Below are 274,775 nucleotides of genomic sequence, written 5' to 3' on the forward strand. Positions count from 1 at the left end.
ATTTTTCGTTGCTTAGTGACCTGAATTTCAATGGATCGCCATGCTTAAATTATCCTTACTTCTAGCTTATTTCGACGATGATCGATTCTTTTTTTCTCTCCGAAGTTCATGAATTTCATTTGCAAATGCAATTCCAAACAAACTCACCTGTACTTTGTTTGGAGCCCCATATCGAAATACCGAAACAATGCGAAGAGCCCATTCCAAAAAAAACCATCGGACGCAATTCGAAACGGCTCATTCGGCGCACTCACTCGACGTCATTCTCCGTCCTTGCGTCAGTGCCTCGAAGAGGGAGGGAGAGAGAGAGAAAGGCTGGCCCTCTTATAAATCAAAGCCAGTTTAGCTTTTAATAATTTGCGCGGCGCTGGCGCACGCCAGTAATTTACGCCCCAAGTTTGCTCCGCGCGCTCCTCGTGCCAATTGGAGAGTCCGCGTAAGAGAGGCCGAGCCACGCGGGACAATTAGTTTTCGTTACCCAATTCCGTTTGAAGACGACGACGTACCGTGCCTCTGACGTGCGTAATGACCTCTTGAGATTGCACTTTCTTGCTCGTTCTTTCACGAGCGTGGTCGGTGAATTCCAATTTTTCCAGTCGAAAACCATTGAAAAATTAATTTATTTGTTATTGTTTTTCTTATACAATTTTTTGCACGTTAACTGTTATCAAAGCAACTTTCATTTGTTTCTTATATAATGCATTTACTAACGTCTCATTGAAGTCGCATCAGTCATTAAACAAAACGAAAAGTATGCGCACTCTTAGTCTAGTACTTGAAGCAGCATCAGAATCCAATAACTACTGAACATTTACACGAAGCGAACGAGAGGTTTGCGTCGAGTGGCGGTCCAATCCAAAGGGCAACAGTCTCATTTAAATACGCTCGTACGCAAAAATTACTTACGAGTCCTCGTTATATACGCTCGTCAATTACATACCCCTTCTCTCTCTCTCTCTCTCTCTCTCTCTCTGCTCAATACGAAAGATAAAGAGGAAAAATTGTATATATCTATGTCTCGATGAAGGAGTGATAATTAAAATAAAATACGCACGGGGGATGAGTCTCCCAGGGAAATTGAAGGGAAGAAAACGAAAGAGGAAAAATACAAAGCCGAACGTAGAGAGGAGGGACGTGGGTTGGGAGAAAGCGAGGAGACTCGCGATTAATGAGCGGTGTTTGTTGTTAATTGCTGCCGCCATTAGGTTGCCATCTTTCTCCCTATCTCTTCCTCTCATTCATTTTATCTTACTACGAGAGAGCGCAATGCTCTCGTCCGCTGTCTCTCTCTCTTTCTCTTTATATATATATATTTTTTACGAGAATTTTTTCTGAGTTTATTTTTCTTACTTTTTTGTGCCTTGCTAGTGCGCTAAAAATGGCAGTTAATGCAGATTTATCAAAAATAAAACAAAGGTGTATTATCATTGTTAAGTAGAATAAGATATTTTGTTTCACTTTTGTGTGTTTTAAAAAGAGAAAGGCAGTGATATATCACTACTCTATCTCGGTATTACAAGAAAAAACATTGTTCTTATTCTTTCCACTTATGTCTTTGCAACCTATACCATAGGCGTCATATAAAAAATCCTAGGTCACCATGAAGAGTACGAGTATAGCTCGCGGTGCAAAGGCGTAGATATGCCTCGATAAATTTGTCCTCGTTTCCGCAAGATTGACGCACTTTTGAACGCGCTTGCGTGAAATAGGTGCCTGCCTCCTTTTTACCCCGAGCTACCAGGCGCATGTTAATGATCGCGCCTTTATCTTTTCCACCTCATTTGCGTAACCCTCCGTTTCTTTTTTTTCTTGCGCAAGCGTATGCAATTTATCTTTTGCGTTTTGCGGCTGTCGGAGTCTCTTTTAAGCGAGAGTTAGAGGGTGGCTCGTTTTACCGGGAGATAGCTTTTCTTTTCGAGCTTCACAAATGTGGAAAAGAAGGCGATGAGAGGCTAGAGTTAAATAAGTTTTACTGCGATTCGCGAGATTACGCTAGGAAGTTAAAAACCGCGAAATATATGTGTATAGTTGATTTTCATATTTTGGAATAAAAATTTGTATGCATGAAGAATCGTATTTATCTTCAATTTTTGCGCCTTTGCTTTAAAATATATTTTTCTATGAAGTCTAATCGATTAAGCAAAACTCTCCACAATTCTTTACGTATAATTGAAAAAAAAAACAGCTTTAACAATTGATTTGGCACATCCGCTGCGCAGAAACATGAGAGTCGTTGTCGCAATTATGATCTTCCGTTCGAGCGTATATGTATGATAAAATTGGACAACGGTCGCATTTCTTTCATTCAAATTTCGCTGCGGTGCAACTTGTGTAACTGCGACAAGACATGCAAGCCTGTAGATGAAGAGTTTTCGTCACGCACACGCGACTGAAGGATGCTGCGGAAGGCAATTCCTTTTTTACTTCGTATTTTCGTTTTTTTTTAATTTCACGCCTATTTTCTGTACACGTCGTCGACATTATTTTTCTGAACGGTTTTACATCATACAAGTATTGTCGATTGCTTCAATTTTTTATCTAAAAATGTTGTTGATTGCACGAAAATTCTTATAAAATTTATTTTTGAAAATAAAAAGACAATAGAAAATTCATGAAATTGGAAAATACAAGTATTTATTATTCTTATCTAAATTATATCTATGTTTGCATTAAAAATAAAATTTCATAAGAAGCTGTTTTAGTTTATTATTTATTACGTACTACGTGTATAATCGCTTTCTTATTGATTTGAGAAACCAATAGTTTTTGGCTTTTGAATGATGTTTCGTGTATTCTTTAATTGAAATTTGAGTTGTACCCAATAATTCAGGCAAGTAAAAAAGTTTCTACATCTTCAATTTCTCAAGTGATTTCATAATGATAGCATATTAGATGTTAGTAGAATGTTACATGAAAATAACGGAATCTCCGAGGAAGTATCTGTAATCTACTTTAACATTCTCTTCAGAATTTGCAATCAGTAATAAACAAAATTATTGTTTTTAATTATTCAACGAATACCAATCTTTTCTCTTCATAACTGGGTATACTTTTGGCGCTCGAAATCCATTGAACTCATTTGCCAGACACGTTCCGTAGGAACCGACGTTATACCAAGCTAACCAGTCTCCTATGTAATATTCTGATAAAAGCTCTTCTTTCAATAAACAATCGTAGGAGTCACAAGTAGGACCCCATACTGTAGACGGATACTTTTCCTTGTCTACGCGTGTCTGTAACATTTTCAGTCCTTAGACACAATGAAAAGTTTTGTGATAAAAATTGGCAGTGCATAGATGTTCTTATTTCTATACCTACAGCGTTCACAGTTACTGGATGTCTTGCACGGATGTCTAACAATTCTTCGATAAACGACCCATACACGCCGTCACTTACATAGTACATAAAAGTCTTTTTTCCCTCTCGTATCACAGTTTTTTTGCCAAGAACACACGCAGCTGCGGTGACTGCTGATGTGACGTAATATCTTCCAGGTTCAGCGATGATTTTTATTGAAAAATCGATGTCGTCTAGCGCAGCATTTATCGGTTCTGCAAACTTTTTCATCATTATATTTTTCATTATATTCGATACCTTATGATTGTTCTGTAGTTTCAATACATACTCGTATGCACTTAATATCGAAGCATTTTTTTCACATTACCTCACCGAGGTCGCAGTCACGTTCTCCAGGGAAACCGCCGCCAATATCGATTATATTCACGTGATCGCAACCAAAAGATCTTGCAATATGGATTAGTTTGTTGCATATATATATTCCTCTGCAAATTGCGGCGACTTCTCCACATGGACTACCAGTGTGGAAACAGAAACCATTTAATTCCAAGTCTAATTCGATCGTCAATTTTATCAAGTTGACTGCTTCGTCTTCGGGATCACAGCCAAATTTTTTGCCTAAAACTGCGTCGGTCACTTTGGCATCACATCGAATTCGTATCAGAATTCTGAAACATTCTCGACGTTCATTGTTATACCCATTGTTTAGTTGGAAAATAAATACTATTAATTATAAGTTGCCCGATAGTTATATCATTATCTACTAAAAAATGCAACTCATCTATGAATATATATTCAGCTATCTTATCAGGTCGCAATACGAATTATCATAAACGATTTTCTCACTTTATCTGATCATACATCGGTAAAAATATTTTCGTATCACATTGTGTATTTTCTGATATAATTATCTCTGGTTTAGTTCGTGCATAAAAAGGAAGTGATTAATTATCCGACTGAAAAATATATGGAAAAATTTGTTATCAAACCTTGCAGCGAATATACTCAGCTTACTTCGCTTCTGGATATATTTCTTTGATTTTCTTTAATTCATCTTCGTGATCAACGGTCATCAGCATGACGCCAACTTTTTTTGCGTATTCTATGTGAGACTTGAACTTTATAGGATTAGCAAAAATTATTCTTTCGCTTGGTACTCCAAGACTGGTCGCTTGAATAATTTCTTCCTAGAATGTTTTACAGGTTTTTTCAATTATGATTTCGTAATAAAATATTACGACTATTTATTTAAATTAACCTTTGATGCACAGTCAAAGTGTCCACCGATTGAAGCTAAAAGTTTGATGACAGTCGGATTAGGATTAGACTTTATTGCTGAAAATTGTAAAAATGATCTGTTTAGATAATGTTCAACGTCAGCAATTAGAAACATCTATAATTATTGAATGTAGTTATTATACCGAAATAAGGAACGACTCGAGGCATTTTTCGAATCCAAACTCGGTGTTTTTCTAATACATCTCCTAAATTTAATATATGCAGTGGATCCTCGCCTCCTCTCTCGTCTATTATATTCCTCAACATTTCCAAGTCTGATAAGTCATCTTCGCACAACTTAACTTCTTTGAAACTTCTATTCATGATTAAAGTCACTTTAATACTATCAGCGTGAATCGTGTACTCTGAATATTTTTACTGACTCATTCCAAAATACTAATGCGATGTAGCTGTGGTTTCAAAGTGTATTCTTGAATTAACCTTAATGTTTATAGTTTTCAACTGAAATACCCTTTCTCTTTCTCGCCATACTGTGATAAAGTCGGGAATAATAGAATCTGTATGCGATGATTAAAAGATATGATAAGATAAGCAAATTAGTGCATGTAAATAGAGACGGCCATTCAACGATAGATGCAAGTACCGTGGAAAATCAACGGTATGCGCGCAGACACAATGATTAACACTAATATCTACTTCAAAGATAATAGTGTAATGTTGCTTATGCATTTTTCACATACACAGCTACATTTTTACAAGTTCTTAATTTTTATATTTCTTCGGGAAACCGCAACCTATACTTCTTCGCGCGGGTTTTTTTCAACTTTTTTGAATGCTATGTTTAACAGTTACGCTAAAATGTTTTTATTTTGTGATATTATCAAGGTAACAAATTAAATGAAACAAATTTTTACCTGTTATAAGATTTAGATACGAGGATAGGTCAATAAGTCCTTAGAAAAAGATAGCATATTTTTTTAGGTAGATTTGTTTTTATTTTTTAAGATAATCTCCTTTCAGCTCGATACACTTTTTCAGACATCATTTGAATGTTTCTAAGCCATCAGAAAAATATTATTTTAGGAGTTCCTCAAAATAGCTATTTGTTTGTGTCATAATCTCCTTATTCGACTTGAATCGCTGCCCGGGAAGCCACTTTTTTATGTTTTGAAATAAAGAAAGGTTACTAGGGGGCCAGCTTTGGTGAATACAAGGATGGTCCACTAATTCGAACTTCAATTTCTGAATTTTGGCCATTGAAACTATGCAAGTGCACAATCGTGAATTATTTCGATGAAATTTTTTTTCTTGTTCCAATAAGGACGATTTCCCTTTATTTTCTCATTTAACCGGTTTAATAGCAACGCATAATACTCTCCGGTGATTGTTAGTTTTTTTTCTAAATATTCAATGAAGATAATTCATTGAATATCCATGTCCCGTTTACAGATATGAATCGTCGCAGAAAGTCGTCTGGATGATGGTAGATACACGTCAAGTGGGCCTTGGCGGCGACTACGAGTACATGACTGCGTTTATTCTTCACTGCGAGCAAACATGGCACCCATCGTGACGACATTTTTTTCACGTTCAATTTATCATACAAAATCAGAATGAGATTACCTTTTCATATCCCCGTTATTTCAACTATTTCACGCAATTTCATTTTCCGATCACTCAACACCATGTCGTGGATTTTGTCGATCATTTGGGAAATACTTATTTCTAAAGGATGTTCTGAACGATGTTTTTTTTATTTTTATTTATTTAATTATATAGTAATATTTTTTGAAGGGAAAAAATAACAAAACAAAATTTCGTCACCCGCCCAACTAGAAATGAAAAAAAGAAGCGTTCTCGCGTAGCTCTCGTTTCTATCAATCAATCGCAACAGCCACTGTGAAAAAAAGGAGCGACGATTAAAAGCGGCACCCCGCGTGCGGGGTAACATTGTAATTTCAGATAAGCTTCATCCCAGGAGAGTATACATTGTGACGCAGCGACGACGAGGACGACGGTGTTTCACATCCTCCCCCCACTCTTTTTCGTCGAACAGTGGCGATATGTGTACCCTGTACGCGAGGGGTGTTTAATTAATTGTTTTGGCCGTGCAATCATCGACAATGAGACTTTGCGGTGTACAGGATCGTTTACGAAATTTGTTTATATGAAAAGAACAGTCGCGGTATGATTTGTAAGACGAAGATTCGACATCGTTTTTCAAGAAAGTTTTCAGTAAAACAAAAAGTGGGTTATTCTTAAAAAGCTTAAAAACTAGAACTCCTTGGAAGTAAGACAGACGTTTAGCGACTCGACGAAAAAGCTACGTTAAAGCGAAAATCTCAGCACTAAGCACTAAAGCAGTCAAAAGCAAAATGCGAGTGCATCTCATTACGCGATCCATCGGCTTTGCGAGGTGGCATCGCATCTGCTTTGTGCGTGCACACTTACGTGGGTCGCGCAAATGAGTCGTCTCGCAGTGCTCAATTTACCGCTCGCAGAAAAAAAAAAAAAAAAAAAAAAAAAAAAAAAAACGCGAATGAAAATATACAGAGCGACGACAACTTTAAGATGTGCTGCTTGTCATTAGACTCTTCGCTCGCTACGTACGATGTCTTTTGAAACGTTCGGACGTGTTTTTCCATTTCTGCGAGAGCAAAGCGTTTTTCTTGTCTAACTCCGAGAAATCTCGTTAACGACATCAGTGGTGACGTTTATCGTAATTAAGCTGCGAAAATTTACTTAAACATAAACCTGCCTCTCGAGGCCGTTTGGCAATTTTCAAATAGCCAGACATTCAATTGTCGCACATTCGACCTATATATGCAAATTGAATAAAGACACAGTACAGTATTCACGCCCCTTGATCGATCCTTCAAAATCACGCTGTCCCCTCTCTCATGGCGCGATTGTCTGCACACTTCCCGTGTCACGCCATAGCCTGTGAACATCCCAATGAAAAAGAAAACGAGATCAAATTCGCCGCTCCCGTGAGAGTTTCGCGCACGCGACCTCGAACCATTAATGGGATTCTTAATTAATCTTTGCATTTCCATTTAGGATTAAAGCTTGTATTGGTTATCTCTACGCCAGACGTTCATATGGCCGCGCGTACCATGATTCAATCTGTATGTTATGGGCTTCCTTGTCACCAATTTCACTTTTTTTTTATCTAGTAGGCTTTGCACCAGAAAAGAAGATTATTTTTTTCTCTTTCGACTCGATGATTGGATTTTATAATTTTTACTTTTGGTTCATAATAATAATATAAAAATCAGTAAAAGGTAAAAAATAAAAATGTTTTTTATCTCTTACCTTTTACTTATTTTCGTTCTACCATTAGAATCTTTTTATAATAATATAAAAATTACTACTTATATTCGTAACGTCAACACCAATAGCCGAACGCATTGAGGCAACGTGAAATAATTGCAGCACAATTCACGAGCTTGTATAGAAAAAGTATACGCGTGTACATTATAACGTTGGTTCATCCGATGGAAGCACGGCGAAGGCACGCGAATGTTGTTTTGCAGCCAAAAATCAACGGCGAGCAGCACCTTCGTGCTTGTGTCCATGCTGCAGACATATTCTTGGAAAGAAATTTGCGGTTATTTCTGCATCTTTTACCTCGAGGTGTCGTTGCTGCATATTGTTTCTTTTTCTTCGTCTTTTTCGAGATTTGACACCTCGGTAATTTGTGAATCTTAGAAGAAGTTTTGCCAGACGTAGTTAATGGCTGCTGCGAAGTTTTCTTTTCGACATTCGTGATTTGTTATTTTAAGGCAGTTATGTTTTAATTATGACAAAAGTAAATATCAGCTTGGTGTTTCGCAAAACTTGAAGTTTTTCTTTCACAAAGCACATGATTATTTGAGAAAATGATAAAAACAATAAAAATTTGTTATTTATAAATTTTCGATAATCTTGGCTGTTAAGTTGAGAAATATTTATTCGAAAATTCAATAAAAATTTGTGAAATAACCACTAAAAAACAAAAAACAAATATCAATCACTCTAATTATAGGAAAAGCCTCTTGAAATTCGCGCAATAAGGTAGCACGTCAGTCACCACAAATCATCCCCATATAGTCTAAAGGCAGTAGCACGTTTGTAACTCCTTAGTGACAACCACAGAGACTGTTGCAAAGAGAGTGAGACTACAAATCCCTATATATATACATAGAAGGGGCTTGTTGGAACGACCCTTCGCCGCAAATTAAAAGATCCCTTATAGGTCGTCGTCGTCCACTCCTCCTACGCCACGTGCGTTCACGACCTTATGCCCTGCGCAATGTTTTGATGCTCGCGGGCACGTGTAAGTGGATTTGCGGCGTAAAGCTTCGAGGGAACTTACTGTACGGGTACGCACTCCTATTTGAGATCTCGATTTAAATTGGGCGTTTATGTACGGACTGGTAAACTCGATTCTCATACGATAACTGTCGAGCCTCCATCGTCGTGTTCGTATTTTCGTTCGCTCAACGAACCGTTGATTAACGTTTGCGTTTTGCAGCGAAACGAAAATGGATTGTCAGCCGAGGATGAGGGAGCGGGAGTACGAAAATGTCACTTGTGCGGTATTTACGCTCGCACCGGTATCCCTAAAATTAAAACTCGTCGACGCCCCTGCGACAAGCAATATTGCAAATCAGAAGTGAAGTTGCCACACACTGCTATTACAAAAGCTCGGAAGATTTTTTTTAGATTTAGATGTAGAATTAGAATTTCCAAATTCCAAATAGAACTAGGCTTAGATTTAGAATTTCCAAATGCAGGGGTAAGCGTGGTACTGCGAGCGACGGAAATCCCAAATAACGTGACGAATGACCACAGTGTAGGATCCAACGCTTGAAGTTTACGAGTGAAATAATGAAATCTCGAGGGTTTAGTGCATAGCCTAGCCCCAATCGAGTATATAGCAGCAAGCAACCCCTCGCACGGTTAAAGGAGACTAAGAATTTCAATCTGCGGTCACGAGAAGAGGGAGAGAACCAGTCGCTTTGCTGGGCTGATTTCTCGAGAGCTAAAAAATGGATCGTCAAGCTTGCGCGCAGGAGAGAGAAGGGCTTTTTTTGCTCCTCCCGCAAATTGTTTTTTTCCGTCGTCTACGGACCTTTTTTTTGACTTCCTTATTGGAATGTCGGAGGAACCGATGGAATGCAATTGTGGTCGAAGGATTAATCTTACTGTGGTGGAGCATCGCGATTTATATATTTTGATGCGTTGATATTCATGGAAAAGGAAATCAATTTATATTGTTACAGACAAAAGTGCTTTTGTAAATACTCGGGAGCAAATTTGTTCCATTAAAAGATTGAGAAAAAAAGAAAGCGAAACTTGAAGATTGTCACAGTTGCCGAGACTTGACTCCTCTCTCTCTCTCTCTCTCTCTCTCTCTCTCTCTCTCTCTCTCTCTCTCTCTCTCTCTCTCTCTCTCTCTCTCTCTCTCTCTCTCTCTCTCTCTCTCTCTCTCTCTCTCTCTCTCTCTCTCTCGCTCTTTGTCTGCTGGTCTGCCACGTTGATGCAGCACTCAGCTTGTTTAATTGGCTCGCTTTCCATTAACTCGGGATTACTTTTGAAATCTCGTCGTCTGCAAATCATTTTATGTCGGCACGAAGTGCTTTTGCTTCGAACTTACTGTGCAACAAACAGATAGAAAGATCTTTTGCCTTCTTGCGCAAATGAAAGGATTCGCAACAACGCCAGCAAGACACTGTTGGAAAAGCCAAGACTTCCCTTGGAACAGAACGAAAAAATTAGCTCTTTCAATCTGGAATTTGTTGACATCAGTCTCATTCACTGTGAAAAATATATTTACCTTTTTTCATGCGATGCCATGAAATTTAAAAGCGGCACGCGCATCAGACAGTCTCAGAAGAAAGAAAAATAAAACTTTGAAGCAGCCGCCCTGAAAAAAAATGAAATATACATTTCGTCCGTCCAAAAAGACAAATAGAAATTCACCTACCAAATAGCTATTTGAAATAGCCAAGGCGCATTAGAACTATAATTTGGCTGCGAGGCGCATAGATCCGGTGATAATGGAAGGGTGTGCGGTTTTTCTCTTAGCCCAATCCTTTTTTAAAACTTGCACATGCTGCAAACTTCCTTTCGTGTGAAAGAAACATATACACGTATTTATTTATTTGTATTATTATTATTTTTTTCAGCATTGTGAGCAGCACGCGACCATCGGCATATTATTGTTTGGTGCGCACGTGTCTATGCGCGACGCAGTCACGCGAGGAGCAGTGGTCCCGCTGACAATTTTTTTCGGCGCTTATCTGAATTGCTCGCTCGCTTATGTATATATTATATATTAGTTTGCCTGCCAGCTAGAGGTGTTTATGCGCCAAAGTGCATGCCATGATTCTTTTTTCTTTCCTGCGCCCCCGAGGTGTGCATGATTTCTGTGTGTGCGTTTCTTTTTTTGGCCTTTGACATGCACGAAACTCCACGAAATAGGTGTGATTTTTTTCGAGTGGAAGAATTATTATTTTGATGTTTATACGGTTAGGCTTTTTGAAATTTGCATGTAGTGTATGGTTTGTAGAATATTATTATAATGTTTTTCAAGGTTCAAGTGAATATCATTCACTAAAGAGCTCTAACTTTTAGTATTTTCCTTGCTGTAAAGAAAAATTTTATGCGAGTACAGTGAAAATAGTTTTTTATAAGCAATAACTAGTACAACGTCTTTGATAAGCTTTTAATTCTCCAATATAAATTTAATGATCTTTATAATTGTCTTAGGATTCGGGTGAAATGAAGGAAAGCAGCCATTTTCACGAAGCATCTTCTCAGTAAACGTGGAAAGTTGGAACTTTCAGAAGCTTTCGCAAGAGACGCTTAATCTACTTTAATTAATGAGTTTATCAGGTAAGGCTGCATTGACCCTTTCTTCTTTTTTTTCTTCTTTTTTCTTCTTTGTTTTCTTCGAGGAACGAACGAAACTTGAAGAGCGAAGAAGGAGAATTAATTTAATGAAATAGGCAAGGGAGTAATTTAGCTAATGAATTGGAGTATTTATGCGGATGGAATATCGAGCAGCTCATCGAATTATGATTGGACGATAAAAACTTGCGAAGTTGGAGGAATAGTAAAGAGGTCAGCTGTGCACTCGACTTCAAAGCACAAAAAAGTGGGGATTTTATTGTTCAAACTTTAAAAAACTCGAAGATTTTATCGACAATTACCTAGCAAAATGTAAAAGGATCTAAAATGGAATTTTACATTCCCCAAATATGTTGCATTGTGCTTTTGTAAGCCTTTTCCTTAATGTTATCTACCAAAGGCGGAAGAAAACGGCGTACACGACGAAAATTAACTTCCATCAAGTGCAAAGGAGAAAAACACTATGAAAAAATTAAAAGAAAGATGCTGTCCCAAGGTAAGGAAAAAAGAAAAAAGAACACAGAGAGAAAGAGAGAGAGAGAGAGGGGCAGCAAGAAGTTCAAGCAAAGAGGCAGGCGAGCTCTTTTCCCTCGTCACTCAGCAGCAGCCGCCATTTTAATTTTCAGCCTAGTACGAGCGCGCGAAACTTTCTAATTACGAACTTTTCTGATTAATCACAGTAATTAATTAGTAGCCCTCCTTCCTTCTTCCCCTCGGGGCAAAGCGTTGGCTCCCTTTTGCCTTCAGGCCCCACCCACTTGCGCTAGTTTGTTATGCGCCGCCACCGACTAGGTACTTTACTTCAGCTCTCTCTTTTGCCTTAGCCGCATGCTTGTTTTACATTTATTAATATCTTAAATTTTCTTTTTTCAGTCGTTTGCCGCCGCCGCGGCTTGACAAGTTAATAGCCGCGCCGCCGCTCTTCCCGATGCCAAGCTAATAACTTTGCGGACGAGGTGTTTCGTCGAGGGAGGTAAATAATTGTCTTTACGGAGGCTGGATAGATTTTTCGTTTAATGTCATTTTCAGAACAAAAAAAGTGAAATGTAGGACACTTTTTTTCCGAGAGACAAGCTTAAATGAACATTGCTTCACTAGGGGCAGCAAAAAATCATAATTTCAAAGCGAGCGAGAAGTAGCAATCAAATTGAAAGGTCAGATACCGTAAGTAAGGATTTTCTCTCGCTCTCTCGTTTGACTCGATCACGTCTCATCTGAAGCAGGATTGCAATTTTTCTCAGCGATGTAATGAGGCGCCTTAATTGGCTTGCGAGTATTTTCGCACCTTCACACCAAGCAGCTATATGTGCGTGTGCGTTCGCCAGGTAGCCGATGACTAGGCAGCTATCACATTCGCCGTATATACATGTTTTTTTCTTTTATTTATTTTATACTTTGTTAAAGAATGAAACGAGTTTATCAAGCTTTCAAAAGCCAACAAATCGAAGAAGAAAAGGATTTCAACTATGCGCAAAAATTTTTCCTAATTCACTAATCCTTTGGTTATTTTTTTTAGATTCTTTTGAGACGTATGCATGTACGCATATACTGGAGCTACCATAAATTCGTGAATTATCAACACCACATTAATACGTTCATCGAAAAAATACACGCCCGATCAAATATTCTTATCAATCCGAGATATAAATAATTAAAACAATCAGCTTAGGTAGATAATGACGTTTTTATTGTAACTGTAAATGTAACGTCAAATAATTTTTTAATAATTCAATAAATTCTATTCTTCTTATAACAAGATATACCTTTGGCGCTTTGAATATAGAACTCATTTGCCAGATACTTCTGTACGAATCGACATCATACCAAGCAAATTAATCTCCTTTATGATATTCTGAAAGAAACTCATCTTTAAACATACAGCTATTCATGTTCAGTGTAGGTCTCCTCGCTGTATTTGTATTATTTATCTGTAGAAGAACTCATTTGTATTCCAATCGTACATTAAAAAATCTCATATGATTTGGAATTTTCAAGGGGTTTTTATCTAGTCTGTTCCAAGTAGTTTGAACATGAAACTTAGAACCCAAGAACTATTTCATAAAATTTAAAGCATAATTATAATAATTATTGTTTATATTATTCATTTTATTTTATAAGTTTGTAAAGAATAAAATAATAAGCCTATTAGCATCATTTTCTGTTTTCTTCATCTGTGATCCGTTGAACCATACGTATACGATGACCCCTGCTTTTGTTAAAGATGAATGTCAAACGAAGACATTTGCATCCATCTAAAAGTTAATATTATCAATCTTTGGAGAGATTTAAAAGTATTATGTGATTTTTTTTTCGTTTCTTCAAAAGTATGTATGTAACGGTTATAAAATGATTTCGAAGCTTGTACAAAAGTGTTGCACTGCATGTGAGATTTTACCAATTAGGTATAATGACTGGGTAAGATAAACTGACGACTGTAATAATGTTTCCGTTGCTCGTTATTGTGTTTTCTTTTTCGCGCAAGCCTTACGGCACTGGAAATTTTAGGAGTCAAGCTGAAATAAACATCGTATCTTTTGGACGGCAAAGCACGAAGATCATAGTGAAAGCTCACATGAAATTTCCAATCGAATATTCAAAAATCAGAAGTAATAATTTCTTAAAATCATAAAAACACGTATAATTAGCAGCATTAAAATACCACGACGATATTTCATCGAATGAGACGTCGGAGGGTTCTAATAATAATAAGAGAGAGAGAGAGAGAGAGAGAGAGAGAGAGAGAGAGAGAGAGAGAGAGAGAGAAGCATTCACCGCATTTCGATCGTGCCGACCAACAGTCTAGAAGTACGGGCTCTCCCAGGATCGACCCGACAGAAAACGCTCTAGTCATCGCCGTTGAACCCGTTCTCTTATAACTTGGAGAGCGAGCGAGTCACCTGTCGGGGAAATATAAGAAATGCCCCCCCGCGATGCGCGATCGACTATACCCACGTATCTGCTCGCCGATCGATCTCCGCAACGCGCCGCCAATACATTAGAAAGTTTAGAGCCAGATGATTCCGTTGCCAGTGTATAATGGTGCTTTTCAATTTTTATCCTTTTCCAGTTGCACGGAGCGTTACTGTCGATGTGAACGTCGAAAAACTTGCTCAAACCATGAGGGTTATTAAACTCGTGAGTTATAGCGCATTTATTACACGGATCTTCAGCAAATTTATGACATCTACTTTGCCGAATAAATATGAAGTTCGTTTCTCGACATGGAAAAAAGAAATCCCAAATCGGAGAAGCAGTAGATAAAGTTTAAACTCAGCAGGACGCGCGCGAAACACATATTTTTGCGTGCATATTTTCAGCGACACAAGTCCTAATTCGAATGAAGCACAGTCTGCATTTGGCCGAGAAGTTTAAGAGACCCCCAAGAACGGAGGTCCGATTGATGGCCGCATCAGTAATGCTCCTCTCGACCTCGATCTACGTTTATTCCATTAGAGTACGAAGGCACGCGCGCGCGCGCGCGCGAGAAGCGCCAAGTTCAATTAAAAAATCGTTCGGCGCGATAAGAAGCAACAGGACTGAATTTCGTGCATCGCAGCGGACTCGTTCGTTCGGGCGCGCAGCAAGTCATCGTGTAATGACGCCCGCAACGTGCCGCTGTCAGAGCACCGACACCTCGCAAGCGGCTATCTTTCATCGAACCGCTCGCTGCCTCTCACTCCCTCGATTTTTCTTTTTTTTCTTCTCTCTCTCTCTCTCTCTCTCTCTCTCTCTCTCTCTCTCTCTCTCTCTTTTTTTTCGGGCGCGGGGAGAAGCTGTTTCTCACACTGACTGGCACCGCGAAATTCTTCTTTGGTACTGCGTTTTCTGGCTATTCGATTTTGTTATGATGTATGTTCATTATTTATTTGTCCGTGTAAAGCGGAGATGTCGCATATTTTCAGAGTACGTATAAATGATAAGTGAATTATTCCTCATTGAAATTTCAATGCGCAATCATATGATCATTATACCTTTACGAAGCTATTATCGCCTGTTTAAGCTGTGTGACTATACAACAATAATAGCAAAAGGAAAGCCTCTTAACAAACAATATGAAATGGACAGTCATAATCGTCAGAAATATTTTGGATGTCACTCGGTACGGCGCGAAGAGGAGAAAGCCGAGATCGATCAAAGAGATGTTAGAGATTCGTGCAGACGATAACTTTATTAAAGATTGCGAAAGACACTTTGGCGGCGGCGTCCGCCTTTTTCTGAGAGACTGACGTGTAGCTTATCGCATTTGCGAGCGTGCGCGCGCTGCCGTTCCTGTACCTCATTCATTGTATTTAGAATGATCAAGGGACAGACCAACGGAGGAGGAATTAGCAGAATTGTGTTATTGACCAATCGTGTACGAACAAAGCGTCTATGTAACCATTAAATTTATTTATTGTTTGACGAAAACATTACTCTGATTGTTTTACACAAGTGGTGGCTTCCAAAACAATATCTTCCATTATATCTTTAACAGCGGATTCTTCTTGATCGCTGCAATCAATAGCAGCTGATGGTTCACCGGCTTCTTCCACGCATTTTTCAATTTTTTGACGGTACGGATCTTTTAATGCTTTCAGTCGGCTAAGCCCCGTAAGAATACAAAACGATTTCGAATTTTTCACCGTATCTCCAACTGCTTTTACCTGAATTCAATATTACATTTTACCGTGGAAAATTATTTTCTATGGCAAACATTTGTTTTGCAAAATATTTGATTGACTTTATAAGTTTTATCAAATTAATATGTACTATTAAAAAATCAAGCCATTACGAGGAAATACACAATCTTTAGAGGTATAACGTGATTTTGAGAAATTCATTATCGCTAAACTTACCATTAGTTTATAACGATTTTCATTTTGATCTGATTCATGATTTATAATGCGCTCTTCCACAAAGCTTTGGCTCCAATCTGCCAAAGTACTCTATAATTATTACGAGCTAATTAATTGCTGATGAAAGTTCGGTATATTTTTACAAAGTCAGAAAACTCAACTCACGTGGGTATAGAATATGATTAGAATGAAAAGGAAAGCTTTAATCATTATTGCGTTTGTAATGTAGTTCATTGCACGTCGAAAGTTGCGAGAATACTGCCGACACTGCGATTGATCCAATTGCATGTAACGAGAAAATCGCTCGCTTAAAACTACTGCACGCATGGTCATCGCTCTATATATTATGGCTTGGGCACTTTCCGCGAAGCCGCTGCATGCAACGAGAGAATGCAAGCATTATTGTAAGTTATTCAGTGTAGCAGAATATTATATTGTAAGTATATTGCTAACGGAATAGGTACACGATTCTTCACAATTATCTTTAAAGTTTTAATAGTTTACAATGCAATGCAATCGTTTTTTCGTTTTTCACAATCAAGTTAGTCGGAAATTTTTCCGTTTCTTCAATCTTTCATGTGGCAGCTGAAACATCAATTTCAGCTCTCTATGTTACGTAATAGATAATCTTACTTTCTTGTTGACCGCGATATTTATCATCCAAAGGCATTACGTAACACGGTATTTCCTATACCCCTTCCCAGCTTCATATTTAAAATTTATGCTGCGGTTTTATCAATATATTGATAAAACTACAGTAATACATAACTCCATTGTAATAAAATCAGTAGCAATATTTCTTTTTGCCATGATGTATACCAAATTATCCATCAATGAAACGTAATATCAAATGATTCAATGAATCTTTAGACTGAACCGTTCAATTTCACTATTAATGCATTCTATAGTTTCTTCAGCAATATTTTCAACGTGTTTAGCTACGAGGAATTGTTGATTATTAGTTCAACTGTTGACAAAAACTCGGTCAGAAGTAGAAATTACACAATACTCAATTTTTATAAGATAAGCATCCATGATTTTCTCAAGTTGATGAGAAATTTCAGTAAATTATTTATGATATGACAAAATAAATCGCAATTCACACATAACTTACGTAAACGAGGAAGCTCAGACGAAACAAAAAATTAGAATTTTTCATTGTGCCGCGATGGGGAATTCACGGTGACTGGTAAAAGACTGCGATAGCACTGCTCAAGACGATTGGATAACTGTCTAATTTATTCTATTTATCAGATCTACGGATTAACGTAAAAGGATACCAGATAAACAAAACTTCAATATTAATAAGAGCAAAATCTGGAAAAGATTTGTGATAATGAAATGTTCCATAATTAATTAGACAATTTTCACTTTATTATACGTGACTCTTATTTTCTAATTGATTATCCCGTTATTTCCTTTTTGATAATCGTATAATTTTTTTTAATTCGAATTATATATTCAGAAACTTTCTACTTCCCCCATTACATACGAGTACATTAGAATTGATGTTAATATTCCACATACCTTATATATTTATCACTTGAAACAGAGATCAAAAGATACAGCAATTACAGTACTGATAAGTAAAGCCACATTATTAACTTGTGAGGAAAGCGATAAAAATATCTTCTTGAATATTTAAAAATAGTCTACTGAATAAAACGTTTAATAGATTTTTTATAAATTTATAATTTCACGTAATAAATAACTGTTTTATCAAGTCGAATTTAAATCTTTTCACAATCCATCTTATTTACCACAATTGTCAAAATCAAATTAAATAGGATATGATTTTCTGTTATAATTTTTATAAACTATACTTTTCTTTATTTGTAATAAGTTATTCGAAATTAAAATTTTGTTGTTAATAAAAATAAAATCATAATAGTTAATTAATAATACATCTATCACAATAAAAGAAGAAATAATATTAATAGATTAATTAAAATTCAATTAGATTTAATGGTGTACTTAATTATATCACGATAATTGTTACTCTGAAAATGTAATCCATAAAAAACAAAGAAAAAAAGAAGTAAAGCAAAACGTAACAGATTATAAGCATTAGCATAAGATGAATATTTTACAATTTATGACATTCTTTCAATTTTGAAAATAATCAATTTATATTTCGAAGATAAACTATCAACAGACATTATGCAGACTAAAGATGTCATACTATATATTGATAAAGAAGGAATATGACCGATGCGAAAACAGCCCGACACATATAACATTTTATTACAAAAAATGATCACATCTCACGTATGCCTAATTGTACTTCTCGAAAATATAATTATTTGTTATTGTACCATTATATTTCTCATAAAAAATAAAAAATATCGTTATCGATACTTCACCTCCTATTTATTCACATAAAAGACATAATTAAGCAAAAATAAATTCACAGAAAAATTGTACCTTCTGTAGTCTAAATTGTACCATCAGTACAATTCTATAAATTTGTTTCTAAAAGAAATAATAGGACAATTACAAATTACCACTAATTGTTACAACTTACAAGGATGTCATCCGGAAATGCACTTTGCGCAGGTGTAGAGCTTTGTAATTGTCCTATTATTTCTTTTAGAATCAAATTTATAGAATTGTACTGATGGTACAATTTAAACTATAGAAGGTACAATTTTTCTGTGTATTTATTTTTGCTTAATTATGTCTTTTATGTGAATAAATAGGAGGTGAATTATCGATAACGATATTTTTTATTTTTTATGAGAAATATAATGGTACAATAACAAATAATTATATTTTCGAGAAGTACAATTAGGCATACGTGAGATGTGATCATTTTTTGTAATAAAATGTTATTTGTGTCGGGCTGTTTTCGCATCGGTAGGAATATGAAATGTTTTAATGTTTTTATACATTTATCTATACGTTGTTTCTTCAGTAATATTTTTACCTTTTCGACTCGCAATATATTGCTCACGAATGCAACGCTCCCTGGCGCCATGTGGGGTAACATCACTGTGTCTATGCAGTTATGAATTTTTGTACGATAAACATTCATGACATTTTTGACTTGATTGTTTTGCCTGATGTTACATTCTACGCCAATGTTCTGCCATTTTTCCAATTTCCAAATCATAATTAGATTATTAATTTAAGAAGATTGTGGGGTTTTATAAGAGTGAGCAATATTTTACAATCGTGGATAATAATTGATGAATATCTTTCTATGTCTTATATTTTACTCTTAATAATTAATTAAAATTTAATTATCTGCAAAAAATATTTTTCGCCGGCTATGTCATCTTCTACTTTAGAAATATACTGGTCTACCATGTAATCTTTCCAGTCGGCGAAAACCCTCTAAATTAATGAGCATATCAATTTATAATTAAGCTTTCAAACTGACAAAAAAAGTCTATGACTTAAATGGAATCGGTTATAATATCATTCTTAATAAAATTAGATAATTACGTATGCGAACAATATTGAGGATGCAACAAAAATGTAGAATTTCATAGTGCTCTAATTAAAGATCCACATTCAATAGTTAAAGAATCTGAGAACTAACAAATCTAACGTTTTAACTGATTATTAAAAACTAAGGTCAAAGGATATTAAAATCCTGTGGTGATAAGAAAAAATACGTTGTTAGCAATCGCGAAAAGTGAAAAAAACTGTTGATAATGATAAATAAAGGTAAATAAATGCATGATTTTTTAGATTTTTAATACTGTTTCAAACAATTACTTTCTTAACAAATGTCAATTTATTTACCAATTAAACAAATTGACATTTTAATTCATTAATAACAAATTTAGAATACTTTACTAGTAGTTGATTTTTTTATTTTGAAATGAATCGGTAATTACATATGTTTATTTTATTTAAACTTTTTCCATTAGTGGAAAGTTAATCATAAAATATTTTAAGAACTGGTGTTGCCAAATGAAGGCTGTACTTAATGCAATAAGATTAAAGTTTTTTTAGCACGGTATAAAGCAGTTTTGGACCTAAAAAGAAGCTGTCATTTTGCTTAAAACTCGTCCGTTGCAGCGAGATCTTCCACCGCGCGGTCATTAAAATCGCAGAGGCGGCTCGATAATATCCGAGATTCCAGTGGAAAAAAAGACGCGCGCGAGACTAAGAAATATAAAAAGCCAAGCTGCGGAGTTTGCAACTTTAACATTTCGCCCCCTTGAGACAAAAGTAATTTGTGCAAATCGCTCGGTCGCTCGCGCGCGAGTCAGAGTGCGAGAAATCGTTTGGCAGAAAAGGAGAGCGAAGCACGCGATGGAACTCTTTGTTTTAATCTGCCGTTTTTGCGTCTGTTACTCGTCTTGCTCGTAATTACACGTGTCGGACGCTCAATCATATTATTAAAGTTCAAACATTCCGATTTGCAGGTAATTTTTAATGGCACACGCGTGCTTGTAGCTTTTCGGGCATTTCAAGGCAGGTATCCAGCTCTCGTTGTCCAATTTTGACATTTTCGAGTCGAGTCCCCCGGGGTTCCCCGGGGTTCCCCGGGGTTCCCCGGGGTTCCCCGGGGTTCGCTCATCGAAATAGTGGACGGGTTACTAATTTACGAGTGCATTCCCGGCGCAGCGCCGCATTCAGAAGCTGCGTGGCTTGCGCGTCTCGCTATCAAACCGAGCATTGTTAATGGCGTATCGAGGCATTGACGGATGAACCAAGGCGCCGTCATCCGATCGCTTCTGCCATGGCGATCTCTAAGTTCTCGGAAACGCTCGGCTCATCTTCCACGCAGGTATAATCTAAGCAAATTTTTTCCTTTGCGCGTGCACTACTCGCGGTTGTGATACGCGATACGCGATACACGCGTGTTGCCATTTTTTTCGAATTTCATATGACAATTGAATTTCTTTAGAATTACACGCGTTGTAAAAAAGGAAATAATCATCGTGCGATAAATAATTGAATGACTGATTTCTGCACTCTGTTACATTGTCTCGTGGAGGCGCTATTGATAGCTAGAAACAATAACATTCCATCAGAAAATTCTCAATTTTCCACTCGATTGATAAAGCGTATGCAAGTCAATAAATAATAAAGTCAATAGTCGTAATTCTGAGAGCGGGAGGACGAAATTTGGCGTAGCCAAAAAACGAAACGGCGCCGATATTTTATTTGGTCGAAATTCCTCGAAGGCGCGTGCATGGGTAGTTGCAGCAGCTACCTGTTTTCTGCGCGCGCGCGCGACTTTCCCGCTTCGGGGTACATTATTAATTGGGCCTGCTTCTGCGCGGTTATATCGAGGAGTGTGCAGTTTTATGGGACCAGCTCGTTTCGTTTTCTGCCTTGTTTCTTCCATCGCTTCCGACTCCTTTCTTTTTCTTTTACGGCTTGACTGCGGAATGCACGACGCCAAAGGTGAGCAGATCGGCATATTTGGAAGTGTTTTAGTGCTTCGGCCAAATGGCCAAATGGTATGCAAATATACAGTTTGAAGAGGTGACGTGGTGCCAGTGTCCACATTGGTTTCGTCCAGATGCAACGTTCAACGTGTGTTTGTTTATAATACACGCATTTGGCACTAGGTGACAGTTATTTCGAACTGTCCTGCGCATGAATTTATTACAAGGCGATGTTAAACGAGGAATGTGCTCCGGAGAGATCCGATATATTTTGAAGCACCCCATCGGTCGTTCTATTTTCATGAAGAAACACGGTTAAAATGTGATATAAGCACGACGTATAAAAGAAAAGCTCTAGAAGCATTCGCAAGATCGGCGGCTAATCGACCGAGCGCGGGCGCACGCGTAGGCGCTGGATTAATCATCGGCAGCAATATAAAATGGAGAATTCCGCGCGCGTATCCCATTACAGCTCCGATTTGTCTTGATTCATTTCCCGCAACCGGGCCAACGAAAGTTAACGAACGCAGCGATCGATAAACAAGCGGCGAGCTCTCGCGCCAAGATTCTTCGCCGGAAAAACAAAATGAAGACTCGCGGCGCACAGCTACTAAATCAAAGCTCGACGATCCATTCATCGTGCGTATATGCACATTTCCCAGCAGAGAGCCCGGGCTTTCCCGCTAATTTATGCCTCCGGCGCTCGCCGGCAGAGCCTCGGGAGCTCGACCAACAATTAGTTATTTACGGCCTAGCCGTGCGCCGCCTCCTAGGCCTCCGAGATTGCCGCGGCATACGCGCGCGCGGATGCTTACCTGCGTCGCGGTCCTCCGTTTAGTTCGACTGCGTTCGCGCGTCAGCCAGCGGCCGCGCGCGTGCCCTTTGGGAGTCTACTACATAGAGGCCGAGCGAGCTCCGATCGGGCATTGTCGCCTAGCAACGTCCCCGGCGAACGTCCACCGGCGAACGTCCACCGGCACGTCTCGAGAGCAAGCGAACCCTGGCGCCGCTTTTATTCATTCCCGCGTTAATTATTCCAGCGAGATGATGGCCGCTCGAGATCTGTACGCGGGAAACTCGTTCGCGCGAACACCCACCCACGCGCCGAGCAGCGTCAGAATCTTAATGTTGCCACGGGAAACTCAGGATTTCGTTCTACGATGACTCAACTGCAATTTCACTTGCTTAACATTCTAATCGTTATCTCAAAATTGGATATCTCGTAGTTTTTTTGGGGGGATTGCCATACCAAGTAGATTAATGGGAATTCATCTTCGGCCTCCCTCGGCTGTCAAAAGATGGACTTCGGATTGTGTTTTCATCGGACGTCACTTACAAAACAAAATCTCCGGTAAAGTCCCACAAAAATCAGTGAGAGATGGTATTATTCTGGCATCATATTATTCCGGGGAAATGGACATTTCCCGTATAAGTGCTCTTACCAACTGAAAACTAATGACTCTCTGCATCGAACAAATACTAAGAGTCGAACGAACCGTGAATAAATCAAATCCACGATCTCGAAGATTCTCGCACGGTAGCTCTTTTTCCAACAGCGACAAAAAAACACCTCGAATCTTCCTGTGAAAATTGATAGGTTCCGCGGAAATGAACAAAGTTAACAGCGTGTTTATCCGTATGAGGGGGGTCATTTAAATTATTATCGTTCACTCGCCGGAGGTCGCGACTGGCGCGTCGCAGTGAATTACTACTATATAGGCGACGGACACCAAACGAGCATTGATTTATATACGGCTGGCGCGCGAGAAATTTGATTTATTCTTAGAGTTCTGCGGTGTAAAAAAATCCACGTTTATATCGAAAAACCCGTTTTGCTCGGTTGGCTTCCGTATATACACGAAGTTTGGCTGATTTACGTGGTTTCAAGGATCATAGTTGCGACATACACAGGCAGTTGTCGACCTTGTTTAAATTGTCGGGCCTTGATGACGCGGTATGTTTGAGGACTTTATAGGACAATTTCGTTATCGAATGTCTCGCGTATTTATTGAAGTATTTCTCGGAGTATTACTCATCGGATGCAATCTGCCAAGATTTTATGCTCTGTAATGCAAGAAAGCGCGAGATGATGCAGTAATTGCCATACTGGAATAAAATAATTCGTCGACTCGCCCGAGACGAGATCTCGAAGGCCTTGGTTTATGACCGGCGTGCGCGAGTCGAGTGTCGAAACGTGCCGTTTCAATGAAATTGTTGAAAAATATGCGAGCGAAATTTCCGGCGACACGAAGCTATACGCGCGTGTCCAAATAGTTACTCGTCTAGAAAGCCTTCGTCGGAGTGGTCGAGCGTATACGTAGGGCACGCAAAGACATTGCATTGGCCGTCTTCAAGGTTAACATCTAAATTTCCTGGCGCTGGCCTCCCAGGAGCAAAACAATGCTACCTCGTTGGTAAAGAGGCAGGGCGCGCCTGAAAAATCGGTTCGGCAGCAATAGCAAGGTGTCTCTCTCACTCTCGGCGCGGCTCTCACATTACGCGAGAAAGTCGCGCATTAATAACACTGGTAGCCGGTCATATGTTAAACGTCCGCCCCGCGGCGCGGCCGCCCGCGAATCGCGCGATTATCGCTGAAATACACCGGCCCCGAGCGTTCGTTATCTCAGACACTCCGGGAGTGAGGGAGAGAGAAAGATGAGTAATCGACCGCTGCATTCCTACGGCCCATTCAACACGCGAATAGTCTGCTACTGCATGACTTTGGGGTGGCTGTATTCAAGTCTTCTTCGTTGTATTTCTTCTTTTTTTCATAGGCGCTTTATTGAGTGCTGGATTTTTCATCTTTCGCATACTTTGACAGCGGCTTTTTCCTTGTGCTGACGATGGACATTCGTTTTTTTTCTTTTTTTCTTAACGCTTTGCGCTAAATATCAGAGTTTTGCCAAATATTCCGTAGCTCAAGTAACTGCGCGAATTACCGATGATTTTGAAAGTGATCGGAAAATTATGAGAACTCAATGCTGTCACGAGGATGGAATTTGAAGACTGCCGTAAGATGGCGGCAGCCCATGCTCATTAATGAAATCGAATTTCAATAAACGCAGTTTACTTTGAGCTTACATCCAGATATCCCTTGAGTGTAATTAATTTTCTACATAGATCGCGACACAGCAACAAACACCATTCGGTAGCGAATCGCCGAAGTGTTACCTTTCGTCAGACGTTAAATTCGCACTCTTTATTTGCAACCAAGTGCCAACTTGAATTATTACGTAACGCTACTTCATCAGCAGCGCCTCCAGCAAAGTTATGTTGCATATACCGTCGGAGACGCAACATCTTCATTCCATTACTAAAAAAGCATCACACTTCATATACATATCGGTACGTATGGACTATAAATCCAAAAAGAAGGAGAGTAAGAGAGAGAGAGAGAGACAGAGAGATCGGCTGCACGCGATCCTCTGGCGCGCTTTTGCAAATATAAGGTGTCCCGCGGGGACTATCTCTTGCCTTCGCCGAGAGAACGGTAGCCGCTATAACTACGCGCGCGCGCTCGCTTCGTAATGAGAGATCGCGTCTGGATATGCCTTGCGAGATATTAATTGCGCGCAGCCGCACTATAGGGAGGATATATACGCCAGCGGAACGTGTGCCTGCGTGCTTGTACTGTCATTTCGAGTCTGCTGAATTTTCGTGCATTATTTTTTTCTTTTCCGATCTTGTGCTTTTCATCGATAGTTCATTGATAATTTTATTCATGGGGATAGAATCTACTCGCCTACGTTGATGTTTATAACTGGCATTGATAGTCTTGTTTAAGCAAATATTTGTCGTTGATGAAACCGCGTTATCATCCGATTGTCGTGTTAACGTAAAATGTACCTTTTTGAGTAATGTTACTTCATCACGCGAAAGGTAAGGTATACTGACTTCGGGATGACCGTTCATCGACGTCACTTAAGCTTACACCAAAGGCCAATTCGGCCGACAAGGTCGATTTTAAAAACCGTGTGTCGAGTATTGTTTTGAGGAGAGTCAAATAAAAACTAGACACTGGAAACCGTCCAGCATAGAAATTTATGGCAAAACTAATTAACTAGCGGTTATTTAAGACTGCGTACATTATTAACCGTGAAAATTGAACGACTCCAAGGACCGGCATTCAAAAATCAACCTTCAAGCATCGTTCCCGGCTATCGAATTGCTACCAATAATTCTAACACTTAATTTACTCTATTACACGCATTCACCAGCGTACGCACACCTCTTGCTCTGTTTCTCTTGCAAGCGCAGCCTCCGCGAAAATAAATCAGGGTTGTTTGCGCGCGAGCGCACGCGAGAGAGAGAGAGAGGGACGCCCCGCAGCGCGCGGAAAAAGATGGAGCGTTGGACAGACAGCCGAGCGAGCTACCCGGCTTACCCTCGATCTCGCCTCTGCGATAACGAAATACCCAACGATGAAGAGGAGCAGGAGGATAGGTATAACGGAAAGGTTATTTCTTTGGTATTTTTTTTTTTTTTTTTTTTTTTTTTTTTTCTTTTGAGAGCGAGGGCTGCGATAGCTTGCGTGTGGCGTGTGAGAAAATGTTATTGAGTATTAGAGGTATTTTGACAAATTTGTGGATGGAACTTTGAAACATAGCACTTCCTGCAGTCGAAGTTGCTGAAATCTTATTTATTTTGGTTTGACAATAAGGTCGTATCACAAATGAATATTTACACTACAAAAGAGAGGTTCACAAGTAGCATTGTTAATGAATATACGATTAACTGTATTGGTAATATTGCAATCCATCTACGACGTAGATTAAGCGTGGTAAAAGCAAAATAAAATGACAGCAACTATGAATTTTGTGGTCACAACTGCCTCGCAAAGCATTGGTCGGCTCTTCGTGGCGAAAGAAATCCATATTCGAATCGGAACCAGTCGCAAATTAAACTCGATTCTATTATTTCCAACTTTCGTTCCGCAATAGGCTCGCGGAACAAATATCCGAGAGTCGATTTCGATTCGAAAACTCGCTTCATATTTCATAAAGGTGGTCCATGGCGTATGCACCGATACAGCAGAAAGGAGGCAAAAGGCAGCTGATATGCGAATAGGGATATACAATCACTTCGAAGAATTCGCAAAGCTCGCGCCTGCGCGAGATTGATTTCGCATACGAAATACGGAAGGCTCCGAGGCGAAATCGAGACATGCTGCGAGAAACGCGAGACGGAATATCAAACATAATGGCTCGTGTAATTTTGCAGAACTACCTTGGCGCATATGTGTGTACTACCTGCTCTACCTCTGCGTATACGTACTCTGATTAATTCGTCTTACGAGCTTCGCAGCAGCTGTATCGTTGCGTAATTTGAGGCTTCTACTGGCTTCCTAGAATTGATTTTTCAGATTTTCAGCGATATACATCAAGTTGTAGATTTTCATTCGTTCGCTCTCCAACTTTCATTTATCGTTATTGTTGTTTCACGCGTTTATTCGCGTCATAATTACAGTACAAAATATGCTTAGTTAAAATTTTTATTTAACCACAGAATTCTCGAAGAAAATATCATTCAGTGGACTATATAGCAACGCCGAGACAATGAAAATAAATCAATTGACTATGCCGTCCATTAATGCGCCTATTAATGACGGATTCTAACGAGCGAAAAAGCTACGTAGACGTAAGTATAGTTGCGTCTTGCGCGCAGAGGCGTGGCGCTACGCGGCTTGTGTCCACCAATTACTGACTTTCTCTTTTCAGCCTTTAAAACGGACAAATTGAGAGAAACTTGGGGACTTTTCCTTCTCTGTGCCGTGCGCCCGCTGCGTTATTATTTTTTCCCCTTCGATCCTCTTTACCGCAGCCACGTTTCGAGTATCTTGTCTCTCCGACGACGACAAGCCACTTTGAAGATACCATCTATCTCTCGAAACAAATTGCGAGCGCACTGCACGCAACCTTTACGCGGGCTACACTTGACGGAAGCATCTCTTTTCGTGGGATGGATCGTGTGGACGGTCGAGAGGCTGATTAGAAAGCGTTCAAAAGTACAGTATATCAGTCGTTATTATTGGAAGATCCTCGGCCTCTTAGCGTTCATTCGTTCATGGTGATCACGTTGGAAACTTGGTATAATTGATAGAAGAACCTGGCCGGCTCGGAAGTCTGCGTAGGCAGCCCGAATATTCCGTCACAAAACAGCAGAAGGTTAATTTGGAATTATATTGGAGGTGGAACCAAAGAACCAAGTCGATTAATCTAACGAAAGCGTAGCGCAATTGTCGAGTCGCAATGCCAAATAAAAAAAAAAAAAAAAAATGAGCACGCAAAGCATTGAAATTTCAAGAAAAAAGGAAATAAAATGTCCGGGCAAGAGAAAGGAAGGTACCGGAGCAAAAGATAAATAAAGAAGAGCGCGGAGCTTGACGGTGCAGAAAAGGAAAAACCACCCGGGAGAGTCCGATCCGGCTTACGCTAACACCTGGCCAGTCCGCAATTTTATCATCCCGCGCTGCGCCAGTAGCAGCAGCCGCGGGGGGTTGAGTGCGGGATTCCAATCTTCTTTTTCCACTCTCTCTCTTTCTCTCTCACTCGCGACGTTACCGCGGAGCGAGCAAGAGAGACTCAATCTGTGTCTCATCGTGGATTATCGGGATTTCGGCCGAGTGACTCGGACGGACGATGAGATCGGTTCGACGGCGAGAAGGGTTTCCGTTTCGTTCGTTCTTTCCTTTTTTCGCGAGAGAGAAAGAGAGACATGGGTTTTGTTGGCTATAATACGATTCTTTTTCCAGTTGAAAATGCGGGTATGCGTCACATTTTTATTTTTCATTGTAGCTAGAAAATGTACAAGCTTTAATAACGACAGTGAAACAAAAATAGAATAAAAAAAGTACGTACACGGAGAGAAACGAGGCAGCGGCGATTGTCAGATGTCTGTGACAAACCACACGTAGCCACATGCAATTTGAAATCAAATTAAGCCGACACAAGCGGAACAATGAAAGAGAAGAGAGAGGCTCGGTCGTGCTTAGAAAATAGTGAAACGCACGCGACCTCGTGCCTCCGCTGAGAGATTATCCTCGCGCGCACGTAAGACGCTGCTGCTCGAAGATTAGATTAAAATGCAAAGTGCGCGTGTCCGGCGCAGACGCGCGTTGAAAGAGCGAGAGAGAGAGACCGTGTCGGGCGCACGCCCCTCGCACGCGACAACTGTCGAACGTTCTTCCGCTGCTGCGATCACGCGCTAGAGGCTTATGTCGCTGCTGCGTGACGATCGGATTTCAATCGCGAGGACGCTGCACTTTTCTTATTTTTTTTCTTATTCAATCGTGTTTCAACTTTGCCTCGGTCGAACCGCAGACCGAGACGCGAATAATTTACCCCTGCTATAATTTACAATACGCAGTGAAATAAGCGCAACGACATAGCTTCCAGCGGAAAGAAAGTTTGCGGCCAAGCATAATTTTCTTATTCAATTACGCGCTCTGTTTTCAGCGCCCAAAGTCCCCGCTGCAGTTGGTTTCGATGTCTGCTGCTGGGCAAAAGCCCCCCAATTGAGGTAAGCCGCGACACGCGCGTGCGTGTGCGCCCGCGGAATCCGCGCCACCCTCGGCTACAAAAGACATCGCAGCCCGTAGGCAACATCAAAGAATTTCTAGGTCATCGCTTGATTGTGGCGCGGCACCCGGCTAAATACAGACGCGCCAGAGCGGCCGCGCGAAGCCACTTTTCGACAAATTGGACTTGTCATTCCACCTCCTTATTTCTATCGTTCTTTTTCTTCTGGCCACGTGATTAGCTGACCAGGCTATTATCGATTCGATCAGCAGGTGGAAAAGTTAGCGCCGAACAAGATATATTTATCTTGCGAAGCGCTGCTCCAACAACGATAACATGCTAATATTGTAAAGAGCAAATCAACATTGAGGAGGAAAAGACAACAAGAGGACAGAAATAATCCACAAAATAATTGGAGTAAGAAGCTTGCGGCTTCTTTAACATCAAAGAGGCTTCGGCTGCTACTACCGTGCGTAAGCTCTTTTTAACATCGACTTCGTACGTAAGCTCATAAGTCGGAAAGCTAGATGAAATCGAACTTGGGAAATATAAAAAAAGATGCATTCCCCGTCATCTGTTCGTTAATTAAACGAACCTTCTTTCAGTTTCTTAATTATGCTGTACTTTATTCATTTTCTTCAATTGAAAAATCTCACTGGCACCTCTTTCGTACGAAAATTACTATCACAGTAGGAGTAAAATCAAACTATCAGCTTGGAATCCTCGTGATAGTTCAATGGCAACAAAGTCGTCAAGCAGAACTGCAACGCGAACGAAGTAAATTAAAGGAAGGTTCAGCTTCCTGCGAAAAAAAGCTCACAGCGGATGAAAGGAGCCAACCCGTATCCTGCACACATGTCTGGCAGAAAAAGTAGAAGGGGATGGTTGGTGAGGGTGATTAGATGGTATGGGATTGAGAGAGAGAGAGAGAGAGAGAGAGAGAGAGAGAACGTAAAAAATGCAATCGGCTCTTACGGTAATGAAAACCGGCCGGCAATTCTCTCTTCTCTTTCTCTCTTCGTGTGTTTGCGAGCTCTCGAGATCCTACTGCGACATCTGTTGAGTGTACACGAGCTCTTCTGTAGTGCCCCTCCTTTTCTGTCGTTTATATTGCGGGGGACGAATGGGTGGTGCAACGAATCGTTGTAAGTACTCTACTTTTTTCTTTTTTTATTCTTTTTTTTTCTTTTTTTTAATGATAATTTCCAGGGTTATTATGTACTATATGGTAATGAAGTGTGGATATTCATATATTTGGTGCACGTGATTGTGTATATTTTTTTCTTGTTCTCTAGCTGATGCTAATTGATCCGAGATAATGTATGCCACTCTCGTTAATTGAGAAATTCTTTTCGAATCAGTGGTTGTCGACCAACACTTACGTTATGGAAACCACGAAATGCCAGAAACAGAACGAGCGACAATGAATGCACGAGCCCGCGCGCGTAAATTAATTGAACGTAGTAATCGAAAGAACGAAAAAGCTAAAGTAGCGAAGGAAAAAAAAGAAGGTCGCGCATCAAATCAGATAAAACGGGCCCTCGCGCGAAAGTCGGTGGCGACCCCTGCGCGCGTCTCGGTCAATTTGTATATGCGCGCGGCCGCGCGAGACAGAGAAAAAGCTCGGCCTTGAAAATTAGATTGAGTCGACACGCGAACACCGGTGGAATGTTATTCCCGATAGCGATCTCCTGCTCTTCTGCCGCCTGAGCTGCGTCTCTTTCCTTTTCTCTTTTGGGTCGTGATTCGCTTGATTTATGACGCTTTTTATGCGGGGTGGCCAAAATAATTCACCCTAATGCCTACGCTAACTGCCTCTGTAAGTCGCTACACTTTTCTTCTTCCTCTCTTTGTGCCTCCTTTTAGGATCGAGTCTCTCTCTCTCTCTCTCTCTCTCTCTCTCTCTCTTTCTCTCTTTCTCTCTTTCTCCTTTTTTCGTGCGATCTGCCTTGATTTAAGGTAACTTTGATGCGGTTATTACGGCTAATGGTCTGTTGATTATTTCCCTGCTTTTTCTTTATACGAAAAATGTACTTTGTCAATAGAAATGTTTTTTTCATGAGTCATAAAAACATTATTAATTATATTTCAATTTAATTTTGAATTAATAGTGGTCAATAAGTATTATGACCGACGCTGCCAACAGGGGAACGACTATAATGTAAAACAATGCTTAGTTCGCTTTGATTGTTCCATTAGAACAATCGTTGCACATAAATGGCTAGCGCTTACCTCGCATACCTTACCATCGAAAATTGCATTTAAAAAAGAAAAAGGAAAAAATTTAGATTAATTGCCAGACAACATTCATGATAGAAAATATCGGCAAAGAAATAAAACCATATGCATGCATCGCCCGCTGGCTGTTATATTCCCTCTCTCAGTTTTGCAGTTCCTATAATTGCAAAGGCGCGGACGATAATTCGGCGTGTGCGCAGGGCTGATTGACTGTCCGCTGCGCTCACTTTTTTTCCAGTCCGTCCGTCTGATTATCATCAATATTAATGATATAGAACTTTACGTCTACATACGCGATGCGAAATGGCTCTGCAGCGAGTCGACGTTAATTACGGGAGAGCGTGTGATCAATACGCAGTCGCGTGAAAAATACAGAAATTAGCCGATATGTTCTCCTTTTTCAGGCAGAATTGCATTATACAATTAGGCAAATTGCGCTGGCGATTGTGGTCTCTATATAGATGATTTATCGATTTGTGCAGTGCGTGTATTAATTTATCCGCGCGAGCGAGATGCACGATTGGTTTGTCGATATATACAAAGACGTGTAATGAGAGTTTCATGATGATTATCTGATATCTCATTCCGATGCTCGCATTGTTAATCAATTCGAAAGTGCGCAACTTATCAATTTGAATTTTAATTAACTGACTGTTGCTGCTGCTGTCGGATTTACGATACCCGATATCATCTATACTTGCACGATCACGAAAAAATAATGAAAATTTCATTACATCGTTTCATAAACAATCATGGGATATTCATTTGTCGCCAAAGCACATCATTTACGAAATTATAGATGCCATTCGTTAAGCCGAATCAAACAAAATATAATTTCAGGCGCAGAGTCGTAGAAGTTTAGCGACGACGTCAGCAATTATTTCTCACTCCCGCGGTGTAAACAAGAGTGAGCGAGAGAGGCTGCCTAAGCGCAAAAAAAAAAGAAAAAAGAAAAAGAAAAAGAAAAAGAAAATAACGACACAGAAAAAGAAAGGGGTGATAAAAACTCTTCGCTCGGCGTACGTTTATCTCGCTCGTCCTCATTAAAAGCCTTCCTGCACAGTGGTGCCACCCACGGCTTTTTCCTCTCTTGCAGGGGCGGAGTTGTCGCGTCGTTCGCGCGCGCTTTGCCACGCTCTATTAATTAAAAGATGGAGAGTCGCGCTTTGCTCGAAAAAGGAAGGCTGCGGTCAACTGCACTCTCCCTATTGCTTGCAAGAGGTTCATCGGGGAAAAACCGAGAAGTTTGGTGGGAAAAGATGGTTGAAATGAACTAATTTCAGCTTGCGAGATATTTGCAAATGCGGGAAGCGAACGACAAAATCGTCTTATTGTTGTGGTAGTCGTGAAAACAGCTTGCCCAACTAAATCGATTTCATTCTGCTCAACTGCAAATCTAATATTTAGCGATTCGCTATTGTGGAAACTGCATTTTTAACGAAGTCACTCGTGCCAACTAGTGTTATTCAGAAATAAAAAGCAGGCTGATTTTCCAACTGTACAAGTCAATTTTATTTCGAAGGAAACGAAATCTAACGGCACTTTCTTGAATTGATGGGAGCTCAGAAGTAATTATTTTTGTCGCAGTAGTGTAGATTAATTTCGGTCAGGCATCGACAACGCACTCGTAGCAAACGAAAACCATATGTGACTCTTTTTTTACAAAATAATTTCATCTGAAGTACCCTCTCTCGATAATCCACGCCGTGAAAGCTTAACCTAGCATAAGCGCGTCTCAGTTCTCCCACAGTACACCGCGCGTCTCTCTTTTTTCATTCAGCTTAACCTCTCGTGAAAAAAAGAAGAGAAGAGATAGAGGCTTGCAGGGCTGTCATGCTTGGCGAGACGGTGGAGGTTAGGTTCCGGCGCGCGCGCAAGCGACTCGCTAAAAGAGGGAGGGCTAAAACAAAAGCGCCGGGTTGGTCGATAGTCCGCGGCCGCCAATCAAGCCGAGCCCCTCTCTCGCCGACAAGCGCGCTTTTGCTCTTCCTCCTTCCGAGCTTGCGGCGAGCTTTCGCTTGCTGCATCTTTCTCGATCTCTGCGTAATTTGCTTGCTTTCGGATGCGCTTCGTGGCAGAGTGTAGCCTTATTTTTCTAAAATATACGCGTGTCGTTAGCTCTTTCGATTTCCAATAAACCACCGACACGGAAGAAATAAAACATATAATCGCGGTGTCGTCGATGAGTAAGCAGCATATAACTCGTAATAGAAAAGAAAACGACGACGAACAAAACTTGCCTTCATTCTTGTACACAACTTCAGGCGACAACTCACCCTCCATCAGTCTGCCGATAGTATAGGCAGAGGATTCCTGCTGACGCGCAGCTTGTCGTCTCCACCGTGACGCTCGACGCGCCGTCCACCCATTCATACATACACACACACGCGCACACACATCGCGCACGCGGAGAGCAAAACTGCCCTCTGTCGTCGCCGTGCCGAGGGGGCAAAAATGGAGTCTGCTCCAATCCCCCCCCCCCCACAACCCCTTTCCTTTTCCGCGATTACTCGTCTTTTTATTATTTTTTCGCTGTTCTCCGCGTGTTTTTGCTTGCTACGTCAGCACTTGCACGTCGATCTCGAATATACCTCGGATTTGAAATTGGACTGACTTGCACGCGAAGCTTGTAGCGATTGAATTTGCCAATTGATCGTCATCGACGTGAACCGCTCGACACCACAAAATACGATTGGAAATCCATCAAAACTTAGTTTAACCTTCAAAATACGGTCGGCAGTCGTGGTGAAAAAATCTATTCCGAACGTCCGAGCGAGAGCCCGTAGAGATATCTTGACTTTAATTAGTGGCAGCTGGCCTTTTGCGTATACGGCAGATGTATCGAATTTGCGCACTCTCTTGTCTTAAACCGTTTCTAATTAGAGGGAGCAAGAGTGAACAAGTTTGTTAATTATGTGGCAAGTAAGAGGGTCCCACTCTCACTCTGGCACTTTGTCAGCTCGCGCGAGTACTAATCCAACGACATTTTAATGACGAACGCGTCGTCGTCGTCACATCAAAGTTCTAACTTCGGGTTTACTTGCCGAGAGAGTTACTGATTTTTGCCTAACAGGTATTTGTTTGCTTTTGTTCAATTGATTTGGCTCGCAGCTTTGAATTTGCTTGAATTTGGGAGGTATGGCTTTCGATCGGATGATTTGGTATTTCTTGTATTCTTAAAAAAATCATTGGTGGATCTCATTGGTGAATAAATGAAGAAACCATTGACTTATGATGATTAATTACAGCTTTTATTTATAATAATAATTCATTGTTGTATTTACATTAAAAAGATGCGTTTAAAGTGCTAATAAAGTTGTTATCTTTTAACGATGCTTATTCAACACTTACATTATTATACACCCTTAGAGTAAGTAACTACATACAAACTTATTAAAACGAGCTTAATTGTATTGTTGTCGAATTCTTTATTTCTTTTTTCACTTTATAAGTGGTTCTTGGCTGGCCCACGGGCGACGAAGTCCATCTCTTTTATCTTGCCGTAGTCTGGCTCTGTAACAGAAAGCAGAGCGTCTCTTAAAATTTCATCTCACGCCGAAGAATTAGCGTCTTAATTAATTTGAGTGCTTAAAAAAAAAGACAATCGTTGCGACAGGAGACAATGAGCGAAAACTGTCTTTGAATGTGTCGCACGTCGAGAGCGACACTCGCATTGTGCCGTTCCAACACAAAGGGAAACGGGCTTTCGATTAGTTCATTTACCGCCTCTCTACGCGTATCGATAAGTAAAAATACACGCGAAAATAAAATTCCTCAAGGAGCGGGGGGGGGGGGCGTTCATTGCTTATTCGGGCGCGTTAGCGTGTATACTTCATTCCAAACAATCGAACTCTCTAGGGCTGCCGTGTTGTGCTTGTCAACCCTCGTTTATATACTAATTCCGTCGTACACTGATTATCAAGTCCGCCATTGATTTTGCTGCTGACGTCTCGCGAGATTTCTCCTTTTAAAGAAATGACGCACATTCGAACGCCTTGTTACAATCGACAACAGCAAGAGCGTAAGGGGATTCCTAATTTGCTCAGTGGGTAATTATACGAGGAGCGTTTTTGTACTCGCGGTTAATACGTCTGTGTCTGTTGTCGCGAATTCATATACGTATATTAGTTATTTTCACGACTTTATCTCTCGCCACCAGGGCGATAATATTCTTTCAATATTCTTTTCTTTTTTTCCTATTAAAACGAACTCTATTCTTTCTTTAGCTTCGATAGAAAAAAGAACAAATTGAACTGACCGCCAGTGGAAACTCAATCCTTCATTGCAATGTTTCAAATGCAGAGGGCAGGCAAATATCTATGTAAGGGGTCTATATAAGCTCGTCCAATTGAAAATCCGGGACACAAATGAATTTTTATTAGCATTGGCGAGTAAGAGAGAGAGAGATAGAGAGAGAGAGAGAGAGAGAGAGAGAGAGAGAGAGAGAGAGAGAACGATCGGTCGCTCGCACAATGGGGAGACTTCGGCTCCAGGAGTCCGCCTCGGTAATTATTTTTGCGCCACCGCGAACAGGAGAGAGAGAGGTTCTGGTTGTGACAGCTTGAGCTTGGAGACACGAACTGCGTGAGCGTTAAGCTCGATTCGGCTCGCGTTTTATCGGTTCTTTTCTTTTTCTTCTTTCTTTGAACAATGACAAGCATTACGTAAACATACCGGAGCATGTTTTATTTCAATTGCAATGTGTTTGGAAAATGTGCATTGTAGATTCGAATCTAGCGAAATTTTAATAGTCTTGCAAACAATGAGGTTAGGTATCGACATCGCGTCTTTTAGAGATAATCAGTAATGATGATTCACGAGAAAAATTATTCTAGTCCGTATAAATTAAGAAAAAAAAATAAGATCTCTCGTTTTAAATTACGTGTGCTAATTGACCTATAAGGATGAAAAAAATAACGAATTTGCTAAGGTAAAATAGAACGAATGGCAGATCGCACGGGCGACGTTCCAAGGGCTTGAGCAAGCAAACAATCAGTCGCGGCGATCGCGTTACTCGAGACTGCCAATTTCCGCTAATACACGTCCATTATCTGCTCGCTTCGATTTCGCACAGCGAGCACGACGATGGTAAAAAGCACGAGATTCTCGAGAGAGAGCGTAAGAGTGGGCGGAGGGTTGTCGAGTGAGACTCCGCTAGTGGTGTACAGACTGTACTACGCTTCACCCTCTTTCGGTGAGACAAAGATGTCGTGTCATCGGCAGTCTACCCGAGTGTGCACCACTGCAAAACTGACAACTCGCTCTTCACTGCGTCCGACCACGGTTTTCAGGTTTTCTGCAGGTGTTTCTTTATCATTTTTATCAGATTGCGTAGGATTCTATGATTGGACGATTATTTCCTTTATTCTTTGCGTTGATTATTACAATTGAGGGAACTCTTGGATTTTTAGAAAATTGCAAATGATACTAATTTTGTCGTGGTATTTTTTTACGTCCGTTTCTATGAAATAAATATATTCTATATTCTATATTCCATGAAATAAAAGACACCCGAGCAACCACGCACTTTGAAAAATAACGCGTAATGTTAATTTGTTCGGTGACAACTAGATGATGAATTTGATCGATTACTGTAGAATAACCTTCATGGCACATAAATAAATGTTGCTTTTCAAATAATATTCCCGATTTTACCTATGACTTACCGTAAGCAACAAAATACTTTACGTGATAAAATAAGCGGCTCCGACGCTGGAAAATCAATAAAAAAATACCAGTACAATTAGTCTTTTATTTTGCATATTTTGTGTTAATAAAGATAATACATTTTGTGGACTTGAAAGAACTCATTGGTTTTCAAATCTTTTAAACAATCAACCGAACCGGTAAAATAAAATTTTCAACGAAACTCGGCAACATTTTATTACGTACTCATAAAAAAATCTTAATACATAACGCGCTATCAATTGAAATAATTAATGATTTAACTCAAAAACCCGCCTAAATTGAGTAATTCATCAAATTCCGAAATCTCGACCGTGATGATTCAACTCAACATACATACCGAAAAATCTTACAAAGGAGTTATTCACGCTAAAGCAGATCTCTACAGGCTAAACAAGCAAATCAACCTGGCAATAATTCAAAATCTTTTTTCTCAGCCGGGACTCCAATTAATACGTCTGCGAGCCCACGTATTAGTAACTGTCGCAGGATAGAGTAATTTTGAGCGGTCCGCCTCATTAGCCCAAAGCCAGGCTTTCGTCACACACGTACGCGATGAGTCGAGGATTCCTTGAATCGCCAATCATCTCGAGCACGACGTATCATTTTCACGTTTGGATTTTTACGGGATTGCTCGGTAAAGTTTGCCCTCTGTATTAAGCTAAAGTCGTATGTCTTTATTCGGGAGACTCTGTGACAACGTGACAAATTGCCGATTTTTAAACATTGGAATTTCTTATATGCAATTTTTTGGACTACAAGGATGAAACTGTCGAGTAATTTAATGTAATTTTCGACGAGTATGGCCTGATTTATCTGCGATTGCCACCTCATAGTAATTGATTTCGAAGAAACCTTTGATTCTTTAAGAGATCCAGTTATGTTCTACGATTATTTCGCACCTCTCCCGAACAATATTTTTTACGATAGACATCTTCACTCCTTCGAGGAATTTGTCGCGCAATTTAACGTTTTCTTGGAATTTCTCTTTTTTAGTCTCTTGCTAGTTTGTTACATCTCATTCAATTTTGCCGCAGAAGCCGAGATTCAAACTCACGCACGATGATTGAGCAATATACGCAATGGACAAGGTCTATAGTTTCTTGATCTAAGTAAATTACCTGGAAAGTTTATAGCTATGGACCTTGGACTTTCCAACTGTTATTTTTTTATGGATTTTCCAACGTCGGCGCCGCTTATTTTATCACGCAAAGTATTTTGTTACTTACGGTAAGTCATAGGTAAAATCGGGATTATTAGAAAAGAAACATTTTTTTAAACATTGACAGGAGTTACCTGCACACAATGACATAGCTTTCAAGAGATTTTCGAAGCCAGACGCTCGAGATGAATAAAGACAAAAACTACTTGGCATGCATTTTATCAGCGAAAACTTTTCTCGCAAATACATGACAAGGGCAATATACACGTACACATTTTCCCGACATTTTCTCGTTCCCCATCGAAGACACTCGAAAGCCGATCGAAAAAATCTCAAGCCGGCGACTTCCATCTTCTTCTCTCTGTCTCGGGGTTGCGCGAGCGAGCGAGCGGGCGAATCCACGACTCAAGAGAGAGGAGAAGCGAAAGGGCTTGGGAAGCGCCGAGTCACGACGTGTAACGAGCTTCGCCTTGCTTTTCAAGCCGAAGGGAGAGAGTAAGAGAGACAGAGAGTTTATAGATTGATACGCGGTCCCTCCGTCGCGAGGGATTATTAAAAAGAGAGAGAGAGAGAGAGAGAGAGAGAGAGAGAGAGCTTGAGAGGATTTTTCGGCGCAGGATTGAGGAAGCGCTCAACGTCAAATTGTTGGAAAATTACCAAGTTTTATCATGGAGAAATTGATATGGTAGATGGATATTGTAGCAGTGATGGAAAGCTCATTGGGAAAGAAAATTTAAGATTTCTTCTTTATTAGAAAGACTTTTGGCTACGGCTATTGATTAAATTCATGTGATAATTATGTCGATGAAAGGTATTTTTTGCGTATGAATTGCAGTATGAAAAATTGAAGTTGATTCTGTAAACAGTCACGATGAATCTTGAGAAAATCATCCATCCGATACGATAATTTCACAAGAAAATGATAAATTTGTTTTGTACGTGATAAAAATGATATCGCACATATGATCGACAAACACGATCCAACCGCATAAGAAAGTCTAAAAATAAAGCCTCGTAGCTCGTTAACCGTTTAATCAAGTCTATCCAAACAGGCTTTTGCTCCACGCATCTCCTCTCGCTGAAACAAAAACGAAAAATCCAGGCGAACAAAGAGTCGCTTTTTCACTTTTTTGTCTCTCCCTTCTGTTCTGTTGCGAGCTCGTAAACTCACGCGCATCTAATTAGCCGAAACGAGCCATTAGCGCGAGTAATACACGCTCAGCTCGTCATCGTTTGACGAGTTAATCTACGTTCGCGCGCCGCGCGAGAAAAAAGAGACGCCGTCGTGTTTTTCGTGAATCAGCGATATTTTGCACGTGAGGGGATGCAAGAAGGAAAGCTCGATGACGCTATAACACTCAGAAGGATCTTCACACCTGACCAAGCCTCATAGATTTTCCCAGGCGTAGCTCTACTTCAATCTCCCTTGTTTCCCGTGTATAACCAGGCATAATCAATTTTATTTTTTTTATCTCTTTCGACTTCCTTTTTCGAGATTTTTTACAGATACGGTAAAAGGTTATTCAGTATTTGTAAATTGTTATGATGTGCAGCAATCAAGTTTGTGCTGTAAATACGGACATTCAATAAAGGATAATACTCTGTTTTAAATTATTACATTGAGATAATATAGGAGTCATGAGATATAGAGTAATTTTGTTTGTTTGCTACCTTCTGACTGAAACTCGCCATCTGGCATCCCAAACTTCAAATGGAAAGTATTCGCGTATATCGTTTCCGTTTCCAAAATGCATAACACATTGACTCAGTCACTCGAATCTTACGTCGATCGAATGAACGAGATAGGATACAACAAATTCAATTGCGTATCACGCGCGGATAACAATGATTAAATTTTATAATACGCCGTTATGTTATGTTATTTAAGGGTATATATAATCGTGATACGCAAATGCCTATGGAAGTTTTATCATACTATTATAAAATCCATTGACGCACGCACAAAAATGTCTGCGCAATGATATAAGCTAAAAAGTGCGAAGAAAAGAAACCGGCTTGTGCGTAGCTGCTTTTGGTATTTCGTGATCACATAACCGCCGACGTATCCACGTAATCGATCGCTAAAAAAGAAAGTATATGTACGCGCAATACTTTAAACATGTTTCGGCGCGGGAAGAAGAAAAAAAGAAAAAGAAAAAGAAAAGGAAAAAGAAAAAGATACGAGGGTAGAGGCCGCAATCGTGCCGGCGATTTCATAGCTGTCGCGAGCTCGACGGATATTCCGTTTCAAGGTTGTGTGAGCCGCCAACAACAATCGATCCTCAAAGATGACCGCGCGCATTCCATTGCACATGAGAGTGAGAGAGCGAGAGAGAAAGATTTTCGAAGATATATGTTTTGAGGCTTGGAAGTGTGAAGTATATGTGTGTCATTAAATCGGTGTAATGTTGACGAGGTATTATTCATTAACATTGTATCGGAAGGGAGGCAAAAAGAAAATTACTTGGATATCGTTGAACGACAAAAATTCCGTTGGGAAATACATATTTTTTTAAACATTGCTGAAATACTCAATTTGGTTCGCTTTGACGGTCGCAGTTTTGATGCACATTTTTATTTATTTTTTTTTCGCGCCACTACTCCTCCGCTCTAACTAGGACCTCTTTGATCAAGGCAGCGCGTCTAATTCACAAGGCGAGTCAATTAAGGCCGTGCTTACTTTGTCCTCTCGTGCTTTTTCTCTTTCTATGCTAAAAAAGAACTAAGCGAAATTAGTAAATTGGTATTTTTCGTTCTTAGCCGAAACTAAAAACAAAAAATCACATATTCAATTTTTTTTCGGCGACTGACTAAACCGAGCTTTTACTACTAAACTGCAATTCAATGAATTCTCGGTTTGAACGGTGCTCTAGCGCACGTATTTTTCCCCAACTACTTTCAATGAGATTTTCTTCTTTTTGAACTAGCTAATCGTCATTTGCAAAACAAAATAGACGAAACGCAAAACTCCACTTGAAGTTTATCTTTGGGGCACGCACTCATCTAATCTAAAATCACGATCATCCGACAAAAATCTCAATAAACCGGCGCATGACTCCACAAACTCGACTGAAAAAAGGAGAGAATTTGCAGCGTACGCGCCTGTATACAGGATGGAAAACGACAACGAGATAGCGTATCTCGTGTGCCCACAGAGTTGGTTCGAACCGTGACGAATGCAACGTGGACGAAAACTAGGGCAAAACATTCGATCGCAACTCCAACTCCTCCTCTTTCTCCTCCTCTTTTGCGATTTGATCCGCGCTGATCTTTTCGCGCCTCGTCGACACGATTAAAGTCGTGCGCAAAAAGAGGAGCCGAGAAATCCCACATTTTCCATGAAGAGAGGAAGTGTCGTGCTTGTTAGGTGACAGCCATGTTATAGACGACATTGTCGTGCCCTTCTTGAGAGGTTAAAAAATTGTCGGTAAGTTTTATCGGAGCAACAATTTTTGCTGCGGGCAGAACACGAGCGACAAGCAATTCGGCTCGGAATTTCGTGTCTTTCGAGAATGGAAGAAATCGAGGATGAAAGGCGAGTTAATTATAAAATAAGATCACGTCAGAGAAGAATGCTCACCGTACAACGTGAATCGTTGAAGGAGCAAGGACCGACGTCATCGTAGTAGTTCGGACTGCTCGTCGTAGATTGCGCTCACGTTGGCCAGGACTCTTGTACGCGTACGTTGCTCGTCGAATTCCAGTCCCTGAAAACAAACGAACAAAAAAAGCCATTAAACATAACGACCGAATTTCTACCCTCATTGTTATTGAAATTCAAACATCGAAAGCAATTCATTGAGCACGTCCGATATAACGGTAATTTGCAAACTAACTAAATTGGAATATCCAAGCACGAACGTTAATAAATCTACGCATTTTTTTTTCTATACATAATCACGTCGACAACTCGTCTCCTGTTATTAATGGCACATGATTAATAACGACGTCGTCGAGTATATGAGTCACCTGAAGCAAATTCTTCCACGGTCAATTAATCTGCGCGCAAATTCTTATGCTTGTCGCAAGAGAAAATTTCTTTTATAAGCCAATGTAAACGTTGTAGGGAGGCCGAACAAGCATCTATTCCTTTGGCAGACAAAACGATGACGATTTGATTTTTCGATTCGGCCAATCGAATTCGTCGGGATTTCGTCGCTCGCGAGTTGTCGTCTTTTAAGTGAACTGTCAACGCATTGCCAAGGTAACAGTGAGATGATTTATCCCACTTATGACCCTGTAATGATTAATTTACATATTTGATGATCCTGAAAACGATATACAAATCTCACAAAAAAGTCCAACTTGCTACCATCAAATGACCTTCATTATCGTCGCGTACTAGACGAATTCCATCTCGAAATATCATGAAAAAGCGCGTGATGTATGCGACTGCACGCCGATATTAAGATACGTGGCGATGCATTATAGAGACATCAGAGAGAGAGAGAGAGAGAGAGAGAGAGAGAGAGAGAGAGAGAGAGAGAGAAGATCCGGTGTATAGCCACGACCTCACGCGCGCGAGCTGTGCAGAGGTCCATCCTTCTTCTGCCTTTCTTTAGAACGGAAGAATGCGGAGGTGGTTTTGAGATGCGTGACGTGTGCTCGCCCGTAAGAGCGGGTGATTGATTTTCATGCGCGCGCGCCGCGGTCTTTTGATGATTGTGTTTTGTCTGGCGTTTAGCGAGAAAGAGAGAGAGAGAGAGAGAGAGAGAGAGAGAGATTGTTAAGCAGGGTACAGATTTTTATAATTGATGGTTATTCGTATCGGCTTTTTTTTGTTTTTAATCAGAACATTTCGAATCTTTTTATACTTGCAGCGGTAGATGGAGCTGCGAGGTTTTTTGTCTATGCGTAAAAATATTGAGTGGTAATATTACAACAGCTTGAGAGCAATTTGAAAATGTGGTGATTTTGTAAAACAATCGAAGCGACAGTTCAGAATATTCGCTTTTCTTGTAAATGTTGTAAAGCAATAAATATTCAACAACCCAACAATCGCACTCCCGAATAACGAAGCAACAAATTGTCGGATAAATCTCCATAGCATCATTATCGAAGGGAAGAGAAGACAGAGAGTAAGTCGTTAATAAAGCCACGTCTTTGAGAACTGGAAAGCTTCTCCTAGGCTCGCGACGCGCGTAAAGGCGATAAGCCGCGTCGTCGTCACGCAGATGGGCTTCGCAGCTGTGTGCGTGTGTGCGTATGTGTGTTCGTCGTGTCGCACAGCCGGTACGCATAAAATTAACCCGTGGATTACGGCTCTGCTCGCGCAATTACTGCCACGCTTCCGCTACTGGCGCTGAGTATTACGACGTCATCGCAGACGTATATGCAGTACGACCCTTTGAATTATTATCTTCGCTTTAACAATTTTTCTTTAGCGATTCTTTGCAGACTTTGGCCAAAGTATGTGTGAACATAATCTAGCGCGTGGTGTGTGCCAATTACAAAATCATGATAACAGTAACGAATCGAAGCGCTGTAAAAGAGAAAAAAAATAGCAGCGAAAGAAAAGAAAGAAGAGTAGAGCACAAAGAGTGGAGAGAGAGAGAGAGGGAGAGAGGGCGACGTTATTACACGGTTCATTAGGAAAGCTCGCCCGAGGCAAAAGCCGGATATGCGCTTTTCAATCTCTCTCCCTCGTTTTTCCTCTCGCTCTCCTCCTCCTCCTCTCTCTTAATTATTTCGCAGCTTCGCGGACGGCGACCGGGAAGTAATTTATTTATGAAAATGCGCGTCTTTATTTTTATTTTCTCGCCTCTAATCTCGTGCGCCAGCCAAACTATCTCTCATAGGAGGTGGAGGAAGAAGTGAGGAGGCGAGGCTGATTCTCTCTTCTCCCTCCCTTTCTGCCAGCCGACGACCATCCTACCGACCAACCGGAGAACAGCTCGGCTAACTTTCTCGTGATACGTGGTATATACACCGACGAGGACTCCTCTGCGAGCGTTGTATATATATATATATATATATATATATATATATATATATATATATATGCCTTACGAGGATTTTGCTCAATTCTTTCTTCGTTTTCCTTATCTTACGGGCTCTGCTGCGTTTGCGAGTAAGTAGTTTTTTACTCGTTTGTCTCTGTCGAGTGAATTTAATATTGGAATTATGATGTTTTTTCTCGATTAAACGATTTTAACATCGCTTATGCTTTTCAAATAGTTCTGACGAAACCCGAATGTTACATCAACCAAGTTACGCAGAGATGAGATCTTCGCTTTTTTTTTCCTCGACAGTTATAGCGAAAAAAGACTCGTACTGGATTATGCCAATCTGCATGAGAATGGCTTCATTGAGTTGGTCCGCGCACAACACCTATACATCGAACAATTGAAAAAAATTCCGAGCTAACATTGACAATAATTATTCTAAAAAAAACAACAGAAAATTGTAGCCTAATGAGACGAATCTCCTTGAACGTTGGAAAAACGTGCGCCGAAACAGGAGCAAATGAGCGAAATCCGGTTTTCGCTAATTAGCGAAAGACGCGTCGCCAGACAGAGTATACGCACACAGACACACATACATCGCTAGATAGTCTCGTTTCTCGCGTCTTCTTGTCGGGTTAGGCGGGTCTCTGTCTCTCTCCCTCTCTCTCTCTCTCTCTCTCTCTCTCTCTCTCTCTCTCTCTCGCTCGGAGAACTGCCAAGAGTAGTAGAATGGATTTCTAATTTGCCTCCGTTCAGGCGGCTTTTGTGATTTTAATGCCTCGCGCTCTACTCGGCGTGTGACGCAACGTGTTTTTGTGAATCCTATTAGCCACTTCGAAACGGTTTTTCCTATGTCGCTTTGCACTAGGTCAATGTACCTCATATATTTCAGTACTCTTTTTAATTACGATGATTATGTAATTTGTTAGAATGTTTCAGTAAATTGACAATTCCAAACTTGGCAATTGTACGCGCAGTGAATAACAATATCGCCAAATGAATTTTAGTTTGGAATCTGATTTCAACGATAAAGCAAACGCGTCATCTATTAACTCAACTTATACGCAGTTTTAAAAAACAGCGGAAAAGTATGTACTAATACAATGACGCGAAAAAGAGACAGAGAGATAAAAAACAAGCTAGAAAACCGGAATAAAATGCTCTCACCGCAATATCTGCACGAGCAAACCAAGATCCAGCGAATAAAAAAGCACTCGAGCGTCATAAAGCATAAAAGCAAAAAAAAAGCTCATGCCAAAAGAGCAGAAAAATAAGCCACGAGTTATTAGGTAGGAAAAAGGAGAGAGCCAAAGATCTCTCTTCGATGCGCAGGGTTCTAACTAAAAATTACGAGAGAGAGAGAGAGAGGAAGTCGGTAGAGCGCGTAACGCGCGGGGTCACGACAGTTTTTATGGATTCCGGTCCGCCGGAACTTCCGGCGGACGATCTCCCTCTCTCTCTCTCTCTCTCTCACTCTCTCTCTCTCTCTCTCTCTCACGCGCGCGCGCGTACTCTTTCGCAAACAGAGCATTGCGCCTCTGCTGAAATATTGTGTGGCTAAAGTACGAAAAAAATATCGCTGATGCTTCAGTTTTACTTCAACTGTTTTTTATATCTTTTTGATTTTCTGCGTTTTATTTTCAATGGATATTTTAGCAATGTTTTGGCTTCTAATATCAGTTCGTTTGTAATGAAGTTGTATGTTCCTGTGAGATATCGTAGCGCAGTAACTTATGGTGGTGATAGATTAATTCTGGTAGTTTTGGAAAAAGATCAAATTATTCGAAAGTTAATCAGAGAACTGAATGAATCCAATAAAATTATCGATAAATTATTTATCCGGTGTGATGATAATTTTAATAATTATTGAGAATGATTATTACAATCAAGTATTGAGATACAATTCAATAATTACCATTGATTTTTTCTTGTATGTATAGAATAAACTCACGTCGCTCCACCTATGATTGCCGGAAGCTCGAAGTTACAACGATCTATATATTCATTTCATCTTACCAAAAGAACTAATCAATTTTTCATTTAGTTCTCCAGTTGATATTTTGTTCTTTATTATATCGCAATATAAAAATCCTCTTGAACTAGCAACTACATAAACGTAGAAAAGCATGATGTTTTCCGCAAGAACTTCGATTTTTTACGACTATATATGCGACGATAGAGAGAGAGAGAGTTCTAGTCGTGCAATAAAACACATACACACATCACAGACGTGTATGTATATATAGATATATACAGGGGAGGGAACGACCGCACCCATAGCGGCTGCATCAACAGCAGTAGCAGCGGACAGATGGACTTCCGCTTCCTGCGGCCGCGATTTGTCCAGCGCGCGCCATTGCCTCACTCACTGCCCTGCACTGTCGCCTTTTCCGTAAGTGCTCAGCTCTCTCTCTCTCTCTCTCTCTCTCTCTCTCTCTCTCTCTCTCTCTCTCTCTCTCTCTCTCTCTTTCTCTTTCACACACACACTGCTCCTAATATTTATACATATTGCGAAGCTGTATGAGTTTGTTGGTATTACCTGGACGAATTCGCACGGAAGCAGATTGAAGAAATAATTTTGAGCTTTAGTGTCGCAAGAGGAAAGGGCGACCACCATACCTTGATTCTCGCTCAAGTTCCGAACAGCACTTTGAAATTACTATTTTTCGTACTATATTTCAGGTTTTCGGTGAAGAGGTCGCTTCGACGAGCGCGAAAACTTTTGCCGATGCAATAAAATAGAAATTAACCGTTAATCAGCCTCAAATTTCCATTTTCATTTTTTTTTTTCTAAGCGTGTGCAATCCGCTGCACGGTGTACACTGTATACGCAACGACCAATAAATCAGCAAAGTACGCAGCGCGAGTCTGCCGTCATTCCGCAACGCGCAAAGCCCAGCCAGGCGTGGCCATCGTGATGCGGTGGAGGTACAACATCGCTGCATCTACACGCAGTCGAGGTGTGATTTCCGCCGCATCCACGGCGCGCGCACGTATATGTAGCTCGCTTTCATAAAACCGAAAGAGAGAGAGAGAGAGAGAGAGAGAGAGAGAGAGAGAGAGAGAGAGCGCATCGGGTCCTCTAATTTTGCAAATGGCGAGTGAGAGAATCAGAGAGAAAGAGAGAGAGCGAGAGGAAGCTGAACACAATGCTTGCAGTACACGCGCGCGTCTAGTTTACTTTGGAGAAAGTTTTTTAGTTAGTCTAATTTTTGTAAGCACACCGTGCTTTCACGCAATTGTACCGTGGGAACGCGGTCTATGTATTTTCTTTTTTTTTAATTTAGAACGGTTTGTTTATTTAACGACGAGAGTCCGAAAGAAACTATCTGTAAACTGCGAAATTGCAATAAAAAGAGAAGATTAAACTACGACCAGTAGCAGCCGTAGGATTCTATCAACGCTTTGAGTACAGTACACATACAATGTCCCTCAAGACTCGTGTTCCAGGCAGCTTCTCTCTCGTTCTCTCTAATAGACTGGTCGATTCGCCAGCAATTAAAGCGAAGTGGCCGAAGCAAACATCGATCGAAACTCCTTCCAGCCCCCCCCCCCCCCCCCCCACAGCAACAGAACTAGACGCACTAGCAGCACCGAACGTCTCTTTCAAATATTTGGCTACTCTCATGCAAGCAAGCGACGTACAAGTTTCTTTGTTCCGTGACGCAAACTATGTGTAAATTTAATCTTCGAAGGACTTCCATCCCTACGTGTATGGATCGATACAAATTTCACGAGTCCTCAAAAATGTTTGCGCGAACGCACGGATTACGATTTTTTGCCTTGCGTGATGCTGGCAAATGTGTTTGTTGTCATTGACAAGAAAAATGTTTATTGGCTAATTTTTGTTGTTACTGAGATGCCAAAGGAAGAGATTCACGTCTATCTATGTCTATCTACACGTGCAAATTCACCTTTCGCAGAATTCATAAAAAATCAGAAGAACTATTACAAAAAAGTGTTATCGATTTTATTCGATATATACGATTATTACGTATTATAAAAGCTTTACGATTTTACGTAACATTATTTTTTTCAAGAAGCACAACTGAAGCAGCTGCTGTTCTACAGCTTACGTAAAACGTATTCGAGCTCATTTATTTCGAAGACTATTATAATTAAGTGTGCTACATCGAAGGTAATGCTCCCATCACTAAAAGCATGCGTTTACACGCACTCGAGGCAAAATAAAAGCTCGTCTCAACAGCAAACATCCTTTCACATTCAGAACTGAACGCGCGTAAAAAGTCTTCATCATTAAAGTTAACCGAAAGAGCCCAAAGATTATCTAATCCATGTAAAACACGAACATTTGTCAGTGCTACCACGCAGAATGTACGCAAACATTCGTAACGCGATGGCAAAGGGTATAGCTGTAAATTGTGAGATTCGCGCAGGCGCAAGGAATCCACTGACTCGCCGTTGTCGAACCTCCATCGGTGACATCTTCATCGCGAGTCGGTGAGAAAGGCAGATCGCTATAACCTTTGTCAATAAGGATCAGCGAGATACTTATCTTGCCAAGACCGTTTTTTTTTCTTCATGACAAAGAGAGAGAAAGGTGTTGCGGTCGGAGTGCGATATTTTTGCGGGATAACGGTGCGCTGTCAATTAGAAAATTGAATGCAAAAAAGTTTGTATATCAATGCTCAATTTCTTTGGTGACGGTTTGATAAAACGCTACATTTATATTTTTCAGACGACTGATAGACAATCGCAAAACTTACGACGGACAATTCACGTGTGTCCTCGTCAAGCCAAATCTATTATAAATGTTAAAAATCAAGGAACGAAAGATTTTTTTGACAGACTTATCAACGGAAAACTCTCCTATCGTCACACTTTGCGAGGTACCTGCATCTGCAGGTGAGAAAAACAAGTGCGCGCGCGATGCTGTTTGCTCAACAGCTTAGAGCGAATTAACGTCAACGCGGCTTCGATTGAAGTTCTCGCGCGCACTCGTATACGCACATGTGGCTTCTTTTGCAGCGTTCGGAAAATAATTTTTATGAAATTTCAAGATGCGCTTTCGTACGTGCGATCGTCACAAATTAGTTCAAGAGAGAGAGAGTGAGATGATACATGACAGCCGAAAAAAGCTGCATGCCGTAGTGAGAAAAGAAGAGAGAGAGAGTAAGATCATTAAGCAGTGACACGGGATATCAGCTGGGCGTCACTTTGGAAAAATGAAACCTCATCGATATGAGAGGCACGAAAGAATCTTCCACGCTAATGGTCCCACTTAACATCTCAAGCATCTCAAGAGAGGGAGAGAGAGAGAGAGAGAGAGAGAGAGCAGCGTTCGCTCGCTCAGAGAGTTAATAATCGGCAATATTTATCCCGCGTTGGTCACGGCCGACGAGGCAGACTGATGAGGCCGTGCCGGCATGCCGCGTCTTGAGGGAGAGCGAGACAAGAAGGTGTTATAAAAATGTGTGAAGGTGCAGCGAACTGCTGGAATGGAGTCATTGCTCGTGATAGATGGCTTAAGTGCTGGCTGTGGGCTTGAGAGATTCGACGATGCAACTACAAGCTGCTTCTTTTTCTTCGTTGTTGTTTGCAGCATTACTGTCATTTCGTTTTTTTCTTTTAGAAATACATTTCGATCGAATTACTAACTTCAGCGTTATGATAGCTGCTGTACTTTAATATCCCACAACTGTTGATTGTCTTTTGCAATTTTAACATGCGATAAAATGCCAAAAGAACTGAACAATTTTCATGATTACCGTGAAATATAGCGCAGAAAGTAAAGCGTCAAAATGTGAATTAGCAAGCTGAAATTGTTGAACGAGCTGTGTGTATATATACATAGAGGCAAGGGCTGAAGGCATAAATGAGACGAGAGAGAGAGAGAGAGAGAAGGACGAAAAGAGAAATGTTAAAGAGGCAATAAAGGAAGCGGCATTATGCCGGAGATTGATGCCGTGCGTGCAGTGTCACGGTCAAGCTTTTCGTCGATTCGTCGGCGGCTTGGGAGGTCATTTTTCAACGATTCACGCACACGTGCTACTCTCGGAAATTGGGTTTTTGATTATATGCAATAAGAAGTTAATATTGCTGTATCAGGATTAAAGGTGTGAATTTAGGGTAGCATTAAGATTCTCTTTTGTGATTTGAATATATTTTCTTCAATTTACGAGGCTTCATTTAAAAGTAAGATTTCGCATAATAATATCGCTGATAAAATAATTGAATATCAAAAATTGAGAAATTGTAAATCTGCTATTTAACTTTGTTGTGGCATCATTGAAATGTTAGCTGTTGCGAAGATTGGATATAAAAATAACTTATTAAACTGAAACTTATTAAGTACTTTACATCTATCAATACAAATAAGTATAATAATTTGTAGGCTAAACTGTAAATGACTTCCACATTCTCTCAATGGCCTAACCTTAAAATACGATAAAGTAATCTTAATGCACTTCAATTGCATTTATTTATTGGACATATAAATTAATTGAATATATCTTTATTGTAATGGTTAGCTTCGGATAAATATGATCAATATTGAGAAGAATGGTAAATTGATATTTTATATGAAATTCTGCGAATTTATTTCGGTGCAGTCGGCACCGCTAATTTATTTCAAATAAATTTTGAAATTTAATTTATAAATGTAAACAAACCCTCGAAATGGTTTCAGATGAAAATGAAAAAAACAGTTAAATTAAAATAATATATTTGTTGATATGGAGAAATCCTATGGAAAGCTTGATACCATGAACCAATACGTTAAAAAAGAAACAAAATTAAATTGTTAGGCGCAGCTGATGGTTCTATCCTATCCTTATCCTTGCCTTATATTTATTTTTATTTTTTATTTTTATACTTTTTACATATTTTATTCCTATCTAATCTTTAAAAAAAGATGAGTCGCTGACATCCAGCGTTGTGATTTGTTGATGCAAAAATAGAACGCGAAATTTTGAAATTTCCTATACTTTGAAATATTATTATTATTATATATCAAAGAGTGTAAGATTTCTATTTTAGCGATAAATTCAATTTATGAATAATTAATATGGATAATAAACTGCAAGAATGGAAATACATTAGTAAAGTAAAATGGTTTAAGAACATAATACGTTATGTTTTGAAATTATTTTTACAAATTGTTAATTTTATAACCATCTCCGATACTACAATCAATATCGTTGTGTTAAAATTTGGTAGAAAGAAAAAGAGAATGAAAAAAAATAAAATTGAGACTACATATTTATCTTTTGTATATTTAAAATTAAAATGTATGCGAACAAAGGAAATTAATTATCAAAATATTAAACCCGTTAAATTAGAAGAATATTCACGGGTGTTTTCATAGTGGCAGCAAAAAGTACACGATGTTAAATGTATTACTCATACTAATATAAGATTGGAGCCATAATCACTACTATTGAATATGTAAGTTTAGTGTTGTATAATAGTATAATAGCATTATTGATCTTAGGTCGAATTAATCTTTTGAATAATTTTTCCGATATATCTTGAAATGAGTAAAAGTTCATCGATTTTTGAGAAAAAATGGGTGCATGTTCTATTTTTATTCATCAATAAATATTGACGTATGTAGTTATGTTAAACAGCATGACTTATTCGTGTCCATTGAAATCTTGAAGTTAACATGTAAAAGGTTCAAATAATGTAATAAAAAATAGTAAAACATTAAAAAAAAAAAGCGCACGAAGCGCGCTAAATAATAATAATAATAAAAAATAAAAAAGAGAATCTAACAGAGTGAAGCCAGTTTATTCATGATTTGATTGGCTGAAAGAGAGTCACGTGATTAGCTGTTATGTGACAGCATGTATATGTTGTATACACTCGTAAAAAATTACTGCAGATTTTCGCAGATTAAATGTTCGAAAAGTGTATCAGTATAATTTGCATGAATTTAATAGAAATGATCGATTTGTTGTAGATCGGTGCATGTGATAGGTCTTAGTTTAACGACTTCAAAGTAAATTGTTTAAAAATTTATTTATTTGAACTAGAAATGCTGCTCGTTCAAGAATTGGCAACAAACTGCCTTTCGACAACGTAATAGTCTTTCGATGAATTTCCTTTATTTCTGAAAAAGTGTGAAAAAACTTGAAAACAAGTGTCAACTAGCAATGCATTTGATGGCTTCGATAGAAAAAATGCAGGCTTGGTTTAACGTTTCGGAAAGCCATAAAATGTCATGCGTTGAATATGATCGCAACTCCAAGCGATAATAGAGAAAAAATCAAGATTTTGAGCTGACAATAAAATTTGAGAAACTGCATGAATGCAATTTGTGAATTGTTGGTTACTCGTTGAAACTTGTTATATTTATATTTTTAAATGAGAAATCAATGAATAATGTGAACACGCATACGACGGCGTTCATAGTGTTTAAGTATGGGTATACAATAAACTTATACATGAATTGGTCTAAGAAGAATAAAATAAAATATAGTATTTTTCGGACGTGTCCGTTCGATTACACTTGATAGATGGTATCGTACTTGGTTTTAAGGCTGTTTGTGTGGGCTGGACAGAAGGCTTGAAGCAACGCATGACACGGTTGGCTGATTTCGTAATGAAACAGACGGTATGTAAAGCTATCGTTAGAAGTTTCAATTGACTATTGCATAGGATTTTTCTTTTGAAAATTAGAAGTTTAATCATCATACTTATACTTGCTTAATAAAATGACTTCGTTTTAACTAATAGCGTTTAAACTTAAGAGCGCAGTAACAATCAGTCCAAATGGGGCTTTCTACGTTGGTCCGGCGATCAGTCAATTTGGAATTGCAGTACGCCAGGCTCAAATGCAATTGAAACTTAGCGTTGATCGAACCAACGACGAAAGCTAGGCGCAAAAGTGCTACTATCTACAAGAATCTACTGGTATTTCGAAAATAGCTCAGATTACCAATGCTGCTCTTAGTTGTATTTATGGTTCTGGATGAATTAACTGGCACTGTTCATAGTATATTCTATTCTTCCATTAGAATGATTAAAATTTCAACTAGTGTCGATACATAATATTTTCATCTGCAACAGCTGTAGTTTTTCGAATAAATGACATATCTATTAACTATATGTGGCCAAGTAACATATAGTTGTCGCAAGCTCGAGACACGCGGTGTCGTCGCCGCAAAAGAGACTTAATGTCCCCATTTGTCGGGTGTAGCCTTCTCCTCCACATCCCCGGAGGCGATTCATCTCACACTACCCTTTTGTGTCACTCGGCCCAACTAAAATTACCTGCTAGGAAGGACGTGATCTTAATTCACCCTCGGCTCACTGGCGCGGATCCGTCCTCGTAAGGATTTCAATTGCCGAATGCTTAGCGTGACCATTAAATTCGTGATATGCGATTTTTGCCAGTGGCAATTCATCTTGCAAGCAAGAGTTATTATAATAGATGGCATTCGATTGCCTTTTATAAACGATTCTAGCGACAATGTAGATTTTTTCAGCTGTGAAAATGGTAGTTTTCGTTTCATGCGGCAGCTCGTGACTGCTCGTTTCTTCGAACTTTGTTATTTTGAAAATTTCCACAAGCTAGACGTAAATCCGAAACACTTGAAGAACAGCTTGCCACGCGATCATTTCTCACTTGATAAGCGCTTCTCAAACACTGTGTTTGTTATTTCAACGCGCGTAACAAATCTCTTTCGAGAGCGACCGAGAAAATATCAGAGCCGCCAAGCGATTTCATATCGAAGCGGGTTTTCCATGTTCGTTATGACTCAAGCTGCTAAAGAAGAACGGAAACAAACGATGAAAATAACAGTAAAGCGAAAAAAAAGAAAAAAGGTCTGCACTTGTCACGCAATAGAAGCGGTGAATTTTCATAGCGAATCACCGTTGTTGCGGCCGTGGGGGCCAGTCGATCGCCTATCGTGGAGAGAGTTTCCGGCCGGAAAAGGGAGTCGCGGCTCTCTTTTACGGGAGGCGGGGGGCGTGGGTGGGTGGGTGGGGTGGGGGGGGGGGGGGGGGGGGGTTGCTCCGCGATCTATCACTCGCTCCTTCGAAGAACGCGCCTCCAATTTATTTTCGGCGGACCTGCCTACTGCAGTTCCACGATAAGGGAGGCAAATTCGCAGGAACGCAAACGGATGTCGCTTCGATTACTCAAAAGTTGATTATCCCCTGTGCCAGGACGCGTGCTAATTTGCAATGGCAAAACACGCGCGCGACTCTCCTTGGACATAATAATATCGCAGAGGAATTCTTTTCGTTTTTTTCTGCGTCGAGCGCATTGTGGGGGACAACCCGTAGCGAGAACGGCTTGTTAAAGGCATATCTGCATAAGAAGAAGAAGAAGCCGGTAGAAGCCGTCACATTACGCTTGGGAATTTATGCGCGATGTCTTGCGTGGCGTTTCTCTCTCTCTCTCTCTCTCTCTCTCTCTCTCTCTCTCTCTCTCTCTCTCTCTCTTTCTCTGATGAACGACCGAGGAGAGCAAAAAAAATGAAACATCCCACGAAAATTTTCCCGCGAGCGCGCGACGAAAATGTGCGCGAGCGCGTAATTGAAAGGTAATTTATTAACGGCGGAGGGAAGGAGGAGATTTATTACTTTTGTGCGTTCTTCTGAAGAGGAAAACAAAATAATATACACACGCAGATTTACGCTTGTTAAAATCGTAAATCGATTATATTTATATACGTGGTCGTCAGAAGTCAATGCGCATTAATTTGTTGTTTAGGTAATGACTAAAGCTCCAACAAGGAATATTGAAGTACAGAAGCTTGGAAAATTAGTATAATTACAACGTTGGCGTGATGAAAAATTTCAATGAGCTGAGTTTTATATTAATGAAAGTTACGTGAAATTGTATGTCATGAGTGTACGATGAAATTTATGTTTTCTCGAAGTCATTACAGTATGAAATTACATTGGCACGAGGATTAATTAATTGCTTTGCTGATTCGTTCCAAAACTGTAAAACAATGTAATAACTTTCTGTCGAAAAATTGCACTGGACGAAGGGCAACCTGATCAGACGTCTAATCAAGATTCATTAAGATCGTCAAAACTGAAAGTCCTAGTAATTAATTTAAACGTATATATAAAGCCGTAAAGCTTCATCAATCTCTCGGTACAGAATAATTTTCCCATCGCCTAGCCCCTTCTTCTTCGAAAGTTTAATTACTCGCGGAGGCGCGAATCACATTATTTCCTATAGCGAGAGCGGGAGAGAAAAAGGTGGTCGAGCGAGAGTAAGAAGAAAAAAAAATGACAAAATTTTAACGCCTCGCGCGCGCGAGCGAGCCACGCAAGAAGCCATTTCGCGCTGGCGCAAAGGTGATAAACACGCCAAGTTACGATTTCTCGGCAGTCAGCATCGCTGCCAACGACGACACGCGCGTGCATGCGCAAGTTAAAGTTTGATGTGTAAAGTGTGCATACAGCCCCACCTTGCGTACACGTATGCATAAATTTATTATTTTTCAAAATGCAATTCTACTTGGCTGTAGCGTGCGACTATTTTCCTTCTTCTCTTTCTTTTTTTTCGTTGACATTTTTTTATCTACTTGGATCACAAAGACATACGAATAGTATTATCGAAATTGTACGATGTTAATCAACGCACTTTTCTAGCCAGAAAGTAGTGTGCGCGAAATTGCATCGCACTGCGTTGTGCTTTATAATTTCTGTCACACTAAAATTACACGGGTACTTTCTTATCGTCAAAAACATTGTTTATATTTGATAACCAATTATTTAGAACCTTTTGCATTTTCTCATGCCGATTGCTGTAATTTATTTTATTGAAAACTTCATTGCTCAATTTTGAAGGAAATTCCATGTACGTTTCTTACTTCTACTGTTTATTTCGATGTTCACATACATTTTTTCATCATTACTACAAACTGCGATAATACATGGCCACGAACGGCCTGAATTTTACATTGCAACAATAGTAATATTACTATCAACAAAAAGCAATTCAACGCTTATAATAGTGTTATAAAATATCCGATGGCATAAAAAAGTGATAAAGTTGCATGAACCAAAAATTATGAAATAACGATAAGAATTAAAGTGAATCCTCGAAGAACACAGATGTATCTATAGATAAGAGCAAAATGACTTTATGTGTTGCTTTTCTGAATCATGAATCAGCTGCTCATAATACGTTTTTTCTTCAATTCAAGTGTAGCAGCATTTACTTAATTGTAATTCAAACATTATGTTAAATAATGATTTGAGCAATTAAATAGGTACAGAAAATTCGACTACTATACTGCATACGTGTAAATTTATAATATCGTGAACAACTACATTCGAATGTATACATAAGTCACTGTTTCATTGAATGATGAAATTGTTATTTCGGTTCTACATAGTTCATAATACAACTCAATGCGGTTTTCGTAATCGAAAGTACTTTGCTTGAAGTTGAAACATACTCATTTTTCCAACAGGCCCAAACATCATTATCTGATACGTCCCGCGAACAATACCGCAAAACTGAAGAAAAAGAAGTCATGGCAAGTTTGAAAGAAGACTCAGCATTGTCTGTGCAATAACCGGCATAAATGCTATTGTAACTATTTGATTCTGCTTTCTGGAATATAATAAATTTATGGCGATGAAAATCATAACCAACTGATGTTTAGTGAAATTCGTTAATAAACGTATAAAACTTTTTGAACAAATAATAAAAATTTTTACCTCCAATGCTTGCTTTGATTGTTTAATTAAATTATTCATATCTTGGATGAAATCATCTATGAAGTCTGCATGGACATACTAGCAAAAAACAATCCGATAATATTTTTATAAGATCAAAGATATTATTCAATTTTTATTCATTAGACTGTCTTATGAAAAGGAGTATCAGAGATTTCACTTACAGTTGTTGCAATGAGTATCGTGATAATAACGTAACTTTTCATGTTTTAGCGGATGATCTAATTGCTTTAATCGGTCACAATCAAACACTGCCGAGACAGGATATGTCGCTGTTTATAAACGTTCGAAAATTTCTGATAAGATAATATATTCCACATTTGCTTGTATTAAAGTTAACGAATACCGACGATAATAGATAAGATTACCTGATAAGTTCTGTATAATACGTGAGACAAAAAAGAAATAGGTTTTGATAATTTACAATTATATCGTGGTTTCGTCTTATATAAATTTATAACACTGAAGGCTGACTAATATCTTAGAATAGAATAAAGTAATTTTGACGTTAATTAAGTAAAAACGATGATAGACTTTTTTTTTTGACATAAAATATTTCAAACAAAATTTTCGCCTGCAACTGTGTAGAGCTTGAAAAAATGTACTAAAAATTATTTAAGCTACATGATGTTAGTCGATAATATGTAAATGAAGTCAGTGATAACTGTAATAATCCAAAAGTGATTTCTATCTTATTTATTTAACTAGCGTTGTTTAGCGCACTTCGCGTATTTTTTAATAAATTTTCATGCATATCAAGTTTTTTCATATTTACTGCATACTCGCACGGGAAAATTAATACAAAACGTTTAAGTACATCGATTAATTACGGTTTCATTAATAATTCATGAACAAAAATTGTTTCAGAATTCAGCATCAGAAAAAGGAAATGACTCTAGTTACGTGTCAAGTGCGAACAGTAACATGGATACTTTAATGCCTCGGTATGTTGTATCGTTGAAACAATGCGCAAACAACGCTAACGATGAAAATGTTGCCGATTTATGTTACCAATCAAAGTGGCTTAAATAAACATTAAAATTTGAAGATGATGATCATATCAGATGGTATTGTTGAAAATGTTGATAAAGCGAGTGATGTTTCAACAGAATGTAACTTATGCGTTAGAAATGGAAAAAGCATATATCGACGATTAAAAAGTGTAGAGGTGAATGGTAATGGTAAAATGATAAATTTGAGCACAATATGCAAATATCTAACTGAACACTTGAACGAAAACAAACGTGATGCAGATATAAATGTCCATACTGGCAATTGACCAATCAAATGATCGTCGTCTATTTATTGGTCTTTTTTGCAATTCCGCTTCTCCGCTACCCGAGCCTCGCACTATTATTATAATCGCGGCGACCGCCTGACAAAGGAAGAGCAAAAACTCGTGTTAAAACAGATGTACAATCGAGACAGCAAACATATGTCAACATCGTCGCTTTTTTTTTCGTCGAAGACTCTCTTGCGCGGATTCGCGAACAATGATCGAAGAGGCGCGGGTATGAGGAAATCGATGCATCCACAAAAGATTGCCGATAGCTTCCCGGTAGACACTCGCGCGCGGCTTATCGAGAAAAAGCCGGCGAGCAGCGTGCATTATGTTCGGCATTCCGCTGTCGTGTGCATCTCGATCTCTCTCGTTACCTTGTTCTTGCCCTTCCCAGAAGCTTTCGTTTCGCGCAGAGTCCGCGACTTTTGCATTATGCGCCTTTTTTATTCTCGCGGGCAAAGTATTTATATTGTGGCGTGCGTTGCGATATCGATGTCGTCGAAATGCCTTTCTTTCTCAATCAAACGGCAGTCGCACGACATCTTTCGTAGTGTCGCATTTTGCGCGCTTTCTTCTCCAGCGATTGAGTTTACGAACGCCTTGCTGGCGGACTTTTGCGGAACGCTGCGAGTGATCTTACCATGCAAATCCGACTCGGCCGTTCCAAAGTTTTTTACTTTTTCCATCTTGGACGCGAATCGTCAAACGCGGCTCGGGTTCGAGCATTCCCCTCCAAGTTCATCGCGGTGTCACGTATAAATACACGCTAATGAAGCTTTGCGCTTTGCATTCTGAAAAATCGCGACGAAAATTGCCCTGCGCACGCAAAATGGGAAACGAGTCGAGTGCGCGCCACACGAGCGGCGCAACTTGGTGGTGTGCTTCGTTTGCTGCTTACTAAACACGAAAAGTGTGTATGTCACGCTGTGTGTATGCCGCTTACAATCGCGAACTTGTTCGCGCAACACTCGATGCTCTTGATCGTGTACCGCTTTGACGGAGGATTAAGGATTTGCCTCGTCGCCTTTCCCGCCGGACGAGCGCGTCGTCAATTTGACTTTCCTCGCGATAGCTTTGGCAGTGCGACGAAGAGCACCGGCATCGCAGAAAAAATAGCGGGACACGCCGAGGCGCGAGGTCGCCGCTGCACGGCGTGCAATATAATACGTTGCGCGCAAGTTCAGTAGCTCGCTTTGCACCGGTTATCTGTCTGCGCGTAGTCGGAGCGAGTTTATGTTTGTTCCAAGCGCGATATCACCTCGGCTGGAGAGTTTCGCGCTTCGATATTGTGTCCATGTTTCGCTATTTATCTTTCGACGAAATTTTCGTGCACCCTCGCTGTCGCGCGCGAGGGTCAGGGCTGCGAGTCGTCGGTTCGTATATCTACCGCGGCGCGGTATCGCTGTGAATTTGCTTTGTTTCAATGCGGCATTTTTCAATATAGCCTGCTTCGTGCCGCCTTGTATTTTCATTTGGCAGCCAATACTTTTGCCGAGTGCGAGCAAATGTCACTTGCAACGCGAAAAACATAAATAGTCGGCCAATGATTCTCCGATAATACAAACTCAAACGAAAGATCTCACTCGCGGCAGCAGGCTTACGATCGTCTGTTTTGACTTTTATCTCGTCGAAATCGTGCTATGGGCTTGGCTAGTGCGCCCCGCCCAATCGCCGCTCATCCCGTCAGATTGACTTCTCGCTCGAAGAGAGAAAGCAGAGCTCTCGAGGGCATTTTCGGAAAGCCGCAACGGCGCACGAGGATGAAGATGCACCTGTGCACCGTCGAAGGGCGCAGATCGTGTTGGTAGATAAATTTCTTCCGGCATTATTGAATTTTCCGTGGCTCGATGCTGTTCTCACGACGAACCGGGTAGCCGCTCCTGGGCAAACACGGAGTCGCAGGTTCGAGGAAACGTTGAGATGAATGTGCTCTTGTCGCGGTCGTGAAGGAGATGTGTATCGAAGGGCCGCGCGGCGACTCGGGATAATTGATTCGCAGAAGTGGACGTGCGCGCGTTCTGCCAAATCATTTCGGTGTACGGGAAAGGCATTCCAAGGATCGATTCGATCAAAGTCCGCAAAGCCAAAAACTCAGCCGGGATCCCGAGTCTGCGCTCGAAAGAGACTTTCGCGCGCGAGAGCGCGATCTCGCGAAAGTCCTAAATCAGGCTGGCGCCGTTACCTTGTACGTCTGTCACTGACCAATTTTCGCGCGCGCATGCGGGCCAATTAGTTGTCGGCTAGCTCGTTGGGGGGTAGATGTTGTACCTGTCGCGATCGCACCGGGGTATCCTCAAGCCGCGGCGCGACACTTTTACGGCAAGCTGACGCCTTCGTCCTCCGGCGCCTTATACCTGCGGCTGCCAGACTTTCGGCAAAAGTTTCAGGCCGAAGCTTTGCACACGCGATATCGCGATTGATGCTGATCTCGACTTTACAGAACCTGCTCGTTTTGCGATGCGATATTCGCGACTCCGGACTTCATAAATTATGAGAAAAAGGAGATCCGTGTTGATCTTGGAATGAAACGGGCGTGTCGCGCTTTTCGAACTGGAACTTAATATCGAGTCATTTTCAAAACCGCTTCGTGATATATTCCTCTCCAGTGTTAAATGATTTTTTTGAAAAATAACAAACATTTTCCGAAAAAGAGGAGAAGACGAAGTTAACGGGAAACCGTCAGTCACGGTTGATTTTCAATTTTCCGCGTAGCAGGTACTCGAATCAGCGGAAGTGGCCGAAGGTAGGTGAAGGCCGTTTTAGCAAACTATTTGTTAAAACGAGAAAAACAATGTTTTTTCCCCTCCTTCGCATTCTTGTCAAAAAGAAAAATAACGGCAAGTTCATCGATATAAAATTACGCACCCGCGAGAGATATAGAACACGGTGGTCACTCGAAAAGTAAGACTGGAGAAGCATGCAGGAACGACAGCTTCGTCGATAATTTTTCTTTATCTCGCCGGTGTATCAAGCAGAGAGCAGCCAGGGGAGGCACACTTTAATTCCTCTGACAGACGTTATAAGACGGCGAGCCGCGCGCGCGCGCATTCTCTCTCTCTCTCTCTCTCTCTCGCTCTCCACTCATTCTTCTCCGTCTCTCGATCTCGACAGACAGAGTGGCTCCACGAGTCAAAGATCAAGAGACTCGCCAGAGTAAAATAATGAGAGAGGGAGAGAAGATAGTAGGAGACCCAGACATACTGGCGTTAGTTTCTTTTTTATAGAAGCTTTCCTTTTTACGTAAAGTTAGCTTGACGCTGAATTATCTATATTTTGCTTTTCTCGGTCTTTTTTTTTCAATGACTACATACTTTCAACCACAAATTGCCAAGTTGCCTTTGACAAATAATGTTCTCTTTCAACTACTTGAAAATCCATCTCACATAGAGCGCGAATAAGATTTGCCTCCCAATTCTCACCTTAAAAAAAAAAAAAAAATAAACGAAGGCATCGCAGAACTACGCGAGTTCTCTCAAGCGTGCATCAGAGTGAGTAGGAGGAAAAGTATAGAGGTATATAGGCCCCCCGGAGAGTTGGAGCGGCAAAACGCGGGCCAACTTCAAAGCTAAATACTAGGGACTTCATCATCGATATACAGCTGGTGTCCGAACAACGCCGACAGATTAGATGCAGCTTCCTTTCCCTCCCTCAATTATTTTTTTTCTCTCTTCGAGGCATGACATGTTGCATGCACATCTTATGCCATGCTTATCTTACTCTTGCCGCGGCTTGAATTAATATGAAGCTTTTTTGTTTTGATTATTTTCTAGTGCGGAAGATGTCGAACAGTATTTCTGGTAATTAATTCGGAAATTTTCGTTGACGGTGGGATACGATAGAGGCCGACGACGATTGTCCTCGAATATGCAACAGCCAATTATGACGAAAGCACTCATCGAAAAATAAGTCTGACAGAGATGACTATAGCGCACTTTGAATTTCAAGGCGGCAATTTGAGCGTCGATATCTTGCAACCGAGGCCAGTTAGTCGCGCAGGACCACAAAACTGTTTGTTTCTGCTTCACCAACAAGAATTACGAGGCAGGCGTCGGCGCCAAGAATCCGTCAGCGAGCTTTAAAAAGTGACACGAGTGACATATCCTTTCGGCGGCGCTGCGCTGCGAATGTGCTTACGAAAGATGCTGTTTTTTTGCAACATAATCGATGCGTAAGCGGATTTTGGGGTGACGGCTTTTTGGTGAAAACCCGCGAAACGACTTGTTGGATTTCGGAGCGGGGACGGCAAAGCTATGTGCTAATTGGCCACCGATCTATATCCGACAAAACCTTAGAGAGAGGATTTGGCTCGCAAGAGCTTTACTTACTCGTAGTTAGCAGGTATTAGGCAAGATAAACCGATTGGGGCATGGCTACCGAACGGTCTGTGGACCATTCCCAATTTTTGGCTGGAGCTTTCTAAACTAGTTTTAAGCGATTATGGGTATTGAACGTTTTGGGATTCCGCACTGGCTGATTAGATCGCGATTTCTTTGGCGTGTTTTCCTTTTTTATGGAGTTTCAGTTTGGGACAAATCTGTTAGAGAAAATCGAAATTGTTGAATACTATTATTATTTCTTACAAATGAATATTCGTTTGAAACGCTTAACAGCGGTGAACATTCAAACGTTCCACCACTTGCAGACTAATCCACCAAGAGATCGCGTCTACCATCGAAACTTCACCCAACTTGGTACATCACATAACACTTGACTACAACGAATCACGTCGAACTTCGTAGTTTCCTGGCAGACGTGAGCCAGACATGCGCAGGTATGTCGGCATGGGCGTAAAACAAGGGTTGAGACTTTGTGCCAACAAATTGTTCTTGGCGCTCTCTGTGTCTAATCGGTTTAACAGTCACTGGTAGACCTTACTCTGGCACAACGGGTGGTTACAACAACCTTGGACATCATCGTAGGAGGACGCCGACGTCGCCTCTTTGACACCTGGGCTTTAGCTATGACTGCGGGTAGACGCCGAAGGACAAGGCGCTTTCCACTTTTCACCACCGAGACATACGGATTTAATGAGATCGCTGTCTCGTAGAGTAAGCGCGTGAAATAATATTTATTTTTTTACTTGCGGGAGCTACTGGGTATATATAAAGATTATTCGCTTTTAGGTAGCGACACTTTTTGCTTGTTAGTTTTCAAGATGAAAAATTTCTCTGGGAAGGTGAAAATATATCACGTAATAAGAACGGCAGAAAAATTATATTGGAAACTTAATAGAGTTTGAAGATTTAATAGTCATTTATTAATAAATTAGCAAATTATATGTAAAAAATACTTTTTTCAATGACAGTATACAGAACAAAACTGATTATTCATATGAAACTAAGAAAAACACACCATTTTTTCAAAATAATTTACATTGCATTTACCAGGCATAAAAGTTTTTCAAACTTCCACACCCCCAAACAAAAACCTTACTTTACTATTTTTCACTTGGAAGGAAAAAGAAAAAATCTTCGGGCGAAGACAAGAAAAAAAATAACTACGAGGCAAGTGGAGAAGAGAAGAGAGAGAGCCGAGTGTTGCGCGCGCGCTGTCTACTCGAGGTGGCAGCAGCATTGAAATATCAGCAGTAGCAGAGGCCTCTGGAGAGCCCTAGTCTGCTGCTGAGTCGTGCTGAATATTGGCCCGGCTCTTTTCTTTTTAGCGCTCGCTTGCTTCGCGCAAAAATGCCCACATATGTAAAATACCTCAAGGGGCTCGCGAGTCTGCATTCCTTTCGCAAACGACAACGACGACAACGATCGAAACGGTTAATTTCAACCTTCTGCTTTGATTTTTATGTCGCGCGTTTGCGAACTTTACTGCGCGTAAATTCACGTAACGAGGCGTTTCTTTTAATTTCGACCGCTCGCTCATAAGCTTCATCTTCTTTTTTTTCGGCAGTTTACGACTTGTGCGTAACTCCGATTTTAACTGGTTGTTGCATTAAGTTTCGATAATTACGCAGCCATAATTGAGGAAAAGATTGATGTACGCGACATTGTATATATAAACACATTTATTTTAATTACATTTTAAATTGACGTAAAACAATCTATAAAAGTCTTTCATTTTCTAAGAGTGAATGGCGCCGGAAACGTCAAAGCCGCTTGCGATCACCACGTGTACAGCCGATTTTTCACTCCGCAGCGATGATTATGATGATCGAGTGGTAAAGCGTATTATAACGTAGCGTGCGATTTCATAAAATATCTTCGCACTTTCGTCACTCAACAATAGATCTGCTCTCGCTTGCCAGCTTTTCCACCGAGATCCAACTGCCGAGATCATTAGCCACTAGCTCCTCTTCATAGAATATAAAAGCATACGTGACTAGTTTTTTCTTTCTTTCTATTTTTTAGAATAAAATTTTACACCAAGAATCAAAAAGTCTGAGGTTTTAGAACACCCCCCCTCCCCTAAACCCCAGAAGAAATTCAAATGCTCTTCCACCATTCTCAAGTGGAAGCGTTTGAGGAAAGTTTTAGGATCGCGCAATTCCCTCTCTCAACCGCGAAAACTTGGCTGTGAAGTTCAATCGTCTGAACTTGAGGAGCATCGAGAGCGGCTTACACTTATAATTTTTCTGCAGTAGGAGATTCGACGTTTGAGGAAAGTGAAAGAAATAGTGCTTTGATAAAAGTTTCCTCGTGGCATAAATGCGTGAAAGTGCAATATTTTTGTAAACATTTTTTGTTTCAGATCATCACTTGTCAGATAAGTTGCGATAAGCATATTTTGAAGGATCTCAGACAGACATATCCGCTAATTCAAAATCTATATGTAATAGGGCGTGAATTATTTTTGAAAGGCACTCACTTTATTTTTGGATATCCCAACGACAACCCCACTTTGCGCCATCTATTATTTCCAAATTACGAATATTAACCGTTGAATATACTCTCGGGTGGGCCGAAAAAATTTGCGCTTTGCCGTCAGGCCTTCATTAGCAGTTTCCGAGTTCGTTCCCGCGTGAGAAACGAAAATATTACTCACGGAAATATAATCTCCAATGCTTACCCTCCTCTCTTTCTGTTAACCTTGTTTATCGCCATTTTTAGGGAATTGGCCTCGTTTTTGAAATAATTAACGAGGTAGCTGCCATAAACATTCCAACATTAATTCATGTAATCGTTAAGATACAGCAGTACAAGAGCGCTCTCGTACAACGCCAAATAAGCGCAAAGAAAAATAAACAGCACGCAGTGCATATTTACAAAATTGATAAATTGCCACTTCCTGGTAACATTGCGTTTCGGCGCGTCCCGCGCGTAATTTCCTGCTGGAGGAGCTTGGGAGGAGAGACGAGAGAGATAGAGAGAAACGTATGGAGCGTGAGTATAAGTAGCGAGGAGGGTGAGCGGAAGGCCGGCAATCGGAAATTGGCCCGATGACATTGATTAAAGTCGATTTAAGTAAGCTTGCGCGAGGCGTACGCGCACGCATTTAATTATTAATCGTTGTCGCTAGCTTCGCGTAGGATGCGCTCAATTGACGACTTTTCGCCGGTGCAACCGGGAGCCTTTGCAGCCGCTTCCTCGAAAGCCGCGACTTCTTTTAGTACAGTGCCGCTCCGACAGCGTCGGCGAGAGCTACGACTTTTCCGGTCGAGATTTTCTCTTTCGGCGCGACCAGACTGGACAGGTCGTACGTATACCTGCGCCTCCTTCGCGCGAAATTCAGGGGGAGATCGGTCGTATACCTGGGCCGTGCGAGAAGCGGAAGGTGCGAATCGGCTCGTTTGTCCAATGACGCGGCCACTTTGCGAGTGCCGCCGCCGCTGATGCTTCGGGCCCTTTTAACGAGCAGAGCGCCGTTTGAACTGTTCCGAATGTGCGTTTCGCTCTAATGATCCGAGATAGGCGAGAAACTAAAGCACTTCATTCCACGGACCGAAGGTGAGAGGAAAGTATGAAGAAGGTTGTTTGCGTGTGTTGAAAGGTGGGTTGCGCAAGGCGCGAGATTGAAAATTAATCTTTACGAAAGATTTATTTGGCTACTCGGCCGAGAGTAGCTGAATATTTTCATAAATTACTGCATTACTAAAACTTAGTACTTCCCTGTTATTTCACGGCTTACAACTGAATCCCGAACAGTCCGCAATAGAATCAAAGGTATATCCACCTTTGCGACCGAAAATTCGTGGCATATCAAGCTAGCCTTAGGTATAGACTGAGTGGCAGTCTCAAGCAGGGTAAGTAGTGTACCAATCAAGAGAGAGAGAGAGAGAGAAAGCGAGTGAAAAAGGCATTCGCCAGGCGAGCTTTAATTAAGAGCTCAAGTACCTACCTTTTCGCGCGCTCGGACGAATCAGAGGACGGAGAATTTGAAGAGTGGATAAAGTAGGTGAAGTTTTGCGTTTACCTTCATTGGAACGACAGTCGTTTCTTTGATCGAGCTAAGCCACTCGAAAATATATGTACGCGCCGAACGTGTTTGATAAAATATTTACCGAGCCGTTTAGTCTCGCGCGTGCGCATCTGATCTCTGTCAACTTTTTTTTTTGCGCGCTGCCAACTCCCCCTTACCTTTGCTCTTCTCTTTTTCTTTCAGTTCCCCAGTGGTTACACGCTGTTTACCCTCGGCTCCGTACGTTGGTTGGGTGCCCCCCCCCCCCCCCACCCCTCCCTCTGCACCGTATATACACTCCCACTGCGCGCATATGTGATTGCTTCGGTGGGGCATGGCTCGCCTGCTCTGATTTTTCAGTTCAGTCTCTAACGTTTGACGATTCAATTTTAATGAGGCCGTTATTGCGCATTAACTCGCTCTTCTGGGCAATCGACCGATCGTCGACGCGGATCCCGTCCGCCTCCACCACGTTTGTGAACTAAGTCACTGTGACTCACGGACACATCTCGGCAAGCGTAACCAGCATCAACCCACACGCGCATTACATGCGCACGCCCCTTCCTGACATTAACATTCGTGTCCTCGAGGTACACGCTAATTCGAAAAATCAATTGGCCCGTCGATTAAACCATTAATCTTGCGAGCTCGGCCGCTTGTTATTCATGAGCTAATTATTCATCGCGTCGCGGGGATTATGCGCGAAGAAAAATTTTTTCGCGAGGCATTAAACCTTTTTATGATTCAATTACTACGCGAGCGATCGAGAGGGTTTCGCTTCCTCGTGTATTCATTATGTGTACGTGCGTCGCATTGCTTCTCGCGCGTGTGATTTATGTGGCAAGATATTACAGATTCCAGATTAGAATAATTATTCATGTGCGAGATGATTGAAATTTAATTTGTAATTTATGTCTGTGGGAAATGCGTTCGTGGGTTTGAAGCTTGGCTGTTCACTTGTTAGTTTTTTTTCTTTCTTTCTTTTTGTATGCGTGTGAGCGCGAAGAAAATACCTGTCGAAAATCAAACCACACGAGTGTCAACCTGCCGGAAAAACAGATTTTCCAACACGTATGTACACTCGAGGAAAAGAAACTTTATGGAGCTAAGGCCAGCGAGTAATGAGCCGGATCTAATATCGGCCTGCATAACCGCCACGCGCGCTCTCTCTCTCTCTCTCTCTCTCTCTCTCTCTGTCGCCCCATTGCAAAGGTGCACGCAGCTGGATAGCCCCTCTCGTTTCTTTTTTTTTGCACAGCTGCTCCGAAGGGTGCAGCCAGCCAACAACCCCCGTCGTCAAAGAGGGCTCTGCGCGGATTTTCTCGCGGAGACAGAGAGAGAGAGAGAGAGAGAGAGAGAGAGAGAGAGAGAGAGAGAGAGAGACACGCACACACACACACACTGCTGTGTCTTTCTCGGTGTTCGAACGATGAATTTTAACGAGTTGCGTAGGATAATTTAGCGTCGATATTCGATTGAGATTTCAAGTGTGTGCATACTTGTAAGTTATTCTAATTGCAAGTATGAAGAGAGAGAATCGATAACAGTTATTCCTTTCATGTCATCGTGCGTATGACTGACGCTTTTCTTCATCGATTTACTCGTCAATCATAATAGAAAGCGTCATTATCTTATCGGAACTGACTTGTATCTAACTTTTTTTTCGTATTTTATTAACGAAGAAAGATAAAATGAGAATACTTGTAGGGTCGATCTTGAAAATTATAACGAATGAGATTTATTTGTTCCCCACATACTTGACTTGAAAACCGTACATGAGAGATTAAAAAAACAACAATAGAGAAGCTAGAAACGATATAGGGTGAGAATAAAAAAAAAGAAAAAAGAAGCAGGGATGTCGTAGAAATTGGTGCGAATCGCAATGTCCGTGAAGCCTTAATCCTTTCTCAATTGTCCGTGCGTTTTCGTCATGCTGTTCAGGCGCAAAACGAAAATACATAGGGTAAGAGAAAGAAAGACTGAATCAAAAGCTCGTTTCACCTTTTTTCACCGATTCTAGCTGTATCATTGCTACTATTGTCCATTTCCGTAAAGAGGGGACCTATTTCAAATGCACGCGGAGCTTTCGGCATGCCTGGCGCCGCAAAGTTTTACCTGTTTCTTGACAGCCTTTGAGAAGGTTGCGTTGTGTTTTGATGCCTTCTGGTACGTCACACGGGAATCTAATCAAGGGAAAGTCTTAGGCAATTTCTGTCATCGATAATTTCCAAAATAAAAATAATGCGTATTTTTTTTACAGAGATGCTGACCATTGTCGCAAACCATAAATATAAAAGACAGCGAAATAATTTAGTTCGAGCGAACCCTTACTCACAAGCCAATACTAATAAATAGGATTCAACGTCGCGTTGTCAAAGCCTTCGCTAGACGAAAAAAAGAAGGGACGCGCTATATAATCCTAGCAAAAATTGAGTATAACATTAATTACCTGGCAACCCCACGCGCGCGCATTTCTCTTCCTTCGTTTTTTGTTGAAACGCGTGAAATCGAAATGATTTTTTTTAATTAAAAAAGAACGTGCCGGGACACGAACGCACGCATAAATCGTGTGGCACGAGCGAGGGAATGCAAGCTCTTCTCGGAACGATAAAGCCTAATTTATGCAAATCCACGAGAGAGAGAGAGAGAGAGAGAGAGAGAGAGAGAGCAAGAGAGGCGGTCTTTAAAAACTGGAAACGCAGAAAGAGTGAGAGTCGCGCGCTTCGAAGAATCTGTCGTCCAAGAGAGAAACGGATGATGTGTGTTTGTGCGAGTGTGCCGTTTCGATTTTTCGCGAAAGGTTTTTTCCAAATGTGTACGTGTGTTTTTTTTTCGAGGAAATCGTACGCTTTTATTCTTGTTTATTTAAAGGATCGTGAGGCGTTATTTTACCGGGCTGGTTGTATGTTGTGAGATTATACAATAAATTGAATGGCTCAATTGGCCGAGTATCGAGCAAGACTTTCGTTTTGTAGACTTGCTAATTTAGGCCAGCAATGGTGATTCAAAATTGGATAAAAATTAATTTGATCTCCGAAAAATATTACAAAAATATTTCCAGCAAAATGAATTTTCTCCGAGACTCGTTCGAGCAAGTTTTGACAGAATCAGCCTTCTTACTATTATATTTGAACAGTCCCCTATAAACGACCGACAACTAAAAAAAGAAGCACGTACATACATTGACAAATTCGCATGCCATCAGTTACAAAAATGAACCTTTAAGCGTCGCCCAAAACAACCATTACTCCAGATGTCCGAAAAGATGCAGAATGCCCCCAAGTAAAAAATCAGGTCCTCGTGTAGCGCGCGCGTTTTATTATTCTTTTTTTCTTTTTTTTGTCTCGCATAGGTGCGCGTGAGCGCAACAAGTCGTCGAAAATAATTCGCTTAATTTTCCGCTCGACTTGGCAGCAGCGAGCAAGCAGGAATCATAGGAAATTCTTTTAAGGGCGACAATGAGCAAAAATTGATGTCGGGGACAGGTCTGACGAGGAACAATCTAAGACAAATTTGAGAGGGTCCTGTGCTCGCGCGCTAACGCAGGGGGCATGAAGGACTGTCAGTCATTCGGTCCGGGATGTTACTGCCCCCGGGCGCTGGCTCGCTACGCCTTTTCTTTATTTTAGTTTTTTTTTTTTCGGGGCGTGCATGCGTAGCTTTCTTCCTTTCGACGTGTCCCCTCTACTCTTTTGTGTGCACGCGCGCACTCGTGTTTTTAATCTTGTTACGACGAGGCGCTTGGAGCGAGCGCTAGAGCTTACGTCTCTGTTGGGCGATTTTTGCGGGATGATGCGTGCGCCACGCTAATACCAGGACGACGTGCTTGCATCAAATGCATCATGGAGCGCTCGCGCATGTTTCTTCCTTTTTTTCGCCTCTCTCGTTTAATCCGTTACGCATACACTCATTTCTTATGCAGTTACATTTCTGCATATTTCTTAGGTCTTTTGTTTGGCTTTGTTCATCGCTTAGTTTCAACTTCGATTACCGATTGAGAAACTTGATTCTAAAAAAATTATCCATGAGAAATGGAAAAGCGGGGCTCTGCTGGATTTCATCGAGGTCTGAAGCCTTCACGAATTTATAGATGAATTTTCTCAATCGCTGCATTTTTTCTTAACTTTTTAGCGCATATTATCTTCACTTCAAACAACATCTCTCTCTTCTTTTCTGCTTCGCTTCATATTCGCTTTCTCTCGGTTCGCGTAGTTTCTCCCCATCAACGAGTCTCTCGGAGGGTTATTTATTTGACCGTTCAACGGCTTCGCGACGGCTTTACACGCGCGGGGGTCTTTTTCTATCTTTCCACAGCGTTGTTGGTGGCTCTATTGTACGTTTGAGGGTAAAAAACGCGCGCGGAGGAAAAATCGAAATCGCGAGAGATCAATTAAAATCTCGTAACAGAGTTTCACGGTAAAAGGGAAAAGGGCGACGGTCATTACGTCGTAAAACAAGAAAAGGGTTGCTAGGAAAAAAAAGGGGAGCATATACGCGTGGACTCGTTATTTATCGCACGAGATTGACTTTTCTTGGAATTCTTGACCGAAAGCCGCCAACGGCTTGTACCACTACGAAATTGTTTCCCGATTTTATGTCGTTTTTTTCCTCTTCTTCGCTTTGGTATTTTGGGGAATTGTGACGTGGAAATGGGATTTTTTACATGCTTCTATGGGAATTCACGAGTGAGATTCTTTTGGGGGAGGGCGAAGCCTCGACATTTACGTTCCGATTGAAATAGTTTCATTTTTATTGCCATTGTTATTTCGGTCTCCAAGGTTTACGTGCGATGAAAAAAGTTTTTTTTTGGATGTGAAACTGCACGAAAAGTAATCATAGAGCTGAAATATTTTATTGGTGTACATGATTTGGAAAAAAAGATTTCTCGTACTGTAAATTTATGCGCGAAAAATGTTATGCTAGTTAAAATCCTTTTCAAACAAATTTATTTTAAATGAAATAGTTGAAATTGATATCGAGCAAAATGTTCCCTATCCTTGCCAAGCTCACATTGTTTTTGAATTAAAAAAGATTCGAGTGAAGGTCACAACAATGAAGTTTGTTATGTTGTAACGCTACATACTTTATTTCCCGATAACAGCAATTTATTCTTATCGTTATTGTGATTGTTAATTGAGGAAACTACGTTGATGTGGAACGCTGTAGAAAATGACAAATATTTATTGAAAGGAATCCAGATAAATTGTACGCAATCTGTTCTTCTGAAATGAAAACTCTGGCAATAAGAAACGGAGTTGTAGACAGAGCAGCAGCACAGTCTCCCTAACGCAGCGAGGAAACAATCGGGTGCGAAATCACCGTGGACGATTAATTGCCGTTTAGTAAGAGAACGCGAGAGAGGAGGGGAAGGAAAATTATGTAGCATGGACGCGCCGCTCGTCGCGCAACGACTTCCTTCCTCTCTGGGCCGAGCCATGCGTGAGTAACTCACTCAAGTAACTCAATGAATTTTCCGGACGACTTCGAACGCCGGGCGAAGGCCCGATGAAGGGGAAACGTACTGATAGAGGGCAGGCGAGAGGGCGGAGATACACTGTACACGCGAACGCCTGTAATCGCTTCCAAAATCGCTTTGCCAACGACGACGACGACGACGACGACGACGACGACAAGGCACTTTATTAGCCCCTCGGCAACTTTGGCATCTATTTATTCTTTTCAATGGCGGTCATTAGACTTCCATTGCTCCGAGTGACCGAAGTTGAGAACGAAGACTCGATGGTGATAAGATTTTTCCAGATTTTTAAATTTCTCTCGCCAATTCTCCAGACTCAATTTGTACTATGAAAAATAAAATTGAACCGATTAACCACATTTCATCGTGCCAGCCCCTCAGAATTTTCCCTTAAACCCCCATTACCATTATAATCATCATTGTCGTCGTCGTCGTCAACATAATCGTCGGCATCGTCTGATGTGATGCTAGAAGACCAGGTCACGTCGACGCGCATTAGCGCGGGGGTGCGTATGCGACCCGCGAGCCTCTCAGTGCCAGCTTGTCGGCGCGTACGACTTTTCTCGGCGGCGCTTGTCTCCGATTTCTGAACGCTTTACTGGGCCTAATCCTACTTCAAAACAGAAAAGCCGAAGGTGCGCATCTGCATATGAAAAACGCGGAAAAACGAACCGCTTCCGATGGTTTTTGTGCGAGTGTAAATGGCCGTGGTAAGAGCCATGGCGGAAGGTCTTGTGTCTATTGAGCGATTTCAGCCAAGATTTCTTAACGCGTTGTCAAGAGGGAAAAAATCCATTAAAGTTGAAGCGTAGGAGAAGTGATTTTAGAATTTCAGAGAAAATCATTTCAACGTAATGACAAAAAGTACAAGATATTATTGACAAGCTCATCAGATGTCGTAATACTTGGACGCAGATATTGAAAATGAGAATGACGATGTCGGTAATGCAAGTGCGCACGCAATCACGTCGAGCGAGTGAATTAAGGAAACGGAAGTAAATCGCGTTTCCTGCGTGGCCGTCAGGTGATGACAAACGAGCGACGTCATCGCTCGCGTCGGGCGACATCTGATAACTGTAATCGTGTCGTAGTAATACACTGTCAGCGAATCATTCATCTCCCTCTCTCTCTCTCTCTTTCTCGCTCACTCGCTGATTTCCTCAAAGGAAAGCACACACGCAATCTGATTTCTCATTTGTGGCTTACGCTCGATTGAAGGAGAAAAAATTATCTCGACGTAGCTAATAGGCCCTAGAGAGTTTGGGGGGGGGGGGGGGCTTTGATGATGTGTGACGACGTTTGGGGAGTCAAGAACTTCTAGAAGTGGGTGCTGATATAATTAATTATGAGGCTGAGATAACTGCGACTGATTTTTATGTAACTTTTGTTATATGATTGCTAATTTTTTAGCGTTTCGGATTCCATTGGTCTCTGTATTAACTTAGTTCAATTAGTTGCGAGAATTTATCTGGAAAATTCGTAACGATAATGCATATGAACGGATATAATTAACGAAAGTATGATTGTTTTATAAGCTTAACTGAAAATCTATTTATATCTGAATAGATAGCATCAGTGGAATTTGAAATTTTAAGCCAATAAAGCGAAAGCTCCGCATATAAAATAAAAGTGCAGTAAAAACCGCAGAGGATCGAGTTATTTCTTAGATGAAAAAGTAATCCAACGAAACAGTTGAAAGCGTGCGTGATAAATTGTCGCGTAGGAAAATTGTCACGCACAGTTTCAATATAAAATATTCATCGGCATCGCCAAAATATATTTGATTTATGTCGCAATAGCAGCAGCAGCAGTAACAGCGTACTTGGCGTCATTAACAAAACATATCGCACGTATCAAAAGCTTTATACCAAAGCCCAGTCTCTCTCCCCACTATGTTAACGAACGAGAGAGCGAGTCTCGCACACAAGAAATTAAAGCAACAATTCGCGCTCGCGCGTACGCTCAATAAAGAGGCACTCTTGGACGAGTAAGGAAAAAAAGCGAGGTGGGAGGAGAGCGAGAGAGGCATACGAATCTCGACGGCGCGTTCGTGCGTTAGGAGAAGGGGTTATAAAACCGCGAGACCAGAAACAGAGAAGGAGTGCCGTATAGTAGCGCTGCTGTAGGTGGCGGCGATAAATTACCCGCTGCGCGTAAAACCGGAGTGAGAGAGAGAGAGAGAGAGAGAGAGAGAGAGAGAGAGAGAGAGAGAGAGAGAGAGAAGAGGAAGGAGGCTAAATGAGAGGAAAAACGTGCGAGAGAAGCGAAAGAGAGGAGAAGGGGCGACGTATACGAAGCCAGTGCGGCGCGAGAAGAAAATGGCGAGACGGAGTTATTCTACTGTGCCGCAGCGGTTTTATCGTGTCTGTGGGTGTGTGTGTGGCTTTGACAATTTATACTTTGCAATCTATTTGACAACTATGCCGCTTTTTTAACCATTTTGAACCAGTTGACAAAGCTTCAGCTGCTGTCAAAAACTGCGCATTCCCAAATGTTACATTTATCCACCAACGGAAAAAAAATCCGTTCACGCTACAACAACAAAAAAGTATTCGCTCAGTGTGTATACTCACATTTGTCTTGTGCGTACGTGTGTGTATACATCTGTAACAATGTGGGAGAGTGCGCGAACGACAAAACCTACCCTCAAGCTCGCACTCTCAGCGGCGACGCGACGACCCTCCAAATGACAATGCGACATTTTTTATTATTAAAGTCAAGTGCAGAGAACTCGCACGAGAATCAGGTGTCTCTCTCTCTTGTCTTTTCTTCTTGGCGCTAGTCTGTTTTTGCTTGCCGATGTGTGTCACAAACACAGTCACCGAAGCTTGCGTGAATTAATTTAAAAATTTTCAAGTCGAGAGCGCTTACTTTTATTTTATTTTTATAAACTTTTGTTCCGAACCACGAGTAAATAAGTAAATTGCAACGAAGTTTGAATAAACTTTTATTGAAGTACTTTTTCATAAGTACGTATTTAGAAGTGAATAGACCGCTCCAGCAAACATATAGGACACTACTGCAAACAGGCATTTTTTTTAATGAAGTCGCTCGCACAAACTCAACTCGTCTATTTATATTAAAACGGGAAGTTGCAATTGAAAAAGATCTTACACAAAGTTATTATTCACTTCAAAGTTAAACTTGTACATACAAAATGCAACAAAAACTAATTTAGAAAAAAAAGCTTCAAAGGGAAACAAACGTCAAAGCTATATGCAGTGCATAACGAACTAACGAGAGGAACCTGTTAAACTAATGAACTCTCGGTGCAATGTAAAAATTTGTTTCCCCTCATTTTTTTCGCTCGCTCGCCCAACGTACGTACATATAGTGCGCGCGCTTCGTCGCCTCGCGTCCTTGGTCGAGTTTCCTCCGCCGCGTCGCGCAGTACGAGGTCAGGAATGCCAGGGTCTCTTAATTAACGTCAAGTTCTCGTATGCTCTACCTCAATATTTTTCTGCCTTCTTCGCAAAAAATAAAAAAAAAACAATCTTTTCGAAAACTTACCATGATCGTATGGATTCCGAATAGCAGCTCGTTTCTGGATTTAGCATTTTTCTTTCCGCTTCCGCCCTGCAACACACGACAATTCTCTCGTTATTATCAACTCAAAGTCTATTTACTAAATTGTATTAGAAAATGTCGACGATATAATAAGATGGTAAAATATTAACTCCGAAAACAAAGCTTTAGGCTATCAAACGTAGTCATCGTATTAACGAGAGAGAGAGAGAGAGAGAGAGAGAGAATCGGCGCGCTTGTAATGACAGGCGGCACTCGACATGTCACATGTACATCAAACTCTCCCCACTCGATCAATTTATCAGCCTTTTCGTGCGGCATGCGCGCGCCACTTTGAATTATCTATGGTCTTTTTTCGTCGCTCGTGATTTTCGAGCTTTTCATTGTTGAGTTTTATTGGATCGCATTTTCATGCGTGAGCGATGCGATTCGTTGGACGCAGTCGTGGGTTATTTTAATTTAATTACTTGATGGATCATTGACGAGGTTATTTCTTTTTCCGAAACCTTGAAAACCATGCACAATCTCGTCAATCATAATCAAAACAAACATCAAAGTTAGCACAGAAGCGCGCAATCAAATAACGGCCAATCTTTTCAGTCAAAAAAAATAAATAAAACCCTTAACCCTTTCAGATCAGTTTCAATAAGATAACGAACTCGAAAAAAAAATCCGTGCTAAAAAACGACTAAGAGAGAGAGAAAGAGTAGGCGACGCGTAAAGATGTGACCTCGATACGATCGTATACAGTAAAGCGTAACGGACGTCTTTGCGTGTTACGCGCGCCGTGAGAAAACCCCCGCGGAACGGGACATAGGTATATGTATATACATACGGGTGACACAAAAGGCTCATGTGCAAGCAAGCAGGCAGGCGAGGGCGTATGTAGACGCACGGATATGATCAGGTGCGCGGCGCGATCTATGGACGTGGGTGAATCTCATTAGCGTACCTGGTTTATCTAGACTGTGAGAAAGGGAATTAGCTTTGATTTTTTTGTCAAGGGGAGTGTGGGCTATGATTTTGTTTATCGTTGAAATGATTGAATAACGCGTACTTGCAATTTTATTGCGGATTAATTTTCATTCCAACGTACGATAATTCATAAATTGCTTATTGATCTTATTGCCGTGTGGTACAGCAAAACTTTGTTCCAACGGGAAAGTAAATTAGTCAGTTTTTATTATGGCATTTTTACACTGAATTCAATTCACACAGACACGGGAACACTCGCGGCAGATTGGAACTTGATGCTCTATTTACTCATAGAAATCTGATAAGTCAATTTTACAGTTAGCCAGCGTATTTTTGTTTGTTTATACGCATGTACGTTTTTTGCGTTGCGATAGTGACTTTCAGTTTGCAGACAGCTTTTGTGTGGCTCTCAGATTTCCGACAGTCATCGAGCGTTTCTTTTCAATCAGTAAGCTTCGCTCGAGGAAAATTAATTCATATACGCGGACTCGCAATCTAATCGTTGCGATCGCGAGGGAAACGCGGCGAGCCGCCAAAAGTAACGACAACAATGCGCATAAACAGTAAAAGCGGCCTCTCGCCCGCATTGCCACACGACGATAAATCAACGCAACGTACCCACACGCCACACGCGCACGGAGACTTTTTCACATCGCGGATGGTTCTCGGAAATTTCAGCACAAAAGACGGTGAGCGAGTCTCTCGAAAAAGTCACCCCCCGCACCGGGGGAGAGAGGGCGCATTCCCACACAGGGGCGCACGCATGAATGCCTAAATGCCGCGCGCTGTCTCTCGCTACGGACACTGATTTTTCGAACGCCCCCTCTCTTTCCCACATGCGATTTTTCTCTCTGTGTATCTCTTACCTGTGGGAAGACCGTTTGCTTTTAGGGAAATTAATTGTATACTTTCGCTACACGAGGGTGCAATGCCAGTGTCAAGGTGATTTGTGGTTTCGCGTGATGGTCAAGGTTATGACACTTTCGTGGTTGCTTTGAGGTTTTGCCAATTTCATTTTGTCCGTGAATATCGACCGGTCAAGCGCAGATCTCGTATATTTCCAACTCAGCGATTAAACAGATACGTATAAAGAGCATTTCGTACTTTTTGCTTTGATGTTTCTACAAATTTTCGTTACACCTATAGGAAAGCTATAAACTTACGGAGAATCATGTTTAACGACAGATGGACAAGTTTATTTGTCATAGTAGAAAAACAGTTTTTAATTAAGAAAACAGTTGTTAATTGTCCATTTGTTACCCTCGTATATACATCAAATGGCATTACTGTACATATTACATACAGTAAATAAAACCAAATATATTATATATGTAATATCAATACCACAAAACTTAATAGAAATAAAAACTTTAATGTTAATCTATAATAATGCCCATTTCAAAGCGTACCTACTTATGGCAGTAATGTAATATGATAATATCCAAAAAATACAAAATAAACTTATCAAAATTTTGCTCAATAAATCTAACAATATTTTACTTCGTTTTTCTTTCAAAAATACTTTTCGTTGAAATTAGTTAAGAAGAATTTTAGCACTCAATTGCTCAATGGAACATCATTTAATTTTTTTGCTTGAAAACCATTTAACTGTATAAATTTGACGCGAAGAATCAAAAATCTCATTCGTAATTTCCAATGTTTTTACGTTAATGAAGAATTGATTTTGCCGTTTGGCACACGACTTCACAATTTGATGTATTCTGCACCAAGAAAGTTGTAACACGACAGTAAATTTATATTGGAAAATATCACCACAGTCATGAACCTCTGCAATAAAAGATAGATGCGTCGCCGTGGCCATTTTTGTTTTCCACATTTCGCAAATCATCGAACCCATCGAAATCCGATGAGTGAAGCAGGACGCAAAGCGGTGGCACATTTGTCGCGCGTGCCAGAGCTAAAACGGAACTACGCGTCGACAGATCGATCCGCGCCGTAAATCAGCATTCGATACGTTATCGCGCTCACCTGCGCGGAATCATCCCCATAGGCGAGCTTCATTTCCGCCTGCGCTCTGTCGATGACTAATCGTTCACCCGCTATATCTCGATTATATGCGATGGAAGAAGTATAATATGCATGAAAATTATGGTGATGAGGTTGATTCTTCTTTGTTGTTTGCTGATTTATCGGTTTGACTTTCTGATAAGTGATGATAATTTTCCGGACTGTTGGTTGACTGAACGACTCAGGAAACGGATAGATTTTTATTATTATAAAATAAAATATATGAAATATATAAAATTATCCCCTTTCGGGAGGATCTAGAGATATGTCGCTCAATTAATATCGTTAAAGATTTTGTCTTTAGGAATTTCGACTTTTAAAAGTATGTGCTCTGAAAAGGCTTATTTTGCAGGGAAATCTTTTGTCCACCATTTGTTAACTTCAAAGAAAAATACACTTTACGCAAAACAGCGCTCAAAAATTTGTTGACCCTGCGTTTCTCACATTCTCTTACGTAGGTGATAATATACATCTTTGCATTCACTTTGCGGAGATTTTTACTTCTACATTTTACAATGTGTGTAACGTTGTGAGAATTCCCTTACCAAAATAAATTTTACATAACTCGTCCTTTCGATGCTTATCTTTATGATGTGGAAATTATTGGTCATGACAATTTTTATTGTAGGGCGAAAGATGGAGTGATATCTGTATAATATTAAATAGCTATTTTGTTATTATGAAAACGCTGCTACAATGATCGATATATTATGCATTCAAGTAAAAATTCGTGATAATTATTTGTTAATAATTATTTGATGACTACTTTCTTTAATATTAAAACAATTTCTGAACAAATTTTAAACCAATTGAATCTAGGGCAATTTATTTGTTTTCCTACAGATAACTCGACCATATACAATTTTATCCATTATCAAAGATTATAACTTGAAACATTCATTCAACAACATCACCACTTTGATTTTACCCCTAGAAAACAGCATACAAGCGAGAAAAAGGTACATATAAGTAATGATCGAAGCATGCAAGTTGCTTTTTCATTTGCCGCGGGTAGACTCGCGCAAGCGCGTAAACTCGCGACCATTTGTCAGGATGACAGGGCAATCTCACACCCCCGTCGTTGGTCCGACGGGGGCCACGTGGAAAAACCTCAAAGAGTATATATACGAGTTCACCTTTCGATATCCTACGCGATCGATCATCGAAAGCTCGAGGTGTATCAGGTGCTGCTGCTTTCTTGCTTCTGCTTTTCGATTTGTGGCTGAAATGGGGGGCATTGATGGAGTTTGTTTTGAGGCAGACTCGAGGCAAACTACAGTTACTTTCAATTTTCACAGATTCGCATCGATCTTCTTGGCTGACAACTAGTTGCCTTAATACACGTTAAGTATAGTCGGCAATACAATACAATACAATACAATACGACTTTCGATCTTTCCCAATCCGCGAGAATGTAAAAAAAATGACAAAAAACGCACCTCCGCGAAAAGTATCTGCAGCATATGGACAATGGAGTCAACACGCCCACTTTGATAGTTCGTCACCTGTATAGAGTAGCAAAGTACAGGGGGAAAATAAAACAATCAATGTATTCTGAGAGATACTAAGGTAATGCCTGGGGTGTTTCTTTGGAAATTCCTCGTAGCACCTCGCGTCGTATGTAAACACACGACACTCGCGTAATTTTCCGCAGCAAAAGCGGCGAAGCTTGAGCGGCAGCGGCGACAACGCCCATACACATGTGCACGCGTAACGTCTGTGCGAGGTAATTACTGTATTTAGAGGAGAGAAGAGAGACGGGGACAGAGAAGAGGAACCGAGTTCCCATAACCTCGCGCGCGCTACAAGAGAGACTTTGACACCGAACGCGAGCCAATTCTAAATTATACGACTCGTGTCATACGTGCAATGCAATACGAGGTCTTTGGCGAAACTTGTCGCGTAATTCTGTTTTCAGAGCATTTTAAGAATTTTTTTTTCCACTTGCACTGCCTCAAAAGATGCATACGTAGGTTTTAATAAGTAGCTCGTTTTAGTATTATGTAATGACTGAGCGCATTCGTCGTGCACTACTATATCTTCGCACAATGAACATTAATTAATAATTAAAGACGGCAATTAGCCCTACCTAAAGGCTTCCTATTAATTCTATTCGTAACAACCTTTACCGTGGGCCACAACATTCCGAGTATAAATCCCGCGCAAGCTTTCATTCATACATGGCGCAGACAATTCACGAGGGTGGGAGTAAGTCAAGCAGCAAAACTTTTGGTAGCAGGTGTTTGCTGCTGCTACTGACGTTTCCTATATATATAATTTTTTTTGTTTTTGCGTGTAATTAGGGTTCACCTGCGGTAAAGTGCTGAGATTCCCATGGATGGTTATTTTTTTCTCACGCGGGTTCATTTTTAATGATATTCCAAGTGTGCACACTGCCAAATCGCGATGGATTGTTTTGGTGAAGTTGGATGTGATTTACCGCGACTGATTGAGCACCGTGATTAAAAAGACCGATTTATTATCCACGGACGAAAATTTCATTCTAGTTGTCATAGCTTGGTGGTCCTGCGTGTATAATCTTAGAGCGTCATGGAATGGCTGTTTTAGATATTGTTTCGACTTTTCCAATAAAAAACTAAGAATACTCAAAAACTATTAAATGAAATCGAACGTCGACTTTGAGCGTTCTGAAAACTTTACAATCAAATGCCAGTTATGATTTCGGAAATTGTATTTGAGTGTGTATTGCGAATGATACCGATCATCTAATGGATAAATAAAACTTATTGATAATGATTTCAACTGAAAAAGCCTATTTATTATAATAAAAGCTAAATTGCAAAATTAAATATGTAATGCCTCCAAGGGTGTTGAAATAAAATGATACGAAAAAATGAAGTTAATAACATGAAATTAACAAAACTAATGAACCTTAGAAAATAGTACAGCGTAATAATTTAATCGCAGCTAGCATTCGACAGCAAAGCCAAACAGGGCACTCCAAAAAAGAGCATATGCAATCTCGGCACAAGAGGTCAAACTCTCGCGCGGGCGCGGGAATCGCGAGCGTGTGCGCGGGAGCCTCATCAGCGGACTTGCCGCAACTCTATAAACTCCGCACCCTTCCGCTTCCTGTCAGTTCCGGTAGGCTTGGCTTGGACGCCTGTCTCTTTTTCCGGTCTCAGGTGGGATACACGCTCAGCCGAGCGGCATGATGCCAAATGCCTGGGGACCCCCCGCTGATTTTATCATACTACGCCGCTTCTTTTTTTAGTTTTCACGTGCGTCCAACCATACCATGCGACTTGGGAAAGTGGGAAAATTCGTGTGCGGGGAGAATTTTGTTTTCGAGGGGGATAAGTGTATGGGAGCGCGGAGGTTTGCTAGGCGAGATCGAACCCTTTCGATCAGACTTTTTCTACTTATCAATCATCTCATTTTTGAAAGCGCTGCAAAATTATTGTGGGAAATTTGAATTTCGCTTCTTCAAGATCAAAGTCATAAATAATATAGTCTGAGAATGACATTGTCGCGCCAAGTTCTCAACACGTAGTAATCGTAACAATGCGACCCCGTATCGCAAAAAGCAACCCTCAACTAGGAGCAAGCCGCTTTTGCAATTATAAAACCAAAAAACTTGGCAACCCATCGAGGAATAAAAAATTTTATTTTATAATAGCACTTCATGGGTGCACCGTACCTGGAATCCGGTTTGCCGCTTCCGGGCTCTCTCTCTCTCTCTCTCTCTCTACCTCTCTCTCTCCGCGTCGTTCCAGATCTACCTCATAGATAAAAGCGCGAATCTCGCTTTCACCACGCAAAAAAGCTCACGCGAATATAAATGTGTAATCTCGACCGTCCGATCTTTCAGCTGCTAATTTTTGTCAACCACGATGAGGAGGCTGCTTAACTATGCATAGGATTTATACGTGTTATTGATCTGTATGCTCGATAGTTAAACGGTTACGCGAGCCGTGACACATCAGAGTTCTCTTTTTTTTAGGATAGGTGCAGCAGTTCAACGACGGAAACGGATGTGGAAGTGGAAATTGAGGCGACGCATGGTATGTAGCGGTGATTTCCGTGGAAGGTTGTTAAATCAATCGCGAGGGCTTGACCGCGTGCGATCGATCATGATTTGTTACTTAACGACGTTTTCTCTCGTTTTTTTTCACTTATTTATTTATTATTTTTATAGTCATCTAAATATTTTGATGTTTTCTATTCTGGAGAATGATCCGGTTTTGGGATGTATTTCCTGAGCAAACAGTGGATTTACTTTGCCGCGTGTCATAGGGGTACACTTATGTGACGGTGTTGTGTAACGAATTGATAATTTGATGCTTAAATGTGTACGCAAACATATTGAATATAATTTTATTTTATTTTTTTCGCCCACGCGCTTCTTTCGTATAATTTACAGACAGTTGATCACAATTTTAAATAGACATGATCACTTAACTCCTCGTATTCGAAAACACGATCTTTAACCGGTAATAATTTAATACATCCTTGATCATCAAGAAAAAAACAATTTGACCAAAAAATTTCCGATTGGATTAGCTCATCGCTGTTTCATCCCCGCGATAAACATCATACCTCCATAATATCTGTCTGCCCGACGAAGCGATGCTAATCGTTCAAAGGGTTGAAAATCGAAAAACCCACCCACGCATGAAAAACCGTGGCGATTAACTCTCTGCGATCGTATCTCCCGATATACATCCAATTGGAAATCTCACTCTCTCTCTCTCTCTCTTTCACTGGTGTATGCGTCATATGTATGTATATATATTCATACGACGATTCTCTCTCTCTTTTGTCGTCTCCTGTGCCTTCCTTCTTCGTCGTTTCTTTTTTCATCCGTCCATTCTTGCTTCGTCTTTTTGTGGCGCGCGTGAGCGAGCGAAAGGTGTTTTGTGTGTATCCGGTTTTCGAGTCTGAGTTAATTGAAAGTTTGTTTTGCTGACTTATCGTCCGATGACCCGTGCGTACGCATTATTGCAATGCTTCGTTTTCTTGAGTCCTGGGATTCATACAGAGATGTTGATTATATTATTTGAGTTGATGAGCTTACAATGAAAACGAAATATTTCAATGGATGTAATACGGTACTTTTAGGTCCACTCCGCAATGTAAAAACAACGTGCTCTACGAATAGTCTGGTTATTTTGCAATAATTCAGGAAACTCGCTGTGAAAATCTACGGTTAACTGGAGCGATTGAGTTTGAAGAAGAAATTCTTATCGCAGACTACGGAGCTCAATACAAAAAAGAAAAAACTAAGATACATAATGAGATTCCAAGTAGCACTCTCGATGGCAATAAAAATTGGCCAGCCAGCAGCAGCTAGTCGCCGTGGTTATGCCGAACAGCGCATAAAGCGCGCGATCTCTCTCCCTCCCTTCTCGCACGCATAGATCCATCTCTCTCGGTTTTCCTCGGCCGTCAGCGTACAAATCACGCGCATGCCATGGGGAAGGTTGCCGGGGCGACAGCAGCAGCAGCCGGATGCTGCGCGCCATGCGAATATATACGCCACACCTGGCCGAATCGAGAGAGCTGTGCAGCTGCGCCCTATCCGCGCGAGACCTGAAAGAAGGGGACCCAAACTCTGTTCGGAGCGGAACTAGACGACCGGAGAGAGGGAGAAAATGTGAACACGTGGCTGCTATGTGTGTGTGAGAGAGAGAGAGAGAGAGAGAGAGAGAGAGAGACACGTTTATGGCCATACGCCGAGGTGATTTTGGATTATACTTAAGTGATTTTTTTTCGAGACGCGCATATGGAGAGAGAGAGAGAGAGATGAGTTTTATCGTTTGTTTAGCACGGAAATTGTATGTATGCGTGCTGGTGTTGCGACATGGAAGTTATTTTTCGAGGCTGTGAAATTATCCTGATTTTCGTAAAAAAAAGTACCAATTCATAATGCCCAATGACAAAGATTAACGAACCGAGCGTTGCAAGTGAGCGACCTATGCCGTTTCCACGCTGACGCGTCAACGACTTGAACGAGCGTACACGTGGCATCGTCTCATGCTCAGCGCGCGACCCACACGCGCGTACATTAATTCAATATTTTAGATTATCATAAATTTGGCCTGCTACTAACTAATTTCGCGTGCATAATGTAATCGATCGTACATAATTAGCTTTAATGATCTACATCCTCAAGGCCAACAGCAGGATCTCTCTCTCTCTCTCTCTCGCTCTTGGTTGTGCGCGTAGTGTAGGGGATTCTCTTTGTCTGACGCGTTGATTTGAGAGAGGGGGACGGACGAAAATCGTTGCTGGCGCGTGCGCCGAGACTCTCGAGTGGGTGCCTGTGCGGTAACGCGTGGGCATCGGAATTTCGGGGCAACGCGCGACGCTGCTCTCCTCTATTTGACGATAAAACGCAATCGTTCGCTTGCCCTACGAACCTTTCGACGGTTATTACGATAGCGAGCATCGGAATTGCAGCTCTGCGTACAGTAATGCGCGCCACAGAAGTGACTGACCTGCAATTCAATCATCGCACACGTCAGCTTCGACCCGATACGCGTTCGATCAATGTACATATCCGCAACCACTCAAACTTGCCCGAAAATACACCTCTCGCCAGGCCCTCGGTATAAAAGCATTACTCGCCTGACACGCCGCTCAAGTACCGACGCATTATAAACAAATTAGAGGATCGTCAATCACGTACAATGTCGCGCGCGACGCCGACCGCCGGCCCATTGTCACGTGTAAGAGGGCAAAGGGGAGTAGTAATATCTTACCCCTCGAGACAGAAAAGTTCTCTTGCATTTTGGCCAAGCACAAAGGATTACCTCAAAAAAGAAGAGAGAGAGAGAGAGAGAGAGAGAGAGAGAGAGAGAGAGAGAGAGAGGACGCGTCGATTATATGTGAAGACTCTCTCTTCGTGTCATCGCCCATTTGAATGGGATATATCACCTGTTTCGCGTTGTTATTGTTATACTAACTGCGTTTTTTCTCCTCCTTCTTCGGGAGGCTTTCATCTGGGATTATGTGGGATGTTTTAAGGGTGAACAAAAGGAAGATCTGTGATTTCGATTATGTTACGCCCGATAGTTTAAGAATTGGCGTGTGCGTGTGTTTTTTCTCCTTTTTTTGTTAATGTTGTGACAGAAAGGTGCTGTCGATGAGTTTTTCTCCCTAGAATGATTTATCGGAAGTCGCACTGCAGTTACTGCCGTTCGTCAGACATTAATTGACGCGAATTAATATCAGCCGAAGATAATTATATCGCCGCATTAATCCTTATTTATAAACAGGTATAATAGTGCAAGCCAATAATAGTAAAAAATATTACCAAAAAAATAACAAGCAAACATAAAGAAAGGCAAGCTAATGACTAAAATCCATCTTTTAAATAACGTTCTTACGACCATAAACGAAAATAAGGCGGTAATCCGCCATAGAGAAACGCGAATTGTCCGCGTCCATAAAATTCAGCATCGAATGTCCCTCGACGCGAGATTTTTCGAATAAAAACTGCTTCATTCGGCGAACGATGCAAGGGAAAAGAAACGAAAGGAATAGTAAGAGAACGTCGTTTTCACGCCCGCGAAAGAGAGAAGGAATTGTAACTAATTTCGCCGATAAATATTCATGCGAGAAGGCGTACGCGACTAATCGCCGAGTGAAAAATGCTGGTACATTGGTTTTTTTTCTTCTTTTTGCATTGTCGCGCATGCATTCACGTATGAAAAATCAATTAGCGCCGTACGTTGTGGCTTTCCTTATATACCTGCCTCATTATTTATGCGACCGGTGCATTATTGATAAATGTTAAGAGGGCTACTAAGATTTTCTCTTTATTTTTTATTTATTTATTTTTTCACTCCCCAAGCAATGGAATTATTTATAGATCGAGTAATGGTATCATATTTTACGTAAAGTTACTGAATTTTGGAAACCGATTAAGCGATCACTTATAATTCTTTGGTTTTTCAGTTACGGGGAAAAAATTGAATTAATAAGCAGAGTAAGCAGGCCCCGAAGGGCATTTACTAAAATCAGCTGTTTATCGTCTGACAGTGGCATCGGCACACAACTCAAATAACTTTATAACTGAGCGGAGTCATGCAAAAAATGCACGCCCGGCGCGCGTATATATGTTTCATATAACGAGAGGGAAGCTCTCGAAAAATAAGAAAGCGAAAAACGCGCGACGAGGCGCAATTATCATTATTATATGAGTCGCGTGTGTAAAGATATAGCGCATAGGCGAAGCACAAGTTGCAGCAGCAGTCCTAGTAAATTATCATAAATTAGTAATATTTTCGTGCGCGAGGCCTCCGAAATTCCATCGCGAGAGATCGCGTGCAACAGAAAAGAGGCCTTGCTCGTTTCTTTTTTTTTTTCGGCGGAAGGCTCCTCATCTTCTTCTCTCCGTAGGATATAGATTTTTATTGCTTCTGGTATACATAGGTGAGGAGCTTGAGATTTATAGACTACCGGCTGGATCGACGGAATTCCATAATTCGGCGCCTCTGATCTGTCAAGATGATTTTTCAAGAACGATGTCCGCGCCGCGCGAATAGCTGCTGCTCATGGTCAATTTGAGGCATACCCCATCTCGCGCGCTAATTTGATTTTTCGAGGAAGGAGAAGCTAAAAGGAAACGTAGGTGAAACTGAGCTTCTACTAGCGCTAATCTCCTTGTAATTTTCTGCCAGATACAAAGGACATCTAATGTTTTAATGGACCTTAGAGTTGTATTTTTAGCGTTCTTATTGTTTTTTAATTAGATTAAGATACTTGTTGAAACGTAGAGGAAGCTTACCAAAGTTTCTCCAGCAAATCGAGAAAAATAAGTGATAAACCAGTCTAATTATGTTAATTGGTGTGAGAATTGTTACACCTCTTTTCGAAATGCTTTAACACAACAGTGGCACGGCGTTCAAAGACAATATTGACATCTTCATTTTTTTTCTGTTACCTCTTGACATTCTCAATTTTCGGGAAAGAGAGAGAAAATGAGAGAGATGAAATCACCTTTCTAAAAAAACATTGCGAGGTCCAATATTTTTCCTCCGCTGGGATTCTGACATTCCCACGAGGCCAGCGGTGTGTGCGGGTTTCATTATCGCACCAGCTATCATTCCTACATTTGAAGTTAAGTTCCAAACAGCCGTCAAGCGAAAATTGTATCCACGCGGGAGAAGTCTGTTGGGTAGTCTCGGGACAATCTTCGCCGGGACAGGTCCAAAAACGATACTAGTCCGATATCACCGCTGTCGGTTCAGTTATAATCTCAGAAGCCTATTTAATGTGGTCATTGAGGTGAGCCACGTGTCCTCTTTTATTTTCTACTTCACTCCCGGGAAGCGCCTTGAAATTATTATTTTTCCTTCGTTCTTCGCTGGGTTTAATCCTTAGCGGAGCGCCTATGGCGTTAAAGCTATTAGCTGAGCAAACGATTCGCTCAAGGTATACCACACACTACTCTTTTTCCGGTGCGTGTCTTAACATTCTTCGGAATTTTTGAGATGGGTTTATTTATTGTTTTTCAGGGTGTAGATTCCGAGAGGGATTTTTGGTTGTTAGGGATGTAACGCGAATTCTGACACCTATCTCACATTCTTTTTCAAGCGGACGCGCGAAACACAGTATTTGCTTTAGCATCTTCTCAAAAAATGAATCAACATTTAATCGTTATTTGTGAACATTTTGTTGGGTGTGATTACTTTTGATCGTATATATAAATCATAATAATCGAACGATAAAAACAAGTAAAGATTCACACGCTCAAATAACATTAACCGTAGAAACCAAGAAAAGGAATAGTGCACTCAATTTATCAAAATAAAAAGAATGAATGAAAGAATCCGTATCACGAATAAAGGGAGAAAAAGAGTACAAGCTGCTATATTTGTTCAAGCCAAGAAAGAACGATTAGTTGGATCGACAAATAGCTGGAAAAATGGGAATGCAAGGCAAGTGAAACAGAAAGAAACAAAGAAGTAGAGGCTATATAAAAAAAAGGGCTACCGAAAAATCTCAGGCAGGTAGGTATACGCACGTTCTGCTCAAATATTAACTCGGAAAACAGAGAGCGAGAGAGAAAGGCTCAGGCAGACCTTGCTTGGTTTCGTAACACCGGTAGCGCGACGTTTACACGATCTCTTCGTGTCTATCCGATGCGCACGCCTGTTTGCCAAGACACCTAACCTCACGCACAAACGGATAATCTTATTCTTCTTCTTCTTCTTCTTCTTCTTCTTCTTTCCTCCGCACGGTGTTTCTGCCGATTTCGCGAGTTCTAGTTCCTTTTTTCGATTTCATTTTTATTTCTTTTAAGTTTGGAACTTTCAGCGTTAATTGAAAATTTTTTGTTTGTGATATTGTCTTAATTGATGTGATTTCTTTTTCTTAAGAATTTTTATTTTTAGACCCAATGAATGAATAACCTTGGTGTTCTATCGCAATGCTATTGAAATCAAATAACTTTATGATTTTTCTTCAAAACATTGTCCAAATATGCATATTGCTTATTGCACGAAACTTTTTCCATCTTCAAGTACTTCAAAATTTTCAAATAAATAGAATCTTGAAAATTGTTAAAATCTCTCAAAGTAATTCATTCAAATTAAAAAAAGTCATTAAGTACTTTAAAGTATCATTTTTTAATATTTAGATTACAGTGAATACACGAATAAAAAAAATATTATGCCTAATAATTGAATAAACGTTAAAACCAGGAAATTTTCAGAGGTTTTAAAAGAATTTTAAAACCAATCGAGAGATAAATATGACAAAAATTACAACTTTTTAAAATTCTCAAAAATCCCTGAAACAACTGACAGTTTCTAAGACTGTTCGTGATATTTTTTTTATTAAATAGCTATTCAAGTTTGGCAAATTCAAATAACATTAAATTTTTATTATTTTTGTTTGAAGACATGTTTTGGAAATATATCTCCAAGATCTTATAAAAACACTGAAACAGAAGTGAATCAAATACGTAGTCAATAAAAAAGACAACATTTCAGAAATTCTCTTATCGCGAAAAAAAAACTGTGTCAGCAAGATTAAGGCAACTTTCGATAAATTCGTTCTCAGATATTTTTCTCGGACGGTGCCTGATTAAAGAGCTATTACATCATTGATTGTCTATCAGATGCTTAATGCAAATCGAAGAAAAAACGCCGTCAAGAAAAAATTTGTAATGAAACCCATTAAAACTATCAACTGTATCGTGTATCGGCTAAATAAATTGAAATCTTTCATCCGTAAACGTCATTACTATCAGTATGCGGCAAATTCAGGTACTTCCCTATAAAAAAAACATTCTTATTATTACCAATGCATAAATCCAAGTTCAGACAGCAAAACAACCTCAGTGTGAAAAAAGAATCAATGACATCATCTTGGAAGACGTTCGCGCGTGCATGGCTATAAAATTTGAAAACCAGTTTCTAGCATAGCGCTCGAGCTAATGAGCCTGCGATTATCAGCGATCTGACGCAAAGGTAAAACCCTAATCGCCAGTATAAATTGAAGTGCGTTCGCCTGAGCTGGCCATTCTCTTCTTGACTCTGGCATTCGGTGTACGCTCTTCGCTCTACAATGAACAAATACGCAGTGCTAGTTTTTGTGGTATTCGCCGCATGGCAAATCAATCAGCACGGTGCGTCTGGCTCCGTGCTTGTATCAACACCCAGAAAGGTCGATGACACAGACAACGCGGATAAAGTGATCGAAGATGTTAAGGATATTCTGTTTTGGCATAACCAAAAAAAGAAGCCAGAAGCTGTGCGACCAAACATTCGTACGGCAACATTCGCGAACCCGCAACTACCTTTTCCAACTGCGAGCTTTCCTTCTCAACTCCAAAATCCATCGATTCCCGGCAACAGGACATTTATCGGTGCAATCCCACGCTGCGGACCAGGAGAAATCTATGTCAGGAGTCTTCAACGTTGCGAGAACAACGACTCAACGTAAAAACAGAATAAACTAAATGCAAGGTATTAGTTATTTTTTATATAACGTTTAAAGTATTATTTTAAAACTACGGTTTTAGGCTGCGTATTAGCCAAATAAATTACGGATTTTAGGATTTTTTCAATGATTACTTTTCTACTGTATTCAATTTGTCAAGGTTTGTTTATGATAATAAATCGTATAATAAATCAAATTCGTACGTTGTCCACACGAATTATTTTTATTACGCAATGGCTCGAGAGAACATAAATTTTGTAACTTTACCTTGCGCGTGTTTTTTTTCAGACTTCCCGAATCGATTATACATCTACCAGAAACAAACTTGCAACGTGCGCTCACGGATGCGATTGAGTCATCTAATATTGTTTTCTATTTGTAATGCCACTTGAAGATTAACGCAAAGAATCGATCCAACTTCAAGACAATGTAATACTCAGTAACAATATTGTTACATTATTTGTTTGACTGTTCGACAAATGTGATATGCTTCAATATATTTTCTAACCATTATAGATCAGTTATTTCGTATTTTTAATATTCTCATTTTTTTCATTATTTATGTACAACCAAATAAAGAGAAGAAAATAAAGAGGAGAGAGAGAGAGAGAGAGAGAGAGAGAGAGAGAGAGAGAGAGAGAGAGAGAGAGAGAGAGAGAGAGAGAGAGAGAGAGAGAGAGAGAGAGAGAGAGAGAGAGAGAGAGGACTATTGAATGAAAAAACATGAAATCGCGATCCAAAGTGAAAAAAGCGGTATACCTGCGTATCCACCAACGCAAGCAGTCATTGGAAGAAACTACGCTAACGCGTGCTCGAAACACAATACAGAATCGAAAGCGTCGCAGTAGACAGTTGGGCGCCCCGCGCAAGACGTATATGGACGTATTCCGCGACGGGATAGTAATACAACTCAGGTATACAGCGGCGTTCGTTCCCTTGCGGGTCCCCAAAACCTCTCTCTCGCGCGCGCGCGCCCGAGGGGAGAAGTAAGAGAAACCAGAAAGGGACCTTCACACTTATGAGAAGTCTGCAACGTGAACGGATTTTCATCGTCGGCCCGAAGTGCCGGAACTAAATTGTTACGATTGCGCGCGCGCTTTGATCGATGGATTTCTGATCGACGTCTAATTTTCTCGAGATCTTTGCGACGGTGCTGTTTCACGCAGATTTATACATGATTGACACGTTCTCGATATCGTGGAGTATGCTTTACAAGTGTACAAATGCGAGACAACCTTCTTTCAACTCTCGTCAATACGGCTTCCTAGCTACCCACCCTTGCATCCGACAACGTAGCTCGTGAAAAACGCCACAAATGAACGTTTTCGCCTCCACGAAAATCAAATTCCCATAGCAAGTGTGCCTGTACGCGTTATACGATTTGCGTTGCGGCAATAACCATAAATTTATCGTTCGTTCAATTAAACATATTTCAGGTATACACATGCATACAACGTCAGACCCGCAACGTTACCAAGCCACCTAAGAGAGAGAAAGAGAAAACGGGAGCAAGGGCAAAAGAGAGAATCTCCCCTCGCACCTGGTCTCTTCCGCTCCCCCCTCCTTTGTTAGGTACGCCAGAGAAATCCTTTTTTTATTTCCCCGATTTTTCAAAATGCACGACATACATTTTAATTTTTTCCCAGCTAGGAAAAGCTCGCTAAAAAGAGGTGTGTTATAAGTCGCACATTCTTTCGTAACCATGGGGTTCGGGTTCAACGAGTTTATCAACTAATAATATCGTGAAGCGAAACGATTCAATTCCAAAAGTGTAGGCTAAAACAAAAATCATAAGTGATTCCTTTTTTCCATTCGACGAGTGTGAAAGCGGCTAAACGATACAAGAATCTCGGAGAATTTTATGGGAATCTACTTGGAAATTACTTAAGGAAAGGCAAGAAATTAAAAATAGCGACTGACGAAATCAAAGAAATTATCGGTAACTATATGTTGCTACGTATCCCAATACATTCTATATGAACTTTTACAACTCCTAGTGACAAAACGCACAGCTACCGTTAGTAGGTGAATCGGAAAAACCTTCGAGTGGCACATTGTACGTTAAACTCGATATAAACATTATTCGTAAAAGCTTGCGCCTATGAACCTGTGCGTTAAAGAAATCTATTAACAATGATCGCAAAGTGCGTTTATGTTGGGCTATACGAAAAGCGAGACGCGCGTCGTCGTCCGCGAAACGGAATGGCCTAGATCGGCTCGTGCGCAGGCGCAATCTTTGTTCATTGTGCTGGGGTGCCGGCTAACGAATCGACGCGGGCTCATACATGCGAAATTCGTCGAGTACGGCGAGGAGGGGGGGGGGGGGGATGTAGGGCTTTTCTAACGATCTCTACGAGATGGGGTGGCACAAAGAAAAGCCCGAAGGGACAAGTTTTTCGGGTACGTGCCTGCATCAGAGTCGCGTCCTGTGCACAAAGGAAACCGTTCTTCTGTATTTTCCCTCGCGTGCGCGTGTGTGCACGTGGAAAAGTGCGCAGGTACGTCGGACGCGATTGTTTGTTAATACGAACAATGCGATGGTGTTGCTACAGAGGGGAGATCGTGCGCGCGCAAGACATTGTCTCGCAGGTGAAATTTTATTTGCATAATTGTTTGTTCGACTTCTATTTTGAAGCGCGAGAGGGCGAGGAAATGATGTGTGAATTTCAATGGTGCTGATTCCCTTACACTGCGAGTGTACACAACAGGTGGCTTCAAGAAATTATTGACAATTTTATGCTTGATATCGTGAACGGTTTAACGGCTGACGTTTCTCTGAGAGTCGCCTTATTGATATTTCCATGTTTACGACGAGGATCGACATGATTCAAATATTTATTTATTGGGGATCAGCAATGACTTTTGACGACGCGCTCGTGTCGTAAATAAACCGAGGGAATATTTAAACTGCACGAAGCCTCGAGAGCAACAAATGCATAAATGCAAGGCGCGCGCGGCCAGAGTTCGATCCCATAGAAAGTAGACGAGAAAGCCGCGCATGCGCTTATTATTCCCCGCGTAATACAAGTAACGCAGAAGCGCGCGCGCGTGAATGTGGAACCCGTCATATTTCGAGGATCGCGCAGGCATAGGGGGGAGAGGCGCACGCCGCGACTACGACGCCGATGATGAAAAAAGAGAGCAAAAAGGAGACGACGAAGGCCCAGGGAGGTTTCTTGTTACGTGGGTTTCCTGTATGGAAATCAAGGCGCTACTGGGTCCGAGCGATAATCTCAACGTGAAATCAAATCTAGGCTATATATCGGAGGAGGGTTCGCTCTCTCTAGAGAGACGGAGAACTATCGAGACTCTTTCTTTCTTTCTCAGGTCTTGTTGGCGAATTGACCGCTCAATTAAGTTAAGGGAGTCGTTAATGCAACATACGTGTTCTTCCAAAGCGAGTGCATGACAGGTCCAACTGGCGTCGATTGTTCATCGGTTCCTTCACCTCGGGCCCTTATGCATGTGCGCCATTTCAAATTGCCTTTTGTTGGCTTTATTTCATTATTTAAAGAATTTTTTTATTCGCTTTTACAATATTCCTAACAGCACCTCGTTTTTCAATCAAAATAAGCTGCCGCCATCGCGATAAAATACACAGTTGTCTACATAGGCTCTTGGAAATCTAGACTGCTAAAGCCGAGCAGCCGTATATTTATGTAAAAGAGAGAGAGAGAGAGAGAGAGAGAGACGCATGTGCTGAAAACAGAAGGACGTATGTATCCCTTGTTTTCCTTTTTGTTTAGGTCTCCTCTCTTATGTAAGCCGCCCCATGATGAGGAGGCTGAGTGTAGAGAGAGATGTGCATTCCGGTTGAGTTACCACGACGGGTCTGTCTGCTGTGTAGATCGCCGCCTACGGATCGAATACCTCTAGAGAAAGAGGGAGAAAATCGTAGGAATATTGAAGTCTCCGAAAATACGGATGTTTACTTCGCGAGCTGCAGTTTGCTTGCATTTATTTCCTGCATTCGCGTAAATATGATTGAATTTTATATATTTAAAATTTCAAGGAAATTTTTTTATAAAATTCCCAGGCAGCGTGCAATTATCCGTCAACGACCCGTAGCGCATGGTAATAAGTTGGAAAAAGAAAAAAAGATATAAGAGGAAGCGGCGTTTTCTAATTTTCCGCATGAAACGCGGCGTTGGAATACAAAAATTACCTGACCTAAAACACTAAACCTAACAGCCACGACGACGGAGATCAGAGGAAGAGATGACGCAGAAGAAAGACGGAAAGAAAAAGGAGGACAGAAGAAGATGAGAACCGAGCGCAGAGATTTGAGATGTGTAGTCAGGGATGAAATCCGGTAGCCGCGTTCACGTCCAAGTGCGTTTAGCTCATCCCCTCTCGCTCTCCATTTTCAGAAATTTCGGCATCCTTTCATCATTGGAAAAGAGAGAGGGAGAGAGAGTTGCTGCGAATTGCTTATAAAAAAAAACCCGTGGAGTTTTGAACTGACAGTCAGAGAAATAATATCCGATGGAAAACAAGATGTAGCAAGCGAGGAAATTACATTCTGCAAAAGCGTGTATATATACTCGTCAAGCTAGTGAAAGATGTCGATAGGATCGACTTTGCGCTAGCTGCACGATGCAAAGTAGCGACGACGGGTAGCAGTAGTGATGCTGATTAATATGTCACAAAGTTTCTCTGCTGCTCGCCGAGTTTTAGCTGTATTGGATTCGTGGATTGTTGTTTCGCGGATTCAATTTTCCAAAGTTAGATTGATAGAGATTGCTAATGGATTTTTGTGTCAATGTTTGGTTTATTGGTTGCAAGTATAGGAATACATTTCCAACGTAACATAAATTGACTATAGAATAAAGAACGGTAATAATCTTTGTTGAAACTAGCTAATTGTAGAGGTTCGCAAAAGTCCCAATCAGCCACAGTAGATTATTGTAGATTATAGTAGATAATCTCAGTAGATTGATACGATTCTAATTTACTAAAAATACGAGGCGTTTGTGCAAGTATGGTGATCAGGAGATGCGCTTGCTCACTCTTAGCATCAATGAAAGAAATCTACACTTGGAGACGTCTAACAGTCTCGCCATTTACTCGGACACGTGTAAAAACGCATTCTACGCATGCTTTCTTTATACCCGAAAATTAATCAGACAGAAAAAATTAAAGGCTCTACGCGAACGTGTGAAACCCGTAGCGAGAAACCCTTTATACCTGCGCGAGTGAAATTTCTGCGAAAAACAGTTAGCCGTTGGTTATGACCGTGGCTAAGACGTCTCAAATGAGAATCTCAGTCGCAAGCGAGGCTGCGCGGGTAAGTCAACACCTACGTCGTGAGAATGACGAGGCAAGAGAGCAAAAAGAGTGAGCCGTGTTGAGGTCGCGAACGTCACGTATAAGAAAATGAAAACATTTTTAAGTCATCGCCGAATGAAGGGTATACTTGGATTTCGTTTCATGTCTTATTGGTAACATGAATGTATTTCATTGTTTGCAGCTTTCTTCAAAGCTTGTAATTCTAGACACAGTGGTTGTAACTCTCTTTCCCCTTGCCGACGATGTGATAGCATGGTAATGGATTCCAATCATTTTTTCCCCTCCTAATAAAAGCATCGCCCGGAAGCCTTTCTTCCATCCGACCGTCTTCGACATCTTTTTCTCTTCTCGTCGTACGGTTTTCATCCGATTTCCTCGGAAGAAAAAATCAGAGACGGAAGTTTTTAAATATTCCCGGTCTGCCGTCCGAAAAACGAGAGAAAGCTTTCCGTTGAAAAGGAGACGTGCGACGCGAGCTTAATCGTATCCCTGCGACACGCGACGATCTTTATCGAACGGCGCGTGTCCCCGACGGTGGTGGGCCATCAAATTGCACCGCGATGCGAGCATGTTAAATACGAGTCGCGTGGGTGGCAGAAGAGTGATTTTTCATTGTGATATTAGCATACGTGACTTGCTTTACCCAAAAAGCTATGGCCCTTGAATAAGCAAATAATCATAAAGCAAGATTATAATCCTTTTCCAACGAAAGAAAAAATGGAATATATAACTGCGATTGCAAATGAAAAAAAAGAGAAAAGGCTAGCGTAGAAACTACGACTCGAGGGAGAGAGGAGAGGCCGGAAAGCTCGTGGAGAGTTTCTTGCAGTAGTAACTAACTGCTGGCGAATTTATCGAGGTTCCAACTTCGTCGTCCTACTCCTACCTCAACTCTAAGGTTCGAGAGAGAGAGAGAGAGAGAGAGAGAGAGAGAGAGCCTCGAGCGTTGCTGGTGCTGCTGTGTGCTCTACCTACTACTGCAAACTTCCTCGGCTGCTGCAGCGCGAGTTTCGAAGTCGTAGTTTATGAATTTATAGCGCCGTGAGGCAGCCAACGGCTATATCCCCCCTCCCCGCGCAACTTGTATATAGCGCCCGTCGCGCTCTCCAGATTTTCCGAGTGTCGCGAAATGAGGTAGACGCGATTTCCTTCTTTTCGTATAGCAAAATCGGGAACTCTTTTTCTTAAAAATCCCGAGAGATCACGTTGAGTTTCGAATTCGACGATAAAAAGAACGAACATCGAGAGATGTGTCCGGAAATACCATTGCACTGAAAAAAGAAGGTGTTTGGTGGAAGGTAATCGACACGAGAAAGAAGTACTCTCTGTATGGGATATAGCGTATTCCGTTCCTCTCTGCAACGAATACCACGCGGCGAGTTCCAGTTACACCTACACCCTACACACACGTCTGTCGCGCGCGCGCGCCTCAGTCAAACGAGCCGACACGTCGCGTGTCGTGGACGTTAACGTCTCAGTTCAGTGATGGTTTCTTTTGTTTGTCGAGCGAGTCGCGCCAACGTTTCTCGGGATCGCGCAGACGAGGCGAGTTTAACCGGCGACCGAACCCAAAAGGTTCAATCGAATATTACAATGAAACTCGCACAAAACTGATCCACCACAGAAAAAAAAAAAAAAAATCACTCACGGACGCACTTCCCGCAGATATAGTGTGTAGGTTTGGTCACGGTCTCGCCGCGGCGATGAGAGCACGCGACACAGGCGAGAGAGGCACCCACCGTGTCTCCGGTGCCGTGCTCGTCGTGCGCGCACAGTCGGCCGCGCGCTGGCATTGCAGAGCTACGTGCGCCGCGGCGACGCGCGAGCTTGCGTAATTGCGCGACGCGCTTAATTAATGTCCCGTCCAGCTGGTCGGCTAGCCGCATTGCTCGAGGGGATGATTTTTCGCGGGCACTTACCTGAAGCGAAGCGCTGACGGCAACGATCGTCTACGAAAGTAGAAATAAAAGCGCTTCGTTTTTCTTTATTCGAGAGCGAGCATCTCGGCTGCCAGCCATTACGACCGCGTCGCTAGCGCGCTCTAAAGCTCCCGACGGCTCTTCGCGTGTTCGCGCATTACGTGCCTCCTTGCTAACGCGACAGAAGGAGGAAGAAGCAGAGGGAACGCAGATCGGCCAGTCGCGGCACGTATAGGAAATTATGAAGAGGCACGCGCGCGTGCGCCCGCCAAACGCATGTACGACTGGCATGAATAGATTTGGTGGCTTTTCCTGGAATTGTAATTGGGCGGGTATGATCGCTACCTGCACGTCGCTCGACGATGCAGCTCTATCGAAAGCCGACCGAAAGTTCGCCGAGACAAACGGCAAAGGTGACGAATTATGTTGGCGCATTAACCTGCGAGCAAAAGTTCACGCATGCAAAAAGAATATCGCGGCTGTATTTCCCTCGAGTGGAAATTCATTTTTTTGTTGAACACTTGGCATCATGACTGGGCAGTTAACACCTCTCTCTTGCACACACACACACACGCGCACGCACGCACGCACGCATACGTTGAGTCATCTTCACGGCTTATAAATCGAAAAGGGGAAGGGGGAGGCTTTCAAAGTCACGTGTCATGCGATCGTTTTTAATTTCGTCAGGCCTGCACGAGAGAGATGATAAACGATGCGCATATTTTTCTGCGTGATGCACTCCTTTTTTTTCTTCTCGAGGTTCATTCGATGTCATTACTACCGAGTATTTTTGCGGTTCGATGTTTACCCGCCATGACTTTTTATTGCATTATCATTTCGAGCGGAAAATCGGACGGGTGATATATATGAAATATATACATTTCTCTCGAGCCGTAAGAATTTTTGTTTGGTCATTCGAGGGATTTTTTTCGGGCGTAATACCGCGATCGCTCGCTCGCTCGAAGATAATCGATTATGCCACGCGAAGCTAATAACTGAAAAATGAGTAAATACACCAGCGAGATGGCGGCGAAAGTGTGCGCACCCCTGTGACAGCTTTCCCGGATGGATTTTTATTTATTCGAAAGCCAATCTGCCATTGAGCGCGATCATCAAACACTCCGATTGGAGGGCACCCACTCGGGCGTCCCCCGCGAGCGCACGCATCGCGGTACATATCTAGCAGGTGTCGCTTTCACATTAGCCTTGGCGCCGTCGTCGCTCGGAAATCCGAGAAGAATGCGTACTCGAGCTCGACGCGCGTTATTTTGCCCCGCAGTTCGTTTCCCGCATAGTGCACTTAATGGGCAGGTTTACCTGGCAGCGCCGGAAATTCAGCGGCGTTGTCACGTCGCGCGCGCGCATCTCCTTCTTTCTTTTTACCAATCGGAAGTCGGCCACGTGTCCATTCCGACTCCTTTGCATGCTTATCGAGATTTTCTTACACACAAACGCCGCGCGCGAGCATCTCTTTGTTCTCGTCCCGACGACTTTGTGATACCTGTGCACGTGACCCGAGTATCTTTTTCGTTTTCTTTTTTGTGCGTACGTCTTTTGACTACACTTCCAGGGGTTGACAATGAGCTCTGCGCGATTGTTCGATCTCGTCGATCGTGTGTCGCGATTGGGATTGGTAATTTTCGGCCGATAACCCCGTCGGTTCCGTTCACCCGTGAAAAAATCCTTCGAATATTTCATTCGAAGCGCTAAAGGCAATTCTGCTTTTTATACCGAAAACAAATTGAACGCTGCGCGTGAGCCATCGATCATCAACTCGAGATCAATTTGACAAGGACGCTTCAAATATTACACTCGTACCAAAAGAAATTCAAGTCCATCAGCATATTCGTTAATCAATTGTATTCTCTCCCTACCCTAATGGTCAAAGGGAGGACGACGACGAAAGTATTCCTTTATGCCGCAATCGTGACCAGAAATTCTTCTCGCTCAGCTCCACATACGTATATCGAGTGTCGAGTAGTCCAACTCGATTTCTCAAGCAAAGTACACGCACGCGGATGAAGAAAGTATACGCCGCGAAGAAAACGTGTAATTACGAACGGAAAAAAAAGTTGAATTGATCAGCCGCCAAAGTATAAGATCTCCACAGCTTTCCGTAATAAGTCAAGCGCGCCTTGCGAGAATTTATTAACAACCCATAGCTTCAAGCCCATTGTTTTAAGCACGAGGCCAATTAGTCAGTTGCGATGCGTGCATACAACGCCTCTCTCCATATAATAATGCTCTCGAGTACAGGTATATCGGTAAATCAGCGTTCTGTCATTTTCATTAAAAATAGAGGCTCGTAAATGCCTGGACCTTCGTCTAGAATCTCTTTGTTTTTGGTGGGTGGGCGAAGTAATGATGAGGTTACTGTAGCTGATCGGCAAGTGAACACCATGAGTGGAACCAGGTAACGAGAGAATTTTCTTTTTCTTATATTGTAGTTGGATTGATCGGGAATTTCATTAGTGCGTATTCTTAATTTGTTGTTATTCAAATGAGCGCATGCGTGAAATACCTTACGCGCTTTCGTTGTATTATTCAGCAACAGGCTCTTTTCGCTAATAGGGCAAAATATGTCAACGAGATTTCACGTGATTGCATAAATTCTTTGCATTACAACTGGCAACTGACCACCCGAGAGAGTGAGTTAATGTATAAAAAAAGACAAAAGTTTTCAAGTAACATTGAGGAAATCAGCATTCATTCTCAGCCATCATCCGCGCGTAAAACCATTTGGCCAAATAAACTTGTAAATATGGGCGAAGTTTTCTGAAAATGCATAATTCATAGTCGTTGCCCTTGCGAGGAACAAAACGAGAAAGTCATCGGCATAGCTAAATACGCATGGAAAATCCGCAGGCGCGCGCGAAAGTGAGCAGTGAGTAAACGAAAGTAAAGCTGCGCGGCAATCGTCCGGCCAATTATGCAACGTCATAAATTAAAGGCAAATATACTCTAACAGCAGCGGCGACCAACTCGATTTCTGCTTCCCTTCGCTATTTACATTTTGCAATTGGCTTCTCGCCAAACCATCCGCCTACGACTGCTGCTGCTGCTGCTGCTGCCGCTGCTGTCTCGAGCGATTTGGCTTCGCGCGCACTTCAAGCTTGAGTACTCTCTTCTTTATTTCCTACGAGCCTTCTTTCTCCGTTTGTGTTGTGTATGTATGTATTTTACTCGTTCCTCTCTCTCTCTCTCTCTCTCTCTCTCTCTCTCTCTATATATATATACTTTTCTCCTTTTTTTTCTGCTTCGCTGTTCGGTTCCTCGTGTCTTGGTCCTATCTCTATACCCTACTAGACATCTCGGTTGGTTAATTTTCAAGGTTTTTCTCGTGGAGAAAACAAATTTCGGAAGACACGACAGGATTGTCGTATGAAGAGCGAATATGAAATTTGTTAAAAAAAATGTTAGACGCGAATTCAAATGACACTTGAAGCAAGTCATTACTTATAACGACCCATCTTGTGCATACATTAGTTATGAAAGGTTTTAATTGAAACGACGGATTTTCCATTCAACAACAACAACAACAATTTTTCCCCTCAAGTTAACAGTATTTTTATCAACGAAAAAAATCCACAACTCTTTTTTCCATGAAAGCGAGAGCTCATGGAATCGGAAAGCTCATCCAATTATTGCGAAGAAAAGGAATGACATAATTTCACAATGATGTATATACCCGAGTTGAGAGTATCCTGCGCGCATATCTTTCTGTGCGATTGAAAGGAAACTCTCTCTATCTCTCTTTCTCTCCTTATTTTTTTTTACTCAATTGACAATTCAATTGAGAGCGAAGAAGCGCTTGCCCTTCCGTACGATTAACCATCCAATTAATTATCGTCGTCGCTGCAGGTACACTTTAATTAACGCGCGGTTGTACTTCGACTCTCTCGAGTTGCCGAGGGTAAAAATTCAAATTTTTTTAAGTTGTCGCTTCTTGAATTTTAATAATCTTGTTTAAATATAGACATGGTTGTTACGTAGCACTGTGTACTCATTTGGAAACGCACTTCCATTTATATCTCTTCTTTCATGCGTCAGCGAAACTTTCATTCAAGTTATCAATGACTATAATAGGCTACACCAGCTGTGTACCTTGCCTTCTAGAAACGTTGGTAATTCGAGCGCGAGCTTTCTTTTAAAGTAATCACGGATTGTCAGAAATTAATTCATACAAAAAATTCTCGAAAATGTTAACTTGTAGCGTCGACGAGCCAAAAAAAATAGAGTTAAACGAGCAGACGAGTAGTAAAAAACGGTAGAGAGCACAAGCCCACGGTAACAGTGGTGGAGAACGAAATTATGATAGTATGAAAAAGTGGAATTAAAAATGCGAGAGCACCGAAAGAAGAGGTAAAAAAAGTCACCGTCGAGAAAGAGAGTCGTCGCGAAAAGTGCGCCCTCGAGTCCTACTTGCAGCTTGCTTTTTTCTTTTTTTTTCTTTTTTTTTCTTTTTTTTTTCTTTTTTTTTCTTTTTTTTCGCGAGAAAAAAGAAGAAACGAGCGATCACTCGCGTCGACGCGTTGCAGCTTCGAAAATGCATAAACATAGTTGCCGGCTCGCAGCCTCGTTTCCCACTTTTTTCGCAATGTAAATTGACGCGAGCCATATTTTAGGCGCAATTTATCGCTATAAATTTTGCAGCTCTCCGTGACCTCAGCATGCAGAATTTACGGCTTATTGGCAAGAGGGACGAGAGTAAACCTTTTTTTTCTTTTTTCCAAATCAATGATTTGGATCATACACGCGCAAGGCACATACGTCCACTTGAACATATGTTAATCTGTTCTTATTGATGTTCAATATTTGAACGGATCACGCACGTAGTGATGTGTTTGGGCAGAGAAACTTTGTATATTAAGAGTCGATTTGACATCGGCTGATGAAATAAGTGCGCGTCTCTCATATTATTTGCTGAGTGAAAAACTGCGAACTTCCGTTTGCACCAGAAGGAATAGAATGGAACAACTTAGACGATTAATATCTTTCACTCAACTTCGCATTCAAGTGCGCTTAATTATATTTTGAGTAAAGTTTCTCGCGCATTTAGCATCTGTTGCGTTTAACGCTTTTTTGATTCCTGCTATAACATCCGACAACAGATTCCGATAGAATTTTGTTGACATAAGAAGATGGTTGATCCCGGCGCGATTTTCACGTCCTTTATGGCGCAAAGGGCCAATGAACGCTTGCATGTACATCAAATAACTTTTGTTTCGACCTTATTGTAAATCAAATGTGAAAACATGTCCGCAAAAAGAAATTACGGTACACAATGGGAACTACACAAAAGTAAACTTGTCGGTTCATTTGTTTTCGATTAGCTATATTTGTATCGATAATGTTGAGTAAATAATGGTTGCAATGAAAATCGGCGTCCAAGTAAACGGAATGAGAGCGAAGTCTGCAAAACCTGACGCAGCCGCCTATGTTTTACTTTTCATTGATCTTTGGAGATGCGGTAAAAATAGGTAAGCGTTGTGGATCCGAGTGAAGATTTGATCGTTATTTAGAAGAAAGCGATCGCGAGAAGTCACGTACGCGGGCTCAATTAAACTCGTCTTAGAAGCGCATTAATATCACCCTCGCGCGGAATTCCCATTGGTCGCGCGAGCGCACAAAGTCACAATCCGACTAACGAATTTCAGAGCGCGTCCCCTGCCATTGTCATTGTAATGGACGAAGACCGATGCTTTTTGATTTATTCGTGCGGGCGACTGAACCTGCTTCCTTAAAGGAGAGGGTTGGGACTAGGAAACAATTTTTCACAGTTGGCACACGTGGCTGGGGTATTATTATCGAGAATTATACGGATACACGGCTTTTCTGCATTTTTCAACAACTCTTCTTGCGCGTCGCTTCAACACGAGTACAACTCAAGTTTTTCTTATACGCGTGGATAGATTTGCCGATGAATGTCGCCGTTGAAAGTTTTACTTGATTTTCATGTAAAAACGAAGTGACAGGCGTACTTTTTCCAGGATACGTGTAAATGAGCATTGCGTGTGAAACTGCGAAGCCGTGCGTTCCAAAAAACTGTAAAGAAAAACCTCGAGTAGCATCGAGTGACGTAGCCGCGCGCGCCCGAGTCGAGTCGAGTAAACGGGCTGAGCTCGACCGCGAGAGAGGAGTAATTAGGCGTTGTAAGCAGACCAATAGTTTCTTCTTTCTTGCTGATTCAACAGAGCCACTCGCGTGTCGTCGAAGAACTCTCTGTATTTGTCAAAATATCACGTGTAATGTGTACGTAAACGATTTTTCCATGGTATGATCGGTGAAGTTTCATCTATTATTAGATTGGTCTTCGTTAGTTTTCTGATTTTCAGGCGTTGAAATTTTTTATTCTTTCGACCCATTTGTTTTTCAGTGACAATCAGATTGAAACTGGTCAAGATTAATCAAATACATGTGTTCTAAATAGGTATATTGAAGATGGCTTCTGTGATTCAATAAAATTTAGAGCTGACATAAATTTATTCTCGAAATCCAGATAGCGTTGTGCTAAATATTGATAAAACTGCAATTGGTAAAGTAATTAATGTTTTTTATAGCCTGGCAGTTGTGTAAGTAGTTCAATTAATATTCTGATACTAAAAATAATAATTTTGGAAGTATGAAAATACTTCTGCATTATAAACATAAAGTTAGTTACTTCGATATCTAATAAAGTTTTTCAAGCATTTCTAAAAAACTCATGTAATAATTTCTATTTATTAGCTAAGAAGCAGCCTTTTCCATTTAGTGACATTTAAATCTACAATTGAGTTTTTTAATTGTTGTTGATTCTGAAAATTGAGTTCTTTGATAATCCGTGCGGAAAGTACGTACTTTCCGTATCCTCGGCCAAAAACGTGCGTTCAAAAATAAGCTTTCCACGCGTCGTATCGAAAAATACCGTGTGATATATGTTCGGGAAAGAGTTCGTCGCTTGGCTCGGGCGTAAACGCCACACGAGACAAGAATATACTTGTATCCTAATGCACTAATTTGAAATCATTTATATAATTTAGTTCAAAGTAATAATGTTGCATCTAATAGTTACACCAATATTCCAGTATTGAAATAAATTAAAAAAAAATAAAGTTAAAATTATTTATGAAAGTTGAACAGTGGACAATAACAAAAGAATATACTTGGAGTAGCTTCAATCCCAAGATAAGCAACGCAGAAAATGAAATTCCCTTCGAGAAACTCTTTTTCGGTATAAGACGTACACTTGGCAAACAAGCATCAAGATTTTTCGCCGTTCGCGCACTGCTCAAGGCCAACGAGAGTGACGAATCGTCTGACCTCCACACACGCGCGCGCGCGCGCACACACACACACACACACACACACACACACACACACACACACACACACACGCACACACCACGCTAACCTGGACCGCCAAGTGAAGGAGGCACTCGAGACGAAAAAACGAAGAAAAAATGACGAGCTCGAAGCTCGAAAATTTATGATTGATATTTTGATTGCTCTCTCGGCGCCTTCAAGAGGATGCTGGCAATCCAAAGCCAGCTCTCTGTGAATCATCGTCGTGCACCTGAAGATGCGCGATGCTGTGGCTGACGCGCGTGAAATTGTAACTGTAAATAAAAGCGCGCATGGGAAATACTCATATCTGTGTTGTTGAGAGACTCGCGTGTGTTATTCTCTCTCTCTCTCTCTCTTTCTCTGGAAAATTGATAAATTGCCTATAATTTACTCGTTTGGCACTATTCACTTGATTAATAGATTTCTTTGTCGGGCAGCCTGTCATTTCTCCTGGGACGTATATACCACGGCATCGATTGAAGAATATTAAGACGAATAAAGATGGGGCTCAATTAAATTAATTACAGCGACGATTATTTTGTTTTTGTGGCAGTGACACTGTGGGAATCGTATAATCCAATCTTATTGTTTGATTTCTTTCATTCTTTTGTGGATTGCTAAATCGTACATTTCAGAAACTATATTCAAGTTCTTCTAACGATAATTATTTCACTTATCCCTTACCAGAAGGAAACAACGCCAACTTTTCCTATAAAGAATATCGTTGAGTAAGAAATTCACCAAGTTAACAGGGTGAGGGACAACCGATAACTGACTGCAAACTAATGTAAAGAATCGGTCGGCCTTTTGTCAAAATTATCTAGAACACAAACAAGCGCTTCAAAAAGACGTCGACACTTCATAATCACTGCCTTGCAGTTCACACTGCAGTGTGGCTCAACTTTTGTGCTCTTCAATAGGTTCAATGGCACACTCCTTTTCTCTATTATATACTGACAATTACAATCGCAACATTGCTTTTCTGTACAAATGCGGAACTAGAAATATTCAGTTTCGTAACAGTCAGCGCGAATCGGAAAAAAATTACATAGCTATGCAAAAAAAGGACAGAGATATAGTTTCTTGGGTACTTTGATTCTCCGTGGTGCGAAATCCAGGAGGAATTTATTAGCGGTAGAACGAGAAAACCGGCGTTGAGCATATACAATTCGCAATAAACCCAGACGGTGGCAACTACCGAGAGAGACACCCACCTCGAACTGATTTAGTATATAGCTCGAGAAAGAGCGAGAGAGAGAGAGAGAGAGAGAGAGAGAGAGAGAGAGAGAGAGAGCGAGAGCGAGAGAGCCCCGCCCAGGAATGCCTCAGTCAGATTTCTTCTTTTTCACTCTCAATGCCCTAGGTATAATAAATTTTCGTGTGCTCCTGTTTTGAAATTCATTTTAACATATTGACGCAAGCTTTCTTTTTGTTTTCCGCAGGAGATGCAGGAATACACGTTGTCGTTTTCACGCGTGACGATGCAGTGTTCGATTAATTATTTTACTTTCATCTCGTTTGTCTACAGATCTTTCATTTCGCCGGAAATCACTTTCGTTGTAATTACGTAATCCACCTACGTGGAGATGAGTCCTTTTTAATGAGATGATTTAGTATTGAATTCGCCGATCGTGATGCGAATCCCATGTGTCAATATCATTTTGAAGATAGACGGTCAACGTTATCACAGAAAATAGTGCCATCTGCAATCGTCTAAAAGTACTAGAGTCGCGTCGGCACGTTCAATAATTTTTCATTTTCTCAGCTCGTGAATATTCAATTAAAAATGAGTAAGAATATAACACCGAAAAGGATCATACGCACACATCAAGACGGGGCATTGGACGTGTCATGGGATTTTGCGAGTTGTTTTATTTTCTGCGTCTCCTGCTTGGCCCATTTTATCGCGCACGCACTCGTTAAAAACGACCTCTGCGAGTGCATCGCTCGTTGCGTAATTCAATTACGAACGTACAGTTCAAAATTTATACCGCGAGCGAGAGCCGCTGTTTTTTTTAACATATTCTCGCGTATAAATCATGTTTGTGAATGTAGGTTTGAAGTATGCATCGATCAATTTTTTTCCAAGAACATTGAAAATGCTCTGGTGAAGTGACGAGGAAACACGCCTGCAGGATAGGCCCCCAATTTTTGTTCTTTTTCTGAAAACACGCACACACGTGCTATGTAAATCATATGCATAATTATGCGCAAACAAAAACGCCCATAATCGTCAAATTAACGTTTGAGAGCACACGATCAATATCTTCGAGGATTATTAAAAGGTATCGCTTTCTCACGACTTAGACTTTCTTTATCGTACATATTTAAGGCTCAAAAGTTGGTCGTGCTCGTCAGTTTTGTCTATTATTTCCATAATATTGCGCTTTTGTTTCTAGACACTTGTTTTCACGACACATGACCGCCTATCTCTCCTTCTTCTGAGTTACCCTAATTTTTCACTCGACCACTCGTGTACCTCAGTCTCGTGGCGAGCTATTATGAATAGATAAAGATCGCGTTGTCGTGGTCAATCATTGTTCATATTTTGCTGCGCAGACTCGTGTTTTGGCATTGGGTTAAAACTTTCTTGTCTTGTAATATTTCGTGATAATCTCAAATTTTCCTAATTATCTGATGTTTACCCTTGCAAACACTGGAAAACCAGTGTCGGATAAAATCAGACTTGAACATTCATAACAAAACCCCACCCTTTTCCACAGTTTTCCGACGAAAGGCTCGACGTCGTTTCCCAAGAAAACAGGTGCGAAAAAAAAATAAAACGCTCCACATTTTCCCGGCCCAATTTTTCACCGTTTCCAGGACGACCCCATAGGCGCGTGCGTGCGACTGTCTAGAAAAAAAAGTGAAAGTCGCGTCTCTCGATTTTTCAGCTTCGCTCTCTCTCTCTCTCTCTCTCTCTCTCGCTCGCTCGCTCTGACTCTCGCGCGCGCGCTCGTAAATTAGTCCTTTTTCTCTCTCGCTGCAGTTGGATGATGATTTGTGGCTTAAGGAAACCAGTTCGGACGGGCGAGCAGCAGTGTTGCACTAGTGTGCGAGAGGAATTTTAGGAGCGAATTAGGAAGGAGACGAGAGTAGTAGGGTGTTCGTGTGCTCGCATTGTCGTGCGATTGATATTAGTTGTGCGAGGGTCTTTTTTCATTCAAATTTATTGAAATCAATTCTCGATTTTTCCTAGGCGCTTTTCAGAGTCCGATTATGAAGAAACTCGCGGCTGTTGCTCACCTCTATTACAAGCGTAAAATGATGGATACGGGCAAACGAGTGATAACGTAATACCTGATAATTATAGAAAGTTTCCGTATGTCCTGCATGCAGATGCAAGTGACCGATGTGCGAATTAACTGACAGCGATCCGCGTTTGCGGTATCAAACGTAATGAGTTTTGCGTTGTGCACCTACCTTTCATTTTAATGATGATTTACAAGCTTATCCCTTCGACGTACTTTACGTCGACAGCAGTTTCGAAAGGTTTTGAATCAATTAACGCGAGGCATGGCTTATTGATTTTCATCGTTTTTCGGCGTCGTATTATCGCTGCGAATTCAGCGATTACCATCGCGGCGAGAAATTGTGAGTCGTCGTTATCATGTACTAATGACAGGCAAAGCCGTGTACAATAAGACTTATCAACGCACACTAGAATAATATACGGGGGATAGCGTACGCACAGCTCTCTCGTTATAATTTCATGTGGAAGCAGACGGCGCGATTTAATTTGAGGGTGTCGACGATAAGCATCGCCTGATCGTGACGCCGATGATGTCACACGTATACTGGGGGATCGCCGTGAAGTCGTTTCTTTACTCTATCGACGACAATTTTGATATATTTAATCGAGCACTTTCGCCGTCGACGCGTAATCGTGTGGAGGAAAGTAAAAAAACCAGTCGCTCGCGTGCGCCCGAGACTCGGCATCGTCGGCAAACAAGAGGATCGACACGGCTAATACGTCATTTTTACGAGTCGTAACGCTACTAAGATTTTCTTGGAAAAACGGTGCGTTCTTGTCTAAACGCCTTACTGGGTCGATACCTGGCGTGCGCGTACAGCGACCATGTTTCAGGAAAGACGTTTTAATGCCCCATGACTTTTATGACTTTCGATGAAAAGTATCAAAAGCTATTGCTCCTTTTGATATTGTCCGAATGTTTCGTACTTTTTGATAGACCGTTTTATGATCGACGGAGAGAGACTTGTGCGATATTATTGTCGCTCTACTTCTGAGTGGCCGCTTGGTCGCCAATCTGTATATCATCTGGATGACTCGTCATTCTTCGTGAAGATCATGGCGTTTGGCGCTGCGCGCAAGTATTCGATCGATGAATCGCCTTTCTGAAAAACGGTACCTCGGCGTACTTCGCCGAACGGTGCATGCACGAAGATCGCAGACCGACGAACACTCGTTTAGACGACCTTTGAAAAACTAATCGGAAACTGTGCATCATACCCCGTCGCGTGTGTTTCTCAATTCGGTGTCGTCGTCGTAAAACAACACATGCGCAGTGCGCACGTACGTGTGAAAGGTAAATGTTTGAGCTTTTAGCGCACTTTGCGAGGCGCGATAATCAATTGCAAAAACACATGCGACGAGTTCTCGATTATAAAGACGATGTCGAAACTAGAACGAATATCGCGAAGCCCTCCATTGTTACTGTCCTTGCAGTCGCTGTGCAATCGCTTTCAGATGCGCGCGAGCACTTGCGCCCCGAAAAAATTTTGCGAGAATACATGTATGTGTGTTCGACAAAAGCCGCAGCGTCATTCGTCAGGAATACAAATTCGATTGCGCAAATGCTGCATGTAAAAAAGAAAATAAGCCTTGTACCGATTGTGCAATAACACGAAAGACTTGTTAAATTAGACGACTGATGCAATTAGGCCGCAACTGCAACTGTCATTGTCGGCTGCGTGTAAGATTTACAGGAAAGCCGCCGCCTCGCTAAAATCTGCATGCGGGAAGAATGAGATTTTATGCTGTTACACGTGCGATTCGCTTCAGTTATGGCGCACGATAATATTCTGTCGTTTCTTCGTTGGAACTTTCTTAATGTCAATACCAACTCTTATTATTATTCGAATAAAAAATGATTTTCAATCTTCGAAAATCCACAGATCTGTGTTTTTACTGCTGATTTCTCAAAAGCGAAATACCAATGACTCACCGCCTATATCATCCCACTAATCCACTAATGTCAATTTCTCTTTCGACAATAAACGAAAGAAAAATCGAACTCGCATTTTGCGGCAGACCGTACTAATTAATTGGTTTTTGGCGCCAACAACGAGGTGCCTGGTACGTACCTCAACCGCGCATCAAATGATGACAATGCACGATATACACACGATTAGCTCCAGACCGACTGTCACGTCTACCTTTTCCCTTTTTCATACAATTCGATCGACTGTGTTCCTCGTGAATTTGCTTATCCAATCACAAGCAATGTTTGCTGTGCGAAAAAAAAAGCCTTTGCGCCGAACTTGACAGCTTGCCGAAAGCGTAGGAATCTCCGAAAATCCGCGGCACATGATCTTTATGCCCACAGGCACAGACCGAGCTACTGTTTCGAGCGGCGCGCGGGGCCAATATTTGCCCGACACACGCGTGCGCGGGTTGAACGGCCACATCCTGCACGGGCGTAAAAGGCGAACCTGGCGATGCATTCTGTCAATATTATCAGCGCCATTAGCGCTGTGACGCGCGTGCGGCGCGCGGCGCGCGTCTCTCCTCGCTAAGAACGAATCTACATATACGCAAATGGGCTTTGCCGGCGCCGCGCGCGCGCGCGCGCACACGCGTATACGGCCAGTCGGATGCTCGAATTGAAACGACACACTGGCTCGCGCTAATTGTATACACCTCGCTGCTCGAAGAAAGAAAACGAGAAAGAAACGGAGGCGCGGCGAAATATTTGTATCACTTGCGCGCGTACGAAGTACAGACTTTCGGCTGTGACGAGTGGAAAGCCACGCTGACACCGTTCCGGCAGAGCCGAGCGCCCAAGAAAAGTCACGAGACAGGGATCCGCGTATTGCGCTCGAGCGCGGCCCACGGCGTTCGCACGAGCCTTCCTTCGCCTTCGATTTTTCTTCGGATAACAAAGGCACCGCGACGCCAGTGCAGCCGTGAATCGCCGAATCAAGATAAGCGCACGTGGCAAATTGAAACATTTAGACTCGAGTGAGACATTCGCAGCGCCCTCCTGCACCGAAATTTTCGGAGTCACGCGCGGTGCGAACTTTCGGTGGTCGGCCGCGCTCCGCGCTCCGCGCGCCGCGCGCCGCGCGCGTATAATGTCGAGCTCGCATGCGAGGCGCGCTGTCGCGGCGTGCCGCAGATTAATTCGTCCCGGCATTATCGGCGATCGGGCTCGATTTGTCTTAATTTTCGGCTGCGCGAGGGCGAGGCTTATCTCCTCCCCGTCATTTTTCAATCCCCGAATTGTCAACTGGCGCGAGATGGGCGCCGATTGCGCGCGCTCGCATCGACCGCCCGGCTCGCGCTCGTTTCCGTCGCGATCTCCGTCGGAACGGAATTACAATCGGCAATTCCTCTCGCGGCGATCGATCAAAGTAATCCCTTGGGTTTGATCGCGACACCGCTACACCACTTTCGAACACCGTACTCGTGGCTCTGAGAGCCGATCCGGCAGCTTTGCATGGCAAGTATCCCCGCGCGAGGATCTCGAAGTGACACTGTCACCGTGACGATCTTCCGTGGCTGCAAGGGGACTCCGTACTCGCTGCTTACCGAGCAGCTGCCACTTTTTTTCTTCCCGTTCATACGCAAAGATTTTTTAATTCTAGGCGCAGAGTTAAATGATCAACTGCGCCTTCGCGTCCAATTAAACTCCCGGTGCACCGCGCTGCACAATGCCTACGCTGCGTTGCGCATAGCACATGATAGACGTATATCGCACTATCGGGACTCATCTTTCGCGACGCCAAAGGCCTAATTACTCGTTGTATTCCTCGGATTTTCCAGCACTAACTAACTTTCCGGCGCTAAAAAACAAAAGCTGAGAAAGTGTCTGCTGCGCAGCGCCATAAAAAAAAGAAGGACAGAGTAATGTGTGTCGAAGGGACGTAAGGCTATTAACGACATTAACGCGCGTACGTCCGCAGGCAAACAACTCATGGCCCTGTATCAAAAGAGAGAGAGAGCGAGAGAGAGGGAGGGAGAGAGAGAGAGAGAGAGAGAGAGAGAGAGAGAGAGAGAGAGAGAGAGAGAGAGAGAGCGAGAAGCCGTGCGCGCGCGGCGGAATAATAAACAATAAATTCCGGTGAAATACGGCGGCGAACAAGCGTAACCCATTTGTTTGCGATAAACTGACCCCGCGCTGTACCGCCGCTTACACACACACACACACACACACGTACGCGGGACGTATCCAGTCTGACCAGTCTCTCTCGCTCTCGCATGTGCGGTAACGACGACGGCGACGACGACGACGAGACGCGTCGTCTGACACGATTCACCCCTCTTCAAAAAACCGACTCGCCTCGCTTTTAGTCTTTAATTTAGAGCCGTAGCTATCTTCTTCTTCGCTTTTTATTGTTTCATTTCGTGCACTGGACGTCGGGCTTGTTACGTGTGGCTATCCGACTATTACTTTGTTCGGCCTTTCATTAGCTCACTTACGACGTGTTTATACGATTCATTACGGATTTTTATTTTGCTTATTACATTTCTGCATGGCGAGCTCTGCGCTAAATTCCTCAGATTACATTATCTCGTATTGGTCTGCATAATCGTCAAGTTTAACAGGTAAATATATCAGCAATGGATTGACTATTGTTGAAAAATCGATCCGTTCAGGGCCGAGGCTGCAATCGCAATTTTATTGAATTTGCCCAGAAGTGGTTGAATTGCTTATCAATAAAATATAGAAATTGTAGAATGAAAAAGTTTTGAATAAACTCTTTAGCTCTAGGCGCACACTTGTGTTCAAACGGGCCTAATTTGTACATCGCATCTGTCGAATTCTAGGCGAGGAATCGTCACCGATCTAAGCGAAAAGCCGTCAAACCGTCTGACCACGAAAAATCTGCAACGAGACGTTGCATCGCTAATTCTAACCGCCTTGGGTAGGCTACCGTGTTGGTAACGAGGTGCATAAATCAGATGCCGTAACTTCTATACCGTCGTGTATAAATATAAAAAAACCAAGAGAAGGAAAGGCTCGTCGGAGGAGTATAAGTCGTCCGCGATTCGCTCGTAAACGGACGATCCGTGCAAATTCGATTCTCGTTAGCGGCCTGTCACGAGTCTACGTACTAATTTTCATTCCACATTGCATTATTCATTGTATGCAAAAAAAGGAATCGCGCTATTTTTGTATTTTTTTTTCGTAACTCGGCGTTTAACGATTTTAACGATGCCACGCGTGTCTATTAAGAAATTGTCCAGAGAGAGAGAGAGGGGGAGAGAGAGAGAGAGAAAGAGAGAATCTTCTGACGGCCGTTTGTCGTCATAAACGTCAGGGAGAGGATTTCAGGTTCCAATCGTCCTTTTTTTTTCATCTTTTCGCCTCCCTAAATCGACGACGTATATCAGCGGTAGAAAAGCAGCAGCCAGGTGTGCGTGCTAGAGAACGGGTCGTCGACACTCGCGCGCACACACGAAACACACGAAAAAAAGGGGGAAGAGAGAAAACGACTGCAGAATGGGGGGAGGGAGAGGGCAACGCGCAGCACCCACTTTTTCAGGGGCTTATAATGTGTGCACCCCACAGGCGGTAAGTAGCGTAATTAAGTCTTGAGGATGATGCCCCATGTGTGCCGCGCGCGATCTACAGATACTGCCAGGGCTATAGATGTTATCAGACACTGTGTTTTGTCACCTTGCGCGTGGATAAGAAAGACAAACATCAAATCGCGCGCTCATTGTGCGAATGCTCGCTAGCGGAGACACCTTGAATTAACTATTCCAGCTAATTAATTTTCAATAGCCTTTTTTATTTGAGCCTCGGATAATTTCGTTACGTTCGCGTTCTTTGACGATCAATACGCGAGGCGCACATTCAGCGCAGAGCATCAATTGAATTTCTATAGAACAAAATCAGCCACGATAAGAATGTCATTAACACGAGCCTGGAAAAATCATTGCTCATCGGAGTTAGTATTACGCCGTGCCTCAAACACGATAGACAAACTTTAGTTGCTGTACTGAGGCGTAACGTAAAAATGTCTATTAATCCCAGATCGCCGAGCGCTCGGACGAAAAAAAATAAAGAAAGTAGAATTTTGCAAGTGCGCGTTGAAGAAAAAAAAAGTGAAGAGAGAACGTCGCGCGGAGCGGAGACGTGAGAATGATCGATGAGCAAGCGAAACGTCGTGTATATATACACGTCTAGCCGCATTTGGCAAATAGCCAGAGAAGAGGAGCTTCGCCGAGTGACGCGGTGATGGCGGCGTTTGCGCGCACGATCGTTTCCATAAAGAGTATCTCTCAGGTAATTGGCCGTGAAACGACGATGCCGCAAAAACTCATAAATGATAAATTCGCTTTCTTCGCTGAAATTGCCAAAAGAAAAATAATAATAATAAAAAACATTCGATGTACGAAATCTCGATCGCATTGATGTACGTGTATGGCTTTTGACGGGTTCCAATTAGTATGAATGTGCGTCTGCACGCAGCGAATTTCGATACTCTGTTCAAAATTCGGCTTTTCAACATTTTTTTTTTGCATGTGCGCGCGAATCGAATACGCGAGGGCAGCTAATTGGCCGGCTCTTTTTTTTGACTCTCATCCTTCATTGAGACGTGCATCTTTTTCATGATTTTTTTCAGGGTATATTCGACTATACTTTTACACGCGTGAATATTAATTGATCGAATTGAACGCCGGCTGGAATTGAAAAATGAAATTGAACGAATTTTCCCGATTATTAATCGCGGAATTGGGTAAGCGTTCACGGGAGTTTGGATACGCAAGAGGAAAAGAAAAGTATTGCCTCGCACAAGAAGACGTTGGTCCCGAACATCAGTGCTTGGGCCTGGCAGAAGCTCCGACTTCAAGTTAAAGCCACGTGTGAGGATTATCGGACGTGTTATCAAATTAGCAAATAATCGACGTCAGAAATGATAATAAATCGTCTGAAGGAATTTTTTGACATTGTCGCACCACTGTTCGAGGGAGTGTAGACGCGTACTTTGCATATACTAATGAAGAAGAAAAGTTGAATATGATTGGCAAACCGATGCTTATCAGTGATCTATCGGTTTGCGCTTTTATTGTTACTCAGCCGATTGACTCGCTATACGACGGGCGCGCGCGCGCGCGGGTGTGTGTGTATGTAAGAATCTTTATGCCAAATAGTAAGCGTATTGTACAAACAGTTACGCGGGGATTTCCGATCTGGGTCATTCAAACTTTTACTTTTTCTTCTTCTGAAAATATCATTTATCAAAAGTTGTCTCTCCGACGTCGCTCGCGATTGAGATTGACGGATCGGCCGAATTTCCGAATGAAAAATTCGCCAAAAACTTTCCAATCACGCGTCGCGCGCCAGATTAACCTTGGCGATATGCGGCGCCAGCGCGAAGAAAAAAAAGGAGAAGCCACGCGTGCGTATCCTACCGAGAAAGAATACACTTAGGACGTGCCAAAACGGCGATAAGCGGCGCGATACGCGCGAAATAAAAGAATGGGGAAAAAAAGAGGCACGTCCCTCGTTAGCATGCGCGCGTCGCGCAAACCTCGGGCGGAGGCGCCGCCACGCCCGGTCTTCTTTATTTATTTTTTTTTTTTTTTTCTCTTTTCGGACGGCGACAGCGCCAACGGGTACCGGGTAATGAGCCGAGCCGGCGACGAGGAGACGAGCTCGACAATCGACAGACAGAGGATGCGTATAGGCGCTCCTTTGCCACGCTAACTGCCGCTTTGAATCCGTCACAAGCGACTCGGTGCTTTCGATGTGGACGGTTAATTAGCGAAAGCGACTGCGTTTGGCCAGCGAGTCACGCAGGTCTTTCGGTCATTGTATTTATTCTAATTTATTTCGCGAAATGACGCAGCCTCCAATCATTGTACTCGAGTCAGAAGATCAATAAATCGCCAGTGTCTTTTTTGACGTACAGTACTATTGCGCTCCGAAGGAAACTTAGCGTGCGTTACATAATTGGATCATGTAACGTCGTATAAATGCAACACGACTTATTTTTATAATATACATTCCGCGACGGCAAACGCGGACGAGCGAATTCATCAATATCTACGATGTAAATCAGAGGCTTTTATTACAAGAAGAGCCGCGCGATTGCCATTCTGTTCGCGCGCAGAAAAAAGAAGATAATATGCACACACGCACACTTGCCGTCTTCGCTATTGAATTATGGATTGTACCTTCTGCGGTTTATCCGCGGCTCCCGAAAAATTTGTTCACTTTACGCAATAAAGAGCTTTTTTTAATTGGCGGACAATTTACCTTTGTTACGTGCGCTGCACCTGTCGCTTACGTATGTAACATGCTTGACTAATAATCTGTAATCGATCAATTGTGCCCGTGTCTACTAAACGACACTATTTTTATCGCTTTTGAGGAAATTTTCAGCCGATTTTTATAATCGTCTCGCACGTGCCCACGAGCTTGCCGCGTGCGCGTGTACATAGCGTTGCAAATTTCTCACTCCGGAGCGAGCGCCCCAATACCAAGTGTTCTTGTCGAGAGAAAGCTCATTACGCATTAGACGATTGGCGTTACTTATAGTTCGATTCTCGCTTCTTCGATCAGACCAATTTTTATCGACTTTCTGTTTGGCGGTCGTATCGATATGGATTCATTCATCACGGGATGAATGCTTCGTCACACCGATCGTGTTCTTGCTTTCCGACGAAATGCTCGTTTTACGCGAGATTATTAATTTGAATATAATGCCATTCAACCAAGTTTTTCGAAATGCAAAAAATAAATCAGTTCCTTCAAATTTAATTATCATGTTTCTTTGATACAGACTGTTTAAACGAAAAAGAAAATGAATCACAAAATCAAAGCAAAATCGCGTCATATTCATCCAACCAATCACTCTCGAACGATTTGAATAAAAAAAATCCCTCGGTCCTCAAACACGTAGTCATATAGGCAGGCCACCCTCGCGAAAGGACGTTTTTGCACACGGAATATTTATTGGCTCTCAAATGAATATTGGAGGGGAAAAATGCAGGCAGTGCATTTGCTACGATCGCGCTCTTAGTTTCAAGTAGCGGTGCGTAAAAATGGCGCCTCGAAAAAAAGAAAAAAACGCGAAACGATGTTCTTGGCTTTGCGTGTATTCTACTTCGCGTGATTCGAAATAAGCGTGGACTGGATGATGATACAATGCATAGAATGTGATTATACGACAGGCGGAGACGATGTAAGCGCACCTTGCGTCGTAGTTCGCGAGTCTCCGGCATTGTTTTCATCTTCCTCGTGGATAATATATTCGACGGACTTTGAGATTTTGCCGAGCGAGTTGAACGTGACTGGCGCGCGTCAAATGTAATTTCAGTTGTATAGGCACGGGTGACAAATGTGACCCGCCCCGAAAAAGAAAAGTGCGCATCCCCGGCAGCATTCGTATATATGGATCAGCGTCGAACAAAGGAAACACATATAGCCAATGACAAAACACTTGCGGCTCCACACGTACAGGCACACTCGAGCGCATACACACTTGACTCGTCGATTTTTCGTGTCTGTGCATCTCTTTAAGCGCGCACGTGCGACGACGACGAGTCACGAGGGATAGTCTTTTGGTGTCGTTAATTTGATATGTGAATATGGTATGTTTGAAATGAAAAGAGGCAAGAGATCAATTTGCAATATTACTAATCGTTTAATTTGCTTTTTCACTTTTGTGTTTTTCTTTCGTAATCTCGCCGGTTAAGAGCACTGCAGTGACAAGTAATGACAGCATGTAAAGGAATTACTTAATATAATTGGAGAAATAGAGATGGAGAGAGCGTCTATACGTAGACTGAAAAATTTCAAAGCGAAATTCGTGCAATCGACGCCTTTCTCGTATTTTTCAACATCTATACGATCATATTTGTTTACTGGTTATTTACAAGGGTATATTTTCGCATTGTGTGAAGTGTGTTTGTAACAAAAAAAGAGACGAAAGAAAAGTATACTTGAACGTGCATAATATAGCTTACTTGTTTTGTCTTTTATATGAGGAGTGCATGTTACATGTAATGTTTTACATTGTTACGCTAATTCGACGTAAAATCTAAGTCCTTAACAATGCGATCGTCTATAATATTTATATAATTTGCATACTCGCACACTCGCGGTTTGAGAATACAAATAGTACACATATATAATATATATGAGTTTCGTTTATATATAAATATTTATAAATATATGGAAGTATATACGCAGAGAATTGATTTTTTGCTTTTCTTGCTGTTATTCTATGCTTGCTTGTTAATCTAAAATATCGTTATTCGAAAGAAGAAAGGAAAATGAAAAAAAGATTTATATACACTCGGTATTTGTGGATAATATACACATGTATTTACGCATTGTGATCTTTATTTTTTCCTTTACTTATACATTAATATATAGATAACTATTTACAATCGTATACGTAATTTTTGTTTAGTTGCGCGAACGCACAAAAAGATAATCGACGATAATGTATATATTTTGTATGTCTCGCGCGACAAACGTTCGTTTATATCACAGTGGTTATTTGAGGAGATTAACGAGTCTACCCGTATATACTCGTCAACGAATCACTGAGCTTTAGCATTTCAAAAAATTGCGATGGAACTTCAAGATATAAAGTTGCTTGATTTCAGATCAACGTCTATTTGCTTGTCAAAGCCAATCCACCTCAAATGTTGATAAAGGCGTGCAATTATCGCAGCTTCGAACGCATAGCATTGGTCTAAATAAAGGCCATGTACTGTGGTTTTTTTTTTTTCAAATCAATCAGGGCTCAAACGTTCGTTAATCCAAAATCTAGCAACTTTCATCTCGATTTCAATCGTTATCGTGTCTGCTTAACTATTTTTTTTCGTATACATGTTAAAACGCACAAATGAATTAAAACGTTTCGGCAGCAAACCATTTTAATTCACCTCTACGGTATTGCCGCATTGGTCCAGAAAGTCTTAATTTTCCTTTTTTTTAATTCACGGTTCTCTGTTCTATTTCAGTAGATTGAAAGCAAACCAGCAAGAGAAAGGCGTACGTGGGGGTCTCGCGGAAAAGCCGCCAATCGGCCGCCGCGACAACATCAAGAAACCCACGAGCCTACGAAGTTGATGTTTTCTTCTGTTTTCAATATTGTTAAAGAAAATCTCTTAAAAAGTTTTTTTTCTTCTCTTTTACTTAATCTAGTTTGCAACAAATATTACAAGTCCAACGAATACACATACGATGCTGTGCATTCGTTGCAGTTGCATGAAACATTGCGTAAATTCGATATATCAAACTTGAAACTACTTTTTAAGAGATACTTTTATGCGAATTATCGCACTGTAATAATAGTTGTATATTTATACATATTAAAAATAATTTTGATACAAACGCATAACAAATTGCCGCATCGATTTTACATTAAATTATAAAGAAAAGCCAATAAAAATAAATATAAAAAATTGTAAATGAATTTTGTAGCATGAGAATATTTAATGTATATTCGCTGGTATAAACAGCTTTGATAATATTATCTATAAATCACAGCTCCACGTGAAAATGTTTATAATGATTTCATTATAACTTTCAATAAATTGCTTTTTTTACTTGCTATTGGTACGTCAAGAAAAGTCATCGAAATGTAAACAACTTTACTTTTGAAATTGTTAAAATAATACTTCCGTTATCTTGAAAATAAATAAATTTGGCATGTGTTTGCAAATTTGTCGATAAACTTGTTATTTGTATTGTCGATATACTAATAAAAGAATGAAAATAGAAAAGCAATGAAATAGGGATTTTGAAATCATGAAACAAAGAAAATTTTGTCATTTTCACTATTTTTATTATTTATCGCCTAATATAATTAAAAAAAATCATAATATGATATCTTGTATCATATACAATTATTCATAATATACTTATATATTTACAATTGTATGTACAGAGTTTTAAATTATATATAATCAGTTTATACAGGATTCATGGAATAATTGTATATAATTTGGTATATAAACATTTTCACGTGGAAGTAGGCCTTACTTCCTCAACATTTTTTTTGTCTTTTTATCATATTCTATATCTTTCGTTTATGCTTTCAAAGATAGATCGTTCTTAAATTGTGTCTCATTTGTTTTTTTTTTGTTTTTATTACTCGTTCCTCTCCTCTAGAAAGGAATAGTACTCCTGTCCTTCGCTGGCTCGTGTAGTGAATATTTGAGATTGATCAACCGAAGGGCGGCGTCGACAGCGGCTCTTGGCTCGGTACCCCCACGTGCATACTCTCTTGTGAGCAAAATTGTGCAATAAGCAAAAATCTCTCTCGACATAAGCCGGATTCTGTTTTTTCGTGCTCTTTGCTTATTTTTTCTCGTTTTTGCTATATGCCGGGCGAGCGTGTGTCTCAGTGTGTCTCGGGGCCTCGTTCATCCATCCGTCCATCTCTCTAAGCTATCCTACGGGGGTAGTTATAGTCTGCGTTAGCTTTATGCTACTTTTTTTTCACACGAGTTTTTTTTATGTTAGTAGAGAAGTTGTTATTGTGCGACGCGCCAAATTATCGTTTTATTTATCTTACGCCAAAATAAAATTAAAAAAAAACAACAATTTTGGAGGTTTTCCGTGTTAGAGGAAACCGAGACGCGCTACTGGCTTTATCTTTGCTATCGCCGCCGATTCACATAAGAGATTGAATGCTTCTGATTGTTTATCTGAATATTTTTCTTGTGCAAATCGCAATTCTTGCGGGTTCGTTATGAAATATTGGAAAATTGAACGGAAACATTTCAATCTATTTGTGTCGCGATGTCCGAGAGATTCGAGCAGAGTTGTTTTTGGATCTGGACATGCCAGACTTTTATATGTTTATCAAATTTGATGCCTCCATGCATGAAAATGCGTAGAAATGCTTGCTCTGCACGTCAATAGAGAGAAAATGTTTATGCGAAAGAAGTTTTCATTGACAAAGTAACAAGTGAACATTGCATGGAATGATATCGAAACCGATGCACAAACATTTCGTGTTGATATCTGAGGATGGCGAGCTACGAGAAAGGGACAGTCGGAAGCTGGTTTCTCGTAGCATCGTCATCCAGGCGTGTACGACAAACTAAATAAAGGAGAAAGCAGATGATACTCACATATGTGCCATCGGCGTCATGACCGACTGATGCTGTAGCGAATCGGGCGACGGTCCAGGCGAGTAAACGTGCTGGGTGTGCTGCATGACGGCCTGCTCGCCGCCCATGTACATGGAAATCATCTGCTGAAGCTCGCCCTGCTGCTGCTGCTGCTGCTGTTGCTGCTGCTGAGCCATGCTACTGTATTCCCGCTTGACCGGTGGCGGGGCACCACTCGGCGTCGGCGTGTGAATGCCCGCGGAGGCAGGCGATGTGGGCTCGCTCTTGATGCTGCTGCCCGACGGGCTGTGGCTGGACATTTGCGAGCCGGGTTGTGTCTGGTGGTAGGGCGACGGCGAGCCGCCGGGCACCGTCGTCCCCGTGTAGCCGCCGTAGCCATTGATGTAACTGTTGATCGGCGACGGCGAACCGCCACCGAGGTGGTGGCCCATGTCGTACCTCGGGTAGGCACTCGTCGCGTTGATGTGGCTGCTGTAGTGTTGCTGATAAGCCGCCGTCGTGGGGTCGTGCATCATCGAGTAGCCGTTGGGCATGTAGCCGCTGGGCATCTGATAAACTTCGCGGCTGAGCTGCGACTGCTGTGGACCCCCTGGCGTCGAGCCCACCTGGCCGCGCTGGTCGACGCCCAGCATGCTACCGACCCCGGCCACGCCACCCGCGCCCAGCGGAAATTTGTCCTTCTTCAGCAGAGTCTTGGTCTTGCGCCGCGGCCTGTACTTGTAATCGGGATGCTCCTTCATGTGGACGGCGCGCAGCCGCTTCGCCTCGTCGATGAACGGCCGCTTCTCCGCCTCGCTGAGCAGCTTCCACTCAGCGCCGAGCCGCTTGCTGATTTCGCTGTTGTGCATCTTGGGGTTCTCCTGGGCCATCTTCCGGCGCTGTCCGCGCGACCAAACCATGAACGCGTTCATCGGCCTCTTCACTCGGTCGATGTTGTTGTTCTTGCTCGTGCTATTGTTGTTGTTCGGTGCCTGCTGATGGCCTTGCTGCTGCTGCTGCTGCTGCTGATGGTGGTGCTGCTGCACGCTCTGCTGCTGCTGCTGCTGCAGCGAGTGCATGCTCTGCTGCTGACTGTGTACCTGTTGCTGGGTCTGCTGCTGCTGAGCCGCCTGCATCGACGCGTAGTGATGCTGCGGCGGCTGGTGATGGTGGGGCAGATTCAGCGCAGCGAGGCCGCTCGACGGCGGGCTGCCCGACAGCGCGGGACTGTGCACCAGCGAGCCGAGGGCTCCGTACGCCGAGACGGCGTGTGTCGGGTGGCCCATCGGCGCGACACCCTGGTGTGAGTGCGGCGGCATCTGGCCGTGCAGACTGCCACCCTTCAGCTCCGACTCCGCGGTCATCAACATCTCCTCCTCCCTGTGCCCGTACAGTTTGGCTGCTTTTTATTAAGACACTTGCGAGCCAAGCCAACACTCTCCGCCGCGACAATGAGTGCAATTGTCGCTGCTACACGGCCTGTCGGCTGACGGTGACTGCTGCTGCTGCTGCTGCTGCTGCTGCTGCACCTACCGCTACGCGCTGTGACGCGCACGAAAAGACACCCTGACTGCAGTCATTAATGCGACAATGTCTCTGACGATGATCGCGCACTGAATCACGTGTCGTTGTTTACAATAGACAATGTCGATTGACCTGCGGCTGCTCAGGCAAAACGCACACTTGAACACACTTGCTGCTGTTTGGGCGTCGAAAAAGGCGACGAGTGCAGCTGAGCGCTCCACGTCAAGCACCTCCACTCTCGGCAAACGAGCGACAACGTCTGAGCTACAACCGGAGCGCCTACCGCCGAGCCGAGGCTTCTCTCTCGCTCGCTCGCTCGCTCGCTCGCTCGGCTCCCCCCCCACTCTGCGCTCGTGAGCGCGCGCGCTGGCATACACAGCCGCCGTCTCTCCCCCCACCGACAGCACTACAAGCCGTACCCTCGAGCGCTAGTCAGATTGGCCGAATGCGCCTGCCATCATTCCATTCGACCAATGGTTGCGAGGCTGCGGGGCGGCGACTGCAAACACGTCACCGCCAGAGCATAGGTGGTGGTAGTGCTGCTGCGCCGGCGCCCGCTGGCCGGCTACCCGGCCGACACGAGCTCCGCTCGCTCGCTTCTTCTATTTTACTGCCGAGCGCGCGACAGCAGCGGCGCGGAGATTGTTTCAAGGTTTTCCCGCGGATCGCCAATTCTGCGCCCGAGTTTCTCCTCTCGTTTCGCGCGGCCGGGCCGTCGGGTAGCTGCTCGTCGGCCCGCGCGGCTGCACACGGCACCGGGCTGCGCGAAAGACAGGGCCCGCGCGACTTCCGACCAGTGCGGACTTGCTCGTGCCCAGCCATTGTAGCCGAGCAGTATTTTTTTGTTCTCATTCTCTCTCTCTCTCTCTCTCTCTCTCTCTCCTCGTCGAACGGTAGTCCGTCCGCTCGGCTCTGCCGGAAACAAGCGCGCGTCTGCGTCAAATCAGGAATGCACGAGTTGCTCCTAAGTTTTCGGTAATCTCGGCGATGAAGCGTAGATAAGACGCATTGTACGCGCCAACTTTGCTGTTTCGTACACAGCCATCGCGAGGCTTGCGCCACGCGTGCTGCCGAACCAAAGGAAACTAATGACTATTTGATTTGGAAATTCGGTTCACGGCCGTCGCACAGCCGCACTTATACGTAAGTTAGCCGAGACGAGCCGTGTGGCTCTAAAAATTCAATCGGTCGAATGCCAAATGAAGAATCGCGTGGAACGAAGGCGAACGGCACGTGGACGTCACACGCGCTTATCTGCAGTTATGCATCAGGCCATAAAGTTATTATCGGATATGTTAATTTGGACACCAACATTGTCATTCGCGCGCTCTACAATGCGCTCAAGTTCAGAACCACGAAATCTCGACTGCGAAAACCAGAATGGAACAATCGCGACCCTCGAAAAGAAGAAAAGAAAGAAAAAGCGCATAATGTATCTGACGTACTCCTTCGCCATCGTCACGCTCGGTTTAGTTTTGCGTTGATGGGCATGTATAGGACCTGTTGCGGGTTCTCTCCTGTGCAATAATGGAAGAATGCGTCATAGATAATCATAGAGCAATAGAGAGAGAGAGAGAGAGAGAGAGAGAGGAAAGCCCCCGTGCCTGCAGCCGATTGTCGTTCTCTGGCTCTTGTAATATATATAGAAAAGAGAATCGCGACAATGAGAGCGCACGCCACGGCCGAGCCAGCCGCGCCAACTTTCTGGGGAGGGGCTTGTTGTGGTGTGTGCGTGCGCGCGCGCGTGTATCCCGCGCGGCAAGTCTCCGGCGCTGCGAAAGGAGGAGAGTGCGCGGCGGGCCGTTGGACTCGAGCGCCATCTGGCGCTCGAAACGCACTTCTCCGGGAGAGGAACTGCAGATGCGCGTACATGTGTGCCGCGCGCGCGAGCGGCGACCACGCCGAGGAGAATGGCCGCGACTTCTGGCGCGTCGTTCCTCGAGGCGCCTGCCCACTTCCAGCTGCGTCGGATGCACTCGCGCGACGCCGGCCAAGACGAACGAACTGAAATTGATAACGCGCGCTGAAACCTAATCACAGCGCGGCGAATATGTCGATATCATCTCGCGATGATAAGTCATTTCACGCGCCGCGGTCGCGCTTCGGAAATGGACAAGAGCGCCGTGGGCCACGCGCGGCCAGCGCAAAGGCACGCTTTTCTAATTAACCCGAACAATAAAACAATAACGGTTCGCATCGACTGCATCACGCAAACGAAATCAGCAGTCGCCCACCAGAGGTTGCAAAAAAAATAGAAAGGTGAGGCACTGCTTTCCGCTCCCGACTAATTACGTAAGCTCGGACAGCGTTTGGACGAGGGGCCGTTCGGCGCGAGCGCTCAGTCGTGACGAGTGCCATAACTGGACGTCGTAAATTACCGAATGCTGGACGGTAACTTTTGGGGATTGTTATTCCAGAATTATTGTCGACAGGGATGCCAGGTATAAATTATGACGGACCGACGTCTGACCCAGTGCTCCCGCGCTCAATTTTAACATTTTAGGATGACTCCGTGTCATTCCTATCTTAGAGATTTTTCTTTTAACAGAATCGAGAAAACGGGATATCCGACCGTGTTGCTCGTCAAAGTTCAAGCCTGTCGCTAAGCGAATACAGATGAGTGGAGTCGATTGTGAGCGTCGATGCATTGCGTTGTTGAATTTCCAACAGCACCACCGGCGGATTGACAAGATGGCGGCTGGCGGGCAAGTAGCTCTCGAAGACGCGCTGCCCTCGTAAAAGGGCAGCATTCGGCCGCTCTGTTATTAATCGTGACGAGAACCGTCGCGCCAACGTGTCTGGCACCAGTTTACAGGTGAGCGCTCGATATTCTAGCGTAGCTGCAGCCGGCAAGCTAAATCGATTCTTGACGGTCAGACGGAAGAGGATCCGTCGGCAAACAAATCCGGCTACGGAGTCGACCCAATTGGCAGTTCCTCGGCAGCGGCGGGCTAAACGCGCCACAAGTGGCACATAAGCAGCACAGCGATAAGTGAGTGGATTGATAGGCCTGGAAAAGAGCGTGCAGTCATCTGTTCACGTGTATACGCATGCAGAGTACGGCAGAGAGAGAAAGTGCGCGCACAATGCCATTGTCATTCAAATCGCGCGCGAGCGGCAAGGGCTGCGCGAGATAAGGAAGCAGAAAATAAACATTTTCCTTGGATCGCCGCGCTCTCGCCTCCTAATTGAGGCGCATCGCGAGAAAATGAAATCGATAAATAAGCATGACTGTGCAGCGAAGAAGGAAGGCGAGGACCAAATTTATGAGGCCAGCGAGATAAGGTGGTCGCGTGAAAAATACACGGACGATGGCGAGGCAGTAAATTTTTTGGCGGAAAAACAAGATAAAACGGCGCCGCTGCAAGTTCGAGCGTGAAAAACCCTCGCGTGCGTCATCGCGGAGAAAGAGAAGTGAATCACCGCTAGATAAGAATGGCGAAGCTCCTTTTCGGCAGGAGCGAGCTGCCGGCCAGCGACACGCGATCGAATTAAAAGTAATAAAGAGGGAGGTAGCGAAAGAGAGAGAGAGAGAGAGAGAGAGAGAGAGAGAGAGAGAGAGGAGTGCGAGAGCAATCGACGAGTGCATAGTCAACAGGTGATCCTCCATTGTCGTTCGCGACTGCTTTTGCTATCTTTCTCTTCGACGCCTGGGTAATAATGGAGACCTGACACACAAAAGGAGAGACGACAAATAATGCACGCCAAGCAAAACTCCGCCACTACTCTTGGAAGAAATCGAAACTAGCGCCCACGAAGAAAGCGAGAGTCGATTCTCCTCGCTTTTTTCCGAGAGACCAACAAGCAATGTAGACAACCTACTCCCTATCGTGGCTAATGATCTTTAAGCGACGAGGCAATAATGCCACGTACGCCCTATTAGTGTTTGTTTTCAATTCGATGAAGAGCCTATAAGCATTACTGGCGGTCTTTCGTGCCAATTTCGTTATTTACCATATACTCAACCGATTTAATTCGCATGTGACCTTTTCATTTATTGCGATGCCATTTCTGAGTGTACTAGACACGCTACGTCACGCTAAGGCATTCCTTTTGTTATGTTTTTTTCGCGAGACTTTGTAATCGTATCACGATTATTAGGCACGACAGCCTTTTTCATAGCGCGTAAAGTGCGTATAACCGGATTACAGCATCAGCAGCGCAGTTCAATGTGTATTGTTAGCTAACAATGATGCGCCATTGTCCTCGTCTATGTACATATATACTATATATATATACACACACACACACACACACACGCACACACACACACAAAACCTTTGGTTGTTTTTTCAGTGTGTGTTTGCATACTCGCGATGAACGAACATTTTATCAGGTGAATTTCGATGATCGATAGTTTGATTTTTCGGGATAACTATTTTAGATGGACTGATCGAGCGAGTTTTATTTTTTACCGCGGAAAAATTGATCGATGCAGCAAATAATGTAATCAATTGGAGACAGCAATAGGTCTAAGAATGTTTCCATTATCCACGGATAGCCACAAGTACATAATCGAATGTTCTTTGAACATAAACAGTTTATTGGTAAAATTCAATAGACGAATGCTGAGATTCAATTGCGTCTATTCAAATCTAAATGTATTAAGTAGCAATGAGCTCATTAACTTGAAAACCAAAGCAAAGATATTATAAGTATCGTAATGGACTTTGATGCTTGAAACCGCAACATTTTGATCTTTTATACATCTGACTTTGGACAAGTGGTGAAGTAACAATAGCGACTACTCGTAATCATTGTCGAAGTAACGGAGGTGCAGTGGATGCAAAGACAATTCCTGACTTGCCTAGAATGCACTAGACGGTCAAGAAAGTCCGTCGGCTCACTGAGCTCGATTGCCAGGAAGTTTTCTCTCGGCGGGATGGAGAAAAGGGGCGGAGCTTAGGACTAAGCAATTAGCCAGTCAGAAAATCACGCGCTTGATTTACGATAAGCAATAAGGCGAAGGCTGTAAACGATCCGTTTGGGTCAACGGTCTACGACCACTTTCTCTCTCTCTGCTTGCCGTCTCCGCCCGGAACGCACAACTACTATGACCTCTGGATGCACCGGGAATATTTATGCGAGAAACGTGCTTGGGTCATTCGATGTTCGAACGTCAATTAACGGCATTTTCAAAATTAAAGTGTAGCTCTGACAACGGTATCCTTCCGCTGAGAATTTGACATCGTCGCATCAGCGTCAGCCATCAGTCGACCCGGTCTTTTCCGATCCATCGCTTTCGCACGTGTTCGAGAAGCCATCGCGCGCCAATTGAAAACGACCAATTAGTTTCGATCTGCAATTAGATCAACGTGGCGTGCTCCAACCGAAAATTATTTGCACAATTGGCGTGTCGCAGCGAACGCTTATCGCCATTTCCTTTGACTTCACGGCGTATTTCTATGATGATCGATGAGCGTGTCTAAGCTGTCGTGCGGCACGTGTGAAAAATTTGCGCACCAAGCGGAAATGTCTTATCAGCTTTCCTCGATGCTCTTCGAGCTCCTCGTCTTTATCAATGAAACATCTGCGGGGTACTGCGACACGTGCGTCAGACCCGTAAACCCGTAACAACGTCAACCACGTACCGACGGCCGAGAATTAATTCCGCAATTATTTTAGTCAACGTGTGTCGTTTGTTCCTGCTCTACAATGATTAGTTACGTATGGTTACGTATGGATAATCGGGTCTTACCTCAACGACCATTGTGTTTTCCCATGCAAACGTACAGTTTTACGTCTTTCGCACGCGCGCAGTTACAGTCGCATCCAAGGATGTTGCGTAATAGTTTGGCCCTATCTCGTTGAGTTTCTCTTTGTGCTATTCCCGCACTAGGTAGTTATTTAATTTGTAACGGATACGGTCATTTAATTTGTAAATAACTGCAGCATTACGCGTGTCCGATGTTTCAATCGGACGTCAAGCCAAGTCACACGACTTGGTAATGGCATTTTGGTAACTCATGGCAGACAGAAGAGATTAGGCGGCCTTCTCATCTTTGCTCTGGCAGCTTCAAAGGTGCCATAGATGACCGAGTAATCCCCTAAATTCTAAGATACTACCAGATAGAGCAGTGCTGACTAGGTCTCGACTAGACTTCGTTTGTGTTTTTACAATCTTTGAATGTTATTTATTTCAAGTATTTAGTTCCAATACGTTCGTACTGATCGAACGATTTAGTTTTCCGTAATATTTTTTAGATGTGATGAAGATCGCGTTATAAGCAGCTGTCGTACCGATCCCAAAATGTCTTATCTGACCAATTTTACAGACTCAATTGTCATATCCCGATGAGCGATGTGTTAGGTCATAACGCTAATTGGACCGTCAGTGACCAATTTCAATCGATGTATCGCTTATCTGAAGGGGCCCTCTGCCACGTACTATTCTTCGGACCTTCGTATAGCCTTGGGCAAAGCACACCTCGTCAGTTATGGTTACGTAAAAGTCAAGATGAAGCGAAGAAAATCTAGGTTTCTATCTGATAAACTGCGACTAAAAGTTTCCCGCAATCTACTTCATATCGCTATCAATCGAAACTCGATGAAAAGCATAAAATTTCTCGTTCACGTATCTCTCTCAAGGATTGAAAATCATGAATTATAAGTTCAAACAGACTCGCGGGCTTTACATAATAGCAAAAAACGCGAAACGCGAGATCGTTCAATTAAATAATTACGTATCTGTTGATAAAAGACTAGCGCGCAAAAGGGGGGCCTGCCCGGGTATTTGCGAGCTTGCCAGCAGCGGCGAGATAACGAAAATGCGGCTTTTTATCGTTGCCCGCGCACGGGTAATTGACAGTTTAATCATCGAGGCCGAAACAATGCAATTCTGGCGCGCGCGCGCGACGACGGCGAGCTCATTAAAAACTCGCCTCTGCGAAATTTCGTACGGCCGGGCGCAAAATATTATAATTAAATTAAACCGGGTGCGCGGAGTTACGCCAGCCAGCCTCGCGCGAATAATAATAAATCAACGAGTGAGAGATCGCGAAGCCTGATTTCGGCAGCATCATTCTCTGTGATTGCTAAACGTCCAGCCATGCGTAATATCATCGTCATTTTCGCCGAGCTCGTGGGCCTGTGCCGAGGTATTTTTTCTTTGCTTTTATTTTTTTTTATTTATTTCTCTCAAAGTGCGTTATCGTCAAAAGCTTCATTATCCGCGCGTTCGCTGCCAATTATTCGTGGTAGCTTCTATTTGTTTTGAGTGCGCGCTATCTTGATGAATTTTCAAATAAAACCTCGGAGAATATTTTAAGTTTCCTCCTCGAGGCAGATGTGCACGAAGAGAAAATTAGAGCACAGCCTGTGAATTAACACAATGACGAACTTCGCCGGGTTTTTCCCTTTTAACTTCTAAGTGCTTGGGCATCGAACATTGATCACGTGCGAATCTTACACGTATTAGTAAACAAGACACGACAACTATCAGTTCAATCCCAAGATTATCTGCTCAATTTGAATATATTGCAAATATATTTGAACTTGGTCTCGGATGACGATAACTCATAATATTTACATTACTCTCAAATCATTGTCAGTCTACTTACTTGGAAATGAGACACCATTATCAATGAATAAAGCGGAGCCAACGGAATACATTGTTGTGTACAGGTGTACTCGTGACCTCATTAAAAAAAAATTTAGAGCGCTTTTAGTGTGCGCAGTCGCAAAATTCAAGCAAAGTTTATTTGTTCATTCAAGCTTATATATAATTACATAAGCTGTTTATCGTATCTGTCACTAAACTGACAATTTCATTCTTCCAAAGTCCAAGGCGACTCTTGAACGGCACCGTAGATACGCATACATTAAAAAATGGCATACCAATGACTGTAAAACTTTTCACATCGCGCACGATGGAGAACGAGAGAGATGTTGATATTTACGAGCTGCAAGCGGGTAGCGCGTGCATTATTATCATCGGTCGCGCGCGTATAATTCAAAATTGGGTCGCGCGGGGAATGATTTTATTACTTGTATCGCTGACACCCAACGGCAGATCTCTCTCTCTCTCTCTCTCGCCGTAACGAGCATGCGTGTGTGACCTCGATTGGCGTTCCATATATGTACCTGCTATATATATACCGTTATCTTCGCGTTTTTTTTTATGCGGATGTTCATCTCCCGAACCCTCCCTCTGTTCTTTCTATCTAATTTTTTATTATCAGTTATACCGCTAGTTGCTCGTCGACGTTCAACTTGTTGCGGTATATTGTGCGACGGATTGTATTTTTATTTAATGAGGAAATTTTTGGAACGACAACGTGCAATAAAATCATTGCTTGACAAAACAAACTGTTGGACAAGTGAGGATACCGCTAAAAACTAGCGAAAAATTAGGGTGATTGGCATCTGCAGTTGATACTATAGCAAAAACGTTTGAATGGCTCCCACGACACGAAAGCCCATCAATTCATTTCATACGTACGAACATCATCGTCATCATTATCGACAACAATAATAATTATAAAAAGGAGAGCGAGAGAGCTAACAGACAATTAACGAGAAGACGCGCGTCGCTCGCATCGCATTAATTGTGCCGAGCAAAAGCTCGCGGCTTTTTAATTAACCTCACACCTCGCCGATCCCGAATGGCCGTTGCCGCACCTCCTTTTGTGCGACGCCTTCTTTTTTTCCGTTTCGTCGCATTCGCACAGGCCTTTTTCTCTCCTCGCGTACGCGCGCCTCGTAATTAGTTGAGCCCTTCGCGCCTCACTCCTACGCATATGTGTCACACTCTCCCTGCCATTAAACGCCTTGCGCGTGACTTCTATTCGCGATGGCCTCTTCCTCTCCTCTCCGTTGCTTTTACTTTCTTCGTGTGTTTCCGCCTTCTTTATACGCGGCTTAAATTTTTGGAAGTCGTGCCAACGACATTTAGAGTGATAATTGTTCCGCTTCACGAGCTGAGTGTTTTGAGTTCGTTTTGGAATCATCCTGTACAAAATTTGCGTTGTAATCAAAGTGGACAATACGCGGAACAACAAGGTCATACCAAATTGTCTCAGATGTTTACGTTTACATACGCATGTATCACCTGTTGTACGTGGGGGAAATTCATTCAATTAACTCGGAACTGTAGAAAAATTACGCCAATGTTCCGTTCGAGCCGTCCACATTCTCACCAAAAATCTTCCCCCAAATAAAAAACGCAAGCAAACCGTCACTCCACAAAAAAAAAATAAAACCATCAACTCATAAATTACAATATAGAAAAAAAATTGGACGCGGCAATCTAGTACGTAGTGCGACAGATATATACATATCGCGCCGGCGCGCGCGTCGATCCGAAAACAATAAAAACGTTTCTTTCAAGTTTCTCTCGTGCAGTGTGCGCGTAGCCTCGGAAATAATCCGACAGCAGCGTGAAATCAAACTAGTAGCAAGCAGCTAGTGTAAACAATATAACATATATTCTAAGCGTGCGAAAAAAAAACACAACACACAGCATCTTTCCTTCGGTCAAGTCCATATAATCCCTTATTCTCGTTGGCGCTCCAATAAAGCGCAAAAAATGTTCTAATTAAAATATGAATCGAGAGAGTGAGTGAGTGAGTGAGCGCTCGAGGCGCGTATACGTCTCGTCTCGGAAGAGAGGGAGAGAAAAAAGAAAGACATCTAACAAAAAAGGGGGAGGGAAAGACAGAGCCAAAAAGCTCGTCATGTATAGTACGTGACAGGGCCGCGTGTGGCTTCAAGGCACGTTTGATGCAGCAGCAGCAGCAGCAGCAGCCACTGCATTTCTGCATGTGTAATACGACGATCGTTCGCTCGGAAGAGTGACAACGGTGGGGTTGGCTTTCTTCGTGGTTAACGAAAATTTCTCCCCGCGATCGTAACTTCGCGGACTGCATCGTGTCTTTCACCACTGAAATCTTTCGTGAAATGCGAGAAAAATAGGAAAACGAGGAACGTCTCCATCGATGATGGTTTTTCACATGTGCAGTCACGAAATGGCAGGTGTCGTTTCTAAAAACGTCAAGACCACTTAGCTCGCTCTCTCTCTCTCTCCTCTCGTTAGACATTAGCATACCCTCGCTTGCTTGCGAAAGCGATTGTCATGAAAATCCTCCGTGTCCACGGCGAGAGGGAGAGAGTCGCCACTCGAAAATTGGCATAAATGAGATTGATATGACTTTAACTCGTCTGTGTGCTGCTGCTGGCTTGCTGGTTACTCTCTCACTAGTCACGCCACTTTCTGTCATCGCGCACGAGCTGTAAATTAATTCGCTTAAGAGTCGAGGCTTCTACCTTCTCTCTCTCTCTCTCTCTCTCTCTCTCTCTCTCTCTCTCTCTCTCTCTCGCTACCTTGTTCCAGATTAACAGCCATCAGAAATGCATACTTCATGGGGTCGACAAGCAAAAGCGACATACATATAGATATTTTAATACCCTCAGCACGCACGTACACACTTGCGAATGCTTATATCAACTCACTCATGTTGTCGCAGCAGCAGGCTTAAAAAGCTTATGATTGAGACCGCCGCACCGGCGCGTCGTTCCCACCAGAAAAGCTTTTCGACACTCGTCAACCTTCTATGCACAGCGGTTTACTTCTCCTCTCTCTTGAGCAGCTCCTAGAATATTAAATATTAATTCGTCGGAGAATAGCTGGCTTTGTACTGTGACATGCGTGTAAGTTATTGTTGCAGAAACTCATCCTTTCTTTTTGCGTGTGTTGCCTGTGACTACATCGAATTCAGAATGTCGTGCACTAGCAAGAGCAGAGCGTTTCGTCATGTATCGATTATTTATTTCATTTTGTTTTTGGTTTTTTTCTTCTACGAGCACGAAAGCGAAAAAATATTGTGCAGATTCATTTTGGAAAATTAGAACTGCGCGATGTGACGCACACCGATTTTGTAAGCGTAACGTCGAGGACGACGTGCCTGAATTATTGATGTTTACCGGCGCAACGCTCTTGCTGATTGTCGGTAATTAGGAGAATAAATTGAAACGCGCACGTTTCAGCGGAAGAATCGAAATGGCCTGCTTACGCCGAGGAAAGAAATTATTTTATATATGTCGCGCGCTTGCACAAGTGGCGCGAAAAGTGTATCCATCTTTGGCGTTGAAAGAGCCAGATGCACGCGCAGCGATACGATAGTGCTTCTATCAAAGGCAGAAAAACGGGAACTCGTTGTAAAAAATTTTCGCGTTAAAAAAGAAACCAGTCGCGGGAGATACGGTAAATGGGACAGGTTAACCTTTGAACATCTCCAACTCTTTTCATATAGATAAAAATCTTTTCATATGAAAAAGTCATTTTTTCGCGAAATCTGCATTGTAGAAAAAAAATAATTAAATTTTATACAAAGCGATCGGTAACTGTTACACTTTTTTCTTGTCAATTGTGAGCTCTGCTGAAAAATTCTGAAATTTCCATTATTTGATACTTAAAAAATGGGATCCGAAAAAAATCAGAAATTCAGTTGAATTACCGGGTATGAAAAAATGCGGGCGGACCTGAATCAGTAGTGAATATACCGTCCAACCAAAATCAGCGAGCTTATCAAAGTAGCTCACGCGTTGTAGGGTACGGCCTACTTTTGCGATTCGCATGCGCGCACTACGGAAAGAGTTTTTGAACGTTGTGAACTGCGGTTTGACTGGACCTGACCTTCTTACCAGCTCTATTTTTAGCACTAGAGCAGCGTAATTTATATTTGGTACGAGGTATAAAAATTTTCGCATGAAAAATTCTGACCTTTATGAACGAATAATCGTTTTTCTTATCAAGACAATGTAGATAGCGCTATCGATTAAGTTAATTCGATTTCATAATTTAAAACTTTAAGTTTACTGACACAGATAACGGACTTTGAGTGCTAAAAAAAATCCCAAGTATATTCACGCACCTTCCCGTATTAAGCATGTATAACAACTTTGATTGAAAAGTGTTATAAAAATATATAAAAAGTATTTTTAGGGATTCACCGGCCACTTTTTTTCTCTACTTGTCCTTTTATAATTAATGTTAAATTACACTGAATTTTGACTTGTCACAACACCACGCATAATAATCCTACAAATCAATCTTCGTAATTCATTGATGAAGTACCACCAAAAATATATTCTTCGTGATTCGTAAGATCTCAACACGCGTATGCTTTTGAAATTCAACAAACGTGGAGTTGAAGATAAGATAAGTATATATAGGAAAAACTATTTGAAATGACAAGGACGCATTTGAAAAGTTCTTAAAATAGACATGTCAGAAATTGCAAAATGGGCTGTCTCGGCAAAAAGATATTTTCTATTATTTTCCATGATCGTCCTTTTTTGAGCTTATAGGCAACCACAGTATTTAAAAAAAAATCAAGATTTACAACTGCATGCCCTGTGAGCGCATGTCGCGAGCACGCGAAGAAAAAGTAAAGCTTCCCATCTTGCGGCGTGAAAACAAAGTAGAGTGCAGTCACGCTTAATTATGCTTTAATCGAAGGGGTTGCGGAAACCGCGCGTATTAAATCGCGGGAGAGCGAGAGAGGCGATGATTTGCGAAATAAGCCCTTCGAGAGCTTCATGTACGACGCGCGGTTTATCAAGTGTATGAATTAAATTGCCGTTTTATTGCCCCTGAGGGGAAGAATATAGTCGCGTAGGTGGAGAAGCCGGGCTTTCGGGGAAATCTTGGAGCTCGAGTAAATGAGACGGCATACGTTCGTTCATTAGCTTTTTCAATAAGATTATACTTTGCCGCACGACGCGAAGCCAATTTATGATGAAATGGAAAAATGATAATTAGCTCGCGCTGCGCAGGAATTCCGTCGACGTGATTGATGCGCCAATTCGCGCCAAGTTTCTCTTTGAATTAGTCGGGAAACCATTCGCGTATCAATCAAGTTCCATGAAAAGTCCGTACACGCACCCGCGCGAAGACTGGTTTTCATCGGTCAACTTTTGGCTGCTTCCGGCAACACGGCTTCCGCATTACACGCGTCAAAAGGCGCCGCGAATCGCCAATAGGTTGCCCTGATCGACGTATGCATGCGGAAACTCGGGGAACAACTAAAGCCTCCATGCGCTGATGTGAGTTACCCGCGCGTGAAGGATTTTTAAGGACGCGCTGGCTTGAGTGCGGCGTTCGGATTGAGAAAACTTGCTTGAAAAATAAAATTACCAAGTTAATGATGAACTTTTTGGAATCGCATTGCTGTTTGCAGTGAACGCCAATCAAATATTCAACTCCGCTCTCGACTCTTTTCAATTTTCCAATCAATCGAGTAGCAATGCATTTTAAAGCAATCAATCCCCGGAGAGCATTCGTTCAAAAAATCTCTCAGTGCTAGGAAAAAGAAAAAGAGAAAGAAGAGCGACCTCAAAAGCGAAATTAGAAGGAAAAAGAAAACGACGTTTATGTGTGTTCGCGTGGGAAGAGAAGTCTCTCGTTGGAAATATGTTTTTGCGCGTGCACGTATAGCGCCTGCGAGAGAAAAAAATGGGGGTGGTGGTTAGTGAAGGGCTGGGCTCTCCGGCGTGCAATCACGACGCGTGCAATTTTTATGAAGTCCTCGGCGGCTCTTCGACCTGCTGAATTATTCAGGGTCAAGCGGTCGAAACCCGTGGGCGGTGCTTGCATGCACGCGGCGGGTTCCCTCTCTCTCCCTCTCGCTCGCTGGTGCGCGCGCTTGCCGGTTTCTCTTTTTAATCGCCGTGTATTTTTCATCGTTTTAACGTTTTCTGTCAGTCATTGGAAACTGGGAAGCTAAGCTTTCTTCGCTGCAATTGTCTGATGGTGCACAATTTTCGATGTTTTCAAAGCTTGTTGACAAAGAACAATGATTTCTTGGGCAATGGTTCATTGTTCAAAATCAATATCCTCTCCTTTTTTAAAACTGCGAATTTATCCTTGTAACAAAAACACATTGGAGTTCATTTTGATACTTTTTGTTAGCGCCAATAGATGTCATAATATAAATATTAGGTGTAATTATATTAAGACACGATGGAAATGTATAAATTTGTATAAGCAAATAAAAACACAATCCAGTTAAATTATATTCAGACACATTCTAAAATAAGCGTATTCATAAGATAGAAATCTCAATTATATTATTTTACTGCTCAAAATGAGATATCAAATATGGAAAAACTTATGAATCATACTTCATATCAGTTTACAAGACATAAATGTATCTTCCATAATTCATAAAATCTGATCACTCTATATATATACGCCTCAAAGGAAACAAAAAACACATCAAGTTTGTTTCTCGACTGTCAAGAAAAAAAATCTTAACAGCTTACTACATGTAAATGGCAGGCTAAACAGAAGTAAGAAATCAATCGAGGCGAAGGTAAACATCGACTAATCAGATAAGATCCAATCGCACCCTTCGAAAACCATTAATATCCCGTGGTGGTGTGTAGAAGGAAAAACACAGGGCAAAAGGGACACGCGTCCAGGCGCACGATCGATCAACTTGGCGCGATGATCGCTTCTTTTACGGTTGCTCTCTTTGTTTCTTAAAAATTTTCTCATGTCGAATTAGATTGCCCTTTGGACATTAGCGGCTCGTCATTTGTCGGAATTATTCTCGCTTCTCAAATGTCGATGACGATGATTTAATTTTTCAAGTTTGCGTGCAATTATTAAAGCAATCAGCCATGGAACGCTCAGTCATAAATGCAACAAGTACTGTAGAAAATGTGCGACAGTCATCAAGCAAATTTTCTATAAATAAAAAAGGGAAACAACTACATGCCTCAGCCTGCATCGACGCCTAGCGCGATAATCTCGAAAAATGACGCAACAAATTTGAGAAATCCAAAAGCGCGGCATTAAGCTCTCCCTGGGGGATGTAACAGAAAAAAAAGAAATAAATGGCATCATCATGAAGCATGATGCGGAGGGGTCGATTGATCTTGATGGCATATAGTGTATATATGTGTTTATCCATCGGCATGCGCTTGCTACGTGGGTGTCTTGAAGGCGCATCGATCACCGACAGAGAGAGAGAGAGAGAGAGAGAGAGAGAGAGAGAGAGAGAGAGAGAGAGAGAGAGAGAGAGAGAGAAATCCTTCGTACACCTTTTCGAAGTAGCTTGATGGATGTGAGATTATGGAGACGGAGAGACGACAGCGGGGGCTTCTTTGCCGTGTTTTCCTCGATCGACACGGAGCGGGGATGAGCAGCGTTATTCTACAGGCTTCTCAGGTGGTACTGACTCACTTCTGCGAGCGATCGTTCAAGTTCTTTCACCCGACAAGTGAAAAATTGCCCATTGTAGGTTAATTAAACATTGAATTTTATGCATCCGAGGTTGGCGAAACCGCTTCTCAAGAGAACAATCCCGTCCTCGCACGTATCGAATTAGCACTCGGCTTATTGTCGTCGTCGCGAGTTTAGTCTTTTGACGGACGGGAATTCAGAATTTTTTTCGAAAGTTTCGCGCCGCGCCATTGTCGCGTCGGCGAGCGCGCGAAAGGCACGGAGGTGCCAAGTTACGCCTTTTTCTTCTTTCTTTTTATAATTCAACCGTCGCGAGTAATCCGAAAATTTCTCTGATTTCAACTTTTTGCGAATTAGCTGTTGAATTCCTTTTCTTCCCTTTGCTCATTTATATTTCGCTCTGCTGTTTTGTTCGCCGCGAAACCCAAAGATTCACGGCGGATATCTAATAATAATAATGTAGCGAATTTTCTGAAATATATTTTTGGAGAAAAACATGTAAAACGCTCGATTGAAATATCCGCCGACGCTAGCCTTCAGCTTTATCTAAAAAAAAACAGAGGAGAAAAAAAAATACCTTGAAGAACACGCTGAAGAAGCAATATACAGCCTGGCTCTCGAAAAGACCACCAGGAGTAGTAAGGAAGCCGGACGACAAAAGATGAGAGAGAGAGGCGTATAGTCATAAACGCGAGCGCGCATGAAGATCGCAAGCTCGCACTACTCCGATATACATAGGAAGTACACGTCCAAGACTCGTCCCTCGGAGTTGAATAGGCAAGATTGAAACTTGTTCCTCCTTTTTTCGCGCGCCAGCACAGGACACACAACGTCTCTTCCGGCTTGGTCGGCTATTTCCTGCGCCCGATATCACGTTTAATCCTTCGCACCACCGCCGTATTCCTCTCTCTCTCTCTCTCTCTCTCTCTCTCTCTCGGTTTCTTGTCGTTGCCATACATCGCCCTCAGGTGACGCGTGCTTTTCTCTTTTCAATCTCTTTCTCTCTTCTTCTACTTGCAGTTTTCCGCGTCCGCATTGTCGCGTCTCTCGCGCAATTCTCGCGCGCTTTAAGATTGTCGCGGCTGCCGCGAGACCGAGATTGTCGCTGTTTTCGTAAGATATTGCAGTGTCCACCGTGAGTGACGCGTCCGTGAAAAATCATTGCAAGCCGCGCACCCGACGGCCCCGCGAAAGATGAACATCGAGCGACTGCGTTGGCCCCTTGCCCCCGCACGTCGCGACGAACCTGCACGACTGACCAGAGACGCTTCCTCCATCTCCAGTTGCTGATGCATCATCCACAAATAATCGCGCCGTTATCGGCCTCCCCGCGCGTCCGCGGCCGCGACTACGCAAAGATAAATCGGCGCGCTGCTTCGTTGACGCACATTGCTCTCTGGCGTGCGCGCGCGGCTCTCACGAATAGCCGCTGCGGCAGGCGCGTAACGTATATCCTTGCTCTCGGCGGCCAACCATTGAGCTGTCAGTCAAGTTCCTCTGCAGCTGCGCTACAGCAGCCCCACAGCCCCTCTCTCTCTCTCTCTCGCTCTCTCTTTATCCCCCTCACTCATCCGTGCCTTACACACGTACCGATGTGTTTGTGTGTGTGTGTGTGTGTGTGTGTGTGTGTGTGTGTGTACTCCCTCTTTTTTCCATGCCCGCAGAAAACCCAACCAACCTTGCGCGGGCGAACCTGAAATGTATAATTATTCGCGCGCGAGCGAGGGAGAGAGTTTCGAACGATGAGCGAACGGACTTCCCTGCGCTTGAGTTTTGGAAGGGCGGAGAGAGATTGAGAGAGTTGGCGGGATTCGTGGGTGAGAGATTTTTAGACGCGTATATACCGGACGACATTCGATATATTTTCAAGAGCATTGTGTGCATTGCGTTGAGGGCCACCGCAGAGATTGTGCTGGCAATTCCAGTTACATTGCACCGCCGATAGCCAAAGGCTAAATGCGAAAGAGGGAAAAAACATGTTGGACTTGATTATTATGTAATGCAAACTACTCGGTACTGAGAGACTTTGGGCGACCCTCTTGCGAGCGTCGTCCACGCTGCGTTCCTTTTTGTGCCGTCGGAGGCGAGCGAAAATTAAAAAAAGTAGCCTCCAGTCAACCGAAAACGCGCGTTCGGCCTCCCCGACACATTATATCATAATTGAGCGGGCATAACGCGCGCGAGGTATTATTTTACAGCACACGTAGCGTACAAGACGCTGAAAACGCTGCACAATGGCAGAATGTCGGCCGCTCGAGGCTGCCTCGCTCGCTTAAATTACACGGCGAATATAGGAGGAGAGGGAGAGAGAGAGAAAGCGACGACAATGGGAGAGAGAGAGAGAGTTCCTTTTGGTTGCGTACGCGCGCACGGGGGCAGTGGTAATCGATGCTCCCGAAGCTGAAAAAAAACGAAGAGTGGTTACGCCTAGCTCGCAGCGCGACGATTTAACTCGCCTTTGTCATCCAATTTTTCCGCGAAGGCCTGCAGCCACTGAAAATTACCCGCCGCGGGGCATTGATCGAATAAAATTGGCGGTACTCGATGATGTTTTTCGGCCCTCTTTTGTCGGCGCTCACAAGTACCTGTTTCTTCTTCTTTAATTGAATGCCTATTGCCGCAGCGAGTTAACAGCGATCATCCTCCCATTCAATATCACAGAGGGTTGATTCAATAGAATTCATTTCAATACCTTCTCGGATTCTTCAAGGCGAAGGCGCAATCCTTATTAACCGACATGCCGTGTCATCGGCTTTTTCTTGCTTTTTTTCTTTTTTCGTCGTTATATACTTTATTTCATTGTCGCTAGGTATTTCTTCGATAATGCGAATTTTGCGGACTTTCACACGTTCAATTGTGCAACGGGGATGAAGAAAAAGCAACTGGGAGCAGCAGTTCACCCCTATAACGTGCAGAGATCAGGATTAGCTAAGTCCTGATCAGGATCGCCCCGAGAAATAAGGGTAGGATCAAAACTGCATTATATCTCGCTTATTCAGTCGGGGGATTAGCCGAGATTCAGATTAACTTTTAACGGTCAATAATTCTGCATATGCCTTGATGAGAAAAGAGTACACGTATATACCTTGGATGCAGGAGGATATACTTCTACTGCAAAATTGATGCCAACGAGATCAGTGGAATGAAATGTCGCAACATTTTTATTAGCATTCAATTTCGTTTGATTTTTCGCAACGAACTAAAAGAATATCAATTACTGTTGTTGATTTCTAAGAAGCAGATTGCTGTGATTCTCGTAAAAACGTGTTAAATTGTCCACTTGATAGTTACTTGCAGAAGTACATGTAGAATTCTTCTCCACGTCATCAACAGAGAGGAGTTACGATCAACGACAAATAAAAATAAAAAGATCGCGAAAGCTACATCAAAGTCAGACGCCCGAGCAAAGTATAGTTGCAGCCAATGCCCATTAATCATCAATAATCGCAGAAATTAATGGCGAAGGCCATGACGCCGTCATACAAAGCGATAAGCGTTCGCGCGTTAACGTGCTACAGGCGCAGATATTGGCGATCGGAAGCAAACCATCACGATCGCGAGATGACGATTGACGCGGTGTCGCGCAGCAGTTTCAATCCGTTTAACATCTCTCTCACCTCGACCATCAACCGGCTAATGGCTCTCTCTCTCTCTCTCTCTCTCTCTCTCTATGACAATTTGATGCAGCATTGTTGCCAGCTTAATGCCTCACCACGTCCAACTAGCCATCGCTTTCCGATTGAATTTCGTGCTACACTTTTGTGCGCCAAAAATGGGTGCGTGGTATCGATTTCAGAAATATGTAATAACGGTCGCCATCCTGTAAAACAACATCTGCCGTTGTAGAGAGTTTCTTGACAGAGCGAGAGGAAAAAAATGTGAATTTGATCTCAAGCTTTTCAAGTCACATCCTGTGCTGTCGTGCGTCTCGCACACCTTTCTCGGCAATTCGATAATATTTTTTTACCTGTGTCAAAAGTCACTGATGATTTTTCGGGAGTCTGCGTGTCATCCTGTCCATTGTTCTTCCCAACTGTTCAACATCGTCCTTTCAAGATGTGCGTAAAAAAATTATCAGGTTTGCTTCATAATGATGAATGAGTTCCTTTGATACGAACAAGTGAATAAATTATGTTGCTCAAGGTCCAGTTGTTATTTGCATTTGGATTTTAAGATGTATATGAAACCACAAGATAGCTAAAATTTATTTTCACCCAGAGTAATATAAGATCTGAAAGCATCGAGGTAAACATATCCGCCCAATAGCACGTATATATGAAACACACATTATAGCTAGCAGAAAAGCTTCAATATGTGAGACAAATCTAGCGTATGAACATATTAGCCATATATACAGCGTCCTCTAACACGAAGCCCATAAGCAACCACCCTCGATTCGTATGTTTGCGTTGGTTAGGTTGTAATCTCATCTGGGCCCCATTGATCGTTATCTACCAGTTTTTTCTCGTTCCTCCGATTTGTAGTAGCTCGTACCAGAAGACAGGCCGTTTGACCCATCGGTAGCTCTAATTTTTTTTCTTCGAAGCTTCCGAGGGGCTCCTGTTTCTAATTCGCCCCCTCAGATCTCGAGCCGCATCTTCGCGCGTATTATACGTATAAGGGGAAGATCGAGGATAGTAATTTTTTTTTCTTCCGAGGAGACCAAGATTTTTCTAAGAAGGTTTTGGACGAGAGTTTGATGGCTTTTCTGCAGGGTGCGAGGTGAAGATCGTATAAAGGGATTTTCGAAATTATAAGTTTTCGACGAAATTTTAATGGTCAACGCTACACTACCGTGTGAAATTCTGTTCTTGTTTCGGGCGTGCACATATTGTACGCATTCTTTGCATTCTTTTCGTAAGCCAGATATCGTTCAACTTCAAGACTCGATTTATTTAAAACACCGAATGACAAAACATACAATGCACGACAAAATACGATAGAATAAATCATTTTCTCTTAATGCAACAATTTTACAATTATCAAATGTTTGACCTATAAAATAGTGCATTGGAATATTTGAATGAATGACATTTAAAAATTTTTAAATTAAAATCTAACTTTTAATAAAGTAAGTAGCTTTCGGAAGCAACGAAAATAACAAATTAGCGTTAGTAGAAATTCTAATAACTGTTGAAGCCTCCATTCCTCAAAATAATTGGAAACAAATATCATTTTGAAAGGCAGTGACCGCACATTAATACAATAATTGCCATTTGCACCCCGTAAGCTACGCTCGCTCTTTTTAGGTCTCAAGCTTCATAAAGCTGGAGAGAGAGAGAGAGAGAGAGAGAGAGAGAGAGAGAGAGAGAGAGAGAGAGAGAGAGAGAGAGAGAGAGAGAGAGAGAGCTGCTTGTAGAAGCGAAAAATCCATGAATGGAAAAGAGGGTGATTTGATACTATAACGCGTAGAATCGTCTAGTTTTCACTTTTCGGCCTGAAGCAGGAGGGTGAGGTCTTCTCGTTTTTTCATTGTCCTGTGTACCAGCAGAGTCGCGATTTTCTCCGAACAAACTAGCGAGACTGGACCCCTAAATTTACAGCATTCCAATGAAGACGCGCAGGTAGAAAAGTTTAGTTTTCTCGGGACACCCGCTTTCAACATTTGAAAGGGTGACGAGGGAGGGATGATAGACAATTTTTTCCCCTTTCCGGCACGTGAAAATAACGGTGTATCCACGCGCGTGAGCGCGCGACTGATGTTACGTTTCCTCTTGAGATTCTTCGTGAATGGCGCGGCCATGGTATTCTCATCGACGCGCGGACGTCCTCCGATGACTCTCAAGAGTTGCTCGAGATGTAAACAAATATTTAGAGAATATCGTTTACTTTGGGGATTAATTTTCTTTCCGGTCGGAAATTCATGTGCGCCGAAAGTGAGGACGGGCGAAAATGTAACAAGTCACATAACGCGAGTGCAACAAAGCGGTGCAAAGGAGCAGACGTCATCCCTGTAAAATCCAACAAATGAGATTTGCATCCCATGGGCAGTGGCAGCGCCATTGTCCCCAAAAGCAGGACACGCATCGGCCGAAAAAAATAAGCGAGGTCATGGCGAGAAAAAAGGGCGAGGCTAAGCGGTAGGCGGAGAGGAAGTGCGAATGGAATTCGAGAAGATCTCTTCTCTCTCTCTCTCTCTCTCTCTCTCTCTCTCTACCCCACCGGCCATCGCCTACACACAAGTTTCATTCGAACGCTTTTCCATCTCTCGAACTGTGAAATATTACGGAGCTCTCGTGATTAGTGACAAATGGTTGTTCGACCGACACCATCTCTCTCAGTCTCTAGAAAAGATTCATTCATCTTTTTTTCTTCCCGTTCTTCTTCTTCTTCTTCTTCTTCTACAGTGTCCACCCTCCAGTCGCGCGCATGCTTCTGTCGCTTTTCAATGAATTGCACGCAGCTTATACTACTTTACGAGTTAGCCTGAAAAATATTTATCCGAGGAAAGAGCAAGATTAACAGGTAAATCTCGATTGTGTCATCTACGAGAGGCTTCGTCAGTCCATGAAACTGACTGACGCTGCTTTTGAGAGCAAGAGAGAGAGAGGAGCAGACGCGAGAGTGTGGGCTTTTGGAAATAGTTTGAAAGTAGTTTAAACTGCAATATTTGGCTGGCGATCATTGTGGGTAAGCCCTATTGAAGAACCCGACTTTTGATCTAATAGTCTCGTGAATCGAATTGGCAAGTTAATGTCTATTTCTAATGAGCTCTCACACTTGCTGTTATTTCGATTTCGTTCCGAGACACAATAAGACTCGGAAAGTCAACAAACACCTTCAGAGTCAAACAACTTCTGCTTTCGGCGGAAAACGAAGGACCATCAAAGGGCTTTCAACAAAAACAGAAAACAAAACGTTTCTTTCCGGCTTAGCCGCGCATATACCGATCTGCTCCTGAGATTCGCAACCTGTCGCGTAGGAGAAGGATCGATCTACATCGATCATCGTCGTCGTCGAGGTCCCCCACTTCCTTTCTTTTAGTCCACAGGAAACTCGAGCACTTGGTTCCTCTCTCTCTCTCTCTCTCTCTCTCTCTCTCTCTCTCTCTCTCTTTCTCTCTTTTTTCTCTCTCGATTTTATACCGGCGCTTGAGATAAATCTAGCGCGGCGGAAGAAAGGAGATGTCCTTTCGAGATAGCGGCACAGTTCTTTTTTTTCAAATGAATACGAAAGATGAGATCGACGAGATAAGTGGTGCCTATTTATATTTGCACCACCCACTTCCCGAAGCAGTGGTAGTGGTTCTACGAATATTCCATTGATCCAGTCGATCCGACCGTGAAAAACGCACCTTCCTTTTCTTTAAGAGGCAAGCTTACACGGGTATTTAGCGCGGAAGCGCAGACGCGCGCGCGTCGATCGCCGTCCTCGTGGAGAGAAGGCGCACAAGCTTCGCGGTATATTATTCTTTTGACGATCGCGCGCGCCGCGAGGTGCGACGCGCTTTGTCGCGCTCTGACCTTTTTGGCTCGGATGTTTCGGGGTTCATGCCAATGATTGGAAGCGCGTCCCTTTTCAAAATAATGTCGCGCGCGCGTTTTCGAAGAAACGTCGAGAACGGAGTCGTCATAACCTACTTTTCGACTTCTAAACAATACGAGAACAGAAATCTATCGTAAATACAGAAAGAAAGGCAAGCGGCGCCGACAACAATGCGTAAAAGATAATATTTAACTTTCCAATACGCCTAAACCGGCGTCATGCGTCGCCGACAAAACAAAGCACGTCAAAGCGCTTCATAATGCAAATATACGTCAGACGACATCCGAATGCCGATAGTTCTCTGTCGCATCTCTCACTGCGCTAAATTGGAAAAACTGCACTTTTGTACGTTCGGAAAAAAAAAGACACATCAGGTCTAGACATCCCACGCGCCTCTATGATCCATTTAAGCGCCGCCGGTCTAAAATAAAAAAAAAAAAAAAAAAGAGCGGCGATAATTTTTTTTTTCATTCTAGCTAGCGACTCGACCTCGTTATCGAGGAACGGGATGGGAACGCCGTCGCACGCTTGCGTCTATTGTTCGACCAGACTGCGCGACGACGCGCGCGCCACAGGGGTTTTATTTCGAGAGAGCGGCCAGGTATATAACGTTTGGTCGCGCCTGTGCTTCTCTTCTTTTTTTTCCTTTTTTTTTCGAAGAGATTTTGCGATGGGAAGCGACGCCACTAATGACTTATGGTCAAGCTGAGGTGTTTTGTGGTTGGTTTTTGGCTAATTGGCTACTGGTACTAGAGAGATAAGAAGCGGCGCGTGAGGATGTCCATACATCTTATTCACCTCTAGGTGTGAAGATGATGAATTTTTCAGGAAAGTAATCGGGACAAGTAAAATTGATGATACGAAATATTTACTTGACATTATTAAGCAAAACACGGGTTTGCACTTGGTTTTCACCCTTTCTATGGCGTTGTACACAGACGGTTCTCTCTCGTCTCGCAGTTGCGCTAATCTCTCACTCGTAGGACCGCAGGATTAGCCTCATTAACTTGCGCATTCACGCTTATTTCCTCCTTTCTTGAAGCTTGCATTTGCGTCCTCTGTCGTCCAGTTTTTTTCTCACGTCGCAGCTCATGCGGAAAAATTTGTCTCTTCACAGCGCTAATGAATGAGATTACCGCTGTTTTTTTTTCGTCGCCGCAGGCCCCCCATTTCCAAAATGTTATGCAAGAAAATGCCGTTAACGAAACAACATTGTCCGCGATCGCTGTGAGTTTTTTTCGACAGAGGAAGGGGGACCACACGCGCGTAATCGTCTTGGGATCTGTATCCACGGAGAGAAAAATCCGTCGTCGATCTCGAGGATAATCGCGGCACGCAAGCGTGGGAAGGATCGATCGCGAAGGAGCGTCCCTCCGAGCGGCAGCACAAGTTGAATTGCAGCGAAAAATCAACAGGCCTCGGGCAATGCGCGCGGAGGCCGAGCGCACGGGAGCGAAGTTCGCTTGCGGTTCGCGTATTCGAGGCGAACGCCGACGCGGGACAAGGACTCGTCATCCGTCACAGGGTCCGAGTGATGGAAAAAATGATGGTCGAGCTAGGACGAAGCGCGGGCAGAGCGACGGGAAGGGTGTCCGAAATGGGCGTCTTTCGCGGACGAGTGGACGTCGACTGTGAAGGGAAAGCCTATTAAGAAGGCCGCAGAGCCGAGGGCCGAGAGTTTTCGCCAAAACCCTGTCCCGTGGACTCGCCTCGCCCCGCGGTTCCACCTGCGAGAGGCACAGCTCAAGCAGCGCGCATCGGGAAGAGTGCAGCAGGTGCCCAGATTTATTTATATACCTGGCGCCCGCCGTCGACCGCTTTGCGAAGCGTTGCCGCGCGTCTTGCGCCTAGGGGGGCACACCGCCGGCCCAGCGTCCCGCCGGATTACGAGTTTGATCGAGTATAGATTTGCCGAAGATCGGCCGCAGCGACAGTCGAAAAGTCAAGGAGGATAGCTTTAAGCCAGGCTACGTGAGGATGCGGCATTCTACCGCGTTTACCTCGTGATTCCTGATTTACGGTCTCTACGGTATTACCAAGCAGCGGGCATCCCGATAGCTTTTCCCCGCGCACGGCTAGATTTACGCGCTTTCATTGCTGAATTTATATCCGTTGTTTATTGCACGCTATTTCTCCGAGGGTACATCTGCACTTTCGTATACTTTATTTGTATTTATGCGCGAATTCGGTCGGCTCGGCGCGTCACCCACTCGCGTAACTCCGCGCAACTCTCGTGGACGTTCTTCCCTTCGTCATCTCTGACATTTTTTTCACTCGCGCTTTCCCTAATTTATCATTCCCGAGCGTTCATCTCCAATAAAATCAAAAGTAAGACAACAACACAATCATTGTAGATCTGTGCTCATCTCTAATTAGCCCTTTTCTCGTTCAGCCTATCATAAATCAGTGTAACGATCTCTATTCGAGTAACCTGAAAAAAAGGCACCCGGTCCAGCATAATCTCTCTATGCACTTGAAAGATTGAATCATTAAAAGCGACTGGCAGTCGACTTTTTCAAAAGATTTTTATTAATGCGTGGTAGCTTTATGGGCGACGCCTACTTTTGTTACCCCCCCCCCCCCCCCCTCCCGTAGAAACCACACGCGTCTATCATTTATATAATACACAATGTCAGATTAACCGGAAGGAAGAGAGGATTTCAGCCAGCAATCAAAATATTTATTTGTGAACAAGATTTAACGCTTACATGAAAAATCATTATTATTTTTTGTCATTCCTGGGCATTCCATTTTTTGCCCGTGATCGAGTTGACATGGCTAATTACAAATACGATGTAGAACAATGAACTTTGTCTAGAATTGAATTGATTATTAATCACGCAACGTATTGTATAAGAACGCTATATTATATTAGCCTTATGTGCGGCTCTGCAGTGTCTAGCTGTCGATATTACGATTAATTCGCTCGTAAATTTTCGGTCTTGGGGTTCCTAGAATCGATGGCAATTTATATACTTTTCTGTCGGGGTCTCGAAATCCACACACGCGCGCGCGTGCACACCTGGATATGGTTATATACCTGCAGAAAGCTAGACTACGTTGCGCTAAGCTTTCTCATTCTATATACCGGAAACTACGCGCATTCCTTTGGGACACGCCGCGCCGTGAATGAGCGAGCGGTTTTACGGCCATTTTTTTTTCCTCCGTCTCCCTCTTTCGCCGTTCTCGAGAACAACATTGTTTAATGGACCGCTCGCTTTTACGAGCGTGAAATGTGGGCGGATGCGCTAAATTTTCTAAGCTAAGACCTGCACAGATCAACAATTCGTTGCTATTTTTTTGTCGCTTCCAAAGGTTGTTCCTTTCGCAGGTGTGCGAATCGTACAAGTTTAAAGGGATTGATAAGTTTGTGACAAAATTTTACTACATTGTGTTCATATTCGACTTCCACGTTTATGCGTGGTATTATCTAAATATCAGAAAATTTAATGATAGTTTACGTTGCTATCTTAGGATTCATTAATATACTTACATTAATATACTAACAAATAAGAATAAATCAAAGTGTTAGATTTTCAGACATGTATTTATAGTGTTGTATAAAGAAAATATATTTTCTTTAACCTGGTGTTCCATTTTATGCTATTATTACACGTACGTCATAGCCATTCAACAGACTAAAGATCGCGCTATCGATACGATTTGTCCTCCGTCCATTTACATGGCTTTCTTCAGTCTGCCGACTACCGGTAATTGAGAGAACAACTATTTCATATCTGACAGTCTTTCGGCTCTCTAAACGAATTGACAATCTATCGGCAACTACTATTATTAGAATAAATTAGACTTTATAATTGATTGAGAATAAAAAATATGACAGTGTAAAATTTGAGATATTAGTTTTAATAGTTAATGCAAAAGTCTACAATTTACTCTTAAATCCTTGCTAATATTATCATCATCAAAATAAATATAAAAAAATCCAAACAAGACAGCTACTAACGAAACAATCCTTATTTGCACATCTTACTCGAAACATTAAATACCCCTCTCGAAATCAACATAACAGGGGAAGAAAACTCACTTAAGCGCTCGATAAAACAACGAAAAAAAAGAAGAAAGAGGACGGGAAACTCTTCGAGTATCTCATTCCAAGCGGCTTTATTTATGCGCTATTTATACGCAGGAGGAACGCGAGAAAAGCGTGCGGTTAATCGAGAGAAAGAAAGAACGAAAGCAAACTTGCCCTCCACTCTCCTCCTTCTTCCTTCGTTCGCGAGATTACCTCTTCGCGTTTTACACTTGATCGAGCAAACAGCTGAAAAAAGACGAGAGAGCGATTCCCCACAATCAGTCCACGATGCTCCTAAATCAAGTGAATTTATTACCTGCCAACAGCTACGACGTGCTTCGCTTTTTTCCGCTCATCGTCGCTACCGATTGATTTTCAAAGTACACGGATGATCGAAATGGTCGTGAAAGTTAGATTTTTCCATCGTATGCTTCCTTTTCTTATGTAAAAATAATTTCTGTATCTCGTTCAATTCATATTAAGTAGGTAAGCGTATCAAATTTAAAGTGAATTGTTAGGTATCCATCCAATAGCACTACAAATTAAAATGATTTAATACACGTTTTTACAGCTTTAGTGAATAAACTCTTCGAAGAGGTCAAATATGAAAATTTATTTATTTAGCACAAAAGCCGCAATCTCTAATCGTGGCGTTCGATCTATAACATTCCTGACTTGCAGTAGAAATTGCAAAATACCGAAAGAAAGAATGTGCAATTGACACATTGATAGTGGCAATTTGCACGGACACCCCAAAAAATTACCGCTCGATTACATCGGCTAACGACAACCTAATTGCACGATTAACCGCATCCTCGTAGTCTTACAATAGGAAAAGTTTCGCGACTAAAAATCAGGCCCGCTCGTACAATTGCGTGCGCCACCCCTCGAAAAATGTCCAACTATCTAATCGACAAAAGGCGCCACGTCATTCACAGCAATAATAATACACTTATGCTGCCGTGCACAATACACGGTTCGCGCCCGTGAGATTGACTCGAGATGGGCGGTCCGTTGCCTAGAGAAAAGCTTATATGGGAAAACAGACGCACGTAGAGGTGGAGTATAGTAAATAAAGCCACAAAGCGACAATTGATCAAGACGCGTCTTCTTTCTTTTTTTTCTTCTCAAAAATACGATGTTTTGAGGAAGACCTGCGACTGTCGCGCTTGCGTTCATGGTCCATTTGGTTTGAGAGATCGTTTTACGCACTGCCATGCTTTTATTGTTGCCAAAACTGGGGAGCTGCAGCTTGTGTGCGTGGCTTTTATTCAGGTATTTTCGGTACGCTGAGAAGTAATTATGGTCGTCGATGAAAAGTCGTAAATGCTTAAGAGAAGCGACCCAAGTTGAGATGATTATTTGGTCAGTTCAAAAACGGGCTATCGTGTTGGATTATCTTGCTGTATCATAGCTTTCTGTCAATTTTACTGATTTTTTGCAATTCCGTTTCAATCCGGAATCAATTACGAAATTGCGAAACTATATACAGCTTGAATTAGTGACTCGGACGATTCGATCCGTCTTCGTGTACATGATAAATTGAAAATTGATTTCTTACTTGTAGGTTCGGCAGCGAGGGATACAGCAATCACGAAGATAGTCGAGAAGTGGATAAGAGCAAACTTAACAAGTTTGCTCGACACTTAGAAATGAATAAACCGATAAAGCGATCGACGCACTCCGTAAGAATCGATTTGGTAATAAAAGTACACCATGCGCAACGCGTTCTTCCAACAAAGCGCGAACGTCGAAGGTGAGAACATTCGCGCAAAGTCAGCAAATGGCCATATAACTTGAGAGTGCCATTGAACGTTACTGGCAGTAATAGTGCGGCGTGTGTATAGTTCATTGAGAGCGTCGGGCTCGGTATTATATATATATATATATATATATATATATATATATATATATATATATATATATATATATATATATATATATACACACACATATATCGCGTTACGAGGGCGAATCGCATTGTGCTTAATATGAATTCGATCGGGAGAGATCTTTCGCCATTCATTTTCCGCGCGCGCGCGCGCGCGTCCACGGCTGCGTGTGTAATACGAAAAAGGAATTCCACCTGCGCAGAGCACACGAAATCTCACCTGTTGCGCGATTTGCACGCTCAATGGACGAGCTGCAGCCAATTGACGAGCCCCCTAGCTTTTCCTTTCTCTTGCGCGCGTATGCAAGGCTAAGGGCAAGAGAATAAAATCACACCTGTTGCGCGATTTGCACGCTCATGGACGAGCTGCAGCCAATTGACGAGCCCCCTAGCTTTTTCCTTCTCTTGCGCGCGTATGCAAGGCTAAGGGCAAGAGAATAAAAACAGAGTCTATGTCCTTTGATCGCGAATTCTATTGGGGGCGCACAATGAGGAAACGATCGACGAGGATGATGCGAGAATGTCGGTCACTCACCTCGTTCTCTCCGCCCTTTTATTGTTGACGCGACGGCTCCTCGCCTGCGCAACGCTCGCGTGAAATCAATGGAACATTAGATGGGTTCGACTTCGACTGACTTTTCACTGAGAGCCGAATGAGATCTTAATGATTCCATCTTTTTATTGGCTCTTTGTCGATTTGGGATATTAATTTTTGGGCTTTCAAAAAAAAATTCTTGTAGATCGATTTCTAGGGCTAATTGATTAAAAATCGGCCTAGGAAAGCATTCGGTAAGAGAGAGGTGTATATATATCTTCCCGAACTATCTTCGGAACTTTTTCTTATTTAAAAGGCATGATCGTCGTTCATCGCAGGCAAATTTACATTATCAAGATCCACGGAACTTTGACAATCCTACCCGGAGAAAAAAGGTCCGTAATCGCTCCCAATGCATCTCTCTCCCTTGCTTTATTTGCCTACAGCCCTTCACATAGAACCTAGCCGTCTTACTTACACTTACCAAACAATTATCATTGCGTACAAAGAAACGTCGCGCGCACAAGTGATGATTGAAACTGACGCGTTTCTTTCGATTTGCTATACCTGCGCTGTCTGAAAAAAATCAAGAGACTGCACGCGCCGAGAGTTTATGAAGATGAACATTGGATTTCTCGAGCGCAGGTAATCAGAGCTCTCGAACGAAATTTCCAATAGCGAGGAGACTTAATCGACTGTTTAAAGCGTGTCTGCCTATTCTTCGTTTGTATACTAAAACTCTGGAGTCTGGGTGGTCTTCACGTCTCAGCAGAGAATTTTTTTCTTGTGCAGTTTAGAATTTAACTATAGTTTTTATGCGTGTAAGTTACTAATCATAAATTTTGGAAATTATGGACCGAAGCTACTCGTGTTTTTACTGGGTTAGGTTTCTGAACGCTAAATTTCGCTCAAATTTTGCCAGTAATACGAAGTTATTGTATTTAATGAAAAATAAGAGTTTTGCAAAAAACTGTCTGCGTTTCATCCAATGAATCCGTCTAAATACTCTAATAAATCAGAAACTACCTAGACTCAATGTAAAAGAACAAAAATGTGCAATTATTAGGCGACGGAGCAGCAAATCGCATAATGCAAGGCGGCGGCTTTTGTTTCAAATGGTTCCACCAATCTGGAAAAAAAACGGTAGCGCATACGTACTCTTTAGTGTCTATCAGCATGTCTGATCTGCGTCGACCTTAAAAATCCGTTTTTCCCATGAGCTTCTCTATTTCGCTTTGCACGCGTGCATGCGTTTGATATGTATATTATATAATAAACTGCTCAGGAGGACGAGGACGAGGACAACGACGACGACGACGACGACGACGACGACGACGACGACGACGACGACGACGACGACGACGACGACGACGACGACGCGGTTGACAAGTTTATTTCATTTACTTCCCTGGTCAATTAGAGAAGATATGTTGTCAGACGAATTATGACACGCAAAAGTTGCGATTCAAGAGGACAGGTCTAATGAAGAGGGGTTGCGCACGCGAATCGTTATTATGTACTTCTCTCTGCGTTGAAATTTGAGACACACTTATATGACTGATGGCTTCTTTGCTGTTTGAAGTATCTTGCGGATTTATGCATTATTCATATACATATAGAAAAATATTCATCGAGGAGTCGTCGTAATTTGAGATTTCAAGTGCGTGATGTATAATAACGATTCTTTAATAACGAGCAACGTTTAGACTCCTTAGTCTCTGAAGTGTGTGTATCTTTTGATAATGCAATTCTCAAAATTACGTATGCAATATGCGAAACTTTGAAGTATTCAAAAGAAGCAAGTTAGCATACGTGTAACTGTCCGAAGATATGACAGATGGAGAAAAAAACGTTCGTTAAGCTGTGTGAGCTCCAAGAAAAGAAGATCGCTGCATGCAGTAAATCCAGGTGAGAGAGAGAGAGAGAGGGAGAAAGAGAGTTGGGGGGGGGGGGTGGAAAAGCGGAGCAAGAGAAGAAAAACCATTCTTTCTATTGCGAAGTAAGCAGAGATTTCCGGGGGCCCGCCGCGGGATACGGCCTATGGGAAAAATCGAGTGAGTCCTTTGTGCAGCGCTGGCTGCTGCCGCGCGAGATCATCGTCGGCGAACCGCACGTGTCCGTTCCACCACCGCCTACACACACTTTACCTGCAGCTACCGGGAATTTTCAAGGGGGCGCTTCTCACGGAAATTCGGTCCATCGTCGCGCGCAGCGCATACCCCCGACGGTGAGATTATTTTTTTTTTTCGAGGAGATTTTTTCCTTCTTTCTTGGTCACCGAGATGCTGATTGATGCTTTCATTGAACTGTGTGATAGGGGATTAGCGGAAGAGCGGAAACGCGCGCCCGGTCTTCCCTTTGTTGGCGTCACGGCGAACTTGTTCTCCCGCAAACTTTAGCTTCCGATAAAAAATGTTGCGCGTTGCCTCGCAAAATGATTGCTAATTTATTCGCTGGATCACGCGTCGTCGAGTAAATGAAAAAGAAAAAAAACGAGAAACATAAAACAAGAACATCAGTGCCCTAACGAAGCAAGTGTATATAAAAGCTGCATCCCATTAACTCGCGCGAAAATTGCAACGTCAAGCAAAAGATAACGAGTGGCGCGCGAGCGAAATTAATAACGTCACGCCATGTGTACGCGCGATGACGAGATGATGACGAGGCCGTTGAAGTGTGCAATGTGTTATTTGCGAGCTTGTCGAAGCATGATTGATCAAATAATCGACTGATTATTGCACGTGCCGCGCGTTGCCGATGTTGTACGTGCGTATATGCACGGTGATTTGACACACGTTGTGCATACGCTTCTTTCTTCCTCCCTTTCTTTTTTGACAATATTATTTTGTAGTTATGCAGTGAGCATTTATGCTACGGTGATTTTCTCGCGCGAAAACGTCTTTTATAATAGTCTTGATTCCACGTCGATCAAAATGATTTTAATATATCAATATTGTCAATATATCATAACTTACATGATTTGCAGGGCAAAGGGCTATGTACTCTGCCATTATAACTTCAGCAGACTTTCTTGACCAAAACCAGAAAGCCTGAAACTTCAACCACTAAAAAGACAATACAGCTGACTCGAAAAATCAGTATCGATCGCATGTTCGTCGAAAAAACGGAACTTGAAAATTTACATTTCCGCTGCTCGTAGAACGAGTTCCCCGACAACTGCCCACCACCGAAAAAGGAAAAAGAAACGAAGCGAAATGAAAGAAAATGGCAGTAAGAGGGATCGACGAGTATTTCCAGGAAAGGCTTTTGGACGCGCTTTCGAAGTTATGCCACATTAGTATAGGTCCTCCTCCTCAATGCAACCAGTCATCCCCGAGGAATCGCTGCAGACAATGTGGCGGCATTGGAATCCTCATACTATACTACTACACGCGCAAAACCAACCACGACGACTGCCTTTTATTGTTTGCTCTTAATTGATTTTTTCTCCATCTCACTCTTTTCGGGAGATTGAAGATGTGTGAAGAAATTTCACAGTCGTAAGAATTAACGTTTGGAGTTTATTCATTTTCATGCTTTTGCTGAAAGTTTATTGTTTTTTGTTTTTCCTAATTTTTTTAAATACTTATAGTTTAAACGTTTATTTTATATACGCATAAAAATATTTTTATGCTGATATTTTTAGTGATGTTTTTAGTTGTATACCATTATTTTTATATGTTTACTGTTAAGATGATAATTTTGAAAACCCATTTCTTTTTCATTTTACCGATAGAGGGATATTTATCAGTTCAAAATCAATATACTATACCAACAACATAAAATTACTTATGTATATATATGTATTTACATGACTGGATGTATTTTATTTTCTCCAGATTTTATAAACTCGAATGTCTGAATATTGTTAGAAATAATAAATAATCAATAGCTATATGTAGAAAATACTTATGATTTTTTGATTAGCTCGAATAATGTTAGATACAGTACGCAAGGGGAGATTTTTTAACAACACTTATACTTTTAGTATTTCCTAATTGTATACAATTCCATTAATACAGCATTGCAATTTTGAGAAGAAAAAATATCTTTGCATTAATTTTTATTTTGCTACGTTTTAATCTCAATTATGTTGCGAAGATGAGCTTTTGTTATATTCCAATTCACACAAAATTTATTTAGTACCTTATCGATATAATTTAACAACTTGTACTACAGCATAGACGATGTGCATACGTTTCACTAATATGACAACGTTTAATACCGAAAATGTATATAGGACAAAATATATTAAGTATGTGACATATATTAAAATTGAATACTTTATTATTTCTGAAAAAAAAAATTTGAATAAAAAAATCAAAATTTTATAACATAAAATCCACAATTGAGAGGAAGTCAGATTAAAACCTTTTGTATATAATAAATTTATATAAATAATCAACAATATAACCTTCAATAAAACTTGGTTCAAGTTCTGTAGCTCTGTGACTTTATCTTACAGCCTCGTTTACAACTTCATCGTCAGTATACGTTGTCATCGTATACTATCAATGAAATGCTCTTGACATTAAAAAGATAATAGATAAAACTTGGTTTATTCATTGACACTTGTTTGTTTAGGATAAGTCGCAATTGTAATTGTAATTCAAAGTTTCTGTTACAGATAGATGCGTATATCTGTCTATATTCGTTGAACAGTTGTGTATCTAATACATACATCATCTTATTTGTAATGAACGTAAAAGCTTTTTCCATGTGAAATACCGGTATCATTTAATTTAAATTGAATTAGTTAATGCAAGTTTACGCTATTGCAAAGATAACGTTTCACGAGAAATAAAAACGAAAGAGTAGCAATTTATACAGTCATATATCTATTGATCCTTCACAAAGTCATCTGAAAATCCGCAAAGAATAGCTAAAGAAAAAATGAAACATAGCTCGATAAACTGAGGTGTGACATAGGCACCCTACTCTGTCTCAGAAAGGGTTGACCAATTACTTGATCGCTTTCAAGATTCAAGAACCCATAGAAAATATCTACTCGTACGACATAAATTCTCAGTGAAAACCGTGAAAAAAGCCTGTCTCTCCCCGAAAAACGAGGTGAGCGGGCTCGCGCGCGAAGGCAATGAATCAAATTTCTACACGCTGTTCACGCTCTCACGTCCGCGTGAGAGACAAAGTCTCATCGGCGGAAATAATCGGTGGCGGTACTTCGTTTTTGTATATATACACATACAATGAAGTCTCACGTTGCTTGGCCACGTGATCCTCGCACGCTCCACGCGCGCGTTGTAAAAAGCTGCCCTATAACGTTTTGTAATGTAACCGGCTACGGTTCGAGACATTCAAAGCGCATAGAGGGAGAGAGAGAGAGAGAGAGAGAGAAACACTTTTCTTCCTTTCTGGATCAAAACATATTTCATCTTCTAGTTTCGCGGCGGAATTTTCGTTCTCACTCGTTCTCTTTTCTTCACTGTGGTTTACAGATATAAAACGGTGGGATTCTGTGAAAGGTGGTTGTTACGCGAACATCACCACTCTGTTTTAGTAACGTAAGAATGATATTTTTAATACTTCTAACTAATGAACGATCTATACTCCGAACGAAAAACGAAATTATTCGTTTATGGAAAAATTGCAGAGAACGGAACATGACAGTTTCTAACGTACATTTTGTTTGGATCGATAGGGTCTGTGAGAAGCAGCTATCAAATCCATACGTCGCTCTGAAACTCGGCAGCTCAAGATGCAAAGCCACCAAACAGCAAGGTATTATTAGCGAGCAATTAGAAAAAAAATCTTTAATTGCCGTGGGTGAACTGGTGTACGCGGACTTCTCTGCATTAAGTCGTTAAGACGATCATGGGTCTTAATCGTATATTAGTACCAGAGCCATATACAACGACGTCAAACGGTGCATTGACTCAATTGGATAATTACCTAATTTGCCTGAGTGAACATTAATCCGAGAAGGCAGTACCTGAGACCTTTGATTTTCCAAGCAAGTCGTGCTATATTCCGATGAAAGCGATACAGATATAATATGCAGTTATGTGTTTGATCATTATTACTAAACAGTATGGCTAATAGTACGTATGTGGACAGTGGCCGAGTTTTATTTGAATCTCGGCTCGATTTTCGTTTATTTTCAAACTGAATTAGAATTAGCATATTTCAATATTTTTAAAAACTATTATAAACTCTATATATCTAAACTTGATCTGTCATTGATCCATTGTCGTGCAAACGAGCAATTTACATTTGGAGCGTGTCGATTCCTCATGCGAATTAACAATTATTTCATTAGCAATTATACTTTTATATCTGAGTAACTTTGAAGGTAAATAATTTTTTTTGTTAGTCAAAATTGCCATCGCGAGCTTTCAACTAGATGGCAAACGTATCATCCATCATCAATAAGATCATTCAGTAACTTAGTCTGGAGTTTTATGTATACATGCAGCTAGCTTCACGTAACCGTAGTCTCTCTCTCTCTCTCTCTCTCTCTCTCTCTCTCTCTCTCTCTTTGGAAATAAGCCGGAATCCGTGCGGCGTTATTGCGAGGCAGTACTCGTCTTGGGCGTAATTATGCGCACGCGGCCAGAGTAGCGAGTAGCAGACAGCTGCTAGGGCAATGAATAGGCAGCTAATGAACGCCTGGACCTGTCAGTCGCTATCATCACCTTCGAGAAATAAAATAAAAAAAGGAGGCTTCCGTTAGGATCACTACTTGAATTAATACAGAGAGGCCTCTTGAAAACGTACGTGGGATTGGATTCGAGAGGCCGATTTTGCTTGGGAAGAGTTCCTTTGTGGTCGCCGAGGGAGGATACACAACTACACACTCCACGTCGGTAGGCGGACAGACGGATGAGAATGTGTTCTCAGGGCCACTGCTGCTGCTGCTGCTGCTGCTGCTAATTGATAGTTGTACTGACAACATTCACTGACATGTGATGCCGAGTGGATATACGCTCATATCCTTTACAACAAATGCACTTTATATTTTTTTTAATGTTGTTCGTTTTTAGCAAAGATGCGATTTTCACAATAATTCGAATATCAAATGAACGTTACTGCGAACTATGGAAAACTGTTGGTAGAAGAAGGATTGAAACGTCAATTTGTAAATGAAAAACTCGACTTCGTCGACGAGATATCAGCCGTTTTAATTTTTAAATGTTGCACTAGGTTTTGAATAATCACTTCTTTCTTACGTCTTCACTTCTCATACTTATTTCACGCAGCAATAAACATCAATATTGTTCTATCTTCCGCACGGTCTACATTATACATGGATATGTAGGAGACACCCCCAGCCAAAAAACTTTTCTGGAAAGCAATTGTCAGAGCGCGAGCAGAAGACTTATCAGATGCTACGTACAAAAATATCTGCAAACGACCTCGCACACGTCTTCAAGAGCGCAAGGCACTTGAGAAATCAGATATATCATTCTCGAACAGCCGGGAAAAGAAAAGCAAACCGAAACGGTACACAAAAGAAACGTTGTACAAAGACAATTATCACACTTCTTTGTTCCATCGATCCACAAACGTTGTCCTTACATCGGTTTAAACTGTTGCTCTTGTTGCGCGGCAAAAAACGGAAACTGATATCAATCGCCATAGTGCGCCAACTAAGACGCTACGAAGCCACGGCCTTAGATAAGCAAAAGCCCTGGTGTGCTGCTCCACTAGATGATAATTGAATTTGCAGTCACGTGCGTGCAAACACGCTGATTGAGAACTGATGTTTCTGCAATTGATGACGCTGACTTCGAAATGGGGGCTGTGCGCGCGCCCGCTACCCCCTTTTGTTTGATCTTGATTGCTTCATGGAGATTCTGCTAAGATCGCGCGTCGTATAGTCCGAATATTCGGAGGAAAAATTGATCGTTGAGTAACCGATCGGAGAAAACAATTAAACTATTTGAAACTCATGCTGCTTTACATTTTGCCAGCGCAAAAACGAATAAAATACTTTTGCTAAAAAGTTTCAACGGTTGTTTTCCATTGTACGAATCTGATGGTAGCACATTCTCAGCAATCATTAAATTATAAGCTACTTCAACCAGCATGCGGTCATACTTCTCCGATTTCGACGACAATACATTATATATAACTACAGAGCAATCGAATTTTAGGACGGACAGTCGCGATTTTTAGCTTACTCGAAGTAACTGCTTCAAACGTTAAATCTCGTTCTTTTTTTATTGAGTGCCTGCAGTGGACAAATAAACGTAATTTTTTTTACACAATCTCGAATACAATCATGAAACGTACAGGATGATCTCGGGTAAAAGTAAGACAGCGAAAGGCAACACATAGCAAAGCAAAAACGCCGCGACGTAAAATGTGTATCGACCGCGAAAATACGAAGATGGAACAAGGGAAAGACGAAGCGGTAATCATAAATAAAACGCGCGCGTCACTTTGCCGTAATTCGTCTTCGTTCGCTATGGACTGGCACGTCGATTATTCATCAGACATACAAGCAAACAAAAAGAATCACGATTCGCCGCAAAATGTCTCCCGGCAAAATAAATTTTCTGCGACGTTAACGCAAAACTGAAACAAAACCAGCACGCACGAATGCTCGACAGTCGGAGCCATTAACGGTCATGCTTTGCTGATAACCGACGCGTAAAAAAAATGCAAAAATAATAGCGAGCGAGAAGCTTGGAAAGCTTGACGCGCAGAAAAGCGAGAAAAAAACGTCAGTGCGCGCTTCATTAAATCCGAGAGAATGCGAGACGTGCATATAGAGGGAGTTGAGTGAGGGCAAAATCTGCTGGGTCGTGGTTGGTTATGAGACGTGGAGGAGATATACATGCGCGGAGAGAGATAGAGACGAAGCGCCGGTTTTCTGGTAAATATTTATGAACGCGAATAAGCGTGAAGCTGACGTCTCTCTCTCTCTCTCTCTCTCTCTCTCTCTCTCTCTCTCTCTCTCTCTCTCTCTCTCTCTCTCTCTCTCTCTCTCTTCGGAGGGGGTGTCTCTGTCTCGCGTTCTACGTCATATTCGCTGCAATGTGTATGTGTGCACGAGATTTCAGCAGCGAGACGTTCGGACGTTTTCAATTTCGAGCACACAAAGAATAGCATTGAGAATCGATATATCGGATTGGGCGATATGATATAGCTCGCTCATAGTTGTGCAGATGAGGGCATTACTTTATTTTTACGTAAATGAAGTGCCAAGGAAATTGTTGTATTTTAGCATTCTGGACGATGGAATCGATGCAACGTTCCTACCTTCCACTCAAATTATCGAAAGAATATTTTGCCGCTTCTCGGACGACGCGCACGCTAAAAGACACGAACTCCCGAAAAATCACGCGCGTGTCAGATAAGATACAAACGGATCGAAGCAAATTCAAATTGACGTCGGACATCGCTAAATCCGTGGAGGAAAAAAGAATCGATCAGTGCATCATTAGTGACGTGTAGCAGCGTAGAAGACGCTAGAGAGAAGAAGATAATAATGTGACGCAAGCGACGGAGGCAGCCCTTCGGGATTGTTCGCGAGGCTGGAACGTATATAGCGAGGAGGCACGTGAAAGCGCCCACCGAATTAGCTTTGCCAGCGAGCGCGCGCGGATTGCTCGTTAGGCGACGCTTGTCACCGAGACAAAAAGATTCGTCGTCGTCACCGCAGAAAACGTAAAAGATGCCGTTGCGCCAGGCTCCAGATTCTGTTGTCGATATTGTGCGAAATATTGTCTAGTCGGCGATACTGATATTTTAATATTCGCGAAATTCAACAAGAAGAATTATATAACCACTCTGGATTTTGTGTAAATTTAATTTAACTTGAAATAAGGAAAAAAAAATTAATTAATTCATGTCACGCGAGAAAAAGAAACTATAATTTTCAAAACAGCACTCCCTCAAAGCTCACAGCACGATAGTCGTTGTAGGCGTCATTGGAAAGAGCATTAGCCTCAAGAGCGGCACGAGGCACATGCACGATTGGTCGTCAAGAAATTGATCCGTCGCCATGCCGGCTGCTGCCTGCGCGTCTTATTAGTGCATGTGTTAAAGAGGAAACACCATGCATTCTTTATTTAGCGCGGTGAGTCGTGATGCTTTTTCCTTCTCTCTCTCTCTCTCTCTCTCTCTCTCTCTCTCTCTCTCTCTCTCTCTCTCTCTCTCTCTCTCTCTTACTGGCCATTCAACGTTCCCAGGAGGCTTGACAAAAGACTCTGGCAACTAGCTGATCAAATTATCCAATTGCCGAATGAGCATGATCATACCGACGAATTGAGCTGTCGACGAGAGAGAGAGAGAAAAAGAGAGAGAGAGAAAAAGAGAGAGAGAGAGAGAGAGAGAGAGAGAGAGAAGCCGATTGGCGGATGTGACACGCGGGTAGAATGCGACTTGACTATTTATGGATGTTTTGTTCTGTTTGTTCATACGTCTGAAATAATCGAACTTGAAAATATGTCGGTATCAGTAGATAATTAGACGTGTGGTCAGCCGATCGGTAATATTTGAAAACGTGGTAGGGGATTTGATTTACTATGTACTCTGTAGAAAAGTGAACTTATAAATTGCACCTAAAAATCTTTACAGATTCCCATAAAATCCAATTACTATCGTACAAAAACGAAGGATGATCCATAGAGCCAACAAGCAAAAGTCTCAAACACGTGAATAGCAAAGCAGGATCTTCATCGCGCAGCCAGCGCTTTGGATTAATTTTAATTAGACGAGAAGTGCAGAAGGTGGCTGAGCAGTCACAGTCGTTAGCGTTTGGCTCGCGCCATTCGCGAAGCGATGTTATTCGTCGTCGTTCGCCGCTCAAAGAAAATCGACTTACGTGCCGAGGTATAGAGAGTGAAACTTATAAGCCGGTAACGTTTGACCTCAAACTAGTATAATTTTCAGCTCGCTCGATCGTCAGACGTGCCGCCGCACTTTGAGACTGGCATTGGGTTTTACTACTACCTTATACGTCTCCCGAGCGCGCCGAGTCTATCGCCTTTTAGAGGCACGTATCTCTGCTCTCGCAGTGTAAACTTAACAGCTTTCAGATCGATTATTCTTGACTTTGTCGCGAGAGTCAAATTTTTTACTTATTAGTACTTTTCTTTTGTAAAAAAACGATGACTAGAATAGCTTCATCTACAAGCAACGTGAGATTTTAACTAAGTAAAGAGTAAACGTTAGTAATGAATTCGAGCGATTTACGTTTTCATTTTTGTTTCTATCAAAATCGTGAAGAAATATTCTTAAGAATGCAATATCGCGAATTAAAAAAGAAAGACAAATAACAAGTGAGCGTGGCGAACAAATATCCAACGTATATTTATGATCCTTGAGGACTTTCCTAGTACGGTTTTCCACTTCTTATTTCCATTTAGTGCATCGTGGTAGTAAAGATCCTCTTTCTTATATCGCCCGAGGGCTTTTTCGTATTAAGACTGAGCGAAATTTTTTTCGCAGACTTGCCCAGGAGTTGCTTTCTTTTCTTCCGGAGTTAAAGAAAAAGTCGACTCATTAAAAGAAAATGTTTTTTTACAAAATGTAGGAAAAAAAGACGGAAATGAGGAAGAAATTGGGAGACGGATAAGTATCGAGTATTTCATAAATTCAATATTCAATTTGAACATAAAGTTATAAAGATTTAATCGTGCAGGATTTTAATGTGTTTTTTTAATATGAGGTGAACAAAGTCACATCAGTCATTTTCATGTGTCTTCGATATGTTTTATTTTTGTATCAACTCGAAATTTCAAACAATGATCGTGGATACGAATACACAATGATTACGGATTGTACAATAATTATAGTTGGAAAATTAGACACTGAAACTTGTGTATCCTGTTATAATTATATGTGGCTATATGTAGATTACCATTACAGGTTTAAATAGATTGTGATAACTGATAATAAATTTAAAAAGCTTTGCGGTACAATGGGAAATTAACTAAAAATCCAAAATTAAATTTAAAAATTAATAACCATCCACTCGAGACTAATGTGACGGAAAATAACTTTAAATGAAATTGTAAATGCACCACTGCCACGATCAAAAAGTTAACTCGCCCACGCACGTCAACTCGTTAAAGATAGTCGAAATCAGTGATCAGTCGTCATCACGTATCATCAAAACGGTCAGTCTCTCTGCGACTGGACTTTCAAAGTTTGCGTGCATCGTGCCGAGCGATATAAAGAAGAAGCACACGCCGAAGAAGACGAGTTCGCGAGCGCAGATGAAAAACGATCGCAGAGAAGGTGAAACGTTGCTTGTATGTATGAAGGCCACGCTTCTGCTGCCTGTCCGCGGCCATGCTGTCGTTTGACAGAGTAGTAGGAGTGAGGAGGCGGCGAGAGAGAAAAAGAGAGGGGGAATGATTAATTACGAGGGAGTGACAACGAGTAGCTAAGGCGTGCGATGAAAGAGTTGCACTTGCGATGTTTCTCTCTCTCTCTCTCTCTCTCTCTCTCTCTCTCTCTCTCGCTGAGAAATCGTCTGTGATGAGAATGTGCCTCCGAGAGTTTTTTAAAAAGTCTCTCTCTCTCTCTCTCTCTCTCTCTCTCTCTCTCTCTCTGCCAAGCAAACGCGAAAATTATGCGCACTTCTCCTTCTCTTTTTTTTAAGAGACTTGCACGGTCTCGTCGTCGTCGTCTTCTTTTTTTAACTCTTTTGCCAGGTATGTACGTGACATTTTTAAGCTTGATGATGTTTTTGGCGAACAAGTATTTTTTGTAGAGGGGGGGGGGGGGAGACGACGGGTTTTGAAATATGAAGGCTTTACTGTTATGGTTTTTTAAATGCAACGAGAATTGATGATCAGTGATGTTGTTGAAGAGCAACGTCTGACGTCCATGTATAAAAATTTTTAAAAATGTTTCTTTAGTTTCGCGGTGATTACACATAAATTATATAGAAAAACTCCATTAAATCTTACTTACCATTGTTACTTTCACTAACGAAGGGCCAATAAAACCCTACAGCAAATTGCGAAAATCGTCGAGGAAAGCTCTGTACATGAACGCATAGTATCGAAGAAGCTTTATTCCATTGCCGAAATATAGTCGCTCGCGTGGGACTTGCAGCGATCAGAAACGCATTACCATACCGCGCACGAAGGGTAGACACGTTCCGCTGCGCGATCCGAATTATTTTCTCGTCCATCGATCCCGAAGGCCTTCAATCTTCCTTTAACCGAAGCATATTTCAAGCGTCGACGCTTGCGCTTTTTCTTTTCTGTCCGCGAGTGACGATTTAACGAAAATAGAGGGAAAAAACTTTTTATCGATGCAGATGAAAAATATGCAATTAATGTGCGCGATGGCCGGCAAAACGCGACCCCCAAAGGTGCAGGTACACGATGATGAATGAGATATGAGTGTCGGCAGATTAATAAATTTCCGATACGCGCTTATAGATGCACGAACACGAAGCGAGGGATCAGTCATTAAGGATCAGTCGGTCTTTTTCTCTCACTCCCACTGACTTGATGGATCCTTCCTAATGATTATCGTAGTCGACACATCCGTAAGTTTGATGTCCGGGCCGTTTTTATATTCAAAAGAGCCGCGTTCGCGTCTCAGTTAGGCTTTCGAAATTTTATACGTTTCTAAGTTATGTATTTATCGATCTCTGTGCGGATTTCACGTATCGCTTGATATTTCGTTAAATAATCGTGTGAATATGTAGAGGTGCCTGAACGGAAAACTACGCTGCCTACAAAAATCTATAAAACTATTAGCCGCCGCCAAGCCAGCGAGGCTTGAGGACGAGAAATTTATGATCCTTAATTTGAAAATGATACCCTAGAAGTTCAATTAATCTTCTCTTGCGCGGACAACAACAACAAAAAAATTTATAGTGTATACATTGTGATCAAGATGACGGGGACTGATCGCCATAACCAATTTAAATTTTTCTTTTAGTCAAAGATGTTTAAAGACCGAAATGACAGCCTACTTTGCGTAAAAAATATAATGAAAAATCTTTATCACAAATATGATCATTACAACAAAGGAAAGCTTTGCATGTTGCAAAATGAGCAGACTTAAAAACTATGAATAGTATGATCTAAGCTTGTGCCATACCGACGGCTGATCCATAACGCACCATAATACACACACACACACACACACACACACACACGCACACATACATATCCAACTTTAGCTACATACACACGCATATAAAGTTGACGCTGTTAATGGGCGGGTGCATAAAGCGCCTAGCAGCAGCAGAGGTTTCCCTCGATTTTTTTTTCACTTCTTGTCCTTTACGTTTATATACGAAGAAGACCTTAATGAGATGGTGAATTATTCAAACGACAGCGACAACGTCGTATATAGTCTCTTCGTCGGTCGTCTTCGTCGTCGTTGCCACTCATCAACCTTACTGCCTTACGGGCTTATGGAATCTCGCAATTTTCTGAAATTACCACCCACGACTATTTTGCATTTGAAATTTTCCATAAAAAAATAAATGGTCTAAATTAGCCTACGATTGCGGGCTGACAATTCATCAACTTGGCGTCAATGAATTTTGGATCGAGAGAAAGAATTTTCGAATGAATGTTTGGCGGCGTAAACGTTTGCCGGGACGCTGTTAAAGCACATCCACGCAGCCCCAAGGCGTCAAGAGAGTAGAGAAAAAGGCTTATAATTAAAAATGAGTAATGAGAGCACGCATGGCAGCGCATGCCTTCGAAAAGGATAGCGTCGCGCAAGCACGAGAGTAATAAGTAATTTGGCGTAAGCTGCGCTCTTACGCCTGTAATCCCGCGCGTGCCTCGGCGTGCTGCCCGCGGAGATAAGCGGCGCGCGAGACAGTCAAAGAGCGCGAGGCGGAAGGCGAAAGAGAAAAGACTTTGGGCTTGAAAGAGGAGTCGCGCGTTCCCGAAGGCGGCGCGAATCAAAGTGGGAAACGTGGCTCGCGCGCGAAGCCGTGGAAACGCTGCCGTGGCGTGCACGCCGAGCCGTTATTAATCGAGTCATGGCAGCGACGCGCGATCGAGAGAGAGAGGAACGAGCAGTCGCGTTCGACGAGCGGCTTCGACGAATAAAGAGTATTCGCGCGAGCGATTCATCCAATGTTTTCCACTGCCGAGCTTGGCATTTTCAAGCTCCGATAACGTCCGCCTTGTGATACATTATCACGAAAGATAAGGGAGAAGAAAGCAACGGAAACGGACGATCCGTTACGCTCGAGGTGTTCGTCAACCAAAGTTTCTTTGACCCTGGTTTCTCTCGACTGTGGGAATAATGAAAGCAAGAAAACATGCAAACGTTGTTACTCACCGATTTTTCGTCGCCAATGCTGGTCTGCAGGCAAGGCGCGTACTTCCGCTCTGGAAACGAGAAGAAAAGATGCGTTATATGTGTCTGTGTTATTTGGCATATGGCGTACGCGAGAGTGAGTGAGAGCTGCTGATATCGTGAGAAACAACTTGCTTGGTTTTTTACTTGGTTCTCGAATGTTCCCATCATTTACATTGTAAATTGGCAACAGTTTCAACCAGTTTCCGTAATGGCTGCGGCAATTTCAAGGCAAGTACGTGCGCAGCTATCGATTATTGAGTAACTTTTTTTAGCTAGAAAGTTATACCATGACGATCGATTATTAAATAATTTCCCAAGTAAAAATCTGCATAATGAGTATAATCTGGTCGAGGCTTCATTACTATTACAATTTTATGCACCCATCATTCTGTCGGATGCAATTTTCAAATGAACAAATCCAATAAAAGGGCTATTGTTTGCGACCAACGTCCTCCTAAATCAAATTCGTAGTCAAATATCTTTCCAAACAATCATCTTAATTAGGAAAGCATCACTACATGGATTTCCTTTGCGGCAGATAGTCGAAGAGAAAAAAGACGCCGCGTAACTGGAAAATTCCACAGTAGAAGACTTGACAAACGAAGCAATATAGCCATCGTCGATCAAACAGTTGATGAAACAAGGCACAGCGGAGAGCGAACGAATCCTTCTATCGTTCGAAAAAAAGGTAAACTCAACTCGCTATATATACTACTACCACCACCCCCTTACGTAGTTCGCCTCTGCCGTTGAAATATCAATCCGCGCGCATGTCCCGTGTACGCTGCCGAAGGCCAAGCGACCCTCATCTCCTCTCTCTCTCTCTCTCTCTCGCTCTCTATCTCTCGCTCTCTCTCTCTCTCTCGCTCTCTATCTCTCGCTCTCTCTCTCTCTCTCTCGCTCTCTCTCGCTCTCTCTCTCTCTCTCTCTCTCTACTCTCTCTGTCTGGACGAGGTCATCAAAGATGCAACAGCAATCAAGCCAAGCGCGCGGCGAACACGAGGGAGTAGGCGAGGGAACATTCTTTGAATGTCTAAATCAACGCCGCGCTCGCGCGTTCATATACACATTGGCTTGCGCTTGGGGAGAGAAAGTGCCGCGGAAAAAAAAATTAAGAGCCGAGAAATCTGTATAGAGAGAAAGTGAGTAGCTGAAAGCACCAGATTTATATAAGTGTCGTGCAATGACAATAATGATGAAAACGAGCGTGAGAAAAGCGATCTCGTTCATTTTAAATTCGATAGCCTATTTATTTAGTTTTTTCTTTTGAATTTACGCGATTAAATTTAAAAAATATCGCAATGTAATAAATCGCGAGGCACTATCACTAGGCTTGCTGTGAAAAAAGAGAGTGAATGTTCACGTTGTCACGTTTGTTTAATACAGCTTAGTTGAGATATTTTGACTTGGAGTAAATGGCTACTGACAGACCTCTATATCGGAGACACAGAGGGAGACACTTTTCTTCTGTAAGTAGAGATGCAACCACCAACTTGATCTTTCTATCCTTCAAAACAAAACTCGAACTAATAAAGAGCAACTGAAAAGGATTCCATCCAATAATAACAAAAGAAGCTCGCAGCAAACGAAAAAAAAAGCGAGCTGTCTCGTGTCAAACCTCTAGAATGTGACCATCCGCACCGTCGCGCGTATCAACGCAATCGATGAAGAATCCTGATGGGAGTATATAACAATAAGAGTCGTGATTCGCTTATTGCCGAAAATCTTCCCCCTGGTATTTCGGGGGCTTATAATGAAGGCCCACCCTCTCTCCAGGGCTTTTCGCGAGGAAGAAAGGGACATCAAAGTACTTATACTCACTGCTGCTTCTTCTATTCTTCTTTTTTTCTTTTTTTCGGGGCTTTACTATTAAAAATGCAATATCCCCCCGGTCGTTAATCCTGGCTGGTATGTGCATGCAGCTAATTAGCGCGACAGCGTTGTCATGCAAATATCCCCAGAGTAAACTCTCTGTCGCTGCGCGCGTGCCGCTTGACTATTGCGACGGCGCGTACACGCGTGTATACGTATCAATCGAACGTTGCAATCGCGACCGGTTTTTTCTGCATATTTGTGGAAAATCTGGAATTCGCCCTCGTGAATTTCCGCGAAAAGATTAGCCGGCGCGCAGCAGGCAGTCGCCGAATTAATTATTAAAGGATTAACCTACGAGCTCCGGCGGAATCCTAAAATTGAATTTTTCAACGGCTCCGACAAAATGGACTATGGCATCGCGCAGGCTATCGATTAAAAAGGGGTGTGCGAACAATGGACAATCAAACCGCTCTGCACTCGCGTATGTATAAGAATTGAAATACCTGCAAACCGTCGGCTTATCACTCGCACAATTGCAATTTTTCAAGCGGAAAATGCAACTTTTGTCCTGTGCCTCAAAGACGATATGAAAGTGAGAGTAAAACAATGGGCACTAAGGTAGGATGGACAATGCGCCAAACAACCGTCGAACTTTAAACAGAATCCCGTCGGTAGGGTAAGGGTTGCAAGTTCGTTTTCAACGCGAGAGGTTTATCTTCCATCTACGACTATAGTCTACGTAGACGTTTCCATTGCGGATATGTCTGCTAATGAAAATTCCTCTGAAGGGCCTTGATAAGTTCGTAGAGTGTAAAAATACCGATTCGACATTTACACGCCAAGCTATTTCTATTGTCATTGCAAGCCTTTATTAATTGCTTCGCCATGAATTTTAATTACTACGATAGACACGTTAATCCCTCGTTCATGATCTGTTGATAAAAGGCTTCAAACAACCACGATTTCCTCTTGTATCAGAAAGGTTGTGTTTGTGAATTTCGTGAAAACGCTTTTTTACGTTCAATTACGGCGAGCTAAATACGCTGCAGGATTGGTAATCATCAGGCGCAACATCAAACGACCTCTCATCACACACATAACCACATAACCAGATCCGCTATGGGCAAATCCCCACGTGGACTAGTGTGGTCGCGACAAATTGAAAACAATTTTCGAGAGCAGCAGCAGCAGCAGAATCAGAGAGAGAGAGAGAGAGAGAGAGAGAGAGAGACAGAGATAGAGAGCTATTAAACCACGTCAATGCTATAACTACTCTACTGCTGCTGGTGTATCTTCTTCTAGCAGAGTAAGGCAAGGGAGAGAGAAGATAAACGGATTACGGGTTACGCTTTGTGTCAGCGTGATCCGGCTTCTCTCTCTCTCTCTCTCTCTCTCTCCCTCTCTCTCACTCTCTCTCTCGCTCACTCGCGTCAAATGGGATATATTACGCGCTCCGCTGCCGCGGCCAAACCATTTCAGTCTGACTCTCTGATAACCAATTTTCAATTACTATATTAATTTTCGGACCGAGGTCGGAGACGGAGTGGTAGATTATTTGTCGGAGGGTATTCTTGAAGGAACTGTGTGTTTTCATAAATTGACACAAGAATATAACCACCACACACGTGACGACTTTGATTAATAGTCAAAGGATCGTACCTTTGCCTAAATGACTAAGTTATTTATTTATTTAAAAAAATGCAATTGCAAAAAAATTACGTGCGATTACATCACATAAGCTGCGCATCGAATCACGAGAGAGAGAGAGAGAGAGAGAGAGAAATCGGCACTAATCGTGAGATCGTAGAGAGACGAAACACGACAATCAATCGTCGAAGAAAAAAAATAAGAAACAAACTTCCATCAGCGTTATACCCGTAAATCCGTCGTCATTAAAAGCGTGAAGAAGAAAAAGATTCTACCCAAATTAGCGTAATGAGTCGGGCTCGAGCAACAAGGCACAAGAGAGAGAATAAAAGGCTGCGCACGTAGCGACGGTGAAATATGAGAGTATAGGATAATCTTGCGTCAACTGAAAAGTTCCGCAAGAAGAGTAATGGACGCGCGCGCTACGTTGGAATGTCGACACCTCGCCACGTGTGTTATTATTCGCTGTGTAGATGTGGATGTACGTGCGGCTTAAGGTATGTGTGAACGTCAAGTTTATAGGTACAGTAACATTTTTTTTCTTTTCTGTATTATCAATGAACATTTTTTTATTTCATGGTAAATCGTTTGGTTATTCAAGAAACATGGATAATTATTGAAGAATAAACTTTCGTTTTATTTAAAAATTAATGTACATCTTTATTAATGTGGAAAGAAATTTGCTTTTTGATTGAAATTTATCTTGCTGATAAAAGTTCGGTGTATGTTTCTTGTCTATTTGAAATAGAAAAGGAAGAAAAATTTATAACAGCTTTTATCAAACATGCTGCAAAAGAACAAGCTATTTTTCGGTTTGCAAATGATGTTTGAATAAAATTTCTGTAAGGAGTTACAGAGAATCGTTATTATTATTATTATTATTATTATTATGAAATTTTCATTCTACAAAATTGTCGAAATAAAACATTCAACAAAATATCCGGAAAATGTGTTAACAACGATTATCCTTACAATGTCATGTACGTAAAAGTTTTCTCACGTTTCACTAGATTATCCAAGTTATGAGCTACTTTACAGGTGTCGATAAAACAAACGTTGGTTTTTTTGTCAGTAGCGCATCTTTGCTTGCAAAATCTAACTCTGCCGGTTCCGTTTCAAATTCATTGTAGGTAGATGATAATCACTTGGATACGTTTGACAAAATTATTTTTGTATTAAAATAAATGATACATTACATACCAATTTTTCAATAAATATACAACTTTTTCAGCCTTGACATCATAAACGTATTGTAAACGTGTAAACGTAGATGATTCCATAGTTAAACAAGTATTTGCATAAAACAACTTCATATATTCGACAATCAGCTATTTATATTTCGACTTTGGTAGAAATAAATTATTACCAGACAGGTCAGCAACTACAGGTTATCTTAAATGTAACCTTTTTATTAAATTTTTCAATGTCACGTCGATCAATGGCCGAATAGATATTTTCAAGTGTAACTTAAAATCTTTTCACATAATTATTAAAGATAAAACATTTGAAAAGATGAGAAAAGAAAGTATCACCAATGTTATAATCACAGTTAAACCTCTTGAACCCGCATTGTAGCGGGTTGGCATAAATGCAAAATCCGCGCACCCCAATACGTCTACACACATGCACAAAGCTAAGCTTACAGGGATTAAAAGCATCGAAGCAAAAGTGATAAAAATCGCATAATAAAAGCACACATACATATACGCGATCGACGGTTTCGCATAATACCGCAGACTTACCAAGTGCATGGGCGCCGGCATTATAAACTGAAAGAAAAGACGGCGAACATTTTTTTGTCGCCAACCACCCCCGAAATCAATGCTTATCCACAAAAAAAACATCTATGCTTAGGGCCTAATTATTCGCAATGGAACCTATTGAAAAATCGCTAACATATATTCGAGAGAGCGGAAAAAAAGACGTAGGGAATTCGAAGTGAAAGAAATCAATTGAAATCGAATGAATGGCATTCCGTTCTCTCGTCAAAATTCACGTCGCGCGTTCACCCTTTTTAGCACGACCAATATATTTCTCTCTCGCACTCGCGCGGGAGGGCGACGAAAACAAGCCCCACAAGAAGCGAGAGAGAAGCATTAATAAGGGTAATATATTACCGGCAGTCCTTTGTCGAAGGTATCTTTGAACTTCCGAGGATGAGATTCCAACTGCGGAAAGAGGAATGGGCTAGACGATAGTAGGAATGTAACTCGTTCCCCGATTAAGTGGAGAAACAAATGACGATGTTTCACAAACGCATGATTTTATTTTACACGCGAATTGACCGGAAAATACTCGCACGTGCGCAAGACGATATATCGAATCTCTCAATCTCGTTGAAAATCCGAGGCAGGAGAAACGAGAGGCGAGAGAAACATTAATAAGCGTAATATATTAGGGACCTCTTTTGTCAGTTGGTACGTCTTTCAACGCTCCGCGCGCCGCGCGCGTCACGCCGAAAACGAGGCGAGACAGACTCGTGGGAGGCGTTGGGTACAAAGGCATTTCGGACCACGGCCACAATTATATAGAGATGTTAAAGTATGACGACGGAAATTCTCATACGAAAATTTGATGTGTACATCGATAATGTACGGTTTATGTAAAACAGTTATTTAATTATTTTGTTAAAAAACACACACACACACACACACAGACACACACACACACACACACACACACACACACACACACACACACACACACACACACACACACATATATATATATATATATATACGCGACGCTGTTTCACATGCCACTGATCGTTACCGCAAGACTCCATTGTCGGTATGTGATAAAACTAATAATACACCGGACGTGATTTCAACGCAATGCGCGTGTGTACGTGTTATATTGGGTTTTATGATTCCTCCATGTGTCGCGCCAAGCGGAGCTTTCATATACGCGGCGTTATCTCTTCGCCTGAAATATTGACGAAATTCGTACTCGTTTTTGTCTTTTTTCCTCTTTTTTTTTGCGAAATGACACCTGCAGGAAAGTTATGCAAATGTTCCCGTCACTGCCGTCAGTGCGAATTTGAGGACATACGATATTTTTTTGCTGTCGAAAGAGACGATAGGATCTGAATGCAGAAGTTTCGGTGTACTGCGATTGATACCTTTTTGGTGAGACAAAGAGGCGGTGCAGTCGGACATTTAAAATATTTGTCGACTGGATTCACGTGTTATTTTTTTTTGCAGTAAAAACAAGTTATTCATATGATCGCATAATGCATTTAGTATTGTAATAAGTATTATAAATGATGATGAATTCCTTCCCAGACATACGCCTCGTGTACTGCAGGCATCGAAAATTATTTTCAGTTGAAAATTACGTCTCAAAATCTATCAGCTCCACCTTTCAAGTTTTAACACATAATCATCCACAACATACACACTACAGCAAGTTTTCAAGTGGCGCAATAGTATTGATCCTTTGAAAAAGCACTCTAACAGCCTGTCAAACAGAGAACGAGAGAGAGAGAGAGAGAGAGAGAGAGAGAGAGAAGCCAAATCCAATCAAAGAATCAATTAAACCACGGCGTGTGTGGCAAGGCCCATCAGCCACACACACACCCACAAACACACACGCGTGCGCGCGCGCGTTTTCCAATTCCGAACGTTATAAAAGCGCCGCAACCGCTGAAAATCCCTAAATATAAAAAAAACACAACACACGTCGCCGAAAATAAAGCGCTGACCAAGCGTTTCAAGTACACTATACAATAGTAGGGTGCTCGGGTCGGTCTTTCTCTCTCTCTCTCTCTCTCTCTCTCTCTCTCTCTCTCTCTCTCTCTCTCTCTCTCTCTCTCTTTCTCTTTCTCTGGAAGGGAGGAAAAACGCGCAGGTGAGGATTTTCGCTAATAAGCGTCGAGCGGCTAAGCTGCCCCGATTATCGATTTATCCGCAAGGATTTGCGCGTTGCCCAGAAAAATTACCTGCGAGACTTTTTCTTTGTGCAGTGCTCGGCGCTCCGCGGGAGTTTTTTCCTTTTTTTCGTCCTTTTTTTAAGAATCGGGAGCTGAAGTATAGCTTGCCAAATTGACGCGGCACTTCGACGACGACTATGGACATTGTGAAACGTCTTTGTGTTTCACGCTTAGCTCATCCCTAGATGGCGAGCGCCGAAGCTTCTAAAAATTCAAGTTTTTTTTTTTAAACGACCTTACGGATGATGCAATTAGTTTTCCTGAAGTTTCAAACGCTCATTTCCGCCATTTTTGAGGAGGATTGTTTCTTGGTTACATATACTTTAAAAATACGATTTTTCTTTTCTTTTGTAGATGTTCTCGTAGCTTATTACAAATTAGTGTTAAAGTATGTATGTATAAGAAATAATATTATGCCTTTATTTATGGAAGCAAATATTTTATTTATTTATAAAGTAAAAAATTTTCTCATGGAAGAGCATGATGCCTGGACGAATTATCGAGATGCTTACGACGAGTATCTTTTCGATAAAAATTAGGTGTCTTTTAGAAGATTTTTCCATAACATCCTCAAGTACTATTTATCAAAATTAAGCACACCAAAACTATGTGGAATGGCTTGATTTCTTCTTCAATTGGTTTTGGCCAATAAAAATTTCATCAGTAGCTTCTATATAAGATTTGCGTTAAGAAATCTGTCGAACAAAAATTGATTTTCTTTGGCAAAACTACAGAAAATGTCACACGCAGAGATAACTGCCTTCAGCTGTTCATACAGAAAAATATCATACCAGGTTTGTTCGCAGCGCGTCTCGCGCCATCCGAAAGTGTTACTTTCATTCGTCGTACAAGTAAAAGAAACTAATTCTAAGACGAGATCCGTGCATTTCCAAATTAAACCTTAGAGAATTTCGTCTCGACGTGAACTTCCATCACGTAAAAACGCAGGTCTTGTCATTTCGAAAATTACATGCGCACCGTGAGTAATTAAACCGCGAGGCTCGAATAGAATAAAGAGCTTCGCGCGTGATACAACAAAAATTCACTCTTCCGCGGAAGAAAAGTTTCTCTCTCTCGGGGGAAATAGACGCGAGCCGGAAAGAAGAAGAAGAAGAAGAAGAAGGCGGTTAAACGCCCTCCCACGCGGCAGTACGCATGCGCAGCGGACTGCCTTGAAACAATGCGCCGACCAATCTCTGAAGACAAAGGGCCGGCCACGCTATTGGCTTGGCCAATGTGTGCACGCCGACTGCGCGCGACATATGGTTATAGAGACCCCGTGCGGATGGATTTTGCCAGTGAGAGATTATTTAACTTTCTTTCGAGGAGGCTGCCGTGTGTTCCGCGACCTTTAAATCCCACCGAAGCGACTTTACTAGTTAGAAATGTGCAGGGGGGAGGTTATTTCAGAGTTCATTCTTTATCGAAACATTGCTTCCAAATAAAATAATTTTTTACGTAATTAGAAATTGTTTTTTTAGCTCATAGTTCGGTGAAAAATAGAGGCTCACATCACAAATAAACGTCCATTTATCAATTATCAAAGCCATTCTTTATTTAAACAAAATGAATTATCAACACCTCACGACCGATTACTCGCAAATACGCCAATTACTCAAGGCACACGAAGCCGTATTAGTTCTTTTCTTCCCATACGGGGCAACGTCGATAATGGTCCCCTGGGCAGGAAACGTCGGCGCGTGTGAGCCCCAGACGGATGCATTAGACGCACATCCGGGGACGACGCCCTCCACGCATATACTCTCGGCCATTTGCAGAATATGTCTTCTCCGTGCCGGAAACGCGCGCCGCCAATTTCGATTCTTGTCTTCGTCATCGACAGCCTTCATGACGATGCCCCCGACGCTTAATTGGCGGCAATACGTAGCCCGACAAATTGTTTTGCTCGATCGCTCGTTCTAATTTAATGGCTGCGCGATAATCGCGTTTGCGGCTGTGTTGACTTTTGTCGGTGCGCGCGCGTGCGTATTGGACTTTTTAAGAGTTTGAAAAATCTAAGTGGAAAAGAACGATAACGTTAATCTGATTCGAAAAAATAATGAATAAAAAAGATAAAATTTGATCAGAATCAACAAATACATTTGAGAGGAAACTACTATGACAGGGAATTCATGGTTGTTAGCAAAAAATTGATTTCAACTAGCATTTTAAAGGTTCGCTACTATTACACTGTTTGTCAGGTAATATAAAAATGAGAAGAATATTTAATATTATTGAAGTACATAATTTAACCGTACCGATCTCCAACGCAGAGACGTCTGCAATAATTTTCCGATAGATCGGGAGAAAATAAGCTTAACCTACAGTAAATTTGTAGTAAATGAAGTTTATAATAATAATTTATTGCAAAATATTGAATCTGATAACTTATTGCCACCATCCATAAAATCGTAATTTCTTTTAATATGAAAAAAAGCTATTATTGAAGATCGCTTTTGATAACTTTTACAGTAGATCAAGCGACAAGTTGAAAACACTAGCACTGACAAAACTCTTGTTGCGAAAATACTGATAATATATAACTTTATATATAACGATTTTGTATACGTGACATGGATTATTCCGATAAAAAACGAGTACAACGCTATTGTGATTTACTATATGTGGTTTACGACAAGCGGACACGATAATATTGATAAAAGTAGTACAATGTATTTTAGCAAAATTTTCCCCACAAGAATCGGATAGAAAAATCTAATTCTGGAAGCTCATCTGGCGTTGAATAAAGTACGATGAGAATCAAAATAAACAGACTCACAGCAAATAAAAATAGTCAGTCAATGTTCGCTGAGGCTAAAAGAAAAAAGGCAGGGGCGTTGCTTTCTCTCAGGTCAGCAATAAATCGCGAAAACGGCGATTCTCTCGCGCAAAAAAGTAGAGAGCGAGAGAGAGAACGCGAGCGCGCCTCAAATATTCATGAAGCTCGCGTGTTTTTTCGTCTCTCCTTTATCCCGATTTTCTTCTTGTTCTCGATCGCACTGTTTGTTTTACGCGCCGTCACTTTCTCGTCTGCTTTTTGTTTTTCCTCGATTTTCCAATATAATTCTCTCGACTGCCCTCGCTAGCACCGCGGTCCAATGTCCTTTTTTTCTCTCCGCTGTTGTTCGCCTCGTTTTTTCTGCGCGTCGCGCGCGACACAGCACACAAGCACGATTACTACTGCATGCCTGCGTTTCGTCCCTTTTTCTCCCGCGTCCCTTCGCTGGTCTTGCTTTTTCATTGTTAACTCTGTTTTCGTGCTGTTTAAAAAATCAACATGAGCGCTCGCCGGCTTCTCTTCTTTTTGCGTCTCTCTCTCTCCCAAAAATTGTGTACACCCTCTAAATTCACTGCGTACTCGGCTGAGCTTGCGAGCCTGCTATTTTCTCGCGATAAATTTATTTTTTTCGGTATTTTTTTCCTGACCAAACTCATTTTTTTCTACTTAGCAATTTATTCCTCAATCACCAAATTATGCAATACTTGTCAGAATACATCTATACGTTGCTTATTTAATCATATCCTCAATTTTACTGTTTATTATTAGAATTAGTTACTCTTACAATTATTTCATGTTGATTTTTAAGTTTTCACGTTACTACCTTTTATTTATTAGATAAATCTTCAGGTACATAGTAAATTTAAAATTAAAATTACTTGTTAGAAAATTAAATAACTTGATCTAAACATTGAGTACTCATTCATTTATAAATATTAAATCCACACTGAATGCCTAAGAGTTTCAGTAAGTCATTGCGCTGGGCATCTAGCTTCAAGATTTGCAACCAACTACTCTGTAACAGCACTGTTCATTTAGACTTTGACAATCACTCTTGCTTAGCTAACTGTCATGCCATTTCGATTTCATTTATTTTTAAATGCCAACCTGAAATACCAGTGTAAATATTCCGGGATTATTTTAGTATGAATTTTTAATAGTCAATTTAGAATTTTTCTTGTACTGATGGATTATCATGTACCAAATGTATTTCTATAATTTCACCAACATTCGGGCCTTCCCATAACATCATATTAAAGGCACTATTGTCTAAAGTTTACTGCATAAGAAAAGTTTATAAAAAATCAATCGAGCGCTGATGGCTGGCGTAAAAAGTCTCTTTTATTTAACCTTCAATACTTCTCAAAATACTCTGACATCGGTGTGCAAACGTGGACTATTCACTTATAATAGACTATTTTATTTCTGACCTTTTATCGCCAGACATATACAGCTATAAATATAAAGCGTATTTATATAATTGTTTGGGAATGACATGCAAAAAGAGGTGAAAAAAATTACGAGTTAGCACTTTTTGTGGAGAAATGTAAATTATTGAATACAATTGAAAAAAAAATGTACAATAATTATTCGATGTGCTTAGTTTTACTGATTATATTTGTTTCAGTTGCTTATTTCCTTTAGTTTTAACTTAGATTTCAAAATATATTACCTCGAAAGTTGTTACAATTGCCTCGCTCACTATGCAAATATATAAAAGTAATCGTAATATTAGTGTATTCAATTGGTAAAAGTTTAATTATAAATTATTTTACTGTAATAAAAACGATTTTGGCAAAATACAGTAGACCATGGACGAGTTGTAAAGATGATTTTATATATTAAAGACTTGATTATGATATGAAGTTTAACCTATTTCAAAGTAAAACTATGTAGTTATGACAAATAAACATTGATATATTTTAAAAGTACTTTTGTAATAAGTCAAATTATTTATTCCGAAATAAACAACAGATTAAAACTTAATCTGTTCTATGTGATGTGATTTTCGCTTTTAGAACTAAAACATTGCTCTCTTTCTCTCTCTCTCTCTCTGTCTTTAGTATACAAAATTCATGATCCGGAAGTAATCCGACATTGTATCATTAAATCTGAAAACCCGCAAACAATAAGCACCCCCGATACTGAGAATTCTCGACTGTATAAGCTCGCTTGTAAGTTTGAAAAAAAAAGTCAACGCGTATGTACCGAGAGAATTTTTTTTGCGCTGGCATAAAAAAGGTAAACTCGGCGAAACGCACGAGGCATCTCGTTATTTATCGAGTTTTTAGTCCACGCGTATATGTACCGCTCGCGAGTGTCAAAGACTGCCGTTATTTACCGCTTCCCTAACTAACAACGCGGCGCGCAACGAGAGTGCAAAGAAACGCGCGAGAGCTTGCGCTTTTTCCACGTTTTTCTCGCTTTGCGAGCATTGCGGTTTGCGTCCTTGTACCTTTTTCTTCTGTTTTTGCATATCCACCTCAGGGTTTTTCGTGTAAACATGAATGTTTTTCCTCCCTTTTCTTTTTTTTTTTTAAGCGTATCGACAAAAGACAAAAGGTCACATGCGCATTCGATGCTCGCGTGTAAAAGTTTGTTTTTGCAATAGTATCCGCTTAGTTTGGATTATTTTTAATTTCAAATGAACGCGTTATAAAGATTCTCTTTCAGTTCGGTGCACACAGACTAATTTCTCCAAAATCCCCGTCGGATGATAAGACATTCAATATATCGCACTGAAATTTGGTCGCGCACGATTGCGGGTCAACCCTGCTCGACTAAACGGACTTTTTGCGCGTCGCTATGGTGACAAACTCCGACTGCGGGCCCCTTATTAATCCCGAGAGCGAAGAATAGAAAAGTGAGAGAGAGGTAGGGTCTGAGGGAGGGTCCACCCTCGGCTCGGTACTTGGTTCTGATCCTCCGTGCTCGCGCGACTATAGCCTGCATTTTCTCGCCGCTGTATCTCAGATTTTATTATCTTTTGTTACGTAATAAGGGGCTTACGTGAAGCTATAAGAACCGAGGTGGATTGTTTATATATTAACGCAAACGACGAATTTCAATTTAAAAATTGTATTCGAGTGAATAACAGCATCAACGTCAAGTCTCTTTAATAGTTTTCGCATGATAATATTATAGGGAAAGCCTCTAAGAAGTTACTTGCTACATAATCAACGTCCAATTATGTTGGATTTCGCAAGGTGAGTTTGCCATAATGCGCGCATCGTTATATAGCATCATCATCAAATTACTGGCTGCTGAGATAACCTCCATAAAAATCCTTCTTTTGCACGCGAAGTAAGCTGATTAATGCATCATTACAGTAATACCTCGGTAAAAACGCGGAAATACGAAAGAAGAAGAAAAAAAGGAGCAGCACGAGGAATATGGAAAAAAGGCTGATGGAGCGGGATAGGGAGGAGGGGGGAGATAAACATAATGATGCGGTAATGCGAGAAAGAGAAAAACGATAGGGGAATTAGCGGAGGCTTCGTCATTATATTCTCATCATTCATTCCTCCCCTTACTCTTCTTGATCTTCCTTTTCTTTTTCGCAGCTCGGAGTGAATCTCTACGTATACCCCTCCTTTGCTCATTCTTTCTCTCTCGGCGTGTCTATGTAATATATTTATCACCACGACATCTTTTTCCTTCCTTTTTGTTTATAACTTCATCTCCTCTTTGGGAGGACGACCCGACCGATCATTCGAAACCAAATTTTTCCCGTGTGTCGTGGTAATTTAATTAACGAGCATGTCGTCCTTTGAAGATTGCAACTCGGAGAAAAAAAGAAAAGAAGAGAGCAAGCGGGTGAATGGTTCGTGCCCGGCATAACTAGATCACGTCAAGATAAAGTCGAGCATAAATAGGAGTGCGTTTCTCCTTTTTTTCTTCGCAGCCCCCGAGAGAGAGAGAGAGAGAGAGAGAGAGAGAGAGAGAGAGAGAGAGAGAGATCAGAGAGGCTTGAACAACTGATAGCGCAGCGCTGCGCCGCGCGCATGACGAGTGAGAGATGCGGCGTATCCGATAAGCGCGCAAACCAACCTCTCGAAATAATAATATACTGAATTTTCAATGGAAGATATCGTAGAAGTGGAGATTTTGAAGGAGCTGCGGGCATTTCAAGGATCGCCTTGTTTCAATCTATTGCTGTGTTTTTTTTCTTTGTATTTGATTGCCAATGATACGCGAATGTGTCGCAAAAAGATACTTTGACTAGTTTAGTTCTAACAAGACGCATAGGCGAGCCATCATCGCTGGAGCAGACAGCAGGAAAACCAGCGTGCTGAAGCAATCGGCAAGTAAAATCCGTTCGTAAGGCTGTACTTACACGAAAGGCACCGTCGCAAACCATCGTTCCGAAGGCTATAAGGATCATAATGAAAAGCGGTGTGGTAAGGAGCGACAATATGACTTGGCTAAAAGGGAGGATCAACCTGCGGAACGAAGAAGAAGAACGAAGTAAGAGAGAATAGAGAATGATCAATATTCATGGTTGGCGCTTGGCGAAGGGTAGCTTTAGGGAGGGGGGTGGATTTATGCGAATCCTTCCTTCCGATTCCTTCTCCGCCACCCTCTCGTGCGCTTGCTCGACCCCACTTCCTCCAACGTTTCACATTGCGCGTGTGCCGCTCTTTTTGCCGCCCTCATAGGCTACAGAGTGACTTGCTTTCAAGGGACACAGAGAGTGCGGAAGACTTCTCTGACGCGCGCTCCCGACTTTTCAGCGCCTAACGTCCGATACGCTACGTGCGAATATGGCTGCTGCTGTGGTTCGATCCGCGACGCGCGCTGGGGGACGAACGACGTGTCGTTGATGTAGCCGGGATGCGTCGGTTATTAATGAAATCGTTCTACTTCGTCGAGAACTGTATCTTGTAGCTGACTTGTGTAGTTGCATTGGTAAACCAGGCCTTTCGTTTGAGCAGCCAGCGGTTGATTTGTCGATGCGCCGCAGAGAAACGTTAAAAGTACGAAATGCGCCGATGAAAACGTGAATTCGCCGGAAACTATCTCGCAGTAACGCCGACGAAAGAGCCAAGAATCCCGTGGCAAAAGAGTTCAAAGGAGCACGCATAAATAAACATTTTTAATCACCCGTTCAGCTGAATTTCGTGCGGAGAAGGGCGCACGTACAGCGGCTACCGCAGATTCCCGTAGAGTTTACCCTTATGCAACTTAAACCACGAAAAATCGCCGAGGGATAGAGTGATAGAGAACTAAACCACCGAGGGGTTTCAATGAAAAGAGACCATAGTTTGAATGCATCGCAAGGCACGCTGCGCAAGTTTCTTACCAATAATACGCACAATACGAAGAGAGATAAAGAACAAGAGAGGAGGGAAACTCATCAACTAATGGCCTGAGAAGAAAAAAAAAGACATATTAACGCGACTGGGAATTTGGTGTTTTTAGTCTCTTTAGTAGTAACAACGCGACGTTTGCTCGAGTGGACTACCTCATTTCTCAGGAGCCTCATTTCTCGGCCGAAGAATATTTATGGGCAAATCCACAGAACTCTTAACTTTTGCTATTGAGAAAAATTGGAAAACATTTTAATCACACACCATGACCAATTTGCATAAATATTTGCGAGTCCTTTAGAAGTCATAAGCTTTTTTATTGTGGACCATCAAAGTCAGGAGGTCAAACATGAAGAAGTCGTACAAAAGTTAAATTTTCATATTTGATACAATTGATTGACATCTTGTAAAAAGATTCTAATAATAGACCGAAAATAAGTAAACGAAGGATTGATATAATAGCCGTTAGTTTTTTATCTTTTATTGATTGACATATCATCAACTGCTTCATTTGAAAGCACAATTTGGAATTAATAAAAATCATAATAACAAAATATACCTACCTGTAAAATCTGTACCTTACATTAATTTGCATAGAGATCGTAATAAAAATGTCTTACAACTATTTCGTAAGCGTCAAATCGTAAGCTTTTCAACGCCCTTTCAATTATTTATAAGATATATAAGTATTTTTGATAATTTTTGGTTTATTATAATTTTATTATTATTTACATTTCATTAATAATGTCAATATAACAACAAAATACTTACGGCTCCCATATTTTCTATTAATGAATGATTAATTAATGGAATCACCAGCATCAGGAATCATTGAAAAATTATTAGAGATGAGCTGTACGATAAAGTAAGATTTTTTAAGTTGCACGAATTTTATTATTTACTTCAAAATCATCTGTTCGTGTGACCATAAGGTGCACATATTCGTGACACGACTAAATTTCTTTATTTTTGTACCAGCAATAAATATTAACTATCAACTTGTTGGGTTGTTGAATGCCATCATCATTAACTAGCAAAATATCGATAAATCGTGAATTTCGGATAAAGTTATTCCACTTCATTGACGTGCTGTAATGTTTTAATGAGCTTGTCACATTAGCAGAATTTATATTAGTCTTTCTTTTTATGGTCAACTATCTATTAGATATATAACTAATGCGCTACGTTAGGGGCCGCGAGTAGAACACATGGAAATTGAAAAATAATTTGGCTTATTTCATTAGAAATTTTCAAATTTTTCAAGTAATGAAAAATATTGTTTTCGTATATATATAAGTACTTTGATATTCCACATTTTTTATAAATGCTAAAAATAAGGTGCTTTATAGAAAAAATAGAGAAATGTACATTTAAAAAGTCACACAGTTGTAACAATTATCAATTTATAGATATTATTCAAAAGTTAAAAGTTCAGTGGATTTTCCCCTATGACACTTTCTACGGAAAATGTTTGTATATTTCTATCGACGTATCTTCTTTCGATTAAAAGTCCTCAGTTGAGTTATAAAATATTCTATTCCAAATAAAGCGCGGCACCAGTCGGCAGAAAGCTTAATTCAGTTGTCAAAATATTTAGATGCACTTAAACATTCTTCGAACTACAGCCGCTTTTTCAAAACCCTTCAATTTTGCGAAAATGCCCATGATATCTCCGCTAAATGCAGTCACAAGCAGTCAAGCATTGAAAAAAAGGAGGCGAAATTCATTGAAAACAAAATTTCACACTGCCTCTGTCGTCGGGCCTTGAAAGCTCGCGAGCACGATAAGCGTCGTCTGAACAAAATCGGTGAAAAAGAGATGTGCACGGGGAGGGAGGAGGAAAGGTCGAGTTTATCTGCGAAATTACAAGCGACTGGAGCAGAAGGACTGAGCCGCGGAAAAATACGCGCGCGCGCACCGAGGAGAACAAAAAAAGAAAAAAAAGAAGCGAGCGCATTCAACGGAAGAACTCGCGAGAGTTGAATGCGGCGCGGATAGAAGGGAAGAGTATAGTAGTATGCCGAAGCAAAGTCTATCTAGGACATTATCTTTATTAAACACCTCCGTGCAAGCAAGAGGGACCCGTGCGTCTGCTTCTCCCTCTCTCTCTCACTGCTCTCTTTAATTCGAGTGCTATGAAATTGCCCGTTTTCAGGGGGAGAGAGAGGCGATTTCGCGGCGTTTTAATGTAACATCCGCAAAATTAGTTTTGCATCGAGATTAAACACGGCGTGATTTTTATTTTTATATACCCGCGAGAAGAGAGATAAGCGCGTCTGGAGACGAACTTTAGCATTTATTTTATTTATTCTTTGAGCTTGATTTTGAATGGATATTTGCAAGCTTGTGCTAGACTCTCAAATAGGAAAATCCATGTTACATTATTTGAAGTGGTGACATACTTACGCACGATCGTTTAACATCAGTCTTACCTAAATACCTACTCACGTGAAAAACATACTAGACAGTAACAAACTTTGGATGACTTTATGCAATTAATCTAAATGAAATATAATCTAAATCCATAAGTATACTTCGAAGACCTCGAGAGTAACTATACGTACTCGAGTTTTGTGGCAGAGCTGGTAAAACGCATCAATTGCACCTTTCTCCGGCAGGCGGAAATATCCGCCATTGTGTCCCGAAGGTACACACACGCATGCGTGCCACCCGCGACGCGTATGTGTAGCTCGTTGAACTTCGAGGCTGGCGTAATATGACCAACGCGTTGTTTCACGGAGAGAACGACTTTCCGTTTGACTCCGACGAAGAAAGCGCCAAGATCCCCAATGGAATTGAAAGTGAGCGAGCGGAGCATCCGGCTCGCAATTGCGTTGTAGGTCAACAAAAAAACGGAAGATGAAAAAGCACCCCGGAGTACTACTACTTAAGGCCGTGCTTGCTGGCGAGAGAAAGAGAGAGAGAGAGAGAGTGGCGGGTTTCTTAATTACTGCCGCGTGCAAACTGGAAGGAAAAAATTAATCGCAGAAATGACTTAGGGTGAGCGCGACAACACAGCACAAAAGACGTCGCGAAAGGAAGTCCGGGGGCAATTAGAGAATGATGCCCCCGCCTGAAGCTCGCGCAGGTGCACGCCGTGACGCCCTCGAGTAAGTAGTGGTACCGCGCCACAGCGCGCCGCGCTCAAGTCTTCCGGAAGATTCTTTCGGGAAAGAGAAATAAAAATAGTAGGCCGTGTGTGGCTGCAGACGTGCTTTTTTCGAGTTTGCGCTTGTGCTCTTTGAAGATGCGCGCGGAGGAGGTGGCAAAGGACGACGATCATTCACTTTGAACTCTGATTAAAAGGCTCGTCGGGCTTTCCGCTTTGTTTGCGCTGTTGCCTTCGAGCTCCGCACTCGAGGAGGATAGTTTTGCGCGCACGAGAGAATTTGATGCTTGCAGCCGATACTTTAAACGAGCTCTTGCCGTGGTCACGTATCTTAGACCGTGCGCCAGCTCTACGCAAACTGTATCTGTCGCTGCGACAAAATGAAACCAGGATGCCCCCGAAAAGTTCCATCCTGGGCAATATTAAAACTCCGTATGGTAGGCGAAAGCAAAGGTCCGTCGTGGCGTCGTCGCACATATACTTATATACAGATATACGCAACTGCCCCTGAGGCTCCTTCTCGTCGGACGGGTGGTGTGATGGGGTGTGCGCGCTCGCGCGCCATAGCCATATAGTCAACAGCCAAGGAATAGCCCCCAGGGGTCGCGCGCTAATCCGGCGCATAGTTTATACGTCATTAAACTTCGCCTGCCCGGACGTACGTCGCCGACGTCGTCGTCACTGGCCCCCATATATGTGTATACAGCACCGCAGCGAGGATGGGGGTGTGAGCGACGAGCGCTCGTGCGAGATGAAACGAGAAAAAAAAATCGCCGCCTTCGCGGTGGGTGGTGCGCCGATGCGCGCGCCTCGAGGTTTTTTTCTAAATTTGGGCAAATCTCGTCGGAATCCGAATCAACATATTAATTTTGTACTTTTATTCGGGAACCCGTCGCTGTGTCCCGTGAGATTTTATTCTTGGCAAGGGGCTTATCGGTCGTCAAGCTGGCGGTACTATGATGAGACAACAATGACACCAATTAAATATGGTCAGTTCATTTCTATAGATATGTGACTGAGCAGACAACTGTCATTTTAACGAAAATGTCAATGTCTGGACAAAGGACATTACGTTTATTGCATGCGACGAGCTGTGTGCTTCACATGCCGGTCAGCTTCGATCACAAGCTCTTTCTCTGTGACAGCCTGCATGTGAAGATTTTCGACGAACGTCCCGTTCACCATTCGACTTTACTACAGGCACCAAATAGTTGCCAATCACCTTCGATAACAATTCAAATGCTCGGACTACCAGATCTAAGTATTTTCCCTTTTAATATTGGCAGCAATAATCGTCAGAGATGACTCGCGGAGAATCCGCAGACGTCACGCTCGACCACCATCACCCCTAAAGAGCTGTCAAGTCGAATCATCCCCGAGGCGATATGACGCGCGTGCTACGCGTGAGGGGTTGCGCACCCGAAATCGAGATTAAACGCCAAAGCATGGCAGCAGCACACGGGGCATACGGGGATGTCAACTGATGAATTCGATAAAAATAGAATTTTTTTTAAGATAGTATTTTAGGGGATGTATGCGAGAGAGCGAGCCGTTCGATTTAATAACGCGTGGTTTTATTGAATTATTCGGGCTGTTGCTTTGGATATCTTTTGGGAGTAAACACGTTATAGAAAGTGCGAATTGTTTTGGGGTGTTACAAGTCGAAAAGTCAGCTGCGCACTCGGTTTTGTAACCGAGGAAGGCATAATTCTTTGATTCCGCAGGGATAATTAATGAGTTAAGGTTAAGACATTGACGAAAGAGAAACGATTAATTGAAAAGCCCAAGCAAAAGTCTCGCGCACAAGCGCTTGGAATACATCGCGAGACAAACGCGCGAGTTTCCCACAATAATGGCTCGCGATGAATAGTTCGGCGGCGCAATCACTTAGTCATCAATGATATTGAGAAGCTAATCGGCATCGAATGAATGGCAGTGGCAGTCAGCGTCGATATATTGAGCCTTCTGTGTATACGTATAATCCCAAAGCGGGCAATTTCTAAGGAGAGAGTGCGTGTATGTGCCCCGAACATTTAACGAGAAAACAAAGACTTTTCAGAGCAATAATAATCCGGAGCAGGGCGTAGTCGGCGCGACAAAAACCTACGGATAATTAACTGGACAATGAGAGCGAGAGCAAGGAAGGGCGCGCGCCTTGCCGAAAAGAAATTTCACCACAAAAAAGCCCAAGCGTCAAGTGGGCGTACAATGAAGGCGCGTGCGGCACGTTCGATGATACATAATACCTTCCATGAAATTTCAGGAAATTTCATTGTGCGATATTTAGAAGACGACGATTTTATTGGCGGGATTTTGGCCAGGAAAGTTTTCAACGTCACTCTCAATTTTTTTTCCAAGTGAGTGGACATTTTTTTTATTCATGACTGTTATCGTTTTTCTTCCTTACAAAGATCACGAAGGAAGCTCTAAATCAGAGATATCGAAAAGTACGGCAAAGTGATTTGAGAAATGAACAAACGTCTGTTTTGAGAAAAATTTTGCAGTAACTTACTTCAGCCGTTAAGTAAATACTTTGATCCGTACAATATAAAGTATCAGAGAATAATAATTTTTCATTGTTTAAAATTGATCGATTATGAAATCATTACATCGCCACGACTCGATTTTACGATACGAGTAAATACGCAAGTGAAATAGATCGAAATGAATATTCTAATTAATTAAAAAACAGCTCGACTCATCCAACATTTACACGCAATAGTAAGCCATCAATTATAAGAAGCATCGCTATAAATCTATCAATGACCATATACGCAAAAACAAAACATCAATGGGGTGTGCGTTATACGTATATATAATCTTAAGGCAAGAGAAGACAATGGAAGCAAATAAAATGAAAGGGCTATTAAATCCATAAGCCAAGCAGAAGAATATCAGCGCGCACGCGTTAAAAATAATTATGCTTGCACGAATTGTGTGCGATGTGCTCTCTGACCCCCGCACAACATACGTTATTCTTCATGTATATATACATATGTACACACACACACACACACACACGCGTACACACACTACATTTTCTTCGTCATATAGCAAGAGCGAATAACGATCGATGCCCGTCGCTTGCAACCGCACACACAGTCAAACGCTCTGCTGCTGCTACTGGCTTTATAGTCGCGAGTATGAATTTTGCAATTGGCCCATAAATTTCGGTGCGACCCATGCAGAGCGGCGACGGATTCGAGATTTCCGCTTGTAAGGGTTTAATGAGTGATAACGTTGACGATGTGAATGCCAAAAAAATATTTTTCTGTTTTATTATTGCGGTCTATGAAAGATTTTATTTTACACCTCATTCAGATAGTTTTCTATATTTTGTTTGACGAATCGTGGAAATGTGACTTTGTGGGGTGATTTTCTTCAAATTGATCTTCTGATTATAACTTTTATTTTTTTTCAAACAGTCGCGGAAAGCAGAAAGAAAAATTGTTTTAAATTACTTACTTGCGCTACTAGGTAAGTTTGTAAATATTTGCGTAATGCAGCTTATGTAATATAATGAAGCATTTTTTTTCTAACAATTACTGCATAACCATGGAAAGAACTAAGAGGAAAATATAATTAATTTTATTTAGTTCAATCCTCCTACGTCAAGAATCCATTAGCATCTCAATCTTTTAGCTTCAATCTCTCAAAAATTCACTGACAGAGCGATAACGACTTGTGTATCATGTCTCGGCTGCCCCCCTTTTTTCTTTTCCGCCTTACAATTTTCTTCTTGATTCTTCTTTTTTTATTCACAGATCAACCGAGTCAGTTTTCATTTATCAGGATTTTCCGTGGAGCTGACCAGCTCTCGTTTTTCTCTTCTCTGTCTGTCTCTCTCTCTCTCTCTCTCTCTCTCTCTCTCTCTCTCTCTCTCTCTCTCTCTCTTAAAATCGTTTTATCTCACAAGGCATGAGATATTCAAATAATAGATTGCAAAGAGCACGCGAGAGAGAGAGAGAGATAGAGAGGTGATTGAGTAGTTTTCTTTCTCTTAACGGATGCAGGGGTTGATGGGGTTTGACGACGCTGATGAGTGATGTTGCGCTCTTATATCCCCGACAAGAGACAGAGAGGGTGGAGAGCATTACTTTTTCGTTTTTCATCGGACGCAGATTTGTATTTCAGCCATCGGATTTTCTACTTGTATATATGTATCTCGTTAGTGATATTTTTTTCCGGAAAATACATCACATCCGTGCCATAAGCTTGCTTTTTCCTCGCAGATATCTCATTGTCTTGCATCTACCAATTGTAAATCCATTCAAACGCTAAGATTATAAAAAAAAAATCACCAAAACAATACATATCTCGCGCACATCACAATCATCCTTCCTCGCGAACTTCGATATTTCTCATCGCCCGGCGACAGCGTCGAAGCGTGCGAGACGCGAAAATTTCTCTCGCAAAAAAAAAGAAGAAAAAAGAAAAAGTTAACCGCACGGACGCGCGTTTCTTTCTAACCCCAATATACGATATATGCAACGGAGCCGTGTGCAATCTATCGAAAAATATTCATGGGGCTTGGTCACCACCACCACCAAGCAACTTTTTCGTCCCTACACACAGCGTCGCGAATGTCTTATTGATTGCCGAGCACACGCCAGAGGAAGCTGCTTTCTCCCACCCTATACATACATACTACTGCGACTACTACTACTCGTCTTCTTTTTTTCGCTCTCAGAGATGATGTGTGTCGTTTGCGCACCCCCTTAATATGGCTTTCCGATATTGTGTGTGCGAGTTGGAGAGAGAGACAGAACCCTTACCGGAAGCGAGGGAATATGCGCTGTGTACTTTTTTTTTCATTTTAATGCTTTCGCGTAAAAGTTTTTTTTTTTCGGGAGGGGGATTATTTTGTCTATAAGTTGAAAGTGTGGATGATGCGGTTGACTTTGCTTTTGGAAAAACTGAATATTTTAAATGTTGTATTGATCTGAATGTCTCATCAAGTTTTATGGACAAAAGCAGATACTTCTAGCGATACGAATATCAATGACAAACGTTTAGTTGACTATAACGCGCAAGGAATTGGCGGAATGTTTAAGAACTTTCATGCATAAGATTTTAATGATGCTGTGAGCTCAAAATCAAATGACAACAGCAAAATATACGATCATTCTAGCTTTCGTTTTAGACAAGCTCATTAATTTTTCGATTGTGTCAATATGTCATATTGTACTGATTCGATGCTGTAGATGGTTACGCAATTCATAAAAGTGGAACAACGCAAAATGAATGCTAAGATATTAAAATAAAATAATGTGGTTTATTGCTATAAATAAATTATTTCTTGTAATTTTCCGGCTTATATCGAATCATTCCATTTCATTATGCAATCTAATTACAATCACGCAACCAAATGCAATTCCAATTCTGAAAAATAGCTATCGACGAAAGTCTCACACTAAAAATACAACAACAAAATTACATAAGCTGTCTGGGCGTAGACTTTAGCTCTCTCTTTCTCTCTCATACTCACACACACACACACACACACACACACACACACACACACACACACACACACACACACACACACACACACACACACACACATGTCGATTACTCGCGGCGTTCATAGTCGTCGTATACCAAAAGCCTACGCGTCGCGCATTCTCAATGACAAGCCGCGTCAGGCAACAGCGCGATAAAGTATTCCACGCCTTGCGCCGAATATCATTACGGCAGCAGCAGCGACGCACTCGGGGCAATTAACCGGCACTGAAAGAACAGGATGCGGCGATATTTAAATAATATATCCTCCGTGCGTAAGACCGACACGAATTATGCGTGAAAGTCATATATATTCCTCGTGATAAGACATGGCCTCAGGAGATGCAGCTTTTTTGAATGTTGAGTCAAGACGCTTTTTTTTCCGATGATCGATCTCGTATGTTTTACTACTGCGTATGCGCTTTGCATGCGTTGGCAATCATGTTTATGTCACATGGTTCTCGTAAGAAAAGTTATAGAAGACGTACTCTGTTACGTGTTTGACAAGATCAAACAAAGTTACGTGTTCGCTGACGTCGTGTTTTGCGTATACGCGCCGCCAGTCTCTCGTTCAATTAACCGAGAACGAAAGCACATTGAGATCGGCAGCAGCCGGAAAACATGAATTGGACTGCTAAATGAAAAAAAAGTGCGTAAATCATCTGTAAGCGATGTCATGTCCAGTCGCGCATGACGAATAATTCTCCAAGTGTGCGCGCGCGCGCGACACGCCTGACACTTTTGTGTATAAACGAGGACAAATTTCATCGACCTTCCCTTTTCTTAGGGTAATTTCTCAAGGCAGGTGCGCTTCATATTCCGAGGGGAAAAAATTGATATGATAATGCGAGGTTTCTTCTATTCTCTTTTCTTTCTTTCGTTTTTCATGGAGATGCTGGGAAAAGCGAAAACATGTTAATGCGAATGCGCGTGAAGGCATTTATTAAGTGGGCCCTATTGTCGTCTTTTCGGGTTATTCGTTTTGATCGGGAATATGATTTATTGGGAATGGTTTGACTTTTCGGAGAAAGTTCGTTTTTTTCGTAAGACATTGCGCACTTGGAGTTGAACGTGTACGAGACACCTAACTTTCTTGATGAGTCTGAAGTTTTTAGAAAAATATCGATAAACCTTGCGTCGGTAAATAATAACTAGCAATGTACCAGTTTGTAGCTGCAACGATCTCGCGACAGAATATAAAGTGAAATTCCCATTTGAAAATCAAGTGAACGCTACAAGCTAAATTTGATTGCTCGGTGATCTTCAGTCCATGAAAACCATTCGGTAATAGAATGAAAAGAAAAGAAAGAAGAGAAGCGGAGTAGCTCTGTCAATAGCAGTCGAGGCAATCTTTTAAAGACATCCTCGAAACGAGTGAGAGAGTTTCTGATCTAAAATCGACGTCCTGCGAGAGCAGTCGAACTTTACTATATCGACGAGACATGCACGCAAACCTCTCTCTGTCTCTCTCGATCGCTTTTTCTTTCACTTTTTGCATTCGCAAAGTTATCTTTGCTACATCCGATCGATCGCTTTTCTTACGGTGCCATCACGAAAAAGCAATCGACGAAAAGTAAAAATTCTCAAGGTCATCGTCACGGCAATCAATCAAACTCGTATGAAAAGATCTACACGTCATCAACGAAGAGCGAGAGAGAAAAAAAGAAATCAGCGAAAAACCACAGCGACCCTCATCCAGATAAATAATTCACAGTGCTAACGGCAAGTTGCGCAAACTCGGCGGGCGGATGCCGTGAAGAATCGAATTAAAGCGTGACACCCCCGAATTCGCACTTGTCGATACAGATATACACTCGCGCAGAGATCAAGCCGAGAATTAACACGCGTGACAGGGGTAAAGTAAGCTAATAAATGTCCCTGTGATAGATGCGTCTCTCGCACTCGTGCATGCGTGCATAAGCAAACTCTCTGTTTGCGTTTCGGGATACATAACGCGCACTTGAGTACGTGGAGATCGATTACGGAAATATATCGAGAGCGACGTACACTTACATATTCATTAACGCGTTCTGCGTTACACACCGCTACGGATGTTATACGAGATCGATTGGTTTCTGCAATTATATGATGGTGCCATTTTCTTTTCCAACGGTTCAACTGCTGCACGATGACATTTTCTATTTTTATTATTGGCCACTTTGGATTTACAGCGATCGTCTATTTTTTTGATAAGCCAGAGACAGACTCGAAATTTTCTCGAGTAAAACACATGTAAATAACATTATATTGATTCAATTGAAAAGCCATTCACACTGTTGTACATACGATTTCTTCCACATCAAAACGTTGATATTGAAAAATTACACGTGCTACCTGTATTCTCCTTGATTAAGCCGACGATGCGATTAGTGGGCAAAATTCAAACGACAAATTATCATAATCCAACGTAATAATCTCAATTTCCAATTCACTTCAGAAAAGCCTGACGACACAAAGTAAAACTAACGATAAAAACATGAAAATCACACCAGCACAACCGTCTTAAGCCGCGACTTTCAATTCAATCCCGTCCGTAAATCCACATTAGCACAAAAAACACTTTAAAACCGCATTACATATCTCACCATTAACCTACTTTTTGACCCTCTAATTTCCATATTGAATGTCCTCCGTACAACAACAACCCCTCCTCGTTCAAAAAGCAGCAAGCCAGATTTCCGTTGCATTTTTTTCTTAGGTTACCCCTGTATGGGTCGTCCATCACGATAGCCACTACTACGACGCGTATAACTTTTGACACGCCGCCGCCGCCGCCGCCGCCGCCGCCGCCGCCGCTCGCCTGGCCGATGATAAATAATGTAACGCGCGCGAGCGTCTTGTCTCGTCGGGAATTCCGTTGCGACACGGCCTTCTTTTGTCAGGCAGACGCGCTTGGAAATAGCGTAAATATCGGCTTTTCCGTTTCCTTCTGCTACTCGCATTTTTTTTCGTCGCGGCCTCGTGCTCTCGGTTCTAGATTACAATTTTTTAGCTTTCTTGGTCAGCGAATCCATCGCATCGAGAACTCAATTAGAAACGAGTCATTCATCGAAGATACAAAATACTCGAGTCGCGGTAGAGAAGAACAAAATTTGTAAAATCCTCGTAGAGTCGTGCTCGCAGCCGTGTCGCGCGACATAAATCACGACGCGCCTTGGAAAACATAAGGGAAAGAGAAAAGGGCGTTGAGCCGTGTATACGAGATGCGACATACGCCTATATAGCGGAGGAGCAAGGCATGAGGATTTCGAATAAAAAAGAAGATGTAACAAGCGACAAACCGCTCTGGGCTTATGTATCCGCAGTTGAACGTGTACTTAAGAGACTCCACCCCTGCGAAGGATTTTCTTCTTCGTCTGACATGTTCCGACAGTCTTAGAGGAGCTTGGATTTCCAGCAGACATTCGAGATGATTTAAAACTATACAATAGCGGAATAATGACTGTTTTCTCAAGGATACTTTAGAAACTTTAACGTAGATGAGATATAAAAAAACAATAATACCAGCCGTAAAACAGAACAAACTGTTGAACCGAACATTTCTCGTTCTCGCCCCTTCTTGAAAAAAATCAAATACTAAGCGCATACGCACGTACGCGAAATTCCTGCCCCATTATTCCGCTCAAGAAGGCCAATAAAATAGCGAGTATAGCCTTGCTATGGCGCTCGTTCTTAATGGCCGAGAACGCTATGCATACATTTCATAAGATCGCCCGCGTATTACTCTTTCATACGTTCTTTTAATGCAATTATTTATTTTAGCGTACCGAAACGCGGGTAGTTAGGATTCCGTCTATGTAAAATGGGAATTAGGAAGAAGCGCTAAGTTGCGCAATTTCTCGAAATAAGAGAGCATTCGAAATGAATATTTTTCAGCCTATTAAAACTTGCGAGAAAGCGAGAGAAAAAAAAGACTCCTCAATTAACGAATATCAATTTAAGTTTCTCGATTAATTAAGAAATTGATCCGCTCTCTGGCACCGATTAAAATTCCAATTCCCCCGTCGTCGCCGTTCGTCCGTCGAGAGAGTTCGTCCGAAGATGAAAAAAGTGGACTTCTGGCAAAAAAAAAAAAAAAAAAAAAAAAAAAAAAAAAAAAAAAAAAAATGTGAAAATGAAAGGAAAAAAGAAAATCTTGCCAGGCGTAATAATTTCCGAAGACGCCCTCGAGGCGGCGGTTTCCGTAATTAGCATGAGAATGATGTTCCACGGTTCGGGCTTTCTTAATCAAAACTTTTAAATAAGATTTTTCGCGAGTAGACGGATATACCCGAGGACGGGGAAAAAAAATGCTAATCGGCTAACGTTCCTCGCCACCAACCACTCTTGCGCGCACATCCCCTCGAGCGATTCTTTAACGAACGCGCGACGACCACTGCTGCAAATGAAAACTCGCCGCTGAATTAATAGCCTATGGCCTATAAGCATCCTCGGGACTAGTCCCTCTCTTCGTCTTAGTATATAATACAACTTGCGTGCATATAGGCGTTTAAGGGTTGAACGGAATATTTATAAAATTAATATGATTGTTTGCATTGTGAGAAACTATGAAATTATCATGGTTTCCCGAGTTTCATATTAAAAAATTCTTGAATTTTTTATTCCAGTGAAAGTTCATTCGTACATTCGCATTAAAAACTGTCTTTTATAAAATTTCCTATTGTATCTTGAGAGACAATGTATAATACACTGCACAAAATACGATTAACCATTCGAATTTCAACTTAAATTTTTTGTAACTTACTGAAAAATAGTGTAATATGAGCATTACCGGTTCGCTAAATGCTACTTACAATCAAATAGTACGATCGTAACAAATCGAATGTTTACATTCATTTTCGAAGGTATATATCCTGAGTTGCAAATGCACGTTGCAAGTTGAAATGTATTGTGGAGTCGACAAAAAAATGTCAAAAATGTTTCCTCGTTAACTATAAAAAAACAATTGGCACGTTCCTTTATTCTTTAAGCACCACCAAGCCATTCCATCTCTCTCTAAAAAGAAGAAGTAAAAGAAAGAGAAAAAGTCAGACGATCGAGCGTAATCAGTCTACGGCGTGTAACGGCGTCAAGATAAGACGTTGGATATTCATCACGTCAGTGCAGTGAGAGAGCGTGTGTCTCGTGCAGGGAGGTTATACGATTAATTGTTGGATATCTATCACTCGCCGAGTCTATCTCGCATTCACGGCTCGTTACGTAAACGTCGCGCCCGGTACGGGGGGAGGGGCTCATAATAATGTCGCGCAGCGCTGGTTGACCATATCATCACAGAATGCGGGAAGATTGTCGCGAATGCGGAAACAAAAAGAGAAAAAGAAGGAAAGTATTGTCTGGCTTTGGAACGACACAATTGGGAGCGCAGTACCGACCGCCGCCGCGTGAGAAACACGAGAGGCATTGTCGTGCGTTAATGATCGCCTAGTGAAGGCTGATTTACTATTTGCCCAGCCAAAAAGAATTAAGGGAGATGAGCGATGCGTACCGAGCGAGAGGGCATTGTCCGGCCAGGAATCGACCAATCGGCCTTCCTACGACGATCGTTCTTGATGATAAAAAGGAGCAAACTGCAACTCTCTCTCTCTCTAAAAAATGGCTGCGAAAGAGGGCGAATTACGCGATTGCCATCTACCATGATATCCCGTTTTGCTGGTCTCTCTCTCTCTCTCTCTCTCTCTCTCTCTCTCTCTCTCTCTCTCTCTCTCGCTGAATAGCCAGGGCTCTCTAACCAGATCGATATAGGTTTCCCTTCATGCCAATGGCCCCCGCGCGCGCGCGCGACGCTATATATATGGCTTGCAATTTCCAAATGGTTCCGATCAAAAGTAGGATGTGCCGAGAGCGAAATATAACTTTCACTCTGAATATAAAATCGCGAGCGCGCGATGCACTGTTGGTGCACTCGCGAGAGCGCAGAAGCGCCCGAGTTGTATTCACTTGCATGGGTCTGCGAGATTTCGGGTTTTGTGATCTCCGAGGGCAATAATGACGTGCAGTGCGTCGAGTTGCGAGGAGCGTGGCGTGGCTCTGCCGTGAAGGATGGCCAATCTCGACACGCGAGCATAAAGTTAGGTAATTGAAACAATTCGTCTGAGCGTCGAATGATCTCCTGGCATCGCGTGAAAACTGCAATTGAAACCCGACAACTTGAATCAAAGCCAACTGAATATCACCACCTGAACATCAACAATCTCAAACTCATCTGACCAAACGAAGGACCGAGACACGCAACTCACACAATCACACACCATAACTATTTGTTCCCACGCCATACAGAGACGAGAGAGGGGCAGGGGGCAGTTACCTTCGCTCAACAGCAGAGCCACGCGCGGGAGAGAGCGCGTCCATGAGTACAGTGAGAGAGAGAGGGCAGTGCGTATCGATCTGGCGAGTGTGGAGGTGGCTGGCTGCTAAGCCAATCGCAAGGCTACTACTCCTCCCGCTATATCTCTCTTTCTCACTCTCTCTCTCTCGCTCTCTCTCTCGTTTTTTCTCTCAACGGCGTAATGGTGCTGCGCACGTACATGTCTTTCAGAAAAGCAAGTTTCTGTATCGGAATTCGTGGGTCAAGAGTACGTAGATCGATTGCTCTTCAACTCTTTATATTTATAGCGGATTGCATTTTTAAACTAGAATAGCACGTTATCAACGTTGCTGCTAGATTGCCCGAATATTTTCATGGGCTGGAAGCGGAATACGACACTAGAGAATCCTTCTTTCAACTTTTTTAAGATCTTAAGCACAGGTTTTCCATCATACCTGAGCGAGCTCTTTACTGCGCGCCAGTCCAGGTGCCCGACGAGGGTTCGCAAAAAAAAGAGCTGTCGATTCTTTTCGCGCACTGACACGGGAATTAAATCTGTCAGCGATTTCAGGTTTCGGAACACGTTTTCGTCGGCTGTTCGCGCAGTTCAAAAATGCTCCGTCGCATCAACCCATTACTCGTGACTATGACGTTCAGTAGTTTCATGGAACAGTTCACAGATCTCCTGTAAAAATATCAACTTTACCGACTGAGCGGAAATTCTCTTCATCGATACACTAAATGGTTGCAAGTTTTCGAGCTAACTTTTGTAACGTATTGTTTTGACTTGGTTGTTTTATAAAAAACTTGGATAATTTCACTTGCGACTTTGCATTACTCGACTTGCTGTAATAAATATAACAGATTGTTCAAAGTCTACCAATGTGTCACGCGTAATTTTTACTTGACAAAAGACGACAAAGCTTTGCCTCGTCATAACTCAATTGTGGCATTGAGTGAAACTGATAACTTGATAATTTTCATCAAATAACTAAAAAATCGGACAAAAATAAAGAGAAATTTCAATTGAATTATCTCGCTCGACGATATAGCAAGATTCGCGCGTCAACAGAACAACTAAACGTGTAGCGGAAGAGAAGGGGGGGGGGGGGAGAGTTTTCCCGGTGTAAGTAGACGTCTGATTATATGCGACGATAACGGCGGCCATGGAAGAAACAATAGCGATGGCGCTCGCGCAAGCAAGCAGCTGAATTTAAACGAGAGAGAAGGAGAGAGAGAGAGAGACTTGCCGGAAATCGATGAATAGGAATTTCTTATACACGCGCAGAACAGCAGAGGCAGGCTCCTCTAGCTGTCGACGGTATTTCCCCTTTGCGCGCATTACGTAAATTTCGCGAGTGACGCAGGGCGAAACTCTCTCGCTATCTATTATCTCTCTCTTTCGGCTTTTCTCAAGCTTCGAAATAAGTCACGGAATTGGCAAATAATTTTGTCTGTTTATTTCTCATCTATCCTTTCATTCAGAAAAGTAATGTTTATACAAACTAAGACGAGCCGATTTGTATACTCATAAACATTATCTAGACAATTGGCATCATATCGAGGATTATACAAGTCTAACTTGAAAGCCAAAATTCAATTTAAATCAATTTACATCACGTTTTAAATCACAATTTTATATTCTATATCGATAAATATTCAGCTTGCTTATGATGCCGAGTTAGAAAGTAAATCACCTATCGTCAGTATACTGAAAGCTCCGAATAAAGTAGTTTTGCTATTACAATTTAATATCGCAACCATTCTACGTCACATAAATTATCACAAATTATCTGTAAACTATATAGCCAATCCATTCGCAAATTAAACGTAAAATACCTACTAACTAGCTTTTACTAGCCTATTTAATGAAAAAAGACAAATCAATGCCACTCAGAATTCTAAAACACTGTGAAAATCAAAACGCACGAGCAACGTGATCAATTCGCTGGAATTCCACTTTCGGGGGTTTCAGAATTAGCTGGTTGTTCGCGTGTGTACATCGCGCGATCTGTGTGTGTGCGCGTGTACTGCACGTAAAACTTTTATAAATAGAACGTAATTAACGAACACAATCGATTTCACGAGCTGGGCGCACGTAGGATGCTGCTACTGCTGCTGGCGGATCGATAAAAGAGAGAGAGAAAGAGAACGGATTTGGCCGGATTTTCCGAAACGTCGTTATGCGGCGCGAGTGCGCGGCGCGGCTGGCGACGATTAACGAGAAAATTCGAATGGAATCGTAAATCCGTACCCGCTCTCTCTCTCTCTCTCTCTCTCTCTCTCTCTCTCTCTCCCTCTCTCTCTCCCTCGCGTGTGCTATATATTCCTCTCGAAAAATAGCCGCGTTGAGGAGAGACCAATTTTTTCTTTTTGTAGAATTCCATTTTTTTGGAATTGCTGCAGCAATTTCTGATTTTTTTTCTGGAAATAATTGACGATCGGGCATCATCATCTTATAAGAGATCTCGTTAGATTTATTTTTTTTAAATCATACACGAAAAAAAGTTGTCAAGAAATGTAGAATGCTCTTTTGTTAGTGTAATTCTGGAGAGAATGATTACTCGACATCCAAAATTGTAATCTATGTGAAATTGAAATTTAAAAGCTATCTTGCCCAGCCTAAGGATCTTTTTTAATTGAAAAACACCTTAAAACTGAACTTTTTACTCAAAATTACCATATAGCTATAACAGTTTATTGTTCATTAGGATGTTATTTAAAAATTAGAAAAATTCGATGTGAAAGTCTCTCTCGGTATAACCCACGTGTCAAATCATATCTGCCTTGCCTCTCTCTCTCTCTATCTCTCTTATCCTCTCGTTCTCTCTATGTACATATTATTCGCATAACAAAACAAAATTTTCATTTCGAGTTCTCTACTGCTCTTAAGTTTCCAGCTTGAAAAATAAAGTATGAAAATAAAGAGTCGTTGTCGCGAATAAAAAGTTTTTAATTAAGATTTCCAATAAACAACAAACGTCGCACCATCAGAATTTTTGCAGCAAAATCTCAGCTTCACCTTTGGAGTGAGAGAGAGAGAGAGTCTCGAGTAGAATACAGAGGAGGAAATCTCTAACTCGGTCCCGACGCGCCGCTCAACTCTCATGGGAGAGTCTCCCTCTCTCCTTCTAATCTGGTCTCCTTGGTTTCGCCCTCGAGTGAAACAGACAGAGAGAGAGAGAGAGAGAGAGAGAGAGAGAGAGAGAGAGAGAGAGAGAGAGAGAGAGTCCAGGAGCTCGTAGAAGTGAAAAAGAAAGGGAGAAATGGAGGATGCTATATACGAAGAAAATACAAATTCTTGGGTTAATATACTGTGAAACAATCGAAAAGTGGCTTGATTCTAGATCAACGGTAAAACGAAGAATAAGAAAGGCAGATAAGAAAAAGTTTATTCGCGCAAACTGGCGCAAAGTTAAAAACACAGAGAAAGAGAGAGTGTACGCGCCCACACACATACGCGTTCGCGAAGAAAAGGGCGGCGCTTTAAAGGGTAGAGCGCGGCGTTTCGACAAAGCAACCCTCTTAAAGTTGAGCGCATGTCGTGCCTACTAATGTGGCCTGCCAGTAGTCGTCGTCGGTGTGCTACTGCTTGTCGATCGAATGCCGATCCTTTTTTTCCACTCTCTCTCTCTCTCTCTCTCTCTCTCTCTCTCTCTCTCTCTCTCTCCCTCTCTTCTCTTTTTTCGAGTAATCCATTAACTTGGTACCATCGGGAGTGCCTAGTTTTACTGAGGGAGAGAGAACCACTTTGCCCGCTCATAATGGAATGGGACCTCTCGCGGAGAGAAACAGCGCTTTTTTTCTCTCTGCCTACCTACTGCGACTATTTTAACCACACTGAGCTTTGCGGTTTTTAACTGTGATTAGTCTCTCTCTCTCTTTCTTTCCCTCTATATGCGTTGATTCGCTCGACAACCAAAGTACTTTTGTAATTTGCACTGTACTCTTCATTCTGCAAAAGATATATTTTTAATTTAAAACACAAGTCGTCGCTAGACCATTTATTTACGTGCCAAGCAAGCTTGCCTCTCATTTACAACGAGATCCGCATTTACATGCTGCCTGGTGCACCTGGAATTTCAATTAGACGACACACACACAACCTCTTTGAATTTCGGTGTGGGGATGGGGTGAGCATAATGAAATTCGCGCGAGAAAGAATCCGCGAAAGGAAGATAGAAAAAAAAATGACGGTGTCGCGCTGCTCTAATCTGCCACTGGCGGAGGGGGAGAGCCTAATCCAGCTTATCCAGAAAGTAATTTTGAGTCCTTTGAAAAGAGCTGCACCCACGGGGCGATCGTCCTTATTTCTCTCTCTCTCTCTTTCTTTCTCTTTTTGCTTCTCTCGGACTTTCGCGCTGTCTTCATTTCAGTTTGGATCTTAGGTCGTGTATTTTCTGAATTAAATTAAATTCTTCGTTGCGCAATACATTAGCCGTACGCGAACTATATTCGAAACTGGAATCTCTCGCAAATGAGAATCAGTTGCAGGCGCTCTCAGAAAACGTTAGGCTGAGCAGACGTAACGTGCACAGACGATCGGAAGCGATCCACTCGGCCATTAGTCCGGAGAGAGGCAACGCATATGTATGTATGTGTGTATGCAGCGCACGAGCAGCCACGGATAATTCAAGGCAATCAGCGTAATGTTGCCGCTGCCGTCTGTGGACTGAAGGGCCCTCTCTCTCTCTCTCTCTCTACACGCATGTATATAGAGGGGTAAAGGCCTCATCCACTTGTCTCGATACGCGCAGTGCAACGCGCACATTGCTTCGCTGCATTTTCAGACTGGACCCGCAGCGTGGCATCGCATGTAAGCACAGAGACATCGAGATACTCTCGGAGAATCTATAATGGCTTGATGTTAAGCTGTAACGACTTGAACCAATGGCATTTGGATAATGGCTGAAAGTCAATCGAAGGAATGAAACAAGCGAGTGGGCGTCTGGAGGGAAACGAGATGGCTTTAATTATACTATATGCGAGAATGAATTTCACACAAGGCACAGAGGGGAGAAGGATTAAGGACGCGCATCGTGACCCGCGCTTGATTAATGCGCTTCATCCGCGCGCGTGTGGCTTCGTCCTACGTGACGACGTATATATACGTATCCTCGAGACGCGCGACGTTGCGTCCGAGTTTCGAGCTGGACGAGGCCGACCGTGTGCCTTGAATTTCGCTCGGAGACGAGCTGACGCCACAAGCCAAGATCGTCCCGACTATCTGTGTGCATTCGCGAAAAACGCCCGTTCCAATGAAACACGTGCGCGCGCGGCGTCATAAATTTACGTATAGATGCGTACGAGAGGGAAAGAGAGAGCGAGAGAGCACTCAATGAAAATTCAAAACGAAGCGCGCACTCGCGCATGCGCACGTTCGCCATTACCAATTCGCGATCATTAAGCGGTCGGAATACGCGCGGCATGATAATTTTGAGGGCTCTTTCGCGCCGTGCATGTCAAAACGCGGATTACTGGCTGATGATCTGCCATAGTTTATTTCTGATGCGTTGCGTTTTTCTTTATATGACAGAGTGGATGGATCGTTCATTGATTGGTCAAGTTTTGCTTGATGAATCGAAACTGCAACTACTTTATAGGTTTTATCTTGTCAATTGCCGAACGAAGGAAAAAATTGCAACTATCAATAGTAATTGAACGAAAGAAAATGCAAGTTGAATTTTTCAGTTTGAAGAACAAATCGGATGATTTTTCATTTATCAACGACTCATCATGTGGCGATTTATCTCGAAAACGAAATTTCGATAATAAGTAATGAACCCAAATTCGTGGAGCTTCTCTTAAACCAAGTGTTGACATTCAATCACAACATCGCCGGCTTGTTCTTGGTCAACAAAGCACATCTGTAATATTGTATTACACGTAGAGATACAGGCAAGATACAACATTACGTTGTAGATTGACAAAAATCCGTCGTATTCTCGTGTTCCGTTGGCCATAGAAGGCACACTTTGAAGGTACGTTTCAATATCGTTCGCATTAAGATTCGACAAGATACTGTGATTGGACATGAATTCGGGAGGTTATGTCGAAATACACATGTTTGTTTCGCAGCTGTGAAAATGCAAATACTCGAAAATGTTGGCGAGCCTATCCTTATAGAGGAGACTGCCGACGCAGCAACGTGGAAGTGGACGATAAAAGACATTAAAAGATACTTCAACATCGGGCGTGAATCGTTCCTGTCGCACGAGTTTTCCATTCATCAACCTAGAGATCGTCTTACTCGTTGGAAATTGAAATTATATCCGAATGGTCAAGAGCCTTTCCCGGAAGGTCAATCGATAACGATTAATCTCGTGAATTTGGACGGATACGAGTTTCGAGTTGGCTACAGCTTCGGAATCTTGGGGGCTCGAAACGAGAAGCTCGTTGAACTTACTACCATGCTAATGTCCTTTCATCCAGCACGAAATATAACACAAGCAGTTCAGTTGGTGCAACAAGACAAGGTGCGGCAAGACAATAGTCCGTTCGTTGTAGATGGTTCGCTCAACGTTTACTGTCAAATTTTTTTCGAGTCTTATAGTGATGACATATTGAATTTAAGAGATATTCTGGGGTTTTGATCGTTTCGATATTTTATGACGTAGAAAAGAATGAACGAGACTGATTTAAAGACGTTTCGATTTTTGATCATTCATCAATTTTTGAATTTTATACAATGTACGACGCAGAACTTGTAAGATTTTTAATGTGTAATTATATCTGTCTTATATTTCGTCTTTCTTTTTTGAATTTATACGTTCTAGTGCTATAAAAAACTTTCAGATTATTTTCGATTGTATAAATGTATTGATTATGATATATTTTGTACGATTACGCGACTGATATATCAGTCTAACAGTTATTTGTAAATGATGATATATTAACAATATTAATATTGTATCAATAAAATTAAAGCAATTTCGCAATATATACTATAGTTATGCAATACCTGCCTTATGCAACAACAAAATATTATTTAAATAAATTTTGCATTAAAATTCATAAAAAAATAAAGCTCGGCAAAAAAAAGTGAATACTCGTCAACCCATAAAACCACGCCATCAATAAAAAAAGATCCATCTCAAAACACAATCGAAAAAAGGTGAGCAACAGTGTAGCAGTCAGTGGTCATTGTGACGTAGTCGTAATTGCAACGAGAGCAGAGAGCGAGAGAGGAAATTAAAGCTGCCTTTTGGGGCAGTGTTCAGTTGTGTTACATTGTCAGGTCGGCGTCGGTCTATTTATCAGAAAACGAAACGATGGCTTGCCTTCGGTGTCAGTGTGTCAAAGCATAGTATAGAATCGACAGAAAAAAAACAACCCTTTCTCAGAGCGGAAAATGCCAATGTGCTTGTCGCGCGTGTGTGAGCGCATGGCGATGTAGTATGATGAAAAAAAGAGAGACCCTTTTCTTTGATACGACAGAAAGCTTGATTTCACTCGCTGTTTGCGAGTTCTATTCTTTGTGTGTGTGTGTGTGTGTGTGTGTGTGTGTGTGTGTGTGTGTGTGTGTGTGTGTGTGTGTGTGTGTGTGTATGTATGTCTGTGTATTTTCGGACGACTGGAGTTAATTTGTCACTGTTGATTAGGTCGGGTCGTGAGGTTTTCCAATCGATGTTAAATAGTAAGTTTTTCCAGTAATTATTTGGGTAATTATTGATGTTTTACCGATGAATCTTCACAGAAAAATCTAAATTAGTTTGGATATTCATGAAAGATGGCAACAAACTCTGATTTTCTTGTATAGTACAACTCGAGTTTGAGTAACTTTAAAAAATTGAAGCTGTTGAAATGAAACAAAATTAAAGACCTGTATAAATTTTAGTAATTTCGATCTTATTTTTTTTCTGTAGTTATTTATATTAAAAACCTTCGACTGTATTTATTTTATCTTCATGTAAAAATCAATGAAAACAATCGAACGCGCAATAAGCAATCGCAACAAAAACAATCAAATGAAATATTTCAAGCGTCGCATGATGTAAAATCATGATATAACCTGAATTTTCCGCAGCAACGACGAAATGCAAAGTTAATGCCTCGTACGAAACTCTCTTGCACAAGTGCAAGAGAAAGAAAGAGAGAGAGCGTGAGTGAGAGAGTCCACGTGAAGAGGGTGAAAGAGGGTGTGGTAATGGATTGGCATGTCGCTTTCAACTGTACGCAAGAGAGAAACACTGGAGAGACACTTCGACAACTAGTTTCTGGCCTGGAAAGGATTACAACATAGCAAAAGTTGTCGAAAAAGCGAAGAAACTTGGGCGAGTAAGGGCCGCTGCCTCTCTTGTATATAGGTAAACACTGTTACAAAATCGAGCGACTTGCACGACGACGACGCTCTCGCAAGCGCTATGGAGAGCGACATTATCGTGTTTTAATTTAAGTTGTCGCTGCGCTTTAATTAGACTTTGCCACTCTCGCGCGCCTTGTTTCTCCTCCCTAGCGAGCTATATAACGGACCAAGCAGCAAAATCATTGTCTCTGCGCCGTCTTTCGATGTTGCACACCCCACTTTGCATACACTCATACTGTATTCGCAAACTCGATTCCACTTGACGAGACTACGAATTTTATTAGAAAGATCCAAGTTCCGTTTTTCCGTTGGCCTCGTGAATTAATCATTTTAAATGTACATGCTAATGGGAGCAAAGCCACGCGTCGACGGGAAACATAAGGGCGCGGCTCGGAGGATTTTTTCTTAGGGATGCGACGATTTCGGGAGGGTGTAAATCGACGACGTTACGCTTGGTATGTAAGATACTTACGCGCGTTGCCAAATAATATAGCGCCAGTCACATTTCGCAGCTTAAATCCTGGAGAATTGCTGGGACGGGGTACGATTTACGGCTTCTTAAAGCTTCGTTTGTCTTGCAAACTTCAGCGTCAAATACATTCGTCGTCGTTGCTTTACCGTCTGATTTTTCATTCGATACAAAGTGCTATTTTTGAAATACTCACTTTGATCGAGTTTATGTAAACGATGATCTTCTCAGAGAAACATAGCAAATTAGCGAAAGCCGTTAAAAAGAAAGAAAGAGGTTCACAGATACATCTTCGGCGAGGACAAATGGCGAGGAAAATTGCTCAAGCGCGGAGATTAACGTCTGATTGCGGTGATGGAAAGAGGCCAAGAAGTGCGGCGACACGGCGGTATCGGCGCACTTATATACGCATTTATAAAATTCCCGGAGCGCGCGCGCACTTTTTCTTTTCGCTCGCTCGTGCTCCCGGTGCGCGCTCGCGCGCACGTTAATTCCGTTTTCCACGTTAACGCTCCGTCGCTCCCTGGAGTAAACTTCACTTACCTGATTGCCACTGAAGTCATTTTTCGCTCGCTCTTGTTTCGCATTCACTCGGTTTTCTCCAGCTCTCGTTCGTTTTGCTTGCCTGCGTGCCCTTTTTTCTTTTCTTTTTTCTTTTTTTTTCGTAATTTACGAAACGATGAGTTGTTGTTATTGTTTCCACGATTGCCAGCGAATCGAGACAAATGAAATGTGCACGCGGAGAAATGTACTCACTGCATGCGTGTGTGCTGTGAGAGATGAATTGCTTTTGTTTCTGAACTGAAACAGAAAAAATTGAGTAGGTGTTATTACGATGCGGAGTAAATTATTTGTTGTACGATCTAACGCTTTGATGAGAAGTATTCTGAAAATCACTATCATTGCTATTGCGTGATTGTTGCGCTTTGTAAACTTGAAGAGAAAATGACTGGCACTTGCATTGGAGGTTACATTGAAACTTACTTTGGTTCTAATCTACTAAACATTGTTCAACAGATCTAGAGGAGAGATATTGAATTAATATGAAGTACTACCAATTTATTATCTTGTACTATACATGACGTATAAAAAATAATATCTTGCCAAATGTCATAAAAAACCAGACCAAATCAAATTGGCAAAAACAATTTTTAACTCGCAATGAAATTTATGCAGATAGTAATTCGAAAACCATTAACTTAATTGCAAAAAAATTTCGTTGTCTTCGTGTCGATGAAATCGGTTGGAACACTGAAAACTGTACATAAAATACAGTCAGCGACTTTCCCAAAATGGCGGAGCGAGGGTACGGTCTCGGAGCCCGCTACTTTCGAATGGCATTTTCATTCACTAGCCAATTATAAGAAAATGTAAATTGTTCATCACATTCAATTCCAAATTTGTATTTAATAGTTAAACATCATCAAAAAAGTTTCATTACTAATTTTAATTTAAGACTGAAAATTCGTATTCAATTTTGTATAAATTTTATTAGTTTTTAATTATTTTTTTTCCTTTTCAAATTAAACGGCCACGTTGACATACACAAACGCGCAAAGAAGAGACTCGTATAAAATAATGCGCGCGTAAGGCGAGAGAAAGTTTTGCGAGCGATAAAACGAGGCTCTAAACAGAGAAATTTGCGAAGCGTCGCATTCGCAGATGGACTTTATCGAGCGTCGCAGAGCTGAAATGCCAAGGGGCTGGTGTGGCAGCATTTTCGTGGAATATAGGTGTGCAGCAAACTGCTGAAGTGTTGCCTGAAAATTTTCATGGCGCAAGTTTGCTCTCTCTCTCTCTCTCTCTCTCTCTCTCTCTCTCTCTCTCTCTCTCCCCCTCTTTTTTTCTCTTTCGTATTTGACATTCAATTTATTCTCGGATAAAAGCACTTTCTTCTAATATCTTTGTCATTTACTCTTATGCGATAGATGGATATTGACACAAAACCGTACCAATTTTCTCGCAAAAAAGAAGTCTTTTGTGAACAAGGGATTTCTCCAGTCACAGAAAGCCATTTTGTTTAAATGAAATCTGATGAATAATAATTTTTAATGTACTTTACGATTTCAATAGCCAAATCACTTTTTTTTTTTAATTCCAACACAAGTAACACGAGATCTGCCGCTGCACTCTTACGTAATTTTTCCTCTCTCGCGCACACTCACGTCAACGTATTTTTTTTTTCATTTTCCCCGACCGCTCTATCGCACACGTCCCTCGAGGGTCTCGTGGTTGGAGATTCATGAATACAAGAGTATTTGCGTTGGGCACGGCGTCGACGTCGGCCACCGATACTCACGTGCGCGCGCGCTAAAAAAAACATTTTTGACGAGAGAGAGAGAGAGAGAGAGAGAGAGAGAGAGAGAGAGAGAGAGACCACCTATGAAATATGCGCGTCCGTCAATAAACCTCTCTTTCCGCTCGGAACATGTATACACTTGCCTAGCGGCGCATGTTTATTGCGCTATGAGCTGCAGCTATGAAACGTTCAATAGCGTTCACCAAAATGGCGGCTTTGGCTGGAGAAATTGATGTGGTTTTTGCTTGCTGAGAGTATACGTTAGGCATGAGATATTGGGGAAAACGCGTACAAAATTAGCAATATGCTAGCCTAGTAAATGAAAAAGCGAATAAATTTGACATTTCTCCAATGAAACGGAATAGTAATGCTTGAACGTTGTATCGGAGATGCATTAGTTTTTATTGCATACGAGCATTTTCGTGAAGAGTAATAACCAAGGTGTAGTTCATTTGACATTGAAAGTTTATGCAATAGAAGCTAGCTGATCGTTTGAAAATATGGAATAAAAATTATTAAAATGTAACAACGTTTATTATCTGAATTACCCAACTACGGATTTTCCACCCTCCCTACCCTAACCCATCTCAAAAATCACTCCAGCACCGTCTAAGTAAATGTTGCAGCACCACCAGCACGCAGCAGAGGCAGTATATAGAAAATGGAGACGTGCTCGTGGCCCGAGGGGCTTAATACAGTATGCACGGGCGCGCGGCGCGCCGGCTAATATTCCGTGAGAGGCCCAAGGCTACGTGTCCGGACTACTGCAAGCATTCGCTCTCTCTTTCTCTCTTGAGCCCAGCTCGGAAAATTTTCCCACTACTATATATATATATATATATATAGCCAAAGAATATTTGTCGTTTCTCACGATGGGTATTTTCAATTGTACGTGAAAATAATGTTTTTCTATCTTGACCAAATGATCTGCATAGTTTGAATGTTTGTCGATGGTATTTTTGTCGATTGAGAATTAATATTACTTGATGGAGTTTCAATCAATTGATCTTATCTCTTATTTTAATTTTATAAAGGTCTGCACTATGAATTTTAAGCGTGAAATATATAAATCTGAGAGAGAGAGAGAGATACAGTGAGACGACAGAATTTATATTACATCTCATCATATTTACATTTTTTCATTCTTACTTCAAATAATATACTACTTACGTATATCATTAGTTCGACATAAATTGATAAATATAGTTGAGTGAATAATCCATATTGAGACTTAACGTCTGAATAGTCCACATCCAATCAATCAACATCATTAGCACAGCAACAAACACGAAAAATATATACGTTACAATCCGCAAAATTTGCCTATTACCAAGTTCAGCTTTACAAACAAGCTCTCTGCTCGGCAATAGCACATTCGCGCACCAGGTCTCCGCACGCGTTTACGGAGTATAACATTGGCTCCAATTTACGGTAATTGCCAACTATTCCTAGCATGCAAGCCGCCTCTCCTTGCGCGAGATAAGAGATGAGAGAGCGTCGAGAACGTATATATGCGCGTATATACAAAGTTGCCGGCTAAAACGTGCACCCGAACGGAAAACGAAGAAAACAATGCAAACGACTCGCGTGCTGCCTCGCATCGATTCCTCTTCCACAAGGATGAATAATGACGAGAGGCGGAATACACAAGGTGGCGAAGAAGAAAACAAGGTTGCACAAGCCGAAGGTGGGAGTGTCCAAGATGGCGGCGCTGGCGTGACGTAGGTGCGGGAAGGGTGAAAGATAAATGACGTGTCCACTGGCAACTGCCACGAAGACGCCGACGAGAGAGAGAGAGAGAGAGCCTCCATTAAATATAAGCCGCTCTGCGGAAGCTGCTTTTGCCTCGGCTGCCGTCCGCGCGCCTCTCATTTTTCCTCGACGCGACGGCTTACAATTTTAATTTTACCGTTTTCTCTTTTTTCTTCACTTTTTGGCAATTTGTGATTTGGTTCGTTGAGTCGATTGCTAAGGGCGTTTAGAGTTCAGAAGATACTTTAATTTAATTACAGTTCCAATAGTATAGCAGTCCGACAGCTGGGTACCTTTTCGTTTGCATTAAGATAGACAAGGCTAAAAATACTTGATTTCTATGTATTTTTACCCTCTAAATCCGAATCCGTAAATCAATCTTGCGAAAAAGTAGTACATCATTGTTTAAAACGTAATCATTGAGATACCATACGAAAAAATGCTTCTTTCGATTCAGACAATTTTGTTTAAATATGGCCGATTTTACAACAAAAATGCCTCTAGTAATTTTTTCGGTCAAAATACATAAATATCAAGTATGTAGAGCATGTATTAGGATGTTTAGAATACATTAAACAACATTATTCTGAATAGTTATCCAAAGACCTTCGCAGTTATATCTTGAGTATTATTTTATATGTTCATAGCACGCCAAAAAATCTCTCGAACTCAAAAAAAATTAGTCGACATGACTGCTCTGAATGATCATCATTCGTTATCAACTAACTCGCATAAATTAAACCTAAGTAGAATCACGTGCTGTTAAAAAAGTTACGCCGTAACAAAACAAAAAAAAAGGAAAGCGAACTTCTGGACTGCAAAGTTTGTCGTCGAAAAGGGGGAAAGGATGGCAAAGTTTGCAGAAACTTAAAGAGAGAGAGAGAGAGAGAGAGAGAGAGAGAGAGAGAGAGAGAGAGAGAGAGAGAGAGAGAGAGAGAGAGAGAGAGAGAGAGAGAGAGAGAGAGAGAGAGAGAGAGAGAACTCTGAACGTGGCGGCGGCACATTCTCGTAGACTTTCGTTTTTATACTCTCCCTCTTCTCCGGCGCTTTACTTCTTTCTCGAATATACTTTTTCGCTCTCCCTCTCTCTCTCGCTCTCCACCGATGACCGCCAACTTTTCCATACGAGTGATTACGCTCGGTTTGCCGCGAATCGACTCTCGGCGGCTGGTTTAATTCCGCGAGCAAACGCGTTGCTCTCTCACAGTAGCCCGGGGCCTGGAAAATTTGCGTAGGGGCTTTTGTTTGGACGGTCATTTCTTCTGGAACAAAGAATAAACAAATTGTAATTACACGTATTTTTGAGCGCGACAAATTGAATAGACAGTCGAGGCAATTAAAAATTTATTACCTTGTCGTTTAGCGAATAATTTATACGTTAAATTGCCTAACTAAAAATCCCATTAATATCAATCGTATTAGCCACAAAACAGTAGAGCTATTACAATCGCTCGAGTAAGGATTCCCACACATGGTGGTATCACAATTAGGATAGAAACTCATAATCGAGGGAGAGGTGGTGACAATGCCAGACGTCTGACACCCCCGCATATAAGCGACGAGAATCCCACGCAAAAAAAAAAGACGAGAGAGACAGAGAGAGGGAGTAGCTCGCCTCGTCACGCGAGTATAGACAGGCAATATCGCTCGAGTCGTCAAAGAATCGCATCGCCACGGGGTATCACTCTATATATCGCTCTATATATTGCCTCGGATCATTGCACCACCCCGTAGATTTCTTTTCGTGATATACTCGTCTGTATTGCATTATTGCCGATATATGTGGTGATTTTCGTCATCTGCTTGATGATGTTGGGAGATTTTTTTATAAAAAATATTTCGTATACATAGGAAATATTTATACTGTCGACGATTGATTTACAAAAAGCAAACAACCTTTGCGAGCTAAAAGATCAGATATTCGTGATTGAACTCTGAGCTTTATCTCAAAAAATAAATTGTACAATAGCACGATACTAAAATCCAAGTTTTCAGACGATAATTTTTATTCTAATACTCCAATGCCTTGCAATATTTCCCCGAAAATTCACGAAAAGTGAAAGTCCCTCGCTCATCCAAACACCTACACGGTAAGAAATCTCATAACTCAAAACTTATCTGTCGGTGTTGGCTTTTGTGCCTCGACACTACGCAGCCAATACATTCTCGAGTCGTCGACGATAAGAAAGAAGAAAAGTGGCGCTCGCGCGCACGCATATTGCCAGTGACACTCGAGCCGCCGCCGCCACTGCCACGTTCAATATAATTCCTTTATACTCAGCGATGCACTCCCGACTCTCTCTCTCTCTTTTCTTCTCCTTCCCTCTTCGTTCACTCTTTGAAATTTCGAGACGCGAATTTTTCACGCGCGTATTGTACGCTTCGTCGTCGTCGTCGTCGTCGTCGTCCTCGCCGCCGCGTGCTCTTCAGAATGTTTTAATAATGCCCAGACCTGTTGAGCTCTCAACCGATGACTTTATCACGTATATAATGCAAGCCCGAAGAATAATATCGATAATGAGGAATCGCAGTGAGCTCGTTGATTTCTTTCTCCTTTATCTGGCTTTTGATCTGTATTTGATTTCGTTATTGGCTGAAGGAAATCACTTAATGGCTCCTACAAAAGAATAAAAGAGGGAACCCAAAACGATAAATCTCGTTTCCACTTGTTTTGGTAAAAAAGTGAATTTATGAACAAATTGTAACTTGTTATCGCAACTTTGCGTTGGAGCGAGTGATGTTATTTAAAGATGAAAGACTTGTGATCGCAATTTATCCAGCACTATTTTTCTTCACTGATTGCTTAGTAATTTAGATTCGTGATCATAATTTTATTTTGAAGATAACGTCGCCATACATCGAACTACAACACCATTGCTCAATCAACGGGAAACCTATGAATGTTATACCTGTAATCAAGGCACTGAAAGCTAATCAGCGGAAGGAATCGGAGCTTTGACCGGGCCGCGACCGCACCGATCAACATTTTCATCAAAGAACGCTGCGGGCTAAAGTACGGACGTGGAATAAATATACGACGAGCAGCACGGGCGTTTGAAAGCTCGTTAATGAAAGTAAATGAAACGGCTCAGTGACCAATACAGCGTAGCAGGCAATAAACGCTCGCCACGCGTGCGCACAGCGTCTATTCAAAAGTCGCCCCGTGAGAGCGAGAGTAACGCGCCCTCGTAAGCCGCAAATTTTCTGATAAATGAGGCTAACCTATTAAATTCATGCTCGATTGTGCGCCTACAATGTGCTTGTTGAAGGGGCTCGCGAGCGAGCGTGTCTGTTACTTGAGCCTCGCCCTTCAACGTAGACAATTGCTTCGGCGCGCGGACTCGCCGCGTCGTGAAAATTCTCGATATAAATCGAGCGAAATGACACCGGCAATGCGCCGACTTGGCACTAATGCACTCTGAAAGTCAGCCAAACGAGAAAAAATCGGCAAGCCCCCAACGATCGCTGACTCGTTACACTTGGTGCGCCGGACAAACCTCGATCCGGCCCGCACTCCCATTCAACGAACCTTTTTGGACGAGCCGCGACGGCAGCGGCATCGCTCTGTTTACCAGGCGCTCGCAGAAGTGAAACTCGCAAAGAGCTATAAATCTATCAGAAGCGCATGCGGCTACCAACCCTTTTTCCTCGAAAGCAGAGATAAAGAAAACGCGCGCGGAGGGCAGTAAATTTATCGGGATTGCTCGCCGACAAATTCCCTCGGTGTGCTTCTTTTTTGAGCGGCTCGAAAAAGAGGAGATAAGTCATTGGCGTAGTGACCGGAAGTCAGCATAGGAATCACCGGAAGCCAAAGAGAGAAGGGATGGAGATATTTATATGCCGCGCTGCCCGCCTACTCTCTGTTTTTCTGCCCCCCCCCCCCCCCTCCGGCTCTTATTCCGCAAAAGGCCGGAGCATTACCCGCAATAAGGAAATTGCGAATTTATTATCCCAGCCGGACGACGACGCCCCCCCTGCCCCGGCAGCTTTTATAGCCATTGCGCCAGCCTTCCAGATAGATATATAGATGAATCCCGGATGACCGCGGCGACGACCAGCTTTCGCAAGATGCGGATCTTTATATTCGACTGCATGCGAGCTTGACCCCTCGACGTCTCGTTTTATCGAGCTTGCGAATCGATAATTCTTCATCCGAGTCGTCTCGTAATCGTAGGAAATCTTATTCACAGCTCGTGCGTGCGTCGTATGGTGTATGTGTGTTTGGGAAAGGGCGGCACAAGGGTTCAGCGTTTACGACGCTTGCAACTATCGGAAGACGCATTAGCGCAAATCTGCAGAGCCAATAATTTCCGCGGCCGGATATAGAACACCGAGTTTGCGCGCGCGCACGCGCGTCAAAATTATTACGCGATTTATAACTCCATTCTTGGCGCTTGTGCGCGCGCGCGGTCACGTTTACGCGCATCCGACACAACGAGCAACGGCGCGTTCTAGCGAGGAACGAGCTCGCACTGTTGCGCATTGCGCGATGCACAAGCGTTACGTGGCGTCCGTGGCTTTTCCCGCGGGTTGTCTCGCGACGACAAGCCACATCGGGCCCGAACTCAAATTTGTGCCGTCTTCGTCTCAAGACAGACGAAATCCTCTTCTAAACGACAAATAAATACGCGAAGCCTCGAAAATCGCCAAGTCAGCCAAGTAGCGTAAGTTACTTAATATTTAACTCCTCCGCACTATTGTTTCCCCCACCCTTATATCACGGCTAAGACATCCGGTATGAATTCTCCCCAAGGCGTCGCTTGCCTGCAAAACATTACGGGGGATTTGTTTTATGTGATGTGCGAGTGAGAGTATAAGGTACTAAGTTTTATACGTCGGTGATTTTTCATGGATTATTGTTTTAAGAGCCGGAAGTCAAAGAGAGAGAAAGAGTCGTTTCCGCGAGGATTTTAGGTCGCCGGATATGCTTGAATTAATACCGAATATCATTTTCAGCGTCACGTAGATATATATACGTACACTAGAGGGAGCAGCATATATATGACTTTTTTATGCCAACGATAAAAATGAACGAGAGGAGTGGGAAAGGGGGAGGGGGGGGGAGTGATAAAGAAATTGTTTTATATTGGCTGTGTTTGATTTTTACCGGTTACGAGCGATATTTTTTTATGTTTGAGAAAATGTGAGTTTTTTTAAAGAAAAAATTATATATTTGTACGTAGATTTTGGTGGAAATTCAATTTGAAGAAATATTATTATATAGTCGAACTAATTTGTTCATTATATTTTATATTTAGTATGACATATCGGCGTTAGATCGAGCGACTTACATTGTAATAAAAAAGTCGTTCGGGATCATTTAAATTTAATTCATTTAGCTTCTTTTATCGTAAATTTAACTTTATTAATTTATAATTATAAATTGAATAAAATTTCATAAATAATGATTTATTCCTCTAAATTGTTAAATACTAATATTCTAAATATCAATATACAAAAGTTCTGTAGTAAAAATATGATTCTATCTAACAAGAATATAACTATACTGAAGTACAAGTTAAATGGGTAGAAAAATTGTAAAATTAATAAAAATATTTTTGAATTGTCTGACAGTGTACCAAATTCACAATCGATAAATTAACAATGAAAAAAAATGGAAAAAGCAACTGATAAAATTTTCCGTCCAGAAGCAAAATCAAAGTAAACCCTGAACCTCAAGAGGGGAACAAAAAGCCACAATAAGAACCGCAAGATGAAGAAACGCTAGCAAATGGCAAAAAGAAAAGGGCGCGGCGTACAGTTCGCAGCGAGATCCCGCAGAGACTATTAACACACATCATCGACAGTTGGGTGGCTGCTCGTGATATGAGGAGGGGTATTGTTGTGTTCGCAGAGAGATCGCGCTCGCGCTTACGCCGCGGTGAGGAGGCGTGGCGCTTAGCCTGCGATAATTCATTCCTGATTGCGTGTCTGATACATGCGACCAGTAATTATCAGCTCCCTTAAACGAGAAAAAAAAACATGCGCGCGCGTTGCTGCCATTATTGCTGCTACACATTTTGCGGTCTCGTTCGACCGCATCGCGTGACCTCGCAGATGTGCGAGCTTCTTTTCTTTTCCGTGTCTGGATGTATCCACGTTTCGATTGAGGTTTCAACGACAGTTTTCTCAAACCGATTTTTCCGGATCGCCAAGAGTGTAAATGTAGGTACGGCGGATATTCTTTTCCTGAATGGACAATTTGCACTTCATTATTGAATCACAGCAGAATTTCTTATGGAAGTCTCCCCGTAGAATGTTTCAAGACGATATATGAGATTCTCGGTAATACGTTATAATATATGTTCGTTAGTTTTTCGCATTTAGTAAGCATTAATCGCCATTACATCGAACAACTTACACGAAAATGAAAAAGATTTTTAAAGTCTATTTTATAGCTGTATTTGGCATTCGTTGTTTGAAAATATTGACTGAAATCTTGATTTCTCATTATGTATTTTCCAATATACATTAAATTACTATATTTCATATATGAAATTCTTTTTGCCAATCTACAGACACAAATTGCATCTTCATTACAATAAAAAGTCAGCTTCGTAGATACGTTGTATTTACTAAATCGTGCCTCGTAGGAGTATTTCACTTTGAAGGGTCATTCTTTAACAAGACTTTCATTAATTCGTAATCAGCGACTGGTGGGACGATTTTAGTAACAGACATGCCAGATTTATTTCTCTGACCGTGGCGTCTATCCGTGAAATGGAATGAAACGACGTGTAACTTTCGAGAAAATCGAAACATGGAAAATTGAAGTTTTCATACGGGAAGTTCAGATTTTTGTTACGACCACTAACTTACACGAAGAACTAGAGAAAGACCTAGACTACGAAATGTCCTTTTCAGAGCATATGTATCATTATGTCGTCACCATAGAAAGAATTCCACGGTGGATTAGAGTCAGCACCACGTATATATAAGATCATCGTCTATCAAAGAAGAGCGTCAAGAAAAAAAAGAAGAGCTAGCCGCCTATTTGAGAGGCGACGCGTCAGAGATTGTAATTGATGATGAGAACTCGGACACACGCGAACTCAACTTAAAAAAATCGTACTCCATTTATCAAATCTTAGCTGCGCAGCGAGAAAGGCAGGTTAACGCGCGATCTGATTTTTTTTCTGAGTAGTACAATAAAATTTTTAACGGCTTCGAAAAAAAATTAAATAGCCATTTTTGAGTAACACGCTCAATTACCTTGCAGAGCTCTTGCATAAGACACAGAAAATCCAAACAAAAGACCCTTTTGGATAGAAAAAGTAGATTCGGCCTGAGGCTACGTATTCCGGATGGAGCGCGAGCAGCCCTAAAGATTTCCGCCTTGTAAAGTTCAAATCCAATCTGTGCCACTATACGTCGAGTAGTGGGGCTGGCAGTCCGCGCAAACACGAGCTTAGCAAAACATTGTCCATGCCGCCTGTGTATACGCGGCATCGTGTAGGTCGACACATATATACGTTTTGGAGCTAGCGTGCTCGAAACATTACATCTAGCGAGCGCGCGCGCGTCAGCCCGTGTGTACGTCGCGTAAACACGTACGGTCAGCGTCATAAGTGTACGACGCTTTGCACGCAAGTTGCGACGTCGAGTCGATGGCCAAAGTAGTCGGCACGACTTTGTACGTTATGCGTCAACCTTTTATCCCCTGCAAAGTTAATTTAGCTTTTGCGAGAACGTCGTGAGATCGTCAAAAATCATTCGTTTCTGATTGATTTCCAAAATGAGCCTGGGATCAGTTTAAATATTCTTCGTTAACGCAACGGCTGACGTTTCTCGCGCGAGTACTGTAGAAAATCCAAGCTCATCGACAGCCGTTTACGAATAGACGAGCAGAAAGAAGAACACTTTCTTCGAGTGTGAGAAAAAGAAAAGTAATGTCTCGCAACCCAACCTCCTCTTACGACTAAGCGAATCGAGAAAAAGCAACGAGTGCATCTGAGCTCCACTGTAACGTAATAGTGGAGATCGAAGTCCGGGCGCGCTTGTAGCATATGGCGAGCCTCGAGAGAGAGAGAGAGAGAGAGAGAAAAGCCCTCGGGCTGTTTGCGAGTGTATGTATCGGCGCGGCATTATGCGAGCTTGATTAGCAACTGCAAACGTTTACTCTGCAGCAGCAGCAGCAGCCCTCGATGACTCTCTCCCTCTCTCTCTAACGTCGACGCTGCGTACGTATACGTGATAGAGTTTACCGTCTATACCGCGGAGGATCGAGTTTGTTCCACTACACCGCCAGCCCTGCCTGTCGTATTAACGCGTGTGTAGCGCTTGCTCGTGAAAATACCATGGGTTTCCTCTTCGGGGAGCGAGCCAGTAGCAGGGGAGGGGAAAAGAAACGAGCAGTCGATTAATGCTGTCAATTAGCCGACGCGACCCACTCGATCGGCGGGGCATTGCCGCGGGGGCTCCGGGCTCGTTAAAAGACCGACGGCCGCGGCACGCATTTGTCAAAATCGACCGATACGTTGCGCGCACTCTGGTTGAGAGCGACACGTGGCTTGTGAGCGGCCCGTAGCGGCGCGGGTGCGGCGGTCGCGCGGCACAGCAGTGCGCGGCGCGAAGTCGAGTCGCGCAAATCCGCGGTTCGTTGCGCTCGATCTCGCGCGTCGCACGAGCTCGCTCGCTCGATAATTAGTTTGCCGTTCGCCATTGTTGTATTTTCAAGTATTTTCATTCAATATCAAAATCTAACGTCGCGCGTGCATCAATTATTTTTGCAGCTAATTGCTGATTATCGATGAAAGCAAGCGGCGTCAGCAACGAAGACACTCCAGCTTACCTATTCGGCAAAGGCGAATGTAAAAATTTCATGTGTATCCAATGTTTCACAAATAACTAGTAAATGTACCATAACAAAAACTTTCAGACGACAAGGGCTTTCCTCGAACAGACATGACTATAAACTTAAGTAAAGATAGCTGCGAAATTCGAATAAGTTGCAACTTTACACAGCACAGCGTCTCGAAACAGCCAGACTTGCAATAAATAAATGTCGCGGGGAAACCTGCTTTTCACTACTCGAAAAGTACACACGAATTTTCGTTATATTTGTACACAGTGATTAACGTAGAGGAAACTTGAGTCGAGAGAGTCGCGTGCGTCGCGCGGTTAATCCACGCAGTTTCGCGACTAACTTATCCAATCCGAAGAAAAAGGATCTCTCGAAACGTCGTTATATGTATACAGCGGAGTCGGGGACTTGACTTCGTCGCGCGCGAGAAACTTTCCGCGTCGGTTGTTAATCAAACAACGCGCAACTTCGCCGCTGCAGGAGATGTATTTAAAGTTCGCCCGCGAGAGAAAGACGGATACGCGAATATTCCAGTACCATTGCCGACAGTTGAAGAAAAAAAAAAGTTTTCGAGCTTACGGCTAAGTGTTATTGATCCTGTTCCGGGACATAACGAGTTTTCATTTTCTTCGTCGTTCGATTCAGCTTCGAGCCGTTACTTTTTAATGAAAATCAAATCACTTGACATTCCCATGTTTTGTCACGTCAAACAAATGATTACTCATCGTTCATTCACTCCTCCCAGAGGAATTTACGCCGTCTCTTTTATTTCTTTTCCGATTGTTCGAACGCGCGATACCGTAAAAAGACTAATTCAATTAGGGACTCATTTTTTCCAGCGTAATAACATGTATTATTTCAAGTGCAGGTGCGCGTATACATCGCCCGAGTCTATTGTTACGGATATCTTTTCTTTGAAAAAAAAGAAAATAATAAAATTAAGGCTCTCGAGAATTTCGCGATAGAGGCATTCAATTGGAAAATTAGTGTACAGGAGGTTCATCGGCCCTACCTCAAGGATTATTAGAGGTGACTCCATTAATATTCAGTTATATCATTTACAATACGATTGCTTCGAGTCATTCGGTTGCTTTCTTTATTTTCTGTAAATCAAGTGATGCGTGACACTCAAAAATGCAATCTCCCGAAATTTCGCGGGCAATGGTACAAAAATAAAGTAAACCTCTTTCCGAAGAAAAATAGCAACTCGAGTATACCATCGAAAGCCAATCGATAGAATCGCAGACGACGAGCATAAAAAATCCACCTGTTTTATCAGATAATAGTCAACAATGCATTGCGATGTCCACGCAAGGTTTTCTCGTGCACTGGAGATTAACAAAAAAAAATAACAGCTATATTAACAAAAGAAAAGTAAATAAAAAATAAAAGAAAAAATGATCGACGCGCCGTAATTTATCGCTTTTCAATGAGTCGCTCACCTATACGTATCGGACAAGGAAGGGGGATTTTTCTCACAGGCCACCGCTACACGAGAATACATACAAAACAGCGAGGCGCGAGTCGCACATACATACATGCACACGTACGCACACACGTGAGAGAGTCTACCTGCTCGGGTTTCGAACGAAAAAAGAGAGGGAGAGAAACTCTCTCTCTCTCTCTCTCTCTCTCTCTCTCTCTCTCTCTCTCTCTCTCTCTCTCTCTCTCTCTGTGCTCCAGTTGGCGAAAAAAACGTTCCCACGATATTGGATGTACGCGCATGCCTATTCGAGGGGGAGGAATCTCGTGAGAGTGATTTTTGCGCTTGTGCACGTGCGTGTAACTTTCGACAATAATTTTGAAGCTATAAGAGACAAGACAAACGCAAGCATTCGTTTCTCGGTTAGCAGTTGGAAACGTCAGGTGGACAGAAGAAGTCGCGGAATATAAAGATCGACACTATCAACGGTATATGTCGATCGAACTCCCGCCAGTTGGAAACAGATGAACGCACCCCGATCTGAGAATCATCCTCGGCAACCGCAAAACGATAAGCTCGCCCAAAACAACATGTTGGTCATGAGACTACGACGTAAATCACGGCGCGCGCAGCGCTACTTACAAATTCAAATTGCCAACAAGAGCATAATGATTCGCGCGCCTCCTTATAAGCCGATCGAGAGAGAAAACAAGAGAGTAGAGACACGCGCGCGGCCATTTTGAATGTAGTCGGCTGCAGGGGCCGGCCCTTTCGGAAACGGACATTCGAGCCTTCTCATTTGAGTCCTAGACACCGCAAGAGAAAAAGGGCTTCGCTTTTTTTTTGTCCCTTCCATTCGCTCGGCGTCGCGTACGTGCTCGTGTGCGAATGGGAATTCGCGCGCTCTGCACCTGTGTTAGTGTATGAGAAACTCCCTTGTTTCATAGTCCAACGCCTTTTATTTCGCCTCGTAGACTTAAGCGTCGCTCTATTATGACTCGGCCGAGATTCAATTTCTTTCCCGATCGTCGTTGGCGCGTTATCGCGTAACATCCGAATTCAGCGATCATTCGAATACATCCACTGTTATTGGCTACGTTGCAGCTCGCATCACCTACGTACTTCGGCAATTACAGCATTACAATCTGCATCGCTGCTGTGCTATCATCCTCTTTGCGTTGTAACAATGTTGTTTGCGGCTACGATAATTAACGCCGAAATTCTCCACCGGCTGCACCGATTCAAGTTTAAATTGGGATTTCGCCTTATGCATCTTGCAAATAGTTGTTCATTATTATTATTGCCAATGCTATTTAATTCATATACGCTGCTTTATATACAAGTTCTTGTTTAGCGTCACTTTCGTAGCAGTGATGTGCAAAATTGAATACCTGCAATTTCCATTTGCGTTGATTTTCACGTTAGATTCAACAGCACGATCGCTCTGTATTTTGATTGTACGTAGTAATTAAATATTTACATACATGCCAGTGTGCTTGAATTTGCAATTTGCAAACTAAACTTTTGAGTAGAAAAAGTTTACGCAACAACGAAACAGTGACCGAGTCCTCCATTCCTCAAAACTAAAATCGAAGTGATTTGCATCGGAAAAAAGTGAAACTACTTAGGAGTGCACACTCAATCAAAGCAAACAGACGAGTGGAGAGAGACACATCGTTTGAAAAAACAAAGCTGCGGCTTCGCAGCAGCAGCATCATATCTCCGTGCGTGCGAATTCCACAGCCACGGCGCTCTAGAGCAACGTGTACACGGGCAGCGATTGTGGGCGCGCGCGCGCGCGCGTGTGTATGTACGGGTCGTTAATCAAGTGAGAGCCACTGCTCTCTCGTGTATATGTATCTGCACTGCTTGCTGCTCATTGTGGTAGGGTTATTAATCAAATGAGAGCTACTGGCCATTGTCGGAGCTGCTGCTGCTGCTGCTGCTGCCGCCGCCGCCGCCGCCGCCGCCGCCGCCGCCGCAGCACGGTATACGCGTGCGTGTGTGAGGAGGTCCCTTATCGACCGAAACCTCTCTAGATATTGCTCACTATACATTGCTTTGTCTGTTATCTTTGTTTTATCGATCTGATGATGCTGCCGCTGCTCAAGGCTTAGATTCGTGCAAGGAAATTGTTATTGTTGTTATTTAGATCGTTAGTTAATTAGGGATAAAAGAGGTTGACCGGAAAAATGAAAAGCTACGTTGGCAGAGTCGGTCAGGAGAAGCATATTCACAGACTATTGTCATTTCCTTCATAGCGTATTAAAAAGAATTTTCGTTGCTTGTTATAATCCTTTTATAACTCCATTTTAGCGTGTTTTTTTTCTATATAAAACCAAGCTATTGTGCATGATCACAACAATATATCAAATCAAAGCGATCAAACGTTTTGAAATATAAAAAAGATTCTCTGAAGTATCCGGTAAGCTCTTGATAAAATAGCTCGTAATAATAAAATGATTCGTATTCGACATCACTTGAGAAGCTTCAAGAGCTCAACTCCTTTTGAGCAATGAAATCTAACTTTGAAAAAAGAAAAAAAAAAAAAAAGGAACGTTTTATGCCCCTTCGAAAGGAGCAATGCATACGTACAGCGTGCGTACACACTCGTTAGAAGGAACATCACAAAAGGAAGACTCGACTTTCACTCAATTAAAAAAACAAGATCAATTCGAAATTTACTTTCAACAAGAGAAAGAGAGCACTTTTTACGCGGGCCGATACATCGCGGTTTTCTTTTCAAGCCGCGCGCACGATCCCCTGTATAGTGTCTGGCTTCTGAAGAGCCTATAGTATTGTGGTCAATAGAGCTACTGCTTATTGTACGAGTGAATGAAGCCATGATAGCGAAATCACATCCTTAACTGTTGATTTTGTTACTCTGCGAGGGAAAGAAAATTAATCTTCTTTTTTTATTGTGCGACTGATTTTTATGTACTCATATTAAGAGGCGTTGATAGTAAGAGAATTCGTAATACTTGCTGTTGCGACACTTTCATGTCGTACACTCCAAACGTATTTTTCTGACTCTGAAAAGTTTCTTTATTTTTCTGCCAGGCGTTTTGAAGCTTCGTTTTCAAATGTATAATAGAATTATCAACAATAAAACTTCAACAGTTACTGAACTGATGTTGATTCCGTAATTTGTAATTCTGATAAATTTATTACAAGCATGATTTATAATTGATTAACGTTATCACTCTCAACATAGACTCGTCAATATCAGTAATTAACTTATAGCCTAATAAAAATAGTATTCCAAGTACAAAAGTCATTCTTCAAGAAATGTCCATCGCCTACATAATAATTTTACTCTCGTTTACAGACAATAAAGAAAAACGACCAAAAAGGGGAGGAGAGAGAGAGAGAGAGAGAGAGAGAGAGAACATGGACTCTCCCTTTCAATCGCCAATTGAAAAGCTTTTTTCTATGTATGATCTTAATACATGTAGTGTATAGGCTCGATCGCACAGGTAGCCTTTTTATAAACGCGTGTGGCGTGATTCAGGGAATATAATTGAAAGAAGAGAGCTTTAACTACCGACTCACTTTTGATTGTTTTCTTTTTGTTCGGTTCTCGTTCTCGCGTACGTGCCGCCAGGCCTTTGTGTTACATCGGTGACTCTCCGACATTGTCTAGCCCTCGAGAAAACATTCGTATGGATACTCTCTTTTTTTCGTGCACCGCCATTCAGGAGTTTTGCTCAAGTGCGCGAGGGATAAAAAAGTTTTATTGGCGGCGTTCAATTGCCTTTTTCCTAAAAATATGTTCCATGTACACGGCAAAAAAAAGAGAAGCTTGGATATAACTCTTTATTTTTTACGCTTGAGAAAGTATCAAATTCACTAAAACCCACGGAACTCGATTGGATAAAATTCGACTCGAAGCTGCTCTCAAATTAATTGTCGAAATAAATTGTTTGCCTCGAAAGCCACAAACAACGGGTCGGGTGGGGAAAAACAAAAAAGAGCCGTGCGCGATAACGGAAATTCAATCGAGAACGTTCTCTCTCAAGAGAGAAAGAGAGTCCAATCAGCGAAAAAGTTGCATTCGACGCGAAGCAAGGCAAGGCAATTTCACGCGGCAGGCGGCATCGGCATGCGCGGCCAAGCTTCAAGCGGCAGAAAAAGCGTCGATCAGCACACAGCAGTCAAAGGGAGGCGCGATTATTCCGTGTAATTAAGTCGGCGGAACTTTTCTCCTCACTCCCCCCCCCCTCTCGGAACGAGCTTTCAGCGCGAGAACACGCGCTCACGCGGAGAAGGAAAATGGCTGTGGCGAGATTTGGCTTCTTCTTTTTCACCCTTTTTTGTTTTTAATTCACGAAGCGTGCATAATATAATATACTGCAGAAAAATAATTCAAGGATTAAATTATACACGAAGATTATTATCATAGAAATAAATCAACGACAGGTAGTCATTGACATAGAAGCTCAATGAATCGTAATAAAAGTTGTAGTTATCAAACAGTTCATTCGTAAAACCCTAATGATCATTTTGAAAATAAATTGAAAATTCAGGAAAGCGAAAAGAGAGACAGCGCTTCGAAATTCAGGCAGTATAGTCCAAGGCAATTACCCCGCGTCTGAAACAAAAAAATCACTCTGATAATTAACAAAAAGAAGATGAACGAAAAGCCAAAGTGAAGAAAAAAGCTGCAAAGCACTCAAGAAGCAGCGAAAAGGCAGCGGCAGTAGCATCGACTCTTTGGCAGTAGAGAAAATCGCGCGTACGCGGAAGAGAAAAAGAGAGAAGGAGGAGGGTAAAAGTGAGGAGGATGGATGGCGGCAAGGAAGGCGCAGAGCAGAGGCGGTAATTAAGAGAGTTAGTTGCCGGTCTCCCAATTAGGGAGCGGCTGCGTGGTAGTGGTGGTAGCCCGAGGCGACTGCCAGTCGGAGATAGGGAGCGAGAGAGAGAGAGAGAGAGAGAGAGAGAGAGAGAGAGGAGCTGGGATTTCGCGCGAGCGGACACCAGCAGCCCGACGATCGCGTTATCTTATTCAAATCCCGACTAATTATCGCTTCCTGCCAACCAAGCAAGCCGCTCGGCTCAGATTCTCTCTCTCTCTTTTTTTCGGGAGGAAGGAGAATGGAGGATTCGTGCAGACTAACTTCGCTCCCTTGAGATGATAAATTTTTCGGCAATGTCTTGGCAAAATGGAGGAAAAGTTCTTCGCGAAGGGCAAAATCGCAATGAAATTTCCCCAGTGCGCGGCTTATTCAGTTTCAGCGAATCAGGCAGGATGAAAATTTACTCGAATGAAGTCCAATATTAATTTACGCAATGCACACCGTGCAAGATTAATCTCTCAAGGCAGTGGCTGAAAATCAAATAGAGTTACGTGTAATACGTTGAAATTTGTTCAAACCGAGATGCTTATTGAATAAAGCTCGTTGCTCTGCATTGTAATGGCTCGAATCTGTGCGTGGCGCTCCCTAAACGCGAAGCAAATTTAGATGCATTCACGTCGCTTGACTTTTCGCGCGTTTAGCCATGACTTTCGAGTCTTACTGGCGTTCCCCTTTCTCTCTCGCTCGGCGTCTGAAACAAAGAAACCCTATCAGCCTTCGCGTTTCTGACGCTTCTCCCGCATCGCAATTTGTCACCAACTCTGCCGAACGCGCCGAGGAACGTTAAACGTGAGTTAGGGATACTTGAGAACGAAAAATTGTCCAACCGTAAGAAACTCACTGTTTACGCGCGGAAAGCGTTTATACACTCGGGAGAATCGATATTTGCAAAGCGAACAGACAGCCACTCGAAATATTATCCTGGGCAAAGTGGCAGCGATGCCTTTTTATTTTCCGGTTGAAAGCCTCGTCGCGACGAGAAAAGTTTGCGGGACATTTTCTTTTTTAATGCTGAAAAGAGCACGAGACAGTGATGTACGTACGCACCGAGTGCGTCGGTGTTGTGTGTGCGGATACACATACACGTTCGACGGGTTTTTGACACACCGGTAAAAACGTCGCGCGCACCATTGCCTTCGTTTGCACATACTTTTCGGTTATGCACGTGATATGCGGACTTTTCACTTCCTCAACAGGTCGACGTGCGCGCGACAGCTACTTATCAATGTTCCGCTTTCTAAAATGGCTTTTCTGTCGAATACCGATTGATTATGGAGGGACTGTTTGCGTTTTGCGTAACGCAGAACCTAGTCAAAACAGATTTAGTGAGTGAAACAACAGCCGCCGATAGACTGCAGCAGTTCATTTGCAAGAGCATTCAGTCCATCGCGTCAGTCGTAAGTACGTGGTCGATTTCGAGTCGGCGTGTCAAATAAAGATAGAGCCACTCACCGGCTGACTGTCCCATGCGAGACTGTGCTACTGCGCGTTTAATTCATGTTTTTTCTGGCTATGATAGATCTTTCGTTCTTCGTCGAGTTAAAAAAGCTATTCGATGTCGGTGTCCAGAACGAGAATAACATCCAACAAAGAACGAACTGACTCGCCGATAAAATTCAAGCAGCGCGCACATCGAAAAACAGTCCAGCAATGAGTATCAGGCAAAAAAATACACGGCAAGTAGACCGCCGAAATTCCATCGCTACCGAAGGACAAAGAAAACCATGGAAAAAAAGAAGTCGAGGTGGTGTATCGCAGTTACACACGTGTGAGTCATGGAGTGGCCGCGCCCCCTACTCTGTCGCGCCCCTTTTGTCTTAGGGCACTCGGCGCACGCGCGTCTGAGTATCGGGTGACACTCCAGCAGATTTCGCACACCTGGCCCCCATATGTACACATACACGTACATACTTTATTCGCAATGTAGTGTGTATAGCTCTCTAGGTCTTGTACGTACGTGAGCGGGGGAGCTCTCTTTCTCGAGGAAAATGGCGAGCATTTGGATTGGGCACAATGGCGTTGCATGGCGTTCGATTTTGACGACTTTCGACACCGGCAATCTGACATGATAGTATTGCCGAGAGAGGAGTATAGATGGCATTTGCGGATTATGGATGGATCGCGTTATTATATACGTAGCATGTCCTCAATAAATGAACGAACGTGACAAGTTTCGGAGATAAACAGATTTAAAGCTACTGAAACATTCAGTCATTAAAAGTCTTTATGTAACTGTTAATTTATGCATTACGTCTATTTGTTTCATTTTACTGTTTGTACTCAAGCAACAATTTGAAACGAACGTCGAACCACAAAATATAGCATTCAATTTATCCTTTCATGAACGTCACAAACTCATAGACTGCATTTCCAACGACAGCAATTTTGCAATATGGAAAAACTTAGGCGATGAAATGAAAAATAAAAGCAGCGATGCCCATGGTCCTTCCGACTTATATCGAATCGTGCGTGCCAACAAACACATAAGCCGAAAGCAACGCAGCTATTCACACATACAGGCGACTATATACACCGTAACAATCCTCCTCCGCTCGTAAAAAGGAGGCGAGAGAGTCGCCAGGCTTTGCAAAGCGCGCGTATAAGCAGGTGTGACGATGCATGGACACGCGTCTTACCGGGAAAAGCGTCGCACCCGCACGTTGTTACGCGATAATTATTTCGCCGCCGCATATTTCTTCTTTCCGTTGCTGTTGTTCCTTTTCTTTTTCTTTGTTTGTTTTTCTTTTTTTCTGCGCGACGTGCTTATGTCGCAATTGTACGTTATGAGGGAGAAAGTTCGCTGGGGTTATATATTTTATAATATTTTGCAGAGCGGATCTATGGATTGTCGGGTCGTCGTAACAACATTGTTTATTCTAGGTTTTTGACAAGAACGTGAACGCATATGTACGTTGCTAAGTAGACTTTCAGGCTCTGAAACATGAGCATGAACGGTGTGAAAAATTAATATATTTTCGGTCAGTACATAAATATATTTTGATCGTTTAACGAATGCACGAGTGCACAACCTTTATGTTGAAAAGTGAAGAATGTAAGCACAGATGGCGTCTGCTAATTGCGCAAAATAATGCAAAATATGTACGCCGCTAACGTATAATGGATTAATTGCCTTGGATCATTCATATTTCAGAACTTCTTCAAAGATCCTTCAATTATTGAGGAATAAAGTCAAGTATTTATCTCATGAAAGAAATTACTTATTGAGCATCACATTGTAATTCGAAGTATCGATTATTTAAAAAAAATTAAAGATTGTAATGGTTATTTTGAGAAAACACTTTGAAGGAAAATTGATTTCATAACAAAGTTTCAATACGTGCCTGTAATGAAATCAATTTGGTACATTCGTATCAAAACGATCGAATCTAAATCTATCAAATATCAATCCAAACCCACCGAATTAGCAAACAAACATATCGTGAATATAAAGGCGCAAAAATCGACAGGGCGGGTGGGTGTATACAAAAGTCTATGTACGTTATTATACAACAAAGCGCGCGCGCAAGAGAGAGAAAGAGAACACGCGTGTCCATATTCAGGTATTATATATAGAGTCGCAGAGTCGTCGACAATACGTCGGTGGTTTTTGCCTCGGGGTGTAGACCAATTCAGGACTCCGGAGGCTCACAGGTTAATATCAAAGACCATGGGCATAATGGCACTTTACCGCGGTATTACCGCCTGACAAAAGTCAATAACCCCACGCGACGAGCAACTTGATGCAACATATAAAGCCATGTCTTTTCTTTTGTTTATTGCCGCATACTAAACTGCGGGGTTTTATACACGCGTGTGGCCTATCTGATTAATTGGTTGGATTGTCCGTTTGAAGAATGGGTAATTTTATTCATGTAGTAAGCTATTATCTTCAATTAGTTAAGCTTGTGGATTGATTATTCACAATTGTGGTTGTTGGCCTCACTTTCAGAAAGAAATAATTCAATGCAAGTCAATTGAATGTTCAAATTCAAACGCAGTAAATCAACGTAAAACAACTTTTTTCTAACGACTGCGTTTTTTTACACGATTGATGACAAGACCCGATTACTCGCGCAAACCGTTAAAGAGTGCAGCAGCAGCAGCAGCAGCGGCAGCTTAGAGTTCCAGAGCCTGCTCTTCAACAATAAGCTTCAAGTGGCGAAATTAGCTGCATCAAAATTGAATTTGAAAACCTGCTTAGATTACGGTTAAAAGAAATTTACGATATGCAGCTAGATTCTTGTTAAAAACGTCTCAAGTGTGCCAAGGCACTTGAGTCCCAAAAAAAATATATCTCACGCTACGCGAAATAAATATTTAATGACCACTTCATATCATATCTGATCTCGTTTTCTATTCCAGCTCCAAATGAATTCTAAACCTTCTTCATTGTCGAGTACCTTTTTTCATTCTCCCGTTGATTCGTTACATATTTTTTTCAACAAATTTTTCAACATCAATTATCTTCTTTTTGATTTTTTGGGGTATGATTATTTATATAAATCTCATTTTTATTAAACAATTCTAAGTTTTGAAAAATGTACATTTGCGCCTTATTCAAAATAAAAAAACTTTTACGACAATCGAAAGTCAATAAATTAAATAACTCCTCGAAAATCCGAAGGAAAATCCCTTTTTCAATAGAAAAATTGACCACCCCAAATATTTTAAATATTATAACGATAATGATTAACTTATCGTTTCGCCGGCCAAATGTTTCTCACTCTATTATATTACTCGAGCAGCAAAAAAGGCTTCACCTTCAGACAACGCCTTGAAGATCTATTCTTGAAAGTACAAATGAATCTAATTTAGGAGAGGGCGTGTAACGCACTAAGAGAATGTACTTATCGGTACGAAATCTATATCGTATTATATTCATCACACTTCATCGGATGTAAACAAGAATCGTAAGTATGCAGCCGAACTTCGGCACACCTCCTCTCCTCAAGCTCGCCAAGATATCTCAGCTAGATTTCTCACCATAGGAAGTAGACGAAGGAGATCGCAAGCGATATCACTTTGCGAGAACAGCCACTTCGTGAATGAGAGAAGAGTGCGTACAATGTATCTGCAGACTGAGATCTGTCGTGGACGCTCATTAAAAATTCATTAATTATATTCAGGCGGTTCTCGCGTCGTTGCACTGCATCCGCCGTCGTCCGATGCATAAGACGGCGATAGCCATCTCTTTCTAGCTCTCGCAGATCCAGTTTTGGAAAAGTTGTAACAAGGGAGGGCGCGAGGAAAGATTTATACCTATATTTGCACGCGTGAGCGTGACAAATTCACAATGGCCGATTATCGCGCTCGCGCGCGAGAGTGAGAGACTGTTTTTAATTATTTGCGCGATAAATATTGTGACTGCAGAAGGTAAGTTGCGCAAAAGGGAAGACAGAGCCACCCTTTTCACAGTGTCACATGCGACTTGACCGCAAGCTCTCCCTACCGGCGAATGAAACTAATGATAGCGTGCAGCACGACGGAGCGATGAAAAGAAGCTGCTCCTGCTGCTGCCGCTGCTGCTGCTGCTGCTGCTGCTGCTACTACTGCTGCTGGATTTCGTGTGACTGAGTGTTAATGAGTCGAGTTTTTGACTCTTTGCCGCTCCATCTTCTCCTTTTTTTACTACACCCTTTCGAATCTTTGTGTGTTGCGGGCACGAGAGATGATTATCGCGCGGTTTCAAAATCTCGTTGCGGATTTCTTTTTCAAGCCTCTGTGCGACGAAGTTGTTTTTCTCTCTGGCCTCGTATGCTCATAGATTTGTATATAGGTGCGTATGTGCGGATGACACGTGTGGTTTAATCACGGGACTAATTTTTTTATGGTCACGACCTTCTGACGAATGAGACTGACTAATGATTATCACGTTATCGTGCCAATAATTCATACCTCATATAAGATTAATATTTTTACCTATCGGACAGTTGAATATCTGTCAAATAAATCAATCCGATAGGATGTCGATAACAGGCAGCATAATTTGATATGTCCTTCATTTTTAATCGCTCAAAATATACAATCATTCATACGAAGATATTTAATTATTCTGGTTCTGATGAACTTTTCACAATTCGTTCGTGGTAAATGAAATTTGAATTATCCACTGCGCAACAGCTTACGAAACATTGCACAAGCTGCAATCCTCTCGAAATTGATCAACATCCACTCTTCGCACTGTGCTTCAAACTTAAAAGCCACATCTTTCCTCCGCAAAAAAAATGCATCATCTCAACTTCGACATTTGGTCCATCCATCTACGAGAGCCTAACAACCGTTTTTTCTCTGTTATCGTTGTCATCGCGATTCCTCAATTTTCCGCGTTCAAAAAGAGAGCAAAAAACTTTTCACTTACAGGCGCGTACCTTATCGGCGAGTAGCGTCGTCGTCGTCGTCGTCGTCGTCGTCGTCGTCGTCGACGTCTAAGATATTGTCGCTTATGGTATAAGGTGATTAATCTCGACGTATATACACTAGGCGCAGGAGGGACGTCGGCCAGGGTAATGATCCGTGGCTCCTGCGATAACCGACGATAACTGTCCCCGTTTCCTTGTACTTGTACGCGTAATCGCTTGGCATTTCGTGACCTATTAGTTTAACCTTGCTTTTTTCTCCTCTCTTCGCCTTCAGCGATTCTTGATTGATGCATGCAAGAAAATTTTGCCTGATGACGAGCGTTACTCTTTTGTATAGGTACACCTCGTCCAGATGTAGGAAATGTACTGTGATGATGCGGATAAATTTTGCTTAAGAATAAAGACAATAGAGGAAGAGTTTTAACGTCAGTACGACGTGAGGAAAATAAAAATCATTATCATATTTTAAGCATAAGTATAAAATGAATCGGCAGCATTGCCTTATTTTACAAAATACTACGTTGCTCGTATACCACTCCAAGCTGTCCCTAGTTCATGTCGTCACTCGCAACTTGCCAATGACATACACACACACACACACACACACACACACACACACACACACACACACACACGCACACGCACACGCACACGCACACGCACACGCACACGCACACGCACACGCACACGCACACGCACACGCACACGCACACGCACACGCACACGCACACGCACACACACACACACACGTTGTATTTAATAAAACCAATTAAAATGCTTATCAGTCTGGCCACAGACACATTGCAGAATAGCCTCAGCAGAAACATGGTGTACGGCAGAAGTCAAACGAGGTTCTCGTTGCGCAAGAAAAACAACGAGCGAAAAAAACAGACAACAATACTGCAAACTCCAAAAAGGGAGGGTAAAGGCTACTTAAGAATCTCTACCTCCCTAAGCACGCAAAGAGTAGTACAGCGAGTTAAATCGACACCGAAGGATCGCGAAGCGGTTAAGTCGGGACCCATTGTGGCACAGCGCGAGCCTCTCGAACCAGTAGAAGTAAAAAAAGAAGGTTTCTATTCCCCTTCATTTTCGTAGCAGCGACGAGTTTTGCGAGTATTGAAATGGGCGTGCGGAACGTAAAAAAAAAAACAGCGAGCCACTTTTCGCTGCGTATGGTGCCGTCTACGTGTATAAATACATGCGTGTGCGTGTGCGTAGTGTACGGGGTGTCATTCGCAGGACTTTTATGCATGCGAAGGGGGCTTACAACGCGTAAAATCACTCTTGAATAACGATGCGCTCTTGGCCAAGGTGCAGTCTAAGCGCTTTATGGATATTAAAGAAGAGGAGGCGCGAGCAGCTCACTTGGACGACGACTGATCGAAGTCTGACTTTGGACGATCTTGTCATCGGGAAAGTATTACGGGGCTGACGAAGCAAAACTGTTTCGTCAGCAACCGGCCAGCGGAAAAGCAAGAACAATTTGCAATAATTCAAAAATCCAAAATGTAATAAGCGCAGACATTTTTGCCACACGCACTGACGGGAAAGACGAGCGCACAGCGGAGGAGTTGTTGCATTAGGCGGCTGCTATCTGGACGTGGCGATCCCGCGCCTCTCATTAACAACATAATAAACGTCTGTTTATCACGGCGGAGCCCCCGTGCATATTCCTCACAGGCCGCAGGCTGGAGGAAAACAACAACAACGACCGCAAAAAAGGAAGAAGAGGAAGAGGAAGAAGAAGGAGAAGAAGCATTGCGCCGGGAGAGAACAACACAGAAAGGCACGAGCACGCAGGCAGGCAGGCAGGCAGGCAGGCAGGCAGGCAGTAGCTCCAGCGCGCCGCGTGAAATCAATGTTTCATAAGCGCTCGCGCGTCCAAACCCGTAACCAATGTACATCTTGATTTAGTGCTTCTGGCACACACGTACGCGTCTCGTTAGCAGAGAGTGCAAAGTTACGAGCTACCGTGTATGCGAAAGAGTGAGAGAGTCTAATAAAGCAATTCCGTTATGGTCTGCCGAGTGAGAAGCGTAATATGAGAAGCCATCCGCCCTCGTTGAATGGATTTTTGTCGTACAGGGGGTTGCTCAAAAAAAGCGCGCGCCCCGTAAATTACGCTAAAGAGGGTAAACGCCATGTAGAGGTTAAGAGTTGAATTTCTTCTTCTCTCGTTGTAAAAACGTTTTATTAGGCTGCTACAACTACTAGACCGCGCCACGTGAAATTAATGTTTTTTTATTGACCTTCCCGCGAGCAGACACAGAAAAAAAAAGTCGTAGCGACAACTTTCTTCCTCTCTTTGTTGATCTCTCTGGATTTATAGCGCGCAAGGTTACAAAGTATAAGTATCACCAAGAGACAAGTTGCATTTTTAGTGCGCGACCTCGTAAAATTATACATACTCAATGAATTTTTATGCACTCACTTTGATATATTAGGACAACTTTCTCGCGTTGAAGCGAAATGATATTTTTTCTTGGGGAGCGTAGGAAAACGAAAGGGTTGCAGTTTCAGACACTTCCTCGAAACGTCAAAGTTTCGACAGTCCACTGACATTAATATTTCTTCCTTGATTTATTTCCGTTTCGTCATTTAAAAACTTAAATAAACGTTCATATAACAGTTTAATTTATTATATGTGGAGAGATGCGCGCATCATGCAACGTACATTACAGACTTTTCTCAGGCATCCGCATGGACTTCTAGAGCGAATTAGGAAGATTTATGGCCTGCAAACGTGACCGTGACCAGTCCAGATTTTCTACTACTACAGTGTGTGCTTGGCGTATAATCCTTGCAGCCAAGAGTCTTTCATCATTGTATCGTTACATACGTGTCTTGACTTGATGTATAAAAAAACATAGGTACACACTCTTGAAAAACAAGCAAAAAAAGAAAGAAAACGAGCTGCACCTGCAGAGACGTGGTAATTGATTGATTTAAAGCTCGAGCCAACGAACAAAACTGTGGCGCGCGCGAGCTGAAACATTTCCGAGCGACTGAATATCTTCAATGATGGTCGAAATTGATCCGTCGCCAATCAGTCGAGAGAAAAAAACTGCGGAAAGCAATTGTCTTTGCTCGATGAATGAGGTCTTTCTCACACATACAGGAAGTGGCGCACGCGCAAATCCCACGACCGCGGTAGGAGAGCGCGCGGGGGGTCTCGTCTCACGAGCGCAGTGCCACTCGCTTATATAAATCTTTGGCGGGGCGCGCGCGATTAGTAAGCTCTCCGGCGCGAGTTGCGTTTGGGCCCCCTATACCTACGCTCTCGCAACGTTTAATAGATACTTGGCCGTATGTTGGAGGATTCATGCTGGGCGACCGTCATGTTTACAGTTTCTTTCGAGAGTGGGAGTTGCTATTTGCCACTTTCCATCTGCGATTTTTAGATGGCTGTTGAACCATTTCTATCGACAGTCTTACTTTCATTCCGAATGTGATTGAATGATTTTTACGAAAATAATGCGGAGGCTCTCGCGTAGCAGTAAACAACAAAACTGCTAAAATTTCAACGAAAAATGAATTCATTGCGATTGATTTTAATGTTCAAAATCCATGCTAAAACTCATTTATATGACACAAAAATTCTATAATAGTTTTATAAAATCTGATCGTAGAATTTTTCGTCATCTATCAAAATAAACGATAAAAATCAATTCGTTAAAGTATACACACTCAATTAGCCGCGAGCGCAGTGTTTACGAATACGAAAGTGCCTTGGCCAAACAAGGTCTATATCACGAGTGTATACAAAAGCAAAAGTTATGCGATGGGGATACAAGAGAAGAGAGAAAACAGCAAGAGAGAGAGAGAGAGAGAGAGAGAGAGGAAAGCCCATCGAGGAAAGCCCATGGCAAAAAGTTGAGCGTCAAGCGCCGAGCGAAAAAAAAAATACTTAGTAGGGGGAATAGAAAACTTTTATCCCCTGCTCTCCAGCGTCGACAAAGTATGAAATGATTATTACTCATGTTGCTGGCACTTCGGAAAAATTATTAGCAGTATAGTATCCCTGATTGGGCCTACGCACACTCGAGGGTTATCCTAATGTACTAACTAGTAGCAGACCAAAAAAAAAGATGGAAGATAGGTATGAGGCTGAGATTTACGTCGACCGCGTGCCAACGGGCGAATATTCGTATAAATGTAGGACAGACACATACACGCGCGCATAAAAGTGTCTTCTCTACGAGTTTTATTGCCGCTTTGGGGACGAGCGAGCCGGACACATTCTCAGGCTGTTGTGCGTTCGAAATTTATTGAAGCGGGTTTGCTGCCCAGTCGCTGAATTATTTCATTACGCGGCCTACCTCTCTCTCTCAATTGCAATTATACCCGATGATGCTCATTTCAATTACTTCGGATTACGACGACAATGAAATATAAGCGACAGCAAAAAAATAATACGTAATCAATTGTCGATTAGATAACTGCCAACGTGTGAAGAGAGAGAGAGAGAGAGATTTATTAGGACATAATGGAATATCGCACACGCGACAGGGGAAACTTAATCAAATCGACGCGTTCGAGCCATACGGTTTCGAGTTATAAGCCTATATATTGCACCATTCTAGTGAGATTTTCCATTATTACGAACACAATGACGAGGCGGCGGCGTCCGTTAAAGGTCATTTTTCTGGAAAGTCAAGCGGCGCGCTAAGCCGCGTCAACCCAAAAATTTGACTGCGATTAATTGTACGTTCATTTTACTGCTACAGTCACGCACGATCCCGCGTTCCTTCGTAATACTGGAGTTTATCAAATTCCATGCGAGGTAAGATATTGGGCGCGCGAATTGAAAATCCGCATTGGCAACGCAAGAAGGTTAAGCGCAGCGACAGTCGCCCGTTCTCGGGGGCTCAAGTGTCCGAGCACTAATAGCTCATCATTTTGAACCACCCTCGACGCATTAAAAATTCACGAGGAGCGCGCGACTCGAATGGAGTGTACACATGCGCGTAAGCGGTCCCCAGTTGGCCCATTTCAATCGGACAGCCAGCATAAGGTCGGACGCACTGCGCGATCCCATGATTCTCTCTCCGGTGCAATTACGAGTGGAGCCACCTACGGAGCATCCTCAATGATTTGTGACGGTAAATTATCAGGGTGCGGCTTCGTCATAAATGCATACGGCGAGCAGCAGCCCCCCCCCCCCCCCTCCACACCTCTTCTATAATTCTCACTGCGCACCCCACGAAACTTTTCGATACATAATCCCTACGGGGCATATGCTAGCGCCGTAATCCGATTTATTATATATGTATATACGCGCGCGTGTATATCGAGATCTTATCGAGCGGACATCGATGCCTCGCTGCGCAGAACTTTTTTTTCCAGCAAGTTAGAGAGGGAGAGAGAGAGAGAGAGAGAGAGAGAGAAGGGGTATTAACGCGCTTGTTTTACTCGATACACTTGCGCGGGAGATAAGCACTCCGCGTTGGGGATGATACGCGTCAGGTCCAGAACTATCCCCGTGTGGCCTTGTCGGCAAGATCCCAAGCTAAGCTGGAGTGACGTGGCATCGCGATTACTGGACCGAGGTGCTGCCGATGTGAGCTTTTTTTTTTATTTCAGGCTGAATTTCTGCTGTTTCATCATTAAATTTTCGTTTAGGCGGAACGATTGCTACCGATCGAACTATTATCGTTCTCGGGTAATGGATTGAGAAGTCGCACGCGGGAACGAATATTTGCCATGCACAAGTACGGTAAAGAGACAATTGCAACTATGATGGAGTTGGAAAAACAATTATGTACAGCGGAGTTGGTCTCGAGAACGAATTCTGAATACGCATGTAGCCGTTTGGCAGACGGTTTGGCTGCGTTCGACACGTTTCATTTCGGCAAGCAAGAATTTCAACGAACACACAATTGTGGACTTTGCAATTTTCGCTTGCTTGGTTGTGTTTGTGACGACGATTTGAAGCCGTGCTCAATGGATATAATAATTAACAGAGTGAAAACATATTAATGTCTTAAGAACGTTATATCGCTCGCACGGCAAGGAGAGTAAAAGGAAAAGGAAACCCGACTCACACACGCACTAGACTGGCGAGAAAAACCTATTAACGCATCGACGAGAGAAAGAAAAAAAATAGCACAGTGCGCACGAAGAAAGTCCGCACAGTATATATTACGTGAGAACAGAGCTCTCCCACGCGCCCTGCATGCGTAAAGTCCCCAAAGTGCAACCACAGATTCACTTAGGCCGCCGCCCTAACCCTAAAGCGTCTCACCCTTCGGAGCTTTTTCTACCCCTTCGATTTTTGTTTGAGCGCCGATTGACTTGCCCGCTAGACCTTATTAGCCCACCCTCTTCGCCGCGCGTTCCGCGAGCTCGCGTCGACGGTGCAGCACCTCGCTTCCAGCGAGGATTTTTCGGCAGTCCGCGGCGGAGGGGCGAAAATCGTACGACTCTTTCAAGTGCAAAGTCGTTCGGTTCTCGCCGAATTGTTCCGAGCCGTTCGCGCGCGACTGTTACTCGATGAATAGCCAGTTGTCGTCGGCATGCTAATAAACACTTCACCTACAGTGTCCGCGACGAGGTTCGCGCGCGCGCCATTAATAAAGATACTCGCGCGACAAAGGGGCGATAAATTAATTACACGTACATGGCCCTCTTTGTCTCCCCGAGTTTCTGCGCGCATCGGCGAAAAACCAACAAGGAGAGAGAGCATTTGCTGCGATAAATAATATTCCGCGCTCGCGCGCCCCATAAAAGTGCCACACTCAATCACGCGCTGCAGCAAGGACTTTAAAAAGGAAAACAGCGTTCGCCGCGCGACGAAATTTCGAGAGGTCGTCGTTGCCCCGTCCCCGTTGTCTATTGTTTAAAGGCATTAATATATCGCTTGCTATTGTCCTGACATTAAAGCTTATGGCTTTTCCGTGCGAAGCGCGTGCGTCGTAAACTTGCAAGTGAGAGAAGCGCCGAGGAATATACGCGTACGCGCGCACGCGCGAGAGAGCGAGCGGACACGTCGAGGACGTTGATTGAAGGTTTCAAAAAATTTGCTGCGCGAGTAATTCGTAAAGAGTCAAGGCCGGCTCGAGTTGAGAGGTCGATCGTCCGCAGAATCGTTAGTAAGCAACTGACCGCGCCGTGGTCATCAGTAGCACTTTCGAATATCCCACGAATGTTGACGAGGGTAGTAAGACGGTAGGTGGGTGGGGGGGGGGGACAATTGATATCACAAAGCCAAGAAGACTTTTCTCTCTCTCTCTCGAGCGCGCAACAGGAGGGCCGCGATCGCTTGCGACGCATTGTCGGGGAATCGTATTTACTCTTCGGGAAACATACGCGCAAAACGTTGGCCTGTCAAGGCAGTTGACACGTTGGTAGCCTCCCTCTCCTCCCTTCCGCGGGGGCCATTATTTAGCCAACACACGAGGACTATATAGGGGTGAATGAAACAAGGTCCCCCCTCCCCCAATACGCACACAGGAGTAAATATATGCGCGGCCTGTGATTGACGCCTACACGGCGTTGGGGCGTCGTCGTCTCTTTTATCGGGACGACTGTTTCGCCGCCACCAGTGTGCTCTGGGAATGTTGGATTGCGTTAAATGTCGCGCTGATTGCTGGGGTGTCGACTACGACGATGGCGGCGGCACCGAATGACGAACTTTGCCGCCGACGACGAGGGTGCCACTACACGCGGCACACGACGATGCGGTTTACTGTTGATTGTTGATGTTTTGATGTTTTAACTCGAGTGGTAGGCAGTCGGAAGAAAGGTTTTGCGTGTAATCGAATCGATCGTATAGTTTACGTTAAAACAACTTACGTGTCTATTTTTTTTAACCCTTGGCAGTCTATTTTTCATTGTTTTATCGTAATCTATTTAAATTTCCTGCGGACGAACGTTGAGGGTCGCAGTCGTAAAGCAGAGCCTGAAAATGACGCCGAGCGCCAACGATCCGTATCTCGAAGGCATTTTAGAGTCGCGCTCACAAGCGCCAAATCGTCTCCGGGGAGCGATGGTTCAAGCTTAGTTTAAAGTATTTCCCGAGCACTCGTTATCGCGCACAGCGCTGCGCGCGCGAGAGAGCGGCTCTAACCTACCTCTATCTGGAGAAATTGACAGGATACGTAATGGCTGCGAGGGAGGAAAAAAATAACTTGGCGCACACGACTTCGGTAGATTGACTTTTTTTAAGTTATATCAAGATCGGAAAAAATCGAAAGCTTACGAAATTATGTTTGTTTCGAACGTCGAGACGAGTGTTGGAGAGAAAAATCCCATTCGCGATGTTAGCTTGCTCTCGTGTGCATTGCATATTATTGTAGCTTTTGAAATTTCAAGCAAGTTTTGGTTATTCGCAGAGGGTAAGTCCAATTAGAAATGAAAAAGTTGCATTATTCACTGAATAACAATGCAGTTAAATATTTATTTTTCATTAATGATAAAGCAACACTGTAATCCTAACGTAATGTAAGTTAAACTTACCAATTATTCATTGGTTAAATCCTGTTGCTACGGCATCTATAATCGGCTCTGAAAAATGAAAAAAGAAAAAAGAATAAACAGTCAATTTGCAGGAATAAAACGTTCTACTTTTCAAAGAAAAGAGCCAAAGATATATAGATCGACATTGAGGGTCTCGAAAAATAAAACTACCTTCGTGGAAAGCTCTTCAATAATTCTCACGGCACTGAGCTCGCACGAAACCCGCCAATTATTCGACCATTCGTCAGCAACGTGAGCTAAATCTCCAAGTGTTTACCCTTTCGTCGCGCCCTCAATGCGTTCCGATTCGTCTACGTCCGCCCATTTTTCGCCACCCGCGCGCGACGTGAAAATCGCTGACTTTTCTCACGGCAGAAACGACGCTAATCGTGCGATGATAATTATCGCAGTACGTTGATTGGATGCGGGTCAAACTGCAAAGTCAGCGCAAAAAAGAGAACATGAAGAAAGACGGAGAATTCAGAAATGTTAGCTAATTCAGTATTGATAGTTTGGGTGGATAAACTAAGTGCTTGGTCGGTTACAGCAATTATTATTAGCTAATTAATGAGTCGCTTAAGTAATGTCAAATAAAAAGATAATGGAACTAATTGATGTGTACAGTTGAAAAAGTGTTGGTATACTATATATACGCAATTTCAGTATTAGCATGAAAGAATAATGGAGTAATTACATTTGTGTACTGTATTTCGGAATGTTTCTATGAAATGTCATCAATCAGTAGACACCGTCAAAAAATAGTCAGACGCGCGTTTGAAAAATTGGATTTCATCGCTATGATCCGCTTCGATTGTAGACTTTATAGAAAAAATTGACGGACATTGTGAATCTAGGAATCTGTCGATAGGAAATTTTCACCAAGATCTAAGCTAAAATAACACATGATCGTTGTTAACTGTCCCCTCGATGTAATTGCAAACGATCGGTTTCGGAATCTCGTGGCGCAGCAATCGATCTCGTTCGTTTGCACATACGCGCGCGCGTGCGCCCTGCTGGAGCATCGCCGCTGGCGCACGGCAAACACTAATTACGTGCGCGCGCACTAATTAGTGAATCGCGCGCGACGCTCGTTCGCCTAGGTGTTAATTAATTAGAGTCACTCGCCGTGCTGCTTGCCGACGACGAGGCTTGCGGAAAAACATCGTCCGTCGGCGAGAAATGACGGAGCTGCGCGGGGACGCGTTGGATAAAGGGACGAGCGGTTTTCAAAAGGAGAGAGCGAAAAGCGCATAAGGGTGCTAAGTGACTGTCTGCCGTTGCGCGCGCAAAGCCAGCTTCGTCAAGTTTCTAACGCGGCGCAAGCTCGGCCTACTTGCCGCGCAGCTTCTCAGTTTTTATTTTTATGCAAACTCATTTCTAAGTAATCGATTTGCCAACTTGTTGCTTCGCTGTTTTGAGGATTATCAGCGACGCTGGCCCGATTCGCCGGTTCTCAATAACGTCGCAACGATAACTAGAAACAGCCCCGGCAAGCACGCAAAGTATTCTCGTTCTAAATGGAAAATGGCCTTGCTGCTCACGTCAGCGCACGACGAGCTGCTCACCCTGCGGAAAGTTCTTAATAAGTAAAGCAGCTGCTCCACGCTTTTTTAATTGCCGATTGGCAAATAAGTAAATTGCCGTAAGAAAGGCGCGCGTCTTCGCGTTGCCTCTCTCCCTTCCTACTCGGCGCGCGATAATTGCACTTTCTCCGTTTCGCGTTCAAGTGCTCCCATACGCGACTTTCCCCCGTCAGTGCGTGTAATCCAATTTTCAGCATCCATTGAGAGAAATAATTATGACATTCTTTCAACGACGAACCCTTCGTCCTTTTCTCGCGACGCTGACATTTCTTTCGTGTGACGTATTTTATCCACGAAAACCTGCTGAGATGTACGTGTATCAACTGATTTTTGAAATTATTCGCGAGAATCTCGCTGCTCTCAACTTAAATAATAAAAGAGCAAGCCAGCGACGATGTGTACAGGTTCGACGTACCCACGTCATAGGTGGGCGAAACGCGCAGTACCGTTCTCATTCTGACGTTTTTCTTCCTTTTCGCTCGCTCTTTCCACGTATTAATTCGCAGCGATACCAACGAGCGCAAGTTACTCTCGAGAATCTGCTCAAGTGCAGTAGTTGAGCTTTCGCACTCGACCGGGCGCGCGCTATCTATTTTTATTGCGACCTAATTAACTCGTCGAGGAAAACTTCATTCGCCTCATCTCCCCGGTGCACATACTCGTGCGGCTTCGCATTAACGCGGACTGCGGCTGCGAGAGAAAGGATCATCCTCCGCCTCGATTCTACGTTTTTGTATTTTTATTTTACGCGATTTTGTATCGAGCTTGAAATGAATATTTTTTTCGCAAATAAATTTTCGTTTATTTCTTGAAAAATTGGAGATTGAATCGGATGCGGTCGAAGCGAGTCGCCTTTAAATGATGCAAAAGTTGAGCAAATAAACAGCAAAGCAGGTTGTCAGTCGTTTTCTTAATTAACCCTATAATCCGACAGAGCAATCAACTAATTACATGGCAGCTATAGCAGACAGAGTAATTGGTAAGAGCATCCTCCCCTCAATAGCCCGAAGCGTACCGTACAGAAGAGCCGATGAATAACCGAGAGTTTCACATATTAATCACGCACTGGTCACCACCACCATATCACCGCCTACAAAAGTGCTCGTCGACGTTGCTCCATACACACGCGCGCGCGCGCACAGGACGTGCGATTTAATTAGCTAGTTTGTGCACGCGACCAAACGAGGATCAATTACATCCATGGCCAAGCTAATCTGCCTAATCTGGAAACAGCGTAAGGGCAGCCAACCGATCGCGCAATTACCGGCTGCGGTTAATAAGGAGATCAGTGCACTCAAAACCACCCCAACGTCGCTGCTGCTTCGGCAACGATAAAGCACCTGCGGTTACAATCGGGAGTGAGGGCCGACTGGATCGTTTCACACGGGGTGAGAATTTTTTCTCCTCAAGAATATAATCGAATTTTTTGGCTTTTTGCTGCGAAGAAAGAGGATTAAAGTATTATAACGATGCTGATGGCCAAAACAATGCTTGTGGGCTTTGCCAAGAAACAATAAAGGATTATCGATGCAATTATTTCGAGCTTTTTCCCGAGGAATTTAAAAAAACAAGTGAACCAGCTTAATTGCGAAACAAAACTATTATATTGACCCTTTGCGGCCATTGTTTGACCAACGGAACAATCGATAAGTCTGTTTAATGAACTCACTTTGTAGAAGACAATCGATGGGCTTGGTAAATATTGTAGTATCGCGAATGTTTTCAGTCGCACTGGAAATAATATCAAATACTCTCCGAGCTTTGTTATTGATTACATCAGATGTCAAGAAGTTTTTCTTGTTTTCATCGGCGAATTCTCATTTCAATGCAAACATAGAAATATAAAAATTACGGCGTGCAAATCATACAAATAAGAACAGCCCCCAAATAATAAAAACGATAAACTTCGTAATAAAATTGAGCATCGCGTATAACTCAATCCATTAGAGTTAACCGAATAACTGTACACTTGGGCCTTTTGACAAAGTCATCGAGAGCAGCCTCACCCAGGCAGACGAGATTTTATTTCGGTTCCCCGGCAATCAGAGTTTGTCAAAGAGCACTGCGACACGCAACCACATATTTAATTTGCCGGAGTATGGGCGTGGATACATCTGCTTGACAAGGGCTCGCGCGAATTATTGGCGCCTTTGTCAAGCGCGAGTGCTTTATGCGCATTGTGATTTGCCAGCTCTTTTTTCATTGCTGCAGAGCAACGCACAGGAAAATCGATCGGCAAGTTTTCGAACAAGATTTTCACGTAATTTAGCACCGCGAGTGCTAGAGATGGATGTAACGATTATACTCTTCGAGCTCGCCCTACGAGTAATTCGAGGCCAATATTTGATCAGCTTGAAGCTACTTGGACCTAATCCATATTAAGAAAGAAAAAACTTTCAGCGTGTATTTTTTTTTTTTTTTTTTTTACTGAAACAAAAAAAATACGTGTAACGAATTGACACGATTCGATCCATCGTGCTAACCGGGGCAAAGGGAAAAATAAAATTCGGAAAGAAATTCGATGAAACGTATTTGGTCGCAGTATGCACACGTGAACCTGCAGCGGCAATATTTCTGGCTGATGCTCTCTCGCGCTATTATTCATTAAAACGCGCCAGATTCAGCGAACGCGCGCGCGTAGCGACAGTCCGGCCAATGCAATTTGGCAAAAACCAATTTTAAATTTCGATGAAGCCCTGCTGCAGTACGGCGCGGCTGCAGCGTTCAGAGGAGGGAACGGGGTGGTTGGCCAATCGCAATCAACTAAATTGATTCTGCGCTGCTGCTGTATCGGAAAACCGTATTTTCGAGGCTGCAGCGAGAAAGCAAAAAAGAGAAAAAAATAAACGTAAAATGGACACGCGAGAGAAAGAGAGAGAGTAGCGTGTCTGCAATGACGATGCGATGATGGTATTGCTCTAAAACCCCTATCCACACTGGAATTTTCGTTCTTCGTTATTGCGAGCGAATTTATTTGAAGCTCTGAGTGGTTGGATGGACAATTTTTTCGTTTTTCTTTGTCGTAATTTCATTCAAGGTAGCATGCATGACTATAATCATGCAATCGCAGTAATGGATGGTCTTATGTTACGTCAATAATTTTCTTAAAAGAAAACTTTGTTTACTTTGTCTAAATTAATCGTCAAAATCCAAAATTATACTCTACTTGACTAAACTTATTTTAATTTCGCTTTAATATATGCGCTCAGGATAGCCACCTTCAATGTCATTTTGAAAATAAAAGATCCTTTGTCGATGCCAACAATACAACAATATGTCCGAAATTGTAACGGAAAAAAAGTAGTACAGAAATCTACGTCGAAGGAAAATCCGCGAAAAATCCGTATTCGTAACACGAAACCACGTTCTCCGAAATATATATAGTGCGAGTATAAAGCTTGGCATGGAACACATCTCGCCAAGTGGACGCGTGTTCTTTTTCTTATCTATTCAGTGAATTTAACCCTCGGCTCGTGCACTCGCCTCTCTTTCTCTCTCTCTCACTCGCCAAGGGATATTGATTTTATTTTACTAGCGTAGAAAAACAAGTTTCAAGAGCCGTCGAGCGGAGAAAGCCTGAGAGCTTTCGGAACGCAACTGACTATGTCCGAGCGACGCGCGTGGACTGCCCTATATGGCTTGGCATCGATCCGGCAAAAAAATTGATGTATCTTTCGATAGGAATGCGAGAATGGTGCACGTTGAAATATATTTTCATCAAAACAGTCATTGAGTTAAATATTGTTTGGTCGGTACAACTTGTACAAAAGTCTACGGAAATTCCAAATGAAATTTCATCGTCGTCGTGACGCGATCGTAAGTGACAGCTGAAGAAAAACAAATAGTCTTCAATTTTTAAATACTTGAACTTTTTGTTTATTCGCTAATTCTAGTCGATTAGTAAAGCTTTTTTTCGCCACCGTCAGCTGAAAATAAGATCGCTACGTTAAAATAAATGACGTAGACTTGGAGTAATGACAAGTAGTTCCAAATATTTTCAAATAGTGTCATTGGTGTCCTCAATGAAGCAATTTGTAACATGTCCTCAATATCCTACACATTCACCAATATGTCACTGTTTTGAAACCTCGAAAGTAATATCTCTAAGACAAAAATAATTTGTTTAATTTGCAAGTTCATGCATTAATAAGCGAACAGTATACCGCAATTAATAATTTGGTAATATTGACAAGAGAAACAGGCAGAAAATATTTAAAAGAAAAATTGGGAAAAGAGCAGAAAACTTGCAATATTTTGCCGTAGAGTGCACCCAGTTACATGCACAGCTCTCATTCAGCGATTCAGTTGGGAGAGATCAGCCGGAGGATTTAACATGGCGTGCGTGCGGACGGCGAGCGCCTCATAAATACAGTTTATCCGGTGGCGCGCCCATCCGCGCTCATTATTCCGAAATATCTCATTCGCCGCGTGCAGAGAGAGATTAAAAAGAAAAAAAGTCGTATCTCGACGCGACGAGGCGCGTAGGACACGCGGGAGCGCGACGAATGTAAAGCGGAGATACAATAGCTGCATATGCTCGCGGGGGCGACTAGAGAAAATAAGAGATAGAAACGCGTTAATCGACCCGCGAAAAATAAAAGTAAAATAATAATAACCCTGGAAACTCGAAATTCGTATTTTCGTGTATCTGAGAGCGGGTCTTTCCAAGATATCGCATCGAGAATGCAAATTACTTATCAATTAAAGTCGCAAGTTGGAAGTTTTGATAAAACGCAAAAGACAGTTCTTCAGGCTATTTTCTTTTAAAAATAATAACGAAGCAGAGAAGTAAACCGAATTTTAATTACGCACGCGTGTTTATACACAGACGTAACGCCCAGTTATAATTACGAGCGTATAACAAGAGTCATAAGCTGGTAGCCAGTAGTGCCTCCTTGCGTGGATTTTTTAATTTCGTTAAAAGAACATAACGAAGAAACCTTTTTCTCCCTCGCACTGCCATAGCAGAGACGTTTCTCTCTCTCTCTCTCTCTCCCACTCGTTGCCGTTCTCTCCACGAGCTCTGTGTCAATTTCGCGAGTTTACGTTAACGCGCCTCGAAGACGGAAAAAAGAGCGCGCCGAGCAGAAGAGGAGGGAAAGAGGAGAAAATAAAAAAAGAAGAAGAGAAAGAGAACGGGAAAGATTTCTCGAGAGACGGAAAGAGCTTGCTCGTCGAGGTAAAATGAATTCCGTCTACGCGACGCGAGAGAGAAACAGAACGCGGGAGAGGGAGTTTTAAGTGAAAAGGGACAAGAAATAGAGTGGAAAAAGAGAAGGCTGCGAGAGAGAGAGAGCGAGAGAGAGAGCGAGAGAGAAGGAATTATTAAAGGACGTCGGAGAGAAATGAAGAAAAGATGCTGGAGTGATGGCAAAGCGGTAGAGGTACGTATAAGATGAGAATTAACTTGAAAAAAAATTAATTTCTTTCCTTCGTAATTACTGCTAGTGTGAATTAATGACATTGATAAACGTTATTACAATGGCTAGCCATTACAATGTCTTGATTCCATTCAATAAATAACATCGATACCGATCTTTTAGAAAAAAGATATTTTTGTGAAATGTGCATCTATCGAAAATTCCCTCGTTCATTCTGAAAATACAACTAGTATTTACGATAAATATTAAAATGTACACTCGACAATCTCAATAAAAAGGAATACACGTGTTATTGAATTGGAAGCAACTAAATATAAAAAAAAACTCAATCTTCTCTAACGAACACGCAAAAATAGACAAACTGGCGGCATCGCAGTCACAAAACTCTTTCAATTCAAGATTTTCGTAAAACCAAAGAAAGAAAAAGACAGATAAGAAGAGCGATTATCCAGCAGCAGCGGAGAATGGAGGTGCGAATGATTTATCCCGTCGGCGTCCTCATTACGTTGGCTACTGCCACACCCAGTGTGCCACCGAATAGAGTCTCACCTCTTCCAATTCATAACTCGCGGCGGCACACTGCGGGCCAAGCGAAGCGCCTACGCACACGCTACCTGAGATTCGCGCGCGTGTGATTTATCTTTACGAGGCGGGAATTGTGTGCGCGACCCCACACGCGGCTCGCTCTTTTTTCCCCCTCTTGGAATGCCCGGAATGTCTTTTCACTCTGCTGCTAGTTTGTTTACACGTTGGCGTGGGCTGCCTCGGGATAAACGCGGGATAATAATTTGGCGCCGAGACGTTGAATGTCGCCGAAAATGGAAGAGCTCCGAGACAATGGATAATCGTCGCGCTATTTCTTTCGAATTGCCGTCTCGGAAGGCTAGTGTTTCGCAAAAATCCAAAGGCACAGAGACGGCGCGCGATGCCAATCCGGCGCCAGAACTTTGCGGTCTAATCCGTGGCCGTGGTTGCAGTTTGCTTGCGCGAAACTTAATGTACGGCAGGCGCATAAGCTCTTGCCTCTGTCTCGCTCTCGGAGAGGGAAAAAGACGCGCGACATATATATATACGCGTTCGCTTATTACCGGCTAGTCCGAGGTAATCCCGCCGCGGACGTACGCACAACCGCGCCCGGCAGAATTTATACCGGACAACGGGGGGACGAGAGTGCGCCACGCCTGCCTTTTCGCTGGATTATACGTGTGGTCTGCGCGCGTCTGTCTCTGATGGCTGCTTTACGGATGAGCTCGCACGCGGCGTTGATCTTGATTAGACAATGCGCGTTGGTATGCCCGCGGGAACTCGTCGTTTCGACGTCACTTCTGGACGCTCTTTTACACGGCGTACCGAGAAGAGGCGACGTCGAGCGAGCAATTTTCCCGCAAGCGCGTAAAAGCCGATCGTCGCAAGATGCACTGTAATAGGCCCAAGCGCCCCACGGATATCTGAAAGCGCGCTACTTTGCGAGTTCGAGGACAATATGTTTCCTCTCTAGTCGCACGCGCACTAACAATCATCGCGCACTCCCCCTCGGCCTAAACTCACTTAAAGCTACGCAGATATTTCATTAGCTCGCGACCCTCGAGGCGCGCGCGGACAGATCGGGGTTGACTTTGAAACTGAAGGACCTCCCTTTTGCGTCCTTTATCTTCCCTCTCTCTCTCTCTCTCTCTTTCTCTTGTGTATTCTTTTATTTATGTACGTACGGGGAGTTGCGACCGAAAAAAGGTTTCCGGGATTTGTCGGAGCGTGTAAGCGCTTTGTAGATACGCGTGAGAGAAAAGATGTTGCGTGCGTGGTTTTACAATCTTGTAATTGCTTTTGTCTTCCGTCATTCTAATTTCGTTTTTTACTCGTCGGTTGGTTAAGGTAATTTCCCTTTGCCATTATCGCTCAGACGAACCGTCATCGGCCAAAGAAATAAAGACAAAAAAATCCGATTGCCATCGTATATTTGACAGAAAACGTGCGCAGAACCAAGGCGCGCTCGCGGCAAAATGACGCGTCGAATCAACTTTCGCGCACTTCATCGCTATGCGCAAAGCCTCACCATCGAAGTTCCCCACTAATTCGAGAGAGAGAGAAAAAAGGCACGCGGGCTCTCTCAATCACATTATTCAAATTCCAAATCAAAATCACTTATTCAAATTGTCTCAACCCTCGCTCGCATTGCCTTTCCCCACCATTTGCTATACATATATCTAGGCAAAGTCAAGAGCTGCGCTCTTCCCCACGCGCCGACGGCTAAATTGTTGACACGACAAATATATCGTGTTTGCGTTTGTCGAGACATATTCTACGAGACTTTCCTGGAGGACGTACAGGAAGGGGGTCGTCTCGCGCGATATACACGAGGAACACTTTTATTTTTGTTTTCGCGGGGGGGGGGGGGGGGGGGGGGGGGGGGATTTCACCGGCTTGTTTGCTCGACTGATTCGCTTGTCTAGCGAGAAATCATTTTGGTTTTTTGTTTGCGCTTCAGAGTGGCGACTTGTTCTCTCCGTTTGATGGAATTTTAGATTTTAAAAAGTGTACCGAGCGACGCTCAAACAATAACCACTTTGCCGTACTGCGCGGGCATCTCGAATCATCTCGATAGGCGAATGCAGTCGAGTGGTAAATCGGAAGCGTACCCCCCCCCCCCCCCCCCCCCCCCCCCGGCAAAGGCAAGTCAAATTAGCCTTCTCGGCAAAGGGATATCGGACAGTCTGATCTTCGTGCGATACAGCGTCGGCCGAAAAAAGCTCGCATGCAAGAAAAAGTGCTATCTTTGAGGCATTAGCTCGCCGAGCCAGATAAAAAGAAGCCAAAAGTGGCCCGAGGGAGAAGAGGCACGCCATTACACGGACATTGTCCGGGGTTTCGCGGAGTTTGGCTCCGCGGGCTATCTTCTTCGCCATGACTTCCTGTATCTTCTTCTGCCGTAACAACGAGAAAAGGAGAGAAAATATAACACCAGCGCCTTTTCAGCTCGGGCCAAAAATTTTGCATCCTATCACTTTTATTAGGCTGCTTATGTGACCCAGCAATGTGTTGGCCAGCCTTCGTAGTTTATGGGTGTAATTATCGCGGATGAACAAATCATCTTTAGCCAATATCACCGATTTTCGTCATTCGATGAACGATTATTAATTACGTTCTAATTTCTCAAAAACAAACAGGTGTTCAACCGCGTATACATTTAAGAATGATAAAATATTACTTTGAGGAATTAAATCAACGAAAAACACCTGAAACCGTTGAAACTTTCGTCTACAAAAAATATCGAATCCCGTAAAAAAAAAAGTAAATTTAGCGAAGCCGTAACGTAAAGCATAAGTAGTATGAAAACATCTCCCTCCTATGTTCACTTCATCAAGCGCCGCACTCTTCTCGCACACGATCGACCACTCGAACTCTCAGCAATGTCCCTATCTTAATCCTCTTTTTCGTCCTGAAAAGTGGCTCTCTCTCTCGTTGGCATTTCGCAGGCTAACCTTCCCCCCTCCCCCCACCTCCCTCTCGCACGTGTTTCAAAAGAGCTACCCTGCGAGCGCCCTTATCAGGAATTCCACGGCCAACGCGCGCACGACATCTTGTCGTAAATCCATTTCGCTCTACGCGACGAGTCGCGCACTCGAATTTTCTCTGAGAGGGAGGGGGGAGGGGAGACAAGACTTCGTTTTTTTATTACTTCTATCTTCGTCCTTGCTTTTTATGCGAGTACCAAGTATACGCTCGGATTTCTCACGATTATGAACGAATGAATGTGTATATAGAGTTGGATCGAGCTATAACCGTCGGGCTAACTTTTAATGTTACGATTCCTTTGAAAATCATGCGTTACGGAATATCTTGGTGCTAAGATCTTTTCTATAAAGTAATTTTTTAAACTTTGTACGATCGTTTACGACATCAAACTTTGATTTCGTGATGCTTGCAATGCAGTTAGCTAAGAGAAATAAATACAAATTCGGCTCTCCTGTAATAAAAAATCATTTTTAATAAAACGATGCTTGAAATGTTCGTAAGTTAATCGATTATTTGCAGGAACAAAATTATCACAAATACGTTGAATTAACAGGAAAAGGTCAAATATTCCTGAAGTATATAACTTATTGGATGACGTTTCCTCTATTTAAAGAGCAATTGGCCGTGAAAGTACTGAAATATTGGCAAACCGTATCTCAACAAATTAGCCAAGCTGCAGATGAGGCAAGAAGATTATTTGAAAGGAGATGAAGAAAAAAGAGAGTGCGAGAGAAAAAAAGAAGGAGGAAGAGAAGGGAGACGGTTAATATAGAAACGCGTAGCTCCGTTGAAGTTCACTGGGCTGGAAGTAACCTGGTCGGAGTGCCCCCTCGCTAATCTCGTGTAATTACTTTACAATTCACACTTTGCTAACGTCTCTTTTCTCTGGCTGCTGCTGCAGTCTGCCGATAAAAAGGGACTGCTCGCGCGGCACTTGCATAATTATTTTTAAAACTCACGCAGGGTTGTCCATTTATATTTGCATGAAATAATCATTTACTGAACATTTATTTTCATTACTTTATAAATTACATTTTTTTAAACATTTCGAATGTCTGTCATACGCATCTTTTAAAAATAACAATACAAACAATTGACATGTAACGGAATATTTTTAATTAAGTGGCTAGCAAATTTTCAGTTGGGCGTTGCAATGTTGAATGCAATAATTGCAGTGAAAATGATCCACATCATCATAAATTTCCTAAACAGTGATATCCTCCATCATAATAAATATAATAAGTAATGAGAAACATACCTTTTAAAAAAGAAAATCGACCTGCGAATAGGCTACGAGTCTCTAGTGACTATTTTAAAATCAATTTTCGGTGACGACCAAATATGGTGTAGAAAATGTAATTTCAATAAAAAGTCTCCAAACACGTGCAGCGTATATGTCAGTTTTACCTCTTTGGTGCGCGCGCGCGTCTATGTCTATAAGTATGTGGAACTGAGGGGGGGGGGGGGGGGGGGGGGGGGGGGTCCAATGATCATGATTATTCATATACTCGAATATTGCAAATTTGACGCCTCAACAAACCTTCTATACCAATCTGCAATAGATATACGTGTATGATAAGAACAGCTTCCTCTTACACGCAGGCACGTGTTTGTAATTTATTCAACGTTACCCACACGTCCTCAGTTTCCTCGCGACCACGTGATTGATAGCATTGACTTACGTATTATAAGTAGAATGCGTATTCTACTTGTTATACTATATACCTGAGATTGCACAATCTGCATTGAGAAAAAACACAAACCGATGATATGAAAAAGCTTGTCGTTTGATTAACTTTCTGAAAACTGCATCAATCGAGCTGAAACTTTTTATCGGGTGATAGATGGTGACATCGTCTTTCCATTATGCTAACACGAAATAATGTATGGAAGTGAGAAAGAATGACTGACTTTCGGACAAACTTGAAATCGTCATGTCATTGTATACATAAAACTCTTGATAAGAGTCTTACGCTGCCGCTGCCTTGTGGCTACTTGATGCCTACCGATATACGACTAGCGATACTCGTCAACGACGGCCTCCTATCATACTTTATTACGAAGAATGCTAAAATGGATTGTACTAAGAGAGAGTTGTCATCAACCGACTTTGCTCACTTACTCGTGAATCTATTAATAACCACTACGGATATTGATTATGCACTAGAAGAATTCGAGCAAAAGATTTCGTCTACTTGTTTGCTTCGTTTTCTTCATATTTCTATTGCTTGGTATAATTTATTGTATATATTATTTATATTCAACACATATTAAGCTTTCTGGTCATAATGAATTGTCTTATTGCATAGGCAGCTGATGTATTGTATTCTCAACAATCGTCTTCCATCGTATTTTGGTTAGCGTGCGACACACGTGGCAGTCAAGTACAATAGTAAAATAGTGAGGTGCCACAAGAGCAAAGATTATCTGTTCATTTATATATACTACTGTATAGAGATTTTACTGTACAATTTTTATTAAAAAAAATGGAATTTTCCAGAGATATATACAATATTTATGAAAGTATTAAGGAAACTGTCGAGAAAAAATTTGAGCTACAGCAGAATCAATCTAAAAATATCGTTTAAATAACGTATACTGTTATAAATAAAATACTATTCAGATCACAAAAGCTTTAGAAACAACTCTATAAAATACATACTAAACATAGATTGGACAATTTCATAAAAAATATAGTATTCTACTCGTCACATTTGTTCGTTTCGCAATAAATGTAATCTATCTATTCAATTATAAACTATACTGACAATTCGAATAGCCTATATGGAACTACTTACACGTATAAATCTACACTTTTGTAAATCTTGATGTAACTTTTTTCTTTAGGAAAATTAGCCTTATCTGGATTGAAATTGCTCAAATAAAAAAAGTACTCAGTTTAGTCTTATTCCTAAATTCTATTCGGAAAATTTTGGACAAATCTGGTTTTTTAATACATACATAATAGAAAAATCAACCGACAAAAATCTACCCAAAAAACTTTCCATAAAATATCGTTATTCGCCTCGTCTGACAAATTTTAAGCGAACCGAAAAGAGTTATCAGGGAACCCGAATCGACAGTATAAATTAACCTCCGATCGTCGCAACTGCACATTTTATTCTCGATTTTCACTTGGCTTTTATTCCAATACGCAATCGTTCTTAAGGATTTTACTTGTGCTTTCCGGGCTTGCCGATTTCATCACTGCAACCAGAATTTAGCGTTCTGCACTGTTATTGTAAATGTGACACAGCATACCAATTTGTTAATGTTTGTAATAATTATGTAAATAAACGTTTAACTTAGAACAATAAGTATATTAAAAGTAAACGAATATCTGACATTATCCTCGTAGCACTGAACATTCCCAAATAATCCAGCTAGTTAAAAGTATAACTTAATATTGTTCTTTTTCAAACTTGCTGCTTTGATTACATCTTCTTAAGAAATTTATTATCACAGTACGGTATATTAATTACATAAATAAATCAAGCACTTGAAGATAATTAATATCATATCACAGTGACAGATATCTATGACATATTTCCCAATTACGTTTATGCAAATAATCCGCAGTCATAAATATATCGACAAGTAAATCCATGCCTTCTGGTGCTGGAGAATTTCCGCCGGTCTTTTATTACGGTAATTGTTTGGTATAACGCTAGCGCGACCATATGGCGTATAACATATCGTAATAGGGGTGGAAGAGAAGCACGCACGTACGAGTGGAACTCACACTGTGCCCAAGAGAGAGAGAGACTTTGTACTTTCGAGGATGTTTGGTTAGATTTTTAATTAAGCACTGTGGTTGGATGAGTTTTTTTTCTCACAGATGTTGCTAGTAACAGAGAATTTTCAAGTGATGCCTACTACAGACTTGTATGATGTTCGAGTTAGCATATGATGTAAACTCTCGGTGACGATAAGATCGAGTAATGGTTTGTGGCAATCGCTACGAAAGCGAATTTTATTTAAGGACCAATTTTTTTGCGTTTCAAGGTTCTAAAACATTGTCAATAGTATTTTTGCTTTCGCTAAATGACGTCTTATTTCGCGAAGCACCGAATGAAACAAAGGAAAACAAGAGCCAGTCATCGCCCGCAAAAAGAAAAAAACAATCAAAGCGACGAAGCTAATCCATCGGATCCCACGCAAATCACTGAAAACCCATATACAGCAGCGTTCTCCAATCGTCGCTGATACGTCGCAAAGCGCCCCCCTCTGTGGCAAAAAAACTCGTGCAGTCTCTAGCGTACGCCCATGTAATCAAGAAATCCCCCCTCTCTCTTTTCCGCGAGCGAACGTGCGCGCGTGACCGACACGGCAAACCGTGATTAACTTTTCGCCCTGCACGCCTTGTTCATTTGCCATTCATTCGCGTGGATTACGTGAGAGCAATGATTACGCGACTGCTACTACTCCCCTCTATGTCGGTTGGTCGTCTCACTCTCTCTCTCTCTCTCTCTCTCTCTCTCTCTCTCTCTCTCTCTCTCTCTCTCTCTCTCTCTCTCTCTCTCTCACTTTTCCACAGTGTACATGGGTATATCGTTGCGATTGATTGAATTTGACTTTTTTTTCAATTTAATTTTTTGTCAATATTTTGCAAGGTTTATGCGAATAATTCTACTGGATGTGCTGAACGGAAAAATTTCATTGTTCTTTCAGTAAAGATAAGGCGTTATCATTGTTTAAAACTACTTATTGTTCCACTGACTGCTGTATTATACGTGAAGAGCCAACAAATATAATCATCTGGCATCACAAGCTCTCAGACAATCGAGAAAACTCACACTTCCAACTTGCGATTAATTGTCCTTCGAATTAACTTCAAATTGCGATAATTGTACGAATCTTCAAAATCACCTATAATAAGATAATAGTAGCCTCTTGTCCCTTTGGCGAAAATGACAGAGTGCAGTGCACGATCATCGATAAATTAACATGCTCGATCCCCCAAAGAGGCTGCGCTACATTGCTTCGTCGTCGTCGCGTCATCGTCATCAGCATTAGACTACCAAATAAGTAGGTACGAGGGCGGACTCTCTCTCTCTCTCTCTCTCTCGCTCTCCGGCACACAACCCGCATACACCTACCCCCTAGAGGGGAATTCTATACCATCACCACAGCAGCACGCAATCAGAACGTTTCAATCAGCCTTGAAAATCAGGCCGCGAGAGGCATACTACTATACTACTCTTCACGTATAACTCCAAGGGGGAGCACAGAGAGAGGCGTTCGTCTTTCGATAAGCGGACCAAGTGCGATTGCCTTGCTTGCGATGCTGGAGCATTTAAAAAAGGGTATGTATAAGAGGCTGCCTAGCTTACTTTCAAGTGGATTGAGATAGGCTCTCTTTCCTTGAAAGATACGTTTGGACCAAGATTTCAGTGGGTACTAGATGAGTTTTATTTTGCTTTTGATTTTGAATTCATAAGCGATGAAAGATTTCAATGATAAATATTGAATTTACGAATTGATTTGAAATTAACTTGTATTTAAGATATTCTGATTCGTCTCAACGCGAGGTGCCAATTGTCAAAGGAGAGGAATTATTTCATCATCGAACGATTCAAAGTTTCTTTTGCCTTTAATCAGATAAGTTATCGCATTGATTTTTTTGAATACGTACTCGAAAAATATATAAATATAACTATTCCGTTTTCGTCGCAGTTTGAATAAAATCAATCCAAAATATTAAAAATCAATTCTTGCAAAATGAAATCAATGCTTCGAAGAAGATCGCGAGGAAAAAATCTCGGAAGCAATATTCGTCCCTTTTTTTCTCTACGGGCCACTCGTCCGATAAAACTCTCCAACAGCACCTGCTGCTGCCTCGTTCGGTCCCCTACGTCGAAAGACAGTCGCGCTCTATCAGCATATTTCAGAGATAAGCTCGAAAGAGAGAGAGAGAGAGAGAGAAGCCCCAAGCAGTCGCACAGCCATAATAACAATCCGATATGATTGCGCCATAATCATAACGGCCGAGGAGAGGAAGCACAGAGATGACGGAATACGGCGTTGAATCTAAGGGTGAGGCTATACAGTACAAGGTAATGACGTGGCTCCCTGCCTCTTTCGCTGACATAGAAGATGTAATTTTGTCAAAATTTAGTATTTAGAAAATGTTTCAATGTGATACCAAAAAAATTTAATCCGTTTTAAAAATTGAGCTTTCGATACTGCAGAATGGATATTAAAAACAAGAAAAAAATAGGTTACACGCTTCACCGTCGCATTTCACCCTCGACCTAGCGTGCTAAGCAAAAGCTTAAAAATCAGGCCACCATAAAGCGAGGATAAAGAAAAAAAAAATAAAGCGATAAAAATGCAGAGTCACACTTCGGGATCGCCGCGGTAAACAGCAAGCGCAGAGGAGCGACGATGTGATGGAATTACAGCGGGGAATTGAGATACCGTGTTTATGAGCAGCTATAAACAAAATTAAACGGCCGCGAGAGAGTGCGAGAGGCGCGCGTTAACGGTCCGCAAAGAAGCTTCTGCCACTCTCTCTCTCTCATCCCTACTTTTTAATTGCCTCGTCAACGACAACGCAGTGCTTTCTTCTTCTTCCCCCCGCCCCCTATCTCCCTTTTTTTATCGGCTCTTAAATAAATTTTAGCGACATGCGAACGTGGCCCGTGCGCCTGGTAATTGCGACTATATTTCTTCCGCGCCTGTGTGCTTCGCAATGTTTTTCCTCATCATCGGAGTTCATCGATTTCACAGGAAGATGTCAAAACGAACGATACAAATGGTGCAAAATTCCCAATCAATTCCGTTAATTAACGAGTAACGCGTCGAACTTGCCAAAGAATTGCGAGCACCCATCGCTGCTGGAACAATGCGTATCCGAAAACAATAAACGCGCGCATTAAAATTAGCTCGTTTGAACCGTACATTTTGGTAAACTCGAAAAGCACGATTGTCGCGCGTGACAAAAACGTTGTTGTGTGTATTTTTCACTGTTGTTCTCTCTCTCTCTCTCTCTCTCTCTCTCTCTCTCTCTCTCTCTCTCTCTCTCTCTCTCTCCCCTCCCCCTCGCTGTCTTCGATAATAGCAGCCAACTCGAGAAAGTCTAGCCAATCTGCGAGGGAAGTCTTGTAGTAGGTGAACAATAGCCGCACTTGGCTTTCTGTCTCTCTTTCGTCGATGCAGAAGAGATCGCCAAGCGTCTTTGCGATTTTTAACCCTTTATTCGGTGGGAAAGGCCTCTCTTAGCGGCAAAGTCTAGAGGCTCTCTTGCCAGGTCCTTTATTCTTCTTCACGAGGTGTTCTTTTTTTTGTTTTCAAAGCTTCACCGTGCCCACCCTGTCGGTTGAGACTGTAAAGATTATATTTAGATAAGGCTGAAAAGTGCGAAAGATATTTTTGGTGGTTGACATTGAACTATTGCAGGTGTGAAAATATTCCAGATTTAGTTGTCACGGTAATGAATCGTGAAGCTAATTGATTAGTGATAATGGTAAGTTTATAGTCAGGCAATGGAGTATTATCAGACACATTGTTTTTTACGCTTTGATTCCTTTATCCGAGCTTACCTCTTTTTATCAAAACTATTGTTAAAAGCTACTTCTTTGTTTAGACTAATTCATTGTCACATTCAACGCTTGAGTAAACTAATTTTCTGACAATAATTAACTCAATTGCCGTAAATGCAATCAGGAAACATCTGTGCAAATGTCACTTGTCAACAAGACAATTATATCAAAAGTCTACCAGCTGAGAAAAGTCAATTAAAAATTCCACAGCATGTTGGTTTTTTTCGTTAGAAATCCAATTACATCCGACAGCATGCTGACCCAAATCATAACCGGCGTCGTCGGCGTTTCTCGTGTCTTGGACTCCCCGCAAGATTAATTGCCGCAGTGGCTGTCTGTCTAGGTACATGTCGCATAAGCGAGTCGTCGTCGTCGTTGCTATCTCTGATGACCTGGCAGAGTGCGAGAGAGAGAGAGAGAGAGAGAGAGAGAGAGGACAACTGCGCTTGACAGCAAGTAACGTCAGGAGAGGGGCAGAGGCCGGAAATCGAGGATCGAGGTCGTCGTCGCCGCCGTCGGGGGAACGTTAGCGAAGGCGACATCGTCGAGTGCGCGTGTGTGTCTCAGACAGTTGGTTATCCGATTTACGTTGTGCTGACATGCACTCGATACCTTTTTCGAATTTACGAAATTCCTTTTCTCCTTTTGACCAAGAAATTATTATTCACTGCTTCGAGGACGAGAAGAAAGACAGCACAGTCATTTTGTTTATTAACACTGTTATTGTTTGTATGTTGAAATGACAAAAACTGTAAAGCTCAAGGTTAGTGATTGGACCATTAGTCATGAAAAATCAGGTCAAGGGAGGCAGAGCGTAATAAAAGATCAATCGAGTGGAAGTAATGACTCGCTCGGTGACGAAACTAGAGCGTGAAAATCGCCGCTTAATTTTCAAATAATCCACGCTTTGTTGAAGAAAAAACTTCGTTTTCCCGAGCAGTAATTTTGGCGATCGGACTAAATGATGTTGCTTCGGAATCGTATCATCGAGACCGCGCGCGCATACACCCATGCGTACGCAGACCCAGGCGAAAAGTGCTAGAGGACGTTTCGCCGAAGCACCAGATTAAAACATCATCACCCTCGTGTTGAGCTCTACTGTAAACCCGATATTTATATGCGAATCTCTTGAGAGAGAGCCGCAGTATTTACGCATTCAAATCCCAAAGCTCATCGGCGGCTCGGAGCCGTTTATATTCTCTCTCGCATTAGCATATGCATGTGCGAGAGCACTTGGCCCGCACGCCCGATTAACGCTTTCCTGCGTTGTCCTCCTCCAGCTACTGCTTACTGATTCTATCTTGCGCCCTGCTTGTTTTTCCGCTGCTCTAACGATAGCACAATGACCGATCGTAGAATTTTTCAATCCGCTAAGCGTATTAAGGACACTTCAATTTCATTTGACACGCCATGGCGGTCCCCCGAAAAAACGAAACGCAAGGCAAGCCGCGAGTTCCTCTCGCTACTCGAGGTGCAATGAATGCGCACAACAAGTCACAAAGCACCGTCGCAAGCACGACAGAGGGTATGACTTCCGCCCGAGATATTTCAGCTAAAGGGAACTTCAACTTCAAAATTTCGCCTGGCCGTCCACTGAAGGAGAGCTTAAAAGGCAGGCGCACTTTCGTTAATTAAACCTACCTTACGACGTTCCTTCAAAACAATCAAGACGTTTCCGCCGCCGTCGCGCAGATCGCACAATAAAAAAGCAAACGTCCGAAAAAAACGAGAGCGAGAGAGAAAAGTGGGCTTCTGAGAGAGAAGCCAAGCTTTTAGCTTTACAATAGTTTGAAATATCCGAGAGAGAGAGAGAGAGAGAGAGAGAGAGAGAGAGAGAGTTGGCCTCGCAAGCTCGTAATTAACGAGTTAAAGTTTGGCGTCGTCGTCGTCGTTCCAGCATCCATTAGTCGAGTGCTCGGAACTCCTTTTGGCCGCCAAGAAAACAGAACTTCTCTCCGCTCTCTCCTTCCTTTTGCTAGCGTATACCCACCGACGACATGTATATATATACATATATATACATATATATGTATATAGATATTCTCACAAGCTCGTTACTTACCCCCTTGAATGCATGCGGAAATTTCGAAAGCGTCGATTTAGTCTCAGCCTTCTTTTCGTTTTCGTAATGCCAGAGGGTACTAAGAAAATTCATTCGCTTTTCTTTTCGACTCACTTTGTGTAAGTGAGATTTATTAAATTTGCGCTCGAGTGCCAAGCTGTAAGTCGGAAATGTGTCTTGAGAACGACAAGATATACTCCGCTTGTCTCTCTGTTTTTTATTGGGCGATGTGAAACGTCGACTTCGAAAGTTGAGACCAAAGCAATTTCAGACTCTGCCAACGCGGCAACGCAGTTTGCACTCAAATCTGGCGTACTATGCTCATAGGGAAAGCACTATAAAGGAAATCGTTATCGGCAAGACACAATGTCGCGGAAAATTTGTAAAGATTAATCTTACTGACTGCCTCTTTGCCAAGTTTCCTAGCTTACATACTGATCATATTTGTATTTGATTTCTTTATTTTTCTAAATTCGATAGATTTTCAACGTTGAAAAAGTTTTACGCCGGAAAAGGAGTTTTTAGGTAACCGATCAAATCTTTGTCTTTATTATTAATTTCGGCGATGTCTCGGTGACGTTTTTAAATCATCTTTCTCAAGGCTACCATCAACAAACGAACATATTAAGTTACATGTTTTAAACACGCATTTGATTATTTTTTACCACAAATATTGAGCATAACTTACATTTTTGTCAAAAGAATTTTTTGCATGTCATTTCCAATAGAAACCATCAAAAGAATTGGTAAGCTTAAATTAAAAATATATTGCACATAAACAATATAATACCGTCTAGAAACTCCTGTAAAATTGAATCGAATTAGTGTGACATTTTAAATATTTCCATTTTCTCTTGATACCTAGTAATACCAATTCAATATTAATATTCGTGATAAAGGAAGCAACATAAAAAAACTGCTTGGCATAAGTACCAGTGCAAACCGAGACACATCTCGGTATTCACGTTTAACATGTGTAAAGCTTACCGATTCTTTTGTCGATTCCTATTATTGGAAATAACGCAGAAAAAAACTGTTATGACAATAATGTAACTTTTGCTCACTGCGTGCGGGAAGAAATAATCAAATGAGTGCTTAATACAGTCGTTTGTTAGTTGTAGCCTTGAGAAAAACGATTTAAAAACGTCGCAGAAATTAATAATAAGGATCGACTCGGAAGTATCCAAAAGGAGAAGATTTGATCACACAGCAATAACCATCGAAAAATAAGGAGTGTGTCTACAAACCTCTTTATTTCTTTTTTCAAACTTTGACTGACCCTTGTTAAAGTCATAGATGTTTGTACCCTTCAGTCGATAAAAACAAAACGAATGAGCCATTTTATCGTATAAAACTTGAGTTATCAGCAATTAAATACGTATACGATATACACGTATATAAACTTTTTTTAAATGACGTGTTATAATTCCTAACAGCTTGAAATATAGATCCATACTGGTATTAAAATTTTTTGTTTTCAACGAAAACAAGGTGCCTCCAAGGGGAAGCGATATTGCACGCGATATCGTTGTCACCGAGAAAAATCGTAGCAGAATGTGAAAGAAAAAGTAGAAGAAGAAGCCACTTGGCTCAGACTTACAGCAATGGCAGCATGTTAGAATCGGCAAGAAAATTTCACAGAAACAATGGGCTCTGGCTGCTCTCGTCGAGAGATATCGAGAGCTGCTGTGGCATATCACTTGGCGCTCGACGATTAGCAGTGCGAGCGCGACTCATTGTTCTCTGCGTTGTTACATGTGTACGCGCGCGCTCGTACATGTCTGTGTGTATGTGTGGCATCAAGAGTGGCTTTTTCTCTTAATAAGCTGCTGCTGCTGCTGCTGCTGCTGCTGCTGCTACTGCTGCTGTGAAAGGGAGAAGCGAGCGTGTGATGAGCAACCGTGCAGTAGGAGGCAAGACGGCAAAATTGGCAGGAGGAAATTAAAGGTGGCATGCGAAAACGAGAAGGGCTCTTTTACATTGAATTCGTATAATAATGGAAAGTCGAGGATGTACGCGAGACGATTTTAATTATTTATGCACGGCTTGTTATTATTGTGCAGAATCATTGTGCGTGTTGCAGTGATAGCCATGTCTGATTAAACGAGAAACCAGTTCAGAAATGCTTTCGGCAAAGATGACACGATAAATTGTCAAGCAAATACGTAGAGAAGTGATTCGCGTCGCGATCGTAGCGTATCAAGCGCTTTTAGTCGATATAAGTCCACTGACCACCCTTCAGCATTAGAAACAGCCGAAAAAGTTGAGCAATCAAGCAAACACGTGGCACAGGCATGCACAACAGCGATTCATTATCAGCGCGTCGTCATCAGTAATTGCAGTCGACACCTGCGTGCCATCAGCAGACTGCAGTGCTTATTAAAGTGTACCTCCGAGCCCCTTCGCAGCGGGAAAAATAATACAAAAGGAGTCGTTCGCGAAGCAACGAAAAGCTTGCATTCACAGCCGGCCGACCTCGTTATATCTTTGCCTCGACAAGTGAAAAACGCACGCTTATACGCAAGCAGCCGAGATGGACAAAAGAAGCTTGTCGCATCGGTGAAAAGGTGCAGCCGACGATTAACGCGCGCGTTCGCGACCTCGTGTGCGATATTTTTTTTTCTTGTTCCCTCTCCCATGGTGTTTATTTGCAACGAGTATTCTGAAAAATCTCGAGATGTCGCGTAATCAATGGCAAATTTAGAGAAGTGCAGGCGAAGCGAATTCAATGAGATTGAACGGCAAAGAACAGTTTACAGAAAGAGACGACAGAATACGAGACCGCGAGGCGAGAAAACACGAGTATATAATTAAATGCCAGGTGGAATTCGAGGGCAGCCAGCGCGTCCGAGGTCGTTGATTTGTATATTCCGCGAAGGGAAAGCGCGAGGAGAGCGGGCTCGTCAATCGGAATGGGTGTTCAGTAGTGGAGCTCAGCGATGGTGTCAGACGCCGAAGGAAGAAAGCGCACGCGTGCCGGGCGGCCGAATCAATCGAAGCGTGAAATTGCTGCGCGCGTTTGCGCGGCTTTTTCAATTTCGCGACGTATAAGCGCAAGCGGTTTTTATATACCGTGGCGTCGGTTCGTCAACGCGGGCGGCAGCTATCAAAGAGCTTTTTGCGCCGCGCATATACGCGCCACGCGAAAGAATCGCAAGTCAAGAGAGTTACGGAATTCCCTGAATAAATATTTTTGTTTGCGCGCATGCTTTGACGTGCTTATGCGCGCTTATATACGCGCTGCTGGTGAAAATTCCACCTGTACGTTGACGCTATCGCAGATTCGCCATTGAGCTTATAAGAGTTTTTACAGGAGATTTTTTTTATTGACTTGTAGAACATGAAGAGTATCAAATAATTATTGCAACTAATGCTTATTTAGTCACAGATTTTTAACACAACCTTGGGAAAAACGATAAGCCTGTATTTCACATGTCAACTATAGTTTATACCGATCGTTTTGATTCGCTTTGATTTCTTTTTCGAGTTGCTCCATAAAATTGAAATAAAATCGTCAAGGAAGAAAAACAAACACTAGGGTCACATCGAACAGCAATTTATTACAATTGATAACGCGTTTCCGCAATTCTCTCGACGCTTCGATGCTACTCATATAACAAGCTCTTTAAGTCTGACTAAAAGAAATCACCTTGTATCGCACATAATCTTTGTAAACCTCGGATCATCGTCAATATAAAGATGTTTTTAAAAGCATAGAGAGAAATTGTTAAATTTTCCGTAACTCTGACAGCTTGAAAGTTTTATGTTATCGACGTTATCGTTCATTTAGGATCATTATCAAATTTATATTTTATAACGTTAATCTTTGAGTATTTGAGAATAAAAATTTGATGGTTGTGACGAACGATAAGTCACGTCTCGTGCAAACGCGACATGTAACATCGCAGAAGACAAGTTTGGTATGAAATTAATGGACAATATAGAGGCATAGATATTAAGTGGATCATCCAAAAGATGGCCGAGCATACAAGGTGACCGTTATTCCAATTGACTGACTAAACAGATGAAATAAGTCTTGAAATTGTAAAGACTGTTTAATGGATGCTAGATAAGATGGCCTCGTAATAATCTCGTCGAATGCTCGTTGATATTGAAAAGTATGGAAAAGGTAAAAATGCAATGAAACGAGCGATACGTATAACCGACAAACGCCGAAGCGGACAAATAGGAGAAATCAACGCACAAAAGCTCAAGTAATCCATTCAGTGCATAATCAAGCCAGTCGAAACAAAAGTGGCAGCTCCGTTTGATCATCGGCACACGTGATGAACAGACATTTGCCGACGGGGTTCGGGCCGCGCGTGTACCGATTATACATAATTAGTATAATAATTAGGCGGTGCGCAAGCCTACGTTGTTGCTGGTAATTAGCCAGCGCGAAGCTAATTTTCAAGCGGTGCGCGCGAGCGGCATTCAGCCTGGTTCGCCATTATATTCATATTACATACATTGATCCTCGCGCGACGTTATGCGCCATTGTATGTGCACGCGCGCATCGGGGAGCGAGTTTTGCTAAAATGCACGTACATGCGCCGTGAAAGCCGATTGACGCACTCCTGTAAAAGATACGCCAGCGCAAAGCCAAATGGAATACTCAGTGCGGATACATTGGCGTAACTTGAACACTCGACAGAGTGACAATTTCTTTATTCGCACATTTGTCGGTCCAAGCTATCCTTCGTTCTGCAAAGCTTTGCATCTGGTCGAATCTCCTTGATCATAGCTCCACAAATCCATCATTTATTGTCTCCGTGAAAGCTGCCACGCGTCGTACTCGAACCGCTGTCATTCCAGAAATAAGCGCAGATCGAATGCTTCGGATACGACAGTCGACGCAGATCAAACGAAAGAAAAGGAATTAAGCAGTCCAGCTTATCGTCGCACTACGAATCGCTTGCTGGCGACATTAATAAACGTAAAAGCAACAGCGTTCACGCCTCGACACGCGTCTAGCGAGAAATAAAAAGGAGCGTATCCTCGGCGACAAAGGAGAACTCCCCTCGAGCGACACTTCCGCCTCGGCGGCGATGTCGCGCCTCACGCACGCGCGCCTCTTTTCCGACTTGCGCGGACGCGCATACTAATTACGAAAATTTTCACGGGTTTCTTTCTCGCTTTTTTGCCCCCTTCTCTCAGCTCCCTTCTCCCTTTCTCCCACTCTCTCGAGCTTTTAATTTTCGTAGAATGCTGCCTTGAGCGTGCCGCCGTCGAATCATATTTCGTGTCTTGTCCCTTTAAAAGTCGAATTCGCATGCGACGAAAGCAAAAATTTCAGTTCAAATCCAATTAACCCGCTCTTTGTTTGTTTCTTTTTTTCAAGTCTTCGACGTCGCTGCTCATGCACATTTTGTGCTTCCGTCGAAATTCATCGGCAGTGCATTTTAATCGAACGAAAAGAGCCTCGACCTGCGACAAAAAGCCAACAGCGAGAGATACGCGAGTCTCATTCTGGTAATTAGTTCATCAGCCGTCGTCGTCGTTAATTACTTGGCGCGCACTCGCAGTGAATACGCAGTCGAAGCGAGCCTTATTACGTCTTCGCTTATAATTCGATCCGCGAAATTGAGGAGGAGTGGTTTTACGTGTATACCTTCTTTAGCGAGTTACTGTATAATGCGCTGCGACGATAATCAGGTCTATACGTAAAGTCTCTGCAAACGCGCTGCGCGAGATCGGTTGAATGTATCGCTCGGCGATGCGCGATTATTACGTAAGTGACATCTCCTCTCTCGTCGCTCATCTCGGCTTGTTATACGCCAAACATAAGTTTTGCCCTGTACGAAATCATCGGCTTTGGCGTGAAACCTCATTTTCAATCGAATCAATTTTCGCTACGGCTTCATAGCGTTCGTCTCGAAGTAACCTTTACAAGTAGTCATTAAAATACAACTATTACCATCTTAAAAGACCAAAAAGAAGGAACCTCAAAGCGTTGATTTACAAAAGCCTGTTTTTTTTCAATCACTCATCACCAAGCCAACTTTGAAAGCAACGCAAGCGATGTGATTCCTTGAAGTAACTTCTCACCCTTTTTGCCGCGCTATACTCGCGCGCTACTTCTACTTTCATCTCGTACAAGCTGCTGCTGCGGCAGCAGCAACGTCAAAGGCGCGCATAGAGTGTAACACCCTCGCGAAGCCATATAGTCGGTTGCGCGAATTTCGCGCCTCTTGCTGTCAAAAAGAGAGAAGCGCACAGATGTATGAAAAAAGAAAGAAAAGGCGAATCGTTAATTAACGTCTCTCATTCTGTTTCTCTGACATATACGTTGAATTTCTCTCAGCTATATATTGGCAGGGATGTGCCAGGTGAAAAGGCAAGCGATAATTAGCTGTGAAAGGCCATGCGAGGATTTCGTTTGAATATGTACAGAGTTTGCGCTTGTTGGATATAATAAGACCGAGTGAATCCAATATTGTTTTTCGGATGTTCCTATTTTATGGGATAGTTGAAAATTTCTGTTATTTTTCCAATGATGCATACGTATTTATCTTACCTTTATGATATTCCAATACACATTTTTCAATTGAACATAATTTCATTCATTCTTTCGTTATTTTTCCGTTTCCTTTTCTTTTCAATTTCAATGAACAATAACTGTCCTTTCGTTTAGACAATCGTTTAGAAACTCATAAATATTCACATAAATAATTCAATATCCTCTATCCGTAACCCAATAATCATAACAAAATCATGCGAAGCACACATTATTCCACCCATCTCAAAAACATCAGGAGTCGTCATACATATGTACGTACACCTCTTTAGCATGTATACCGTGCATCGACGCAACCCTCGAGCTCGACGAATAATTCGTCTCTAGAGTAGTATATATATATATATATATATATATATATATATATATATATATACTTATATGTATATATGTACATACATTGAAGACTTACATGTGGCGTAACTCAATTACAGTTTGCGGCAAGGAGCATCTTCTTCAGTGACGCAACGACGCCCTTTTGGCCGTTATTTAATCGGGACGCGCGCACAATTGAGCGACAGAGGCTCGTATGCACGTCATTGTTGAGTACTGCGTGTATGTGTATATACACAAGCCCCTCGCGACTTTGTATTTGTGTGCGTGAAAAAGAGAAGGAGATGAGTGTTGCATGGGGATTTTCAAGTTTTTCTAGAAGATTTTTCAAATATACAGAACCGAACGTGGCTTAATTATTCGATGTCTTGTTTACATTGGTTGAAGTAACTTTGAAAATAAGAAAGTTATCATTTATGATATGATAAACAATTAATATGAGTTATGCCTAATAATTCCGTGAGTCTTGCAAGGTATGTGCAAAATATTTAGCCTACTCCTAATACAAATGGAATTGTTTTAATACCGTATGTTCGATCAATTCAAGATACTGAGTGCTTAATAATTAAAAAAAATGAAAAAATATCAAGTGTATCCTGGTAAAGAAACATTAAAATTAAGTCCAGTAACTAATTTTAAAATTGAACTTTATTCAAACACATTGCCGAATTTTTAAATAACTATTAATATCGATCTATTTAAAAAATGATTATTAGGCTGTTAGTTTAGAGGATCAATGAGAAGAGGTTTGAAAGCTTTGTCGCGTCAATAATTTAACCATTTTACTTGAAACCATAACCGTAGCTCCACTTAAAGCTGTAGAGTTTTCCTAACTCAAGACATATCTGTGCTCAAAATCAAGTGTGAAACAAGCGCCACATTCTGAATCATCCGAGCGAGTAAAAAATTTAGACGTGAACTCGCACACAAAAGTCTCAACATTGTTCTACTTTGATCGGGTGACCCCAAGTCCAACTCAATAAAAACGTCTCTCTCTCTCGCGTATGACGCACGTCCCCAAGTGAAAGCAAATCTCTCTCTCTCTTTCTCTCTCTCGCCCTGAAAGAAGGCATCTCGCGCGTTGACATGAGAAAAAAAAGTTCCTCTATATTTTGTTTCTTTTTAGTAAATAGCCGTCAGTCGTCGCGAGATATCAATTGGTGTTACACAACACTCGCGCGCACAGGCGCGAACGGAGGGCTAATCTTTCTCTCTCGCTCTCTACCCCCTTCGTCTTCGGGTGACAATGCACGGATAATCTCGTATTTCCTGCGCGACAATGCCAAAGCCCGCGCGACTTGTCGCGATTGCAGCCACGGCTACAGCAAAAGGGATCTTTTCGCCTTACAGCCTCGTCTTATTTTACCCTGGATTCTCAGTTTCATTTCAGTCGCTCTGGAATACACAATTTTTTTCACCTCTGTACTTTGTTTGGAACAACAAAGTTTGCTTTTGAATGAAAAATTATGAATATCAAAGAAACGTAAATAACTTTTATTGTTCAATTTCAAAAAATGTTTTCATATTACGCGATAAAACTACAAAAAAAAAAAAAATAATAAAAAGAATATAATAAAACTACGATAAGAATTACTTTGCTAGACGCATATAATTAAGCAATATATGCTTCAAGATTATTAAATTTTCTGGATAAATAAAAATGATAACAGACTTTCCGTTTTATTAGCTCGTTCAACTTAATTACCATTTTTATCAATATCAAGTGTACACACAATTCTCAGTAGCAAACGTTTCAAAAATATTATGCATAATCATATAATTATCAAAAAAACGTCTATCTACCGGGTAATAGATAACATTCAGATCAAATCGAAGCGTTGATACTGTTCTTAGAAAAAGGAAAAAAAAGAACAAATAAAAGCCCCGCGGAGAATCTTCATACTGTATCCTATCACCAAATCTCTCTCATCTTCACCCGACTATACTATATCAGAAAACCTGAGAAAAAAGGGAGGAGAGATTTCATTGCTCAGCTAGAGCTCCGTCACGCAATAGACGTTTCCGACGCGTGAAAGCCACTGGAGCTGTCAATCAAAAGCACGACGACGAAGTTGCATTGACTGGCACACGCGATTTTTTTTCCCTCGACGACGTCTAATAAACCGTTTTTGAAAATCCCTGATCTCATTGTTGATGTATCTACTCGCTTGGAAAAAAAGGAAATAGGCGAATGAGAAGAGAATGGTTGGGAGATGAGATTTCGTATACGAAACTGTCTCAGTATATATGGGTTATAATAATGCTTTTGTTTACAATTTTTTCGAACGGGATGTGACTACGGTAATTCTTTGTTCACACATTATACATATTTTGAATTAACAGTTTTTTTGAAATAATTTCATGTAATGTGAATTAACTAATTTTCTCTGAACTACAACGATGAATAACGTATGGCATGATTACATAATAAATTGTCATCCACTTTCATATACAACTCATGGTTTATATAGTTTAATAAGAATAAAAAATTTTGTATACATTAGCATTAGAATCATCATTTTGATTATTAATAAATAAATTACTAACTAAAAACTTATGATTAATCATTCAGTGTATTGAGTCAGACTTGCGATCGATGTTGTAGAGGCTGCCTAGAACTAATTGTGATGATTATATGCATAAAATATACATCCAGCAACTAATGCATAATAAAACTTAAATGAAACAAACTTTCTTTTTCAAACATAAACGAGTGAATATTTACGTTTTGTATACAATGAAGTTTGTAAAAACAAGCTACATCTATCACATGAAAAGTATTAGGTTAGCAGTAAAACTACTATTATCAGAAGAAAAAAATTTTGTCTTCCATAAAAACCGTCGTGCATTCACGAGGCAAGCATAAATCTTTCAATTTAAAAAGAGACAAATTATAAGAAGATAACATCGCAAGGCATCTGTACCTCGCTAACTACTCAGTCGCTGAAAAGAAAGCGAGATAAAAAAAGGCAAGAGTCGGTCGTTCGTCGGCCTGAATGACGTCGTGTATAATAATAATAATAATAATAATAATAATAATAATAATAATAATAATAATAATAATAATAATAATTATATCATCGCTCGAGAGAAGATGCTTCCTCGCAAGAAAAGCGCAAGCACATCGTTACCGCACGTCGACAATAATTAGTGACGTTTTAAGACGACGCTCTTTTCTTTTCATTCTTCTTACTTCTTGTTGTGACGCGAGCGCCTCCGCCGTGAATGCCCAATTATTGTATCTGCCTGGAAAATTGGATAATGTGACGACGCTCGCGATATAACAAATGGCTCGAATGCCCCGCGACGTTTATGCGCGAGCATTGTGCTTGCCGTATTAAAAAATCACGGTGCCGTGAGATTTTACTTATTATGTTTTTTTACGTAGTTGCACCGAATTCTTATGAATTGTTTAACAGTCGTTAGACAAAAAGATGTGAATAACGTAATAATTATTAGAAAATACCAATCGGCACAGAATGGTGAAATATCTTTCGCTGATATCATGCTCGAAGCTAAATACAATTGTATGTGAGAATATTTTTCAAATAATTGAAAGCCATTGTGTGGCCTTCTGCTCATAAGCCAAGGATTTCATCATTGTTGTATATATCGCGCAAGATTTTCATTTGAGATAATTTCTGTAATTATCTTCTCATTTGGTACATATTTAATTTGAATTACAAAGAAGCAGATGACAAATTGTTATAACTTATTCAATACAAATTCTTTTACTGTTACTATCATTGTCCGGAAGTGTTAATTGTGTTCAAAACTGACGCTTGTACTTATCAAATCTTTGAAAATACAAACTAATTTCATATTAAAAACTTTATAATTAAGCAACATTTATTAAACAGAGATAATATCAAAATCGCAACTACGAGTCTCAAAATCTTTACCAAGCAATAGATTTTTATAACTCCGAATAAAAGTATCTCGTCACTGACTAATGCAAAGTTATACAAAGATAATTATTTGGTACATATGCACACACAACTGCTATACACAATCATTGAAGAAATAAATCATAGTGCACGCACATAAACCAGCGTTGGATTTATTGTTCACTTTTATGTGCGTGTAAAATCCTTTTTTTATGATTAGCAGTGAATGACGCAGAGACGCAGAAAAAAAGAGGCAAAGTTATTGTCAAGGTAACAGGTGGTACTTGAAAGATGTGTGATGTAATGAAAAGACTGAATGAAAAAAAAAATTGGATCGCCTTACGTCAGCATAGATGCCGGATCTATGTTGGTATACCTGCAGTGTTGTTATCATTCCTGTTCATTTATTCATGCTCGTAATAAGTCTAGACATACACATTTAGATATGCTAGCTGTATTATGTTTGAACTTGAAAAAAAAAACAGGATCGCTGACGCTTTAGTGATAAATTAATGAAATTAATGCAACGTCTGTGAACATTAAAAAAGATACGGCAAGAAAAGTAAGAGTCACATTGGATTGACCTTAGTTTTGAAAAATGATGGTTGCTGCGAGTCAGTTTAAAAATTACGTGCGAGTGTTTAAGCAATTTTTGCGACGTAAGTGATACAGAAGCGAGTGTCTGAAGATAATTTCAGTTTAGATAGATAAAATACACGTGTTTATTATTTTTTCAGCAAACTTTCAAAGTAGACTTGCGCACAATTGTATCTCAAGATAAAAGTAGAATCTCGAGTAACTAATAAAACACTGTCGAACTCAATTTATGTCTCCCAACTATCAGCGTTCTGTAACGCAAAAGAGATTAAATTATAATCCGGAAATTCCCGATAATTAATTCTCATTACAGAATTTCATTAGGCATATTTTCGTATCTACATTTGAGAGGAAGTTGATAGCGCCATAAAAAGGTCAAATCCATTCCGTGTAGAAGTCAACATGATTATAAAAAAATGCGTAGCACATATACCTATAGAAGCGTGAATTGTATGCGATCCACATTCAAACACACAAGCGTCTCTCTCTCTCTCCCTCTCTCTCTCTCTCTCTCTCTCTCTCTCTCTCTCTCTCTCTCTCTCTCTCTCTCTCTCTCTCTCTCTCTCTCTCTCTCTCTCTCTCTCTCTTTCGCGCTCAACTCTCAGGCAAATATAAAAGTCTAAACTGGTCAGAGCTATCAGTACACTACCAGACGTCGAACGCTAAGCAAATCTCTTAAATAAAAATCCAAGTGTGAAAAAATGAAGTTTTACGTATTTTTCTTTCTGCTCGTCGTTGTCACCTTATGTGCTGCCGATCGTGAGTTTTTTTTATTCTAGTTCTTTTTTCTTCTTGCTTTTGTTATGAAATTAAGTTTTTGTGATTGATTTTGGTTTATGGTTAAAAATGTGTTGTTATCAAAGCACGACTGTGATTCGTTTACTTTTGTTTGTGCTAAAGTAAATTTAATTTTTGCAAAATCGTAATACAAATTAGTTTTGAACAGCTTGAAAATAGAATGTAACAGTAACTTTCACTCGGTCGGCATTCTCATAAATTAAGTTTATTTTTAAAAAAAAGTGTTCTCATTTTAGTAAAAAATATACAAACCCATTTTGCAAAAATATATTTTTTCCGCATAAAATATATAAATTTATGTAATAGTGAGACTTCAAAATGTCAGTATTTTAGAAAAATATCAAGTGTATTTAGTAAATCGATAACACAATCGCAAATTTCCTACTTATTTCTCTGGATTTATTGTTTCAACAAGTGAAGAAGTGTCCGGTAAAAGTGAAATGTACAATTGTTAGCGATGCCAAAAGTAATTTCACTGAAAGACCAATAAACACGTGAAATTTCATCGCATCGATTAATACATTGATTCTTTTTTTCCTCCTTTACAGTCATTCCTAACCTCCTACCGGAGAAATGTAATAGCTTCCAAAGCGCTCTCTGCTCCGTCAAATGTTTGTCAGATAATCATTTGTGTTTAAAATCTGACGCAAGCTTAGGCTACACATGCACATGTTTTTAAAGATAAAACAGCTGAACCGATGAATCGGCTTTTCACTCAACACTGGATCATCATTATATTATCAACAAAAAAGTACAAGAAACAGCATTTTAAATATAACCGTTTTACATAATTTGGAGCGAGGTCAATATTTCAAACGATGGCACTTGAATTGTGTATAACTCGACAAATTTTATATCAAGAATCATATATTTCTATATGTAATATTACCGTTACTTTTGGATTATTTTGACGAAAATATTTATGAAAATATTCAATAAAAAATATCTAATAATTAACATTTTTGTCTCAATGATTCACCGCGCATATCCTGAAAAAAAAAAGCTTTCCGCATTTTTATCGAATTCCGTGCGATCTTTTCACAAAAAAAAGGAAGAAGAGCATCACACAGGATCGGCACGCGAAACGCAGCAATAACTCCCGATAAAAAAAGGAATCCTATATGCAACGGGGTCGTCAAGCTTTGAAAGAAAAACGCATTTTATTTACCAATAGAAACTCGGCAGAGCTTGCGCGCAACTCCCCCCCCCCCCCTCTCTCTCTTTCGCCTTCAAAGACGCGCGAACGTGAGCGTCACCTCGAGGGTCCAATTAGCGGCAGATATAGCTTTCTGCCACTGAGTGTCATCGCACGAGTTCCTGCTCTTTTTTTGTCATGCCGGCGACGACGACGCCGTCCCATTTGCATCCAACACTCGCCCTCGCGCGACTTTTTTCCCCATCCCAAATTGGTGCTATTATACTCAGTATATACTTTTATTTTTTCACGTAGCATTTCGTTTTGAGCATTCAAAATTTGGCTGACATTTTGGTAGGAGACGAACTGTTAGTTCGAATCTGGAGGGAAACAGAAGAAGAAAATAGCAAACAAAGTGCCAAAATAGGTGAGTCACACTGACCTACACAGTTCATTGGGTGCAATCGGATTAGCGAACAAAACTGACTGACTTCCTTATGGGACATACGTATTCCTCGGGAGCGCGCCTGCGTACGTTCTAGATACCGTCAATTGGATAATGTCCACAAAAATACTACGTTTGTCTTTACGAGTGTCGTCATTACATCGTTATTCAAACTTCTGCGCGCCGACATTTATAGCCCTGATTTTCAATTCAATGTTCAGGCTGATATACGCACGCATTCGTCGAGCGCGCGCCACGCTATCGTCAACAGATCTGCGACAGCTGGACTTATCGCGTTCGTCGCACTGCGCATCAGTGCATGTCGTAAAACCTCAAACAGTCCCAAAATATCGCGTGCGCGAGTTTATCATTTGACCGAAATCAGCACGTACAGCACTTACCCCCGTCGAGCGCTAAAATTAAGCATCCCGTCGTTTGCTCGCGGCATTGCAGGAAATTATCAGTGTTGCGATTGCCCCCCCCCTCCCCCCAAGCGGTCTGCTTTTACGATTCTTCCTATTCTCACCATAGCTACGTCGTCGTCGCGGCCTATTTATGAGCGACGATATTTTATTGCGATATTCGCGCGCAGAAGCGTCGCGTTTACAAAGAAGCGCGCGGCCTCGTTAAATATTTTACGCCCGAATAATCGGCCGCCACCTTCGTCGCTCTTTCTTCACTCTCTCTCGCTCTTTCTCTCTCTTTTGTATATTTTTGTATTCGCGCAGAAAAAGGACGTTAAA

General features: G+C 42.0%; 3 protein-coding genes and 2 long non-coding RNA genes across 6 annotated transcripts; 2 read left to right on the plus strand and 3 right to left on the minus strand.

The window, feature by feature from the left end:
* Nucleotides 1–2,851: 2,851 nt before the first annotated feature.
* Nucleotides 2,852–4,899, minus strand: LOC131669369 (ornithine decarboxylase-like). The gene is made up of 6 exons (XM_058944200.1): nucleotides 4,719–4,899; nucleotides 4,556–4,632; nucleotides 4,312–4,484; nucleotides 3,665–3,965; nucleotides 3,319–3,558; nucleotides 2,852–3,233 (listed from the first exon to the last, which is right to left on the minus strand). The coding sequence occupies exons 1-6, from the start codon at nucleotides 4,897–4,899 to the stop codon at nucleotides 3,003–3,005; spliced, it is 1,203 nt and encodes a 400-aa protein (XP_058800183.1). The 3' UTR covers nucleotides 2,852–3,002.
* Nucleotides 4,900–15,836: 10,937 nt separating this feature from the next.
* LOC131669385 (uncharacterized) lies at nucleotides 15,837–16,507 on the minus strand. The gene is made up of 3 exons (XM_058944219.1): nucleotides 16,434–16,507; nucleotides 16,269–16,358; nucleotides 15,837–16,076 (listed from the first exon to the last, which is right to left on the minus strand). Exons 1-3 carry the CDS (start codon nucleotides 16,500–16,502, stop codon nucleotides 15,843–15,845), a joined length of 393 nt encoding a protein of 130 aa, XP_058800202.1. The 5' UTR covers nucleotides 16,503–16,507; the 3' UTR covers nucleotides 15,837–15,842.
* An 18,105-nt stretch (nucleotides 16,508–34,612) lies between these two features.
* On the minus strand, nucleotides 34,613–123,047 carry LOC131669387 (transcription factor Sox-2-like). 2 transcript variants are annotated; one of them, XM_058944221.1, is made up of 4 exons: nucleotides 121,218–123,047; nucleotides 75,459–75,524; nucleotides 41,802–41,928; nucleotides 34,613–34,887 (listed from the first exon to the last, which is right to left on the minus strand). In XM_058944221.1, exons 1-3 carry the CDS (start codon nucleotides 122,564–122,566, stop codon nucleotides 41,877–41,879), a joined length of 1,467 nt encoding a protein of 488 aa, XP_058800204.1. In that variant the 5' UTR covers nucleotides 122,567–123,047; the 3' UTR covers nucleotides 34,613–34,887; nucleotides 41,802–41,876. The 2 variants fall into 2 exon arrangements, with proteins under 2 accessions (XP_058800204.1, XP_058800205.1); XM_058944222.1 differs by lacking the exons at nucleotides 34,613–34,887; nucleotides 41,802–41,928; nucleotides 75,459–75,524 and adding an exon at nucleotides 117,954–120,533.
* An 80,292-nt stretch (nucleotides 123,048–203,339) lies between these two features.
* LOC131669391 (uncharacterized) lies at nucleotides 203,340–204,451 on the plus strand. The gene is made up of 2 exons (XR_009302368.1): nucleotides 203,340–203,492; nucleotides 203,590–204,451. It is a non-coding gene; the product is annotated as an uncharacterized LOC131669391 (long non-coding RNA).
* Nucleotides 204,452–272,287: 67,836 nt separating this feature from the next.
* LOC131669390 (uncharacterized) lies at nucleotides 272,288–273,409 on the plus strand. The gene is made up of 2 exons (XR_009302367.1): nucleotides 272,288–272,413; nucleotides 273,001–273,409. It is a non-coding gene; the product is annotated as an uncharacterized LOC131669390 (long non-coding RNA).
* Nucleotides 273,410–274,775: the final 1,366 nt, after the last annotated feature.

The sequence above is a fragment of the Phymastichus coffea genome, unplaced genomic scaffold, assembly GCF_024137745.1.
Source record: "Phymastichus coffea isolate CEN01 unplaced genomic scaffold, Cenicafe_Pcof_1.1 PCOF00092, whole genome shotgun sequence".
Lineage (NCBI taxonomy): Eukaryota > Metazoa > Arthropoda > Insecta > Hymenoptera > Eulophidae > Phymastichus > Phymastichus coffea.

What these genes read in the sequence shown, in the direction of transcription:
- LOC131669369 (XM_058944200.1), bottom strand. Translation starts at nt 4,899, where the DNA reads ATGAATAGAAGTTTCAAAGAAGTTAAGTTGTGCGAAGATGACTTATCA. An exon ending in TCGAGTCGTTCCTTATTTCG is followed by an intron (nt 4,633 to 4,718) that starts GTATAATAACTA and finishes TACAATTTTCAG; the next exon opens with CAATAAAGTCTAATCCTAAT. An exon ending in GAAATATATCCAGAAGCGAA is followed by an intron (nt 3,966 to 4,311) that starts GTAAGCTGAGTA and finishes AGAATGTTTCAG; the next exon opens with AATTCTGATACGAATTCGAT.
- LOC131669387 (XM_058944221.1), bottom strand. Translation starts at nt 122,566, where the DNA reads ATGTTGATGACCGCGGAGTCGGAGCTGAAGGGTGGCAGTCTGCACGGC. An exon ending in ATGACGCCGATGGCACATAT is followed by an intron (nt 75,525 to 121,217) that starts GTGAGTATCATC and finishes CGTGTGTTGCAG; the next exon opens with GGCGGAAGCGGAAAGAAAAA. An exon ending in TCGGAATCCATACGATCATG is followed by an intron (nt 41,929 to 75,458) that starts GTAAGTTTTCGA and finishes GTTTGTTTTCAG; the next exon opens with GGACTGGAATTCGACGAGCA.
- LOC131669385 (XM_058944219.1), bottom strand. Translation starts at nt 16,502, where the DNA reads ATGAACTACATTACAAACGCAATAATGATTAAAGCTTTCCTTTTCATT. An exon ending in TAATCATATTCTATACCCAC is followed by an intron (nt 16,359 to 16,433) that starts GTGAGTTGAGTT and finishes TAATAATTATAG; the next exon opens with AGTACTTTGGCAGATTGGAG. An exon ending in AAAATCGTTATAAACTAATG is followed by an intron (nt 16,077 to 16,268) that starts GTAAGTTTAGCG and finishes TATTGAATTCAG; the next exon opens with GTAAAAGCAGTTGGAGATAC.